Below are 271,697 nucleotides of genomic sequence, written 5' to 3'. Positions count from 1 at the left end.
TCATCCTGCATCTCCCAGGGCTCCTCCTCCTGCCAGCCAGCACCCCGCAGCCAGCAGGTACTGCTCGGGCAGAGGAAGGGGCTGTGCTGGGCAGGGAACAGTGGTAGAGCAGGTTCATCACTCTGCCTCTCACCCCCCACTGCCTACCTGCCCCAGGCCACTGGGGAAGGCTTCGTGGCTATCCCTCTGCAGCATCTCCTGGACTGGAGTCACTGGTGGGAGAAGATTGTCCTGATCATAGCAATCCCACCTCACCAGTATGGTGCAGAGATTCTTTTTCACTTTGAATTTGTCGTTCTTAAGTCTTGTGGCCAGGCTTTTGGGTCTGTCTGTCTTCTTCCAGTTCCAGCTGACAGCAGCTGGCATTGCTGTGGCCCAAGATCCCTGGGTACAGTGGTCCTGCCCTGGAAGCTGCAGGTCCTTGTGGTCCCTCACCCATTCTCCCATACCCAGCCTCAGGGGTGATGAGACTCTGTCATAAGGTGTTCCTAAATCCAAGGCTATTTTTCCATCACCTGCACTTCAGTTTGGGGCCATTTACATGCACAGAGGGCTCACTGTGTGGGTTTTTATCTCTATGCATTTGTGGTGCAGTTCATTTGCATGTGCTGGCCATGCACCGCACTCAGCCAGGGCTCCCCAGCAAAACTCAGTTTGGGACTCAGAATTCCAGGGAAGAGAGACAGGGCTCCTGCAGAGTCACAGAGTGACTCTACCAGGGACCACCTTTCCGTGCTGCAAGTGCTGGAAGTGAAGGACAGCAGACACGCTGGTGAGGCAATACCAGCAGCAGCCACCCGAGCACAGGAGATGCACCAGAGGTTCCATCCAGGTAGGAAATGCAGGGGTTTGGAACGGGGAATGTTCTAACCAGAGTGGAAGCACAATCCCATGTGGCTGAGGTTTATGTACCAAAGGGAAAACAGCTGGTGTGTGCAAGGGGGTGACTGGGGGGACTTTTGGCTACCTGTGTCCAGGCTATCAGAGCACAGATATTCACCATGGGGACATGCAGGACACTCCCTCTGTGCCCTGCTGTGGTCAGAGGGGATGTCTGGCAAGCCCCATACAGGCTGTGGCTGCAGAGGATGGCTCCTCTCCTCTCCTCTCCTCTCCTCTCCTCTCCTCTCCTCTCCTCTCCTCTCCTCTCCTCTCCTCTCCTCTCCTCTCCTCTCCTCTCCTCTCCTCTCCTCTCCTCTCCTCTCCTCTCCTCTCCTCTCCTCTCCTCTCCTCTCCTCTCCTCTCCTCTCCTCTCCTCTCCTCTCCTCTCCTCTCCTCTGTCAGGGTTCGGACTCCATCTGCTGTAATAAAAGTGGAATTTCTACAGCTTGCACCGAGCTCCCTGTGCTGGGGGAACACGCAGCACTGAGCAGGAGGAAACTAGAACAGGCAGGGATGATTTGGGCTGTGGCTGCAGCCTTGGGAAGCCAGGTATTTCACAGGAAGACTGAAACTTCCACTCATCTTGATTAGAAAGAGTGCCTGGGGTGTTCTAACTCAGCAGCAAGAGGACAGAGACCACTCGGGCTGGTCCTTCCAGCACCGCCCATGTGCACCAGGGCATTTTGCAGCATCCCTGTGACAGATGAACATTTTCTGTTCAGATGCCCGGTGCCGGTGCTGTGGGGCAGGGCAGCTGCCAACCCAGTGTGCTGACTGGGAGTGTCCCATCAGGGCTGCAGCTCTCTGGGTCCTGCAGGCACAGTGGAGGCTGCGCTGGAACATGCACAGGGCAGGGCTGCAGGGCTTTAGCTGCAAAGAGCTGCTGTCCCTTTTCCCAGCACTCTGCCCGGGGAAATTAGGGGCCACATCTCCAAATGGGGACACACCTGCTCCCCTGCCCACACTGCAGGGCTCTGTCCCTCCCTGTCCGTGGCCCTGCACGGCAGGAGTCTGTAGCCAGTTGTGTTTGCTGCAGAGAGAGGGGGAACAGAGCTGGATGTGGCTTTGATGCCCCATCTGTCCCCTTCTCCCTGCTTCCTGGGGCTACCTGCTCCTAGCTCCAGTGGCAGGGACATGTGGGCAGCTCCTGCCCATTTATGTGTGAGGAAAGAGAAAATCCAGACTGGTGATTTTCTCTGGGGGACTGAGCACAGATCAATCTCACTCTGCGCTCTGAAGCCTAAAGGACACCTTGAGAACTTCTTTTGTCAGGAAAGAAGCTGATTCCTCACTCCCTGAGACTCCTTGGGGACTTCCCAATAGATTTCCAGCATCTGAGAGAGCATTTTCCCTATGCCCCCTTCCTGGGGCACTCACTGGCAGTGTAAGCCCACGGCTGCCACCGAGCCTGAGCAGGGGAACCCCAGGCTGGGCTGGCATGCAAGGAGCACCATGGTCATGGATCTGCTTCTTCACTGGGTCATTGCAGTCTCTGCTTTCTGTGGCCCCTGCCCAAGTGACCTCATATCCCCAGACTGGGGATGTGCCCAGGGACAGTTTCACTTCAGTCCTCCAGGTCCTGGCAGAGGCACTTGGGTCTTGGTTGCTCTTCCCGTTTGGCTCAATACCCAGGGTGTAGCCCACAGGTGGATGCAGGAGATGGGAGAACTTTGCAGATCCTCCATTGCAACTGGGGCCAGACCCCCACAACAGCAGGATTCAGGAGACTGCCAAGAAACACAAGCGTCCTTCTCCTCCCTTTCCACCCCTCTTGGCTCCTCCAGCTCCCCAGTGGTGTACAGCAGAGTAGACAGAAATCCCCACACAGAGGGGGAGCAGAGTGTGGGAGCGGGGAGAAGGAGTCAGCAGACACCTCCCAGCCCCCACAGCCCCCTGCCCTCCCCCCTCAGCTGCTTCTGGCAGCCCCAAATTAGGGATGAAAGGTTAACAGGACAAATCTTCATGAAGGTGACAAGCAGCACTTGGGCTTCTCCAAAACAACCACGACAGCTCCTTGCCCCCTACCCTATGGCAAACATAGGTCACCCCAGCCCTTACTTTGCTCCAGGTGGGAGAGTTCACCACAGGCATGGGAATGTCCCCATGTCCCATCAGCTCCAGGCAGGGCCCCTCGCTTTGATACTGTAATTTAGCAACACGAAAACAGTTGCATTCTGAAATTAAACGTACAAGGAGTTCTCCTTAAACTGGGGGAATTATTTCCACATCATTTCAAATTTTCTGCTCTATTAATTTCCCTCTAGTCTGTCATTTTCTTCATTTGTCCCACAGCTCCTGGGGTTCAGCAGAGCCAGCACTAGTTATGATGCACAATCCCTTCTCCTCTGGCTAAATACTGGTGGCTGGCTGGGCTCTCCGGTTCCCTGGAAACTCAGCTAAATCCTGGATTTGCAGGCCAGTACCACCTTGGGATAATGGATGCTCCTCTAGCTCAGCATCAGCTCCAGTCCTTCCAAAGGCACAGGGACATGGCACTGCCTTGGTGGCTGCCTGCACCAGGAGCCCCAGCAGTGTGTCCCCTACAGCAGCTCCCACCACAGAGAGAGCCTGGACTGGGATGTCTGGCCTTCCCACAGGGATGCTGGCAGTGCTGAGAGCTGCTGCCATCTCTTGACCTCTCCTAACACTCAGTCTGGTGGCACAGAGAGCTGGTGGTGGCAGGGGGATGCAGTCTGCAGGGAGCAGTTGGGTTCATGGGATCATGGAACTTGTAATGTTGGAAAAGCCCTCTCAGATCATTGGCTCCAACCATTCCCCCAATAGTGCCATGTTCTCCATGTCCCCATCCACATGGTTTTTGGACACTTCCAGAGACTGTGATTCCACCACTGCCCTGGGCAGCCTGTGCCCAACCTGACCAACCTTTCAGTGAAGAAATTTTCCTAATATCTTGCCTAAACCTCCCCTGGTGCAAATTGAGACCATTTCCCTTTGTCCTGTCACTTGTTAGCTGGATGATCTTAGACTCCTACATATTCAGGACAGAGCACCCTGAAACCAAACTCATTTGCCTCAGCCCATCCCAAGTCTGGTCCCAGGGCAGTTTAGGAGCTCAGCTCCATGTTATGCCTCTCTCCTCAGCCCTGGGGTTCACATATAACCTTTGAACATCACATGTTTGCTTGACAGTGTGAGCCCTTAAAAATGGGAATCAATCTGAAAGAGTTTGACTTCAGCTCTTGCACTGCACCCAAGCTCCAGCCCCTGGTCTGGTTTGCAAGATCTTGGCAATCAAGAGGAACTCTGGCTTCTCACCTCTGCCTGCACTCTGGCCCAGGATGGAGCCTGCAACAGCCCAGGGCTGACAGCCCTGTCACCATCTGCTCTGCTGTGTCCTAGCTACTGTCAAGGGCTTCTCTGGGGAGTGTGGAGGTCCCAGCTGCTCTGCAAAGGGCCATAGCACTGAGTTTTGGTGACTGGAAAAATTCTGGAGGCATTGATTGCAATCAGAGGGTGGTGCTGCAGAGATGTGTGTGGTATCTGGTTAGCATGCAGCCCAAAATCCTCCTTTTAGGGCACCACACCATCCCAACAGCCAGGAAGCACAAGGCAGGAAAGGTCCCGTGCTGCAGCAGGAGGGGTTTGCTGTCCTGTGTCACTCACCTGGGTGTTGCAGGGAGCTTACTATTTGTACTCCATCTTCTTTCTACATGTGTTTGTTTGTCCAGCCGCTGGTTAGGCTGGAGGGGGTGAGCACTGAGGGGATTTCTGGCTCTGTTTGGGTGCAGCACTCTGCTCTCACCCTACACAGACCCTTCCATAGTGACCCCACAGTCAGAGACAATGGAAGTGCCCCACATTTACTTCCTGCTGTCCCACTTCCAAGCTGGTCTGCCCAGGTGATCCCAAATGATAATTCCTGCTCTTCAGCAGCAGTGTGCCTTTAACAGCCTCTGCAGCACTGATGCTGCACTGCCTTTCCATCAACATCCAGCACTGAGTGATGGGTACCAGGGCTGGGCTTGGCTGCTGCAGCCTGGGGAAGCTGTTGTGTAGAAAGTAAAGGAATGAATTTCCGCTCACGTTCTTAGGGGATCAGAGAGTGACAAGTGTCAGCACTTTTAATTTCAATGAGAGGATGAATAATACCACACCTGCCCTGCAGCCTCTGTGTTTTTAGTGAATGGTGCCTGCACAGCAGTGGGCAGGGCCCTTTGTCTTTCCATGTGGTGATACCTGTGCTGCAGCTGAGGGTGCTTATGGGGGATGTTTAGCACATGTAAATCTTCTTCAAAGTTGTTTCCAGGTGCTTCCCTGGAGCTGGTCTGCTCCAGGTGTTGCTCAGAAGAACATTTTTGGAGATGTCTCCTGAGGTCCCTCTGGGCAGCCAGAGGAGGGCTGTGAGGTAGAGGCAGGTCAGATGCCTGTCCTCAAGTGGCTCTCGCCTCCTGTCAAAGCAGCATGACCCTAGAAGGTTGTTCCTGTAACCTGTCCTCAGACTGGTATGTGGAATAACAATTTCCCACTCCCCGAGGTGTTCTCTGGGCACCTGGCAGCAGGGCTGTCCCTGCTCTTTGCCCCCCAAGCCCATCTGTTGTGTCCTGTCAGCACAGATGTTGTACCTGGAGCTGGAGCTGGTGGCAGCCAGGCAGAGTGTCTGGAGCAGAGCTGGTGAGCAGGTGACCTGTGCCTGCTCCTTACATGCCCCACTTCAGCTGAGGTGACTCTCTCTGATCCAGATGTCCTGGGGCCCTGTCCCCTCTGTGTCCTTGCTCATTCCTGCCATCTCAGAGCTGCCCACACTGGCTCCTGGCTCTAGTGCTCGGATCCCTCCTGCCCTCATGGCTCAAAGTGACTCTTGCAGACCTCTTGATTCAGGATTTCAGCCTGGGCTCTGTCCTGTGCTGAAGATGAGCACTGGATACTCTTCAGCATCAGAGGCTGCATTAATCCCCCTCCTCCCCAATCTTTTTGCATTTACTTCCTCACAGTGGTCCCTCATTAGCATCCCACTGCTGTCCTCCAGCTGCTCTCCCTGTTTACACCATTTCCAAGATTATGGTAGGACTTCATGAATCATTTATCTTAAGCAGCAATTATTGTACAAACAAGTCATAAATACTGTGTCGATCAGCCAGCTCTGAACACCCCACACAAAGAGAGAGACATAAACATCACAGGAGATGGACCGAGAGAGGAAATGTTCCAATTACAGGAACACCCTCATTCTGTCTCCACTCACACAGGCAATTTCAGGGATGCCTGGGGTACCTGGGCTGAGATGGATTCCAAGGAGTTTAACCAAGGGCAGAAGGCAGGAGCAGTCTGGCTGGAACAGGGCAGCAATAAATAGGCAAAGTGCACATCCCAGATACTAGGAATTAGGATGTTAGATATTAGGACTAGATATTAGGAAGAAATTTTCTCTTCTGGGGGTGGGGATTCCTTGGCACAGGTTACCCAGTGAAGCTGTGCCTGCCCCATCCCTGAAAGTGTCCAAGGCCAGGTTGGACAGGGCTTGGAGCAACCTGGGATAGTGTGAGGTGTCCCTGCCCATGGCAGGAGATGAAAGGAGATGAGCTTTAAGGTCCTCTCTAATCCAAACCATTCTGGTGTTCTATGATTGGCCCTGTGGCCCTAGGGCATGCAGCTGAGCACAGTGTCATGCCATATGTGTATATATATATAATGTTTATACTTAATACCGATATAATATATAAATATACAGACGGCATGTATATCTATGTAGATATATCCTGAAGTGTTTGCAGGGTACCCCAGGAGAAGGGCCAGCAGTAGATGCTCCAGAGGGGTGTCAGGAAGCCTCCTCCTAAACATCTCCACCTGCCTTCTACAGTGGTAACTCAGGAGGCTGAGAGACACCTTTGGCTGCCCAGGCTGAGCAGCTCCTGCAGCACCAGCTCAGGAGAGGATTCCTGTGTCTGGATGGACCCCTGCAGGGGCAAGGGGCATTGGAGACTTCAGAAGTTTCTGGGCAGGGTCTGAGGAGGGCAGTGCTCCAGAGAGATGCATTCCAGGGAATCTTGCAAGCAGCAGAAATGCCAAGTTGTATGTGCAAGGAAGCTTTTATGCAGGAGGGTAATCATCACAACTCTCAGGATATGGTCAGTGGGGAAAACTTCAAAGATGGAAACAAAGCCAGTTCCATCACAGCTGCATGTCCTGCCAGGATAAAGGGCGTTTGGACAATGTCAATTACTGCAGGGACTTTGTGACACAATATACAAGCTTTCCTGGGGACAGCTGTCATGGCATCATTGCTCTGCCCCACCTGCCTGGCACAACCCCATCCAAGCCCTGGGAGAGCACCTGAGTGCCCTAAACCATCTCTGGGAGCACTGAGAGCCTTGTGGGGAGAGCACACTAAGTCAGGCTGGCTTGGCCTTTGCTGGGAGTTGGACCAGCTGCCAGGAAATGGGCCAGCCCTTAGGACTGATCAGCCTTGTCCTGAGCATGCTGAATGAACTAATGGGTGCATGAAAATCATCGAATCATAGAGCTGTTAAGGCTGGAAAAGGCATTTAAATCAAGTCCCACCATCAACCCAGAACCACCATGATGTTCACCATTTTACCTCAAGTCTCACATCCACACTTTTTTTTTAACTCTTGCAGGGATAGTGAAACCAACACTGCCCTGGGCAGCCTGTTCCAATGCTTTACAACCCTGTCTGTGAAAGAAATTTCCCTTATATCCAGGCTAAACCTCCCCTGGCACAGCTTGAGGCTGTTTCTTTTCATCCTTTTTCTCTGCGAGCAGAGACCAACCCTATCCCAGCTCCAACCTCCTGCCAGGGAGCTATAGAGAACCAGAAGGTCCCTCCTGCACCTCCTTTTCTCCAGGCTGTGGTGCAGGGTTTCAAACAGCTCTGTTCAAAGCAGGGAGTGAGAAGCTTCACTTCCCTTCCAAGGAACAGATATGGGGCTGGAAGTGTTAGTCCCCTGGAAAAAGGCTGGTGCCAGGGGAAGATGAAGCCTCCAAGGGTGAAAAACGAGGTTCACTTTGCTGGTTTTAATAAAAGACAATAAGAGACAAACAATAAAGCAATAGGTTATAATGGCATTCAGCCAAGAGCACACGTGCTGTTGTGGAGACACTCCCTAAATTCATCAGCCTGTTGCATACTCATGGACCCATCAAACGTTTTCAAACTTTTCTATAAACTATTTTCCATATTCCAGGAACTGTTTTACATGGCCACTCCTTGAGTCTGCCTTTTAGAGCATGCATGTTTCTTGGCCGTGGTTTTAATTTATTTTTCTTATCAGTCTTAATTTGGGCTGTGGTCTTTAATTTCTACAGTGCTGGTAACTGGTATATCAGCTACAGGTGTCTTCACTGGGTGTTACACAACCAAGGAGGCAGTTCACTTACTACAAAGACACTTTATCAGCCTATGTTACTCCTAAAGAAAACTTCATAGTAAAAACCATTTCAACACCACACATATGGTATCCACTCTAAGATTTGTGAAAAACCAATATGTATGGCTTTTATAATGTGTATTTATAATAATATGTACATCATGCATATTTACATATATTTCATATAAAATACAAAATATTATATATTATATGTGTACATAATACATCTTTACATATAATATACATATAATAAATGCATAATATGTATTTATAATACAAGGATGATGGAAGTGGCTGTGTCTGTGTCTCAGCCAGCCCCGGTGCCGTGCGAGAAGCCCGTGTGTGTGTGTGTGGGGTGAGAGCAGCCTCATGCCTCATCCCACATCCCTCATCCTTCATCCCTCATCCCACATCCCTCATCCTTCATCCCTCATCCCACATCCCTAATCCCACACCCCCCATCCCTCACCCCCATCCCTCACCCCCATCCCTCACCCCCATCCCTCACCCCACACCCCCATCCCTCACCCCTCACCTCCATCCCTCACCCCTCACCCCCATCCCTCACCCCCATCCCTCACCCCCATCCCTCACCCCTCACCCCCATCCCTCACCCCCATCCCTCACCCCCATCCCTCACCCCCATCCCTCACCCCTCACCCCTCACCCCTCACCCCTCACCCCTCACCCCCATCCCTCACCCCCATCCCTCACCCCACACCCCCATCCCTCACCCCCATCCCTCACCCCACACCCCCATCCCTCACCCCTCACCCCCATCCCTCACCCCCATCCCTCACCCCCGGCCCACACCGGCCTCTCCCCGCAGCCCCCTCGGGAGCTGCCGCCCTGCAGGGACCTGGCTGAGGCTGAGGGTGTGCTTTGCAGTACTCAAAAGCTTTTTCTGTGACTCCTTCAAAGGCGGCGTGTGCGAGCCTGAGGTCACGGCGGGGCCGCTCCCCAGCGCTTTCCCCAAACACGCGGAGCTGTTTGGAAACTCATTGAAATGAATCACCTCTACTCCACTGACAAACTTTTCTCCTCCTCGTTCTCCTTTGAAGAGTCTAACGACATGCTGGACTTATCAAGACTAATTTTAGAGAAAAAAACAAGGGGAAAAAAAATATGCAAAGTACAAACTCAGCCCCTGAAGACTAAAGCACGGAGAGCTCTTCTGAGGAGTGCAGATGCAGCAGGGCTGCCTTATCTTGGAGTCAGCGCTGAAGTGGAGAGCCACGTAACGAGGGACTATTTCCCATCTGCTGCATAAATCTAAAGTTACTTCAGGCAGAATGAGGAATCAGAAGATACTTCAAAGGCGTTTGAGCTCTGTATCTGTGTCAAACCGCAGCTCCAAGCGCTCTGTGTTGCCCTCCTATTAAAGATGAACTTTTGTACTCTGTTAGACATCTTAAAAAGCACAAAACATAAGTTCATTTGCTTTTCAAGTACTCCCATCCCCACTCCCCGCTCAGCTCCCTTGTAAAACAGAGTATTTGTGAACAAACAGCCCCTGTTTTGCTGCTGAGGTTTCATCTTTCCTGGCAGCACGGGAGGGGTCGGCCGGGTGAGCTGCAGCGTTCCAGCACGGGGGGGAGATGTCAGCGCGCTGTCTGTGCACAGCGGGACCGGCCACTGCTTCCCGCAGACATCCTCAGCATCCTCCGGGCTGGAATTGTTGTGCCAGGGGAGATGCAGCTCTGCCCTGCCACACACGGGGGAGTTGCACGGGAGGAGAGCAAACAAGGCTGACTGTCAAGATAACCCTTTTCCTGGTGGAATTTGTGGCTTTATCAGCATTTTTTTTAAAAAAATAAATATATTTTTTTTTTTTCAGAATGAGATGAAATGTGAAGGGTTTTCAGCTGTGAGAACTAATTGCTTCATTCTAAGCTGACATTAAGCCCCATGGCATCCCCACGCAGGTCAGTGACCATGCTGCTCCACAGGAATCCATAAACACTCTGGGAGATGCTGGCTGGGTGGTGGGAAAGGGAGACAAAAGTTCCCTAAGTGGAATCAGTTTACGGTACTGAAACAAGAACAAAAAAAAAAAAAAAAAAAAAAAAAAAAAAAAAAAAAAAGGCTTTGCTCTTTCCACAATTCACTGAGTATTTGGCAGCAGCTCAGCTGCCAGGGTCCCAGCCTGTTCTTCACAAGGTATTTCCTGACAGGGCTGTGGGTGTGGGGTTTTTTTGTTGTTGGCTTTTTTTTTTGTCAGGAGCAGTGGGGAGGAAGAGTATGAGAAGAGAAGGAGAAAATGTTAGGAAGAAAGAGAAGAAGGCATGGGCAGGGCGTTGTACAGAGAGATCAGAGGAGGGCAGCACAGTGGGAGTAATTAGGGGTTTGTGATTCAGGTGCGAGGCAAAAAGGAGGGGAATGTCCGCGGGGATTGGGGGAGCAGAGAACAAGAGGAATTCAGAGCCTGGCAGCAGATGGGCAGGACGGGGTGAGTGCAAAGGCAGGAAGGGAACAGCCGGAGGAGCAGCAAAGGAAGACACAGGTACAGCAGACTTGAAAATGGCTGTGACAGTGAATTTCTGCTTTAGAGAAGGTGTAAGCACCTGGCAAAGCCTGTAGAGATGAGATGGGGCATTGGATAAAGCAAAGCAGGTGTCAGGGGCACAGGCACACAGCAACATCCGTGTTTAGGGGAGCAGAGGGGCTGAGCAGGGGTGGGGTACAGCAGACAGAAGGGATGGGAAGGAGGAGCACAAAACATAAAGGATTCCAAATTAGGGATTAAAGTAAAATTCACGATAATGATTTAGACATGGAGCTGCTGCTCACGTGTGTGCACAAAGTCAGAGATGGGGGCAGGACTAGAGCAGGTTTATCCAAGCCATTGGGGATGCCCAACTTTTGGAGCACCTCCTGTGCCATCCTGGCACCTTGTCCTGGCCAGCTCAGGTCTGTGGGCACAGCAGGGACAGGACGATTATTTCTGGCCTGTGTCCCAGTGGGTGTGCCCTGGCTCCGGGGGAGATCAGGATCCATGAAGAAGGTTCTTGAGGGATCTCTTCCAGCCTGTGAGAAGTTGTCCTGTGGCAGCAGCAGCTCTGATCAGATGGAGCCCTGCAAACATCCCTGCCAGGCTGGGATGGTGCTGGTGCATCCCAGTGTCACCCAGAGGTTTGGCAAGCTCCCAAACCCAAGGCAGAACAAATCAGCCCTTCTCTCCTGTTAGCAGTTTGCAATCCCTTCTCTAATTTTCATTATCTGCAGCAAGGAACAATTCAGGGAATCAATTTTCTAGCGAACTCGGTGGCTGGGTTTGCCTGGACTGCTGCCTGCTCGTGGTGTGTGTTTTGCCAGTCCCTTTCCAGCTCCTGGTGGGGCACTGAGGAGGCTGTGGCTGCTTGCCCAACCTGTCCATCATAGAGCAGTTAAATCCAGGGCCAGCATGGAGCCAACAGGCTCTGTCTGGGCTGGGCCTGCTGCTGCACAGCTCTTGGCAGGACAGGGACCCCCAGAGCCCGCACCCCACCTTTGGCAAATGGGTCTTGCAGAAAGACATTCCTTCCCAATTCCAGCTGACAGCCCTCCATCACCCCACACCCAGCAGGAGTGCACAGACCTCCAAAGCATCCCTGTCCCTCAGCCTATCCCACCCCTTCCATCTCTCTTCCTGTACCTGCTCTGCCTCTCCCACCATCCCACTGTCTCCTTTGGTCCTATTTCTGTTGCAAGAACTCAGTTTTTGGTGCCAAGGGCAGAACTGCCTGTGTTGTTCAGGTCACTGGAGCTGTAACAAAGTTTCCCTGTTGCTCTCAATATTTTTCTTCATGAATTTCTCTTTCTCTTTGCTACTGGACAGTTTCAAGGTACGATCAGAAAGCATTAAGTAGCTGCAAGATTCTTCCTGTGTACCTCTAGTTTGGAGCCCACTATTGCATTCAGCTGGGGTTTCCTTTCCATCTGAATGACTTCGTGTCTGGGTCATGGACTCAGGGCCATTTTATCTCCCTGCCAATCATTATTTTGCCTTTCTTTGCAACTTTTCATAGTCCCTTTCAGATCTGAAATTCTGAGTAGATTTGTATTGCAGCCTCAGCTTTCTCCTTTGGTTGTTACAAACATACTACCAAGCTGGGACTCTGCCAGAATTCCTGATGGTGAGCTGTTCCATCATGAAACTGCGCATCTCATCCCAATCCTGGTTTTCTCTCCTTCGAGCTTGTTATCAGTCCACAGGGCTGAGCCATGGCCCCTTAGCACAGGAGTCTCTTCTGAGGTACCTTGGCACAGAGATCCGAGGAGATGGTGGTGTCCACTCTTTACATTCCTTTTCACCACTTCAGAGATCTCTCCAAGGTCTGAAAGACCTGACTCCCCTGTACAGAAAATCTCAGGCACTTTCTTAATAAATTCTGTTTTTCAATGTGTCTATTCTGGTTGCAGTTGCAGTCTATTCTGGTGTCTATTGCTGGCTGCAGTTGCCCCAGTTGCTTGGTGTGACACTTAGACCCACTGGTGATATTCTGTCTGGGTGGCCACAGAGAATTTTGTATGGTTCAGTGTCACGTGTGTCACCTTCAACACCCATTTGAGGTTACACATTGGAGCTTGTGGCTGATTTGATTCCTCTGGAATTCTTGTCTGAGTCTCACACAGTCCTGGCTGTCTGGGACTCTTCAGGCACATTTTGCTCCAACACCTCCTCTAACACCTCCCTGAGGCAGTTTCTCATGTTTACCCCCTGGAAAAGCACTTGTGTTGCAGGAATTTCCTTGAACATCATGCAAAGATTTAGCTTTATTTTTCTGTGCTCGCACTGTCCTCTAATAGAATGTCACCTAGGAGAGGTGACACTCCTGAGCACCTGACTTCCTAAAGTGTGGGGGATGTTACATTCTTAGCTGTGGAGCTGCTAACAAGTTGCTCTTAAAAATATTTAATCCCATTTATAATGGTTTTGACACTCAATTTGCCCAGGTCTGGGCACAATTTTCTTTTCTGTATTTGGACTTTATTTTCTTTTAATTTCTGTGAAACTGATTCACTTTGCAGTTTAACCATGGTAGATGTTTCAAACCTAGCAATGCTGTGGTGTAGTGTTTACAAGAGCATTTTTCCTCCTTAACATACAGCAGTGCAGAAGTTTTAGGGATTTTTAAACACTCCTTCCATTTCTAGGTTTATAAAGTAGCCTGGCGCTGCCCTAAAAGTGTGTTTTATCATATTGAAAGATAGCAGAGGCAGTTATGGACTAACAACCATGACCAAGACCCCAAAATGGATTTACCTCATTTGAGAGGCTTTTCCATTAATTTGTTTCACTCCAGGCAAATTATATGTGCCTCTCAAATCAGGCTTCGTGAAGATCTTAGTCACAAACAATTGGTCTCAAACCTCAGAGATCAGGGGTAGTTGATATCTCTTTTTTCCTCTAATCTAATTTGATTCCCAATAGTCTGTGGCTAATGCAGGCACACAATGCACCAGACAGAGCGTTTGCAGCAGAGACAGGGACGTACAAGGCAGTGTTAAGATCTTACTCACATCATTATCTCCAGCTCTGGCACTTGGCAGCAGTGCTGAGAGGATTTGGGAAGCAGAGGAGCACAGGGACCTTGGCCTGACGCAACAAGGGTCGAGAAAGGAGATCACCATCTCTTAAATATGGAAAGGGATTATCCGATTTCAGAGACAATTCTGTTAGCACATGAAATCTGCATAAACTGCCTGTGACCACGGTGACATGGAAAATTAAGAGATTCACAAACACACAAAGAGGAATGGGTTCCCAAGCAAGGAGAATGGGACAAAGAGGTTTGGGATTAATTCCAAAGCAAAGGGTCAAGGAAGGAGTCAACCTGGTGCTGGAAATGCTGGTTTGCATCACACACAGAATAACAGCATCCCCCGGAGAGGCTCAAAGGGATGGTCCATCACTGCCTGCCAGCATCTCTTTGTCAGGTCCTGCTGGCCACCTGCAGGGCCAGAAAACATCTTTTCCTTTATAATTTCTTTTTCTTTCCCCTGACACAGTCTCTTGGTTCTCCTCCCTGCCAGAGCACTGAAACAGCTGGAATGATGCACAGGTTAAGATCAGTCAGGCCTGACACATCTGTCATTGTAACTGAGGTATGGGTGAAGCTCCCCCAGCCAGAGATGCTGTTATTTTTCCCTCTGTACTATAGGTTTTGTACACTTTCTCCTGGGATTAGCTGGAATTTTCCCCAGAGAAATTGCCTGCTGTCAGTTCTCTTCCTTGATATCTGTCAAGCTTTGCAAATATACCTTCTTTTCCTTAATATTTTACAAGTCCAAGTGCAGTGAATGTGCTTTTGGAGCAAACATGCGTGAGGAGTAGCCTGGTCTAGCAGAAAGTGTCCCTGTCCATTGTAGGGGGGGAAGGAGATGATTTCTAAGGTTCCTTCCAACCCAAACCATTCTGGTATTCTGTGACTGCCATGACTGTGGAGAACTGGGCTTTGATCAGGTAGTTCCATCTCTCCTTGCCCCCTGGTTTCTTGTGTCTTGACCCCTTGTTTTCTTCAGAGAAGGTAGCTTTTGGTGTAGGAACCTCTAAGGGCAAAGGATTACTTTTGGGGGCCTGGATGAAGCAATCAGGGATGAGCAGGTGGACAACAAGAGAGGAGAAGTCACAGGTGGAATAGGGTGGAGCTGCAGCCAGTGTCCTTAGGGATAGTTTCTGCAATCCAAAACATGGAAGATGTTTAAGGACTAAAGAAGAGGAAAGGTGCCATAGGAGAAGCTGGAGAACTGCAGGCCTTGGTTGGGCACACTGAAACTCCAGCCAGCTCCTCCCTGCATCCCACACCTTCATGAGACACCAAAATAAATCCACAAGACCAGGAAGGATCCCCTTGATACTGCTGGGGAAACCTTGCCAAATGAAAATGAAGAGATTAGGGTGACTCAAAGACTCACTTTGTCTAAAAGGGTCTGCACCAAGAGTAGGACAAGACCACAGATTGTTGTCCACAATTGTCACAACTGAAGATTGATGGAAGCCAGGGAACTCCTGAACCTTTCTCCTCACCCACGGGAGTGGTCCAGGCATGGAGCTGCTGTGCTGGGAAGGCTCCCAGAGCAGTTTTGTGCCTGTAAAGGCTCCTCAGATAGATGAGTGCTGGGAGGGGGCTGGGGCAGGTCCTTGGCATGGTGGAAGGGGAAGACTGTGTTGAAATTCAGTGCAGCACACCCAAGTGCTTCTTAAATTCTCAATTTAGCAGCATCCACATCACAGCAAATGATATGAAAACCACAGAGAACGTTCTGCAAGGGGAATATTGATGGGCTGTGGGGACACAGGGACCAGTCATCACCATCAGCCCTTCTGCAGGGATTCCCTGTGCACCCTGAAACATGGGCAATTCAAAGCATGGAGAAAGATAAAATCACAGAATTCACGGACAGCTTTGAGTCAGAAGGGACCTTAAAGTTCATCTCACACCAACCTCTTGCCACGGTCAGGGACACTGAAAATGTGACAGCACCCAGTAGTACACAATGGGAAAAAATCCTCCAGCTTCCAAGGAGTTCCTGGCAGTAGAGAAGCAGGACTCAGCAGCTGTGTCTGTGCCAGGAAGCCCCATCTGTTTGTGACTGATGGATGGTGGCCATGGCACAGTTCTTCTGGAGATCTGCTGTGCTCACCTTCAGGGGGAAGGCTTTATTTTCTCTCAGAACTGGAATAACTTCATACAAATCCTTACCAGGTGTCCACTCTCAGTAACAGCTTCTCAGTAACAGTTTTCTGGGAGAGCCCCGAGGGACACAGGACACAGGAGGGGCCTGGCCACCATGTCAGCACAGGGTGCAGATGTGACTTGCTGCTGTCCTGCCTCACAGCGGGGCATTGCTGAGGATAAAATCATAAAGAATCACAGAGTCAATAAGGCTGGAAAGGCCCTCTAAGATCGAGTCCAACCACTAACTCAGCACTGATATGTTCACCAGTAAACCAGATCCCCAGGTGCCACATCCCCAAGGATTTTGAACACTTCCAGGGGTGGTGACTCCACCACTGGCCTGGACAGCCTGTGCCAGTGCCTGAAAACCCTTTCTTAGATCCCACCTGACCCTGCCCTGGCACAACTTGAGGCCATTCCTTCTCCTCCTGTCCCTGCTCCATGGGAGCAGAGTCCCCCTGTGCCCACCCTCCCTGGCTGTCCCCTCCTGTCAGGGAGTTGTGCACAGCCAGTTCTCCCCTGAGCCTCCTTTTCTCCAGGCTGAGCTCCCTCAACTCTCTCAATGGCTCCTGGTGCTCCAGACCCTTCCCCAGCTCTGTTCCCATCTCTGGACACACTCCAGCAGACACAGCTTTTGCTGGGAGAGCTGATAGCATCCCAGAAAAGCACTTTCTGCATGCAGCAGAAACAGGAGAAGTGTGAGAAATACTCCAGCCTTTGAAGAGGATCCAGAGATGAGCTGGCTCTGGGGACAGGTGGTTCAGTCCATGTGTCATGGAGCATGCCAAAGACTGCTGGAGGCTCTCAGAGACCGTGTGAGAAACACTGCCTCTTCTCAGCCTTGTTCACAATCACAGGCCTTGACAGAAGATGTGTCACATCATTGCCTTCCAGGTGTTTCCTGGTGTTTGTGTCCCAGCACAAACTGCAGAGCCTGAGGGAATGAGAAGCAGCTCCCACGCTGGGAGAAGTGGAGTAGTCCCTCATGGAATTCTCATGGAATCCATCCTGGAGAGGCCAGACGCCCTGGAGGGATGCAGTGGCACAGTGAGAGCTGTCCTCGTGCCTTCCCTGCTCCAGGACACTCTGCTCAGCCCGCTGCAAAGCCCCCACAGGACTGCAGCAGCCATGGAGGGCCGGGGGCTGCAGGAGGACCAGCCCGTCATCTTTGATTACCGGCAGATGGAGGATGCATGCAAGAGAGAGATAATTAATTGATTGCAACTTTCCCAGCCTCCAGACTTTGGTTTCTATTGATCTCAGTTTTATCTGGAGTAATAGAGACAATTAGGAGGGAACACAGCAGCAGAAGTTAATTACCAATGGAATGGAAACTGTGTCTTTCAATTTATTAAAGTTTTATCACAAAGCAGCTCTGCTGCAGAGGCCCAGGCAGAGGCAGCCTGGCTCCCCGCATCCTCTGTGTCCTGCAGAGCACTCCCCACTCCTGACAATCAATAATAAATTACAAACCCATCCTCCCCTGTGCCCGGTCCAAGGGAGCCGGCCCCGAGGAGAGCAGCGGAGCTGTCGGACGGGCTGTGCTGGCTGCCGGGGACAGGGCAGGGCTGCTCCTGTCCCGAGGCTCAGGGGAAGGCAGCTCTGCCTGCAGGCACAGCCCTGCGTGCTGGGAGGGATGCTGCGGGCAGAGGGGCAGCACAGACAGCCGGGGAGGGAGCACTCACAGCAGGGTCCAGGTGAGCTCTTGGTGCTTCAAGAGCCTCAGGGACACATCCCCCTTCTGGACTTAGAGAACCATGGGATCCCAGAATGGTTTGCATTGGAAAGGGACCTTAAATCTCATCTCGTTCCAACGCTCCTCGGCACGGGGACACCTTCCACCAGACCAGGCTACTCAGAGCCCTTAGCAATTGTCTCTAAGCAGGGCAGCTCTGCAGGAGGCAGCCAGAAGGGGTCTTACCTCTCCTCCTTAGTGCCATCATTCCACTGACCTCCTTCCCTTGGCAGGAGGCTGGGATGCCAGCCAGGGATCAGGGATGATCCTCCCACCGTCTCTCCACCTTCACCCCACCCTCCCCTCTGTTCCCTTCTTGGTGTGTGGACTCAATGATCTCAGAGGTCTTTTCCAGCCTGAACAATTCTGCAATGCTCCTGCACATCCTGGCCCAAGTGTAGCCAGCCCACATCCCCCGAGAAACCCTCTGCAGCCGAGGTCACTGAGCACTGGGTCACTCAGAACCTTGGTGAGGGTTCTCAGAGAGCCCTTAACTCAAAGGCAGTTCCTGCTGCTGTGTGGCTGCTGGCAGGGCAGGGCTGCTGTGACAGTCCTCTGTGACTCACTGTCCCCATGGCACAGAGCAGTGAGCATCCCCAGAGCAGCACCTGGCTCAGAGGCTGAGTTCACTCTGCTCTTTCAACAAAACACAGGAGAAAATTATTTGTTTGTTATCACACAGGTCTCTGGAGGTGGTGGCACAAGTGGTGGACATAAGGGCTCTTGGACCCATTTTCTGTAGTATCACCCTAGAAGAAGCTGTGCCACTATCATCTCCATGCCTGTCTGCTGCCTGCTGGAAGTGCTCCCTCCAGCCTGCTGTCCCCACAACATCCTGCCCATGAGGTATCCCCACAGACATCCAGCAAACTCCCACATCTTGTCTCCAGGGCATTAAAGGCGGTGTGTTTAAATAACTGAGGTCAGACCTCATCGGGGTCTGCAGCTTCCTCCCAGAGGGCAGTGGAAGGGCAGCTCCAGCTCTGCTCTGGTAACCAGTGAAATGACTCAGGGATGGCTGGAGCTCTGGTTTAGGTCAGGTTTAGGCTGGAGATCAGGGAAAGGTTCTTCCCTCAGCCAGAGGGTGCTGGCACTGCCCAGGCTCCCCAGGGAATGGGCACGGCCCCGAGGCTGCCAGAGCTCCAGGAGTGTTTGGACAATGCTCCCAGGGGTGCACAGGGTGGGATTGTTGGGGTGTCTGGCCACAAGTTGGACTGGATGATCCTTGTGAGTCCCTTCCAGCTCAGGATATTCCATGATTCTTTTTAATGAGTCTCTACTGCCAGTGCAGGAGCAGTAAATAGATTGCTGGTTTGCTCTTGTCTCTAACCATTCCAAAGATTGTGTTTGCCTTGCTGGAGGTAGCCCACCTGAGGACAGCCCTCACTGCTGGCTCTGTCCAACCCCACCTGACTCACACAGCCTTGCCCAAACTGGAGATTTCAGCAGAAAACTCTCTCTGGTTCTTTATGAACATTCTTTATGAACACATTGGTTGCTCACATCCTGGAGTGGATGCAGTCAGTAACCTCTTTTCTGCTGAAAAATTGTTTAATTGCATTTATTTAATTTGGTTTGTTTTCTTCAAGATTCTTTTTAGAAGCATCATGTCAAAAGATTTTGACACAGCATCACTGACTGCTTCACTGAGGTCACAGGTTTAGGATTCATGGTCCCAGTCCTAATGTGAGGTGACACTACACTGGACTGCAAAGGGAAAGGGCACTCTGGAATGTCTCCTGTCTGATGGCTGAGTGTGCATGCTATTAGAAATTAGGCAGTTTGTGGGTCTGACCAGTGCTTGAATAGGATACAGGTTTTAAATCCCTTGTATGGTAGGCACAAGCCATTAGTCATGTTTAAGTACCTGGGAGATTGCTGGAGCCCCGAGCCTCAGGGAGGCTCAGCACTGCCCTGCCAGTGAACGGACTTGCAGGGAAGGAGATATTTTCTCAAGGTGAAATGGATGTTCTTGGAGGATATGTGGTTTAAAAACACTTAGATGCTTGGCAGATTGACTCCCCAGCCTTGATTAGTCCTGCTCTGGCTTTCCCAGGTGAAACCAAAAAAACCTACAATCACAGATATTTGCAAACTGTGACTTTCTGTGGCAGCTCAGCTGGTTTGGATGCTCATACAATCACAGAATCTCAGACTAGTTTGGGTTGGGAAGGACTTTGAAACTCATCCCATTCCACCCCCACCATGAAGAGGGACACCTTCCACTAGCCCAGGTTGCTCCAAGCCCCATCCAACCTGGCCTTGGACATTGCCAGAGAGGTGCAATGTGATGCTGCAATCCAGCCTGTAGGACAAAGGGGAGGTAGGGCAGAGATAAACCCAGCCAGGCCAAACCCGTGTCAAATGCTAGGCTTTGCACTGAATTCCCCTCATCCCCACTCCTGCCCAGTGTGGGGCCTGGCTGCGTGCCCCAGGTGGGCAGGTCCACCTGGACACCTGCCCCTTACATCCACTTTTGCCAGCCCTTTCCAGGGAAATCTTCTCAGCAGCCTTGTCCCTCCCAGCCCAGCCAGACTGGGGCATCTCTCATTTCCATCACTCAGCACATCGTCCTGCTCACCCACGAGTCCTAAATTCAATCTGATTTCAGTCTGATTACTTTCCCCTCCACTTGAGAGAATTAATTAATATCCGGCTTTGCTCCAGTTTTTTTCCCCCAATCGATAAAAGGAGGAAGGAAAAGGTGGTGTACCTGTCATTAATCATCATTAAATTAGTGACTCCAGAATTAGCTCGCCATGAAAGCTTGTGCAGCAGCAGAGCTGTGCTGTATCCCCACACAGAGAGCCCTGGAGCTCTGCTCAGCTCAGGCAGCAAGAAACAGGAGAGAGAGGGGACCTGCATATGTGTGTCACAGGAGGGAAGGGATCAGATCCTCTTTGGTGGCAGAGGAGGGACTCCACCACAGCAGAGCACGTCTACATGGACAGGTGCTTGCAACTCCAGGTGCCTCAAGCCAACACTCAGGCCCAGCCAGAGCTTCCCAGTCACTGATCAGTGTCACCCCCATCTCCCCTGAGGTGACATCCTGATCCTGAGTGCTGGCCCCAACAGCCACATGGATGGCTTCCCTGCACCAAGCACAGCCCATGGCCTCCCAGCTGCACAGGGAAGATAAAGGGTTAGATAGGGGTTTCCCTGCATTCCTGCATCCACCCAGCCATGGGGATCAAGTGATGCTGTCCCCTGTCCCCACTCCCTGCCCTCCCTCCTGCCTCCCCTCACCCATCCTGTCCTCTCTCTGCTCTGAGCGGGAACAGGAATCACAGAATCCCAGACTGGTTTGGGTTGGAAGGGACCCTAAAGCTCATCCAGTGCCACCCCCTGCCATGGGCAGGGATTCCTTCCACTATCCCAGGTTGCTCCAAGCCTCAATGTCCAACTTGGCCTTGGACCCTTCCAGGGATCCAGGGGCAGCCACAGCTTCTGTGGACACCCTGTGCCAGGGCCTGCCCGCCCTCCCAGGGAACAATTCCTGCCCAATATCCCATCTATTCCAGCCCTCTGGCAGTGGGAAGCCATTCCCCCTCGTCCTGGAATTCCAGGCCCTTGTCCCCAGTCCCTCTCCAGCTCTCCTGGAGCCCCTTTAGGCCCTGAAAGGGCTCTGAGCTGTCCCTGGAGCCTTCTCTTCTCCAGGTGAGCACCCCCAGCTCTCCCAGCCTGGCTCCAGAGCAGAGGGGCTCTAGCCCCCTAAACATCTTTGTGGTCTTTCTCCAACAGGTCCATGTCCTCCTCTCACTGGGGGCCCAGAACCCCCTGAACTGGTATGGGGGCAGCATGTGGAGCAGGATCAGAAGAAAGAGTTCACCTGTGACAGTGGGTGAGTGGACACAGGGGTTTGTAGGAGCAAATGGGTCTGAAGATAAGAATATCTGTATTTACATGGTATGTTTTGTTCCCCTGGGCACATTTTAGTTTCTTGAGCCTCTTCCTGACCATGTTTTGATTCCATTTTATGAATGAGCACCTGTTTTGCTCTGGTTGTGCTGTGGATGAGGTTATGGTAATGGGATGATGATGGTGGTGATGGGACAGCTGGGCAGTGGTCTCAGATCACCCCTCTGTGGAGCTGGTGTCTAAGTGACTCCTCAGACAGTACCTGGCATCTGCCCGGGTCTGGAGGGTCTGTCTTTATGACAAAGTCCCTTGTGTCTGACCTTCAGCAGCCCACGTGCTGCAGCACCCAGCACACACCAGGAACATCCTCTGGACACTGAGGCCATCAGCCACATCACATCTTCCTGGGGGCTCAAGCAGACAGGAGGACAGGGAAGTCATTCCCCTCTTACTTTCACCAGCACCTCATTTACCCTGGTGGCCACACCAAGAGCACCTTTGTGATGTGTGCTGTCCTGCAGTCCCCTTCCAAGGGCCCTGCTCTCCAGTCCCTCTGGCAGGTGTGACCTCTGCTCCCCGTGTGTGACCTTGCCTTTGGCCCTGTTAAAATGCCTGCTTGTGAAGCTGAGCACAAACTGTGCTGTAAATAATGGATCACAACACTGAGCACCAGCAGCAGCCCCTCCAACAGCCTCTGCCGTGCTGAGGAGGCACTCACTGCTGCTATGCCTCAAAGCACTTCATTAGTACCTCAGCAAAGGCCAGTAAAACAGCAAATGTTCCAATCAACCTGTGCTTTGTCATCCCCACAGCCTGGCTCTGCTGGGTCCGGAGCATCTCCTTGTGCCCAGTGCTGCTGCAGCCACAGGTCTGAGCATTTCTGACCAACTTCCCTCTGCTCCGAGCCCCCCCTCCTGTGGCTCATGCATGTTCCCAAAGCCCTGTGTCTATGGGGCTGCAGCTTTAAGCCTTAATGGAATGCAGGATGTTTCCCACTCCCCCCTCCTTCTCCTCCTTTCCTCCTCTAGGCTTGGCTGGGATGGGCTGTCCCTTCCCTGTGACAGCTCTGGTGTCACTTAACCCACCCTGCTCCTGCTGGGCTCCACCACTTGGGAAAATCTTCCAGCTGCTCCCTTTTCTTGTGTAGTTCTGGTTTGCTGCTGGCAATGGGGGACCAGGCTGGATCATCCCTGGTGCTGCTGGGGTGACACTCCTGGCAAAAAGGGCAAAGGATGGAGCACATGGGAGGTGCCCTCCATAGCTGGTCTGGAGAGGGTGGGCATGGACACCCTGCTGCTACTATCCAAAATCCTGCCCCTCACCAAATTCCAGTCTGCAGAAGCCTGCATCCCTGGGCTGCCACTGAATTTTCTCTCCAAAATTTGTCCATCAAGGCTTGCTGGCAGAGCAGCCAGGAATCAGGCAGGAAAACAAGCTGCTGAAATACCTGCACCAAACACTCTCAGTGTCATGGGCACATTTCCCCATGGCACATTTTTTGTTAAAAATACAAAAAAAATCCTCTCTGAATTATAATCCTTAATGACAAATGCAGAGAAACAGTAAGTTGTTTATGCTTGGGAGTGGGGGCCTGTCCGTGTTGTACCTGTATTTATAGAGTGTAAATGTGTTTTATTTATATTTATATTTATATTTATATTTATATTTATATTTATATTTATATTTATATTTATATTTATAGAGAGTGTTTGTGTGTCTGTGTGCTACAGCTCCTCCCACGCCTCCTGTTCCCATCACACATGTACAGCCTTCCTGCTGTGCCCTGCACTAGTCCCTTAGTCAAGGGACAAGGGATTGGGGTCAGCACAGGACCAGGATCCATCCAGGATACCCTACCCATGGAGTGGGAATCTCTGTGCAGCCTCTACAGGATGGGGGCTGGACTGGGGGACACTGGGGTGTTATAGAACCCTTTTTAATGTGGTGCAATCCATGAAATGAGAGCTGAAGGAGGCTGTAAAGGCTGGAGGAGATGATCTGAGATGTTCTGTGAGTATCCATGTCCATGAGCCACCCCTGTCTACAGGGTCACCTGACTCCACCTTTGTGCCCAGTAACTGCAAAGTGTGGGATGTGAAGGCCACCATCCCTGCCAGGGTCCCAGTGAAACCAGCACCATTCCACTCTGTCTTTGCAGGCCAAGCCTGGATCTGCACTCACAGAGCTCCTTCCCACAAGCCCCTTGCACCAAGCGGCTAAAGCAGCCAAATTTACCACAATTGCAGGTGTTCTTCCAATGAATGTGATCATGAATTAATAATGGCATTTTGAAGGCTCTCTCTGTGCTTGCTGCATCCCTGCTGCTGCACTCCCAGCCCAGAGCTACTGAGGAGCTGCATCCACGCTGATTCATTTTGCACTAATAACAGCCTTCCCCTAAGAGGGATAAACAGCGTGCTGAAGTTTCTGCTGGCAAAATGCGTCTCCAAATGAACTGCTAAAAATGGTTAACAAAAGGCTATTTCCAGCTCCTCCACCCAGCTGGAGCTGGCTCTGCTCCCCGGCTGGTTCTGCCTGTTTCTGTCACTGGAGTTGCTGGGCAGGGAGGGGAGGCAGGGCTGGGTGCAAGCAGCAGGTGAGGAGGTTTGGGAGAGACAGAAAAGGGGCTGCAGGCACAGAGAGGGGACACAGCCCTGTCCCGAATGTCACAAACAGCGCGGCCGGCACAGCCCGTCCAGGGAGGGCTGGATGTCACAGACACCGCCCTCATCCCCCAGCTCCTCCTGGCCACTGGCCCACTGGTGCTGCCAAGTCCTGGGCTCTGCAAGGAAAACAAGTCCCAGCAGTGCCTTTCCCCACTAGGGCTGCTCATTCACGCAGGGGTCCTTTACTTCTGGCTGGCACAGTGAGCACTTGTCAGACACTTCTCTAATCTCAGGTATAATAAACCTCCCCCACTGGCTCCAGGACTCCCGAATCTGTCATCTGAGCCAGCTGTGCACAAGGAAAGCTCTTTGCATGTAGATGATTTATCTGTCCTCAGTCTGATCCAAACACACCTCCTGAGCACAATCAGGCAGCAACAGCTCATCCTCCCAGAGCCTGGTTCCAGGACACCGGGGAGAAGAGTTTGCATTTGCAGGGATCACAGAATCCCAGACTGGTTCGGGTTTAAAGCTCAGCCAGTCTCACCCCGCCATGGGCAGGGACACCTTCACTATCCCAGGTTGCTCCAAGCCCCATCCAGCCTGGCCTTGGACATTCTCAGGGATCCAGGGACAGCCACAGCTCCTCTGGGCAACCTCTGCCAGGGTCTCACCATCCTCACAGGGAAGAATTCCTTCCCAATATCCCATCCACCCCTGCCCTCTGGCAGTGGGAAGCCATTACCCCTTGTCACTCCGTCCCCTGTCCCAAGTCCCTCTCCATCTCTCTTGGAGATCCTTTATGCACAGGAAAGGGCTCTAAGGTCTCCCTTCACTTCTCCAGACTGAGCAGCCTGACGATTCATGATGATCCCATGTTCCTCTCACAGGATCGTCCATTTAGGATTGCAACCTGCCCACAGGGTTTTAGGGTTGCACACAGCAGGGCCACCTGAGAGCACAGGGAAGTGCAAATATGGCATGAGCAGTAATGAGAAGGAAGATGTCTGGTTAAGGCAGATACCTCAGAGTGCTTCCCTGCAGCCTGGCCAGCTTTCCCTCGGGTGGATGTCACAGTCATGGTTCCCATCTGCTCCTACCCTGCAGAGACCCTGTAGAGCTGGATGAGAAAGCAGCAGGAGAGTAAATTTAGATTAAATATCGAGAAGAAATTTTTTCTAATGAGGCCGGTGAGGCCCTGGCACAGGTTGTCCAGAGAAGCTGTGGCTGCCCCTGGATCCCTGGAAGTGTCCAAGGCCAGGTTGGACAGGGCTTGGAGCAGCCTGGGATAGTGGGAGGTGTCCCTGCCCATGGGAAGAGGTGGAAATGGATGAACTTAAGTTTCCCTCCAGCCCAAACCAGTCTGGCATTTTGTGACTCTCTGAGAGCTCTGTTGAGGGCATGGCTGAGGCACATGGACACAGCAGAAATGCCACCTCAGAGGTGCCAGAGACAGAGGATCCTCAGCAGTGCAGCCCTGGAGGTTTGAAGATGGCCACTGGCAAACAAATTTGATTAGAAATTAATCAGCATCTGAAGCAAAGTGTGATATTTAATAAAGTGTGAGGAGCTGCAGCAGAGCCCAGGGCCAGGCTGTCAAAGCCACAGCCCTGAGGCACAGCAGAGGGAATGCCCATCCCCACCCAGCCAAGGGACAGGGCTGTCAGAAGGTCACAGCTGCTGTTTAGGACACATCTGAACCCCAGAGCCACCAGGGAAATGCTGCCACCCTACATGACATCCTAAGTCTCCCAGAAATACAGAAACACTTCTCAGGGTCACCCTGGGGGTGCTGCTAAGCATGCTCTGCCCCAAACCTAGTCCAGCTTCAGATCAGGACTGAATTAAAAACCATTATTGATTTTGGATTGCCACTCCCATCTTTTCATGTCTAAACTGGCAGTAGCCTTTTAATAATGCTTTTGAGGTTCTTCCTTCACCAGATGGGAAAAAATATACCTCTTTTAGGCATAAACCAAGTATTATGCTTAATGTCATCACTCAGGGATGAGTGGAGCTTTAAAAAATACATTTTTATCAGAGTTCCTGAAAGCAAGGGAGCATCCTTTCTCAATTCTTGTCTGGGAGAAGGGAATGGCCAGAGAGGGAACAAGGATTTTGCTGCCAAGGAGCCAGGTGTCAGTGAAAACTCAAGCAGATCTGCAGACAGCAGTGTCTCAGCTCCAGCCCAACCCACAGAGTAACTGAGATGCTGAGAGAGGCTTTGCGTGCCACGCACTGAGCTGGGGCAATCCCAGAGGAGCAGCAGGATGCTCATCTTCTGGAAGAACAACACCATGGGCAGAGTTTCTTGGTCTTCTCTTTAAAAAGATTCTTTTTTTCTTCTCTCTGCCTGTATACCCAGAGGTGCAGAACTCCAGGGTCTGCAGCAGGGACAAATGTGGGTAGTTCCTTTGCTGATTCTCAATCTCTTATCTACTAAATTGTTGGCTTCAGTATTTTTTGTTGGTGGGAACACATTATGCTGGATCCAGCAGCTGAGGCACATGAGGCTGGTGCAGCTTGTCCCTGCTGCAGACCCTGGAGTGCTGCATCTCTGGGTATAAAGGCAGGGAGAGGAAAAAAAGAATCCTTTTAAAGAGAAGACCAAGAAACTCTGCCCATGGTGTTGTTCTTCCAGAAGATGAGCATCCTGCTGCTGCTGTGGCTGAGCAGCAGGATGCAGGTGTAATAGAGAAAATATAAACACACACACACATACGTGCAACATTGATCCCTCCAGCAGCCGGGCTCAGACACCCAATTTATCCATAATAAGTCAAAAAATGCTCTTCCCCCACATCCCATGTTGGGTCTCACACCCCAGGGCAGAAACGTCCTTGGTCCAAAAGGTGACCTAGGGAGGTACTTCCAGTGATGATTTTCACACCTCCACACTGGAACAGAGGGCTCTGCTGAGACAGCCCTGGAAGGGGCCGTGGACAAGGTGGTTGTTCCTCAGGAATCCTCAGTCTGGGTCCCCACCCAGCACTGTGTCCCTGTCCCCCCATCACCTCTGGACATTCATGGTTCCCCTCTGGGGAGTCCCGGGGTAGTGTTTGAGCTCCCCCTCCTGCCACTGTCTCTTCATGCACCATTGTGGATGTGCAAACAAGCTTTTATTACATCCCCTGGTCTCTAAATTGATAACCCCGACCTGTGAAAGCCCTGCAGGGATGTGGATGGTGCTTTGCACCATCTGAGGTACAATTTCTTGCCCACTTTGCCCAGTTCTTCCCTCCAGTGGTCTGCAAAGCCTGTTTTCTGCCAGCCCTGGCTATTGGCACACTCTGCTGCAGTGGCTGCACACCCAAATACAGAGTTTAAATTCAGGGGAGTTGTCCTGTCTAGGACAAGAATTGTCACTCACTCACATTCTGATCAAGCACTTAAAACCTTCCAGAATGGTGCCCTGCCTGGAGGCAGCAGGCAAAGGGACAGGTCCTTGTCCCTGTCCCCACTGTAGAGGCAGACAAGCTAAGAAGGGTGACAGAGCTGCCATCAATCACAGGGTCTGAGCAGAGGCTTCCAGGTATTTAAAACATTAATTAAGATTAATGAAATGCACTTTTACAGTTTATTTAAGTACATGCTCCAAACCTGAAACCTGGTCATTAATTAGTGAGGGAAATAATTTGAAAGGCTCAGTAAATCCCCTCTTAAGCCCTGGTGAGGCACATACAGCTCCAAGGGCAAGGATATGGCTCTACCCAGGGGATGATACATCAGAGCAGAGTAGGAGACACTTGAGAAGAGACACACATCCCAATAATATGTGATTTTTGGGAATTAGGGAGATCCATCCAGCTCAGGTCTGAGAATGAGAGGCATAAATTGTAACCTCCTTGTATCCTTGTGGCAAATGAGAGGCTTCTTTTGACTTGTCCAGATAAATTAAACCAAAAAAATTTAGGCATTACTGGAAGGATTAGAGCTCCTTAGAGATCCCACTGCCCAGCCCCGAATCCTCCTCATGAAGCCTAATGCAATCAAAACCATCCCATTACAGGATGAATTTGACCTGGAAATAAAAATGCACTGTTTCTGTCATGTGAAATCCCACATGAAGCCCAGCTGTAGGGTCCTGCAAGTATCACCTTGTGCTTGGCCTCATGCTGGGACCTCTGTGTCCACCAGATCAGATCATGGAATCACAGAATCCCAGACTAGTTTGGGTTGGAAGGACCTTAAAGCTCATCCAGTGCCACCCCCTGCCATGACAGGGACACCTCCCACTGTCCCAGGCTGCTCCAAGCCCTGTCCAACCTGGCCTTGGGCACTTGCAGGGATCCAGGGGCAGCCACAGCTTCTCTGGGCACCCTGTGCCAGGGTCTGCCCTCCCTCAGAGCCAGGAATTCCTTCCCAATATCCAGAGAAGCAGGACCCACTGCCCAGAGGTAGTCACCTTCCAGGATGCTCTGTGGGTGCCCACTCTGGTGACATAAATAGGATTATACATAGGATCACAGCCATCCCCTGCTGTGACAGCCACATCTGTCTGCAGCTGCACAGGGCACCTGGCCTGGCACCAACTGCACCTGCCCAGCCCGTTGGATAACAGAAATAAACAACTGCCCAGGTATGAAAGTGCTTGGCTGAATTCAAGCTCAAACAAGGGCCCCCACCAACCCCTTTGAACCAGGAATGCACCCATATCATTGACCAGGGAGCTGGGCAGAGCTAAGACCCTTGACCAGTCACATTTGCAAGCACTGGAAATTGGAAGCCCTTATAAAAGGGGGTGCACATCAATAGATCTTGGCTGGTGCTGCATGACCCCAGTGTGTGGGGTTGTCACAGTCCTGTCTCTAATATCAGTGACATTCTGCCACCGGTACAAACTTTGGGATCCAGAATGTGGAACTGTTTCAGGACTTTGGGCGGCTCGCTGGAGTGTTTGGAAAACCAGTGCTCAGAGTGAGCTTCCCCACAGTGCAATAAGCCAGACACACTGGCTGTAAATTGCATCAATTACTGGGAAGTCAGTAATTAATTAGAAGCTGTGATTCTTCCCATCCCTCATTGCAGCTCTGAAATTAAAAGTCCAGGTGAAGAATAACTCCAGGCCAAGGAGTCAGTGCTGGGGCTGCCACACAACTGCCCCCACACGAAGAAGAGTCTGGAGTGGTCTCTGAGGTGTTGATTGATTTGCTTCTGAGTTGGCAGCAAGGACATGGGTTTGAGCTCTGCATACAGGAGAGGACTTGGATGGGAGTGAATCCTGGGTGGCTCGTGCAAATGGAATTGCCTGTCCAAGCTGGGAAGGGGCTGTGTCCTTGGGGGAAGCAGTGGAGGTGGCTGAGGAGGGTGAGCTCATGGCAGAAGCAGAGAGGCTGGGATGTGTCCCTGGAGGCAGGGAGCTGTTGAGCTGATGGAAGCACCTCAGAGGATGTTGCAAGCATGGGGACCACCCCAGGATTGAGGATACAGGTACTGCTGCCCTCTGCTTGGGGAACAGAGCCAAAGAGCCACCAAAGCCAGAGCTGCTGAAGGTCTGTGTTCATCAGACCAGAATGGCTTGGACTGGAAGCAGCCTTAAAGAGCACCTCATTCCAACCCCCTGCCATGAGCACACACTCCCTCCACGAGGTGTGCATCTTTCAGAGCACAGGATAGGGGAGGCATCGTGGCCTCCAGCCTAACGGAGGCTGAGTGCCTCCCTTCCTCAGAAACATCCATCCCAGCTGTGCTCAGCTGTGGGATATCCTTTGGCAAAGCTGAGTTGGGCTGGCTGACGGAGCCTGAGGCACACGCTGGGGCCCTGCTGGTGGTGGGCAGAGGCAATCAGAGTCTCAGGAGCAGCAATCAGCCACCCTCCAAATTGGGCAGACGAGACAAATGAGCCTGGGAGTTCACATTGATCCAGCAGCCAAGGTCAGGTAGAGGGGAGCTGAGTTCCCAGAAAAGCCCCTGTGGAAGGTGAATTTGAACAGAAATTAGTTGTAATTGGCTGCAGCCAGCACAGACCTCCAGCTGCCATGACCCAGTTAACACTGACACTCACCTGCAGGAAACTTCCACTGCGTTTTCAAGGCCCGATGTTGGGGAAAGCAGGTCACAGCATGGAGATAAGTCTGGCAAGGGGGTGTGATGCTCCAGTAACTTTCAGGATCTGTCTGAGCACAGGCTGCAGGGAGGATCAGTGTTGGTCATCCCAGTCCAGTGGAGAAGAACAACTATGCTGCAAACTAGTGCCTCATGTTCCAAATCCATTGGGATGAGCACATTCCTGCCTGGTGGGGAGATTCCTGATGGTCCAAACCCCACAGAACCAGAACTGAGCAGCAAAACTCACAGCCCAGAGAGGGGCACCCTGTGCCTCCCCTCCAGTATGGCCATCACATGGGTTTTGAAGGGAACCCCACCATGGCCAGGATGTCTCTTAAAGCCTCCTCTCCTGAACCCATAGCATAAAGCCAAGAGAAAAAGGAAGGACAAGAATTGGGATTTGTTGTTGTTGTTGTTGTTGTCTTGTAAGAAAGGCACTTCAAGCTATTTTTAAACCTTTAGGGGTGTTTAGGAGATACCATGGACTCTCCTTAAGAGGTGAACAGGCTCAGGACTCGTTGCTGGAGTAGGGAAAGGGTTGAGGTGGGAATCAGTGGGCAGCAGGCTGAGTGTGAACAAAGCATAGATGAGCTAAACTGCAGCACTGGGGGGAGTGTGGCCAATTCAAGGGAAATTGTTCATCCTTATGATCAAGAGCAGGGAGGCCACCTCACTGTCAGAAGGGGAGGGGGTTGAGGTGGGAGCTGATCTCTGCTGCAGCTGTTTGGGAATAATTGCAAGGAAACACAGCCAAACACATCTCAGTGATGCCAAATGATGTAACAAGGGGTGGTGGGCACACCATCTTCAGAGATTTGGGAAATATCAGGAAATATTTCCTCACCTGAGTGTGGTCTGGCTCTAAGACAGGTCACTGGAGCAATGGGGATCTGTGTCCTTGGGGGGGGTTCCAGACTCAGGTAGGCAAAGCCACATCCTCCCTGATCTAATGCTGGAATAGTCCTGCCATGAGCAGGGAGCTGGACATCACTCCTCTCTGGCAGGACTTCATTCCAGGTATGCCCTGGCATGGAAGGGTACAGGCTCATCTCCCCTGATGTAGCAAAGGTCCAGGCTGGCTCCCTGATCCCACCCCAGCTGTGCCCACTGCCTGCAGGAAGGCCTAGGGTGCTTTGATCTCTTACTTACCTGGTGTGGTCTTTCTTAGGGACCTTGGGATGGACAGAATCCCATCCTGGATGCATCCATTGACTTTTGATGGAGGTGGGAAGACACGAAACATGATCCATTTGTGACAATCAAATCTGTATCCTATAAAAGAGTCCTGAGGCTCCCTTACTTATCCCATGCTGGGCTCTTCAGAGACCCGTGTGAGCAGCCCTTGGTCTTCAGCCAGGCCCCACCATCCCCAAAATCTTCTTGCTTCTTCTGTTTGCCCTTCTCCCTGGGGAAGGAGCCAGCCCTGCCAGGACAGCCCAGCTCTGCAGGGCAGGGACTCCTGCTGCTCACCCTGGGGCTCCTGGAGTGTTGTCAGCACAGCTCAGGGCACCCTGCTCTGATACCATCTTATTTATGGCACATCCTTCCTGTCTTCTCCCTGCTATTATCGCCTAAAATGCTGTAATTCAGATTCTGGCTGTGTTTGATTGCAAACTCCTCCAATCTACAAATTTCAGTGACAAGCACTAGAGCAGCTCATTTACATACCAGAGTGATCAATCTGCAACTGCTCGTTACACCAGAGAATAAATAAATAACAGATACATTAAAGAAGAGGGAACAATCAGCCAAATTAACCAATGGATGTCGAATAATGACAAGCCCTGACATCCTTAACAGGGAACAAGAGAGAGAGAGGGATGGGACAAGCTTTCCCAGCATTGCCCAGGGCTGCTCAGCACTCATCTATCTCCTCTTGTCCCATGAGCCAACAGAGATGTGCATCAATGACAGGAGACAGCCAGCGAGGGCTGAAGCCTGAAATCCTGGCTCTTAAACCACATACCTGTGTTTCTTCCTCACACCTGCTCTGTGCCAGCATCCATCATAGGAATAACTCATCCCCTGGGACAGCAGGCAACCCACATGTGGCAGTGTGCCACCCAGTGGCTTTGCAGCCCGATTTTCACCTGACATCTCACGAAATCCTTCCAGGGCACAATCTTTCTCTGCAAGTCCCTGACAGGAGGATGGATCCAGGTGGGTGTCCATTTCTTCTCCCAAGTAACAAGTGACAGGACAAGAGGAAATGTCCTCAAGTTGTACCAGCACAGGTTTAGGTTGGATATTAGTGAAAATTCCTTCACTGAAAGGGCTGTCAGGCACTGGCACAGCTGCCCAGGGCAGTGGTGGTGTCACCATCCCTGGAGGGATTTAAGAGATGTGGATGTGGCACTTGAGGGCATGGTTCAGTGATGGACCTGGCATTAACCTGGTGGGTTAATGTTTGGACTCCAAGATCTTTCCAAACGTTATGCTTCCATGATTGTCTGATTCTATTTGGGACAGCCCAGCTCAACAGCTGCAACATCCATCTGGGTGCTTATTCAGGCACCATTAAACCACCAGTCGCTGCAGAAAGGTGCATGCTGTGAGCTGATCTCACCTTCCAGTGGGTGCAGGTGGCTGGCTGGGACTCTGGTGACTGGTGAGGGGTGTGAGGTACCTGCCAGCACTGCTGATCTCCATCAGTGCCCCCACTGCACAGCCCAGCACAGCACGCACACACACACACACACACAGAGCACACACACACACACACACACACAGAGCACACACACAGAGCACACACACACACACACACAGAGCACACACACACAGAGCACACACACACACAGAGCACACACACAGAGCACACACACAGCACACACACAGCACACACACACACACACACAGCACACACACACACAGAGCACACACACACACACAGCACACACACACACACAGCACACACACACACACACACAGAGCACACACACACACACAGCACACACACACACACACAGAGCACACACACACACACAGCACACACACACACAGAGCACACACACACACAGCACACAGCACACAGCACACACACAGCACACACACAGACACACACACACACACAGAGCACACAGCACACACACACAGCACGCACACACAGCACACACAGCACACACACAGCACACAGCACACACACACAGCACACACACACACAGAGCACACACAGCACACACACAGCACACAGCACACACACACAGCACACACACACAGTACACAGCACACACACAGCACACAGCACACACACACAGCACACACACACAGCACACACACACAGCACACACACACACACAGAGCACACACACACACAGAGCACACACACAGAGCACACACACACAGCACACAGCACACACACACAGCACACACACACACAGAGCACACACAGCACACACACAGCACACAGCACACACACACAGCACACACACACAGTACACAGCACACACACAGCACACAGCACACACACACAGCACACACACACAGCACACACACACACACAGAGCACACACACACACAGAGCACACACACAGAGCACACACACAGAGCACACAGCACACACACACAGCACACAGCACACACACAGACACACACAGACACACACACACAGCACACACACACACACACAAACACAGCACGCACACACACACAGAGCACACACACACAGAGCACACACACACAGAGCACACAAACACACACACACACAGCACACACACAGACACACACACACACACACAGCACACACACACACAGAGCACACACACAGCACACACACACACAGAGCACACAAACACACACACACACAGCACACAAACACACACACACAGCACACACACACACAGCACACACAGCACACACACAGCACACACACACACACACACACACACAGCACACACACACAGAGCACACACACACAGAGCACACACAGAACACACAAACACACACACACAGCACACACACACACAGAGCACACACACACAGAGCACACACAGAGCACACAAACACACACACACACAGCACACACACACAGAGCACACACAGAGCACACAAACACACACACACACACAGCACACACACACAGAGCACACACAGAGCACACAAACACACACACACACACACAGCACACACACACAGAGCACACACACAGCACACACAGCACATCTCTCCCTGTTGTCTGCTGTCAGCAGCCTGTGTGTGCCTGCAGGCACTGGGGACTGGGGAGGCTGTGCAGGGATCTCTTCCCTTCCACCAAGACTGGTGGTTGGGACAAACTCAGGCGAGCTCTCTATATTTAGGTCTTGAAGCTTGTATTTTATTACACCGGGCGTGGGTGAAAAGGGCCTTGCTGTCAGATGCAGCTCAAAGCAGGCCCAGAGGAGGAGGATAACAAAAGGGGTGAAAGCAAGGGTGAGGGGTAAAGGGTGGGACAAGGAAGTAAGTGAGCATTGGAGGGTAAGGGTGCAAGGGAGCAAGAGCTGGAGAGCAAGAGAGAGTAGGACAAGAGAGTAAGGGCAAGAGCAAGAGCGTAAGAGAGAGCAGAGCAAGAGCAAAAGAGTAGAGCAAGAGAGCGAGGTCTCCTTTTACAAAGTCTGTTCTATGTTGAATATTCTACTTTTTCACTGACCAATCTAGTACAAGATACAGATTTCTAACATTAACGTGCAACCTGTAGGAATCACTTCCTTACCATGTTTTGTCATTTTCTCATCTCTAAACCTCATCTTGGGCCCTTCCTGTCCTGCCAGGAAGGGGTCTCTGCTGGCTCTTTGGTATGTTTGCAGCAACAGGCATTATCTTAACAAAGGGAGAAGACGTCAGGCATCCATATTGCTGCTCTCCAGACACTCAGTGGAACAGGCTTTCATTTCAATCTCACCTACAGTTTCCATATTCCCAGCTTCTTTTGCTAAACAGTCATATCTATAAGGCATTCCTATTTCTTCCTCCCCAACGCAAGAGCTGCAGGGCTGGGAGGGCACTGACACCTCTCACCTGGCACCCCCAGCTGGGAGGGCACCCAGAGGTGAAGGAGCTGCCCCATGTGGAAAGGAAGACAGATGCTCAGGGTAAAAACCATCTGGAGCAGAGTTCCTGGGTGTGCAGCAGAGCCAAGAGGCCATAAGAAGTGCCCTAAATCGTGTGGATGCTCACCTGAGAGCTCAGGTTCCCCAAATACCAAGGCACCATCACCTCTGGAGATGATTTTGTGACACCTGGGGCCCTACAGAGCTTCTACATCCTCTGGCTATTCCAGATGATCACTGCATTGGTCCTGGCCCCATTCCACATCATCCTGGGGTTCCCTACATCATCTCAGCCCTGGCTCCATGCTGGAACCTGCCCGTGGTGCTGCTGGGGGAATCTGCTGCAGCTGCCCCACAAGGAGAACCCAGCAGGGCTGTACATGCCCCTGCACCTCCCCCCGGGCTGCTCCTCACCAAGAAAACCTCTCTCGTCCCCCAGTCCCAGGGAGGGCCAAAGCACCCCCACCATGGGGAAAAGGTGTTTGGGGCTTTATTTTATTTTATTTTCTTTTATTGTATTGTATTGTATTGTATTTTATTGTATTGTATTGTATTGTATTGTATTGTATTTTACTGTATTGTATTGTATTTTATTTTATTGTATTGTATTTTATTTTATTTTTATTTTTTGGTATATTTTTAAAAGTTTCATAAAAGACAATAAGAGACAAATAATAAAGTAAAAGGTTATAATGGGTGGGTGCTTGGCATTCAGCTAACAGCACACTTGTTTTGGAGACACTTTTTAAATTTATTAGTCAGTTGTATATTCATAGATCTATTATGCATTTTCAAACTTCTTTATAAATTGTTTTTCATGTTTTAGGAACTGTTTTACATGGCTATATTTTGAGTTGGCTTTTTTAGAACGTGTGTTTTTTGGTTGTGGTTTAAATTTATTTTTCTTAGTTTGAGTTTGGGTTGTGGTTTTTAATTTGTACACACAGTTGGTGTTGGCAACTGCTGTATCAGTCGTTAGTGTCTTTACTGGGTGTTATTCAACTAAGCAGGTAGTTTACTTACTGTAAAGACACTTTATTAGTTTATGATACTCCTAAAGAAAACTATATTTTAAAAAAATATTTTAGCACCACACATGGAGTGTTCACTTTATTTGTGAGAAGCCAATACCATAATATGTATTTATAAGAGATGGGTTATCCGGCTCCGATGTGCCACCACGGGGTGTCTGGCAGAGCTGTCCGAGTGGACGTTGTGCAGCCGGACGTGTCGTGAGAGCCTTGGGGACACCGGGGTGATCCCGTCCCTTCTCTGGGCAGAGGGAGAGCGCTGGCAGGTGGGGACAGCGCCGTGGCTGAGGCAGCAGTGCCATCTCCCGGCCACATCCATCCCTGATCTCCACCACATCCATCCCTGACCCCCACCACATCCATCCCTGATCTCCACCACATCCATCCCTGATCCCCACCACATCCATCCCTGATCCCCACCACATCCATCCCTGATCCCAGCCACATCCATCCCTGATCCCCTCCACATCCATCCCTGATCTCCACCACATCCATCCCTGATCCCCACCACATCCATCCCTGATCTCCACCACATCCATCCCTGATCCCCTCCACATCCATCCCTGATCTCCACCACATCCATCCCTGATCCCCTCCACATCCATCCCTGATCTCCACCACATCCATCCCTGACCCCCACCACATCCATCCCTGATCTCCACCACATCCATCCCTGATCCCGGCCACATCCATCCCTGATCCCCTCCACATCCATCCCTGATCCCCACCACATCCATCCCTGATCTCCACCACATCCATCCCTGATCCCGGCCACATCCATCCCTGATCCCCTCCACATCCATCCCTGATCTCCACCACATCCATCCCTGATCCCCTCCACATCCATCCCTGATCTCCACTACATCCATCCCTGATCCCCACCACATCCATCCCTGATCCCCTCCACATCCATCCCTGATCCCAGCCACATCCATCCCTGATCCCCCCACATCCATCCCTGATCCCCACCACATCCATCCCTGATCCCGGCCACATCCATCCCTGATCCCGGCCACATCCATCCCTGATCCCCACCACATCCATCCCTGATCCCGGCCACATCCATCCCTGATCCCGGCCACATCCATCCCTGATCCCCTCCACATCCATCCCTGATCCCCACCACATCCATCCCTGATCCCGGCCACATCCATCCCTGATCCCCTCCACATCCATCCCTGATCTCCACTACATCCATCCCTGATCCCGGCCACATCCATCCCTGATCCCGGCCACATCCATCCCTGATCCCCGCCACATCCATCCCTGATCCCCACCACATCCATCCCTGATCCCGGCCACATCCATCCCTGATCCCCACCACATCCATCCCTGATCTCCACCACATCCATCCCTGACCCCCTCCACATCCATCCCTGATCCCCTCCACATCCACCCCTGATCCCCACCACATCCATCCCTGATCCCGGCCACATCCATCCCTGATCCCCACCACATCCATCCCTCATCCTGGCCACATCCATCCCTGATCTCCACCACATCCATCCCTGATCCCGGCCACATCCATCCCTGATCCCCTCCACATCCATCCCTCATCCTGGCCACATCCATCCCTGATCCCCACCACATCCATCCCTCATCCTGGCCACATCCATCCCTGATCTCCACCACATCCATCCCTGATCCCCACCACATCCATCCCTGATCCCCTCCACATCCATCCCTGATCCCCACCACATCCATCCCTGATCCCCACCACATCCATCCCTGATCCCCACCACATCCATCCCTGATCCCCACCACATCCATCCCTCATCCTGGCCACATCCATCCCCTCCCAGCTGGACAGAGCCAGACTGTGCCAGGTTTGGGACATTTTTGAGCTGCGAGTTTCACTGTTCCCCTGTCCTCAGCACTGGTGAGGCCACACCTCGAGTGCTGTGCCCAGTTCTGTCCCCTCAGTTGAGGAAGGACATTGAGATGCTCGAGCACGTCCAGAGGATAGAACGAGGCTGGAGAGGGGCTTGGACACAAACCCTGTGAGGAATGGCTGAGGGAGCTGGGGTTGTTCAGCCTGGAGAAAGGGAGACTCAGGGGTGACCTTATCACTCTTACAGCTCCCTGAAGGGTGGTTGTGCTCAGCTGGGGTTGGTCTTCTTCTGCAGGAAGCACTGACAGAACGAGAGGACACAGTCTCAATCTGCACCAAGGGAAGTTTAGGTTGGATATTAGGAAGAAGTTTTCCACGGGATGAGTGATAAACTACTGGAATTGTCTGCCTGTGGAGGTGTGGAGTCACCATCCCTGGATGTGTTTTAAAACCACTGGATGTGGCACTCAGTGCCATGGTCTAGTTGAGGTGTTAGGGCATGGGTTGGACTCGATGATCTCGATGACCTTGGAGGGCTCTTCCAACCCAGCGATTCTGTGAATTCTGTGATTCTGTGAGTTTGCAGAAGCCTCTGGGATGGCCCCATGCAATGCTCATGCTGGCTCCCTGCTGCCAGCACGTCTGGAGCCACAGCTGTTGCTGTAAATGGCTTCCATTGCCAGAGGGCAGGGCCAGGTGGGATAATGGGAACAAATCCTTCCCTGTGAGGGTAGAGAGGCCCTGGCGCACATTGCCCAGAGAAGCTGTGGCTGCCCCATGACTGGAAATGTCCAAGGTTGGACATGGAAAGTGTCCCTGCCCATGTCAGGGGGTGGAACAAGATGAGCTTTAAGGTCCCTTCCAACCCAAACCAGTCTGGGATGTCTCAGCTGCAGGTCAAGAAGAGGAAGAGGAGATGCTCACTGGATGGGAGAGGAAGGCTTGGCTTGACCACAGCAACTCTGAAAGTCAAGTAAGTGGGGCTAAACACATCTCAGAAATCTCAAGGACCTGGGGGAGGGAACACCTGGACCAACACCAGCTTCCAGGAGATGCTGGAAACCCACAGCCATCCCCTGTAAATCAGCACTGAAATGGGGTTAAAGGAACAGCAGAAGAGAAAGGACACAGAGCATGAGGACACAGCCATCAATCAATGCTGGATGAAATGATGGAGTGGTCTAATTTGGGCTGTATATTAAGAAAGGTCAATAGGACAGAAATACAATTACTGTCCAGAAACACTGTTGGCTAAATGTGGGTCCTTTCAAACTCACCTATCATCTTGTCTTGACATGGTTACAGGTTGGGTTGATGGGGGAACTCTGCTGATAAAATAAAATCACATTTCTTCTGGGCATCTGATTTATTATGGGGTTAAATTGTGATTAAAAATGTGTAATATATAGCATTAAGCAGGCATCTAGTCAATGAATTAAAGACCAACTCAGTGACAGATCTCTGTTGGCAAAGGTCTCTGGATTGAGTTTGGGCATTGCCTTCTTCAGCTGTTTGGGAAATGATGCAACACCTCCCTTGGGAATGCAGGAAGCAAAAGGCAGGGGGGATATGGGGTTTGTCAACCCCCCTTGATTTTGGAGTCACCCTAATCCCAGGTCTGCTTACTGCCCTCTTTCCTTGGATATCCTCCCCTGAGCCCCAGCTGCAGGTCAGGGCAGCTGCCACAGGATTCCTGAAAGGACACTCAAAGGGATAAGGATGAGAAGGCCCCTTCTCACCGCCCACTGTGTGCCCCATGGGGTGGCCTGGGTGCTCCCCAGGGTCCCAAGGATGTTCACCTGCTGGAGTCACTGTGGCATCTCCCATCCCTGATGTGATAGGGTTTGGGGACTGGTGGCATTTTGGGGCTGTTTTTTAGCAGAGCTGGATGTGCACCCCTGGAGTCATTCCCTGCACTCAGTGATAGGAGGTGCTGGTGTTTCACTTGGCAGGTCTCGAGGCCACACACAGCTCCTGGGGCTGCCCAGATCTGGTTGGTGCAAGGCACAGCTACCCAAAGAGCACTGAGAGCATCATCAGTGCCAGACACCCTCACCTTTTCCACTCTACTCCATGCACCAGGTCCCCAAAGCACTGAAGTGAGGGCAGCAGGAAGGAGATCATTGGCCCATGGACAATCCTGAGCTGGAAGAAATCCCCAGGGATCATCAGTGCCACTCCTGGCCATCAGAGACACCCCAACAATCCCATCCTGTGCTTTAGAACATTGGCTAAACACTCCTGGAGCTCTGGCAGCCTTGGGGCCATGATCATTCCCTGGGGAGCCTGGGCAGTGCCCAGCACCCTCTGGGGGAAGAATGTTTCCCTGATATCCAGCTAAAAGACTCAAGGCCCAGCTGAGCCACGCAGGCACTGATGATCCCTTTGCTGGATCCTGCTCCATCTGAGTGAAGTGCCAAGGTGGGCATCTGGAGGGGTCAGCACCCAGCAGCACCATGACAAATCTGGGTGCCAGTGACACTCTGCCCATCACCCCCAGCAGAAACCTCCAAGGGTTATCCTGGGCTGCCCTGAGCATCCCATGGGTGGCTGTGACACCTGGTACTCCCATCACCTGTCCCCTCCTGCCATCTCAGCAGCCTGTGGGCATCCTCCAGTCATGTTGCTTTGTGCCCAGTCACCGGCAGCCCCTGCTGCTGGGCATGCTGGGCACCCAGTGGCACTGCACTCTTACTGACCAAACTGCTTCCAGTAAAGCCAGAGTCAAGCGTGGAAAGGGGAACAAGTTTCTCTTAGAGAGAAAGTGAAACTCAACACATCCCTTCTCCAACCAGGCAAAACTACAGTGCATGCAAGTTCATCCTTCCCACCCCTTGCCTCTTCCTCCCTACTGCCAGAGAAGAGCTTCCAGAAAACAGAGCTGCTGCTCACACTGCTCTGTCTTCAGCCTTTGCACCAAGGTAAGTCACCACAAACACCTGGGGACACTCTCCTCTTCTGCCACCACTTACCAGTCCTTGCTCCCTGTCTTCCTTCATTCTTCACTTCCCACTCCACAAGGTTCAAAGTAGAAAAACAGAGAGAGGAGGACATGAGGGGTAGAGGAATCTGCAGGAATCTGTCCTTGCTCTGTGTGACTGTGGACATCACTGTGCTCTGCAGACTTGTCCCAAGCTGACAACCTCAGGTTTTGGGATAGGTCCATGTCCTCTCTCCCAGCTCTGAATGTTGGATGTTTGGATCCCATTTGCTGTTTTTCCCTGTTTATCACTGTCATGTGTCTTTGCATCCTTTCCTCCCTTTGTGCTCTCTATCCCATGGGACCGCTGCCCCACACAGCAGTGCTTCTCCCCCCAGACTGGAATAAACATCCTCTACAGGCATCTGACATGCCCATACCCATGCCCGGGACATGGAGGAAAGGGTTTATGCCATGCTCCATGTCCTGAGCTTTTCAATCCCAGAGCTCTGCCGAGGGCATGCTAGAGATTTTCAGTGACATCAGCGAGTTCAGATCACAAAGCCTCAAAACCCTTCCAGGAATTTATTTCCACCACTGCGTGTGGTGTGTGGTTATCCATGCCGGACAATCCAGTAGATCTGCGGGCACATCCGATGAGGGCACCTGCGTGTCTGTGACCAAGGTTTATCTGTGTGTTTGCCTCCATCCTCAATTCATCCCTGTGCTGTAGGAGGCAGGATGCAACTTGGATTCTTGCTGGCAGCCAGCACCCTGGCAGCAGTGCTGGGCATGGCCCTGCTGGAGGAGGGAGTGTGTAAGGCACCGGATGGCAAGAATGGTTCCCCCGGAGTCCCTGGCCGTGATGGGAGGCCAGGGCAGAAGGGTGACACGGGAGAGCCAGGTAAGAGGAAGCTGGGGATGTTGGTGAAAGAGGCCTGGGAGCCTCTTGGTAGGAGCATCCCAGGCTCTGGGAGCAGCTCAGGAGATGCCGGATGTGCGTGAACTCCTTCTCCTCCCCACTTCTCCCCAGGGAGAGCAGCGCCGAGCACGGGCACCAAGGGAGCCAAAGGGGATGCAGGCGAGCCAGGATTTCCTGGCCCCCCAGGCGTGTGGGGCCCACCTGGAAATCCCGGCCCTAGGGGGATGCCAGGGCTGCCAGGCCCACCAGGGGAGAAAGGCATAGCTGGTGATGTTTTGGAGCACCCGCGTCCTGCCTTCTCCGCCTCCAGGCTGTCCCCACCACGCACAGGCACCACGGTGGTGTTTGACAGGATCATCACCAACCAGGAGAACTCCTACAGCCCCCAGACTGGGAAGTTCACCTGCAGCATTCCCGGGCTCTACTACTTCACCTTCCAGGTGGTGTCCACTGGGGACCTGTGTCTGAGCATCACCAAGAACGGGCAGCGCGTGGTCGGCTTCTGCGACAACAACAGCCACGGCATCCTGCAGGTGAACTCGGGCAGCAGCGTGCTCAGCCTGGCTGTGGGTGACCAGGTGTCCCTGAGCACTGCCCAGGGCAGCTCCATTTACAGCGGCTCCGAGGTCGACAGCGTCTTCAGTGGGTTCCTGGTGTCCCCAGAGATGGCCTGAGGGATTCCCACGGCATCGTGGGGTGTCTGCCTGCCTGGCAGTTCCCCTCCGGGTGTGTGGGATGATTTAGTGCCACAGCACATGGGGAATGGTTCCAAACTGAGCATCCAGAAGTGTTCTGTGCTTCCACCAATGTCACAGCTGGCCAAGCTGTGGGTCACCACTGCAGCACTCAGCTCCACTCTGAGCCTGCCCACACTGTCCTGGAGGCTGTGGACTCTCATCCCTTTCTCCTCCTGGGCACTCAAGCTCCACTCCCAGGTGTCACCAGCTTTGGCTCTTTGCCCTTGAGTGGGAAATCACTGCCTGCCAATGCTTCTGCTCCACTAACAACTGCAAAACCTTTCTGGCACAGGGGGGCATCCTGTCACGACCTCTCCATCAGTATAAATAAAGGCTTCTTCTACCACAACTCCGTGAGTTTTCTTTTCTACTCATACATCTTCCCCACACCATCAGTATCCTAGACCCTTTCCCAAGCTGCCCAGGGGGGGAAGTGATTCCAGCTTGTCCTGGGTGCTGCAAAGGCACGACAGGAGGGAATGGAGTGTCCAATCAGAGCTGACACTTCCAGGCAGGAATAAGCAACATCTGGGACAGAGCTGTGTTTGTCCTTCTCTGCTGAGCTGTCCTGCAGGGGAAAACAAAGGCAGCAGATCCCGCACTTCACCCACATGGTCCCAAGCAGGCACCCAAACTCTCCCAGGAAGGCAGAAGGCAGCTGTGATCTTCTGGCATTACAGCAGGGAGGGACAGGGACATTGGGACACTCCTGGGGTTCTGGGGTGATGGTAGTGGAGCTGCGAGGGTCTTGGGGTCACATGAAAGGGAGGAACAGCAGGCTGGGCTGGTCAGGGAGCATCAGACGCCATACCCTGGGACTGCTCCTCAGGACAGCTGCTCCACAAACACTGGGCACTCAAATATCCCCATTCCTGGAGCAGTGAGGAGAAGGCTGGGTCACCTCCACCTCCTCCTGTTGTGAGGAGCAACACCCCAGTGAGGGATCTTGGGGCCTCACCGAAGAACTTGGTGGGGCATGGGGAAAAGTGCAGATCAGAAATTCTCAAAGGGAAACACTTTCCAGTCCTATTTAGGGGTGCAGCATCTTCCATCAAAGCCAGGCAGGGACCTTGCAGCAGCCCTTCAGTGCCACAGGCATCTCCAGCCCACTGGAAGTGGCCTGAGGCTCTGTTCTCAAGCTGCTCTTCTGCTCAGAAACAAGGGAGGTAAGAGGGAAAGCAGGGGATTTGGGGCGGGCTATTCCCTGCAGAGACCTGGAGGTTGTGCCACATCTCTTTAAGCTGTGTCCCACCTCTGTCCTTGCAGCCCTTCCTGTTGCAGTGGCACCAGTACAGGTTTTGCTGGACAGCCAAGAACATGCTGGCTCGACAGAAACCACCAGGCAGGAGGATGTGAAATTTGGGTGGGAGCAGCTGGCGTTCTGTGTTCCCAAGGGCCCTCTACCCTTCCCTAACTCTGACTTCCTCCACAGGGTGTGAGGGAGCCGCGCCCGGCGCGCTGTTCTGCCAGGGACTGCACACCCAGCAGGGTCAGCACAGACTTCCCTGCCTGGTCCCCACCTGAGGTAAGAGTGCTGCAGGCTCCCTGTCTTTAGGGTGGGAATGGGGGTCCAGCAGCATGGCACACTGCTGGAGAGGGGAGACTATGAGAGGAGGACGTGGATGAGAGAGGAGGAGGAGGAGGAGAGGAAGGAGACAGAGGCATTGAGGGGCTGTGCACGTGTGATGGTGACTGGATGCACCAGCTGATGGAAGGATTGATCCTGCTGGACAGAGCCAGGACAGTCAGGCTGCTGCTGGAGGAGGAGGGAGATCAGCTGTGTGCAGGGAGCTCCAGCCTCATGCAGCAGGGTGACAGTCTGCATGGTGTGTGCATCTCCAGGGTTTGGGGACTCTGGACTCAGAGGGCTTGGGGCTGGCCATGGACACCTCAGACCTCGTAGCTCCATCCAGGCTGAAAGTCCATCTCACTCTGTGCCATCAGGGGCTGCCCTGGGGTTGGAGGTGAGCCTGGGGTCCGTCTCCACACATCCAGCTCCCCACTGTCCTGCAGTGTGTATAGGTGGGATGTTGAGGACACTCCCATGGCATCCAGGTGTTCCTGGTACATCCAGTCTCCTTTTCTCCATGTCCTGCAAGCCACCCTGCCGTGGCCCCTCACTCCAGTACTTTTCTTTCTTTTTCCATGCTAGAGAACACCAAAATGGAGAAGATATTCTGGGTGCAGTTCTATCTGGCCCTCACCCTCCTCTTCCTGAACCTGGGCTCTGCTGTGGCTGTAGAAAACCCTCCCAGCTGCTATGGAACTCCAGGGCTGCCAGGCATGCCAGGTCTGCCAGGCAGGGATGGCCGGGATGGGCTGAAGGGAGCCAAAGGGGAGCCAGGTGAGTGAGCAAGGAGGGAAAACACATGGGCTCTTGCAGGGGGCACTGAGTCCTCCACGGCTGCTCTGCCTTGGCTTGCAGGATGTGGAGAACATCCTCTGTGGTCAGGTGGAAGAGGCAGCAGCACTCTCCTGACCAAGTAAAGGGGCTAGAGAAGCCTCTCCCCATATCCTGCCATTGATACTGACTCCCTTTCACCCCCACCACCCCACAGGTATCCCAGCTTCTACACAGCTGGGGCCCAAGGGCATGAAAGGGGAACCAGGCCCCCCCGGCTATCAAGGCAAGCCTGGCCCTATTGGGGTCCCTGGAGCAATGGGAAGCCCTGGGGTTCCAGGTGATGCTGGACCCCCAGGACTGCCAGGCAGCTTCAAGCAGAAGCAGCAGTCAGCATTCTCAGTGACGAGGCAGACCAGCCAGTACCCCTTGAAGAACGTCCCCGTGGTTTTTAACCATGTCATCACCAACACCAACCACGACTACGACACCACCACGGGCAAGTTCACCTGCAGGCTCCCTGGGGTCTACTACTTCGTCTTCCACAGCTCCCACACAGCCAACCTCTGTGTCATCCTGCACAAAAACCAGAGGAAGATGGCCAGCTTCTGCGACCACAAGACCAACAGCATGCAGGTCAGCTCGGGGGGGACGCTGCTGCACCTGGCTGCTGCGGACGAGGTCTGGCTGGGAGTCAATGACTACAATGCCATGGTGGGCATTGCCAACTCTGACAGCATCTTCTCAGGGTTCCTGCTCTTCCCAGACTAGAGCATCAGCAGAGCTCACCCCAGCACCCTGATCCTACCTGTCCTGAACACGCTGCTAGTTGCTGGGCTCTTCCTGATGCTCCCAGTTTCTCTGCAGGGAGGGCATAAATCCCAGCAGCCCGACCCATGCCCTTGGTCTGGGGGCTGAGCACCAACAGCTGCTGCACAGGGGGAACAGGCACATCTGGATGCATCTGCACCCAGAGTGATGGTGCTGAGCTCCTGGTCCTGCTGGCAGTGCCACGTGCATCCCCCCTGCTAACCCCACGTTACCTCAGAGGTCTCTCTGTGTTTTTCCCCTCCTTGCCTGGACTGCCTCAGATTCAGCCAGGTGTCCTGGTACAGGCTGTAGAAATCCCTTTGCCATGACCTGGCTGTTGAAAGTGTCAATAAAACCTTCCCCAGTGCATCTGGTGTATGTAGTGTGCTGTTTCCTTCGTGTCCTCCCTCTCTGTGGTGTGCACACATGTGCATGTGCCATGTGGTTATCTGTGTGACATCAGCATGTCCCCAAGCCTCGCTGGCATCAGAGACCATCACACTCCATCCACACCCAGCTTTGTACAGGGGCTGGGACCCCTGGCTGCTGCAGGAACAGAATGGCTCCCATGTCCCCACACAGTCCTTATCAAGAGGGCACCAAGACTCCTCCAAGCAGGGTCCTGATACTCCCTTACCCTCCAAAGCTTCACAGGGACACAAACCACAAAGGAAACCCCAACACCATGGCTGGGACATCCCTGGGTTCTCTACCAGGATGGGGCAGGGGAAGCACTCTGGCTTTCCCGAGCCAGACCAAAGAAACTCGTGGTTGTGGAGGCTGCAGAGCCCACCAAAACCCAAAAGGGATTTCTCCTGGTGTCACACATTGCAGGGTGGAACAGGCAGTCACCTCTCTGAACATGCTACGCTTCACCTCCACAAGGTAATAGCCAAAGCAGGACTGGGAATGTTTTTCCCACAGGGTAAAGTCATTTCCCACGCACCATATTTAGGAGAGTCAGGGGCATGGACTGAAGGTGATGGATGCTGACACCCTGCAGCATCCCCTGGGCCTGCAGAGCTGGAAGCATGCAGAGCAGCCTGAGGGGTGCTGGCTGAGTGCATGCAGATGTCTGCAGCTCTGATGGGTTACCCTAAACTCATCTGGAGCTCCCAGCAGCATTCCCCATAGCAAGCACCCCTGAGCAGGACCCAGGGACCTTGCAGGGCAGAGCTGTGGCTGCAGAGGCTCGGGGTGTGATTTGGGGATGGCTTGTTCTGCTCAGCTGACAACAGCATTCATGGAGGATCTGAAACTGCCACGAGAAAGGAGAGGAGCTAAAGATAAAAAGGGGATGTGTCCCAGATCCTTTCACAATAACCCCTTGCAGCAAACTTCTGCTTCTCCTCATGGGCATTTCTGAGCAGGACGCTGGGGTGTCCTGCTCCATCTCCCCACCTGATCCACAAGGAGCTCAAGGTAAGAGCCAGACTGAGCCCAAGGCTCCCCTTGCAGGAAGGAGCACATAGAGAACCCAGCTCTGGCAGGGTGGCAGTCACCTGTATTGCTGGCACTTCCCTGTGGTCTGGGGCAGAAAAGAAACGGGGGGTGGAGGTGCTGGGCTGGGGGTGGTGGAGGTCCCTAATGGGATCCTGACCCCTCCTGCTCCACCTGGAAGAAGGAAAACATAAAAGTAGAGATGGCAGTGTTCCAGAAGGTTGATCAGGGACTGAAAGGTGCATCAGTCTGAAAGGTTCCCTGGGGGTGCTCTCCTGCCCTGAGAAGCTCTTGTCTTCTAATGGCCCTGGGCTGGGAGCCTGTGGATCAGTCCTTGTGCCTGCCACATCCAAAGAAAAACAGCTATGGCTGGAGGATCCAACTCACCAACCTTTTGTTCTGCTGGCACCAGAGTTTCAGCACTGGGAAAATCCACCTGAGGTTGGAAAATCCAGCCTGGACTTGTGGCTGGGATGCTGTGATGTCCAGATACAGCCCCCATATACCTGGTGCATGTCCCATACCAGGATCTGGGGAAGGAGCTGGGCAGGGAGGGCAGGAGGAAGCTAAGAGCCCAGGGATGGAAACCCAGAAAACTGTCCTAGTAAGGCTTGTTAGATACAGAAATGCCTCTGGGATTGAGCAGCTCTGTGACAGGACACAAGGGGAAGCTGTGGGATGGAGGAGGGAGGTTTGGGAGCTCATCATCATCTTCAAGGACTAGTGCTGTCCCTCAGATGTGCTGGTAGAAGGCAAGGCCCATTCCCCTGCAGATGACAGAACTGCTCTGGTTGGGTTAGGACTTTACCCTGCAAGTGTGGTCCTGAGATGAGATGGAGAATTTCTCCTGCAAGGGAGCAGCATGGCCACGTTGGACATCAGATCTCTGAGATAACCTGTCCCAAATATTCAGGTGGCTGAAGCTGTGGGCACTTGTAAACTGAGGATTTAAGAGTGATGAGAGGCTGACAAGTCCTGCCTTGCCCAAGGGTTCTGGTCCTTTGCTCCAGGGCCAGCAGGAGTGTGGATTTGGCTCTGCAGTAGGATGTTCTCCCTCCCTGATGGTGTTACCCAGACTTGTTTACAGTCACCATCTTTCAGAGCAGCTCAGAGTGCCTTCCCCAGCCATCACCCAGGAGAGCCCCCTGACACCGTTCCATGCTCCCACAGATGGGGACCCTGTGGGCCATGCTGATCTGCCTGGCTGGAGGGCAGCTTGCCAGTGCCACACTCTGCAGGACCTATGGCACCATCCCAGGCATCCCAGGATTACCAGGACAGCCTGGCAGTGATGGCAGGGATGGAGAGAATGGCCCAAAGGGTGAACAAGGTAAGGAAGAGGCTGCAGGCAGGTAAAACATTGTCTTGTGAATGGCAAAAGCAGGGAAAGACAGTGCCAGGCACAAGGTCCTGGGAAAGCAACCCATCTCCACCAGTTCTTTGGGGTCTTGTCAGGTGGGGATGATGGAGCACCCCAAGGAACCTGGGAAGAAGCAAGGTGTGTCACACCTGCCTGTTGGGCAGGGGTCTCCACTGACCCACACCCAGCACAGGTTTCCTTGCTCCTGCTTCCTCTCGGCAGAGAAATATGGCTCAGCTGCGACCACAATGACTCTTCCTCCTCTTTCCTAGGACCCCCTGGCCAGGGTGGAGCAGAGAGAGGGGAGAAGGGAGACCCAGGACCACTGGGACCACCTGGGAAGGTCGGTCCCATTGGCGAGCCAGGTCCGGTGGGCATGCGAGGGGACTGGGGAATGCCTGGCCCCATGGGAGAACCTGGTGACTACAAGGTCACCTTCACATCAGCGTTCTCGGCTGCCAGGAGCATCAGCTCCTACCCCCGCCGGGATCAGCCCATCCGCTTCGACCGCGTCATCACCAACGAGAACGGGCACTACGAGAACCGCTACGGCCGCTTCACCTGCCGCGTGCCCGGCACCTACTACTTCACCTACCACGTCACCTCCCGGGGCAACCTGTGCCTCAACATCAAAAAGGGCCGAGTTTCCAGCAGGGGTGACAAGGTGGTGACCTTCTGTGACTTTGTGCACAGCAGTTTCCAGGTCACCACGGGCGGTGTGGTCCTCAAGATGGCCATGAACGAGTCTGTCTGGCTGGAGCCAACGGAGAAGAACTCCTTGGTGGGGCTGGAAGGGTCTGACAGCATCTTCTCCGGCTTCCTCATCTTCCCTGAGGCTTAGCCCACCGTGGAGCTGTGTCTGTGGCCAACCTCTGCATCCCTGCAGAGCTGAGGACTACCCTGGAAACTCTTTGCTCCCAAATTGGTGCTTCAGGCACACTGTTGCCATTCTTTCACAATAAATGACAGCTCTTGGCACTATTGGTCCCTTTCTGAATAGGATTTTGCCTTGGCCTCCTAAATAATTTTTGCATAACCAGGGTACTGACTCTTGCCCCCTTGGGTGCAGCCCAGGCTCATTAGTATCTCATTGCTGCTGAGCAGAGCCACACAAGTCATGCAGCTCCTGCTGCAGATCAAGCTGAGTATCTCCGTTCAGAGCCACCCAAAGGGTCCCAGCCCAGTGTTGGGAAAACATGACAAGCAGCTCAGCCTTCAGCAGGGAGCAGGACAAACACACAGTGGGAAAAGGTCACTGGGTACTGGGGAGATGCTGGAGATGGTACTGTACTGGAGAGTCCTGACAGTGGCAGGATCTGGGGACACCAACCTCTCTTAGACTTTTTTTTGGGAGTGGTGGTGACAGAAATACCCACAGAAGATTGTCAAAGCTTGTGACAAGGCAAGGCAGGTGAGTGTGGGCCAAGCAAGGGGATGCAATGATGGGGGTGGTGTGGAGGACACCCCCAGTACAGCCTCCGAAGCCCAGCACAGAACCCACACGTTCTGGAGCACAGCCAAGCCCTCTCAGCCTGTTCCTTATCAATAGCAGAGCTGTGGACCCAGGAATGTGCAGATGAATTAAAGCTGAGGACCCCAGGGACATTCCTGGGTGTGTCGCCTGCAGCCCCCCGCCCGTCCTGTGGGGGTGGACACGGGACATTCAGGAATTTTTGTGGGAGTCTGGGGTTTGAAAAGGTCTGGATAAAAGGGATGCTCATAAAAGGTCTTGGGGAGGTGAGTGTGATATGGGCAGGATTTAATGGAGCATCACCCCTGAGCTCCCCAGGTTTGCTCGTGCGCCCAGGCCCCCCAGCTCTGGGCTGCTCAGGTGTCCCCTCCCCAGCGCAGGACAGTGACGGAGGCTGCTGTCCCCCGCTCGGAGGCTCCTGTCCAGGGCGATTTGCCGGCAGGTGGCACTGGAGACTGGCTCAGCCCTCGCCTGGAAGCAGCAGCATCCTCATCCTCATCCTCATCCTCATCCTCATCCTCACCCCAACTCCACCGGCTGGGCGGGCACAGCTCGGGGGGACGGGCAGCACGGGGGGCTCAGCTGTGCCCACAAGGTCTGGGAAGAGGCAGCGGGCAGGATTAGCCCGGTTCCTATCTCCTCCTCCTCCTCACCACCTCGGTCGGAGTTTTATCCTTCCTACAGCAAAATCTGTGGCTTCTGTGCCCCGGGCTGCAGCCACCCGTGTCCCCAGACTCTGCTGCTCTCAGAATCTCTGAGCAGAGGGTTTGGGTGTCACATTCTGAAGTTCCCCCCTACTGGAGCATGGGATGGTCCTTACAGTGCAGCCACCAAACCCATGGTGTTTCACAGCTGGAGATGCAGCATCACAAATAAAACTGAGCTGGCCAAGGCAGGTGGAGGAAGAGTAGGTGTTTGACCTGCTTTTGACCCAAAAGAGGGCTGGTAGCATACACTGCCTGAGCCTCCTACCCTCGGCAGGTAGGAGACACCAAACCAATGAGCAGAGATACACTGGAGGTCAGGGCAACCATTCCAAGAGTCCTGGAGGCTGGAAAATGAGCTGGCAAAAGCTCACTGATATTTAATGGAGACAAATGCAGAGTCCTTCTTCTGGCATGGGGCAGCCCCATGTCAGAGGACAGGCACTGGCAGCAGAAAGCTCTGCAGGAAGGGACCCAGGATGTCGTTGGACACCAAGGTTAAGCTTTCTACCTTTCCAGGAATGGATATAATAATTTTTGGATTTTTTAAGAGGTGTAAAGGAATAAAGCTGGTGTTATTTTTTTAAATAGATATCTGACCAGTACAAGCCAAAAAGGTTCTGGGGGCTTGGCTGTGCCTGGGGAAAGTCAGAGGGAAGTGCAGGAACCAGCAGCTGTAAGTGTAGCTGGGAAGCAGAGGTACAGAGGGAACTGCTTCCCAAAGGTGCAGAGGGAATCGCTGCCCAGAGGTGCAGGCCACCAGATGTTGAGCAGATGCTGAAGCTGGGGCAGGAGGTGCTTCAAGGTGACTGCAGGAGTTTTAGGGATGTCAGTGTTTTGCCAAGAAACCGTGAGGTGCTTTGGTCTGTCGGTGTTGGAGGCCACTTGAGCAGGACAGGGAGGAACCAGGAGCACAGCTATGACCAAAGACACCAACAGAGCTGTCAGGGAGTTAAAATAAAATCTTCCTGCTCCCAGGCACAGAGCAATAGGGACCAGGAAGAAGATCACATGGAGGTTTCTCCTGCATCATCTAACTGGGGATTTGGAGGTTTTGTCTGTGCCAAAGCTCCAGTCTTGGCATAAGCAGGACTCTGGCAGGATCTGATGTGGTGGGAAATGGGTGTGCCTGTCAGTATTCATGGGAATGAAGCTGAGCTGGAGGAATCAAAACATGACCATGCTGTTAGTGAGATGGTGCCAGGGATGGATGTCAGTGCCATGGTCTGGTCTAACAGCACCAGCAAACACCATGGAGCTTGCAGAGGTGTTGGTTTGTTTGCACTAAGCCCAGTTATAACCAAGCCTTATAACTAAGCTTGTTATAACCAAGAAAGAGCCCTTCCTAAATCATCCTTGTTTGGTCTTGGTTCTTGCTGGCAGCACAAGCCACAGCCAGGCTGCCCAGCAGGGCCCCCTGGACCAGCTTCCCATGCCAGCCCCTCCGAACAGCTCTTGTCCCACAGAGCTCATGATGCTGCTCCTCAGTGCAGGGAGGCTTTTCCCTTGGCACCAGCTTCCTCCTAAACAGCCCACGAGCATTTCCTTCCCTTCACCCTCCCAGTTCTGAGCCACAGTTGCTGCTGCCAGGCTGTCTCCTCTGTCCTTAGGCCAGGTTGTGGAGTGAAATACTGGGGCATTTTTTGGTGTTCTTCCTTCCCTCCCCTTCTCCAAACCACAATATCAAGCAGGAGCCATATGAGAATCCCTGCATGGGTTCAGTGCTGTGCCAAGGTGCTGGAATGCTCTGGACAGAAGCATTACCGGGACAGGGCACTGGGTTGTGCTTGCTGGGATGTCACAGGCATCACAAGGCACACAGCAGCAAATCACAGCTTTGGTGGATACTGAGGTCACACACGGTGGCTTCATTGTCAACAGGGCACGAGCTCCATGCATGGATCCCCTGGGTGCAGTGGTTTCACTGGAGGGTGATCCCAGCCCCAGGGAGACTCCTGTGGAGTTTGGCACAGCAGAAACCATTCTGGGACAGGGAAGGGAGTTCAGACATCAGCTCCAAACCCAAATCTCACTTCAGGGCTGCTGTTAAGTTTGTTCCCCCCATCCTCATCCAGGCTTGCTTTTGAATTTGAGTGAGAAGAAGCAATTGCTTCTTTTGCCCGGATCAACACAGCCCGGCTTTTCTCCCACAGAGGTGTGCAGGGAATTCCTGCTTTTCCTGGCCCTCTGCAGGGACCGGGAGCCCGGAGGCTCTGCACTGGCTGGCCACCAAGGAGTTAAATCCCAGCCCTTTTTATTTCTGCTCTGCCTCCTTATGAGGAACAGCCTTCGCGGGGCTGCAGAAAGGCTCTTTCTTTCCCCAGCAGATCTCTGGGAATGAAAAGTCTGTGTTCCAGATATTAAATTACTCATAAAATAGTTGGCGTGTCCCCGAGGCGGCTCCGCACCCCCAGCCCCCGCCGCCCCTCTGACGGGCTGCTGATGTGCATCTGCATGTCACCTCCCGCTACAAGGTCAATCTCTCCGATTTAAAGCGGCAACGTTGGAAAGCAAACCAGATTTCAGTCGGAATTAGCTTCAAACGGAGCATTCAGGGGAGTCCATTTGAGCGCTGGGAGGGGAGCGCAGGAGAGGAGAGACCACAGAACCGGGGTGGGGGCGATCCTGCGGCTGCAGCCCCCTTGGTGCGGAACCTCACGCAGCCCGGGCTCCATCGAGGGGCTGGGATGTTCCCAGGGCTGGACCAGGGGGGTAGAGATGCTCCCGGGGCTGGATACGGAGGCGTGAGGAGACTGCCCGGGATGATCCCCGGGAATGCTGCCTGGGGATGATTCCCGGGAATGCTGCCTGGGGATGATCCCCGGGAATGCTGCCTGGGGATTATTCCCCGGGAATGTTCCCTGGGAATGATTCCCGGGAATGTTCCCTGGGGATGATCCCCGGGAATGCTGCCTGGGGATGATTCCCGGGAATGCTGCCTGGGGATGATCCCCGGGAATGCTGCCTGGGGATGATCCCCGGGAATGCTGCCTGGGGATTATTCCCCGGGAATGCTGCCTGGGGATTATTCCCCGGGAATGCTCCCTGGGAATGATCCCCGGGAATGCTGCCTGGGGATGATCCCCGGGAATGCTGCCTAGGGATTATTCCCCTGGAATGCTGCCTGGGGTTGATCCCCTGGAATGCTGCCTGGGGATGTTCCCCTGGAATTCTCCCTGGGGATGATTCCCGGGAATGCTGCCCGGGGATGCTGCCGGGAATTCCTAATTCTGCGAAGACGGATGGATACGGGCGGGGGCGGGAGGAAGGGCTCAGTCCCCGCTTTCGCAGCTTTGGCACCCTCGGCCGGAGCCCCTGGGTGTCGGGGAGCCCTCCCCCTCTTCCCCCGGCCATCCCCCTGGTCCCCAGGACCTGCGCGGTCACCGGTGACCTACAATCGGGCGCGGGTGCGAGGCGGGGCCGAGGTTTCCATGGGGATGTGCGGGATAAGAAGCCTGGCCTGCTTCAGCTCCAGGCACAGGTCGCCTGGACGTCGGGGCTCGGCTCCTTCCGCTCCGCTTCCCGCTGCCTCCCTCCCTCCTGCGACATCGCCCCGGTGCCGCCCCGGAGGGAGGGATGCGGGAGGGGATGCGGGAGGGGTGCGGGACGGACGGGTGGGATGCACGGCCTGGCTCCTTGCATGTGCTTAACCCTTTGAGGGATGCACCGCAATGAACTCAGGTTTGTCCTCCACCCACTGAGACCAGGAGCTATGCGGGATGCTCTGCTGCGCTGAGGATCCTCTGTCATTCTGGGAATGCTCTGCCGTGATGGGCATGCTTTGTCATGGTGGGCATCCTCTGCTGTCATGCAGGACCGGACTCTTGCAAAATCCCCCAACCAACGCTGGAGTTGTGACAATGCACGTCAGGGAGAGCATCGCACAGCGCTGCTCTCCTCTCCAGAGGTTCTCTCCAATAAAAAGGAAAGGAAAACGTTTTTTGCCTCCCACTACAGGCTGCTGGCAGTATCCGGGGACAAATCAGTGTCTGGGGACAAATCACTGACACACCCACACCCTCACCCGGATGCCTCAGTTTCCCTGCAGGGGAACAGCCCTGCTCTGTTCCATACCCCGTCCTGTGTCCTGTCTGCCTCGCTGGAGCCGTGTGTGGGTTTCAGCCCCCGGTTTGCTGTACAGGCTGAGGCTGAGGATCCCCAGCCCCATCCCATCACAAATGGATCTGTGTGCTTCACACAAGGTGGGCTGGAGGCTCACACGAATAATCGCACAGGGCACGGGCACCAACACAAAACACACAGCCACCATGCAGAGCACACACAGCACACTCCCTTCAGTCAGGGCCAGAGCCATGCACAGGTTGGGCAGGCAGTACCGGGGTGGAAGAGGCCAGGATTGCACTCAACAGCCTCACTCTACCCTAAAATCTTGCATTTGCATACAGACAGAATAAAAAATCAAGTAAGGTAGCTTGAAACCCATGACACAGCAAGAGGTTTCCTTAAGCAGTTTTCATCCTCCAGCTGAAGAGCACCCTCCAGCCAATGTGCTGGGTTTAGCTGCACATCTGGCTGCTCACAGTGTGGCACAGGCTCTGGGCACATGCTGTGACAGTCCATGGAGGTTACAGCTGCTCTTCCTCCGTGCAGGGCCACCAAAGCCACCTCCTGCATCCATATTTCTGGTTTCTTTGTTCTGTTTTCAGTGTGGTCCTGAAGTTCTCACTCCCTCATGCATCCTCAGGTGCATCCTTCCTGCATGCCCTGTGTGCCAAGTCAGAGAATCACCAGATGGTTTGGGTTGCAGGAGAACTTGTTACATCCCCTGTCATGGGCAGGGACACCTTCTGCCAGACCCGGCTGCTCCAAGCCCCATCCAACCCAGCCTTGGACACTCCCAGGGATGGGACAGCCACAGCTTCTCTGGGTACCCTGTGCCAGGGAAGCCAAGGTGATCTGCTGCAGAAGAGGCTGTACAAGAGAGGATTTAGGCTCCATGTTCTGTTTTGGCTTGGGACAAAATCCATCAGCAGTTCATGATCCAGCAGTGTGGGTACTCTGGTGTGCAGTGAGCCATAAGAAATGGCTCTGAAATGCTGTAGTAGAGACATCAATGACCAACCTCTCCAGTGTGTGCTCTCCAGAGGGGATTTTGCAGTGTCTGGTGAGGTATGGAAGCTCTTCCTGACTTCTTAACACGCTTTGGTTAAACACTGAGCAGCCCAGGCTGTTATTTAGCCTTGACTACCCTATCACCCCCCTGTCAGGACCACCATAGGTCCCAGGGGCCACCTTAGATGGGGTGAGATGCCCCGTGAGCATCCCTGGAGCCATATTCTGTACTTCAGGGTCACTGCCTGTGGCTGCTGCGAGCACTCTGCCTGCCCTGGAAGTATTCCCAGACCTTCCCTGTGTGTCACATACCTCCCTCTGAGCAGCTGGCAGCACACATGGGGACGTGTTGGAGCATAAACCCAGAGAGGACAAGATGGGTGTGCTGCTGTGTGCCTCCATTTCCAGCCCAGACATCTGCTCCAGGGCCCCTGAAAATGCCAGACGAGGCGCAGTGAGCAGTTTCAGGGTGGGCTGGTTGACATCTCGGGGCTGCCGAGGCTGTTTTGCAGCTTGTTTGTGCTTCCCTCTTCACTGGGGGCTGTCTGCTGCCATACAAAGGGCAAAATGCCGCAGCGGGAGGTGCGGCGTTCAAGCCAGGAAAACCCAGCCGACGTTTTCCTCTTTCCCCGGCTTTACCACTAGATGTCATTGGAAAAGCAGCATTGCTCATCTCTCCGAGATGGGATTTGGGGGGAGTAGCAGGTCCTTCACCCACTACTGGACACGAAGCATCCCCCCAGCCTCCTCCTCCCGTGGCTTTGTCTGTCTGCAGAGCCTTTGGGGAAAAAAAAAAAAAAAAAAAAAAAAAAAAAAAAAAAAAAAAAAAACACAACACCACCACATCGCCAGGGATTCAGGGTTCAATGGACATTGAAATGCAACTGAAACCTTTTTTCCCAGCGCCTGGCTAAGCCGCCCGCTCGGACCTTCCCAGGAGGGAGCCGCACGTCAGCGGCTCTCAAACGGGAGACGCTGTCACAGCGAGACCCGCGGCACCTACAGCAATATGGTCCTCTCAAACAAGTCGGACAAACAAGGCCTTTATAGGCACTTTCTTTTCTTCTGGAGTGGAAGAGAGAGGAGCCGGGGGAGAACTCGGGGGGCGTCCCACCGCAGTGGAGCAGCACACAAAGGCTCGCAATGAAAGGGGCACCAGCAAATCCTCTTAGGGGCTTCACTGTGTGCACATTCATATCCCGGCCCCATCTGCCGGGGGGATCCCCGGGAGCGAGGGGGGAGCGGGGCTCTCCCTGCCCCGCGCCGCCAAAGCAAGCAAAGCGCATTCAGGGAGGGAGAAAGGGATGAAAAGGAAGAAAGGACGAGCCATGGCCGTGCAGAGGAGGGAGAAAATGCAGCTCTGCCGGGGACGGGGCTGGCTTATGGGGGAGGGAGCACAGGGCTGGTGGGGGCTGTGGGACTGCTGAGCCCCCCTGGGTCCCCAGGGATGAGATGGGAGGAAGGTGGGCAAGGAGAGAGCCTGGTGCCTCTGGGCAGGGGAGCCACGGGCACCCTGGGCACGGCGGAACACCTTTCACGGAGGTTCCCTCACCAGTGGAGACCTGCTGGGAGCTGGTGGGGCTGCAGGAGGATGGAGGTGACCTGGCCAGGTGGGCACGCAATGAGCTCATAATGGTGCTTGATCCCACACGAGCTGAGTCAAGCTAACAGGACCGGAGCTCCTTCCCAAGGCAGGGGAAAGCCAGGGATATTTTAGTCTGGTCTGGAGGAAACAGCTTCCCGGCAGGAGGTGCTGACTCAGTAAACAGCACACATTGATACTCAACTCTTGGTGCTGCAGGATGGCAAATGTCTTCTCTCCCATGGGCTTGCCTCTTCTTTTTCCTGCCTATCCTGCATCCTTTGTGCATTGGTGAGCACAAGGATGTGTCTAAACCAGCTCGGTCTAAACCAGAAATTCTCTCCCTGCTTCCCCCAAGCTCAGAGCAGCCAGGCTGAGGTGCTCAGACATGGGATAGCAGATCCAAAAGGTTAGGTCAGTGTGGTGGGAGTTTCTGGACAGCTGACCCAGAGGAGCTGGGAGCTCTGCCTGGTCTCAGACACAGCAAGGACAGAGCCCAAGCAAGTTAAGTCCAGCCTAACCCACCTGGGGGATGACTGATGCACTTGCCTAGTGATGCCAGGAACTTGCACACTGCAGCACTGTGGGGGGAGTGGGGAGGATGGGATGTTTTCTCTCATTTGGGCTGCATTACTGCAGCCAAGACAGCTTGTCTCTCCTTCCAGTCTGGAGCAGGTCCAGTACAGGGAGTGGTCCTTCCTCTCCTCTGGCCTGGCTCCAGGACCCCTTCCAATTCTGCTATGAGGTGGTTGGGTCATGCAACTGGGAGATCATCTCCTTCCTGCAGCTGGGTGGGGTGTCAGGGAAGGAGGACAAAATGCTAGAGAGGCAAAGGGGATCAGAGTGTCCCACGTCTCTTCAGGAGTGGGGCTGAGGTTAGGATGAGGCTGCTTTGGGCAGCCCCATCAGGGTCCCTCAGTCTTTCAAGCACGTGGCTGAGGAATGCGTGCAGGGCCGAAGCTGTGGCAGCCAATTCCCACCTGGGGAGCTCCAAAGCAGCTCCCAAGCCCTGTGACTGGGCTGGATAGCAGCAGGCACATCCATTTTCTGGAGGCTGCTGCTCCCTGCCGAGCGCAGAGATGACTCAGGAGCAGGTCAGGTAACTCCTGGTGCCAAGGTGGTGATGAAGGTCAGACAGACTGTGTGAGGCTCTGCAAGGTGAAACAGTGAGACACGAAACAGGGACAGACCCAGGGAGAGGAGGGTGCAGGGCACCGCCTCTCCAGAGGCCACCACAGGCCACCCACACCAGTCTGCTGAGTGACGCTGTGGGAAGGGCTGCACAGCACATCACCTGAGCTGCTGGTGACATCTCAGGCTCTGGGGACTGCCCACGCACTCAGCCAGGTGCCAGCTGGCTCCCCAGCACAGCCCAGTGCTTCCAGTTATGGCAGGAAAGGTCTGTGGGAAGGGCTCAGAGTTTTGGCTGCTGCGTGTGACCATCAGATAACTCTAAGCTGTGCCTGGCCTGGCTACATTTGGAAGAGCCAGCTGGAGCAGTTCTTGCACAGGCAGGAACAAGTTGTGTTTGTCCCGCCTGATATTCCAAAAATTTTGTGAGGTGCGTGGGAGAAAGGAGGGGTGCAAGAACATCATCAATGACTCCACTGGGGACCCAGCATTAGTGCCGGGATCAGGGAGGGAATGTTGAGAAAACAAATGAGGAACACGTGGAGGACATGGCACTGCCTCACAGTCTCTGACTGACCATATCTGCTCCAGTCACCTTCACCCTGTCTCAGCCACCACTTTCTCTTCAGCAAGGAGGGCTTGCGATGCCCCAAGGAATGCAACAAACGTGCTTGTGAAAAGTGCTGGCATGGACTTACTTTGGCATGCATGTGTCCACATGCACCATGGCTTCAGCTTCCAGGGAAGCCTCCTCATAACAGAGCTGCAGCAGTGTGAGGACTCATGGCCTGGAGAAGGTGCTGGTCAGACACAGGGGTGCCCAGTGCACACTGGGCAGTGCTCTATGCACCAGGAGATCCTCTCTGACAAAGGCAATGTGAGGTGCTTCAGAATGACATATAGCTTTTGACATAAACCACTGCCAAGGGAGCTTTTATAGAATCACAGGACGGTTTGGGTTCAATGGGACCTAAATGTTCATCTTGCTCCATCTCCCCTGCCATGGGCAGGGACATTTTCTACTAGACCAGGTTGCTCCAAGCCCCATCCTGCTTCCTGCTCATCACCCAGCTAGGAGCAATTGAGATGTGGGAAAAAAGGTTCAACACTCATCCAAGCCCTGGTTTTTGCCTCTGGTGGAAGGCAGCATATGCGATTTTTTTTTTTTATTTCTACTGTTCTATTTAATATAGTCTATATTATATTCTATTTATTTCTATTATTCTGAAGAGAGTGCTCTGAGTGCCTCCAGTCCCCACCAAATGCAGACACATTTTGTTGATCCCGTGGAGCTCATATCCTGTGACAGGGAGCTTCTGGGCAATCACACCGTGTGTGAAAGCGTATCCCTAACAAAAAAAAAAAAAAAAAAAAAAAAAAATCTGAAATTGCATCAGAAGACCTCGAACATCCCCTGTTGGAGGCCAGCAGAGCCTCCCTGAGAGCAATAAACGCTGCTGACATTTTGCCGAGCGTGGTTCCAGCAGGACGTGGGAGGCTGAGCGGCGTGCCAGGGGCTGTGCTGGCTGACACACACACGGCAGGGTCCGCTTCCCCCGGCTGGGACCCGAGCAGGGCGCTCCGATCCACGCCAGCTGCCAAACGCAGAGTGCCTGATGCTCCCTGCCATCCCGACATCATTCCGACATCACCCCGACATCACCCCGACATCATCCCGACATCACCCCGACATCACCCCGACATCATCCCGACATCATCCCGACATCATCCCGACATCACCCCGACATCATCCCGACATCATCCCGACATCATCCCGACATCACCCCGACATCATCCCGACATCACCCCGACATCATCCCGACATCATCCCGACATCACCCCGACATCATCCCGACATCATCCCGACATCATCCCGACATCATCCCGACATCATCCCGACATCATCCCGACGCCCTGACATCCCCTTCTCCCCTCAGCCTGCAGCAGCCTCTGCCTCGCCCGTGGCTCAGCAGCTCGCCCAGTGGGGCTCCTGCAGCCGCCCGTATTTCTGCTCTTGGCTCTCCTCCCGTTCCCCCGGCAGGCCTGGAGCTGCTGGGAGGAGCGGCTCCTGCGCGGAGCTCCTGAAGCTGGGCGGGACGGGCTCCTGCAGCACGGCCGGAGCTCTCCGGGCTGCCGGGGATTGTCTCCTTGCACTCCTGCATCCCTGCAGAGCCGGGTGACACGGACAGCATCCTGCAGGACCGCGGCCCGGAGCAGGGCATGGCAGGGCTGGAGTTGCAATCGCAGTGGTTTGCACGCTGCTTCCGAGATGGGCTTGCGGCAGCTCCTGGAGATTTCTGGCTCTGGCCGTGTCCCTGTTGGCAGCGCTCCTCCCGCTCCGGGGCCGCTGTTTGCTTATCTAGAGCCATGATTTAACACAGACGCAGGAACTCACACACTCTCTCCCAATCTCTTTCAAATTACTTTATTGCTTCCTGTCAACCAGCCGAGCATATCCTGTTAATATACAATCCCCAACGAGCCGTTTTCACAGCGTAATCCCCCTCGGGCAGATAACACGGCTCGGCTCCCGCAGGATGCCTGGCTCTGAGGATGCAGGATCCCAGCACTGGGCAGGTATTTCCCAGCGAACTGGGGCTGCTGCTGCTGTTAAAGATAAACCCCAGTGCTGTGAGAGAAGCTGGCTTGCTGCCAGTCTCGTGTTATTCCATCCCCTGGTGACCTTGCTCAGCCAACACCAAGTGCTGTCCCATGCTGGATGGCAGTGAGGGTCCTGGTGCTGGAACCTTTCTGCCAGCTCTCCCATCCCTGCTCCTGAGATGTGTCCTGCTCCAGAGACACATCTTTATCTACCTGCTGCAGTGGGACAGCAATAGAATCATAGGATCACAGAATCATTAAGATTGGAAAAGACTTCCAAGATCCAACTTTTGACTGAATATCATGCCCACTAAAACATTCCCACATCCATATCCACTTCCATATCCATATCACTTTAGGGACTGCAGGTTGTTCCTTTTGCTGCTGCACAACCTGTGTCCCAGAGAAAATGAGTTCAGGAGATGCCCATAAATCCTGGAGGTGGGAACCTCTACGGGGCCTTTGGTCCAGCCTCCTGCAGTGTCAGCAGCACTAGATCAGGGTGGGTGTGACAGGTCCTGAGAAAGGTCCAGGGGATTTCCTGCAACCCCAGGTTTCCTTACACTGAGTGTTGGAGCTGACAGTGCTCTACCATCTCCCATGAGGTCCTGTGGACCTCTCAGCACCACTTGGAATGTCCAAAGCAGGACATCTGCCACCTGCTGTGTTTCTCCTACATGTTTCTGATCCTCCCTGCTCAGGTCCCTTGCTAAGACATCTATGTGTCCTGACACTGCATTTGTAGGACATCCACACTTCTCTGCCCCATCTGGCCTCCTTCAGCCTCCTCGTGGGCTTGTTCCCTAACCCTGATGTCCATCTGATATGCCAGCTGAGCCTGTGTCCGCACCAGAACAATAAGAAAGTCCCTTTCAGATAATATCACTGTGATTTTTGCTTCTGTGGTGTGGAAGTGTCCTGAAGACCAGGTCATCATCCCCTCTGTCCTTCTGCCAGGTGGTCCTGGGCTGCCTGTTCTGCACAGAGGCACAAGGACAGATGGAGGTGCCTTTGCTGTGGAGTGACAGACACCAGGGATACAGAGTGTGTGTGCAGCTGGGCTTTTGGGTTGCTCCAAAGGCAAACAAAATGGGCAGATAATACATTTCAGGCTTCAAGATTCACCCTGTTCCTCTCAGCACTGCAGACACTGCAAGCACAGTAGCTCAGGCCCATAGAACATCCCTTCTCCTTGGGAGCAGATTTCTGTGCTAAACGTCTCTGACAGGATTCACTGCATCTTCTGTGGACATTTCTTCAGGATTTCAGGACTCTTGGGGCTGTTCCCACTTGGCCCCTGGTTGCCAGCTAGAAGCCACTGTTGCTGTCTCTCCCGTGTCATCCTCCACTGGCCCAAGGAAAGGGAACATGTGCAGCCACATGATGCAGCTGTAGCATGACATATGGCTATATTTTTGAACCTATTTCCCAGGTTTTCCCTTGCTCCTGCCCTCACTAGTTCTATTGTCAGAAGCTGTTCCTGGAAGTTGAAGACAACCTTGGTGCTGGTTGTTGGTTTCACTACCAGCTGGATCCTGCCCTCAAGTACTTGTGATTCTCTCTACACTTAACACCTCATTAGCTGGAACATCCACTTAGAGAGCACAGCTTTGCTGTCTGAAAAGAAGGAAAATCCTGTTTGACTCAGACGTTACACAGATCACTTATCTCAGAGACATCTGAACAGCCGCTTGGAAATTGAGTCCAAATTAAAAACCAGTTGAGAAGAAGTATCTGTCCTCCCAGGTAAATCAGGGGCTGATTTATTTCCTCCGCAGTATTCCTGCTAAGCAATGCATTCAGCACAGCACCAGCCCAACACATCCCGGCCTCCATATGCCAAGGCTGGCAGGCTCAGTGCTTGCTGTGCTCCCAGGACTGGAGAACCCACGAGTACCCATCAGCTCCCCTCAGAGCTGCCTCCTGCTCCCCTCCTGCTCCCTCTCACAGGGCCCTGTGCCAGCTCCCTCAGCTCCTGCTGAAGTCTCCACCCCAGCACTGGCATAGAAACTTCAGCTCTTGACATTCCCAGCTCTCCAGACAGAACAAAACACACCTCAAAAAAAGAAGAAAGCAAAGTAAACCCAAATTAAAGACATCTTGGGTGCATGAATGCAGCTGGCAGGGGATGTGCTGGAGGTCCCCATGCTGCACTGGTGCCACGTTGATGGCAGGGAGTCCCTGCAGTGGCTCAGTGCAGAGGTTGGTGTAGCCCCTGGAACAAGTCTCCAGCATCCAAAACATCTCATGAGTGGCCAGGAATAATTTTAACAGAAGAAAGGTTGGGGGGCTGTAGGGGTCCAGGAAGATCTGTACTGATGACTTTCCAGCTATTTTAATTTCCATGGATTTCCCTGTGTCTTCTAAATTCCTGGGTCTCCTTTCCAAGGACTTTTCCAGCCTGCACTTGAAGCCCTGGGAGTTTTGTCCCACCTCTGCTGAGGAGCTCAACAGTTCACTTCCCATCCGTGTGAAGAATCACTTCCTTTGATCCCAAACCCCGGTCTTAGACCCTGGCCCTGGACAACACACAAGTGTCGTTTGATGGCTTTGGTTTATTCCTGGGAGAAGACAGAGAAGGAGGGAGCAGCCTTGTCTCTGTGCAAGTGAAGTTATTGTTGTTTTCCCTGTGGCATCACTTATCCTTTGTCACCTCCTTGTTCATCCCTATTCCTGCCACTTCTGGGGTTGTTGGACATGACAACCCAGACCTTGCAGGACAAACTGGTGACCTCCCTCTGTCTACTCTTCCCTGCAACCCTCTCTTATGCAATTAAAATGACAAGGAACTCCCTTGACTCCCCCAGGGTTCCTGCTTCTCTTAAAAAACTTTTGGCAAGGAACTTAAAGGAAAGGCTTTGGAACCCCCAGCAGATGCCAGGAACAGATGGCACTGACCATGTGTGTTCAGCCACTCTGGAGGGCTCTGAAGGGTTGTGGAGCATGATTCCCCTTTGGAGAAGCCCCATGGACTTCCCCTTTGAAGACACCACTTAGCCAGGGGTCTTCAGCTGCCCTCTAATACAGGGGGTTTATGTCTCCCAGGGACTTTTCATGTGGCCTCCATAGCACCCCTCGAGACACCCCATCCCCTCCTGGTGCCAGGACAGGATGGTGAGGGCTCGGCCCTGACGCTGTGCTCCTGGTCCCTGCAGGAGCAGGGACACCTCAGTGAGAAGCAATCAGCAGCCCCAGGTGCTTATGAGAATCCCTTATGAGATTGAGGAGCACTCAAGGAGAAATTCCACAGGGACCAAGCAGGATGCTGATTCCAGTGGGCCAACAGGATCCCAGCAGCTGCAAGGACAAAGTCTTGGGGGGAAATCTGTAAAGAGCCTCCTCAATGGGCCACACTGCAGGGCTCAATGAAAGGGTGACCTTTGTGACCACCACTGTCCCCTGTGCCCAGTGTTCCTGGCAGGGACCTGTGCCACAGCCTCTCCACCATCACTGCTCCGTCCTGGCAGTGCCGCGTCAGGGTGCCAGGAGTCACCTGAGCACGTTTTTGCTGGCAGGTCCCTCATGTTGCCAGGTCAGCAACCCAAAGGGCAGCTGTACAGGCTGTTCCAGAGGCAGCCATGCTCCATCCACCTTGGTTAGCTGGGCAGTGCTGCCTCCCACTCCCTGCCAGAGCCATGGAAAGACACAGAGCAGGTCCTGCTCCTGTGCCACGGCCAGCACTCCTCAAGCCCTGAAGGGATGTGTCCCCCAGCCCCAAAATGATCCCCTAAACCTGCACACATTTTGAGTACAAGCCCCTGCATCTCCCTCCTTGAAGATGTACCCGCCACCTCCACAGTGTTTGTGCATCATAAGAACAGCCTGTCCCTTCCCACCAAGCTCCTGACCCTGCAGCCCTGTGCTTCTTCACCACAGCCCATCTTCATCCCTCAGATGTTCCTGGGCAAGAGAGCTGGAGGTTTTCAGCCTGGAGAAAAGAAAGTTCCAGGGAGACCTTACTGCCACCCAGTACCTGAAAGGGGACTGGGGGAAACCTGGAGAGGGACTTTGGACAAGGCATGGAGGGACAGGACAAGGAGGGATGCATTCACATTGAAAGGGTTAGATGGGATATCGGGAAGAAATTCTTCCCTGTGAGGGTGGTAAGGACCTGGCACAAGCTGGATGTGTGAAGCTGTGGCTGGCCCATCCCTGGAAATGTCCAAAGCCAGGTTGGGTGGGGCTTGGAGCAGCCTGGACAGTGGAAGATGTCCCTGCCCATGGCAGGGGGTGGAACGGGATGTGGTTTAGGGACTCTTCCAACCCAACCCGTTGTGTAATTTCATGATTCTATGATCCTGCTAGCGATTATTATTCTCATGAATCTTCAATAAAATAAAAGGTAAGCCAGTCAATACCTGCATCAGGAGCCTGTGCATGTGTTTGCTATCACTCTGCAGGAATAGTTCCAGTTCAGCCACATTTCAGCCCCGACCTTAATGACATGGATAACCTAGACCCAAAGGGAGAATGGGAAATGCTAATCACAGAGCAGGAGCCCTGCTGCTGCTGACTCCCGACCTTTCCTCTCCAGACCCTGGGGGTGTTTGCCTGCACACAGCTCTGCTTTCCCTGTGCCACCACATTTCCTGCAGCTTGCTTCCCTTTGGAAAGACCTGGACAGACTCATAGATTGTTTGGGCTGGAAGGAATTCGAGAGATCACCCAGTTCCGCCCCCCCTGCCATGGACAGGGTCACCTTCCACTCAGGGCTCCCCCTTTCAGCCTGGCTGTGGCAATCTGTGTGTTTTCCACCCTTCTGTTGTGGGAGGAGATGTGGTTGCCTCCTCCAGGTCTGTCCTTCTGCAACACCAACGAGAAAGGGGAGTTTCACACTCTGATGCTGTATTTGCCTTCTCCTAAACCTCTGCCACCTTAGAGCTCTGGGGGATTTTGCTCACAAGCGACTCAAATGTAAGACTTAATGTTGCATTTTTTCATAGTGTCCATAAGCACTTGCAAAGCTCCTGCATTTAACACCAGCATTGACAAAACCCAGGTAGGTTTCTCCCCAGTTTCCCCAGTTTCTTGTTAAATGCCATTTCAGCATTCTCAGTTTCAAGGATGCCACCCTTATAATTTTATAGTATTAAACACAGACCTGAGATTGACTTTTCAGCTTTTCTACCTTCCTTTAAAACTATTTTCTGGAAGACTTCTGGACCTTGGGTTCCCTGCCACAAAATAGCGTGGGTTACATCCTTTTCTTTTACAAACCTTTACAAATGACAGCAATTAAACTGAGCATCCTTTTATGTCGTCACCCCTGTCAGTAGGTAATGCCTGGCAGTTTTTCATCACAGGTTATTATTGGGCAGATTTGTTCTCTTAACAATGTTATTTCTGGCTATAACCAATAACTAAAATGGAAATATTTTTCCAGAATACAAACCCCATCTTCTGCCAGTCATGCCTCATGGCTGTAAAGTATTTTGGATTAAGTTTCTATATATAACATGATATTCTGGTGATGCTTCCACCTTTTCTTTGCTATGTATCGAAATAGCCTTTTAAGATGTATTTTTTCAAGCACAGAGCAATAGTTTACCTACTTGATTGTCACATTTCTCTGTATTCTGGAAAAGTAGTGGTACTCAGTTGAAGATTGGACTTGATGATCCTGGAGGTCTTTTCTAACCTTAATGATTTATATAAGTCTATAAACCAGGAAAATCTTGGTTTTATTTAAAAATAAATATATAATGTATGGTTTTGTTTAAATTTGCCTTCTTTTTATAATTGTTTTACTTCCTGCCTCTCTATGGTCTTGCTTATTCACCAAAACAAATTTTTCAAGAAGATCTGACATCTTTGCAGTCCCCAAGAAGATACTTTCATGAACTTCATTTTTCCAGAAGTTACTTTTAATTCTCAACCTGGGTTCAAATAAGCTGTTGAACAAAATATCCCAAATTTCCTGCTCAATTCTACAGATTCAAATCTATTTTAAATGCTTCAAAAGTGCCTCTTCTCTTTAATTTGTTCCCATGGCTACCATTCAAAAGTTTCATTCATTTTCTGAGCGGAGAACTCTCTAAATTGTTACAGCAATCTACCAGTTGACTTTTCCTTCTTAATTTAGCTGAAGGCTCTAAATCCTCAGATTTACAGACATTGCAACAGAAACAGAAACAGGGTTACCTTCCACACCTTGATGCTCGATCCTTACAATTAAATCCTGGCTTGGAGTTTTTTTGTGGCCCTGCCTCGCTCCTGGGGTCCCAGGGCAGGATGATGCTCAGTGCCATCCTCTGACCTTCCTCCTCTCTGTTTCACCTGCTCAGGGCACCAGGGAGCTCAGGGTTCATACGCACAGGAATCCCCCAAGCAGAGAGCTCAGAAATGCCGGAGGAGAGAGGGAAACGCTGGTTCCCCCTCTGCAGGTCCCTGCAACAGGATAAACAGGTCGAGTGAGGTGGGGCTGTCCTGTGCCCTCGTTTCAGCACAAGCCATCCAGGGACAGGTACCCTCAGCAAGCGTACAGGGATGTAAAAGGTTAATCTTTATTTAATCTGTGCAGACAAACCTCCCCAGAGTGCCCCCGGTGGGGTGGGCAGGGCAGGGGGCAGCCAACACCTGCCTGAGTGGTGGCCGGTGACTGGTGTGACTGGGAAAGGGGCTGGTTTGCTCTGGGAGAGGTCTGAGATTCCCTGAAAATTGTGGATTTATGGTACACATCAGTGGGGATGCTGAGCTGAAAGGTGCTGGGCAGCAGCGAGGGCTCAGCCTGGAGGTGGAGAGCCCTGCTGCTCTCACCCTTCCTCCTGAAGGACCAGACCTGCCTGTCCCCAGCCTGCAGACCACTTGGGGTGACTGGGAAAGGCAAGGAAGGACAGAGGGAGGCCCTTGGTGGTGACAGGCTGCAATCAGAGATATCCATGGGGTTTCTGGCTGTTCACACACCCTTCACAGAGGTTAGAAAAATCCCCCATTGGAAACAGTTCCTCCATCCCTGCTGAGCTGGGGAACATTAAGTAGGTGATAATAAGCGGTCCCTAAGTGGGAGGGCCTGCTCTCCTCTGGAAAGTGCTACTCCAAACAATTTATCATTCAAACAAAGAGGGGAAAAAGGGTTAAATACTGCCCGGCCTCCCCAGCCAGCGGTGGCTTTGGTTATCTGCAGCATGGCTGCAGGGCTACATGGTGCCTGTACATGTTCGGGGATCAGGAGTTAAGTGTTTAAATGATAAGTGATATCTTAAAAACATAAGTTTAGCAATGAATCCTTACCGACAATACTATACTATTAGTTAATAGGCAGAATTAACTCACTGGCCTGGGGCCAAGCCCGTCACAGCCAGAGCCAGAACAGCTGAAGCTGCTTTTCACTTGGGTTTTGCTTTTACGGGATTTTCTGCTGCAGGGATAGTCCAATTTCTGTAAAAATATGCTTGTGTTTTCCTCCTCCCAACCTGCCCCTGGAAGCTCGAGGTTCCTTGGAGCCCAAGGGGTTCAGCCAGGAGTTGGAAAGCTTTCCTCTTCAATGGAGAGGTGTGACAAAGGGTGCCAGTCCAGAACCAAGGCTCATTATCTGCAGGGCATCTCTTGGTGGCCCGGGACCAGCTCCCTGTCTGCTCTTGGTGGGACTTACAGGCAGATTTACTCTTGGTGCCAGAATAGGACTCACTCCCTACCTCTCCCATCCCAAAGAAACCTCCCTCTCCCACAGCTGAGGCACTGAGACTGACCAAGTAGCTTCCTTGGACCAAAGAAGCTTCTCCTGAATCTTTCTGGCAGCTGAGGCTCCTTGGAATCACCAAAGATGACTACACTGAGCCTTGAGTCTGTGCCTGACAGCTCTGTGTCACCCCTTGCTGCTTTCCTTTGTGCCTCCCTTGACTCCCAGCTGTCACCTGCTACACCTCCTTAACCTCACAGAGGGGGAGAGGGAGCCACCTCCTCCAGATGTGATGAGCCAAGGGCTTCACATGCCAATGACCTTTCTCTTTCTGCATCAGGAACTGAAAATGCAGCAATAAATGTGTCACCATCAAACCTGTTTTAATGTCCCCTAGATGTCCTCTCTCCTTGCTCTGTTGGCCTGGGAACCATCTTCTGATGTAAACCAACACGTGGGTGTAGCTGGAGGGTTGGTTGTCCCATTTTTGTGACCCCCATCAAGGCTGCACCTGAGGCTCTCTGCAGCAAGGCTTGAGTGTCCTATGGCAGTGTTGCCCAAGGGTTACTTGTGGGCAGCAAGGACCAGCAGAACCAGTGGAACTTGATTTCCAAGCTGGCCACATCCAAACTGCCTGACGGTGGCCATGTCCATGTGACACAGTCCCAAGGCCACTTGTCACCAGATGGCAGCAAGGAGAGCATCAGCTCACAGTGTGGCTGAGGACTGCAGTGAGGATGCACAGTGCTCCCTGGTTCCTCCTTCACTGAAGCCCAGTAAATCTGGTGCAGAGTGAGTGGAAGGTGCAGAGAAGGACATTGGTGGAGGTCTGGAGTCACTTGTCATGGCACGGTGCTGGTCTGCTCAGGTATTGTGGCATGGTGACCAGAGGAGCTTGTGGCATTCCGGTCAGAAGGTGGATACTGGTGACAACGCCTGCACTGGGAGCAGCAAGCCTGTGAGAGCGGCAGCGGAACCTTGGCAGGCCTTCCCATGGATGACAAAAAGATGCAACAGTCATAGAAAGCCCTTCCTGGGAGCAGAGTGAAGGTGTGAGGTGAGACCAGTGCCCACAGTTCATGGCTGGCCCTGAAGAGCATCTTCAGGGCACAAACCAGACTCCGAGGAGCATGTAAGAACTTCAAAGTCAGCGCAGCAGCCAGACAAGTCTGCATAGTGCAAGATCCATCTCCATCAGCAATAGCCTAAGGGAGAGCTGAAAAGATAAAAGGTCTCCAGTGACTGGAGGGTCAAAATTCCCATTGTGCCTGGAAGTGCAGTCCTGGAGAGCCTCGAGAAAATCCTGAGGGTCTGGGTTAGCGCTGGCAAACACACATGGCTGCTGCTCTTGGACTCCAGGCTTCCATTTTGGAGAATGGATGGATCCTCCAGGACACGGAGGACACAACAGCCCTGGGATCCGGGAGGATTGAAATGAGGATATGTGGAGTTTGGAACGGTGAGTGCTTTCAGCCATCTGATAGGAAATGCTGGCTGCTCCAGAGCAGCAGGGAGTGAGGGGAGGCTGGGAGTGTGGGAGCCTGCCACGGTGCTGGAATGGTAGGTAACTGCTGGGGATCCTTGGGATTCCTGCCCTGCAGAGGAACACATCTGAAGGAAGGAGCAGCAAGGCCACCGGCTGTCCTGGCCTTCAGCCTCCTTCCTCAATGCAAGAGTGATCACGAAAGAGCTTCTAAAGATGAAAGCTTCTCCACACATGATGGAGCTGGGCCACAGGGTTCTCATGTTGGAAATAGGGCAACCTGGATGAGCAGCAACATCTGCAGTGACAGGAACTCCCAAAGCAGATCAGAGCCTGTGGTTGGTCGCACTGAGCTGGGGAGGACTATTTGGCTCACGCATGTGGCCAGCACCATCATGGAGCTGTGACCTCCACTAGCCACTCCTGTGGAATCATTTCCTGTGGTGGGTCAAGGCAGAGAACTCAAGATGCTCAAGCTGCTGATGCAATGAAGGGATAAGGAAGAACACAGTGGAGCTCAGACCATTTTTTCCATGTCCTTCTGTGGTAAGTTGAGGGACAGGAATCCAATCTTGAAGTCCAGTGGGTCTTCAGCTCCTGGCCTATGAACCCGACACAACTTGTGTAGGGATCCCTGTGCAGGATGTGACCTCCCGAGGAGGATCTTCCAGGACACAAGTGCTTCCTGCAGGATGCACCTGAACCTTCTGCCCAACCATCAGTAATTGGGGGTAAGCAGATGGCACTGCTGGGTACAACATGGATACTAGAGGGGTGAGGAGAAGACCTCAGAGAGGTGGCAGAGGGACCTCCTGCGGCAGAGTGTCCTGGTAGCAGTCACATATCATAGATTAATGGTTTGAGAATGGTTTGAGTTGGAAGGGACCTTAAAGACCAGTCTCCCCACCATGTCCTGAAGAGGGTGTGGATCATGAGGTACCCACAGGGCAGATGTGGTTCCCAGGCACTGGGGCTTGTTTAGTGCTGTGATGCAGAATTGGAGCTGGGTGTCACCTTGCACCTTCTCGGAAGGTCCCGCTTGACCCCAGCAGTGTCAAGGGGCTCGTGACCCACTCAAGTGCTCCACGTGGGAAGTGGGGGAATTCCTGTTCTCTCCTCACCGTGGCTAGCTCCAGGGGGATGGGGGACGAGAAGGGTGCGGGGGCTCAGGGCTGCCCACAACAAGCCTCGGATTTACCAACTCATTGGATTTTTGTGGCTTTTTTTTTTTTTTTTTTTTTTTTTTGGATCCTGCCGTACGCGTTCCCTTCTCCGGAAGGGACTCTCCTCACCGGCCTGGCACCCCGGCTCCGGTGGGCAGCGGCGGGGGCTCAGCCCCGCGGGAGCGATGCCCGGCCGGTGGCCGCGGGCGGTGCGAAGGGCGCGGCACCGGGGGCATCCCCCCGGGACCCCCTTCCCCTCCCCTCCCCTCCCCTCCGCCCCCTCGCCGGTGCCGGCGGCGCAGCGAGCCCCGGCGAGGCGGATTTGGGCTGAAATCACGGCTTTCTCTGGATGATCGACAGCTCCGGGAGAAACCATCGGCGGGCCGGGGGGGATCCACCGCCCGCTCGCCGCTCCGCCGCCGCCCCCCTCCCGCCGCCGGCCCCCGCCGCCCCCCGCCCTCGCCGCCCCCCGCTCTCGCCGTCCCCGCCGCCCCCGCGGGCAGCGCGGCCCCGGGCCGGGGCGGGGCGGGCGGCGCGGGGCGTCCCCCGCGCGGCGGTGGCGGTGGCTCGGCCCGGCCGCGGCGGCGGGGCCGGCGGAGCGCTCCGTGCCCGCGGCCGTGCCCGCGCCGGCGGCGGCCCCAGCGAGGGGCTCTGGGCTCTGCGCTCCGCCGCTCCGCCGCCTCCATGGAGCGCCGGCCGCGCCGCCTCTGATGCCCGGCCCGGCGCGCACCATGGGGCCGCTGTGGCTCTGCTGCCTGCCCCTCGCCCTCCTGCCCCTGCTCGCCGCCGTGGAAGGTAAGGGGAGGGGGGAGCGCGGGGGGCGGGGGCCCTGCGGGTAGGGCGAGCCCCCTCCGGGTTTTTTTTCCCCGTTTTTTTTCGGGTTGGGGGGGGGGGGTGGCACTTTGCCTCCCTATCCCCCCTCCCCGCCGCACGCCCTTCGGAGGGGAGGCGAAGTTTGGGGAAGTGCTACCCCAGCTGGAGGTGTCGCCGCCGGAGCCCGGTGTGTCGTGTGTGCCCCCTCCTCCGCGCCCCCAGACCCTCCCGATGGCTGGCCGCCCTTGTCCCCGCCATCCCTCCGCCAAGGTGGGCATCCCTGGCTACCGCCGAGGGTCCCTCGGAGATGCCCGGGATTCACCGCCCCGTGCCCGCCGCTGCTCTCGGCAGAGTCTTCGGGGTGCCCCTCCGCCCTCCAGGCCTTACCGGCGTTCTGGAGCTTGGTGGCCGGCTCCCCGTTGGCGCCGTGGCGTTCCCAGCCTCCCCGGGAGGAGCCGAGCTCCCCGCCGAGGTCCCCGGTGCTCAGACAAAGCAGCGTGAGGCGGCAGGTGGGGAGCTCCAGGGCTGGGTGTGCTGGGTGGGAGCCCCACGGTGGGGTCTGTGCAAGGGGGGGACTCGTTCTGCAGCTCCCCGACCATCCCAGCCATTCCTGCCTGCTCCCACCCGCCCGCTGCATGGACACCCTGCGAAGTGCCGGAGAACTGGGTTGGGCAGGGGCGAGGGCCAGGTGTCAGGCCAAAAACCGGCTGGTCCTGGAGCGGCGTGGTCCAGGGATGCCTGTCCATTGTGGAAGGGCTGTGTCGGAGGGGCTGGGTGGCTCCGCTGGCCCTCCGCCTCTGTTGGGCTGGTGGGCTGGCTGGGTGGCCACTGCTGGCCCTGCGTGTGCTGGGCGGTGGGAGCCACTCGGACTGTCTGGAACATGGATGAGGCACCATTTATTAAGTTGGAGTTTTGGGAGATGACTCATGGGTTGGCCAGCTATACATCGTGATATTTACAATATGGGAGCTTGGCATAAATAGGACTATTTACGTTGCAGCGGAGAGTGCTCGCCAGCTCTGCTATTCAAATGAGCCTAGCATGGTTTTAATTATGGGGGGGAGGGTTGGGGTGATGAGTGTGTTTGTGAGAGCGTACGTGTCCATGCAGGATGTCTGGCCCCATCCGCTGGTGGCCTTGACACTTCCAACGGGGTCTGGGCTTGGCCAGCCGGCCCATGTGCGCTTGACCATGGCAAGCTGGTGCTGCCAAGTGTGGCGTGCCAGGTTCCTTGAGCAGGGATGAGGTGACACCTCCACCCCACCCTGGTCCTCCCGCTGCCCAAGAGGTGCTGCTGGGCGGTGCTGTGGGTCGGTGGCCAGCTCTTGGGACTCCTGTGTGTGTTCTTGGAACATGAGTGACTTTCCCATCATCGTGGCAGGAGAGGCAGGCACTGGACGCATGAGTTCCAAGGGATGGGGCGTAAATCTGGGAATGAGGAGCTGGCCAGTGCAGGTGGGGTGTTTCACCCACCTGAGATGATGGCTCTAAGGGGTGCTCCCTAAGGGGAGATGGTCAGTGGGCTTGCAGTGGCGTTTCCCAACCAGAGCTGACTGTTTTGGTTTGGTGTGGTCCCCCTGTGCCCCCGCTGTTGCCTCTTGTCCTTTGTGTGCGTGTGTGTGGTGGGACTGTGATGATCACTCTCAGTGTTGGTGTGGGCAGCCAGCTCCCTAATCCAGCCTTCCAGGAAAAGGCTTCTGGAGAGCTGGCAAGGTGAAAACGTGTGGGATGCAGCTCCTCGGGCATGCCTCTGCCCCTTCCTTTCTGGAACTGCCTCTTCCCAAGTGCCTGGATGTGGTGTCCACCTGCACCTCTGAATGCTCTGGATCCCTTTGGTGTGCACAGATGGACCCAGCAGCGGCTGCTGGCCGTGGAGGTGGTGGCTGGACCATCCTTGTTCCCGCAGCTGCATGGAACCTCCGTGGTGGTGATTCCCTCCATCACCAGCCCCATCGTATTCCCAGGGCCAAAATGGGGGCAGAAAGGCGTATTCAGGGGAAAACCACAATTCTGGAGGATCCTGCCTCTTAAGTCCTGTTTTTGGACAGTCCTTCCGTCACAGAGCATTTCTGTACTGCGGGTAATTCCACTTGTCTCCTCTGTGCCTCAGTTTTCCTAATTACAAGGCGTAAAATAATCCAAGCGTCTTTCCCAAGGGAGCCGCGAGGTTTTGTTAATGAACATGACAAAGTGCTTTGGGATCCGTGGTTGAAAGCGCAGCCTTAGTCAGTGCGGCTGTGTGTGGGGTGTTTATTTATCTACATGCTTTATATTTCTCTGCACACTATATATTCACTTGCATTTAACAAACCTTAATTAGAAACAAAGCCGATAGGGAAGGAAATATAAACAGGAGTGTGCATGGAAATTGGAAGTTGATTGCTCACTGGCCAGCAGAATGCATGGCTCGGGCTGGGGAGGGAAGGCTGTTTGCTTAAAGCCGGCTCTGTTAAAAGGAAATGTGAAAAGAACGTAAAACATAAATCAATATGGAAAACAGGGAGGTGGATGACAACATACATAAAGCAGAGGTTAGGAATTGCCTATAGTTGTGAAGGCGGTTGGAAGGTAACGTGTCTGCAGCTGAGAAAGTTCAGGCTTCTCAAAGGAAAGTTTTTTGTGTGTTTTTCAAACAAAAAAAAAACCAAAACAAAACCCAAAGCAGAAAGTCAAGAACAAAGGAGTCCTGGAAGGGTCTGGATCCCACCCCGGTTGGTAACGCCGCTATCGCTAACGGCCCCGCTTTGTATTCCTGCTGCGTAGGCTGCGCGCCGATCCGATCCGGGGCTGGCGCTCCCGAGGTATTTTGGGGGGAGCTGGGAAGGACACGGAGGTATTTTAAAATCAACAGCCTGGCTAACTCACGTGCGAGGAGGAAAAACCAACCCCATGACGCTCTTCACCCCGGTGGAGTTAACTTTTCACAAACCTTGTGGTGCTGGCAAGCTTCCCGAGGGCTGGAGGAGAGCCAGCCCTGTGCCAAAAATGCAAAAGGGGACACGAGATGGCCCTGCTATCAGTGAGGGTGTGGGCAGCACGGAGCCAGCAGCACAGAGGCTGCGACAGGCTCCAGTGGGTGACGGAGAATTGCCCAACACGAGTTCTGCTAGGAAACAGTATCACGGGTGAGGGGACTGGATTTTGAGCATCAACTGTGCCAGGCAATTCTAAGCCCGAGCCCAGTCTTGGGCTTGAAGAGGGATGCTGGGGCAGGAGGGCTGTATCCACTCCTGGGGTGGGTATTCCCAGGGCTTGGTGTGGCTGAGAGGCTGGATGTGGACGTCCCTGCTTATCCTTCAAGGAAGCTGGAGACAGGACTTCAGTGCTTCTGTGCATTTAACAGTGAATTATAATATATTGTATATTTATGGCACTCTCAGACACATGGTGGCATTGTTGGGGTCGTATGCAGGGCCAGGATTTGTTCTGGATGATCCTTGTGGGTCCCTTCCAACTTGGGATATTCTGTGATTCTGTAGTATGCAGTATATTTAATTTCACTCATGCTGTGACATATTGCAGTATTAAAACATAGTCTGTTCTCCTGTACCTGTGTTGAGCGCACTCCACATGGGGTGTGGGAAGATGCCAGGGACACAGGGTTGGTTTGGACCTTTGGGTATCCATCTTTTTGGTCTCCACAGAGGAAGACTGGAGCCATCCCTTCAGGGTTACGTCACACCAGAGCATTTCTTTGACCTTGGTGCTCCATGGAGGTGGATGTTCCAGGTGTGCCAGGACCACGGGGGCTGCAGGATCCTCCCAGCAAGCGTGGCATGCTCTGGAGGGATGTGGCAGAACAGGAGGTCCAGGGACAAACACAGGATCTGTCAAAGAGCTGATCCTTCCTGCGAGCTTCAGCTCTAGATCTGCAAGCACTCTCCTAAGACCAGGAGAGGAGCAAATGTTTGAGGACAAGTGAGACTGAGGAGCAGAGCAGAGCCTGTGGTTTTGGCAGGGCCCTGTACCACTCATCTCCCTCCTGCTGCTTTCTCCTCCCCTCCTTTTCCTGGGTTAATTTCTGACAAGGCATGTTTCTTGCACCCACTTGCCCTTTGCATTATAGGGGCAGCAAAAGGGAAAGCTCCTTTTGGAGACCAAATAAATCGGTGCCTCATTGAAACGTTCATGCTGCTGCCCTTGCTGCTCTGTTCTGTGGCTTTTCCAGGCGGGAGCAGCAGTCCTCGCAATCGCTGCTGGCTTTTAAGTTTCTCTGGGTGACAAAAGCATACGGAGGAGATGCTGTAGGGCACAAGGGCTTGGGGTTGGTATGGCCACTGCTGTCCCCCAGCTCACCCCACAGAGGGTGTGAAGGGGACGTGGCTGTGCCTCGGGGATGCTGCCCAGGGCTTTGGGGCTGTCCCCAGGGATGGGAGCAGCGGTCCCCTTGGAGACGGGCTAAGGACCTGCCTGCACTAGTCAGGGCCCTTTGTGTGCACATACCTGAGCTGCTGGAAAGAGGGGTGGGCACTCAGGAAACTGCCCGAGGAGCTGGGTAAATAGTGGAGGCTGTGACAGCTCCATGAGTGCTTTGGGGCGAGGGATGAACAAGAGCCTGACCCTCCACTCCTGCCACAAAACACACCAGCCCTGCTGGGAGAGTGATGAGGGTGGCTCTGGGTGGGAGTGGGGTTCCCATCCTGCCAAAATCCCATTTTCACCAAGGAAGAGCCTCGTCAGCTCCCGCCCTGGTTTGCAATCCCTCCCGTACCTGGATGTGGTTTATGGAGAGTGTGGTTTATGTGGTTTATGGGGCGAAGCACAGCTGCCAGTTGGATCTCATTGGGATGGGGCGAGCGGGGAGATCCTCAGAGGCAAAAGTTCAGCTGCTAGATAAGGGAAAGGATGGGGCCTCCTGTGATAAGGGGCTGAGTGCAGCGTGGGCTGGGAGGGAGGGAGAGGCAGTGAGGGGGGTTCACTAAGGGCTCTGGCCAGCCTGGACCCAGGGATGCAGGGAGCAGTGGGATCACTGGGAATGCTGAAGGTGGGCAGGGACCCCTTGGAGGGCAGGTGACAGCAGCAGGGAGGGTGTGAGGAAGGAGAGGTGCCTGGAGGTGCGCAGGGATATGTTGTTAATGTTTTTATATCAATGCCAGATGTTTCAGGAAGGTGCAGGATGGATGGCAAGCTGTGCCAGGGTGCAGACACAGGGCTGTCTGTGCAGGACATGCCAGCCCCCTGAGATAATCAGCATGAAGGGAAGGAATAAGTGAGGATCATGTCATACTGTTTGCCCCCCCCAAATTTCTTTGCTTGGGATGAAGGAAGCAGTATCAGGTCTGACAGGAAATGTGGCACCTCTTGCCAGGTATTAAAGGAAGATGGAGCAGGCCACAAGGGCAGAAAACACAACTGTTACTGGGGCTGGTCTGTGCCTCCCTAAGTGTCACCTTCAGAAATTATAGTTTTGGTGGCTGAGAACAGTTGTGCTTCTTTGGAGAGCTCTGAGGAGTAAGAACTCTGGATTTAGCAACCACACAGAAGACATCAGATCTTCTCCATGGAAGCAGATTCAGTTTCCCAGTGGGCATGAGAAGGGGCTGGGGAGCTCCAAAAGTTGGTGAAGCTTTATCGGTTGATCCAATAAATTATGTTCTTTCCACCCTACCTCTCTCAGAGTCAGACCATGGCATCCATAAAGCAGCCAGCACTTAAAAAACACCACATAGAAATGATCTGTGAGTAAAGCAAAGTGAAGGACCTGGCTGAAGGAAGAAGCTAAAATAGGAAAATACTTGCCCATGATGTAGGAAATTAAATTAAACCTCAGAATGAATTCATGTGGCCACGTAACATGAGTTTTCTAAAAATAACCAAAAACCAACCAAACTTGGTTAAATGGCAAATTGGAGGAGGTCATTGGAGGTAAAAAAAAGGTTCTTCACAAAATGGAAGTGGTATTTAAAAGGAGAAAATAAAAAAATCAGAAACTCTGGTCTGGTGAATGTGAAGCCGTATAAGGCAGGCTGAGAGAAGTTTGAAGAACAACTTGAGAGAAGAAAATTGTTTATCCCCCAAGTTTCCCCTCAACAAATGAGTATTGGGAAGTTAAATGTGCAGGATGGAGCCCTTGGGGAGGAGGGAGATGACTTCAGTGTCACCCCAAGTGGCCAAAGGGACTCCTGCCAAGGAGCTTTGCTTCCCAGGGCAGGGCTGGGACACTGTTCTGAAGTGATGGCAGGAGAACTCGTATTTTGCAATAAGTCAATAAAATGAATATTTGAGCCAGAGTAAATGGGACGAGCATCCTTTAAGAAGATCTCCCTGGGTGATCCAGGAGACTCCAGAGCAGTAATTTTAGAGGAAGGGCTCTCTTATGGATTAAAATCTGCTTAAAGAAGGGGAAACAAAGAGTCAGTTTTCCCACTGGACGGGGTCAATGTGAGGCTTGCGCTGGGTGATGTATTCATAAAGTAGAGAGGGGTGAGAATGGGAAGGCGAAGAATGTTTGCAGATTATACAAAATTATTCAGGATGATAAAAACAACAGTTGTCTTGAAAATATTGCAAAAGGCTCTCATGACACTGGATAGCCTGGCTATAAAGTGGCAGATTAAATGTAGTCAGGGATGAATGAAAAGGGATTCAGATGGAAAAAATTACCCTAAACCCATGCATGCACAGTGGCAGTCTTTAAATTACTTATTAGCATTTTGAGAAAGAGATCTTAAAGTCATTGTGGATGGCTCTTTGAAAGCATCAGCTCTGAACTGGGAAAGACTGGGAAAGGGAGTGAAGATGCTTGTACAGGAGAAGTACAGGGGAGGGGGCCTGCAGGAAAGATGGAGCCTGGGGAGGGAGGGGGCACAGAGGTGCATTGGACTGTGGGGGGGTGTAAAGAAGAGGTGATGATCCTTTATTTTACATTTTTTCTCTCTTTCCGGAGTTCTCAAGCAGAAGGTTTCACCGCAGGAGCAATGGGTAGTGGGGGCAGGGCAGGGTGAATACCAGGGTGGGTACCAGGGGCATGGGGTACCCTTGGTTCTGGTGTGCTCCCTGAGCGTCCTGGTGCACTGCTGGAGGTGGGATAGAAACCAGGAATCCCTTTAGCTCAGCCTCCCATGGCAGATGTGGTATTTGAAAGGAAAGGGGAAAGGTGTCTCCTCTGGGCTCCCATACTGAATGTGTGTCCACACCCAGCTCCCAGTTTGGCTTTCGAGATCAGCTGCAGCTTCCAAGGCCGGGTGCTGGGGAGAGCACCACGTTGCTCTGGGTGCTCATGGCCTTGGTGAACCCCCTGTGTCTGGGGACACCTTCAACCTTCCACAGGCTCCTGGATCTGGCTGTGGCTGGGCAAGGGCAAGGTCCCTTGGAAAGCAGCTGCTGGTGCTCACCTTCACCCCCCCTAGGAGTTTCAGAACCAAGAGCATCTGGTTGGAACTGGGCAGGAGAGGAGCTTCCTTGAGCCCTGGGTTCACGTGGGCAGGCTGTTGGCTGGGTTAGGGGGTAGGCTGAGGGGGTTGGGGGTGGCAAGTGTGGCCTCTCCCTGGGCAGAGGGGATGCCTTGAGCCAGGCTGGTGCTCCCAGGGCTAGACAAAGGGAACAATGGGCTCGGCTGCTGGGCTCCTGGGGAGCCTGTGGCTGGCTCCAAGCCCCCAGCCCAGGAGAGGAGGGGCAGGCAAAAGGTCTGGGATCCCCTCCACTCCCAGCCAGACTTTGGGGACATGGGGACACCCAGCTGCAGCAGGCTGAAGGACAAGCTGTGTCCCTGGTTGTGCTGAGCTGGGCTCTGTCTGTCCAGCAGCAGGACAGGTGAGTCCTGCTCCATGCTAGGTGTCATCCTAGCTCCCTAAATATGTCCCCAAAGTGTGTGGAGCCCTGCTGGAGCCTGGTGAGCTCTGCTTGCATGTCCATGTCATGGCTTGGAAGGACCTGTGTTGGGAGGCTCCTGCAGCACTGCTGTGCTGAGAGGCAGAGGAGAGGAGAACCAGAAAGGGTGAGGAGGATCAGAGAGGAGGCTGGATCCTCTATATCTCCTGTCAGGACCCTCTGTGAGCTTGAACAACTTCAGCAGAGGGATACAGGAGAGAGAAGGCATCTCCCTCCTGTGCAGTCCTGGTGCACAGACTGAGGGTGAGAAGCACTGTGGTGAGACAGTGCAGGTTCTGCCTATCCCAGAGTCTCTCAGAGGAGGGCTGATTGGAGCATTCTGCCTTGGAGCAGAGGCCAGGGAGTCCCTGGATGCTCCTTGGTCTCCAGGGGAGATCCTGCTCTTTGGGCCTCCCAGGAGGCCACTAGTTCCTGCAAAGTGGCCGCTGAACCCCTACACTTTGGGCTGTTTGCTGGAGGGTGGGACAGGACATGTCTGAGGACAAACCAGGCAGGAATGGGCTGCTGAGGTGCCTCCAGGTGTGTGGTTGGTTTCACACAGGACAGGTGTGGGTATGGGGGTGTGTGTCCTCCCAGGACCCATATCTGCCTGCTTCCACTGCTCTCCACTCCCAGGCACATACTGGTGGCCATGGCATGTAGTCCTGGCTGGAGCTGGCATCATTGTTCCCTCCTGTTGGCTCCCATCACTTGCAGGTCACTGTCCCCAGGTGGTGCCTGTGTGAGTTTGGCTTCAAGCTTTTCTTATGAGATCTGTCTTTGTTGCAAGCTTTGCCTTGGCAGTAGACTTTGGAGTGGGAGTGATGCTCCAGGAGGGAAGCTTGGTCCTAGAATCATAGAATCATTGGCTGGTTTGAGTTGGAAGGGACCTTAAAGCTCATCCATCCCAACCATGGGCAGGGACACCTTCCACTGTCCCAGGTTGATCCAAGCCCTGTCAAGCCTGGTCTTGGACACTGCCAGGGATGGGGCAGCCACAGCTCCTCTGGACAGCCTCTGCCAGGGCCCCAACATCCTCTCGGAGAGGAGTGTCTTCCTGGTACTCAGACTGTCCCTGCCCCCTGTCAGTGGGAAGCCATTCCTCATTGTCCTTGCATTCCATCCCTTGACCAAAATCCTTCTCCAGCTCTCTTGGAGCCCCTTTAGGACTGGAAGGCTGCAGTAAAGTCACCATGGAATTATGAGATGTGTCCAAAGCAGCTGTTTGTGGTCTTGAAGGAGAGTTGGAAGTGCTCTGTCTGACAAACGCCTGTGCAGCTGATTTGAGGCAAGGTGTGGCAGAAAGTCTGCTGAGAATCAGGACTGGGCCACCCAGATGAGCTGGGTGCTGTGGAGGGGAGGTCGCAGAAGCCCTGGGCTATCACAAGGAGGTTTGTGCTGGCCAGGCAGCCCCCAGGCAGTGCACAGCACATGCTGGGAACGAGCTGGGCTGGAGCACGTGAGGGTCACATCTCTTCGTGCCGAGGTTATGGTCACGTTTCATGATTTGCTTTGCTTGTAATCCTGTTTCCAGGCTCCACAACTGCAACTCGGAAACCTTTACGGTGAGCCTCACTTCATAAATCTTGGCCTTGTTTTACTTTTAAGCCTGTCTGGTGTCAAGGGACAAAGGGAGCAGGAGAAATGCGTGACCTGGGGGCAGCATGGATGGAGTGAAACAAGATGTCCGGGCTTGATAGAGCCTGCAGGGATGGGGGCTGGCCAGGCTGCAGGGAGTGAACTGCGGCGTGCCAGCCTTGGGAAGGCATTTCCTGTGGATCTCTTCTCAGGGATCTCTCCTGCAGGATCCCAGCACCTCCAAGGCTGCTTGCACAGTGCCCTTGCAGGTGTCTGAGTGCTGGTTCCTTGTCTCCAGCCTTTGTAAGCACGTTGTGACACCTCTGTGCTAAACAGGAGCAGACTCTTTGGGCATTGCTCTGGGAGGGAAAGTGTGCTGGGGATGTTGTATTTTCGTTGTCTGGAGGGCAGAGAGCAGCTGGTGTCTGGACATGGGGAATGGCTGGTGGCAGGGTATTATTGATCAGCCAGGGCTGCAGCATGCTGAGAGGTGGGATGGAGGTGTCAGCTCCCCTGAGCTGGCTGCTGGCGTGGGACACTGAGGGGTTGGATCAGGCAGAGCACAGCAGAGCAGCACCAGGGATCATTTCCAGCCATGGAAATAGCTGCAAATGCATGGATGGGCAAATGCGTGGATGGGCAAGCGCATTCCCCAGGCAGAGCCTGCAACTGCCCTGCCCGTGCCCTGTCCACTCCCTGGAAGTGTTCAAGGCCAAGCTAGACAGGGCTTGAAGCAAGGCCAAGCAGGACCAGAGCAACCTGGTCTGGTGAAAGGTGTCCCTGTCAGTATCAGGGGTTGAAAGGAGATGATCTTTAAAGTCCTTTCCAACCCAAACCATCCTGTGATTTGATGAAACTTGGAGAAAGCCCCACTCCTACTGCCTCCCTGCAGGGGGATGGATTATCCCAGAGTCTCGGGAAGGGTAAATTCAGGTGTGTGTGTGATGTTGTGTGGAAATCCCTTGACACAGACCCACAGCAGAGCAGCAGAGCTGCCATGGGCTAGAGGGGACAGAGTGCCTAGCACCTCCAGGACTTGTCCCCATCCCCTGTCACCTTGGTGAACCTCAGAGTCTGGACAGCTGCAGAGCAGTCAGGAGCAGGGTGGGCACAGGGAAGGTGCTAATTAGGATGTTGGCAGCATTAGTAGGGGCTGGTGTCTGGCTGGTGGGAGGTGTTGAAGAGGCAGCGTGGGCTCTGCTCCGTGTCACACTCGGTACAAACCTCAGGGCAGCAGGCAGCTCACAAGTCTGCAGGGGGGACAAGGCCTGTCAGGGCTGATGGAGCTATCCAGGGGCAGGTGGGTTCTGCTTTGAGCCCACCTGGGACAGCTGGGTGAGGGTGGTGGTGTGGCTTTGTCCTGGGGCTGCTGGGAGCATCCCCAGTGATGGGGAACTGTCTACTTTGTATGGCTGCACTGCTGCTGCACAGAACCAGCCCTGATACACCTGCTCTACTCCTCTTTTTGGCTCCTCACATTTATTTTTCCGTGGCTGTAGGTGAAATAGAGAGTACAGAAGCCTCTCATGTTGCTTTTGTTTTTATTTTTTTTTTTAATCTGATGTCAAACTTAAGCCATCACACTGAATAGCTGCCATGAGATTTTGATGTGACTGACACCTGTTCTGGCTTCAGAGTAGCAGCTTTTGATAGAAACAAATCCTCTGGAAATGCTGAGTTTATCAGCTGCTCCCATGTCTCACCTGGTCCCTGTTCCCAGCTTTGGCTAAAACTTGCACCACTCAGGAGGTTGCTGCTGCTCTGAGCAGTGCCTGGGTCGGTCTCTTGAGCTTTTATGTTTTATGGGACAGGCAGAAGGTGCAGACACATGCAGGTGAGGCTTTGCCAGGCTGGTCCCTCTGGGCTGCTGAGCAAGTGGCTGTCCCCATCTGCAGGACACAGCTCAGGGGTGTTCACATGGCGGGGAAATGAGCACAAGCCAAAAGCTGAGCGAGCCAGCTTGACCATTGTGGCGTTCCCTTTCATTCCTGACTGTTCCAGGAGCCCATCCTTCCTTATCTGGGGGCTGGGGGTGAAGTTCAGTCTCTCCAGGCTGGGTCTCACCGTGCTCCTTTGCTTCTCTCCCAGTTTCCATTGGTCCCTGCATGAGAAAAGGTGCGGCTGCAGGGAGGGGAGCTGAGTGTTGGACTGCAAGAGTAGGGGATGTGTAAGGGGACACTGCCAGGGGCTGTGGTAGGTTTGGGAGTAGCACGTTTGGGACCAACAGGAGGGACCAGTGGAGCCCAGACGTCCGTGTGGTGTCTTGGATGGAATGGCAGGAGCTGCCCATGGGGTTTTGTGCTGGGGGAGGCCAAGCAGGTCACCCTCCAGCAGAAACCTTGCCCTGTAATTTGGGTGGCCTAAATATGACCTGAGCTCCTGCTTGTGGGTGCTGAGCCCTTGAAAAGCTGAGCTGGTGTTTTACTGTGTGTTTGGGAGGTCCTCAGTGTGTGGGCTACAGAGGCAAAAGGGAAAAAGGTGGGATTTGTGAGGTCAACCCTGGGTGTGTCATCCACCAGCCCTGAACTGCTCAGTGGCCAGAGGGGTGGAGAAGGGCTCAGCCCTCCATGGGTCTCCTGGGGATGCCAGCAGGTTGTGGAGCTGTGGTGACATTCCCACCCTGTGTGTCACCAGCAGCTGCTCATTTGCCTGGTGGCGTGTCGGGGTCTGTGCTGAAAGAGGGAGCCCTGTGAGTGCACAGGCTCAGGTGATGCACCTGAAATTGCTCTGGAGTCTCCTTCCCTTCGGTGTCAGGAATGTGCCATACACTCACCCAGGACTAAAATAAAACTGCTGCCTAAGTCCCATCCCAGAGAAGAAGCCTGGGGAGAACACATTCCTCTCCTGGCTGCTGTGGTGGGGCTGCTCCGTGAGGGGTTCTGAGGTGTTTTCTGTTCCATGCAGAAGTCAGTGCTGTGCTTGGCATACTCCAGAGCTGTAACTCCTGACAGGGCTGTGGGCTGACAGGAGTGGTGAGAGCCCACCTAGGGTGCTTGTGGGGTGGCCATGAGGGAGATGCTGCATCATATCAGGGAAGTGTCATGAGGGTGAACAGACAAAGTGATGGATGAGTCAACAGAGCCAAAAAATAGAAATAAGAAAAAGGCAAACCTGGCTTCTCTTCCAATTCTATAAAAATAAAATGAAACAAACTTCATGCTCACATTGCCTGAAGAAATCCCACCCACCAGCAGTGCTGGGGAGACCCTGCTGGTCCAACATCAACTCTGACCATGCACATCCCCTCTGCTGCCCTCATCAATGTGTTACAGCTCTGCCCTTGCCCCAGCCCCCAGACTTTCCCCTTTCCAGCTGAGAAGAGGGTCTGGAGCAGAGCCTGGCTTTGCTACACCTTCCTGTCCTCCAGCACAGGGTTGGTGTGACCCTGTGCCAAGCCTGGGCTGGGATTTCCCACCTTTTCAATGTCTCTGCCTCCAAATATTTGTTTCCCTCTCAGGCAGTTAAATTTGCATGCCCTTTGCGTGCTTTGGTTCAGATGGGCTTGGTTTCCTGGGTCAATGTCTGCTGGAATGTTTGGATGTCCTCTCCCAGGGAGGACTTTGCCCATGCCAGGGATTGCAGTCTAAGTGACAGCCATGGAGTAGAGACAGTGGGTGATCCACAACTTGGAACATCTCAGTTTAGCGAGGCTGGCTCAAAATCAAGTGTTTTAACCAAGCAGCAAATGTTGCTGTGGGATTTCTCCAGTGTTTTAGGAGGGCTGTGCCCTCATCCTGGGGCTGCTTGTGGGAGAGGGAAGCTCTGAAGCCCGCAGCTGAGAGCGTGGTTTTGTTGCATCTCCTGCACCCAGAGCAAGCCCTGCAGGGGTGGTTACCCTTCGCCCTGCTCTGGGCTGTGGTCAGAACAAATATTCACTAGAGATGTTTTATTTTGGTCTTCAGGCTCATGAGGCCAGTGGAGGTGTGAGCAGGGATGCCCCACAGCAGGGCTCACCCAGCTTTCATACTTGGAGTACTTCTGCTGCCTGTGTTCACAGGGCTCTGGTGGGGATGAGACATGCTGGTCTCCATGGTTTTATGTGCCATGGGACTGTGCCAACAGTTTAATCACAGCTGAACCCTCACAGAGCAACATAAAAAATGTTGTAGTTGGGATTAGGTTACCCATCCTTCCTATAAAAGACTCTATAAACAGTCCATCAAGCCCCAGCATTCCTGTGTTGGCTGTGAGGTCCTTTGCACTTAATGGGTCTGGCATTTGCTTTGACTAAGCCTTTTTTGGGGGAGGCAGTGATATAAAGCAGCCCCCAAAGAATGGGTTTTTTGCTTGCTTTAGTGGGGGAACCCAACTGGGCTGTCTTGGCAGAGGCAGTGTTGGATGTCAGAGGATGTGGCTGGGGAGGCAGTGGCTGAGAGGCAGCCGTGACGAGCCCAGGAGGCAGTGACAGCAGCAGCTGCTCCCTCCCCATCACCGAGGCCTTTCTCCACAGGGATTTGCTGTTTGCTGAGGTGTCTGAGAATTTTCCCTAATCTTGGGGCAGGCAAGGACGTGGGACTCCCTCTCCCATCTCCCAGCACACTTCATACCTGTGTTGTCTCTGCTGTAGCTGAGTAATGCTCCAGAGTTAAAGCTCCCCAAACCTTTTTAAAAACCTAAAGCTCAGTCTGGAGACCAAGTGGTCTCTTTCTAGCTACAGGTGTGCTCACACCTTCACCTTCACCTTCCTCACCATGCCCTCCATGCATCATGCCAGCCATGGAAGGGCTCCTGGTTTAACACCATCCACTGGACTCTCTTGAGGTGCTTTGAGTTTTGTTCATCCTTTGGGGAGCCAAAGGCGCAGGGAATGGATGGATACCCAGGTGGGAGACTTGGGTGGTGCTGAGGGTGTTCTTTTTCCTGGTTGCTGCATCGCTGAGGTGGGTGTGCACACCTTGGTCATTCCTTGGGGCTGGTGATGCTTGGGGCAATGTAGATGCTCCTGCCTGGGACAGTCATCTCTCTCCTGGGAACCTTAAAGCCATAGTTACGCTCCTGCTCTCCCAGCAATGTAGGGAAGGAAAAGCCCTGACCCTCCTGGCTGCCAGGAGGTCCCAGCTGTGGTGGCAGTCCTGTGGGTGACACCAGCCTGTTTGGAAAGGGGCTGAAGCCAACCTGTTGTTTCTTACACAGTGAACATCTCTCGGGTGGGAACTGCATCCGTGCTGTGGTGCCAGAGCTGGGCACAAGGGGCTGTCCCTGATCAGTGCCACCCTGTCACTGGGTCCATCTGGAGCTTTTCCTGACTGGTGCTTACATCTATTGAGCCACACCAGCTCCAGGGGCAGTTGCTGAAGGAGACCAGGCTTTCCACCACTGACTTTAATTAATTTTAAGATTTTTACCCCCTTAAATTTGCTTTTAAGATAATTTAAATAATTTAATCATTATCACAAAAATGGGATTTCTAAGGTAAGCTGGAAGCAATCCTCACCCCCTTTCCCCCCCCCCCCCCCCCCCCCCCCAGTATCCTGCTGAGGGCAATTCAGCTCACCTGCCTGCCTGGTTGGTCTCAATCATCAGCCTGTCCTCAGAGGCCTTTTTCTCTCTGTCGTTACTATCTGGAGAAAATTAACAACTGCATGAAAGTGGGTGCATTGTTTTTTCATATGGGGAATGCCAAGGGAGGTGAATCCCATATCCTTCACTTGAGAATGCTCTGCAAGGCTACCAGGGCATTACCCACCTGAGCAATGGTTTCTTTCATCCCTCTCCATCATGCTGCCTAAGGCAGAAATGATCCAGGGCTCATTTCTTTGGAGCCCACCGAGGTCCAGCACTGGGAACTATTGCTTGGATCCTGCCACCTAGTCAGTTCTTAACCCCCTTTTTACCATCTTTTTAGATCTGGAGTGCAAGCAGTGGCTGGCACCGTGGCTCTGTTCCCCAGGCTGCCCTCACATCTCCTGATTCCAGCACTCAAACACTCCCCTGCCTTCTACACGGCTCCTCTCACCAATCAGACTTGTAATCTCAGTGAAGAATGAAATCAGATTTGTTTGACAAGACCTGTTTCTTGTAGAAGTATGTTGACTGGTGCTAATTATACTCCTGTTCTTTAATTCTTTATGATTGGAATTACATCAGCTTTTTCATTATTTCCCCAGAAGTGATTTCAAACCGAGCGAGACCTTGAGTGCCTGCCATTCCCTCACGTTGTAATCCTGGTGTATCCACTAGACGTGATCCTTCTGCTCTGAGATGCTCTGCATTAGTGTCTTCAAGGACTTTCTTCTTCTCCAGGCAAGCCCTCATGGGCTCTTGCTTGTTAATCCTTGGAGTCTCTTGGGTCTGTCACTGTGAAATGTGTTGGGTTTTTTTAGTTCTCTCTCTTTTGTCATGGTTTAACCTCAGCTGGCAGCTCATCCCCACACAGTTATAATGCACAGATAGCATTCCCTGGCACAGGGAAGTGGTGCCAGTGGTGTAGTCACCACCCCTGGAAGTGCTCAAAGGCATGTGTATGTGACACTTGGGGATATGGGTTAGTGGAGACCTTGGCAGTACTGGATTAGGGGTTGGAGTCAGTGATCTTGGAGGGCTTTTCCAACCAACTCTGGTGGTTCTCTAATCCCTTAGTCTGTGGCCCATCCCTGTAATAAAATGTCCATAAATAAATGTCCATAAAATGTCCACAGTTGTCCAGAAAATGACAACTGAGTTTGTGAGGTCTGTGACTTTGACATCTCTCTGTCACGGTGGTCACTCAGACAGGAGGGAATGGTGAAACTTTCTGCAAACAGTGCTGGAAAGAGCTACCCAGGCTTATTCCACTGCTCAGTTACTCCTGCAGACTTTGACCAGTACAGGAAGCAGGCTGTGAAGTTTTCTTGTGGTTTTCTCCCAGTTTGATAGTGGCTTGTCCGAGAATTTGATTTTTCATGTCTGTTGTGGAAGTGTTGCACAGGAAATCTGATGTGGTCACAGTTTCTTGAGGTTGTTTATGGAAGTGTCATCAGAAGTGTCATCACTGAAATGGCCAGAAATGAAGATAAATGATGGCTGGGGCTTCTCCCACCTCCACAAGGCCATTGTCTGTGGAGAAAACAGCAGAGTTGTTTGGGCACCACGTGGCCCCGTCACATCTGTTCCAAAGTCTCAGTTATTTGCTAAATGCTTGAAAATGTGTGTGATTTTTTAAGGAATTACAGCCAGACGTTCCCTGGCTCGTTAGTTATGTATGAGCTAAGGAATTCTGGTTACTCAGGGGAGGAAGCAGCCCTGTCCTCTGGAGGGCTGTGGAATAACATCCCACTCTCCTAATAAAGACACAAACTGCCTGACCATGGCCACCCTTCACACTCCAGGAGCTGCAGAGAGGGAAGCTCTGCCTGTGGAGAGTAAAAGAACCTGTTCATCACTCTGGGAGTGCAGCAGGAGTCAAATCAGTGACAGCACCTCCAGCCCTGGGCTGTCTCAATCCCTTCCTCTGTTTCTATGAATTTTAAGAATTTTACTTAGCATTTTTCCTATATGCTGAAAAGAACATCATCAGAACTTTATCTTGTCTTCAGATGTGGCTTTTCCAGAGGTTTTTTTTATTCACTTCCTGCCAGTCACAATAAAATATGGATTGTTCTTATTCTCCTTCCATTTCTCGTGCACTGCCTTTGTGTGTGTGGTTGTCACAAACACTTTGTTCCTCTGAGGCTGGTTTTGGTTGAGTTGTTGCTTTCCTGGATTACCTTTATGTATATATGTTACAAAAATGGTTTAAACTTTTCTTACAGAATCATGGAATGGTTTGGCTTGGAAGGGACCTTAAAGATGTAGTCCCATACCCTTCTGGTTTCCATTTGTACTTTTTGCTCCTGTTTCCTGGTTGACTCTTGATTGTAAATTTGATGAGACTTTGGAAATTGATACATTTGGATCTGCAGGGAAAGCCATCTCAAGTTGGGTCTGTTCTCCCTTTGGCCCACACACACTGCAGTCATCAGTGCTGGAGCAACTCCATGCTTCCAGTCCAGTGATTCAGTGTCATTATGAGGTCCAAAATGGGAGACCTCAGGGTCTTTGATGCACTTTGTGCATTAAAATTACATAACAGGGCTGTCCTCACTGCTGGCAGGGTGTGATAGAGTGGAGCAGTGACAGCTATTGACAGGTACCAGTGTGTCCAGGCAGGGGAGAGGCAGAAACGTGGTGGTGAGAGCTGGGCCAGGGGCACTGTGTCATCACGTGGTGGCTTTCCATCACATGTGTCATTGCACATTGTGACAGACCTGTCCTGAGCATGTTTGTGATTTATATTGGTGCAGTGGGGGCTCAGCTGAACCGCTGTGAACTGAGGGGTCTTCTCCAGCATCCTGTACTGCTGGACTTCCCAATTGACAGAATCACAGAATCACTGAGGTTGGAAAAGCCCTCCAGACCACCGGTCAACCACTCACCAGCTCCGCCGTGTTCACCACTAAGCCATGTCCCCTGGTGCCACATCCACATGGGTTTTGAACACTTCTGGGGTGGTGACTCCACCACTGCCCTGGGCAGCCTGTGCCAATGTGTGATCACCCTTTCCATAAAGAAATTTTCCCAGTATCCAACCTGAGCCTCCCCTGGCCCAGCCTGAGGCTGTTCCCTCTTCCCCTGTCCCTGTTCCCTGGGAGCAGAGCCTGACGTGGGGCTGTCCCCTCCTGTCAGGGACCCCAAAGTCCCCCTGCCCCAGCTGTAGCAGTGATCAAGGTGACTGGATTTGGGCAGCTGTATCCTGGAAACCTCCAGTGCTGGAGATCCCCCAGGTCCCTGGTGGCCAGATTCAGGGCTGGACAGCCCTCCTGGGGAAACAATGTCCTAAATCATCTGTTAATATCCAATTTGAACATCCCAAGTCACGATTTGTATTTTAAAATGGTTTCTCGTGGGTCAAGATGTCCACCCTGGAGTGACTTGCTGTTCTCATTTTATGGGGTGAGTCACTGTTCTTGTTTTATGGGATGAGATCCCTTCTACGTAGCTGAGCGTGGGTGAGGGTTGTGTTTTCCCTTCATTACTTCCAGCTTTTTCTTTATGAAATTGCATATCTCTGGCAATGGCCGTGTTCAGGGTTTAAGCAGTGTTTTTGGTTCTCATTCTGCCCCCGGTGTTGGTGGTACACAAATAACTTTGCCTGATGGTGCCAATCCCATTTGGCCGTGGGATCCCCAATACCCCAGAGATCCTGTCCCCCAACAGCTGGGGAAAGAAGCACCTGGGGGGAGGTGGGAAAGGAGCTAATCCATGAATTTATTTGGCTATAAGGTATGGCTCACAACCTTCCTGTGTGCACAAACTGGAAATGTCTGCACACATCCAGACTTTCTTCACCAGAATGCTACACTAAACACTGGAAGCATCAGAGGTCTGTTCACAAGGGCATGGAGTGATAGGACAAGGGGGATGGTCTTGCCATTGCCAGAAGGAAGGATTAAGTTGGATATGGGGAAGAAATTCTTCAGTGTGAAGGTGGGGAGGCCCTGGCACAGGGTGCCCAGAGAAGCTGTGGCTGCTCCATCCCTGGAAGTGTCCAAGGCCGGGTTGGACAGGGCTTGGAGCAACCTGGGACAGTGGAAGGTGTCCCTGCCCATGGCAGGGGGTAGAATGGGATGAGCTTTAAGGTTTCTCCCAATCCAAGTGATTTTGGGATTCTGTCATTCTTTTTCCTTGGAGCAGTGGTTTGCAATCCTATCTCAGCTTCTAAAATCTCCTGACTCAGATGGGGGTGATTATTTGCAGGTAGCAGAGCTGCCTCCTCCCACATTCCAGAGCATCTCACACATGGAGGATGTGGCTGTGGATGATGACCAGGTGTGGGAGCAGGTCCATCCCAGATCTGGGAGCGCTCCCCCCAATCCCTGCTCCCACCTGGTCCCTCCCTGTTGGCTGCAGCGTGGTCTTTAACAGCTGTTTCCTTGTGAGATCAGGATTGCAGGCTGTGAAATACAAATTATTCGTCCTAAACGCTGTGTAATGGATTCCACTTGCAGCCCTTGGTGGCTGTGTGTTTCTAATAAAAGCCTCTGGAGTGAGGGGGAGGCTCCCAGCTGGCAGGGTCAGGGTGGTGGGGAGGGGGGCCCAGCCTGCGTGGTCCCCACCAGGCTCTTGGGCATCTGGGCTTCTCCTGTGAGGTGGAGCTGCTGGCTTGGAAACAGGCAGCTCTGGAACCCCACAGGGTTATGAACCAAGGGGAAAAATAAATCCACAGAAATCTCTCCAAGGGGGGCTGTAGTTTCTCTGTGCTGCCAGTGGAAATGTGGGCTTCACAGAATCGTGGAATTTCCTGAGCTGGGAGGGACCCACAAGAACATCGAGTCCAACTCCTGGCCCTGCTCAGGACACCTCAGCAATTCCTGCTCTGTGCCTGGAGCTCTGGCAGCCTCGGGGCTGTGCTCATTCCCTGGGGAGCCTGGGCAGTGCCCAGCACCCTCTGGGAGAGGGAAGAACCTTTCCCTGACACCCAGCCTAAACCTCCCTGACAGAGCTCCAGCCGTTCCCTCGGGTTCAGATGTGGGGTTTGGGGAATCAGGGCAGCAGCAGGACGTGTTCTGCATCATCATGGGACACAAAGCTGCCCTGAGGATACAGCTGCAGCTCAGGCTGGCTGTAAGAAAGGGGATTCCATGGAGATGTGGGCTTCAGCCTGGAGAAAAGCACGTGGGCAGCACCTGGTGCTTTCAAACCAGGGAACAGATGAGTCACCCCAAGAGCTGTTGCAGAGGAAAGCAGGGGTTTCACACCTTTAATGTGCAGTTCTGCAGCATTAGGAGCAAGGAGGGGTTCCCACCATGCTCCAGCAGGAAATGGATTTACAGGTGTGTCCTGGAGGGGCTTAAAATTGGCTGGTCAGAGGAAAATACTGCAGGTGGGAGATTCCCATCTGCAGCAAGTCCCAGTGTTGGGAAAGCAGTAAAGGCTGGAGGGATGGATTGGTTACACCTGAGGGAACTGGGCACATCAGGGAACAGAAGTGGGTCTGAGTATAGCCACTCTGTATCTGGGAGCACAGTGTGGTCCTCAGCTGTGGGGCATAAGCAGGAAATCTCTAGCTCTGAAAACACCTTGGAAATGGGATAATGCTGGGGTCAAAGAGCTGATCAGGTCCTTGGCTGGTGAGCTAGGACATACCTGCATGTCCTGTGCTTGTGATGCCAAGGCCAGCCCTGGGTGCCTCTGGATCTGTTTCTGGTGTCCGCAGCCAAAGGAGAATCAAAATAAAAATAAACCAGTTTGATGGTCGTGACTCAAGGTGTGGACTCCTGCCCATTGTTGGCCTTGTTCAGGAGGCTGAGGAGTGTCTGCTGCCTTGTCTGCTGGTAGCGGCCCGGAGGAAGGACTGTTAATCAGGAAAGTCTGTTTAATTAGACAGGGCAGGACTCTGTGGCTTGGAAGCTGGGCTAATTCAGCCTTGTAGAGGAGCATATTTTAATAACGTGTCTAATTAACTGTACAGCAGATCACCCAGGGGTGGAGTTGCTTTACTATTACTTGAATCTGTAGATCAAGGGTGCCTGATTTCTCATAAACTGGTTTTGACCTCCTGGGCTCTTCCCTGTGTCTAATGCTCCTCCATCTCCAGCCATCCCAGGCACGTTCTGGCCAGGCAGCCTGAGTGACACCCTCTGCCATGGGCAGGGACACCTTCCACCAGACCAGGTTGCTCCAAGCCCTGTTCAACCTGGCCTTGGACACTTCAAGTGGAAGGCTGGAGATACCTGGACACAAGCTGCTGATCTGGGTTATCTTTCTGGCATCTTCCCACAACATGGAGCTTGGCCACTATGGAATCACTGGCACTTCCCCTGTGCTGCTCCTGGTCCCTTCCCATGGGCACAAACTGGGGCTGGGGCTTTACATGCTGGGAATTTTAAATGGCAGTATTGGCTGCTTGCTTCTGAAAATTCACCCTGCCTGAATAACCCTGGGGAAATCCTTGCACCAGAGCTGGGCAGGGTTGGAGCAGATGTTCCCCCTCACCCATCTGACCTTGGGATCGATGGAGCCAGGAACTGGCCTTTGTTTCTCCTGGCCCCAGGGCTTTGGGACCTGCTGCCCCTGCCTGGGGGGAGTCAGTGCCTGGTGCTTCCCTGCCCTGTAGCACAGAGGGGGTAAAACTGTTTAGTTATGTGTATTTAGGGGTGCTCAGGGTGGTGTTTTCCAGGGTCTGATGTTTCTCTGCTCTGCAGGGAGTAGGAACATCTTGGTTTTGGGGGGCCTGGCCAAAGCAAGCATTTCCCTCAGCGCTGAGTGGGAATTTGCCAGCCTTGTGCCATCCCTGTAGGGGATGCTGGGGGGCTGTATTTCCAGGCACCGCCTGCTCAGCTCCACCCCAGGTGCTACCTCACAGTACCCACCTGGTTGGTGGTGGCAGAACTCTCTGGGTGTCCACTCCTGTCTCCTGTGTTTCTGTAGTGCAGCATTTTGCTTTGGGAGCTTTGTCACAAGAGTGACCTTCAGCAAATCCATGATATCTGCAAGTAAAAAAAAAAGTTACCAGGGATGAAAGGTGCCAGAGGTCTGGTGGTCTTGTTTCACACCCTCCCAGCTGCTCTGTGCTGGAAGCCAGCTGGCTCTCCAGAGCCACCACAGCTGACTCCTGCAGGGATGCTCCCCCTGCCCCACACCTCTCCTGTCACTCTGGGGCTTCTTTCCCAGGCTCCAGGGTGCTCACTACCCCTGGGATCAGTGGGACATCATGGCCTGGGGACAGTGAGTGTGTGGAGCTGAGGTTTGGCACTACTGTGTATTATAAGCAGTATTATAATGTGTGCCATGCTTGGAATGAGACAGCTTTAGGGTTTCACCAAGTTCCTTAAATCAGAGAATCCTAGGGTAGTTTGGATTGGATGGAATATTAAAGCCCAGAATTACGTGAAGAGTTAATTATTTTCTCGGAGCAATGTAAACAAAGGCTCAGCCAAGGGGTTTTTTATTCAACTCTAAATCCTGGGCAGTGTGAGTGGGTGGATGGGGCCAGCAGCCCAGAGCATCCCCCTGGCCCTGGCGCCTCTGTTCTCCAGGCAGGATAAATCAGGAGACAAGGAGGAGTGCTGCATCTCCTGCAGGAGGGAGAGGTGCTGCTCATGGATCAAGGAGGTGTTTTTCATCCCATGGACATGTTTTCCACTGCCCAGGCTGCTGCAGTGCCATGGGGTGCAGACCTAGAGTCCCAGAATGGTTTGGGTTGGAAGGGACCTTAAAGCTCATCCAGTCCCACCCCCTGCCGTGGGCAGGGACACCTTCCACTATCCCAGGTTGCTCCAGGCACTGTCCACTGCTGTCCTCCAGTGGCCTTGGACACTTTCAGGGATCCAGGGTCAGCCACAGCTGATCTGGGCAACCTGTGCTAGTGCCTCCCCACCCTCACAGGGAAGAATTTCTTCTTAATATCTGATTAAATTAACCCTCCTGGCAGGGCGGGGACTGGCTGGTACCCCCTTCTCTGCCTACCAAGCACATGGGTTTGGGGAGCCTTGCCCTGTGTGTTTGGGGTGTGCTATGGCAAGAGGCACCTCCTGTAGACCTGGCAGCACTGGAAGCCCCAGGCTGTGCTCAGCACCCTGCCCTGGGGACAGGTGACCAGAGGGTCACACCTGAGATGTGGTTACACTGCAGCTTCTGGGTTCTCCTTGGCACTGACGGCTCATCAATGTTTTTGTGATGTGCTGGGGTGCCAGTGATGCCCATACAGGGAGCTGAGTGCAACCTCCTGCTCTGCCTGGTCTTGAGGACATCATTGTGGCTACTCAGCCTGAGCTGCACATGTTCCTCACAAATTCCCTGTGCATGCCTGACAGCAGTGCAGGGTGCTGGGGCTTCCCATGGCTTGGCCACCATGGGCTCAGGCCCTTGTACAGCAACAGCAGGACCTGTGGGATGCTCCCAGGGGCTCCGTGTGCTGGAAGCACGGGATAGGATGGGGGTGCTGAGGTGCCAGAGGACTGAGTGTGGTGCTGGGAAATGGAAGAAGAGCAGTGTCCTTTTATTGCTTCCTGAGATTTGGGTGCATCCCTGGGTACTCAAGCACATCCCACAGGTCGCAGTCTCTGCCTGAGCAGTGGATGGGGCATTAGGAGAGATTCCTTCCATCACACTTGTGGGGTTCAAGGATCACTGGGAGTGCAGCAGCAAGGGAGGATGAACTTGCTGCTCCCTCACGTGTTTTCCTCCTGCACACATTGATTTATAAAGGCTGCTTCATGCTGAGTAGGGAATTTGGGGGGTGGGGCATTCACTGCACAGCACTTTTCACCTGATTTCCCATGTCAAAGCTGATGTCAGGTAATACCTCGGTCACCCTGTAAACTAAATTTTGGAAGTGTTGTGCCTTTATAAGGCTCAGGCAGCAAACCCTAAATCCTGCGAAGCTGTTAGAGGTTGTTTCTGAATCCCTTGCATCCTCAGAGGATGAAGGGATGCTCTCTCTTGGCAGAGTGGGAATGCAACTGGAGGATTCTTACAGTGTCCTCAAGATGAATCCATGCAAAGAGTATTGGGGGTTTGGGGTGCCAGGGAGAGGGTGCAGGCACAGCCTGGCTCAAGGACATGTCACAGCAGGAGCTGCAGGCGCTGGGGGTGTCTCTGGGCACAGGCACTGTCAAACTCAGTGTCCCTTCAGTGTGCTGTGCTGGCAGGTCCCAGTGCTGGTGGTGGCAGGGGGACAGGGTGCTCTGGGCTCACTGATCCCCCAGCCCTTTCCAGAGCAGACAGTGCCAGGGGCTCTGTGTCTCAGTTCCACTGGCAGCCTCTGGAGAAGAGCAATCTCTCCTCCTGGCACAGATGTGGCTTTTACCCACAGTGAGAAAAGGCAGTGAAAGAGGGGCCTTCTCCTCTGAGGAATGAGAGGAACCTTCACAGTGGCCCTGGTCTGTCCTTCCCCATCTCAGTTCCTGCCAATAGGACACTCCTGATGGCCTGTCCTTGCTGTCCTGTGTCTGTGGGGCTGTTGAGGGTGGCCCCAGCCATGCAGAGGAGCCTCAGGTTCATGGCTACATCTGATACTTCTGCTGCCTTATCCTCAAAGCTTGTTCGGGGTGGGGGGTCCATTGCTGCACCTCAGAGCACTTGAGATGCAGAGCAGGGAGGTTCCAGTGCAGCCTGGAGGGTTTGAACCACTGAGATTTTGGCCTACAAAGCTCTCAGCTCTGGATCCTCCCTCACTGATGCTCGTTCTGCTGTCCTGTACCCTGGCTAATGCCCTGGCCATCTCTCTGGTTTGACTTGTGCCAGTGCTTTGGCTGAGCTCTCTGGGTGACTGCTGTGGCTTTCTTGGAGCTGTTGAGCTGTTTCTCCTCCCAGGATTTGGTGCTCATTCCTTGGGGGAGCAGGATGGATTCTGCAGCAGTGCTCGTAGATCCACCATGGCCTCTCTGCAGGCATCACTTGGTGCTTTAGGATCCTCCTGGTCCAGGAAGGCTTTGCTGAGCAGCTGGATGTACCCACATCACTTGGCAGCAAGTCTTTGCTGCCAAGGCATGGGGACTTCATCCCAGAGCTCTCCCAGAGCTGCCCCAGTTTCGTGGTGGAGATGGGGTTGAACCAAGACCCCCGAGCTCCTTTCCACCAGCCCTGTGTGATGCTACAAAATCATTCCCCATCCTGGGAATGCCCTGTCCCTGCTTGGTGCACGGCACAAGGTGCTGGAAGGGGAGAGGGGAGCTCTTGGTCCTGGGCTGTCTTTGCCCCATGGTTCTGCAGGGATCTGCTGATCATACCACATCTGCTGGAGAGCAAATGGTTGTCTTGGGGCTGATGTTGCCATGAGGAAACAACTCCAGAATTGCTGTCCTGACCCCAGCACCTCAGGGCCCTTGCTCCTGGATGGAGCAGCTGCCTGGGGCAGTGGGATGCTGCCAGCCAGGGGTCTCAGGTGTGTCTGTCTCTGGGCATCTCCTGAGTACTGCAGGTCCCCGTGACTGCTCATCCTTCCTGGCTGTGCCCATGTTTTGGTTGGCATGTCTGTGTTTACTGCCTTCACACTTGAGCATCCCCTTGGACTCACCTTTCCACAGCTCTGGTTGTGTTTGATTTTGGTGTATTGAAATTTTCTTTTTCTCCCCCCCTCCTTTCTGTCTCCTGGCAGTCATTTTTTTCATTGATACATCCTTTCGCAACTGTCTGCATCTTAGAGCTGCTAATTCACTGCTGCCAACTTCCCCTGGGTTTAATTTATACAATATGTTTATTTTTACTGCAATTTTTTCCTTTTATTCCAAGCCAAGATAATTTTGAACTCAAGACGCCTTCTTTTATGATCGCAGATTTATGAGATTTTGGCAAAGCCGCCATAAGCCATAATTACTCCTCATTGTTTTTGTTTACATTTCCCTCCCGATCAATTTTTCCTAATAATCCCTTTCAACTTGTGGAAATTGCCCTTTTCCCACCTCCGGGTGTGCTTCTTTTTGATGCGTGCAGAAATCCCTTCCCACAGCTGTGGAAGCAGATCAGGGCTGTCTGTACCTGTACAACAGGTACATCCTCTGCTCACGGCTGAGCTTTGCTCACATCCATGTTCTGTGAAGGAAATGAGGCTCCGCAAGCCTTGCGGTGTCCAGGACCCCATCCCAGTGGCAGCCTGGACCCTGGTGTGTTCTCTCCTCACAGTTATTCCACAAGCTGCTGCCACCTTGTCCAAGCTGGCCTGCAGAGCTGTAGGTCCATCCCAGAGTGGACATTCCCCACTCCTGTGCCCATCCCTGATTCCCCAGCTCCTTGGTGCAGCCCCTGTGGGTGATGGCAGAGGGGCTTCTCTCTCCTTGTGGTCTCACAGCCCATCTCCTGTCTGCTCCAGGGCTACTTGTTACCAGTGGAAGGCTTGGGGGACAGCACTAGGATGGATGGATGGAAAAGAGGGATGGATGGGTGGATGGATGGATGGATGGATGGATGGATGGATGGATGGATGGATGATGGATTGATGGATGGATGATGGATGGATGATGGATGGATGGATGGATGGATGGATGGATGGATGGATGGATGGATGATGGATTGATGGATGGATGATGGATGGATGATGGATGGATGGATGATGGATGGATGGATGATGGATGGATGGATGGATGGATGGATGGATGGATGATGGATGAATGGATGGATGGATGGATGGATGGATGATGGATTGATGGATGGATGATGGATGGATGGATGGATGGATGGATGGATGATGGATTGATGGATGGATGGATGGATGATGGATGGATGATGGATGGATGGATGGATGGATGGATGGATGGATGAATGATGGATGATGGATGGATGGATGGATGGATGGATGAATGATGGATGATGGATGGATGGATGGATGGATGGATGGATGGATGGATGGATGAATGATGGATGGATGGATGGATGGATGGATGGATGGATGATGGATGATGGATGAATGGATGGATGGATGGATGGATGAATGATGGATGATGGATGGATGGATGGATGGATGGATGGATGGATGAATGATGGATGATGGATGGATGGATGGATGGATGGATGGATGGATGGATGATGGATGGATGATGGATGGATGGATGGATGATGGATGGATGGATGGATGGATGGATGGATGGATGGATGAATGATGGATGATGGATGGATGGATGGATGGATGGATGGATGGATGGATGATGGATGGATGATGGATGGATGGATGGATGATGGATGGATGGATGGATGGATGGATGGATGGATGAATGATGGATGATGGATGGATGGATGGATGGATGGATGGATGGATGAATGATGGATGATGGATGGATGGATGGATGAATGATGGATGATGGATGGATGGATGGATGAAGGATGATGGATGGATGGATGGATGGATGGATGGATGATGGATGGATGAATGATGGATGGATGGATGATGGATGGATGGATGATGGATGGATGGATGGATGAATGATGGATGATGGATGGATGGATGGATGGATGGATGAATGATGGATGATGGATGGATGGATGGATGGATGAATGATGGATGATGGATGGATGGATGGATGGATGGATGATGGATGGATGGATGGATGGATGAATGATGGATGGATGGATGGATGGATGGATGGATGGATGATGGATGGATGGATGGATGGATGGATGAATGATGGATGATGGATGGATGGATGGATGGATGGATGGATGGATGAATGATGGATGATGGATGGATGGATGGATGATGGATTGATGGATGGATGAATGATGGATGGATGGATGGATGGATGAATGATGGATGATGTATGGATGGATGGATGGATGGATGATGGATGATGGATGGATGGATGATGGATGGATGGATGATGGATGATGGATGGATGGATGGATGGATGGATGAATGATGGATGGATGGATGGATGGATGGATGATGGATGGATGGATGGATGGATGGATGAATGATGGATGGATGGATGGATGGATGGATGGATGATGGATGGATGGATGGATGGATGGATGGATGAAGGATGATGGATGGATGGATGATGGATGATGGATGGATGGATGGATGGATGGATGGATGGATGGATGGATGGATGGATGAAGGATGATGGATGGATGGATGGATGGAAAGGAGGGAGGGAGGAATGCAGCACATCCCTTACCCAAGCAGGACCACCAGTACTTTGGCACCCACCAGTAGAGCATCCCTCAGTTCAGCCCTGCTTTTGAGAGTGAATGAGTGTGTAAGAGGGGAGGAGGGAAGCCCTCTCTATGGTGAGCTGTTGAAGATGGGGTTTTCCCAAGGAAGGAAACATTTGCTTTTCTCTGAAAACTCCCACCACCCACAGCTGCTGGCTCCTCTGGCACTTTATCTGCCATGGTGGGGTAGGAGGGAATGCAGGGTTTGCATTCCTGGCAGACCCCTGGAGCTAGAAAAGGTCTGCAGTGGGGAGATGCGTTGGCCTTGGAAGGGACTGGAGGGAAGCCCAGCTCCTTGAGGGAGTTTTGGGCTTTCCTGCATCTGTCCTGAGGAGAAGCTCCCTCCAGCCAGGAGCCTGAGCTGAACCCCCTGCTGACCAGAGGATCCCTCCCATGCTTGACAAAAGCAAGGCAGCAGCTCCTCCCAAGCCATTCCTGCTTGGAACTGCCAACCAGGAGCACATTTCCAGCTTGTCAGTAACAACAGGCAAAAGTTGGGATGTCAGGTAGATCCACAGAGCCAACCTGTGTGACAGAGGGCAACCTTGCTCACCCCATGCTTGGGTTTGTGAGAGGGGTGCACAAGTGGGGCAGCATGGCACCGGCAGTGCCAGAGGAGCAGGAGCATGCACAGGCTCTGGTGTTTTGGTGTTCATGTGGCACAAGCCCAGAGGTGTTTGATGCTTGTTGTTTGCTGGGGGACCCTTATCCTGGTGCAGTTGTAGTCTGGTGCCTGTAGGACTGCCTGTCCCTGCCTATCCTGTCCCTGCCTATCCTGTCCCTGCCTGTCCTTGCCTGTCCTGTCCCTGCCTGTCCCTGCCTGTCCTGTCCCTGCCTGTCCCTGCACTTCCATCACCTCCCCACAGCCATCCGGAGCTCTGACATGCACTTCTTACAGGGGTGGCTGGAGTCAGGGACATTGGAGCAGTTGGATGGACTGCAGACAGGGGCTGGCTCTGGGACAGCAGTGCTGGCAGCAGCTTTGAGCATCCCTCAGCTCTGGGCAGTGCCCCTGCTGCTCTGCAGAGACCTGGTCACACAGGAGGTTGCCCAGGTCAACCTGAGAGACTTGGCTGCACCAGGGACTCATCCTGCTCTTTAATTCTTCTTCACTGGCCCCTGCTTCCCCCTGCTGATGGCTCTGGGTGGCCTGGGCAGGGCTGTGGGGCACAGCTGTGTGTCACTGCAGGGCCGTGGGGCTTTTGCTGCAGCTTTGGCTGCTTGCAGATAACATCTTTCCCTGTAAATGTTATTATCCTGTATATGTTCAGGCCAGAGAGAGAGGCGGGGGGGGGGGGGGGGGGTCACCATCTGTGTTTTCCAATAAAAGAAAATTAAAATTGAAGCCCATTAAGGATAGCTCAGTTGGGATTCTGAGCAGGACTCTGGAGCCTGCTGGGAATGAGTTGCTTGCAGCCCGTGCTACCAAGCAGGGTGACAAAACCTCATTTAGTGCCAGCAGTGCTGGGAGGTGGCACTGGCTGTGCTCACTGTCCCCACTGTGTGGGGGGAGAGAAGGGGGGTGTCCCAAAGGGAGGAGGGTCACAAAGCCATGCCTTGGGCTTGTGTCACCCCTCCTGGTCCCCTCTATGCTCTTCACATCAGAGGATGGGCAGGGGTTGGTGAGGACAGGGATGATGTTGTCCAAGAGACGAGTGTGTGCTCCTTACCCAGTGATGCTCTGCAGCGTCCGGCCTTCCTGCTGCATCCCACATCTCCTGGGGTCACCTTGTCCCTGTGCCTGGGCTCACAGGGCAGTGGGTCTGGGAACAGAGGATGATGTGTCTAGGATACAGGAGAGTGGCTGTGGGTATCAGAGGGGATTGGGCAGTGCTGCCCTGCACCCTGGGTATTACACCCTGTACCAGTGGCTGCAGGGTATGGTGATGGGAGCAGGTTATTGTGTTATACAGCAGCTTTTTGCCAGGATGCTGCAGCCAAGAGCTGCACATGGCACCTGCTCCTGCACACCAGTGGCTCTCTGTTTGGGTGCCAGTGGTGACACCTGTGTCCATCCCCCATGGGGTGGCTGTGCCATGCTCAGCTGGTCCAGGGCAGTGCATGGTGGAGGCTGATGGTTCCTTTGGGGCTGGGGCACCTCTAGAAGGAGCTTCTAGAGGGCATGGGACTCCAACCTCCCAGAGCACCCCATCCCCAAGGGAAGAAGAAGGCTCTCAGGAGGGACATGGCCCTGTTCCATCCTCTTGGAAAAAGGTTTACTGGGGAGTTTAAACTGTACAAGGTCTGGATGAGACTGGATGCAACAGTTTACCCTGGGACTCCCTCCCTCAGGGTGTCTCACAGCCTATGAAGTCAGTGGCAGCACAGAGAGACATCAGCAGTGGCAGTAGCAGTGGCTGTTAAAACGTCTGCATCTCTGTCTCCTCTGCGTGGCTCCTGCATTCCTAGCAGCAGCAGGAGGGCCTGTGCTCGCTGGCATTTGGCATTGCATTGTCTCTTCCCAGCAGCCTGCCCTCGCCTGAACTCAGACCACCTACAAGTCCCAGCTCCTTTTGGGGCAGATGCTGCCAGTGGTGCTGCTGGAGCAGCTTCCCAGAGAGCTTTTGTGGGGGTTATCCAGTTTCTGCTGACCTCTGGAGGAGCTGGTGTTGTGAAACTGGGACAGAGAGGATGCATCTGCAGCCATGAGTGGGATAATGTGGCAGCCAGGTGGAGAGTGGTCCTGCCTCACATCCAGCCTCACCTGCTTCTTCAGCAGGGGCTGAGAGGTCACAAAATCAGAATTCCCTGCTGAGACCTGGAGTGCTCTCCTCCCAGCCAGACAGGTGAGAGGGACAATCCTGGATTGGCTGAGGGTCAGTTGAATGCTTGGAAAGCAGGACATGTGCTGGGGTGACCTGCAGAACCCCATGGGCTGTTGAGTTTGTCTTCTCCTTGTTTTGAGCTTTCCAGCAGTGGAGCAGTCAGCCCCTGCAGGGCAGTGCTTGCACAGCCAGACCTCAGACAGGTTCTGGAAGCTGATGGGTTCGGCCCCTGGCTGTGCTCAGCCCTGGCTCCTGGCTCACTCATTGGCATTGCCATGGTCTCCATGGCCAAGTGCAGCTCTGCTCCAAGCCCAGCTTTCCATATTTTCTGGTCTAGCAAGGCTGGGAGCCCATGACCAGTGGTTTCTTTCTGTACAGCAATATCAGCCCTGGATTTGGTCCCCTGAGGATGGTCCAGACAAGGTATGGGCAATCAAAGTAAGGGAGGGATTTTATTGGGAATAGGAAAGCATAGCCTAGCTCATGGCATTTCCCTCATGGAAATGCAGGGGGAGTTTCACCTGGAATTGAGGAAATGCTGTCCCAAGGGCAGAGCACTGGGGCCATCCCCTTGTTTGACACCAGTCCTGACCCCAAGTGTCACGAGAGCTGAGCACCACCCCATAGTTAGGTGAGAGTGACCCAGCAGGTTCTGCTGAGCCCCACCAGCTTCCATCCCCTGCTCCCCTGCTGGCTCTGGAGCTGGCTCCTGTCTCACAGGGCTTGCAGGAGCTGTGACTGATGTCCCAGGGAGCTGAGGAGCCAGGAAGGCTCCATGACTCCCCCAGAGTGAGGACATCTTTCCCCTGCCAGTGCTGTGTATTATCTCGGGGGTCAGCTCTCCCTGCTCCGTGGACTGACTATCAGCTTTGATCCTGCTTGGCAGGTCAGAGGCATTCTGTGTGATGGAGATCTTAATTCCTAGGTCTCTGAGTCTGGCTGGACCAGTTTTTTTCAGGGAAAGGCATTGAAGGCAATGGGAATCCCTTTCAGGGAAAGGCACTGAATGTCCGGGTACCTCAGTGCTGGGTTGGTTCACAGTGCTGGCACCCCTGGCATGACCTCGGGATGGCCTTTGGGGCTCTGGAAGCAGGGCGTGCCGGGGTCCCCATCCCAGCTCCGTCAACCTCCTCTTTTTGCTCCCTATCAATCACTCTCCCTCTTGGAGTTTAAGTGGATCCCTGAGTGAAGTATCCCGAGTATCCCATAGCCGCGGGCTCACAATGCAGCGAGCTGTTCCTGCGCCAGCAGCTCTGCCGGGGGGGGGGATTGGGTTTCAGCTTGTTCCGCTGGCCCCCGGCCAGGCAAAGCAAAGCTCAGGGCTGCAGGGAAGGGCCGCTGCCTTTGCTCAGCCCCTCTCAGCTCGCGCTGGCAAAAATATCATCATCAGGCTCCAGTAAAGCACAGGAGGCAGAGAGGGGCCTTTCAACTCGGGGAAGGGTAAAGAGATCTTGTGGCAAGGGCTCCTCAGGCAGGGACAGATGGGTTCCTCATTAGCCACTCCCTGCCCCGGGATGTGGTGGCTGTGCCTGAGGCCGTGATGGGTACGTGGTTCCAGGAGCATGTTCCTGCATGGAGGAGTTCATTCTGACCTGTGGTGTCTCCAGTGCGGATCCTGGTCTTGCTCCACCTGGCTGGGCTCTCACACTGTGTGTCCCTCCAGCCTGGAGCTGATGAGGTGTTTTAGGTGGGCTTCATAGGGGACATGGTGACAAGGAATGATCTCCTACTGTCTCTGCCTTAGCGTGACTTTGCTCCCAACCCATCAGAGCAGCCTGGAAGTTTCTTGCCTGCTTTGCACATCCAGCACTGGCCACAGCTGATGTGGTTGCGGGTCCACGAGAAGCTTACACGCCGTGTTGATAATGTTGGACCAGGATTAAAATCCTGGCAAGTGTCCTACCCTGAGAGAGGAGCTGGCGTGAGGAGTGAAAGGGGAAGGGAAAAAGTTGTGGGTGGAAAAATGAGGGTGGAGGCTCCAGCTATCTGTGGGGCTATTTATTTGTCCAGCTGTTTCTTTATCTGGATGAGCTTAGAGCCTGTGAATGTGAAGCATTTGCCAGGACTTCTGAGAAACTCAGGTCCAGATGCTCTAAATTGGTCTGAATTGGCAAAACTCCATGCAAGTCATTTTTCCGGACGGAGCGAAGTGTGTCTGCAGCATGCACAGCTCCTCTGTTAATCCCTTTCACCTCCAGCCTCTGCCACTGTCCCTTGGTCCTGTCACTCTCCTTCCCCACTCCTGGCCACCACCAGGACCCAGCATGATCCCAGACTTGTCCTCCCCTCCCAGTTCTGTCCACCAGTCATATTCCTGATCTGGCCAGACGGGAAAAGCTGGTGCAGCTGAGAATCCCAAGCTCATCTCACTTGTGGCTGAGCAGCAAGAAGACCATGTGGAAGCACAGGAGCCCCCACCCAGTTTTGTCACAGCAGATCCTCTGTGTGACACTCTCAGTGTAGCTTTGAGCATCTGGAAGTGGTGGGGTGGGGGTGATGATGTCAAGTGTCCCTCCAGAGCCATGGTGTGCCCTCAGGGCAGGCAGCAGTGCTGGGGACAGGTCCCAGTGCTGGTGGGAAGCTGCTCAGAGAAAACATCTTCAAAGTGAGAAGGACGGGCACTGATCCCCGAGTGTCCTGGGGGGAGCAGCGCAGTTCCTGGTGGGAAGCAGCCAAAGTTGAGTCTGCTGGTTTGGAGCCGCTGCAGATTTATTTATAATGCCGTGGGCAGCATGTGAACCTGCAGATAAACACACAGGAGGGGAGAAGAGAAGCAAAACATCGAGGAGACGCTGCTGTGGAGAGAGCACTGCACTGAGCTGCAGCTATCGCAGCCACCAGGGGTGGGCCAGGGGCCAGGCTCCCACCCCTGCCACTCTCATGTGGCTTTGCTCCATGTCCTGGGTGCCATGGGGCTGCCAAGGTATCAGCCTCTCACCCTGTTATCTGGTGCTGCCAAACCAGCAGGATGGCACCATGGAAGTGGCTGTGACAGCGAGTGAAGTTGCCAAGGTGGTGGTCCAGGCATTAACAGTTGGGTTTAGGCTTGCCCATGATGGAATTGGTCTGTGTTTTTTGTCCCCAGCACAGGAGCTGGTCCTGTTGTGTGCCCATGTACTTGTACAAGTGTGGGGCAGCCCCAGGTAGGACCAGGGAAGCTGGTGGGGGGAAAATGGCCATGACAGCCCAGCACGGGTCACCATGGGCACAGAAGTGGCAGGGACAGAGGGCAGCCCAGTGGGAACTGCAGGTGGAGGAGCTGCCTCAGGAGGATGATGGGTTCCCATGCCTTGGGGTTTATCACACTTTGTGTGGAGCTCGCAGCTGTGGCAGAACTTTGTCCAAATCATGTCCCTGGGCCTGGAGTCACCTGACACTCAGAAGTGTCCATGAGCATCTGGAACAGGCTGCCCGGAGAGGTTGGCCCAGACTCCCCTTTTCTGGAAATGTCCAAGGCCAGGTTGGACAGGGTTTGGAGCAGCCTGGGATAGTGCAGGGGGTCCCTGACAATGGCAGGGGGTAGGATGAGATGAGCTTTAAGGTCACTTTTAAACCAAACTGCTCTGCAATTCTGTGATTCCTCCAAGATCCTCAAAGAGCTGCTGATGTCATTGTAAAGCCTCTCTAGGTGATTTTTGAGCAGTCTTAGGATTTCAGAGAGGTCCCAGCTGACTGGAACTTGCCAAACACTGTCCTAATTTTCGAGAAGGGCAATAAGAAGGACCCTAGAAACTACAGGCCTGTCAGTATTACTTCACTGCCTGGTAAAATCAATGGAGAGCATTATTCTGAGAAGTATTGAAAAATACCTGGAGGACTACGTAGTCTTTGGTCACAGCCAGCATGGCTTCATGAGGGGAAGTCCTGCTTATCAAACCTGATTTCCTTTTATGACAGGGTGAACCCGTCTGGTCGATCAAGGGAAGCCAGGAGATGGAATCTTTTTGATTTCAGCAAAGCTTTTGGTACTGTCTCTCACAGGATCCATCTGGACAAACTGTCCAGCCCTCAGCTGGATAAATGCATCACATGATGGGTGAGAAGCTGGCTCACAGGTCAGGCATGACAGTGGCTGGGGTGACATCAGCCTGGTCACCTGTCCCTGCAGGGCTCTGTCATTGCCTCGTGCTCTTCAGCATCCAGTGACTTGGACACAGGACAAGAAGGAATACGATGCAGGTTCACAGAAGGTACAAAACTGGGAGGAGCTGTTGCTTCCCTCAGAGGTAGGGAGACCCTGCAGAGAGACCTTGACAAAACAGAAGACTGGGCCATCACCAACCATGTGAAGTTCAACAAGAGAAAGTGCTGGATTCTTTACTGGGGTGGGGCAACCTGGATGTGTGGGTGGACTAGGGAACAAGAGGCTGGAGAGCAGCTGCAGGAAGGGACCTGGAGTCCTGGTCAGTGGCCAGCTGGATCTGAGTGAGCAGAGCCCTGGCAGCCAGGAGGGCCACCAGTGTCTTGGGGGACATCAGGCCCAGCATGGCTGGCCAGGCAGAGGGGGATTGTCCTGCTGTGCTCTGCAATGGGGCAGCCTGACCTTGAGTCCTGGGGCAGATTTGGGCACCAGATTAAAAAGACATGAAGCCATTAGAGAGCATGCAACCCAAAGGAGGTCATGAGGATGGGGAAGGGTCTGGAGGGAAAGTCATATGAGGAGTGGCTGAGGTCACTTGGTTTGTTGGGCCTGGAGGAGACTTGGAGAGACCTCACTGTGCTCTTCAGCATCCTCCTGAAGGGCAGCAGAGGAGCAGGTACCAACCTCTTCACTCTGGTGAGCAGTGATAGGACTTGACGAGATGGCTGGAGCTAAATCAGAGGAGGCATAGGTTGGATTTTAGAAAAAGGTTTTCCACCCAGAGGTTGGTTGGGTGCTGAACAGGCTCCCCAGGGCAGTGGTCACAAGCCTGTCTGAGTTCAAGGAATGTTTTGCCAACACTCTCAGGCACAGGCTGAGAGTGTGCAGGGCCAGGAGTTGGACTCCAGGATCCTTGCAGGTTCCTTCCAGCTCAGCCTGTTCTGTGATTCTGTAATCCTAGGTTGGGCAGGGCCTGGTGAAACGTGGGACAGTGGCAGGGGCTGGCACTGGATGAGCTTTAAGGTCCCTCCCAACCCAAACCATTCTGTGGCTGTGATTCACATCCACTTGTGCTGACCCTGCAGGGTCACTGTGCTTCACGGGGACCAGTTTTTCCCAATTTTCTGTAATTCAGGCACTCTGTGTTCAATGTAACCCCATCTCCAAAAGGATTTCAGCCTGGGCAGCAACTTGGTGCAAAAACTGCCCCAAAAGGGGCACATTGGAGTGTTACAGCTGTGTGCAATGGGGACCACAGACCTGGGACCCCCTGACCTGAAGGGTGATAAACAGGAGCCTCAAAAACAGGAACCTGGTTTAGGGAAGAAGAAGAAGAAGGAAGCTGAGCTAATTTAGCTGTCTTGGAGATGGATCATTTGCCACCCGTGAGCACCACAAGAGGGAAAGGTTTTGGACTGCAGAGTCTTTTGAGAAGGAAAAGGAAATCCAATAGCTGGCAGCTGAACGGTGTAAATCCAGACTAAAATTAATGGAATATCTGGTGTTTTTTATGGGAAGATAATTTGCCATTGGAAAAACTTGCTTAAACCCTGCAAATTTCTTCTCCTCCTTGTCCCTGGGCCAGCCAGAGTGGATGCAGAGCTCCAAGGGGATCCTTCAGCTGAGGATAAGAGGGTGGGGGCAGTGGTGTACTCAGCATGACATTTCCACTGCACTGAGTTTTCATTAAATAAAAGTCTTTTAAAAATGCAAAATGCTTCAAAATATGAAGTTTATTTGGGGAATTGCTTGTAATGACTTAGAATATATCTTCTTTTCCATTTTAGTCACTGCTATTAATGTACTTACTATGCACCACTGTCATTGGTAGTTAAGATAAAGTAACAAATTCAGGGTTTTTTTAAAGCTTCTTGCTAGCACCGGGTGAAAAATACTGTTTTCCTTTCAGATAAAATGCTACTGGTGTTTTAATGAAAAAGCCAGATCTTCTGATAAAGTAAACACTATTATTGACCTATGTAAACAAATATTCAGTTTAAAAAGAAATTTCGTAAATCTGACCCACAACATTTCAGGATTAGCTGTTTTCCAGAGCTCTTCCTAGTGGGAAAATTTGAAAAGAACTATTTTTTGCTTTTTACTCTTGGAATAAAACCAAATTTTGAAATCCTGGTTTCCTGTGAACTGGAAACTGCTGGCTTGAACCAGGAGTAATGAACAAGCCACAGTCTGAGGAGGATTTACTGCCAGGAGTAGGTGCAGGGAGCACAGCTCTGCCGAGGCACTTTTTGGGGTGCCAGTGGGGAAGGGGAGGTCACATGCACTGAGCACTTGTCACCTCTGCACCCAGGCTTGGCTCTTCTGATGGATCTGCTCAAGGCTGAGCTTTTCTTCCTTTGTTTTTGATCAGTGGAATGAAAGTGGAGAAGGTGGAGATGCTCTTGGGGGCTCATGGCTGAATGCTGTTTTTTTCTGGTGGGGAGAAGGACAGCAGAAGGACATGGTTATATCCAGTAACTCTCCATTCCCATTCTGGGACTACCCTTGGCAGTGTCCAAAGCCAGGTTGGATGGGGCTTGGAGCAACCTGGCGTAGTGGAAAGTGTCCCTTCCCAACCCTTCTGGGACTCTAAGTGTGTATGGGATGGACACATCCCAGCATCCCTGCAGGTGCAGTTGGCATCTCCAGAGCATGTGCTGAAAGCAGGGGCAGATTCACGTTGTCCCTGCAGAGCAGAGAGACAGAATTTCCTCTGTGGCCATCACCCTGGTCTCAGCACAGAACCACTGGCCATGTGCTGCCCTGTGCAGTCTGTCCCACCACGCTCCCCTCACGTCCAGCCTCGGTGTTTTGAGGCCTTTGGGTGGAATTTCTAAACTGCATTTCCTTAAGTTGGGAATATTGTCCTATTTTCTTAAACTGTCAGCCTTGGGTGTGGTGCAGAAAAATCCCTGTATTGCAATGAGCATGTGGCTGCAGACCTGGAGGACAGAGAGTCACCCAGACTGTGGAAGCCACTCATGGAAGGGTCCAGAAAAGACTTCTGAGCACTCCCTGGGAAGTGCTAAAGAAGTAGATATGGTGCTTAGAGACATGGTTTAGTGCTGAACATGGCAGTGCTGCAGTAATGGTTGGACTCAATGATCTGACTGACTTTCCCAACCATGATTCCATGATCCCAAGTGTCTGTCCCATTTATTTCTGATGGGGCTGGCTGACATGTCACCTGCTCATGCTGGCCCAGGTGTTGGGGAACTATAACCTGAGCACCCCTCCTTGTGCCATCAGTGGAGTTAAACCAACCCACAACTATTTGGGATGAAAAGAATTCCAGTGTTGGAAGGATCATGAGCTGCAGGAAGGGTGAAGAGGCTTTGTTGTTGTGTGGCTTGGGAGGACTCATCTGTGCTGGTCAGTGATAGCATCACCTGACCTATTTCAACCCAAATCATCTGGAAAACCAGCTCTAACAGTGGTTTAATTTTTTAGTACTTTTAAGGCCTAAAAGTGCTGTTCCTTCCCACTTCCTGCTGCATCTCTGAGGATTCTCCCTACTGTGCAAAGTGCTGAGAAAAAAATATTCTGCTTTTGGCAGAGGAAACTAGAAGGTGATAGAGGGTCCCTGCTCAGGCTGCTTCTCATCTGCAGGGGTAGAACTGGGCTGGGGGGTACCTGGATTTGGGATTGAGAGGGGGAAAACCCAGTTTGCCTGATGGATGGAAGAGTCCCCATTCATAGCTGGAGACATTTCCTGTGCTGGGCACCTCAAGGTGCCACCTCAAATCCTAGGGTCAGTTTTGTGCCCCTCATGAAAATTAAGACATTGAGGGGCTGGAGCATTTCCAAAGAAGGGAATGGAGCTGGGGAAGGGTCTGGAGCACCAGGAGAGGCTGAGGGAGCTGGGGGGGCTCAGACTGGAGAAGAGGAGGCTCAGGAGGGACCTTCTGGCTCTGCACAAAAGAGGGCAGCCAGGTGGGGGTTGGGCTCTGCCCCCAAGGAGCAAGAGACAGGACAAAGGGAAGCAGCTTCAAGATGTGCCAGGGGAGGTTTAGATTGGATATTAGGGAAAATTCCTTCATGGAAAGAATGGTCAGGCATTGGACCAGGGCAGTGGTGGAATCACCATCCCTGGAGATGTTAAAAAAATGTGTGGATGTGGCACTTGTAAATGTGGTTTAGTAATGCACATGGTTTTGCAGCTGGGCTGAGGGTTGCACTTGATGATCTTGGAGGTAATTTCCAACCTTAACATTCTGTGATTCCATGATTCTGGATGGGGGCCAGGGAGAAGTGGGCAGTGGGTGGGGAGCAGTTGGGTGGAGGGACCAGTACCTGTGTCCCCTGGCTGAAATGTGGCCAAAAGGCTCACGGTGGGATGTTCTCTAGCCCTGCAGCCCTGGGCTAGCTCCTCTCCTGTTTCCCTGTCTCCATCTTCAGTCCTTTCATCAGCATCCAGTGATTCCATGTTTCACCTTCCTTCCACAGAGACACTGATGGACTCCACAACGGCGACAGCAGAGCTGGGCTGGACAGTGCATCCTCCATCAGGGGTAAGGCATCACCTTCTGGGCACTTGGAGCTGCTCTGAGGTCTCTTCTGCATGTGAATGTGGCAGGCTTGGCCCAGAAAAAGCTAGGCACTGATGCAAAGTGCCTTGGCCATGTGGGAAGAGCACAAAAGGAGGTTGAGGTTTCCAGTAGCCTTCTAGGAGATGATACTCCAAAAAATACCCTAGTGTTGCTGGGATGTAATTCCCACCACAAACCAGTGTGGTGGTAGAGGGATCATACTCTCCATAGAGCTGGCCTGCAGCCACCTAAAAATGAGGAGAGCAAGAAACAACATGCCAAGGCCACCATCATTTGTCCCCAATGTCTCACTTGTTACTCCATTGCCTGTCACTTGTAGCAGGATGAGGGCATTAGGCTCTGGTCCTGACTGGACTGTCCAGCATCCCTGGCATCCCACAGGGAGATATTTGCTGGCTCAGCAGAACAGTCTGTCTTTACCAGGGCCAGGTGTACCCTGAGACACATCTGAAGACTACCCTGAAGAAGCTCCTTTAAAGAAGAGCTTGGGCAAGGCAGTGCATCAGGTTCATCCCCCAGAGGGTGCTGGCACTGCCCAGGCTCCTCAGGGAATGGGCACTGCCCCAAGGCTGACAGAGCTCCAGGAGGGTTTGGGCAATGCTCTCAGGGATGCACGGGGTGGGATTGTTGGGGTGTCCTGGGAAGGGTCAGGAGTTGGACTCAGTGATCCCTGTGGGTTCCTTCCAACTCAGAACATTGTGATTTCTGTACCCTTCCACTCATGGGAGAAAACCAGAGGGTTTTTTGTAGATGTTCTCCTGCCCCTGTAGAAATTCAAACACAGCCAACTCCGTGTCTCACATGGGGGATCAAGGTGCTCCAGAGCATCCTGCCCACCTCTGGCTGTGATGACCAGCAGCAGCCACAGTGCCCAACTCTCCCAGACCTGCTCCCTTGCACTTGGGTGGCCCAGTCCAGCCTGGAGATGCTTCCTAAGCCCGTGTATGGCAGTGGTGGCTCAGACTCCATCCTGCCTTCCATCCACCCTCTGCAGGGGCTGGATGAAGACATTTCTGTGGACCTCAGCCCCGGGCTGACAGCATGCCCTCAATCTGAGCTGACTTGGCAGAAGAAAAGAAGCATCCAAGAAAAGCCTGGTCTGGGGAGAGAGATTAAACCGAGCCGGAGCAGCGTGGCCGTGGTGCCCATCACCATGATAAAGGGCAGAGCTGCCCCAGCCCCTCCAGTGCCCGCCGAGGGGGATGACGGGCACACAATGGGGGGGAGCAGAGGTCAAGTCTTTTTCTCTCGTGGCCCAGCCTTTCTTGTTTGTGGTGTTCCCATATGTGAAGCACGCCCTGCTCCCGCTCCCCAGCCCGGCTGTAATGAGGCCGGGGCCTGCTGGAAGCCTCTCCCGGGGTTATTGTGCTGCTGCCTTCTTTTGAGCTCCCGGCATGTTAATTAGAGAGCCAGGAGAAAAGGAGAGGCTTCTAATTAAGCGTCGAGGAAGCGCAGGGGCTGGTGCACAGGGGTGACTTTCTCTCCCATCTGGGAAAAGGGAAGTCTGGAGCGGCAGGGATGTGGGAGGATGCTGTGGGATGTGGGAAGGTGCTGTGGGATGTGGGAGGGTGCTGGAGCTGCCCAGCCTGGCTCCCAGGGTGCTCCCAGCTCCCCCATCAGGGTGGAGATGCCCATCTGGACAGTGCAGTGCAGTCCCAATGGTTGATGGGATCACCTCCTGTCTCCAGCTCTGGGCAGGGCCCTCAGGGGAGGATATGGGCACGTCATGCCCTGCTCTGCGCTCATCATGGGTGACAATTCTGTGGTGCCTTCATGGTCTCATGTCCACGGGCAGGACAAGGCAGTGCATCCCACTCAGAGGTGACTGGCCAGGCTGGGTGCAGCCAGCATCACCTGGAAGACAGAAGCTTCTGTGTGCTCCTTTTTGGGGATTATTAGAGACCTCAAAGCCCAAACAGTTGCTGTGTGTCTGGCTCTGAAGCTCTTGTGCCATTCATGGATGCCCTCAAGCCCTGCCTCCAGCATCTCCTGTTCATCCCAAGCCTTGGAGTCCCTCATACCACCGTGTGCTGCTCCTGCCTGACCAAGGCTGAGCTCTCTGGGCTTACCCTCCCTGGGGGGCTAGGTAGGTGTGTGCAGGGTCCATTGGTCTTGGTGGCTGCCAAGGTGAGTGTCTGGAATTGTCCAGGTGAGGCAGAGCCACATCAAAGGCAGGGCAAGGGAAGGAATTGCTTCTGCATGCCTTGTCCTTGATTCCCTCAGCCCCCTCCCAACCAGTGCCCTGAAAAGCAGGGAGATCCCGCAATTTTCCACTAACACACCAAATTTATTTCTGGAAAACAAAGCAAATGCTCTGGCTGTGTTTTGTGAGGATGCTCTTCTTGTCCCCCAGCCCTGGCAGCAGATTTATAGGCAGTGCCAATCCAAAGTGGTTGGAGCTGTTGGGAATCTTCCCTGACAGCCTTCTGTTGGGCTGTGAGCCTTGATATGTGAGGAGCAATCTGTCTCCCATCTCCTGAGCCTCTCTCCCCAGTCTTGGGTGCCCTTGTGAGCCCTTCACAACCTGAGAGGCTGGAGGTGCTCTGCTCCTTCGGGATTGTCCCTGGATTTGGTGCTGGTGCTGGATCTGGATCTGGGCTCTGCTTCTGCCCTGCCTGGGTGTTGTGATCCTACATCCAAGGCAGGGTTTGCTTGGGGTGTAACATCCATGGGAAACAGCTCGGCTTCCACTTGAGCAGGTTTATGGACAAATTCAGAAGGAGCAGTTCCAGCTGGCCAGGACTGTGTCACATGCCAGCAGGACTCTGATCCCTGCTGCCAACAGCCACACGGGTGCCCGGGGTGGGGATGGGACTGCAGGGAGGTGCTCTGCACTCTGTCAGGGGCTGGGCAGAGGGAGATGCTCTGTGAACTGAGGATTCTCCTCCCACATATACCCTTCCCTGTTGGTGCTCCCCACAGAGGAGCAGTGGCCTGTTACAAGCTGCAGCTCATGCCTTGCATCCCCCACTCTGAAGCATCCCCATCCTCCACAGAATGGAGGCAGCAAGTGCTGGAGTATTTGGGAAAAAACAGCCTGGGAAAAGGGCAGAGAGCTAGAGAAGGCCAGGACATGTCACAGCAGCTCTGAGCTCTGTGGGGACCCAAGGGGACAGCTGGAACTGTGTCGAGGGGGTTTAGACTGGGTGTTAGGAAAAGGTTCTTCCCTGAAAGGGTGCTGGGGCACTGACCAGATTCCCCAGGGAATGGACACAGCCCCAAGGCTGCCACATCTCTGGGGGTGTTTGGACACCACTCTCAAGCAGAGTGGGGGATTGTTAGGGTGACTGTGCGGGACCAGGAGGTTGACTTGATGATCCTCGTGGGTCCCTTCCAGCTCAGGGTATTCTCTTCTGTAACTCTGCAGAGCTTCCTCCAGAGCTGGCAGAGTCAGTCAGCTGGGGGAGCTTCCCATGGGGAAATCTGTCAGCTCTGAGCTGTCTTGCTGAGAAGGATGTTGCTGTCATGGCACAGCTCATAGGCATGTCTGCCTTCCATAGATCCAGTTCAGGACAGCTGGGGCTGGGACCTGAGCACACCTGCTGGAGAAACCCCAAAGCATTTGACCCTCAGAGGGGCAGGGATGAGGGCTCCAGTGGGACTTATCCAGCAGCTCCCTTTTTGGGAACACGGCGGGATTTGCCACGGTCCCATCCTCTTCCTGGGAAGAGGCACAGGCTACAGCCAGCCAGTGAGGAAACCAGCTCCTGTCTGCCATGTCTGTAACCTAGTGGCACTGGTGGGAATCCCTGTGCTAAAGGCACCGTGTTCCTGTTCCAGAGGCACAGCCTTGGGCACAGCCCGTACTAAAACCATTTCTGCAGAACAGTGGCCTTGCAGTCCCAGCAGCAGCAGCAGAGAAGCTTGACCCTGAATCCAGGCATGGACCATGGTGCTGGTGGCAACGAGGTAGCCCTAAGGGGCCCCTTTGTCCCCACGGTGTGTTGTGGGTCAAGCTCTGCCCAGGCAGGTACAGGGCACCTGCAGGGGGTGCTGGGATGAGGTGCTGGGCACTCTGGGACAGCCTGTGGGGCGGGGTGGGCACGGAGAGGGGTGGCTGGTGCTGGCAGAGCCTACTTGGCATACAGTGGGGATGGGAAGAGGTGAGCAGGGTGGGGAGCACCCGTTCAGTGCAGCCCCTTGACTGTCTGTGTCCTGCCCACAGTGGGAAGAGGTGAGTGGGTACGATGAGAACATGAACACCATCCGCACCTACCAGGTGTGCAACGTCTTTGAATCCAGCCAGAACAACTGGCTCCGCACCAAGTACATCCGGAGGAGAGGAGCACACCGCATCCACGTGGAGATGAAATTTTCTGTGCGGGACTGCAGCAGCATCCCAAATGTCCCAGGCTCCTGTAAGGAGACTTTTAACCTGTACTATTTTGAGTCGGACTTCGACTCGGCCACCAAGACTTTTCCTAACTGGATGGAGAATCCTTGGATGAAGGTGGACACGATTGCTGCTGACGAGAGCTTCTCACAGGTGGATTTAGGTGGACGGGTGATGAAGATCAACACCGAGGTGCGCAGTTTTGGGCCTGTCTCCAAGAATGGTTTCTACCTGGCCTTCCAGGACTATGGGGGCTGCATGTCCCTGATCGCCGTCCGTGTCTTCTACCGCAAGTGTCCCCGTGTGATCCAGAACGGGGCCGTCTTCCAGGAAACCCTGTCAGGAGCAGAGAGCACCTCACTGGTGGCAGCCAGAGGGACGTGCATTGCCAATGCTGAGGAGGTGGATGTGCCCATCAAGCTGTACTGCAATGGTGACGGCGAGTGGCTGGTGCCCATTGGCCGCTGCATGTGCCGGGCTGGCTACGAGTCAGTGGAGAATGGCACCATCTGCAGAGGTAACCACGGGCCCAGGGGCTCACCTCTGCTGCTGGGGGACTTGGGATTTGCATCTGGGATCTGCATGAACCACCTGGGAGGGACCTCCTTGGGCAGGGGTGGCAGAGGGGTGTGTGTGCGGGCTGACTGCTTCCCCAGCTCCTCACTTGCTCTCACAGGACATAGCAGGGAGCATGGGGGGCCACGGTCCTGCCCCACCGAGGGGTCTAGGTGGAGAAGGGCATCCCAGGGAACGAACAAACCTCTCTGTGCAGCTGGAAGGGATTGCTCATTTTCTCCACTGGGTTTCTCATCTGGCTGAGTGTGCCAGCCTGCTCGCGGCAGTGTGCACAAGGGATATTTATGGAGGAAGTTCATGCATCTAACAGTTCTTATCCCAGACTCATCCATCCACTGCAGAGGCTGTGCGTGACCTCTGGGTCCCCAGAGATACTGGGTTCAGGGCTGGCACCTGTTACTGGTGCCATCCGTGCTCTCCAGCTTTTGGAGGCACACACGTGTGGTGCATGTCACCAATCTGCAGTTGCCTTCCAAAATACCGGGGCTGTTATGCTGTTAGCTTTGCTGTGTGCTTTTCCATTGGCTGAATCTCTTCTTGGATGAGGGCAGTGGGAATGCACCCAAATGGGTAGAGGGGGCCAGTTGCCTACAGTGTTTTCCCAGTGAGGTGCAAATGGCCCAGGACAGGACATGGTCATGGGCTGTTCAGAGCTACCTGGCCTCTGCTCCTGAACATCCAGAGGTTTCCTGCCCTACAGGTGTTCAGCCTCTGTAGATGTTCTCCTGCCCCTGCAGATATTCAAAGCAGACTCTGTGAATTCCTGCTGAGCTCAGCTGAGCACCATGGAACCAGTGTGGTCCCAGGCCAGCAAGAGACTCAGCACCCCCCTCCCTGAGCTGATGTCCATGCTCCTGTCCAGTCTTACATGGGCTCAGGAAGGTTGAGAAAGGAGCTCCTGGCATTGCTGGGAGGGAGGTGAGGACCCCAGAGCTGTGTGATGGGCACCTGCAGCTGTGCCATGCATGGAGCAAACCGCAGAGTTTGGCAAACAGGATCTTTTTCCTCCCTGTCCTGGCTGAACATCCAAATCACTCTGTGGTTCTGATAGCATCAGCACACTCCAAGCAGAGCCAGGGCTTCTGAGATCAATTATAGATATGTCAGAGGCCACTGCAGAGCCAAGGGAGGAGCTGCGTCTCCTCTCTTCTGGCTGTGAAGGGGTGGCCAGGTAGAACCAAGCACGGGGAAGGTGCTGGAAGTGGGAGACAAACACACTGGAGAGGGGAATGGACAATCTGATTGTGCTCAGTACAGACTCCAGGCTGTATGGAGAGGGCTCCATGTCTGCTGCTCGTGGCTGGGCTGCTCATGCACCAAAAATCAGGTCCTGGTGTGCTGTGGGGATCATTTAATATCCATGATTTCAGCTGCTCCTCACTTAGCCACTGAACCCCTCTTCCCACCGAGCTCGGGCAGATCAAGTGTCTTCCACTTGAAGCAGGGATGGGGATGGGGACAGCAAGGAAGTCTGCTGGAAACTGAGCCCGGCTAATCCCTCCCTCGAAGGGCAGACAGGGGTTTTACAACTCCCAAGCCAAGCATCTGTAGCAAAAGCAGAAAGCCCCAGTGATTCGTGGCAGCTTTTCCGTCTCATCCTGGTTTTTTTCCCCGACAAGACCCAGCCCTGCACAGTGTGCTTTGCTCTGATGCAGCCGGGGTTTCTTGGCGAGCACCCGGTGCCACTGCGAGCCCAGCCAAGAGACAGTCCCCTGCCATCCCCCGGGGCTCCCGGGACCCCTCCTGTCCCCGCACGCCGGGGGGAACAGAGCAGGCAGGAGCGGGGGCCGAGGTGGAGGGATGGAGAAGGAGGGAGAGGCCGGTCCGCTCTTTGTCTGGGCGGCAGCAGCAGGATTTTGGGAGGTCCGGTACCTCGGCAGCTGTTTGTGCAGCCGGTGCTGGCGTGCGCCGGCCCCGCGCTCCCCTCCCTCATCAATCACACCGTGGCCGCCAGCCCATGGTCTCCATGGGGCAGCTGGCTCCGGGGCTGCCTCCCCTTCCCCTCCCCTGTGCCTCCCCCTTCCCTTTTTCTATTGCTTTCCCCTTTCCCTTTCCCGTTCCCTTTCCCTTTCCCTTCTTCCCCTCTTCTTTCCCTTTCCCTTCACTCTTTGCCTTCCTCATTCCTTCTTTCCATGCCCATTCTCATGTGGGATGGAATCAGGGCTGGATGGGACCCCAGGATTGTGCCAGACTGGAACAGTCCCTCTATTTTTCCCTGGCAGCCCCCAGAAGAGGAGTGGGTACTAGGAGGAGAGCCAGACACAGAGCTGGCAGGACAGCCATGGCATTCCCATCTTCTCCCAGCCCTCCCAGTGAGCCCCACAAAGGGCTGGGAAGGGGCTGGTCACCCCTGCTCTGCTCGGGAAGGACCTGCAGGAAGTATCCCTGCGTCCCTCACCTCCTCCCAGGATATATCACTCATCTCCTTCCATGATGTATCCCTGACCTCCTCCTGGGATGTATCCCTACATCCCTGACCTCCTTCTGGGATGTATCCCTACATCCCTGACCCCCTCCTGGTATCTATCCCTGCATCCCTGACCTCCTCCTGGTATCTATCCCTGCATCCCTGACCTCCTCCTGGGATGTATCCGTACATCCCTGACCTCCTCCTGGGTTCTGTCCCTGCATCCCTGACCTCCTCCTGGTATCTATCCCTGCATCCCTGACCTCCTCCTGGGATGTATCCCTACATCCTTGACCCCCTCCTGCCAGGTCCCTACCCCTGCTCCCTGCAGAGGCAGTGGTGGAGCCTGGCTTGGGGGACACACTCCTACATGTGGCTGGCAGGTTTGCTCGTGTTTCCAGGGGTGGGAGGGAATCTGGGCCCCTTTCCAGAAGGAAAACAAAAGCAAATCCGAGCTGGCTTTCGGGGCGAAGTTCTCTCACACACTCGGGTGCCTAAACAGGACATGAGAGGGAGCATGGGGGGCCACGGTCCTGCCCCACCGAGGAGGGGTCCAGGTGGAGAAGGGCATCCCAGGGAATGGACAACCCCTCTGTGCAGCTGGAAGGAATTGCTCATTTTCTCCACTGGGTTTTTCATCTGGCTAATAGCGCGCCAGCCTGCTCGCGGCAGTGTGCACAAGGGATATTTATGGAGGAAGTTCATGCATCTAACAGCTTAAGCTCTTCTAAGCTCGCAGCCCCAGCACAAAAGGATTTGGGGGCAGTTAACAATTCTGTGTGGTTAAGAGATTTTCATTTCGCTGGGCCTGGCCTGCCTCTCCCGCAGGGCCCTGCGAGGGGCTGGCTGCCTGCTCCTCTCTGCTCCTCTCTGCTCCTCTCTGCTCCTCTCTGCTCCTCTCCCTCTGCTCGCTCCCCAGCTCCTCGCTGGCTCCCCCAGCCCCATCCTCCCCGCTTCACCTTCTGCTCCCTGCCTGTCTTTTCTCTCCATCTCCCTGTTCTTTGTCTTCGTCTCCCCCCTTCCCTCCCCTCCCTGTCCCTCCCATGCAGCACATTAAGCGCGTTTCTCCCTCTGCCTCCCGTATCCATTGGCTCTGCTCAGCCACGGCAGAGGCAGAGCCATTGTGCTCTCCAGGCTGGCTGGACAGGGGATGGACGCTGCCTGCACAGCCTGTGCCTGCTCAGGGACAGCAGCTGATGGTTTCTGCTCCCAGCAGTTCAGCCCTTCATCCCTTCTGCAGCTTCTCTCCATCACAGCAGGGTGTCTCTGGCCCCTGCGTTCTTTGTTGTGCTCGTACAGCACCGAGAGTCCTGGTCTTGCTGGGGTGGCAAGGGATGGTTTTGGCCTGTAGAAGCTGGTGGTGACTGGCTGTCAGAGAGATATCTGGTATCATTCCTTGGGGTCACAGGCCTTTCTGAGGACGATAGGAGCCGGTGACCTGATGGGAAGAAGAGAAACCAGGTCATATTCAGGCTGACAGCTGTCCTCTTGGCTCTCTTTTCTGTTCTCTGCCCTTCTAGTCCACTTTTGTGAGACCCTCCTGCAATGCTGCCTCCAGCTCTGGGGTTCCCAACATCAGAAGGATGTGGAGCTGCTGTTGTGAGTCAGAAGGAGGCCACAGAGATGTTCTGAGGACTAGAGCTCCTCTGCTCTGAAGCCAGGCTGGGAGAGCTGGGGGGGTTCACCTGGAGAAGAGAAGGCTCCAGGGAGAGCTCAGAGCCCCTTCCATAGGCTAAAGGGGCTCCAGGAGAGCTGGAGAGGGATTTGGGACAAAGGATGGAGGAACAGGACAAGGAGGAATGGCTTCAGATGGACATAGAGCAGGGCTAGATGGGATATTCAGAAGGAATTCCTGGCTGTGAGGCTGGTGAGGCCCTGACACAGGGTGCCCAGAGAAGCTGTGGCTGCTCCTGGATCCCTGGCAGTGTCCAAGGCCAGGCTGAATGGGGCTTGGAGCAACCTGGGCTAGTGGAAGGTGGGACTGGATGACTTTTAAGGTCCCTTCAACCCAAACCATTCTGTAATTCTCTGATTTTGCAACTCAAGGTGGATCTGGACCTCCCCTGAGGGGAGCCCCAGGGCTCAGCAGGGTCCCTTTCCCTGCCATGATGTTGATGTCCAGGACAGCAGACCTGCCACCACCCCACCGTGTGTGGGGGATGCGTGACAAGCGTGTGTGACAAGGACACTGAGCCATCCTTCCAGCACAGTGGGTGGGAAGCAGCCAAGCTGTACTTGGGATTTGGAGGGGCCCAAGTATGTGCTGAGGGCTGAGAGCAGCTTCCCAGTGTGCTGGAGCAGGGCCTGTCCGAGCTGTCTCACAGTCAGGGCCCACGAGGACGTGATGTTTTCATGATAAGAGGCTATTTATGGCTCTGTGCCTGTTTGGGGTCTGGGCCTCCTCTGATAATGCTGAACCCAGCCAATAAATTGTAAGGCTCTAGGGGTAATCGAGTTCTTCCAGGAAGCATTCCTGGTTGAACTGGAGCAGATACAGCCAATTGTTCTGGAAATGTTTCCAGAGACAGAGAACTGCCCATTAAATGCTTCCAGAGGTTGTCCCTGCCTTCTTACTGCACTGTGCCAGGTGCTCCCACCTCAGAGGGCCTCATCCATCACCACACCTCTATGCTCCATGTGCCTGTTTAGGGTAATCTTTGGCCCATGGTCCTCTGGTAAGATTTTCAGCCAACTTTTTTGGCTCTTCCCAGCCCTTGGCACTGCTTTAGCCTTTCCCTTGGCAGATCCAGTTCCCCACACACACGCTGCTCGTGGTGATCAGACACACGCTAGAGGGGATGCTGAGATTCCCTCTGCCTACATCCCCCCTTGGTTTAACCATTTTGGTAAAGCACTTCTCTGGGTGCTTTTGAAGAATCCTTGTCCTTCCTTGCAGGACTGGGAGAGCTGGGACTGCATCCTTGTCCCTGTAGGTGTGATTTGACATACTTGTACTGTAATGCATACCTCTTGCTTGTGCCCAGTTCCCCAGGGCGTTGGGATTGCTGTATCAGGAACCCATCATTCTCAGTATTTACCACACCACAGCTTCCATGTCAACAGCTAACTTTATTGGGAACACTTTGGGCTTTCTGCTGGGTCATTGATAAAAATGTTAAACAGCCCAGAGGCACGAAGCACATTTGTTGGCTGCAGCAGGAACAGCCCCGCTCAGATCTTCGGCCGCGCCGCGTTTGCCTGCCAAGTTTTAATTCATCGAGGATGTCCCACAGTGTCAGTGGAGCCACTGATTTCAGAATCAAAATATCCCGTGTGTTAGCCAGGGAAAGGCTCTGCAGAGGTTTGGGTGTGTGACATTAATGCCATTATCCCCCGCTCCAGTCAATCTTGTAATTGCATCAAAAACCCACACAAGGCTAATTTGCCTTAATCTGTTTTCCCTAAGTGCATATAGGTTGGCACTACTATCCCTACCTTCCTTTAATCTCTTACTGACCCAATCCTGGAGCTGTCACAGCCTTCTTTGATGGGTACTGACGTTGCAATCCTAAAATAGCCACAACTGCCTCATTTAGCAAATAGCTTTTTCCTCCATCTCTGAAACGCCCTGTTGCCTCACAGCATGTGGAAAGTGAGCACTGAGTGTGCCCCAGCCCAGCAGCCCTCTCCCTACACCCCCTTAGGTAGGTGCTGCCCTGACAGGCAGATTGAGCAATGTTTAACTTTAGTGGCTGCTATTTAACATCTTGAGTTACTGCTGGAATGGAAAGTATTCCACCATCATCCTCGAAGATGATTACATCACCTGGCTCTTTCCCAAGTACAAAACAGGAATTTGTCTGCCTTTTCTACAGCCTTGTTGACAATTTGAATGCTCCCAGTCGGCCGGGGCTTGGTGGCATTGTTGGATACTGCTTTTGGGGTTTCTCCTTCTCCTCCCTCTCTGTCTGGAAAGCAAGAATACAGCGTCTTTCTTTCCATGGCTTTGATTCTTCTTGCTGACCTCTCCATGTTGTGAATCCAATTAGGGCTGTGGTGGAGACTGCAGCTGCTCACTGGGAGCCGCTCCGCACCTGCCTGCTGCTTGTCCTCTGCACATTCCTGTTGGAGTTTGGGCTTTGGGAGGTTGGGATGGGACCCAGGGGAGCTTGGCAGAGCCAGGGGGGTGTCAGACAGGGGGACTGAGGAATTGATTTGCTGATGATGTGAAGCCCCAAAAGATGCTGATCTCACATGGAGCGTCACAGATGGTCCAGGAGTGGGGCAAGAGATGTGCTGCCAGAGGGGGAGATGGACCACTCACTTTGGAATGGGAAATGCAGCTTCTGAGGATCTACACCTTCTTGGAAAACAAGGGAAATTAGACTTCCTTTCTCATTTTGCTTTCAAGACAAGGAATGGACTGAGACCTTCCACAGAAGTATTTTCTCTCCAGAGAAAGGGAGGAGATGAGATTTTCCAGGACATGAGAGTGGATTTTGAGCAGCAGGAGGTTGCAGAGCCCTGCTGTGATGGTGTAGGAAAGACCTCAGCAGGATGCACGAGGTGACCTGAGAGCAGCCTGTGGGAGCCCAGAGCGGAACAGCATCTTCTCATTTATCACTGTGGGCAGGTCACAAATCCCTTGGGTTGGAGGAAAGGATGGAGATCTCAGGTCCAGCAAAAGCCAGCAGTAGTTTCCTGATGGAAATGATGGCCGTTCCTCAGAGAAGCATGGTGGAGTTGTGCATTGCCACTGTCTGCCACAGCTGCTGCTTCCCAGTCCCTTTGCCCCAGCCCCTTCGTCCCTCTGCTCAAAGTTTCACAGTGATTTGGGTTGGAAGGGACCTTGAAGATCACACAGAGCTGCAGGGATGGTCTCTGCCCCCATTCCCACTTTGAGACAGGCTGCTCCCTTCATCCCATTGTGCTGGGATCAGCGAGGTGTGGGGAGGTGAGTGCAAGCAGAGCTGGCAGTGGTGTCCCCTCTGTCCCCCCGCGGCACAGGGACACTCAGTGCTTTCCTGGAGCTGATGTGTACCCAGGAGAAAAATCTCTCCCTGACATATTTTTACAGATGAAACAGCATTTTATATCAAATACCACATTCCTGGTGCTGCTGCACCCATGTGAGCAGGGAAGAGCAGCTCTGGGAGCATCCTGTGCCAGTGGGAGAGCAGCATTTATTCCTCTCCCTCCTTCGTTGGCCTCCCTTTCCCCCAATTCCCCCCCCCCCACTTTTTTTTTTTTTTTCCTGAGAAAAGTGGTAAACATTAATAGAAGCTGGAATGAATAGCTGGGATTCAGGCCCAGGATCCCAGGATTTTAACTCATTATTGCCATAAAATGGAGGGAATGTGGGTTTTTTTGCCGTTATTTTTTTCCTTTGATTGAAAGCGCTCAGAGATCTTGGGGGGAAGGAGGATTTTTCCTTGAACTCCTGACAGTGCTGGATTTTTTTAGGGCAAGAAGAGAATATTCTTCATCGTATGTAACTTGAGGAAAATTGGAGAAAATACTGCTTTTGAGGATTTTTTCTTTCTCATTTGAAATTATCAGCAAGTTGGGCCAAAGCCAAGAGATTGTGTTGAGCATTTAATTTTGGGAAATACCCTCTGACATTCTCTGTGCTGACTTAAAGTTTTTCTGATGAGATGAGTCAGATGTGCTCAGTAAGAGTACAGCTCTTTGATTTTAACCACACAAGGTAAAAACCTTACAGAGAATTTCATCTATAAGCCGTGATTAGCTTAATTAGCTCCAGGGAAACTCATTATTGTTCCCCATATGCCTTAGAAACATAATCTATCACTGGGAAGTGTACAGAAAAGTCTCCATAAAGGTTGGGAAATGGAATCAAAGTGTTCATAACTCATACAATGGCTCTGTTAACACAGAACAAACTTCAAACGAGGTTTAATTTGGTTTAGCCAAGAAAAAGACATTTTTATTGCCATGTTTTGAAGGAGACCTTAAGTTTGGTGACACTGCTCTGTGATGCTCAGTCCTTGTGTGAGTGGTTGGAACTTAAACACCTCCTGCCTCTCCTTCCAGACCCTTCCCCATCCTCGAGGACCTTCTTTGGGTGCTCCCCAAACAGAAGAGGTTCTGAACCACATCCTTGGCTTCTCCCTGCTGTGAGCTCCAGCAGCACTTTGGAGTTTTCCTCCCATAGAGGAGCCAACCCCTGCCCAGCTGACTTGGATGCTTCTGCTGGAGTCCAAGTACTGGGGAAACTGGCTGTAGTACCAGAGAAACTGGTGGTTTGCAGGGTGGCAGGTCTTGACGACTGGAAAATGGAGAACAGGGAATAACATGAGCAGGAAAGTAGAAATCATTGGGTCTGAAAAGCAGCCTGGGAGGGGGAGGCAGGAAAAGGTTGTGGTCAGACTTGGAGCTACTAGCTCTGTGCGTTGGCACCCAAAAGGGGACCTGTGTGAACACATTGTGACAACCTGTGAAGCCTTTCCAGGTTTCTGCAGCAAGATCTTCAGAAACTGAGATCTCCTCCTCAGCGTGTTGAAATGACACCTGCCAAGGTGTTGGCATGTTCAGGGAGTCCTTGGAGGTAACCCAGGGATTTTGGCTTTGCTCCTGGTGTCAGAAACCAGAGAGACCTTAGCAGAAACTGATGTTTTCAGTTGGCCAGTGGGAATCTTGACCTACCAGTGCAGGGTTCTGCTCCCCAGGCACTTGGGCTGGCCCCTTGCTCCATGAAGGGCTGCAGGTACCACAGTGATGCTGCAGCAGTACCCAGGGGTGGGCATCCCTGCACCAAGTGAGGGCCCCCTTGGAGATCCACAGGCTGGAAATAACTCCTATGACCAGGAGCAGATTCAGACTGCATTTTGAGGGACTATCTTCAGGATCTGAGTGCTGACAGTTTTTAAGGATGACAACCTCCTACTTTTAGAGTCTTGGCACTTTCAGACTATTGACACTTCTGGAGCTCACAGAGACCCTGTCTTCAAGACCATTGTTAAGGCTGAAACCACAGCCAGCAATTTCCTTCCAAAACATTCTGATCCCAAGAGTCCTGTGGTTGTTACACCCGCAGCTGGGCAGGAACAGGAGCAGAGTGAACAAGAAATGACCATATGAGAAAGGGTTTTGTTATTCAAACTATCAAAATGCCAAAACCCTCCAGGTCAGTCAGAATTACAGTGCAAGCTGAAGTGGAGCCCCTGGAGCAGAGTAACACTCTTGCTTTGCTCCCCACGGCATTTCTCCCGGATGACTTTGGAAGAGATTGTGGAGACTGCTGAAGTGTCTGCAGGAAGAGCAGACAGCACACTCCATGGAGTGCCCCAGATCTGCCTTTTGATGGCCTGGGCTCTCTGGGAGGGAGGCAGGAAGGGGCTGTGCAGCATCAGGTGCCTGCCCCTCAGGACAGCCCTGGGCAGGGTGTGCCCATGCCCAGGGCTGGATGGGGGCTGGTGCTCCAGGCAGTGGCCCCAAGTGCCCTTGTGTGTAGAACAGGCAGGATGCAGGACACTGCTAGGCAGCAGACCCTTAACCTGGAACTTCTGAGGGGCTGATCTCGCTCCTGAGACTTTTCAGTGGAAGCCAACTGTTTTTCCTGAGCCTTTCTCTGCCCTTTTCCCTCCCCTTCCTTTTGCCTTACCCCTCATCTCATGTACTAGTGACAGTCCTGCAGTGTCCATATTGCTGTCACCACCATCCAGAGGATTATTTTGGCAGATTCCCTGTTCACTGCCACCTAGATGGTTTGGACCACCTTTGGCTCCCAGGGATCACAGGGAAGGAGGAGGTGATTCCTCAGGCTCTCTAGGAAGTGGATGCTGGAACTGCCCCCTCATGCCAGCCATCACCCAGAGGATTCCCAAAGCTGAAGGCAGGAAGCTCAGGAGGGTTTATCCCAGTGGAAATACTCCTGCTGCAGACCTTTCCTTGCAAAATGAATGCAAAATGAATTCTGAGCCTTTCAGTGCATTCATACATCCTCATTAATAAAACAGAACAAGGAAAAGTGGGAAAAACAGGAATAGAAGAAACATTTGGGGAATGAATCATACACAGAGAAGCTTCTCATTCCCCTTTCCCTACAGTGCACCCCAGTGATGGATTAAAGCCTGCCTTCCTTTGCCCTTGCAGTGCTGTTTGTCCTGGTATGGGGACAGCGAGCACTGCCATCCTGTCACCTTCACAGGTACCATCACCTGCCTCAGCTTCACATGGATCCAGGCAGGAATGGTGGTGTTCTACTCTCAGTTTACACCCTGGGAGTGAACCTGTGGCACCAACTGAAGAATGAGAGACTAGGGAAGTGTTGTAGGAAAAATAATCTCCAGGTTTTCTCCAGCTTGCTTTTCCATCCAGGCAAATCCCAGCCTGAGGACCTTCCTGGAACATGTCCAGAGACAGGAATAGAGCTGGAGAAAGGTCTGGAGCACGAGTCTGGTGAGGAGTGGCTGAGGGAGCTGGGAAAGGGGCTCAGCCTGGAGAAAAGGGGGATCGGGGGGACCTTGTGGCTCTGCACAACTCCCTAACAGGAGGGGACAGCCAGGGGGGGGGGTCAGGTTCTGCTCCCAGGGAATGAGGGGCTGGACAAGGGGAAACAGCCTCAAATTGTGCCAGGGTAGATTTAGTTGGAAATTTGGGAAATTTCTTCATGGAAAGGGTGGTCAGGCACTGGCACAGACTGCCCAGGGCAGTTGTGGAGTCTCCATCCCTAGAGGTGTTTAAACAACAGGTGGATGTGGCACTTGGGGACATGTGCAATGATGGATCTGACGGTGCTGGGTTAATGATTGGACTCTGATTTTGGAGGGCTTTTCCAACCACAGGGATTCTATAAAAGGAAGTGGCAGGAGCCTCTGGTTCATCCTCAGTGAGTGCTTACTCTGCTTGGTGTTGCTGATTTCCAAAGGGGATTATGAAGCAGGAGAGGAATATCACTCTGCCCGTGCTCACTCATGTTGTCACCATGTGTAGGGCTAATCTGGAAACAGAGTGACAAATCTGAGTGTATCTTCCTGATACCCTATAATTAGAACTGGTCTTTTTTTTTTTTCCTCCTTCTTGAAAGTTTTGCTGTCTGGCACAGATGGAAGTGATCCCAGATTGTTTTTGTGTTTCTTGAATTAGAGCGTGGCTGCTCTTTCCAGGATTTCCCAGGCAAAAATATTCACACGGGGACCTGCCCAGCACACAGGGTGGGTCCTCTGGGATGTGATTTTGGGTGTATTTGGCTCTCTGCATCTTTGCAGGAGCTGTGGTAGGGATTTACTCTTGTCCAAGGGCTGGTTTTCCAGCACTTCCAGGTGCAAGACAGAAATAGAGCAGGTGAGAGCATGGCATGAAAGGGGACACATGGGAAAAGAGTTGGAGCAGAGTGTACAAAGCTGAGCAGGGGGTTCACACTAAAGCCATGTGCAGGTTTGCTGCTCAGTCCTGCCTGAAGAATCCTGGAATGGTTTGGGTTGAAGGGACCTTAAACAACCTCATCCAATGCTAACCCCTTGCCTTGATAATCTCCAGCACACTTTCTTACTATCCCAGGCTGCTCCAAGCCCCTTCCAGCCTGGCCTTTCACACTGCCAGGGGTCCAGGGGCAGCCACAACTTCTCTGGGCAAACAAGAGAGGCAGCGATGTTTCTCTGGCAGCAGAATTCCTCTCCCCATCCCAGGTTTCCTGACCCCAGGGCTCAGAAGGGCTGTGGGGGAGCTCAGGAGTTGGTTGCCAAGCCAGGGGTGGGGTAGCAGGACACGTGGGACCACCAAAGCCACGCCAGACTGACTGTTTCATACATTTTGGAGGTGCCCCCCCCAATGGTGGAGTTGCCATGGAAACCAGAGTGGTGATTTCCTGCATGCTGATGTGCTGGAAGGCCAAAAGCAAAGGTGGGAGGGAGGAAGCAGAGGCTGGTGGGCAGCAGGCCCTCCCTAGGGAGCTTCAGCCCCGAGGGATGGAGGAGAGGAGGGGAGGAGGACATTTTGCTGCCCTGAGCTGTGGTACCCTGAGCTTCAGGGAGACAGTGTGATCTCCCTGGTGCTCAGAGCATGGCTGGGAGCAAGGGCTGGCCCTGGAAAGGGCTTTGTGGGAGCAGCATCCTTTTGGCTGGGGTCTGCCGTGTGTCAGCTCAGGCTGTGGAGCCCAACACGAGCTTTCAAGGATGTAACACCATAACAGAGCTCCCTGCCAGCCCCGGGAGCTCACTAATAAGCAGGATTCATTAATTAGCCCGGGAGGAGCTGCAGCAGCAGCACTCTTGGTGTCTGGTCTGTGGCCTGGCTGTGTGCAGTGGGGGCGAGCAGGGCAGACCAGGACAGGGCTGAGAGCCCAGCAGGGCTGAGCTGACACCCCTGGACACAGACACGTGCAGCCAGCTCCACCGAGAGGGTGGGATGCCTCAGGCATCTGCTGTGTCCCCACACAGGCACATCTGGCCCACAGCTGGCGCCAAGCACAAGGTTCCCAGGGGTCCCAGGTATTAAATCCTGATGGCTACCTCGGAGTTCGGCTGTGTCCTTCTCCCTTCAATGCCCTGGGGATGCGTGGCATTGCCCTGGCACTGCTTCAGCTGCAGCCCAGGGCTGATGTCCCCATGTCCCCACTGTCACCCGCAGCCTTTGAACCCCCGGCCAGGTTGTGGCTTCGGCAGCACCGAGCGCTGGAGCTGCTAGCAGACTGGAAATGTCTTTTGTCAAAGCTTGAGATGCCTCCAACCTCCTTTAATTAAAGACAATTACTGCTTTCAGCCCCTCTTCACAGCTCAGCTGGGTTGTTTGCAAACACACAGCTGCGGGAGGCTTTGTGCCCCTGTGCGAGTCCCGCTTCCCTGGAGACGCACAGAGGTTTCTTTATGATCAGCATTAGGCTGGCGAGCAGCTGAGCAAGAGGAGGGGTGTCCTGGGCTCCTGGGCTGGTTCCTGGTGCAGCCTGGAGCAGCCCTGCCTGCTCCTGCCCAGGTTTTTCTGCCTGGTGGGGACAGCGGCTCTGCCAGAGCCATGGAGGGAGCACAGGGGGAAAGTGGGAATGATGTGTTTGGGCTGTGGAGAAGGGGTGTCTTGCCTGGCTGAATGCATGCTTTTCAATAACTCTGCTGAGTTAGCCATGACTCTGCATCGCCTTCCTGCAGGGGCAGCCCAAATCTGGACTTCCTCACCCAAAACATGCTCAGAAAAAAAAAAATAAACCTGAACACCCCTGTAAGCAATAACCCCCTTTCTGTGCTTGAATAACTCGGAGGCAGCCAAACAGAGCTCAACCAAAATTTCCAAACAGTCAGGGCTGGCAGGAGAACAAGCAGCATCCACTGCAGCCCCGTGGGATGCTGTTTCCAAAAATACGAGCCCTGGCTCTGCTGCAGCCAGGGGGCCAACCCCGAGCACTGCCAAGGCCGTGGCTTCTCCCTTTCCAGGTGCTAATGGTGTCCTCAGGGACAGGTCAGGGAGGAAGAGGCGAGTGGGGATGCCTCTGCCTGCCTTGGAAGTGTTTGGTTGTTAAATGTGAATGGTAAGTGCTCAGCCTTTGGGGCTCAGGGGAGCCAAGATCCTTTTTGAGCCTCTAACAGCCTGACACTGCTCTGTCTTCTCAAATTCATTTTGCAGCTCCGATTCCCTGGCGAGCACTAATCGCTGGGCTGAGCATGAAGGGAAACGTACCCTTCCAATGGGAAGCCCAGAAGCTTTCCCCTTAAACAGCCTCTCTGTGGACATCTTTGATCTGTTTTGGGACAGTTTCTTGTTCCACAGAAGGCTCTGGGAGGCCAGCAGAGGATTGAAGCAGCCTCCAAGGACAGGTTTAAATGCAGGTTTAAGTGTGATTTAGCACGGGGGTGGGGGGGTGGGGGCAAGGACCAGGGCTCCAGAGATCCTTTGGTCATGTCTGGGGATCCTGAGGTGACAGGGACACACTGCACACTCCATAATGTGACATCACAGTTTGCTGAGGGCCACAGTCTGGTCCATAGTGTGACATCATGGGGTGCTGGGGTCAGGGACACAGTCCATGGTTCAGAGTGGGACATAATGGAATGCTGGGGGTCTGGGGATACAATCCACACTCCGTAGTGTGACATCACGGAATGCTGGGAGCCTTGGGCACAGTTCACACTCCATAATGTGACATTGTGGAATGCTGGAATTCCAGGGACAGAGTCCAGGTTCCTTGGTGCAATCTCCATAGTGCTGAGGGTCCTGCTGTTCTCATGGGGAGATGGCATCTGTCCCTTGCCCCGCAGTCTCTCTGTTTGGCAGCCCCTTCACATTCAGTTCCAGGTGATGGCATTGCTGATGTGGTTCACCAGGAGCTGTGTGTGGAGCTGGAGCGTGGACATCCACCAGCTTGTGTCTCCTGGGAAGCTGTTGGCTGCAGCTCTTGATAGCTGGAGGTCCCAAAGGTGCCAAGCAGTTGGTCTGGGCAGACCCAGAAACATCCAGGTGTCCAAGGGAGAGGTCTCCGTGTGCTGGGGATAAACATGACCCTTCCAGGAACACCCTGGTTGGTCTGCAGAGCTCTGTGCTGGCCAGACAGTAGAGAAATAAAGGGTGGATGAGTGATGGTTCTTCCCATCCTCTACCGTGCTGTTCATCTTTCCAGTGCCCAGGGTGCCTGTGGCAGTAAGTTATGCAATTTAATTATGCACCATGTTAAAAAATATGTCCTTGCACACTGTATGAAATTGCAAGCAATCTATTCCCATTCATGTCTCCCATATTCCTGATGGCTTTACATCCCTCCATGAGTGGCCTCTTTTCACGTGGGGGCTCTGACTCGATTGATTCTCCATATGGAGGCTGCTCTGTGTCCCTAATCATTTTTATCAGCTCTCTCACACCCTTGTCTCGGGGTGACCACCACTGCCAGCACACTCGAGCTGTGGCTCCATGCATGCCTTAATGACATTCCTGCTCTCTACTGGGCTCCTTGCTTCATAATTCCTTACATTTTCTCATTTTTTTTGATGATGGATGAGCTTTGAACTGATGTTTTCAGAGCATTATCTCTAGTGCTGCGAGATCCCCTCCCTGCATGTTAATAGCTAATTTAGTGCCCATCATTGTGTTTGTATAATTAGGGCTCTTTTCCCCCAAGTGCATTAGTTTCCTTTTGTCACTGCTGAATTTCATTTGCCGTGCTCTTGCCCAGTCATTCAGCACCTGGAGATCTTGCCATCACTCACTGCCAGTGACTGCAGCTCTGGCTGATCTGGGGACACCAAGGGCTGTCCCGTGTCACTGGTGACCCCCTGCCCCAGCCCCTGGGGTGCTCAGGGAAGCTCCTTGTTCAGCATCATCTGCACTGGCATCTTCAGCATCCAGCTCAGTCTGTGCCTGTCCGGGGGTATCATCCCTGCTTTGTGCAGTGGGGTCACCTTTGGTGGGCCTGATGGATGCCACTGGGGGAGGAGGGGACTGAGGGGACACTCATCACAGTTACCATTTCCTTGTGAGGGCACAGGAGAGGCAGGCACTGATCTCTGCTCTCTGTGACAGTGACAGGACCCCAGGGAACGGCTGGAGCTGTGAAAGGGAGGTTTAGGTTGGATATCAGGGAAAGGTTCTTCCCTCTCCCAGAGGGTGCTGGGCACTGCCCAGGCTCCCCAGGGAATGAGCACAGCCCCGAGGCTGCCAGAGCTCCAGGAGTGTTCAGACAACACTCCCAGGCACAGAAGGGGATTGTTGGGGTGTCTGTGCAGGGCCAGGAGGGACTTGATGACATTGTGAGTCCATAGCATATTCTGTGATTTTCAGGCTGGATGGGGATTTTTGACCTGTATTCCAGATCTCAGTGGTCTTGGGCTGCCAAAGGCCTTTATCTCATGTCTCAGGAGGCGTTTTCCCAACTCCTGAGCAGCAGGGTTGGATCACATGCTTTGTGGAATAGTGGTCGGGATCTGGCTTGACTGCTGCTGCTTTGTCTGGAGCTTGACCCAAGCTGATTTCAGTGTAGTGGAGGGAATCTGGGGAGGGAAACCCAAGAAGGGATCTCAGCACAGCCACAGCTCCCTGTGGGGCCATTATAAAAAGAAGGAGCCAGGCTCCCACTGGTGGTGCCAGGTCCTGTAGGAAAGAATTTCCTCAGGAATTTCCAAGGCTTGGCTGCAGACAGCTGCCCTGAGCCCTTAGGACTGAGCTCTTCTTTGGGCTGGAGAGTGGCCTGGAGGCCTGAGAGGTGCCTTCCCACCATCCATGCTGGGCTGCCATGGGTGCTTCTGTGCCAGGACCATGATGCCAACTTGACCCAAGCACCACCTCTGCTCTGGAGGCAGAGCGAGCCTGGGAGGGTGATGGGGCCAGGTTGAGACTCTTGGGATTGCTCCTCAAGTAAAAAGTGGTAAAAATAAAGGGAAGAAAAACTCAAATTGTGCCACGGGAGGTTTACATTGGATATTAGGAAAGGTTTCATCACTTAAAGGGTTGTCAAACAGGAGGAGCTTCCCAGGACAGCGGTGGACTCACTGTTGGTGTGGCACCTGGGGACGTGGTTTAAGTGGTGGACATGGCAGTGCTGGGTTGGACTCAATGATCTCAGAGGACTTTTCCAACCTGAACTGTTCTGTGATTCTAAATATGATCTTTAGGTGCATGAGGGGACAGAGAAGCCCAGCATGGGTCAGATGCATCCAGACCTGCTGTAATTGGGAGGGAGTGGAAAATCTCTGCTGATAAAACAGCAAGCAACAAGTGAGGAAGTTTGGGGGGGGTCATGCCAAGCCACATATCCGATGAAGATTTTAAATGCAAAAATTGCCTGTCCTGTAGCCTGAGGTTAGAAAAATGCCTCCAGCTGAGCAGAGCACCCTGCTCTGCAAGGTTCAAGTGGGATATTGAAAATAAACCTGGAGGGTGCTGCAGGGAAAGACAAATGTGGTTCCAAGAGCCATGGAAACTGCTCTTACACTGGGGACTGAAAAGCTTGGTAGCTCAGTGACTTCTCTTAATGAAGATTAGGTGAGATGATCACCAAAAGGAAAGCTGAGCCTCTAAAGGGCTTTTGATCTCCCAGTGGAAGGGATAACAAGAACTGGTAGGGTTAAACCAAAGCTAAACAAATTTTTAAAATTAGGCATGTGTTTCTAAGTGATTAACCACTAGAGCAAGCTAATGTGATAAGGGACTTCTCCATGTTTTGGAGCGTGTCAGACATTGCTGAGTGTTGTGCTTTAGCTGAGGACCAGCCATCAGAGTATCAAAGAGCACTTGGATGAGGGGAAGGACCCTGAACCCCAGATCTGTGCAAGGCTATGGAGGGCCCAGCCCCAGGGGCACTGGGAAGACCAGCAGTGCCTGTGAGAGCGTGGGCAGTGTCCTCCTACCCTGGTCCTACTGGCAGCACCCACTGAGGGGACCTTTGTGCAGAGCTTGCCAAGAGCTCTTCCCTCGCCTCCCATCCCCTGTGACATCACAGGAACCAGGCTGCCCAGCTGGTGATACTGGTGGAGAAGGAGGGAGCTGTCCATAAGGTGTGACCCATTTAATGGCCTTGGCAGCAGTGGTTCCTCCCTCTGGTGTCAGGGTGGAGAGATGCTCCCCTCCACTGCCTCCTGGGCTGCTGGAGGGCCTGAGGATATAGCAGGTCCCCAGCACAGCATCCTTTGGATCATGGACTGGTTTGTGTTGGAAGGGACCTTAAAGCTCATCTCGTTCCTTGCTCTGGTGCCATCTGTGATGCAGCCCCACAGCAACATCCCAGCACAGCCCTTGCTTCCCCCCCAGCCCTGCTGCTGCACCCCTGCCCTGTCCAAGGACCTTCACCCCTGCACAGCCACACCAATTCTCTGTGTGCCATCTCACCCAGGACCTGGCAGTGTCTCCCGGGTGAGATGGGGCAGAGGCCAAAGGCTCCTCCTCTCACACTTGCTGTCCTTGCCCTCCCAGCCTGGCCCCTGGGGACCTGGCAGCACCAGTGGCTCAGAACCAGGTGCCCCAGGTTCCAGCAGGGCTGGGAGCTCTGCTGTGACCCCCACCCTGCTGCAGGGAAGAGCAGCAGCGCTGGGCTGATTTGCCTTCATTAACCAGATTAGCTGCTTTAATCTGCTGAAAGTGAGAGTCGCTCAGTCCTTGCACAGGGGATGGATGGATGTCAGGGGAGCAGGGGTGGAGGCAGCAGGGAGCCTCTGCCTGCTGCTCTCACTGCTTCCCATTGCAGAGACAGATTTACCCCTTCTCCTCCACCCCTTCTCCACCCCTTTCCTTTGTGCAGGTGAAAAAGCATGTGAGGGATTACTCTGTTCCTGTGCTGTCCCCCTATGGATCCCCTCCATGGATAGATCCTGGGCCTGAGTGTTTGACCACCCTCAGCTTTTCTGCACCAGACAAAGAGCTGTGGGGTAATGGGTCAAATCCCTCCCTTGTTGGGTCAATTATTTCAATCTCCACACCAAAAAAAATGCCTTTTCTTGCCCAGCCATGTATGTCCAGCTCCAGTAAAGAGTATGTGGTCAGCAGAGTGGTGTCCTCAGGGCAGGAGGTCTGGCAGGGCATTATAGGTGCCTGCACATGCAGGAAATGTTCTCCAGCTGGGCAGGACCCTGTGCCAGGACCTGGAGCTCTGTGCTTTAAGTCTGTCCCCAGCAGGGACAGGTGTGCTCATCACTTTACAAACCACTGGTGAACCAAACATGCTCCATCCTGGAGCATGAAGGCTCCTCTCTGCATCTGTCTCCAGACAGAAGTCACCTCTCCAGACAGAAATCACCTCTCTAGATAAAAATCACCTCTCCTATATGTTTCATTGCTGTTCCACTGTTCCAGGGGGAGCAGGGTTGTCCAGGGACTGCCCAGGACTGACCCAAATCCACTTTGGGTCATAGAATACCCATGAAGGATATAAATTCCTACCCACCAAAAGTGAAGGTTGCAGTTTCTAAACTAGGAATATGGTTAAAAAGAAAAGCCTGGGAACAATGTGAATGTGTCTTGGGTTTGATTTTTTTTCCTCCTTGTGCCATCTGTGGTTTTTCTGGAGGAAGCCAGAGATGAATGGAAGGTGTTCCTGCCCATGGCAGGGGGGTTGGAACGAGATGGTCTTTAAGGTTTCTTCCCACCCAAGCCATCCTCTGTTTCCTATGGCTTTAAGGGACACAAGGACTCAGGGGCAAAGCTGGGATGCAAAAATCAAATCCCAGCCCTGAGATCTAACCCTCCACTCTCTGCCCCCACTCTGCATCACTGCTTTTCATTTCTTGGTGCACTCCAGCTCTTTTTTTGCCCAAGGAGAAAAGGATCATGCAAATGATTTGCCCCAAGGGATTCCTGGAAGCTGTTTAAGCCAGCAAATGCTGCCTTCTCCCAAGCTGTATCAGGCAACTCCACGTGCTCATGAATTTCCCCTCCCCTAAGTGCAGGAAGGGGCTGACAGATGTTAACACATGATCAGTGTCTCAGGAGAGTGGAATTAAAGCCACAGTGGACCCTTGAAGACGCACATTAGTGTCAGAAATTTCTAATCAATCAGCTGGGAGCCTCCTGGGGTCAGAAGCGTCTTTGAAATTCAAATGGAGAATGGCTCCTAATGGGTTTTATTTTGATTGCTATAAATTGATTAGCGTTAAGATAAACAAGTTTTGTTTCTTTCTGAAAGCTCTAAATACACTCTGGGGGAGGAGGAGCAGTGGAGTCTATTAGGACATCCCCTCTCGACTCCCACCCATCACCAGTTTGCACAGCCACAGGAGACACCTTTTTTCCTCCAGAGCTGGCTAAAACACAGAATCACAGCATGGTTTGGGTTGGAAGGGCCCTTAAATCTCATCTTGTTCTACTCACTGCCATAGGCTGGGATGGCCTCCAGTAGCCCATGGTGCTGATGTTGGATGCATCATCCAAAGAGTTTCTTGTGGTACTGGAGTAGGATATGGGTTAGAGAAGGTGTGAGCACCCTTCTGTGTTTGCCACAGTGAGATGTGAAGGTGCAGCTTGGTTCTGGGGTGTGTGGTGGGGATACTGGCTGTACTGAAGGCATGTGCAAGGTTTGGGGAGTGGTACAGCCCAGCAGCTGCAATATCTTTGGGAGATGTTCCATGGGCTCCATTGCAGCTGAATTTTCTCTGAGTGACAGCTCAGCACTCAGTGCTGTGACTGTCCTGTCAACAGGAGCACTGTAGGGTCTCTGCAGCCTGTGTGTGTTATCCCTGTAACCTGTGTGTGTTATCCCTACACCCTGTGTGTGTTATCCCTGTAACCTGTGTGTGTTATCCCTGTAACCTGTGTGTGTTATCCCTACACCCCTGTGTGTGTTATCCCTACACCCTGTGTGTGTTATCCCTACAACCCCTGCTACCTACACATTGTGTACTCTGCTCCCTCCAGTCTGTGTGTGCTCACTGTGGGCTCTTGGAGTTCCCTACAGCCTGTCTGTGCTCTCTGCAGTCTTTGTGTCCTTCACATAACATGTCTGTGCTTCCTACACCCCCTGTGTGTGCCCCATACAGCCCCATTGTGCCCCATACAGCCCTGCTCTGCTCCCTACTGTCACTATGTGGGCTCTCTACAACCCTATGTGGGATTCCTCCAACCACGTGTAGAGTTCTTACAACTGTGTGTGGACTTCCTACAGTGTGTGCTCTCTACAGCTCCCTGTGACCTTTGTGTCCCATGGAACCCTCAAACCTCTGTGTTTTGATTCCTGCAGTCCTTGTGTGCTCCGTACATCCCGTGTGTTCTCCCAGCAGTTGCTGTGCATCTTCCCCAGTACCAGGGAGATGTGTATCCCCTATATAACCCTATAACCAGGCTGTGCTCCCTAGAGCACCGGGTTTGCTCCCTACAGTCCTGAGTGCTCCCTACCAAGGATATCAGTGGTTTTCCAGTGTCCTTCAGACTCACTCTTCTTGTCCCAACTATGGCCACTGTGGTGGGATGGGAGCATGTCCAGGGAAGGAAACAGAGTGAGGAAGAGGCACAGCACCAGAAGCAGCTGAGGGAGCTGGTAAAGGGGCTCAGCCTGGAGAGAAGGAGGCTCAGGAGGACCTTGTGGCTCTGCACAACTCCCTGACAGGAGGGGACAGCTGGGGGGTTGGGCTCTGCTCCAGGGAATGGGGACAGGAGGAAAGAAAATAGCCTCAGACTATTCTGGGGGAAATTAAGGCTGGATTTGGAAAAATTCCTTCATGAAAAGGGTTTTCAGGCACTGGCACAGGCTGCCCAGGGCAGTGATGCAGTCACCACCCCGGAAGTGTTCAAAAACCATGTGGATGTGGCACCTGGGGACATGTGTTTGTGATGAACATGGCAGATCTAGGCTGACAGTTGGACTCAATGATCTTAGAGGGTTTTTCCAACCTGAACAATTCCATAATTCTATCTCCTAGTACTTTTTCGTGGCTTTGGATGAGGAGAAACAAGATCTGTCCATCTTGTGGAAGTCAGTGGGAGCCAGTTTTAGGGAGTGCTGTGGGTGGGTGCTGGGCAGCACTCAGGTTCCTGACGGTGACACGGGGAACGGTGTCCATGAGGGACATGGCCAGTGCTCCCTGGGGCACAGGGAAGTCCTGCTGTGCGTGGTGGTGTGGGGGGACACCTCCCAGCTATGGGGCACGGGGTGGCGACAGCATGTTGGTGTCTGTGTGCTGCGTGGTGGTGAGGGTCTCTGCTGGTGTTGATGTTGATGAGGGTCTCACTGGTGGTGAGGGTCTCTGTTGATGTTGGTCTCACTGCTGGTGGTGGTGAGGATCCTGCTGTTGGTGGTGAGGCTGTCAGTGGTGCCGAGGGTGACACTGTGGTTGGTGACAGTGTCTCTGCAGGGTGGTGACAAGGCAGGACGTGTCCCCAGAGGAGGTGACCGAGGGATCCTGTGTGCTCTGCTGCACGTGAAGCCCAGGAGATCAGCAGTTCATATTTCTGTACTGAACAGGGAGCTGACATTAATGAACAGCTAATTAACATCACAGGGCTTGATGGTTGCAGTGTCAGCGTCCCTAATTAGTCTCGCACTAATCTGCTTTAATTAACTGTCCCTGTCTCGGTTTTAATTTAATTTTCAGCTCTAGACCAGCAAGAGCAGTCCTGGGAGCATCTGGGTTCCAGTACCATGGCACTGCCTGTGCTGGAATGGACTGGAGGGCAGTGGTGGCCAGCACAGGGCCCTGCCATGCCCTGTGTGTGGGTGCTTCCAGGGCTGAGCAGTCCCCAGGGCACAGCCCCAGGCTGTGGGGCTGGACCAGGGCTGGTGGCCAGGCTGAGGGACACACCATGAGCTGCCTGCAGCCCTCTCCTGCTGCTGGTCTGTGCATGCAGCCTGCTTTGTGGTGTGGTGATCCCTGCTCTGGGGCACAGGGACAGGCAAGGGTTCCCTGAAACTGCTGTGCCTGCTTGGATTGGCTTCTCATTGCCTGGAGGGACCAGTCAGAGAATCCCAGACTAGTCTGGGTTGGAATGAACTTTAAAGACCATCTAGTCCCATCCCCTGCCATGGCCAGGGACATCTTCCACTGTCCCAGGTTGATCCAAGCCTCATCCAACCTGGCCTTGGGCACTACCAGGGATCCAGGGGCAGCCACAGCTGCTCTGGGCACCCTATTCCAGGGCCTGCCCACCCTCACAGGTAACAATTCCTTCCCAATATCCCATCCAGCCCTGCCCTCTGGCAGTGGAAGCCATTCCCTGTGTCCTGTCACTCCATCCCTTGTCCCCAGTCCCTCTCCAGCTCTCCTGGAGCCCCTTTAGGCCCTAGTAGGAGCTCTGAGCTCTTCCCAGAGCCTTTTCTTCTCTGGGTGAACCCCCCTCCAGCTCTTCCACCCTTTCCTCATAGGGGTGCCCAGGAGCAGTAATGTAAGTATTGTGTGAGGTCTCCTTGAGACAGAGGCACAAGGAGCTGTCACTGCTCTGTGCTTGGCTGGCAGCTGTGGAGGGCCCATGGCTCTCATGCCACTGGGCACCTTCATTTGGCTTCAGGCATCTCTGTACTAGGAGTTCCAGTTGAGGACTTCTGGTTTTAAGTGAAAGAGAAGAGGTTTAGATTAGAAATTCTACCCTGTGAGGGAGGGGAGGCCCTGGCACAGGGTGCCCAGAGAAGCTGTGGCTGCCCCTGGATCCCTGCAAGTGTCCAAGGCCAGGTTGGACAGGGCTTGGAGCAGCCTGGGACAGTGGAAGATGTCCCTGCCCATGGCAGGGGTGGAATGGGATGAGCTTTAAGGTCCCTTCTAACCCAAACTATTCTGGGATTCTGTGAGTTTTCTCATCACTCTACTGGTACCTCTTCTCAGACATCCCATCCATCCATCATCTATCCATCCATCACCCATCATCCATCCATCCATCCATCCATCCATCCATCCATCCATCCATCATCCATCCATCCATCCCTCGTGTTAGACCAGCTAGGGAGCTGGAGTGGGGCCAGCAGGGCAGGAGGACAGCATGAGGGACCAGCATGGGAGCAGAGCAGCCTCCACATCCCACCCCAGTGATGATCCCGAGGACTGCTGAGATCCTTGTGTGGAAGGACAGCAGGGAACAAGCTGGGGGAACACTTAACCATGGTTTGCAGGTGAAATCACAAGAACAAAAGCAGTGGCCTGAGGTACCTCAGAGTGGGGGGAAAGTCACAAGGTAGGAAGAGTTGAAGCACCCTAAAGATGCTGAAGGAGCTTGTGTTTGGTCCTGGCAGAGTTGTTGATGGCAAAATAGGGTCTCTTGGTCCTTGTCCTGCCAAGCAGAGCTCTGCCTTGCAAGCTGCCTGCAGTCAGTCTGTGTGTCCTTGCCCATGGCATTACCTTCCTGTGGAAACCCAGGCTCTGTAGTATTGCAGATGGCACCAAAAGAAGAAGGAGCAGCTTGGAAGAGTCCTCTAAGACTATCTGGTCCAACTATTAATGCAGTACTGCCAGGCCCACCACTAAATCCTGTCCCTGAACACCACATCTAAACCTCTTTTGCACAGTTCCAGGGAAGGTGAATCCACCCATGGCCAGGGCAGCCTGGTCCAATACCCTTTCTGTGAAGAAATTTTTCCCAATATCCAATCTAAACCTTCCTTGGCATGAGTTGGTGCCATTTCCTCTTGTCCCATCACTTGTTACTGGGAGAAGGCTCCAACTCTTACAAGCACCTTCTTACAAGTAGTTGTTGAGAACAGTGATGTCCTCCCCTACTAATCAGGCAATTCCTTGTTACCATCCCTGTGCTGCAGCATATTCCTGCTGGGATGAAGGATGAGGATGTGTCAGGTTGGGGAATTTCAGGGGTTTGCACTCTGCTGGTGAGGATTACAGCAGGAGAGGGTTGAGATATGCATCCCATGCTCCAGCCTGGCTCTCTCTGCTCCAGTCCCACATTCTTCATCAATCAGAGCTCAAACAGGAGTGTCTCCCCACGGGACCTTCTTGGGGCTGGGTTAATCTGTACGAGCAAGTGGGGCCTTGCAGACGGGAGCTGGCGCTTGGCAGCATCCCAGGGAGCTGGGCTTGGCTTGCCCGTCTGGATTAGTGGGGCTCTGCCATCTGTGCTGCTCCCAGCTCTGCCCGGATCTGCACCAGCAGCCTCCTGCTTTGAAGAAAACCCTTCTCCAACCACAGCCCCTTTTCCAAAAATCCCAGCTGCTTCCTACCGAGGCGGTGTGGCTGTGTTCTCTTCCCCTCTGCAGACAGAGGAAATCCTGGTGTCAGCCCCAGCTGTGCCATGGGCTTTGGGAGGGGCTAACCTTGGGGAAAGGCAGTGAAAGTCCTTGGAGAGCGACTGCTGGGACCCCTCCTAGCCAAGTGAGCTTGATGCTTGGGCATTGTGAGCATTAAGAAGCCCAAATCTCTCTGTGTTTTCACACGGCTGCAGAGGGAAGTTGTTGGTTTTGCCACGCTGCCTGTGCAAGTTCTCACATCACATCCAGGCCTGACCCAAGGTGCTGGGCACTCTGTGCCCTCAAAGGATCCCAAAATGATTTGGATAGGAAAGGACCTTAAAGCGTCATCCCATGGGTACTGTCCTGCAGTGCTCCAAGCCCCATCCAGCCTGGCCTTGGGCACTGCCAGGGATCCAGGGGCAGCCACAGCTGCTCTGGGCACCCTGTGCCAGGGCCTCCCTATCCCCACAGTCTGGAATTCCTTCCCAGTATTCCATTTAACCCTGCCCTCTGGCAGTGGGAAGGCATTCCCTGTGTCCAGTCCCTCCATGCCTTGTCCCCAGTCCCTCTCCAGCTCTCCTGGAGCCCCTTTAGGCCCTGCCAGGGGCTCTGAACTCTCCCTGGAGCCTTCTCCTCTCTGGGTGAGCCCCCCAGCTCTCCCAGCCTGGCTCCAGGACTGGACTTACTTTGGACTTGCTCTAGAAGCTCCAAATCTTTCCTGCCTGAGGACTTCAGGGCCAGAGGCAGCATTTAGTGGGGGTCTAACAAGAGCAGAGTGGAGGGTCCTCTCCATCTGAGATCATTGCTGCAGCTCCATGCTTGGCCCTCACACTCAGCCTGTTCTCTGCAGCCCCCTCACTGTTTCTGTCCTGCTTTCTGTCTGACACATAATGCTGAGCACCACGTTGTGCAGAGCAGGGCTGGGAGGATGCTCTGAGAGTCTGAGCCCACTCTGCACAGCCAAACAACACCAAGAAAGCGTTTCTGGGGTCTTTACTCCAAGTCACTTGTTCCACTTTTCACCCCTGGCAGTGGTGCTGTCACCTTGGCCAGGAGAGCTGAGCACATCCTGCTTGGAGATCCTTTGGCATGGTGTGATCCACGTGTCTGCTTCCCTGGAATGGCCTCACAATGCTGGATTTCATAAACACCAGCAAATGCATCACAGAGGTTCCTTGGCTGAGCCTTAAAGCTCTTGGGTCCCAGTTATCTAATCCTGCTCTGGGAGCCCATAGCTGATACTCCTCCTACTTCAGGAGGAATGGAAGATTTTAGTTGGTTATGAAACAATCACTCTCTATGCACACACTATGTGATGAAATATCCCTTTCCTTCCGTGGCACAGTGGATGATTTTCCCATATTTTGGGGACAGACCCATCTCTTGACTGGCTTCATTTTTCTTGTGTTCTTGATTTCCATCTTGTTGCTGTTAATCTTAAGGGCCCTGTTCTTTCCACTGCTTTTACCAACTGCTGTATTTCCTGCTGACTAATTTAAAGCCACTGCTGCCAGTTCATGACTTTTTAAGATGCATTTTTACTCCTTCACTGTCATTTTTGGTTCAGAATTAATTTTTATTGTAAAAATTCGAATTGGCTTTTTCCTGGGGGCAGCAGCAACTTTATTTGAGGCCATTTTGGTTATTATTCACAGTGGCTCATTTGTACTCTCTGTCCTTGATGGCCTCATTGGCATCTCTGGGAACCTGTTCCATGATCGTGCCAGGGCTGGCAGTGAGCCCTGGAAATCTGGGAAGCAGGGAAGACCCTGATTTACAGAGTTACTTCTAAATGCACAGAGGCAGGGGCTCCCAACCTTCTCTTGGAGTGACCTCACATCTTTTCTGTCTCAAGCTCCTTGCACTGCCTTCCAGTGGGAGTAGCAAAGTCTGGGAGTTTGGAAGTATGAATCTGGTGGAAGAAAGCTTTCAGATGTGGAAGGTGCATTTTGATGGATGCAGGCAAAACCCACCCAAATAATGGGAATTATGAGCTGTTGAAAATTGCCTCTCCCCATCTGTTTTCTGGCATGCTTGGCTCTCAGATCCCTCCATTGAGCACTGCTCCTGATGGATTTAGAGAGATAATTATTTGCTGCTGTTTTTCCTTCATCAGAGCATCCTTTTAGAGAAAGTTATCAGTGGAATGGGGGCCTGGGGACCCAGGGCTCAGCCTGCTCCCTCTGATGTTGATCCCTCACAGCCCTCAGTGCTGCACGAGCACTACAGCCCAATGACACATGGAGTGCACAGGGAATGCAGACAGTGGAACTGCTCCTGGGTGTTTGTTCAGCCATGAATTGTGGCAGTCATTACACTCGTGCAACACAGGGAGGCTTTATAAAAGATTTCCTAGAAAATGATGTTCAAAATCCCTACTTTAGCTTTCCTTACATGCATGTCCCTGGCACAGGGTGATCTCGACGTGGCCGTGCTGGTGGCTCTCACGTGCTGGATGGTTCAAGGTGCTCTTTGGGAAATGCTGCAGGTGACAGTGGTTTTCTCAGACTTCACTGTGCAGCCTCACATCGTGTTTCCTGTTTTCTGTCAAAAATTCAGGTGCTGATCACAGTGATTTGTCTTCCTTGCACTTCCTTGGTCAAGGGGCTGGGACACAGGTCTCATGAGGAGTGGCTGAGGGAGCTGGCAGGGCTCAGCCTGCAGGAAAGGAGGCTCAGGGGGAACTTTCTCACTCTCCACAACTCCCTGACAGGAGGATGCAGCCAGGTGGGGATCGGGCTCTGCTCCCAGGGAATAAAGGACAGGGCAGGGGGAAATGGCCTCAAGCTGGGCCAGGAGAGGATTAGATTGTATATTAGAGAAAATTTCTTCACAGAAAGGGTGATCAGACATTGGCACAGGACAGTGGTGGAATCACCAGTCCCTGGAATTGTTCAGTGAACTTGTGGATGTTTCACTTGGTGGCCCTGGCAGTGCTTGGTTGGCACTTGGCCTCGAGGGTCTCAGAAGACTTTTCCAGCCTTGATGATCCCAGCCATGAGGGGCCTGTTTCAGAGGAGCCCCAGCTTTTTTGGCAGATGGGATGCCTGCAGACACAGTGGTTTTGGGTTATCCTTGCAGTTGACTTTGCAAGAACAAGCACAGTGTTCCAACTTCAGCTCACTGCTGGATGCAGCTGCTCCAGCTCAGGTTGCTGGGGGAGTCCTGGTAAAGCCCGAGCACCAGAAGTGTGGCTGTTGGGACGTGAGGGAATCTGAGGTGGCAGGGACAGACGGAGCTGTGGAGCAGAGCTGGAGTCACGGGCTGGCACTGCAGTCCCTGAGCCACGGTGGTGACAGCACCAAGGGGCTGTGCTGTGGGGAAGGCACCTCGCTTCAGCTGGAAAAAGAATTCCCTGTAGCAAAGGGAAAAGTGATTTTTTTCCCAGTCTGCTCCTACAAACGATTCCTGGACCTTGAGAAGTGGAAGCTCAGTTGGTTGCAGGCAGCTGGAGTGACAGAAAAGCAGCTCAGTTCCCAGGGGGTGTCTCTGGGGATGTGGATTCCTGTGCTTCTGGTCCCTCCTTCCAGTACTTGACTCCCTCATGGTGAAAATCATTCTTGTGTCCCAGAATGGAATTTTCCATGTGCCAGCTAGAGTCTTACCGTGCTTCTGAGGTCTGGCTCCACCTTCCTTACACCCTGCAGCCAGCAGCAAGGGCTCTCCTTTGCCTTCTCTTTTCCAGGCTCACATCCATCTTCATCCTCTCCTTGCCCATCATGTGCTCCAGCATCCTGGTGGTCTTCCCTGGAGTCCTTTCTTGTACTGGGGAGCCCAAACTGGAACAGATCTTCATTGCCAGTGCACTTGGGAGCTTTTTTGGGAGGAAGGTTGGTTCTCCTTGGGTTTTGCCTTTCAAAGGCCTGCTTCAGGGTATTTTGGGAAGCACAGGTGGACACTCTGTGCCCTTCCCAGGCCATGCTGCCTCCCCACAGCTTCTCTACTCACTGCATGCCAGGGAGGAAAGGTTCTGTGCAGCTGATTTAACCCACCCTAATGGCTCCTTTTAATCACCCTTCTGCCAGCTCCACTCAGCACCCAGGGCTGACACACAGAGCAGTGTTGTCATCTGCAAAGTGGCTGCTGGCACCGAACCAACTGGCACTTTGAACTTGTCCCGACTGGGTGCTAAGCAGCATTAAAATGTGATGATTGAACATGCCCACTTCCATTCCAAGGGTTCCTGGCCACCCCCAGCTTCCACCCTGGGAGGGGCACCTGGAGGAGGTCTGCAGGGCACTGCTGGAGATGGGGGGAGTGTGGGCTGGGGGGGCTGCTGGTGCTGGGGAAGTCAAGGCAGAGCAGTTTGGGAATAGTGCCATTGGCTGCACGTGGGATTGGGGCCACTGGGTCAGGTGGGGATTCCTGCAGAGACCCCCGTGTCAGGCTCTGAAACTGCTCCTCCAACGCTGGAGACCAGGTACAAACACTGAGCAGCCCCAGGTGCACTCAGAGCACCTGGGGGGGGGGGGGGGGGGGGCACAGATCTGTCCCAGGTTTGATCCTCATTCCTGGGAATTGCCTGGTCCATGCCTGCTCTGGTGCCCCCCAGTCTGTGTCTGGTCCTGGGGGTCTGTGCCAGTCCCCAGCAGGGACAGTGCCCAGGGTTGTGACTTCAAATTGGCACCGAGACAGTTGGGGACACTTGAAGGGCTCTTGTCAAGGAAAAGGTCGCTTTTTTCTTTAGGATTAAAGCTGTTCTCCTCAGGCTGGAAATATGGAATGTTTGTCAAGTTTACGAGGGCTTTTAGAGAGGCTTTTAGAAAGAACATCCTATCCCTTCTTTTATAGGGCTGAGATAATCTTATCTTTGTTTTAACACCAATTAAAGCAGGAAGAGTTTATGGGATTAGGGGTTTTCCATCAGTGCAACTTTGATGTCACCACTTGCCTGCTTGGTTTGTTCCTTTCCCTGTGTTAACTACTTGGGAAGGGTTCCTGTAATGGTTAACATACATGGCCTGGCTCCCCAGGCACAGCTCTCCCAGGCAGAAGCTTTGGGAAACAATTAAACAAGACCAAACAGAGTAACAAAATAGGAGACCTCTTGGAGAAAGCTGTCTCAGAATAGTCACTGTGTGAGTCTGCAGTGCTTCAGTGTTTACATCAAGAGAAAAGGGATGTGGTGCTGGCCTGAACAGCGTGTTTAAAATAAGAATTTAAAATCCTAGACTCCCAGAGTGGTTTGGGTTGGAAGGGACCTTAAAGCTCATCCCATTCTACCCCTGCCATAGCAAGGACACCTTCCACTGTCCCAGATTGCTCCCAGCACCATCCAGCCTGGCCTTGGACACTGCCAGGGATCCAGGGGCAGCCACAGCTGCCATTCCATCCCAGTATCCCATCTATTCCTGCCCTCTGGCAAGTGAAAGCCATTCCCTGTGTCCTGTCCCTCCATCCCTTGTCCCCAGTCCCTCTCCAACTCTCCTGGAGCCCCTTCAGGCCCTGCCAGGGGCTCTGAGCTCTCCCTGGATCCTTCTCTTCTCCAGGTGAGCACCCCCAGCTCTCCCAGCCTGGCTCTAGAGGGGCTCAGCCCTCAGAGCTTCTCTGTGGCTTTCTCTGGACTTATTCCAGCATCTCCTTGCTATGCTGGGTCCCCAGAGATGAAAGCAGTGCCCTGTTACTCCCCTGTTCCATGCAAGTCACACTCCAGGGGTCCCAGGCAATGTTGCTATCCAGCCCCTGGTTCCTTCTGTGTGTGCCAGACAAGCTGTGGAGGTTGGCACTGTGCAGTGTCCTGCTCCCCCGTGCCTGGCACTGGGATTGCTCCTGGGCCATCATCACCTGGCATTCCTGGGGTAGGGAATGTCCTGCTTCATTCCTGAGCTGCTGAGCTTGGCCTTGGAGCAGCTGCATCCTGGGCTGCTCTTTGGGTGTCTGCAGGAGCCAGGAGCTTGAAGGGATCTGCTGCCACCAGCACTGTGCTCCTGAGCTCTGAACTCACCCCCTGGTTTCAGCTTCCCATGGAGGCCTCTGGAAGTGTGCAGTGAACTGAGCCTTTGGGCTGCAGCCACCCCTGGTCTACAGCAGCATGATGGACACACGGATCCATGTCTCCTTGGGACAGAACCAGAGAATCATGCAATCGTTAAGGTTGGAAAAGCTCTTCAGGATTTAATCCAACCATAAACCCAGCAGTGCCAGGGCCACCACTAACCCATGTCCCCAGCTGCCACATTCACATGTTTTTTGAGCATTTCCAGGGATGGTGACTCCACCACTGCACTGGGTAGCCTGTGCCAATACCTGACCATCCTTTCCGTGACAAAATTTTCCATAATATTCAATCTAAACCTCCCCGATACAATTTGAAGCTGTTTCCTCTTGTTCTTCTGCTTGTTACCTGGGAGAGGAGACTGACCCCAAATAGGGACAGGGAAGTCCTCTCCCCTTGTGTATGGATGGCCTGACAGCATAGCTGCTGGATTATGGTTTTCTCCGTCTGTACCCTGAGGATGCTGGCAACATCCCAGTCCCCCATGCTCAGACAGGGACAGAAAACTTTCCATTTCTCTTTAAGAGCCTGTGACAGGCTAGGGAGGCTGAAGCAGGTAAGGAATTCCAGGCGTTTCTCTGTGACAGCAAATCCCATCAGCACTGATGGATGATCCCTCCCCCCCAGCAGGATGGGGTGGGGGGGCCTCACAGGTGTGTTGCCCACAGGTGTGCTGGGCTCACCAGATGCCTGAACTTGGGAGCAGTGCTGGAAGGGAGGGAGGTGACCTTGTGAACCCTGGGAACCTGCAAGGGGGAATTTGCTGGGAAGCCCCCTGGAAGCCTCTCCCGGGTGAGAGCACAGCACAGGGAGAGAGCTGCCAGGGCTGGGATGAGGCTGGTCCTGCCCAAGGCTGGGAATACTCTCAGGGGAGCAGGGAGCTGTACCTGCCTGGATTTGGTGTGTGATGAACACTATTGGTTTGTCCCGTGGCCAGATCCTTGATCCTTGGCCTTTGTCTGTGGAGTTTTGGGCTGAGGACTGCCTGGCCAGAGGTCAGGGTGTATTTGCCCCTTACCTTCTGGTGTGGTCTCATTTGGGGACTTCAAAGAGCAGGGCATCACTCTGCCCCGCCCTGTCCTCTCCAAACTTGTGTGACACCCCAGCACTAAGGTCCTGTCACAGCCCCACGCTGTTCCAGCACTGCGCCTCTTCCCAGGGGCCAAGGAGCACAGGAGATGATGCTGAGAATGTGAGCTCCTAAACTGCCATGACCTGTGGACAAGCAGGGTGCACGTGAGAGTTCTTGGCAGGGCACTTTTGAGGGAGCCTGGGATGGAGCTGGCAGCAGGTGAGGTGGCTGGTGGGGAGCAGCATTGCAGGGAATGTGGGCTTTGGAGTGCTGGCACCTCCAGCTGTGAGGCCAGAGCAGCAGTGCCTGTGGGCAGGTGATGGGACCCAGGGGATCTCCTGGAGCTGCTGCTGAGGTGCAGGGTGTTGGCCCAGTCAGTGAGGACATGTCTATAAACCAAGAGGATGCTTTTGCAGCCTGTGCTGTCTTGCTTCCATTCCCACCCCATGGAGAATGATAAGGTTAAACAGGAACATTTGCATTGGGACCATTCCCTCTATTGACAATTCCGTAATCCACATCATGGAGGTTCTCCTCCAGTTAATCTCATTTAACCCTGTTTTCCCTCCTGTATTTCCCTCCCCTTCTCTCCAAATGCTCTTGGAGCTGTTGGCAGTGACAGCACCTGGCAATGGCATTAATTGCTTATGTGAGGATGAGGTAACAGCTCACACTGCTAATTAAATTTATCCCTAAGGAAACTGGAGGACCCGTGCAGTCCTGGGAAGGGAGAGTGCAGAGAACTGGCACCTCCAGGTCCCAGCTCCTTGCTCTTTCCATTCTAGCAACCAGCTCTGGTATCCAAAGGGCTCAGGTGTCACCACCTGCCTTCTCAAGGCCTGACTGAGTCCTTTCCTGCAGCATTCTCCAGGCTGGGGACACCAGGGGAGAATTGGAACTGGATCGAAAGGCAGCATTGCTGCTTTGGGTTGTCCAAAGGCCACTCTTTCACAAACCCCATATGGCAGGGGACGGGGACAAGCAGAGGAGGGACAAATTTGCAAGTGACACAAAGTGAAACCTGTTTGGACGCAGAATTGAAAACAAGGGTCAAGGTGCAAGGGACAGAATGGAGCAGAATATGGGAAAAGTGACAATGTCATCGCAGCACCCACCTCATCTTCCAAGCAGGGTGTGGTTGATGAAAGAAAAAAGGGGGAAATTCAGAGTTGGTTAGACATAATAGGTCTGCACAGAACATCAAAAATGGCTTTAAAGTGGAAGAGAGTAAATTTAGATGGGATACTGGGAAGGAATTCTTCCCTGTGAAGGTGGGGAGGCTCTGGCACAGGGTGCCCAGAGAAGCTGTGGCTGCCCTGGCAGTGTCCAAGGCCAAGCTGGATGGGCTGGGAGAAACCTGAGATAGTGGGAGGTAATTGAGCCTGAGATGAGCTTTTAGGTCCCTTTGAACCCAAACAATCCTGCCATACCATGATTCCATTAAATGCCCCACACACCACTAACAGCAGAGAGCCAGAAGTGCAGGTCAGGGAGGCTCTGGGCTCTCATGTGCAATGCCTGCTTTCTGCTTGATCTACTGCAAGGCTGGGACTCTACCACCCCTCTCCCAGGTCAGTGCTATCTTTTGGAGAAGCAGCTTTTCATAATGTCCTGTCTGAAGTTGTGGTCTTTGTCCTGTGTTGCAGTGTCTGGCACCCTGAGCAGTGTTAGAGCCTATCTTCAGCAGGTGCAGTTAGATCCACCCTTACCCCAGTACCCCCAGTTACCCCATCCAGCTCTTCCACCTCTCCTGCACCCTGTGTCCCAGGGATGACCTTCTTGGTGATCCTCCACTGGACTCTCCTGATTTTCCATATCACCCTTGAATTGGGCAACCCTAACCTAGCTGTGCCAGAATCTCCAGTGACTGGCAAGGGAAAGGAAAGCACTTCCCTCAATGTCCTGGCCATGCTCCTCCTGGAAATTATTTTCCTTATTCTCCATAAGAGCATATCTGTGGGACTCATTTTATGTGGGTTTGGAGTGGGAGCAGCACTGTGGTGTGGGGCCAAGGCACCCCATAGGGTTTGTGGGGTGATGAGGGTGCCAGTGGGAGCAGAGAAGGCTGTGGGGCTGGGACCCTAAGGGCACGGAGAAGGGATCCCAAAAGCATGGGGAAGGACTCCCAAACCCACAGAGGAGAACAAGAGGCAGAATGTGGCCAAGGGGGCCAGCCCTGGTCCTGCAGCATCAGGGAAGCTGCAGAGCCAGCCCCCGGCCCCGGCCCCGCAGGGAGAAAGGAGCCAGTGGGGAGATAAGGCTGGGGATTTAAGGCTCCTGGCAGATCCTGACAGCCAGGGCTGCCTGGTTTCCATCAGCCTTTAAAAATGCCTCGCTGGAGTTCAGGCATCCTTGCTGCCAGGAGAAACAGGGCAAGGCAGAGGGGGCAAGGAGAGTCCTTCCATCCTCAGAGCCCTCAGCATGGGCTGAAGGTGCCATTTTAGGAACTTTTATTGCAGGAGGGAGCTGTTTGCTCAGAGCTGTTTCCAGGAGGGGCCTGGGGTGGACTCTGAAGGCCAGGGCAGTTTGGGATGCAGGGGAGCCTGGTTGGAGCCTGCCCAGCTCGTAGTGAATTAATTAAACAGTTGGTTAGAGAGAGGCAGTGAGACACAGAGGAACAGGGAACCCCTGGGCGGCCCCTCCTGCACTTTTGGCCGGAGGCTTTCCCTGAGCCCTGGGATGCCTTTCCCTGCTGAGAGCTGGAAGCTTGGTGCCAGCAGCAGAGGTGGCCTTGCCTCCCACATCCTGGAGCAGTGCTCTGCAGGGAGGGCAGGATCCTTCTCACAGCATTCCCTTCCCTTCAGGAGTTGGACTCCACGATCCTTGTGGGTCCCCTCCAAACTCAGTTTATTCTGTGATTCCCAAAGCGTGTCCCTTCCCAGGCACAACCACCTTGCCAGTGAGTGAAGGGGGAACAAGGACCCTGGTGCTGCTCAGCATTCCCAACTCTGTTGGAGAGAGGCACAGCCAGAATTCCAGGCTGCCTGCAGAGCCATGCCCCAGCCAGGCAGCCGTCCCTGCATCTGTGCAGCAGCAAGGCAATTAAAGGTCCGTCTGTTCCCTGGGAACCCCTGTTAGCATCCCATTGCTGCTGGAGGTGCTGGAAACTGCTACAGTGATGGGGCCAGAGCCCCTGGCACCGAAATCACCCTCCAGGGGTGAAAGATGCTTGGATGAAGTGGAAATTTCTGTGCTTTCACTGTTTCAATTCCCTCTTTCCAAGCAGGGATTTCAAGAGATGTCCTTGCTGCAAGCCTAAGCAAAAGCAGCAATATCCCAAAGCTGCTGTCACCTCCCAGGGCAAAAAACTGGGGTGTCCTCATGTCTGTGTCAGGCTGGATATCAGGGAAAGGCTCTTCCCTCTCCCAGAGGGTGCTGGGCACTGCCCAGGCTCCCCAGGGAATGAGCACAGCCCCGAGGCTGCCAGAGCTCCAGGAGCGTTTGGACAATGCTCTGAGGCACAGGGTGGGATTGTTGGGGTGTCTGTGCAGGCTCAGGAGTGGGACTGATGATCCTTGTGGGTCCCTTCCAGCTCAGGATATTCCCTGATTCTGTGGTGCTGGTTCCAGCACATGGTGAGAACATTCCCATTGGTCAGGCAGGAGGGGTCTTAGCCCCTGTGTGAAGATTTCACTTTTGATTTGCTGTTTACTCTGGAAACAAGAAATTGGGTGGATTCCTAAAGAAAATCTGTTTTCTCACCCAGGGGAAGACCTGGAGGGAGCAGAACAGTTTTGAACACAATGTTCTTTTATTTTACTACTGGAGGTTGTCATTTCTTGAGAAAAAGAAGTCAGTTTTAAAAAGGACTTTGCATCAAATTTCAGTGATTTTCCTGTCTTTCTACATGATTTCAGAACATTTAACTTTGGAGAAGTTCTGATTTTTCCAGGATTATTTTATCCCCTATAGGACCTACTGGGGAGGTAGGGTCTTGCCAAAACTCCTGGCTGTGTTTTGGTGGCTCATGGAAAGAGCTTCAGTGTCCCAGTTTGGTATTTTTGAAGAACAACCACTGAGCCTCAGTTTTTATTCCTCTCGAGCCATTGACCCGTTCCAGGGCCAATGTGGGGAATGTTTTTATCCCTTGAAGTAGTCACAACACTCCACAGCCTGGGCACTTTTTGGATGTCTCTCTGTCTTGATGCAGTAGAAGCATTATAGGAAAGTAGGTACTTTTAAAATAAACCTCAGGAAGGTGAAAGAGGCCCCTGTCTGAAACCATCCTTGCTGGAATGACCCTGCATTTCGCCCGGGCTGTCAGATGAGAGCAATTTTATGTGTTGGTCTTTTGTGTGTCTGAAATACCGGTATTAGTGCAGGAAGCATGTTATCATGTCCCCATCACTTCTGGGGAATGCAGAACTGCCCAGCCATCACCTCTCCCAACAGCTTAACTCCCTGTGAGATGGGCTGGTCCCAGGGGAGGTGGGTCAGGAATGGAATCGAACGGGCAAGGGATCAATGCAAAGATCCATGAACATGAGGAGAATCCTGCTTTTCAACAGCTCCTTTGACCATAAGAGGAAGAAGGGACAGTGCAAGCAGGAAGGCTGATGGAATTTTTCTGTAGAGCTTTTTTCATTGGAAACTCAGGATAATTCTGGAGGAAAGGAGATGAAAACTGAAAAAATCCACCAGCTTTCTTTTTTTCCCTTTTTTCCCAAGTAAGAAATAGCTACTTCTTAGCAATGGCTCTTGCTCACAGCAACCCCAGTGAATGATTTTCCCAGGCTGTTTTCTGATCTGCCTCATTCCTAGGAGCCTTGGCAGGTGACTGAAGGAGAAGTTTGTTAAACTTGTTTCAGCACAGGAACCACCTGCCTCCCCCCAGGCTCTTCAGGCTGTGTAAGAATGAACAGCAGCAGAAAGTCACAACAGGAGTAACCACACGGTCTGAGCTGAGCTTTTCCTTGGGCACTGGTGATCCCTGGCCTTGGAAGGGACTTTCTAGTGTGGAGAGCTTTTATCCATGACTGTTAGTTGTGGATATGATTTTATCCATATCTGTTAGTGCTGGATCACAATGTGGTCCAGCCTTCACCACCATCTGCTGTAGGAACCATGCACCCCCATGTCCCCCTCGCCCGCCCCGTGGAGCTGGACACTTGTGGGGTTGAGTGGCTGCTGCTTATGGAGCATCTTCTTCACCTGGAGGGAGAGCCCAGCCCACTGTTACTGCTCAGCAGAACCAACAATTTATTTGTAATATTGAGTCATAAAATCATTAAGGTTGGAAATGCCCCCCTAGGATCATCAACCCAGCACTACCTTGTCCCCAAGTGCCACATCTACAAAGTCACGAACATAAAACTCTGTGGAGAGTTGCAAAAGGACCCTATGAGACAGCATGACCAGGGAATGAGAAGGCAAGTGAAATTCAAATGACTTGAGGTGATAGAAATGGGAAAAAACAACCCCAGGTTCATGGAATGGTGGAGTTACAGAATGGTTTGGGTTTGGAGGTGCCTTAAAGACCATCTGCCATGGGCAGTAGACAATTCACTCAAACCTGCACAGAGATGAGCTGGGAGTTGGCCAAGTGTCCCCGACAATTCAGATCTTGGGGCTCTTACAGTCAGTTAAAAAATAATGTGGGCATTGCTGAAAAAAGAAGAGAATAAAACGGTGAATGTTGTTATGCAGTGTGGAGCATGACAGAGATTTGGACAACTCTCGACATCATGGACAAGGCAGATGGTGATTGAGTATCCATCAGCAATGGAAATGTGGGATGGCATCAGGAATGGCAGCTTGGCCTTGAAGCAGAGAGCAGCAGTTTCTTCCTACAGCATGTTGTTACAGCATGGGGCTCTTTATGGGAAAACAGGTGCAGGACATTTGCAGGGAATAAAAGAATCAGTGGGTAACATAGTGAGAGAAACACCCACATGGGGTACTGAGTGCAAGGAGCTGTGTCTTAGAAAGGAGTGGGGAAGTGTTGTGGGCAGCACGTGCACCTGGGTCATGCCCTGCTCCTCGGGTGGTCATGGAATCATGGAATATCCTGACTTGGAAGAGCCTCACAGGGATAAAATCCAACCCTTGGCCCTGCACAGATACCCCAACAATCCCACCCTGGGCATCCCTGGGCGTGTTGTCCAAACGCTCCTGGAGCTCTGGCAGCCTTGGGGCTGTGCCCATTCCCTGGGGAGCCTGGGCAGTGCCCAGCACCCTTTGGGGGAAGAACCTTTCCCTGATACTCAGCCTAAAACCCCCTGGCAGTCGCTGTTGGGGGGAGGTGTCTGTGGTCTTACCTAGTACAGTCAGTCACTTTTTATGTGGCAGTGGCTAAAAATCCCCTCTGCACTCCTACAGTCCCTGTTCTGCACTCATCTGTGCAGCCTCCTCAGGGCCTTCCAACCAGCTGCTCCTTCTCTCCTGTGTGCGCCTCCAGCTGTCAGGATTTCCTTTGGACTCTGCAGAGCCCCAAGGATTGTTTTGGCAGCAGTGCTGGGCTCCAGGCATCCCCCCCGCAGCCCCCTGCTCACTGCTTCTCTCCTTCCTTTCCAGGCTGCCCCTCAGGAACATTCAAGGCCAACCAAGGGGATGAAGGCTGTGTCCACTGCCCCATCAACAGCCGGACAACCTCGGAAGGGGCCACAAACTGCGTGTGCCGAAATGGATATTACCGGGCAGATGCCGACCCCGTGGAGATGCCATGCACCAGTATGTGGCTCTGGGCAACTGGGAGGGGACCACATGATGGGGAAAGGAGATGATTCTCAAAGCACTGAGGGATGCTTGACAAAGGTGTCTGTCCCAGTGGGATTTTGGGGGACGCTAAGCAAACTAAGAGGTAAATTTTGCCAGGGCTGTCACACTATCAAATTAGCCTGGAGTAAGAGGACTGGTTTCATTCCCACTCTTGCCTTTGGATGTCCAGCTTGCTGCACACATCCCTCACACAAGACCACCCGGCTCAGCTCATGCAAGTCCTGCCAGGATGGGGAGGAGGATGAGGCGAAGCAGCCATCTCACACCTTCCTGTCTCTTCTCTTTCCAGCCATCCCATCTGCCCCCCAGGCCGTGATCTCCAGTGTGAACGAGACATCCCTGATGCTGGAGTGGAGCCCTCCACGGGATTTGGGGGGCCGTGAGGACCTGGTGTACAACATCATCTGCAAGAGCTGCGGGGCAGGGCGCGGGGCGTGCACGCGCTGCGGGGACAACGTGCAGTTCACCCCGCGCCAGCTGGGCCTCACCGAGCCCCGCATCTACATCAGCGACCTGCTGGCACACACCCAGTACACCTTCGAGATCCAGGCTGTCAACGGGGTCACCGACCAGAGCCCCTTCTCCCCGCAGTTTGCCTCTGTGAACATCACCACCAACCAGGCTGGTAAGGCTCTGTGGTGCTCCCAGCAGAGCTCCCCGTGCCCGGGTGGGGTGGGGTGGGGTGGGGTGGGGTGGACATCATCTCTGGGCAGTGCTGGCTCAGCCTCTGTGGGCTGGAAGGGGACAAGAGATAGGGTGAGGTGTTGCTTGTGGTGATGAAAGTGCCCGGTGATTGCTGAGTGAATTTCAAGCCCTGGGTGTGAAAATATCCCTTATTTCAGTGTACAGCTGGAGCGTGCTCCAAGGCACAGCTGCCTCGCCATCGTGGCAGCAAAACAGCTCGTGGCACTGTCCCCTGGTGTCACAGCATCACTCTTCAGCCCTGGGTGTTGCCTCGGAGCTTCATTGCAGGCACCATCAGAGTGTTGCAGACACACTCCTGGTTCCTGAGCAGGGAAGATGAGGCGGCTGCAGCATTTTGATAGGAGCTGCAATCCCTGCTTTGACTGTAGAGAAAGCCAGGACAGACTGAGAAAGCAAAGAAGAGCTGCACAGAACAGGGGCTGGGAGATGAATATTTGGGATAAGGGTCTGGGAATCTGCTCCAGTTCCTGTGCCACTGCAGAGTCACTTGGTGAAGCAGCTGAAGCCCAGAGCGGGGAGGGTTTCACTCAGCATCACCTGCTCTGTGCAGGTTGGCTTTGCTGGGGCAGGGATGGTCAGAGTGGCTGGTAATGCTGCTCCCAGGAGGGTCCCCAGCAGTGCCCTGGCAGCTGTGCTGGTGGCAGGGAGCCCCACAGAGCTGCTGACCAGGGGCTGCCTTCCCAGCCCACCTGGAAGCCCTCTGGAGCTGGGCACAGACCCGGGCTGGGGCTGGGGCTTGGGCTTGGGCTTGGGCTTGCCTTAATGGGATTGAGGTGGAAGGATGCCAGTGAGGCACAGCCCTGCTGGGGAGCTGGAGAGATCCTGGTCCCTCTGAAGCTGCCCTGGACACTCTCTGAGCCCCAGGGAGTGAATTGCCATGGGGCCGTGGTGTGTTCTGGCTGTCGGGGATGGTGGGCGAAGTAAAACAGCAGCAGGGCAGGTGGGCATCACTTGGGCATCACTTCCACAGCGTGAGGACACAGGGAGCCTGCAGAAATGTCTGGGTGAACCATTACAGTTCTCTCTGACCTGGAGTTAACTTGGGAGTGGGGCCAGGGTGTTTTTGAAGCCCTGAGGGCAGGTCTGCCACAGGCTGAGCGTGGTTTGGCTCCAAGCAGGGACAGGTCTGCCCCCAGGGAGGAGAGGGGAACGGGTCTGGATGACCAGCTTCCTTTACCTGATGGAGATGGGCTGGCTGTAATGCCACCTGGAGCTGGAAAGGAGCTCTGCACCCTCCCGCCGTGGTCCTGCACTGTAGATTAATAATTTGATGCCCATATTTTGTACTTGCATTTTTCTGCTGTGCTTGAGCCTTCATGCATCACCCATGGCTGCTCTCACCTGAGCAAAACCAGCAAACTGAGTTGAAGGCGAATCCTTTTCAGTCCCCTGGATCCTCCTCCTTGTGTTTTCCTGGTTTGACACTCCTTTATTATCAGGGCTCACACTTCTTAGCCTGTGTGATGTCTCTCTTAATGTATCTATTCATTAGCACTAAACACTAACTGTCTGCTTACTAATTCCTCTGTAATTAGAGGCTCTGAATTCTTCTGCTTACACTCTCACCGCCTGGCAGCCTTGATGTAGATCATTAGCAGTTGGTAACAGAAGCTGCAGACACAAAGGCAGAGCTGGGACAGGAGAATGGAGGGTGTTGGGGGAGAGGAGAGGGAGCAGAGGGAGGATGAGTTTCCCTCTGCCTTGGCTCTGCACGGAGGGCCACCTGGGGCTCCATTGTTCAATGTGTGATGGGGTTGTGCTGCTGCCACAGCTGGACAAAGCAAAGTGCCCACCACCCCTCGGTGTCCTGCAGCCCTGCAGGAAGGAAGGAAAATCCCCCTGGTTTCTCCAGGGGTACAGGGTGACTGCTGGGAACCCTCTGTGCTGCAGGACTGAGGAGAGATACCTCATCACCAACAGCATCCCAAGCCTTCAGGTGTCACCAGTTCTTCAGCACCCGCGTTTTATAAGGGCCTGGAGTGCCAAGACAAGGGAGGATGGCTCCCCCCTGCCAGAGGGCAGGGTTCGATGACAGCTGGGAAGGGATTCTTCCCGGGGAGGGTAAGGAAGCCCTGGCACAGGTTGCCCAGAGAACCAGGTTGGATGGGGCTTGGAGTACCCTGGGATAGTGGGAAGTGTCCCAGCCTGTGGCAGGGGGTGATAAGCTTTTATGTCCTTTGCAACCCAAACCATTCTATGACCCCAGGAAAAATCTCCTGTGAGAAAATAACCCCTCTAGATCAGAGGGAAGGAAGGTCCTGGGTGTGGCCAGGTGGGTGGCACAGGGTGGGTGATGGTTTGGTGACCATCATCCCATGGCTGTGACCCCTTTCAGCAAACTGGATCCCCATAAACATGATCCACCTGGCTTCCTGGGCAATACCTCCTGTTACCTCTGAGCCCAGGCTGGGTTTCCTCTCTGCTCTTCTCAGCAGACCTTCCTCTCTCCTCGACCTCCAGCTTCACACTGTGCATCTCCAGCTCACCTGCACTCCTGCCTCTCACACTCTGCAGCTGAGCAGCACCTCATCCCCCAAAGCTCAGCATCCCTTCAGGAGTGAAATCCAGGACTCTCCATGTGCCACAGTCCTGTCTGAAGGGACCTGGGTGCCACCAAAAGCCTTTTCCCAGCCATTCCTCAACAAATAATCTGTGCCAAAAGGGTGGCTGAGAGCCATCCCAAGGGGTCAGGGAGCTGAGCCTGTCCCAGGGCTTGGGATAATGACACTTGACTAATGGAGAGCCATGCCAGGCACCAGCTCTTGTTGGCAGCCCCTGACTACTAATACGTGGTCTTCCTTTGGGAACAGGTGGGGAGTGGGGAGAGTCTTGCAGAATGGGGATTTGCAGGCTCCATCCATACTGGGGACAGGCTGAGTGCCCTGGGAAAGCTGAAGGAGAGGGCTCCATGGACAGGGATGAGTAAATAGCAGTGGGAAGGGCACTTCCTGGTAACTGGCTTCTGTGAGCTGAGGAGGGAGGAAAAAGCCTTGGGCTTTGGAGTATCCAGAAACAAATTCAAGATATCCCAGTAGTGGGGGAAAGAAAGCATCCAGCTCATGGGAATGTGTCCTTTTTGTGAGCAACTCTTGTCACAGGGGATAAGGAGGGAGGATTAGTGCTGATGTCAGAGGCTCTTGGCTGCAAACGGCCACAGAGAGCCATAAATGGCCCTTGCAGAGGGAATACAAGGAGTGTGTGCTGAAGGAAACCAATCTGCTCTTCTGATAAACCCATCAAGATGATTTCTCCCCCTCTTTAGATCCAGAAAAGTTGTTGATTTTTTGTGTTTTTATTCTGGGTGGCATTTTACAGCAATATGTCACAGCATGGTGACATGGGTTTGTGGACAAGGTGGCATTCAGTCAGAGGTCAGACTTGAGGATCTTGGAGGTCTTTTCCAGTCTTCCATGATTCTCTGGATCTCTTGGCCAGGAGGATGTGCAGCTCACACCTCTGTCCCAGGTGCATGCCAGGCATCAGTAGGGTTTGAATTTCAGTGTCACAGCCCAGGTTGTGTCCCAGCTACTCAGGGTCTTTTGGGAAGGACTTGGAGAAGCTCATGAGCTCAAGGACAGCTGACCACGGTCCAAAGCAAGGACATGGGCCATGGCCCTGCTCTGCTGGGGGTCTCCTAGCACTGGTCTGAGCTTCCTGATCCTGTTACAAACCTTGAGGAATTCATCCATGAGCGATGGAGCACAGGCGAGACAGATCCCAGGATGTCCAGAAAGGAGGATTTTTTTTTTTTTTTTTTTTACAGCCACAGCCCCAGAGCTCTGCTGGCAAGGGCAGAAAGGGGCACAGAGAGGCTGGGGAGCAGGCAAGGTGAAGGGATGAGGTGGGGAGGACCAGACCTCTCAGCAGCCATCCCAGCCTGCTGTGTGCTTGTCACATTAGTGATGCTGCTGGCTAGATGGGACGGGAGAGTTGTTGTGCCTGGGGCACAGGGAATCTTGCTTTTATCTTCTCACTTTCACTGTGCATCAGAGGAGGTGTCTGGCTCCCTTCTTGTGAGGGAGGCAGAGCAGAGCCCGTGCTGCTCTGGGCATGAGCAGGAGCAGCGGCTCCTCCTGTTCTCTCTCGTGCTGCTCAGCTGGGCTCTACTGCAGCCAAGAGTCATTGTCTGTGAAACCAGAACCTGGGAAAGTGCAGGAATTACCTCAAAGGGCTGGAATGAGCTTTCCAGAGCTTCAAAGCTTTGAGTATTTGTTTATAAGAGAATCCCAGAATGATTTGGGTTGGAAGGGACTTTAAAGATTATCCAGTCCCACCCCCTGCCATGGGCAGGGACACCTTCCACTAGCACAGGTTGCTCCAACCCCATTCCAAGCTGGCCTTGAACTTCAACAAGATTTTGATACTCTACTTTCCTGCTTCTTCCAGAATAACAGGCAGGAGGTTGTAACATTTGAGTATCTCAGATTCCTCATCTGACTTCCCACTTAGAGCAGGGCTGCTGCCTTATGCAGTGCATAAGGGAGGTCATGGCTTTGGGTAGACAGTTGTTGGTTATCTTCAAAGGCAGAGCTCTCCCCGTGGTCCCACTGACTTGTCCCAGATCTGCACCACCCTCCTGGGGTGGGAACTTCTTCCAGTGTCCAACCTGACCCTCCCAAGCTATGATTTATGGCCATTCCTCTTAATTCAACTAAGTTTCAAATGTTCTAGCTCAGAGATCAACCTGAATACCTGTTCAAATCCCAGAATCCAGTTTGTGCTGGAGGGACCTTAAAGCTATCTCATTCTACACCCTGCCATGGGCAGGGACACCTTCCACTAGACCAGGTTGCTCCAAGCCCTGTCCAGCATTGGAAGGACACTTCTAGGAATGGGAACTTTCCTCCAGTTTAGTCCTGGCTTTAGCTAGAAACCTTTCAGGAAGAGAACTTGTCTTAAGCCATCAAGAGACAGGCAGCCTTGTCCTTGTACATGAGCCTGTGTAGATCGCTGCTTTTTTTCCCAACAAAATCACTGATTTTCTAAGGAAATACAGGAGGCTGTCTGTCAGGACACCAGTAAAACATTTGATTTAGAAAACTGCAAGCTGGAAGTGGTTCTGTGAAGTTTGTCCAGGAACTGCATAAATGGGAGACCACAACGACCCGAGTGGCAAAGCCTCAGCTGAGCTGAGCTGACTGAGGTCCATGAGAAGCAGTTTCATACTTCTTGATGTTTCAGGATCTGGTAGAGTACTTCTTGTGCAGAAAAGTGACAGAAAAGGGGGAAAAGCAGAAATCTCCTGAGCTTTGGAGCCATCTCACACCTGGAGGAGTCAGAAGAAAGCCTGTTTCCCTGTGTGACAGAGCTGGAGGGTCTGCTGGCCTGAGGTCACTTAAATCCCAGGTTTCATCTTCTGGGGACTTCCTGGATGTGTTCCTGTGACAATTTGGCCTTGTCTCATGCTCCAAACTTCCTGAAACCTTGACATCCTCCTGGCTGCTTCTCTTACCCATTTAATACCCAGACCTTGCCTTCCGTGGACCCATGTCACCATCCTGATTCCATCATCTGTCTTCTCTCTCTTCTTTTCCATTCACCCGCAGCTCCCATCTTCACCCCGACTGCCACCAAAATGTGATGTGGCTTGGCATTTGCTGCCCTCCTCCCCTCTCTTCTTGTCCCAGCCTGTTGCCTTCACTACATCCCCCCGTGCCTGCAGCAGCTGGCAGCGAGTGCCCAGGGGGATCCTGCCATGCCCAAATCCCTTCTCCTCTGCCACTGGAGACTGCCTGCAGCAGATGGCAGGAGCTTTCCCAGCTGCTGGCTCTTCAGGAGCCTCTTCCCACTCCTGTGGTGGGCAGTGGGGGGATGTTGGCAGAGCAGGGGATGGGATGCACTGCTGGAGCTTCCCGAGCAGATGCCCTTCCCTGCCTGCCACCATCTCTGTTGGCTCCTCCTGCTGCCTCCCAGGCTTCCCTGTTGCATAAATCATACCGTGTGTTTGAGGATCATTTTCCCCACACCTGCCTGGGGCTTCAGGAACCTTTTCCAGTGCATCTGGAGCTGACTTTGGTCAGGAAACAAGAGTCTGTCCATGATGGATGGGGTGGAAAGTCCCTTCTGTTGAGCCAGGGGCTCCCCCAGTGTGCCACCATCCCTGCTCTGTGTTGTGCTGGGAGCTGATGGGCAGGCTCCAGACTTCACCTTTTCCTCCTGTGTTCCAGATGGTTAATTTATCTCTCCTGCTGCCCTTGGCAAACACAGCCCTGGGGCAGTGCCCTGGGGCAGGTAGGGAGGCTGGCAGGTTGTAGCAAAGGGGTTGCTGCAGCCTCCTGGCTGGTTGTCCTTCAGTGCTTCTCGGGGTCCCTGTGGATTAGTGGGGTCCCTGTGGGAAGGGATGAATCTCTGTGTGCTCCTGTGCAAGCAAGAAAATGCTCACAGTGCCCTGGCCCTCCACAGGTTGGTGGCTATCCCTGTCCTGGCAGGGGTGCAGGAGGCAGCTGCATTGCTGGGGCTGGGCAGAGAATGCTCTTCCCAAGAGAAAAAAACATTTCCAAAACTTACCCCTACACACAGGGAACCTTGTAGAGTTGGCCATGCAAGAGAGCAAGGGAAAAGGTTCAGTCACAAATTAGCAAGACTTGGTGGTGCTCCAAGGGTTGGATCCCCTCCAGAGCCAAGCTGGGAGAGCTGGCGGGGTTCACCTGGAGAAGAGAAGGCTCCAGGGAGAGCTCAGAGCCTCTGCCAGAGCCTAAAGGGGCTCCAAGAGGGCTGGAGAGGGATTGGGGACAAGGGATGGAGGGACAGGACACAGGGAATGGTTTCCCACTGCCAGAGGGCAGGGTTGGATGGAAATATTGGGAAGGAATTGTTCCCTGGGAGGGTGGGCAGGCCCTGGCACAGGGTGCCCAGAGCAGCTGTGGCTGCCCCTGGATCTCTGGAAGGGTCCAAGGCCAGGCTGGATGGGGCTGGGAGCAATCTGGGATATCCCTGGCCATGGCAGGGGGTGGAAAGGTCCCTTCCAACCTGAACCATTCTGTGATTCCATGGATGCTCTGCAGCAGACATCACTTTTTCAAGGACTACAGCTCTACGCTTTCTGTGTTGGAAATTTCAAAATCAGGTTGTTCCTAAGGACAGTTATCATTGCAGTTAATTGGCACTTTTTGGGAAAGTATCATTTTATGGAAAATCTGGGAGGCAAGTTGGAGGTGAAGGGGTCCCACCGTGTTCCTACGTCCCAACAGCCTTTTGTTGGGGACATGCCATGATCTGGAGCAGATGAGTTTTCCACGTGCAGAGGGGTCCAGGAGGTGGGGACACCCTTGGCACTGCATGATCCCAGAGCTGCTCTGGCAGTGGTGTGGGAGGTGCCAGGATGCTCTGGAGCAGCTCCTCTGTGTGGGAACAAAGCCCTGCAGGCCGGGTGGCACATGCAAATGGGACTGCAAACCCCACTGAACAAAGAGCTCAAACACAGCCAAACCCTCACTGCCCGGGCCAAGTTGCTGGGCTTGTGGCATTAGCAACTGCTTTAAAGGCTGTAATCTACACCAAAGCCTGCCTTGATTCAAGTGGGGCCACAGCCAGCACCAGCTTTAGGCTGCTTTGCCATGTTTTTAAGATTTTCCAGCGTGTGTAGTTACAGACTCAAGGAGCTGCAGGCTGGGCCCACTGGGAAGTTTTCCAGACACTTGACACAGTGTGGGTACCAGCCTGGTGGGGCCACCTTGCCAAGAACCTGGGGAACAAAAACCTCACATACTGTGAAGCACCAATTTTTCAGAGCTCCAGCAAGTCCAGGAATATCCCAGACCTGAGAATTTTTATTCCTTTAAGGGCAAATGTTGCTTATTAAAGAGCCCCAGTGCTGCCATTCCTCGCTTTCCTCAGCTTCTGCTGGCAAGAATTGGTTCCAGAAGTGTGTGGCTCCTGAACATGGCATCACAGGGGCAGAACTGGGGAAATAATTGGGGGGGGGGGGGGGGGGGGACAAATGCGGGGGACAAGTGTTGTAATGGTCCAAGGAACAGTGAACCCTTTCGGCAGGAGAGTCACAGACACACAAGTGCTGGTGTCACCAGAGTCACCATGGAGGGCAGGTGGGGAGAATCCTCCATTCTTCCCTTCCTCATCCAGGTATTCCTCACTGTGGTGCATTCAGTGTCATGCTGGAGGAAGGCATCTGAATCCAAATACATCCTCCAGGAGAGCCCATGGTGTGAGAGCCTGTGGTACTTAAATGGCAGGAGAGAGTTTTACCCAGGAAAGCAAAAAATGAGGGCGGTTTTAACCAGAGAAAACAATTTGCGGTTCAATACGTGGGTGTGTTTGGACTCTGAGCTGAACAGGAGCACAAAACACTGGGGCCTTGGGGTCAGTGGTGGCACCTGGAGTGGGGACACTGTTGTACCAGTGCCAGTCACCTGCTGGGAGCTGTGGGGCAGGGAGAGAGGGCTGGTTTGGATGAGGTGTCCTGCAGGTGAGACAGTGGTGTGAGATATGCAGGTCTCTGGGAATGTGGGGGTCAGTTGTCCTGGCTGTCCCCTCTGCCCATGCTGGAGAAACAGAGCTCACCCCCAGCCCTGTGCCTACTCCACAGAGTCCCTGTGTGCTCCTGCCTCTTCAAACACAGCTTTCCAGGCTGCTGGAGCCTGGATTGCAGCCCAGAGGTCTTCAAGCCCTGTGGATTGAAGGTCAGGGCAGCCCTTGTTCCGTGACTGATGACAGCACTGTCCTGGCTGCTGCACAGTGGCACCTGCAGCTTCACTGCACGGGCTGTGGGAATGCTGTCCTGGGCAATGCCCTCCTCTGGACCCACAGGGAATCCTGTTCCCCACTTCTTGGAGCTACCTGGGTTACCCACTCAGGCCGAGTCTCTGGGTGAAGGCACTGAGAGGGAAGCTTACCCCCTTCCCACAAGGTTTTCCAAGTCTCCCCTTTGCCACAGTGGCAGGACAGTCACAGGCATCCCCTGCCAGATGCTCTGACAGGAATTCTGCTCTGACAGGAATTCTGCTCTGACAGAACCTTCTCCCCGACATGTCCCCATTCCCTGCCCTGTCCCGTGGCCCCTGGACTGGCTGGTGCCTTGCAGCATCGTGCATTTCCCTGCCGCTCTGTGTTCAGCCGCAGGTCAGGCAGTAAATCCTGACCCCGGCCGCAGCCGCTGCTGCTCGGGGTAATTGAAAATGCCACAATTCCCTGCTGACCCTCCTGTAATAAAAGCAGTTTTCCCCGTCCGGGTAACCTGACACGCCGGGGACCGAGATCTGTCAGGAGGGCTCCGAGGAGATGCTGGAAAGCTCCCAGCTGTTCTCCTCGCTTTTTCCCCTGGGTGATTTCAAAGTGCTGCCGGGGAGAGGCCACGGGCCGGGCTGGCTTTGCTCTCTCTGCGTCCTGAGTGTTTTCCAGAGCAAATGTTGACTCTGTCTGACATGACATGGGTTAGTGGAATTAAAGTGATCAGAGATAGGGGGTTTGCTGCCTGTAACCTGACTCTCCCAGCTAAGCCAGCAGAGGAACGGGATGCTTTGATTTTCCCGGGATCTCATCAGTGCTGCCCCTCTAGCGAGGAGTAGGGGCTGAGCCTTGGGACGGGCAGGTGAAGGGGGGCTGGCTGCAGAATGGGGGGCAGATTGCAGGGCACCCTTTCAAATGGGTCTAAAGATGATGAAAGGGAAGCTGTGGAAAGATCCTGGTGTCCCTCCTGCAGGCTGGAGCCACACAGTCCCAGCAGACACTCCCAGAAGATGCTGCCAGTGGAGTCTGAGCCCCATGGCTGCTCCCTGCAGTGCTGGTCTGGCTCATGGCAGTGTCTGTACCCATTTTATTTCCTTTACAGCAGCACTCCATCTTCCCGGCCTGCACAGTGTCACCTTCTACAAGTCACAACAGCACTGAGGTTAGAAAGTGCCATGGACACCTGGCCGGTGTGTAGCTGGATGTGGGCTTGGTTCACTGGGAGCCAGACTTCCTAAAAACCACTGGCAGTGATGGCAGACCAAGAGTCAGGACCTGACACAGAAAATTGGCCTCTGCTGTCAAAGTCTTATTAGACAAGCATACCCTGATGGGTCCTTTGGGATGGGATGAACCAGGATATACTGAATCATAAAATCACAGAATCCCAGACTGGGGTGGGTTGAAAGGAACCTTAAAGATCATTTCATTTCACCCCCTCCCATGGGCAGGGACACCTTCCACTATCCCAGGTTGCTCCAAGCCCTGTCCAGCCTGGCCTTGAACACTTCCAGGGATGAGGCAGATAGAGGTGGGATAGAAGGGAGGTGACCTCAGGATGTTGAAAAAGAAGAGCTGGGAGAAGGGTAACAGCTTCCAAATGGAAGCTCTTGTTGAATAAAAGAGGAAGATGTCTTAGGAGATGTCCTGGGGTTCCTGGAACTGCTCAGGGTTGTGGTGTTGTGGGGATGGCTTGGAGAGACATGAGCTGCCTAAGGATCCTCAAATCAAATCAGAGACGTAGAAGCAAGGAGGAAAACGGGCCTATTTCTTTCTCATTGCCCCAAAACAATTCTTCATTGTATGATGCCCCCCTGCTGCTTTTTGTCAGCATTCTCCTAATGAATTTCCTGAGCTTTAAAGAGAGTTCTACCAGTTACACAAATTTTGGATGCATCGAGGATATCCCATCCTGCTCCCCGTAGAGCTGGGATGATAAGAAATGCAGGAACAGCCTTCTCCCTTCCCTGAGCTGGGGGGCACAGCCAAAAAAACTCAGTGGAAGTGCCCAGTGGAGAGGGAAGAGCAGCTCTGCAGGGCTGGCCTGAGGCAGGGAAGGGTCACCTTGGACACACTCAGAGGAATATCAAACCTCAGCAAGGAGGTGGATGCTGTCTCTGGAGCTGAGAGATGGATCCTGGGTACTGAAGTCAGTTTTCAGGTTTATTTTTGGGAAGGAGATTAACAAAAACAAAAATGGAAAACATAGAGGAGAGAGTCATCAGGCTGATAAATGTGTGAAGTGTTCAGGAAACTACTTGGATAACAGAAAGGAATCACACAATCATTGGCTGGTTTGGTTTGCAAGGGACTTAAAAAATCCTCCAGTTCCAACCCTCCATGGACAGAAACGAAATATTTTCATTATCTTTCAGCTCTTCCATGAAGACAATATTCTTTTTCTAGACGCCTCCTTCATTTAGCTACAAAACTCAGAAAAGTTCCTGCAGTTGGAAACTGAGGTCCATAAATTTTAACCTGAAAATAAAAGGTGCATTTTCAAAGAGAGCTTGAGGAAAACCTCCCTGGAGGCACAGTGGGCTCAGCATCGTCTGAAGTCCTCAGAGGAAGCAGGGAGTGTGTCTGTGGCATACTCAGGGGGTCAACCACAAGTGTTTCAGCTATTTTTAACTCTGCCTGGGTTAGTGCAGATGTTCAGACCTGGGTGTTATGGAGCTTTTCCCAATTCTCTTAAAATTGCTCTGTTGCTGCACTGTCTCATCACGCTGCCCTGGATTTGGTGTGACCTTCTTCAGGTTTTCCTGTGATTAAAAAATGGTTGTTTCTTCTGGAAAACTCACATTTTGTTCCTTATTGTTTTCTTCCATTTCCTTCTTTCCCTTAATATTTTCCATCCCTTCCAGCAAGTCCCAAAGACGCAACTATTTGTATGAAAGTCAAATTCTGGCTATGCCAAGCCTGAGGCTTCGTGGTGCAACCAAGTCCCCTTTGTCCCTGTAGGAGATCAGGCAAATCCTTACTTACAGAACCCAAAGCCTCTTGTGGAGGATCAGTGCTGGTTAAGCTGCCTTTGTGTGATGGATCTGTGCCACCTGGGGTTTGGTTTCCCTTAGCACAGGCTGCTGAAGTAGCCTTGAGGTGCAGCTCTGGAGCCATGGAGCTGCCTGGTTCCATGCCCAGGGAGGTTTTATTCTCTTGTCACAGCATCCTCAGAGAGCAACTCTGACACAGGGAAACCTGGACATGCTTTCAGTAAAGCTGTAAAGAGAGATGTGCCTGGCTGGGATCTTTAGCAAAAGCTCTTAAAAAAAAAAAATGCTCTTTCATAAAAGTGGCTTCAGCTTCATAATCAGTGCCCAGACCATCACTTGTGAGCGCTTCTCTTTTTTTTTCTTCTCCTTTAGAAGACGTGTTTTAAATGCTGGATGTGCCTCAGGTACAGTGCCTGAGAGGCAAGACATGGTGGGGCTCATTTACAGGGATGTGTGAGAGAAGGAATGAGAGAGGATGTGTGAGAGGCAGAGAAGGAGTTGCTTTATAATCAAAAAATGGGATTTTATCTGGAGCTAATCAGAAAGGACAATGTCTTGAGGTATCTTTGAATCCCAGAATAGTTTGGGTTGGAAGGGACCTTGAAGTCCATCCCATTCCACCCCTTGCCATGGCCAGGGACATCTTCCATAGCTCAGGGTGCTCCCAGCCCTGTCCAACCTGGCCTTGGGCACTGCCAGGGATCCAGGGGCAGCCACAGCTGCAATGGGAATTCCATCCCAGCCCTGCCCACCTTGCCAGGGAACAATTCCTTCCCAAGATCCCACCCAACCCTGCCCTCTGGCAGTGGAAACCATTCCCTGTGTCCTGTCCCTCCATGCCTTGTCCCCAGTCCCTGTCCAGCTCTCCTGGAGCCCCTTCAGGCCCTGCCAGGGGCTCTGAGCTCTCCCTGGAGCCTTCTCCTCTCCAGGTGAGCACCCCCAGCTCTCCCAGCCTGGCTCCAGAGCAGTGGGGCTCCAGCCCATGGAGCATCTCCATGGCCTCCTCTGCATCCTTTCTGTGCTGGGATCCCAGGGCATTGCAGGGGGGTCTCCAGAGCCGGGCAGAGGAGCAGAATCCCCTCCCTGGACCTGCTGCCCACACTGTGGGATCAACACAGATGGCTTTCTGTCATTGCAGCCCTGGCAGAGCTCAGGGGTGATCCCTTCAGGGAGGTGATTGGCCATGCAGCTCTGCTGGCAAGACCTGAGCATGGGGGGACCTCCTGAGCCCCATCCTTGCCAAGTGTTCCCAGTTCCTGAGCTCAGGCAGTGGCCTGTGTGTGCTGCAGAGCTGTCAGCACCCCCACACTGATCCTGCAGAGCTGCCCCCAGCCACGGAACTCTGCTCAGCTCCCTGGATTAAATTAAACTGCCAAAACCTCAAGGCCAGCCTGGGCAGAGGTCTGGCTGTGCCCAGTGTCGTGTGGCCATGCAGGGGTGGGGTGGGGGCCGTGGAAGTGTCACTTGTACCCCTGCCCTGCCCCAGCAGGGTCACCCTGTGGGACGTGCTGCCTTTGTACATGAGTGGATTTTCATGAAGCTTGTTTTACACTCCACTGGTGGTTTTGGTGTGGTTTATTTCTCCAGCAGTTCGGAGAAGGCACAGGGCTCCACTGTGAGGAATCTGAGGCCATCCCTGATTCAAGAGGGTGCAGAAAGTGCCTTTCAAGGACTGCAGGGGTTGGGTTTGCCTCAGTGCCCAGTGCTGTGGGTGGGGGTTTGATCCCCATATAAACCCTTCACTTCAGAGATGGGCTCGGTGGTCTTTTTGGGTCCTTTCCAATTCAAAATATTTTGTGAAATCTGTGAAATCAAATGACATTGGGGATTAAGGGATTTGGTCAGGAGCAGTGTTTCCATCAGCTGTGGAATGAAGGAAGGTCTGTTTGGTTTTTGCACTGTTGGGACACACCTACCCCTGGAGACCCCATCGGGATAAATCCACCTCTGTTCACACCTTCGTGGTGACATCACAGGGTGATCAAGGCTTTGAGAGTGGGGACTCTCCATATCTGATCTCCTGTGTGCATCACAGGGCACAGTCAGCTGCCTGGGCATTGTGTCAGGATCCAGCTGAAGCTGTTCCTGCTGACTGCACCTGGGAAAGTCACTCTGAGGTCTGCCTGGTTCCTCTAAACTGGTTCCAAGCTCAGACATCCAGTGCCAGCCCAGCCCTGATTCACAGGACTGGGAGCCTCTCTGTGCACCCCAGGCCCTCACCTGGGGTGCAGGGTGTGACAAGAACCATGTTTTATGGCATTGCAGAGTGCTGTGCTCTGTTAGCAAAAAACAACAGGAGAGGCATTGTTTCCATCTGCTCAGCAGTCTCAGGGCCACATCTGGGGCTCCCAGTATCACAGTCATGGACAAACTGGAGCAGATCCAGCAGGCCCATGGGGTTATCCTGGGGCTGGGGCTACAGCATGAGAGGTGAGGGCAGCTGAGAGTTGGGTCTGATCAGCCTGCAGGAGGAGACTGAGGAGCATCGAGGGAGAGAAGGTTGGAAAAATCCACAAGAAACAACCAGCAAAATCCCAGTGGAATGTGAGGAAAAGTTTTTTACCCCACAAGGGCAAGGCAGCAGGGGCTGCTGCTCAGAGAGCCTGTGGGAGCCCCATCCAGGAGGATCAGATTTGCTAGCTCTTATCTAAGTCCTGAGCAAAACGATCTGATTTTGAAATTACTCTGCCAGCCTGTGGGACCAGAAACATCCAGAAGTCACTTCTGACCCAGGCCTTCCCGTGCCTTCATTCCTGTGCACTCCCCTGGTGTCTGTGATAAGAGGAGCAGTTACTGGGGACATGCAGTGAGGAGGTTCCTGCCCTTCCAGAGGCACCCCCGTGCCCCAGGTGTAGGAAAGGGCTGAAGTTGCTGTAGTCATTCATCTCACCTGCCTCCTCTCACCATGCAGCACATTTGTCTCATGAAGCTCATTAGATGAGCCCAACCTCATCCATTTGGATCTTTTGGTGAGCCAGACCAGAGCAGGTTCACCAGGTCCCAGCAGCACATGAGTCACACATGTCCTGCTGTAGTTCTGGTCTTGTACATCTCCCAGAGGGGAGGCACGAGATGCCTTGGAGAAGTCCTGTACTCCCAGGCTTAGGTGCAGTGAATGGAGCTGGAAGAAGAACATCCCAGAGACCTCACTCCTACCAGGAGGAACCTGCAGCTGAGGAGCTTCTCCAGCTGCAAGGCCACTGAACCTGTGCCTAAATTATGGGATGTTGCCACACCCCAGTGTTGTGGTGGAACAGCTCTGGCTGTACATGGAAAATGTACAGGCTGTCCTGGAAAAGCCCAGTGTGTAAATGTGGGATCAGTTCCCAGAGCAGGTGGCAGAGATGCCACGGGCTGTGTGCTATCCTCAGTCCAGTGCCATCCCTGCCACAGGGCAGCCACAGCACGGTGATATCTTCCTTCCAAGCCCTGTCCCCAGAGACAGAGATGTTTGTCTTGAAAATCACATCTGTCCTACGGAATCTGTGTCAACAAGGAAACAGCGAGCTCTGGCAAGAGCTGACAGGCTCCAGAAACTTTACCTGTGTTTTATCTTCACACCAGCGTGAGAAACTGTTCCCAGGAGTTTGGAAAGATGTAGCCTGAAGCAGTGGGATGGGGATGTCAAGGTGGGAGGGGAGCAGTGCCACAGAGCAAGGGAAGGACACGGAGGGTTTCAGACTCTTGGGTAATGGGCTTTGCTGAAGCAGAAATGGATGGAAGGCTGGCCTCAGGATCTGTTGGAATCATGGAATGGTTTGGGTTGGAAGGGCCCTTAAAGATCATCTCATCCCACCCTCTGCCATGGGCAGGGACACCTTCCACCAGACCAGGTTGCTCCAAGGCCCGTCCAGTCTGACCTGGGACACTTCCAGGGATGGAAGTTCTCAGCTGTCCTTCTAGTTTTGTTCTCCTGGACAAAACTAGAGCTCAACAATACCACTGAGGTTAATCTACATCACACCTTCCTTCAGGAGTGGGGAAACCCAGGCAGGTGAAGGAAAATGGTGCAGCAGTGTGGTGGCAGATCTTGTGTTACCCAAACCCAGCCCCTTGACACCCAGACACTGAGCATCCTGGGAACTGCAGTGCTCTGAGTCACAAAAGCAGCAGTGAAGAGGCAGACAGCAGATCAGAAAAATACATTTTGTTGGTGTGTTGGAGAGGCGTAGCTCAGTGCTAATTCATTGTGATGTGCAGGAACATGCTGAGGCCATGCTTGTCCAAGCACCACAGTCCTGCCACTGCAATCCCAGCTGGCACAGCTCCTGTCACTGCCCCTGATGCCAAGGGGAGCCAGCCTGGAGCTGGGTGAGAGGTGCCTTCCTTTGGGTGCTGCTCCTCCAGGCTGTTTCTCAGAGCTGTCAAATGAGTTGTTCTTCCATGAAATATTGTAAGGGCTGGACTTGGGAAAAGCCCATCTGAGTGCAAACCTCTCTGCATCCATTTGGCCTGGCATGCAAGTGATGGGGAAGCTTTCATGCTACCACTCTGCAGTCCTCTCCCACCCCTGAGGCTTCCCCTGTGCCCTGAAGCTGCTGCAGTAGAGAGCCTGTGCTGACAGACGTGCCAGGGCTAATGCCCAACTGCAGCTCGAGCTCTGCAGGGCTGGACTGGCACTAGGAGTGGTCTGGGATGGCCCTGCACTGACGTGGATGTGCTGGCAGTGCCAGCAGCAGGCTGGGCACGGCGAGGGCTTGGACACTGCTCTGGGATGTGGGGAGAGGAGGCAGTGCAGGCACACGTGGGTGTCAGCTGCTCTGCTGTCAGCACCTGGAATCAGAGAATATCCCACCTTGGAATGGACCCACAGGGATCATCCAGTCCCACTCCTGGCCCTGCACAGACACTCCAACAATCCCACCCTGGGCATCCCTGGGAGCATTGTCCAAATGTTCCTGGAGCTCTGGCAGCCTCGGGGCTGTGCCCATTCCCTGGGGAGCCTGGGCAGTGCCAGCACCCTCTGGGTGAGGGAAGAGCCTTTCCCTGATCTCCACCTAAACCTCCCTGACAGACCTCCAGCCATTCCCTGCGTCCTGTCCCTGGTCACAGAGCAGAGATGGGAGCTGCAGACTGATGAGTTTCCTGATCCCACAGGGTTGAAAGCAGCCCGGGCTATTGGCTCACCTGCCCAGCACACCAGGCCAGAGCTGGTTTCCCAGGGAGGTGGCAGCTCCTCGCTCTGCTCCCTGCCCCATGGGCTTGTCAGCACAGGTGCCTGGGCAGCTTTCCCAGGTGTGGCACGGCCAGGCCCGTGCGGTGCCCACCCGGTGCCCACCTGGCCGATGTCCGGCCGTGGCCGTGGCCGTGGCAGCTGCCCGGGCTGTCTGCAGGGCCTGGCAGGGCCTGGCAGGGCTGTTTGTGCTCGGTGGGACGGGCAGTGTCGGGGCCGTCCTGTGTGCAGGGAGCTCTCCATTGTCAGCGTGTCAGGTCAGCTTTGTGCTGCCTGCTCAGGCTGCTGGATGCACCTCCCCTCATTGGCACGTGCAACTCGCAGCCCCAGCCTGCCTGAGCTTTGGGAAGCTGCTCTATGCAAATGGAAAAGTAAAAAACACCGATTTCCCCACGGCAAGGCAGGGAGGAGTGCATGGGATGGGGCTGGTTGGACTTTTTCTGGTGGAACAATGCTGTGCCTGCTCCAACCGTGGGCTCCTTTTGCCATTTTCTTGCTTGAGACACTGTCCTACGTGTTTCCTAACTACCAATTAAGCAAAACCATGTTTTTTCTCCCCTCACTGCTTTCTGCAAACTGCAAAATCCAGGATCTCCTGACCCCTGGGCAGCTCTCCCAGTGCAGGAAGTGAATTCCAAAGCTGCAAACAGTAATTAAACCTGCCCACCTCCTGCCAGGGTGAGGGTCCTACCTGTGCAGGTGTCTGACTGCTGCACTCTCTCTCTCTTTCTCTTCCAGCCCCTTCTGCTGTGTCCATCATGCACCAGGTGAGCCGCACCGTGGACAGCATCACCCTCTCCTGGTCCCAGCCTGACCAGCCCAATGGAGTCATCCTGGACTATGAGCTGCAGTATTATGAGAAGGTACTGAGGGACCTTGGCAGGGGTCACCCAAAGCTTTTGGGGAGAGGAGGGACTGCAGAGCTTTACTTAGGGACATACAGTGGCTGGTCAATAGGAGACTTCTCCTGCTGCATTTGGTCACATGAGTGACAGTGGCCATCAATCCTTGGGGTCCAGTGATGGTTCCAGTGGCCCAAGTGTAGAAAATGTTCTGGTCATTCAGGAGCTTCTCCTGTCACGTCCACAGAACTGTTGGCAAGTGGACCCATTGCAGCGAGAACAGGATAGCCAAGCTCCAGGGTCTATTTTTTCTTTTTGGTGTACTGGGGCATCAGTAGGAAATGGGAATGACAGGAAATATCCAATCCCAGACTAGAGCATACTCAGTGGATGTCCAGTCTTGGAGATTTTCTGGAGTGCTGTCCATAGGTGCATTCACACCAAAGGTGAGTTTGGGATCTCTTCAGCATCCTGAGCCCAGATGTTGTACAGGGAGAAGGTGTCCCATGCTCCCATGGAGGGTCCACCCTGAACCATGGAGTCAGTGTGAAGGGGTCCCTCAGATCCCTGAGGAACCTGCTCCTTCCATAACATCCCTGTCCAGGCAAGCAGAGAGATCTCAGTGTGAGCTGTGCCAGGGTGTCCATCCCAGCAGTGGCTGCTCAGAGACCTGAGCACCACGTGAAGGTTGGTGCCAAGACCTGCCAGGCTGAACTTCATCTCTGCAGCCCAGGAGAGATGGAGAGCAGGAGACTTCTCCTTCCAGGAATGTGCCCCCTTGTACAAGAGCTTATAAACTATACATCATAAATTGCAAACTAACTAATTAAAAAGCTTTATGATTAAATGGAACTGAAAATATTTTTCCCAGCAGTTGCCGGAAGAAATGATTAATCCCCCCCACTGCCTGCCCGTGACCTATTTTCTCATCACCAAGAGCCAGAGGGAGAATGGGGAGGAGGGGGGGGCTCCTTTGTAAGCTGTTAAATAGGTCCTGACCTATATTGCATAAATCACAGCCATTTATTTTGACCCTTGGAAATGATCCCAGAATATGTGGCAAGATGGATGAGTAGATAACAAGACATATCTGGGAAGCAAAGAAGGGTCCTTTCCCTGTGGACCCTCAGTGCAGAGGCAGAAGATCTCAGGGAGTACATTCTCTTCCTCTTACTTTACCTTAGTCTCTCACCCTCTTTCTTTCTTCCTTCTCCTCTGTTTTCTGAGGGAGGCTGTAAACAAAGGGAATTTTTGTCAAAAAGATGGTGCTGCTGTTGGTGGCCGGTGTTTGCAAGCAACCACATCTGCCTGTCCATTGTCAGAGTTAGGGCACAGCATGAGCCTGAGATTAGCTCAGTTGGGTAGAGCATGGTGCTGGTACCACTGAGGTTCAGTCCCTGTGTGGGCCGTTTACTTAAGAGTTGGACTTGATGACTTGATGGCCTTGACTCAATATTCAGTGTCCCTGAGAATGGGGACAAGTGGCTCCACTCTCAGGCAGTGCTGTTCATGGGGCACTAAGCCTGGCACACAGGGCAGAGCTGGAATTGAGTTCTCCCTGCACTGGTATTTCAGAGCACCATGGAAGCATCCCAGAATGGTTTGGGTTGGAAGGGACCTTAAAGCTGCTTAAGCAGTGTCTCAAGCCATGGGCAGGGACACCTTCCACTGTCCCAGGTTGCTCCCAGCCCCATCCATCCTGGCCTTGGGCACTGCCAGGGATCCAGGGGCAGCCACAGCTGCTCTGGCACCCTGTGCCAGGGCCTGCCACCCTCCCAGGGAACAATTCCTGCCCAATATCCCATCTATTCCAGCCCTCTGGCAGTGGAAAGCAGCTCCATGTCCTTTCTGAGCTGGGGGCAGCACTGCACAGGGATCTCACCAGAGCAGGGCAGAGTCATTTGAAACCCATGGAATTTTTTTTTTCCTGGTTCTTGGTTTGCAGAAGGCCCAGATCTATCTCCCCAGCCCTGATGTTTGTATGTGCACAGGGACCCTGGATCCAGCTCTGGCTGCTGGGCACAGCTGAGTCCAGCTTAGTCCAGCCAGTGCAGTGCTGAGTTTTGCAATCAGAAGTCATTGACTGCATCCCTGGGAACAATCCCAAAATGCAGGGCTTTGGCTGTGCTGTGCTCTTCCCCTGCTTCCCATCAATCCAGCAGTTGGATGTGGAGTGTGACATATCCCAGGTGTGTTCTCATTCCACTGCCAGTCTGTGCAGAGGTGATTTCCTTCCAAATATTTCATTACAAACTGTCCCATGTGCTTCTGAATGCTCAGCAAAGATCTCTGGAGCTGGTTAAGTTGTTTCTGGTGGAATTTTTTTCTTCCCCTAGCAGAAAATTATATTTTCATGAAAACAGCTCAAATGAAGAATAGCAGCATACACATTGTGTATAAAAAGCACCTTGGCTCTTCATTTTTAATAGCTTCTCTCTGTATAAAGATATAAAAATTAAATAAAAACGAAAGCATTTATTTTAGCATCAACAGAAAAGAACTGTTCACAATACCTGAAACAAAGGTGTATTTTTGTTTTCCTTGCACAGATTATTTATAACACTGCTATTCTTAGATGCCATTAAAAATGCCTGTACAAAGGCAACATCATGAGTTTCTTTCACATGGAGTTGGAGCAAATCTGTGCAGATTGTTGCACAAACACTGCTCTCTGCAGCCCTCACCTTAATGTTTTGGGTTTTTTTCACTTCCAAGAGGCACCTGCCAACGTTTTTCTTATTAAAAAAGTCTGCGTTGTCTTCATTTAGAAAGGGTGTAGCAGTTTTTATCCAAAGTTGCCAAACTCATCCCAGAGTGTGGGAACTGGAGACCCACTGCAGTGTCAACCACTGCTACGAGTATGCAATTATTTGCATTATGCAAAATGATTTGCTTTGATGATGCTCAAAGTCACCCATTTTGTAACTGTTTGAAGACATTCAGCCCAACTTGGTCACCAGTGCAAAATTTTAGAAGGGAAAGGAGCCCTTTGATGTGTCCAGGCAGTGCTGGAGAGGGGGCATTGGCTGGCTGGGGGATGAAGGGCAGGGGAAAGGACCTGGGAAGGTGAATGTGCAATTGGGGATGGAAGTAGAGCCCTCCTGGTGCCCAGGAGCTTCAAGGCAGCACCGCAGAGCTTGGACCGAGGCTGCCAGAGGGCTGCTCCCAGGCTGGCTTGGGACATCCCTGCCCATATCAGGGGCTTGGAACAAGACGGTCCTTAAGGTCTCTTCCAACCCAAACCTTCCTGGCATTCTGTGATTCTCTGACTTTTTGGAGTCTGTCCTGCAGTGCTGGACACCAGAATCCCCCTGGGGCCAAAGCTGCTGCTGGTGTTTCCCATCTGTCCTGAGGTGGGGACTGCCCCGTCACCCAGTGCTGCCCAAATCCTTGGAGGGGGGCTCTGTCCCAGTAAAACTGGGAATTCAAGGAGATGGAGAGGAAACCCTGCCAGGGAGCCCTGGGATAGCCAACCTGCAATCCCAGTCCCTGCCCAGTGCCACACTGGGACTGGGCACTGTCCAGGACTGACTTGGTTTGGGAGAGGCATTCAAGCACTCAGAATAATTAAAGCTGGAAAAGTTCTCCAGGATCAGTCAGTCCAACCTTCACCCAACACCTCGATGCCCACCAAGCCACATTGCCAAGTGCAGCAAAATCTAATTTTCTGAACCCTTCCAAGCATGGGGATTCCACCACTGCCCTGGGCAGCCTGTGCCAATGCCTGAAAACCCTTTTAATGAAGACATCTTTCCTTCTATCTAGCTTGCACTTCCTTCACTTGAGGTCATTTCCCCTTGTCCCACTTGATGGGGGCACAGCTGCTCTTGGGCTGTCCCCACAAGTGGCAGATCCCTGTGAGGGTCCAGGTGCTGTGGATGCCACAGATGCAGCCCCAGTGTGGCTGGCAGGACCCTGCTCCCACACATGGGCATCCCAAAATGCAGCTGTGTGATAGTTTGGCACCCAGCCCTGGCGTGGCTGTGCCCTGCTGTGTTTGCCCCCAGGGCCATGGCAGATGCCACTGTGCAGGCTCACAGGAGCTCTGCCAAATGCACTCGCTTGACATTTTTTTCTTGGCTTTTTTACTTCCATTTTTATTTTTTTAAATGTGACTTTTTAGAATGAATTTTTGTAGATCCTTTGTAAATCGCAGCCTACCCGTGTTTCAAGACACTCTTTCTTTGTTAATCAGACTTTGGTTTCAGCTTCAGTCTGACTCATGGGAAGGGGAGCCAGATGAGGACTCGAAATCAAAGCAACGTGTTATTTTGAATTAGGATTTCCAAATTCAGAACGAAATTAGCAGGAAAAATAACCCCCAAACACCACAAACCTCTACTTGAACTTGGGCTTCAAACCACCTGGGATGCACTTGGCCTGCTGGAAGAGCCCAGAGAGGTGAAAGGGGAGAAGTGTTCGAGGTGAATGTTCAGGTTCTGGAGAGGTGATGCCAAGGAGAAAGAACAGGTTTGATAAGGGAGGATGGAGAGGTGTAAATGGTTTTTCCTTGTGGTCTGGATTTAAAGGAGAGCACATCACAAGCACACCTTCCTCAGCCAAGCAGACATCAATTTCCCAGGCTATCAACCACCTTGTAGGCTTGGCCATTACATTCCATTTAAAGTCCTCCAGGAGCAGGGATGAGGTTCTCCAAAAGAGTTGGACAAATGATTTTAAAACAACCGTGTTGTTAGTGCCCTCCAAGGGCCTGGGAAGATTCATCCAAGCCCTTGAGCTCTAAAACTGTAAACATTTTCTGACCTATTTCTTTCCTTGCCTGCCTGGGAAAGGTCCAAGGGAGTGCTGAGGCCAGGTCAGACAAACGAGGCCATGAGTTTGTTGTGTGCTCATCTTTCCTTGGTCTGTGTGTATCTGTACTGAGCTTTTCACTGTCATCAGTCTGGGTACCAGAGACCCCAGTGACAGCCAGGAACCTTCAGCGCCACGTCCAGATGCATAAAACAGATATTGTAGTTTTTAGAAGGGAGAAGTGTTCCTGAATAGTGTTAGTAGTGAAGGTCTCCCAGGTGTGTAATAGAATCATAGGATGGGTGGGCTGGAAGGGACCTCAAAGCCCATCTCATTCCACCTCCTGCCATGGCAGGGACACCTCCCATGTCCCAGGCTGCTCCAAGCTCTGTCCATCCTGGCCTTGGACACTTCCAGGGATCCAGGGACAGCCACAGCTTCTCGGGACAACCGTGGCCTGGCCCTCATCAGCCTCAGAGAGAGAAATTCCTTCCCAATATCTCATCTAACCTGCTCTGTTTCATACTAAAGCCATTCCCTATTCCTCCATGCCCCTATATGGAACACAGAGCTCCCCTGCACTCCCTGCAGAAGGATTTGCCATCAGCATTTTCCACCCCTTGGGTTTGGCCACGCACTTGAAGAAGCACATTCCTGCCAGGCCCCTCTCTTACCACCATCCACACCACAGCACTGCTCAACTAACAGCTTGAGACATGAAATTAACTCTGTTCAAGGTTGGATGGATGGTATGGGGAGGCCCTGGCACAGGGTGCCCAGAGAAGCTGTGGCTGCCTCATTCCTGGAGGCTCTGGGCAGTGGGGTGGGAACAGAACTTCTCCTGAGGTCCAATACCCAGTGCTCAGATGGGCTTTACCTCCTGGCAGAGGGAGATGGGAGCTGGGGAAGAGCAAAGAGCCTGTGCTGAGGCTGGATAAGGCACAAGAGGAGGGGATGCAGGAGGAGGAAAGTGGTAAGAGAAAGGCACAGAAGAGGGAAGAAGTTCTCATCTCCATCGAACTCAAGGCTTAGAGAAGCAGCGTGAGTTCTGTAGCTACTGCCCTCTTTAGAGCCTTTCTGAGAGGTGGTGAATAGCCCAGGGATATCCACGGTCACATCCCTGAGGCTGTGTCTCCCTGCCAGGAGGAAAGACCCGTTTGTTCAGACCTTGGTGGTCTCTCCACCCCTGGTCTCCTGCCCTTCCCTCTCCCAGAAGCTCAGCGCCTGATTCTGGACTGATTTTTCTGATGACGGATTTGTGTTTTCTTGGCAGGATCTGAGTGAATTGAACTCGACCACAGTGAAGAGCCCCACCAACACTGTGGCAGTGCAGAACCTCAAGGCTGGCACCATCTATGTGTTCCAGGTGCGGGCACGCACCGTGGCTGGCTACGGCCGCTACAGTGGGAAGATGTATTTCCAGACCATGACTGAAGGTGAGTCTGCAGCTGCCCCTAAAGGTGATTCAGGGTCTAGAGAGATGTGGACATGGACATGAAGATGGTCCCCTTGCTGTCAGTCCCTTCAAAGGTGTGTTGACAAATCACACTCAAGGCCTGGAGAGAGGTCTGAGTGCTTGTTCCATGCAGAGAAGGCCCCAGTTTCTTCCCAGCTTTCTGTTGTGTCTGCTCAGCTCTATGTAGAGGAAGCAAAATTGATGTTTTCTACCTGCACAGCTGCTGATGGCAAACGCAGAGCCATGTCTTAATTTTCTAAATTTGTGCTGCTAAATAAAACAGGCCAAGCCAGTTTTCTGACCCTGGGGCCAAGGACAAGACACAGCACGCATCCACAGGACTAAAAAGAATTGGCTCCATCCAACCTTCCTTCTGGGATACATCCCCCAACCAGAGGGGAGTCCTGACTGTCCCAGACCAAAGCCATGCAACAATCAAACACGGCCCGTGCTCAGGGCCCTCTTCTGCCTTGGATGACCTTGTGAGGGATGGCCCATGCCGTGCCACACTAACCTGGTCCCTTTTCCCCGTGTGCCAGCTGAGTACCAGACCAGCGTGCAGGAGAAGCTGCCGCTCATCATCGGCTCCTCGGCAGCAGGGCTGGTGTTCCTCATCGCCGTGGTGGTCATCGGCATCGTGTGCAACAGGTAGGGCAGCCTGAGACACCCCTTCCATCTCCTGGAACTCCCAGTTCCACTGGGACAGAGCCCCCCCCCCCCAGAGCTTGGACCCAGGCTGCCAGAGGGCTGCTCCCAGGCTGGCTTGGGACATCCCTGCCCATATCAGGGGCTTGGAACAAGACGGTCCTTAAGGTCTCTTCCAACCCAAACCTTCCTGGCATTCTGTGATTCTCTGACTTTTTGGAGTCTGTCCTGCAGTGCTGGACACCAGAATCCCCCTGGGGCCAAAGCTGCTGCTGGTGTTTCCCATCTGTCCTGAGGTGGGGACTGCCCCGTCACCCAGTGCTGCCCAAATCCTTGGAGGGGGGCAGGGGGATGGCCCGGGGAGGGGACAGAGGTGTCCCCCAGCACAGCCCCAGCCCCGAGGGGCCCATGCTGTGCTCAGCTCTCCCTTCCCTTCCAGAAGACGGGGCTTCGAGCGCGCAGACTCGGAGTACACGGACAAGCTGCAGCACTACACCAGTGGCCACAGTACGTACCGGGGGCCCCCCCCGGCCCTGGGGGGCCGCTCCCTGCTCGGTTCGTGCTCCTGTTCACTCAGGGCTTGCAGGGAGGGCTCCGGGCAGGGTGTGCATGCGTGTGCCTGTGGGCAGGGCAGCTCCGGATCCCCCCAGCCCCTGATCCCTGCTCTGCTCTCAGCCCTGCATGCTGTCAGGTGCCTGAGCGTGTCCTCCAGATCTTTGTGACAACCAGCACCCCCTGAAGCATCACTGTCTTCTGTGCTGCAGCCTCTGCCACCACACCGTGTCTTGCTCCTCCAGCTCTTGAGCTTTGCCCATCTCCTGGGCGACAGTGAGACCCCCTTCCCTGACCTATCCCTGTCCTGCAGAGTGCTGCAGTGTCCCCCTGCAGGAACCAACCTTTGCTAGAGCCCATCCCAGTGCTCCCAAATTCCCAGAAGATATGAAATATATCTGTATATAGGTATATCATAAAATACCTAACATGCCCTCTCTTGTATCCTCCCTCTTCCAATGTCCCTGTGCAAGGCACTCCCTCACATTCAGCATTCCTGCTCAGCCTCACTGCCCACCCTGCCTCACCCCAGTGCATCCTTCTTCCCCCATCCCTGGAAGTGTCCAAGGCCAGATTGGACAGGGCTTGGAACAGCCTGGGATAGTGGCAGGTGTCCGTGCCCATGGCAGGACATTTAAGGACATTCATGAGGTCGTTTAAGATTCCTTTCAACTCAAACCATTCCATGATTCTATGATTAACCCCTGCCTTCATGTCCCTGAAATTCTTTTCTCCCCCATCACTAGATACCTGTTGCTCTAATCTCGCTTTATTCTGATCTCAGTTGTGATTTTCCTCATGTTCTACTTGCAGCTTCTGGATTTCTGCCCTTTTAATACTTTGTTCCTGTACAAATCCAGACCTTGCTCTGAGCATGGAAAACACCAGTAGTGTTTCCACACAGGACTCACTGTTGCTCCTGCTTTTACCTGGGAAACATGTCCCAAAAGGCAGAGCTGCAGCCCTGTGCCCCAGCAGCCTGTGCTGGCTGCCTCACTATCACTTACCAGGAAAAATGACACTTTTCAGGAGACATTATGTAAATGCAGCTCTCAGTTGTTTGTCAGTCTGGGCTGCAAACACACATTCACACATTCTCCCGGGGCCTGGTGAGGGATGTGACAGCTCCAGGCTGGCATAGGTTTAATTACTGTGCTTGTACCTCTTGGAACAGGCCTGGTGCCACGGGATGCAGCAGAGCTGATACAGCCTGGGGTACCTTTAGCCCCTTCCTCACCCAACTCACCTGGCCAGGGCTCAGTCCCTGCTCAGTCCCCAGCAGTGATTGCTATGCAGACAGTGCAGCAAATTGGCAAGGCCCAGGGAGCCTGTGAGCACTGCAAAATGCCCTGAGTACAGCCAGCATCCTGGAGCTGGGAGTCATAGTCTGGTGCTGTGTGGGGCTCCTTGTTTGGGGAGCTGTGGGCTCTGCTCACAGCAGAGCCCATTTTGGAGTGAGCCAGGGGCCAGAAAATGAGTATAGAAAGGGCTGAAGCACAGGTAAGAGCTGTTCCACAGTGCAGGTGGCTGGGATGTGGCAGCAGCAGTCCAGCCTCACCAGGTGCCTTGGCCAGTGCCTTTCCCCTGACGTGTCACTGTGTCCCCTGCTCAGCCCAGCAAGAGGAACCTTCTGTGATTTTCCTAGTGTGTCCCACTACTCTCCTGGGGCTCCCAAGAGGGAACCCAGCCTTGGGCAGGGGTGCCAGTCGGGAGAACAGGGCAGACTGGATTATCCTCCTGCTTGCACAGCTCCTGGAAGAGTCACAGATCCCCCACAGAAGGGTCTGTCTGCAGTTTGTAGTCCAGGCTCATGATGTAGCTCCCCACTGCCCCAACAATTACTTGTGGGCCAGTGTTCATTAAAATCAGTTTTAACAGTCCTGTGAAACATGGTTCTGTAGGTTCTTTCTCAAACTGTTTCTCTCTGTCTACTTCATGCCTTGATTATGCAACTTGCTGAGGTAAAGAAACAGTCAAACAGTTTTCTCCTTTCCTTGATGCCAACCATTCCAGTTGCATCCATTTGTCTGACTCTCTCCCTCACCTTTACACAGTGACTCCAGGGATGAAGATTTATATTGATCCTTTCACCTATGAAGATCCCAATGAGGCTGTCAGGGAGTTTGCAAAAGAAATCGATATCTCTTGTGTCAAAATCGAGCAGGTGATTGGGGCAGGTAGGTGACCTGGGAATGGCTGGCTGGTCCTCAGCAGCACAGGCTCCCTCATGGTGCCAGGATTTGGGAGGATTTAGCCTGATGCCACTAGGACTGATGCCACTAAGATCTCGCTTAGCCCCAGGCTGGGCTGGAAGGAGCAGGGGAGTCCAGCGTGGGAGAAGCAGTTCTCATGTGCATGAGAAGTTCTCATGTGCATCGAGCAGTGCTCCTCAGGGATGAGTGCAGCTGGAGGGGTGGAGAGGGAGGGAACACGGATCAGGGGGAGGGTAGTGAGCTCAGGGACAGGCAGGGCAGGCACAGCTGGGGCCGGGGTCCCTCAGTGGGGGAGGCTCACAGGCTGTACCGTGTGTTCACAGGGGAGTTTGGCGAGGTGTGCAGTGGGCATCTCAAGCTTCCAGGCAAAAGAGAGATCTTTGTGGCCATCAAGACCCTCAAGTCTGGCTACACAGAGAAGCAGAGGAGGGACTTCCTGAGTGAGGCCAGCATCATGGGGCAGTTCGACCACCCCAACGTCATCCACCTGGAGGGGGTGGTCACCAAGAGCTCTCCAGTCATGATCATCACTGAGTTCATGGAGAATGGCTCACTGGACTCCTTCCTGCGGGTACGAGATCTGGGACTGTGCAGCTTTAGAGGCTGTGCTAGCACGGAGGGGATTTGGGGGGGAGGTTCCCTTTCCAGTGGTCTTCCCTGCCTGGCATCCCCTGTCACTGGGGCAGCTGCTGAATAGTCCAAGCTCTGTGTTTTGGGGGTGACAGCACCAGGTTTGTCACTTCTTACATGTGTGTGCACTCATCCTAGCAAGAGGCTGTGCCTACATCCAGACTGACACCCATGGAGGAGCAGTCACAGCTTTAACTCACCAGGACTCCACCTCCAGCTGCTCTATCTAAATAGTTCTAGTTCTGGGTTTGAGGTGGGTAATTGACTCTGTTGAAGGGAAGTAACCTGGTCAATAGGAATAGATTGGCCCTTCTGCATTTTGGGGTGATAGCAGGTGCTGTAGTGGTGTCTTTAGGATGTGTGAGGTGACTCCCCACCCCTGTGAGCTCTGCACTCCCCACTCTCCATGGGAGGGAGTGTACCCGTGGGTGTGCAAAGAGCCTCCTGGCTTTTGCCTGGCCACAAGGGGCTGTGAATGTGCTCCTGTCACCCGTGTCCCTGTGTCCCTCAGCAAAACGACGGGCAGTTCACGGTGATCCAGCTGGTGGGGATGCTGCGGGGCATCGCTGCGGGCATGAAGTACCTGGCAGACATGAACTACGTGCACCGGGACCTGGCAGCCCGAAACATCCTGGTCAACAGCAACCTGGTGTGCAAGGTGTCGGATTTCGGCCTCTCCCGGTTCCTGGAGGACGACACCTCTGACCCCACCTACACCAGTGCTCTGGTAATGCTGCTCTTCCAGCGAGGGAGGGCCAGGGGGTGAAGGAAGGAGTGGGAAAGGGGGACCTCCCCCTTGACGCACGTGTGCAGGGTGTCAGCAGTGGAAAGGTCTGAAGGGGAAAGACAAATGAAATAAACTGGAGGAGATTTTCCCTGTCGTTCCTGTGGATAGTGGAGCCTTCCTCCAGACACGTCTGCAAACACACACGTGTCCCAGAAAAGCCCTTGGCTGGGATCATGCTCTGCAGCCTCCCCGTGTGATTCACCTGGGATCCTTTGAGATGAGACCCTGCCCTCACAGATTTGTTGCCAGGGCAGCAAGTCTGGGTTTTTTACCATCACTGTCCAGTCGTGCTGCCCTGCTGTCCTTCCTCATGTAATCTCACTGGCTCAGCCCAGCAAGGACAGACTGAAGTGTGGGTGGCTGCCAGATACTAGATACTGATCTTCCAGAGAGTATCCAAAATAAACAGAGAAACACTCCTAAAAATGACTTCATGTTCAAGTAGCAACTTCCCAGGAACACCTTGGTGCCACCATGAACTCGTGGCTCATGTCATGCTGCAGAAGGTGCCCCAGGACCAGAGGATTATTTGGTTTTGCTCAGTGAGAGCTCAGCCAGGAGTCCTCATAAATGCCACACAGAAACACTCTGCACAGTGCATCAGGATCAATGCCCACAACAGGAATTCTTTTAAATCAGTATTGACAGAGCTGGGGCATGACCTGTAGGAAGTTACCTCTCCTGGGTCTTTTGAAGCTGGCAGTGACGAGATGCCTGGCATAGCTCATAGTAAATTTTACCAGTAGCTGAATACCTAACACACCTGAAAAACGTGTGTATTCTCATCCATGTAGCTTCAGACATAACTCATCCATCTCACACAGACATCAGTCGTTTTTACAAACATTAATAATATTTATTTTTCACAACATATTCCTTACAGCCAATTAAATTTCCCTTTGTTAACTCAATACATGGTGTTTGCTGCTCTCTATCCCTGATTTTGTGCCTGTAGCTTTTCTCTCTAGTAATAAATTAGTCATCCCTAATTTATTCTTCTTCAACTGTGGCCAGTGTAGCAGGACATTTATTATCCATAATGACAGACCGTATGCACCTACTGTATCAGAAATATCTTCCTCTGCAAAATGGTTTTTATCATCATTCTCCCACTGCCCTTGTGTCCATGGGTGGGCAGAAGCCACAATCTCTGGCCTGGGAGGTTCATGCTGGACCTTAGGAAAGTCTTCAGAGTGGTGAAGCTCCAGGTCAGATCCCACAGAGATGGGAGGTCTCACTGAAGTGAGTTCCCACAAGAATCCTCCAAAGTCTAAATTCTACTTTAGGACTTCTTTTTAGCCATTTTTAAAATCCACTGTTTGCCAGGAGTTCTGTCAAGTGTCTGCCTGATGGAGAGGACATCCTGTTTGGTATGGGTTGCTTCGTCTTTCCCTCTTGTGGAAACAAAATATTTTGTCTGAGGTTTGTGGCTGGCTGCGAGAAGATTAAGGAACATTATCTTTTTGCATTATTCTGGCATGTTCTGGGGCTGAGTACTATGAAGTCCTGGGAGACCCTTAATAAGACATGGCAGTTGTTCACTGACAAAATACAGTGTTTTTTAATCTTCTCACAGCCAAAAAACACAGACACTTCTGCTTATTTTTTTCTGCACAGGGGAAGATTTTTCCCTTCAGAAGGTCCCTTGAGTAAATGGCTGAAGTCGAAAGCCCCTGGTAGAAAATCAGGAGGCAGGAAGGGCTTAAGCAGAGCCTTCAATCCGTGTCCCCATTTGTGTGGGGGACAAGCACTCCTGTGCTTAACTCCTCAGTGGGCGTGGAGAGTCCTGATTTCTCCAGAGCTGGGTGACAGAGACCTCAGTGCCCACCCAGTCCATCCCATTTCCCACCAGTGCCCCTCCATCCCATACTGAAGGATCAGGACCTGCTGGATCAGGTGTATATCCACAGACTGGGACACCAGGACTCCACCCAGAAATGGTGTGCTGACTTCAAGGAGTGGAAGCTGTAGAAGGCTGAAGAGGAGGGTGTTCTATTTCCCTTTATTCTTCTTTGGAGGTAGCCAAGTGACAGCAAAAGGATGGAGAGAGATCAGTCTGGGTTTTTTACATTCCTGGCCGTTCACTTTCTACCAAAGACCATCTTAGCACCATGGGCATTTTGCCATGCTCAGGATCACTGGAGAAGGAGGCAGGGGGAAGGAGCTGGCCTAGGTTAAGGTGATGAAGAGGAGGCTGAGGGGACACCTCTGAATGACCTTCAGGGCAGTAATGAAGAGACAGAGCCAAACTCTGCAGTGGCACCAGATGATACAGTAAGGGGTCATAGACAAAAATATGGCTGGGGTGGTTAAGGTGAAGAGGAAAAGCTCCTTCCTCAGGAGGTTGGTGGGACAGGTCACCAAATGGGGAACATCATCATCATCATCATCATTGAAGGCTTCCAGGATGTCTGGACAATCCACATCCACCCTGAGGGATAGACAGTCCTGTGCTCCCTTCCTTCTGGGATTTTTTACCAGAATATCACAGGCAAATATTGTGGACACTGCTATTTTCCAGTTGCTCCTGCTGTCTCTGTTACCATCCCCTGTTTTTATGCTGCAGGGTGGGAAGATCCCGATCCGATGGACAGCACCCGAGGCCATTCAGTACCGAAAATTCACCTCGGCCAGCGACGTGTGGAGCTATGGAATTGTCATGTGGGAGGTGATGTCCTATGGAGAGCGGCCCTACTGGGACATGACCAACCAGGATGTGAGTTCTTGGGAAACCAGGGGCAGAAACACTGCAATGAGGAGCATTGCAAGGCCTGTCCCAGCCTGTGGCATGTCCAAGGCCTTCTCTGTTGTGGCAGATGTATCCATGGTCAACACCTTTGGAAGCAGTAATGAGAGTAATTTGGGGATTTGTTCTGGAATTGGGCATGGCACAACACAACGATGGCATAACAGGGTTAAGTGGAGCACCCCAGGGGTATTGGCAGGTGCTGAAAAAGGGAAGGAGCGGATGGGTGGAAAAGGAGATGTCCCTGAGCTGAGAGCCTCTGGAGCTGAGCTGCATCTGCTGGGATCACAGACACTCCAGGAAAGTCTGTCACAATGCCACACAATGGCTTGGGTTGGAAAAGACCTTTAAAGATCATCTCCTTCCAACCCCCTGTCATGGTCAGAGACATCTTTTGCTAGATGGTCATTAAATCTCCCATGGGAAGCTTGGACTGTGGTCTGTAAGAAGCCAAGTAACTTAGACCCAGCTAGAAACCAAAACCACGAGGTACTTCAGAACATGCTGGATTTAAATATTTCATTCCTCTGCTCTAATTCAGGTCAAACAGTTACATGCACTCCTTGCTCTGAGGGATTCAGTGGTTTCCTTCAAGGATGGCCCCTGGCTGCAGTCCCTGCTCTCAGCACAGCAAGGCCATTTGCATTCTCCCTGGTCCTCTTGGTGTGGTACCTGGGGCTCAAAGCCCACCTGGCTGATGGCAGTGAGTGCTATGAGGACACTGCACCTGCATGTGTGTGTCAGAAGGGCTCTTTTAACTGTGTCTCTCAGAACAGCTGCCCTTCCTCACCTCATGAATACTTGGGATGTAATGCCAAGGTTCTGGGTGGACCTAGGGAATGCAGAAAGCTTGTCCTGGCTCTTGGAGTCTCCAATGCATCTCAGGGCAGCCACTGGGGAGTCCCTTGGAAACCTTCAGACATGCAATTCTTCCATCTCCACCATCCTGTGGGCTCCTAAGACCTTGCCTTACAGGGAGAGAGTGAAAGCCAAGCTCCCACCTGACTCCTGTCCCTATGGCAGATCAGACCTTTTCCATCTCAATAGATCTCCATCCATGCCACATCAGGCTTCTCCAGGAACACTGGGACTAGTTCCTCCCTAATGCCTGGTGGGAAGTTTATTAACATGATTTCCTAAGCCTGGAGCAGGTGGATGATGCCTTTGAACCTTTGGCTGTTCACAGCCTTGCCCCAGCCTCTTCCACACCAGGAAAATGTTTCCGTCAGTTCTTGGAGGCAGAGGGATGTGAATTAGGGGTCTGCCTTTCTCAGCAGAGAAAGATCAGATCTAAGCCATCGTTGTCACCTCCGTTTCAAGCATGCCCTGCACCAGGTGTTCCTGTGCCTCTCCTGTCCTTTGTCCTTCTCCTGGAGCTCTTCCCTCTCCGGTTTCTCCTGCCACAGTGGCGGTGCTGCAGCAGCACTGATGGCTGTGCCGGGGATGGCAGAGCTGTGCCTGTCCCCTGGCACCTCCCACTGCGCTGTCCCAAGCCCCTGCTCCCCCTTTCCATGCCCCAGGACACGATGCCCCAGAAATTGTCACCACTTAAGCACAGCTGGTCCTGCTGTGGAGGAGCGTGGCGGATACTGAGGGCAGATTACCCTCCTGACCCTGGGGTGTGAGCGCCTGGGGCAGCTGCTGGGAGAGGACACGCAGAGCTGGGGCTGCCTCTGGGATGTGGCTGATGGCAGCGGGGCTCCCTGGGAACAGAGATGAGCGCTTGGTGCTTGCGTGGTGCTGGTCCCCACCCTGCGCCTGCCCTGCCCCTGTCCTGGGCAGACCTGACACCCAGGGAGCTGCTCTGGGCCTCAGCACCCCTTGGGAGAATCCCTGAGCTGCACAAAGCTCATCAGTAGCCATGGAATCCTTGAGGCTGGAAAAGGCTCTGAGGTCACTGAGTCCAGCCATCAACGCAGCACTGCCATGTTCACCCCAAACATGTCCCAAATGCCACATCCACACACCTGGTGAAGCCTTCCAGGGACGGTGACTTCACCACTTCCCTGCACAGCCTGTTTCAATGTTTGACAGCCCTTTCCATGAAGAATTTTTTTCCTACCATCCAACCTAAACTTTCCCTGGTGCAACTAGAGGCCATTAGTGTAGTCCTGCCACTTGTTACCTGGGAGAAGAGACCAACCCTCCCTGGCTCCACCCTCCTGTCAGTGATCTGTAGAGGAGTTATCTCTGGTCAGGTCTTCACAGGCCCTGTGGGGCCACCACCATGTCCAGACAGGGCAGCAGAGCTGGGGGAGGACTCCTCCCCCTGGCAATTTTGGCAGCAGCAGTGCCAGCCCCGTGTCTCAGGTCAGCCTGCCCAGCACCTTGGCACACACAGCAGTCCCTGCAGCACCTCCCAGTGCATTCCCTGCCTGGAGCCACAGACCATCTAAAGCCCTGCCAGATGCCCCATCTCACACACTGGATTGTTTGGCATGGATCAGCCACCAGCTCTTCCCTGCTTCTCTCCCATTCCCATTCCCATTCCCAGTATCCTTCATTTTCTCTGTCATTCACATGAAGAGTTGGTAATTTTGAGATCTGCTCCTGATTTCTGCAGTAGCCTCAGTTCTGGTTTTTGTCCGTACTTCTGGGTTTTGTTGCCATGCATGAGCCCATCTCTGGTGTTCAAGGCTCCTTCTGCTCATCTTTCAGTGCCTGTGCTGTGCATGGCCAAAGAGGCAGGAGAATCCTGCCTGTACATGCCTCTGTCAGAAGTACTGATGTTCCTGGAAGAAGTGGAGCAGCTTCATCCTCATTTGTCACGCAGGAGGGGGCGGAGGGTGCAGGTGCAGAGTGGCAGGGAAATGGAGTTCCCCTTGGAGAAGATCCTCCAGCCTGTGTTCCAGTGGGCATTGCAAGACCAGGCATTTCCCTGGGTTGTGTGGAGCAGTAAGGAGAGACCAAAGCCTTTTTGGATGAGCCTGGAGCTGCAGTGTGGCTTTGGCAAGGTGTGCTGCAGCTCTTCTGTGCACACTGCAACCAAGTTCTCCTGAGCCTGGCTCTGCTGACTGGGATCTGAGTGCTTCACGTGGAGTTTTGCACTTGCACAGTGCAGGAAGATCCAGCTGTTTCTGCTGACTGAGCACACCCAGGCCATGGCACCTGGACCAGCTGGTTTGTGTCAGGAGCACAGAACACCACTGGAGGATGGAAAACACAGGGACAGGCTCCTTGTCTGTAACTCACCCTCCTTCTCTGGATGGGGGTGTTTTCCCAGCAAGCTGTTGTGCTATGTCCAAGGGAAGCAGGATCTCTTCTCTCTGCCTCCCCTGCCTGGAGCTGTGGGATCACACATCCTGTCAGGGCAGCTGGGATGCTCCTTTCCCCAGATCAGGAGACTGCTCGTGACAATCAGCCCACCAGGCTGGTGTCACCTCCCAGGTCACCTCACACCTCACTTGACCTGCTGAGGGCTGGAAGTCGCAGCATGAGGTGGGGATGAGATGGGGAGGCAGCAGTGAGTTGTGTCTGTCACCCTCAGGACCCAAGAAAAGGCACATTATGAATTCACTAGGTTTTAGCACAGCTGTATTGATGCTTCTTTCTCTTCCTGCAGGTGATAAATGCCATCGAGCAGGACTATCGGCTGCCACCACCCATGGACTGCCCAAATGCCCTTCACCAGCTGATGCTTGACTGTTGGCAGAAGGATCGAAACCACAGGCCCAAATTTGGGCAAATTGTCAACACCTTGGATAAAATGATCCGAAATCCCAACAGCCTGAAAGCCATGGCACCTCTCTCCTCTGGGTATGCGTCTCTGTCCGCCTCTTGTCCTTTGGCTCCTCTGAACAGGTCTGGTGTCCTCTGGGTCCTGGTGGCACTGTGCCTGCACCTCTAAGGAGCTACTTTAGAGCTTGGCCTGTCTTTGATCCTTCATAGGGAGAGCACTAAAAGATCACAGAATCACAATTTGGGGTGACAGAGACCTCAAAGCCCATCTCATTCCACCCCCTGCCATGGGCAGGGACACCTTCCACTAGACCAGGTTGCTCCAAGCCCCATCCAAGCTGCCCTTGGACACTTCCAGGCTTGGGGCATCCACAGAGGAGGGGTACAGATGTCGAGGTCCCTGTCCTTGGAAGCTGCAGTGAGCACAGGCAGCTCTTGGACAGTGCACTCTGCACACAGAGGAGCACCTTGGTTTCATGCATATGGGGATGCTGGGGCAGTGGGATTGCTTTGGCATCCCAGTCCCACTGCACTGGAAGCAGATAAAGCCCCATGAGGCAGTGGGGAGTTTCCCTGGGCTGGGTGGGTTGCACCAGCACTGCTCCTATATGAGAATGAACTTTCTCCCCATGTGCAGCCTGGATTTAAAGCTGCATCCCATCATCTCTGATGGCTCCTGCCTCTCCTGCATGAACTCCTCCAGAAAGGCTTCCCTGATGCTCTGCACAATCTTTCCCTTGACAGAACAGTGATTTCTGGGTGGAATTCCACAATCCAGGGCAGTGCCTGCACTGTGAATGATGCTGATCCAGTGCCTGCAGCTGCTGGAGGGTGCAGAACAGTGGTGCTTGCAGCTCTTGGTCAGTCATTGCCCATTTCTGTGTTTCAGGATGAACCTCCCCCTCCTTGACCGCACAATCCCGGATTACACCAGCTTCAACACTGTGGATGAGTGGCTGGATGCCATCAAGATGAGCCAGTACAAGGAGAGCTTTGCCAGTGCTGGTTTCACCACCTTTGATGTAGTATCTCAGATGACTGTAGAGTAAGTGCCCAGGTTTTGAGTCCCAGAGCACAAGGGAAAATCCCAGCAGTTTTGCAACAGTTGGTATTGAATTCTATTTTATTTTCATATGATATAATTTTACTTACATAGAATTGTTACTCTGTGGGGCCACCTTTAATCTATTCAGTGACCAGACCATGTGTCTGTCACTCTGCACCTGCAGGATTCCTCTCCCTCTACCACTCTGTGAAAATGAACACCCCTGCCAAGGGTGTCCAAACCCACACATGAAACAGGCTAAAATTTCAGGTTGGCATCAGACAATTCCCCAGAGCACTTCTGAACTCTGCAGTCCTCTTGGATGGCTGATGTATTGATGGAGACAAGCATGGTGCAAAGTTCTGCCTAAGAAAGGCAGAATCACAGAGTGATTACAATTGAAAGGTCATCCAGTCCAGCCCTACTACTCAATCAGAGTCTTCTAGAGCTCCTCACTCAGGATTATGTCTGTAGAAAGAGATTTCACACCCTGTCTGGGAAGCCTGTTCTACCCACACAATAAAGAAATTCTTCCTCATGTTCAGGTGGATCTCTCTGGGCATCCATTTCTTCCCATTGCTTCTCAGCCTATTGCTCTGCCACACCGAGCAGACCCTGGCTCCAGCCTCTGCCACGTCCCCTCTCACACCTTGATAAGATCCCCTTGTGGGGGGTGGTTTCAAGTTTGTGCTGCATCCACTAAAAATGTCCTGCATCTACAAAAATCTCCCTGCAGTGACACATTCTTAGCTATTTCTTCAGAGAAATCAGGCAGCTGAAATCCCTCTTCTGGTGGATTTTGAAATCCCTTGGGGCTGGCTGGGACTTTGATGCCTCTGCTGAAAGATTTGTGACTGGCTGCAGGTATCTGTAGAAACCCTCAGAAAGGGCCAAGCATTAGAGCTGTCTGTAAGAGCTGCAATGTCCCTGAGCCTCGTGGCCAGGGAGAGACATTTAAATCTAGTGAGAATCCATTCACTCAAACAGCCACTGTGACCTTCTCTGGTTTTTTTTTTTCTTATTTGCTGCTGAGAAGCTCCCATGACAGTTTTGACTGTTTGAGACATCTGTAGTGCAATCCCAAGGCCCTGGGGATGATTTTGGCACAGTATTGGCTGTGTTTATACAACAGAGAGAACCCATGAAATCTGAAGGGTATGGAAGAACTTTGACCAAAGAAAGGAATCAGGCCACAGCCCACCCCTGCCTGGGTTCTGCTGTTTGCAATATCTGACAGCAGGCAGGATGCAGACAATCCAGCTAATGCTGGCAGTTCTTTCACAGACACGCTCAGTATCCCTTAAATTCCACCTCTCTCAGTCCCTTGCCGTGTCCCTCAAGTCCTCTCCAAGAGCCTTCAACACAATTCCAAGGGCATCCTCAGCTCATGTCCCAACAGTTTTGTCAAACTTCTATTCCACATTCTTCACCTGCTTGTCTGGATGTAGAATAGACAGGACAATCCAAGTCCTTTTTTCCTTGGAAAACTGTGGTGTAACAGGACTGGACACCATCCCCTGATGTTCACTGGCCTTTGCAGAAGTTGGTGGGAATGTCAGTGGAGCTGCTGGTTCATCCAGATTTGGAGAGCCAGCAAAGTGTGAGTGTTTCCTGAAAACTGACTCAGTTCACCAAATCCATGTGGTCTCAGAACTGACGTACTGGAAAGGGTTCTCACTGGTCTGTCTGCAGGCTGGGACATCTGGAACACTGAATTATTTCAAAAATCACAGAACCATTTGAGTTGAAAGGGACTTTAAAGCTCATCTTAAAACTATGGGCATTAGGACACCTTCCACTATCCCAGCTTGCACCAAGCCCCATCCAGCCTGGCCTTAGACACTTCCAGGGAAGGGGCAGTCACAGCTTCTCTGGGCAACCTGGGCTAAGGCCTCATCACCCTGGCCAAAGAGCAAAGAATTCCTTTCCAATATCCAATCAAATATTTAATGTTCAGGGCAGAAGGCTGGAATCACAGGGTTGTGCAGAGCCACAGTCTTATTCAGGTTTACAGACACGAGTGAAGAATTTTTCCCACCCTTTGGAGCTCCTCTTTACCTTTCTTTGCCCAATAACCTCTACTATAAACATGGCAAATCTTTTGCCACTCTTCCCCCTTAAATTTCTGTTCCTAACATTCAAGGACAAAAGGCACCTGAAATTCCTTCAAATCAGATTTGGGTCACGTGGCCTCCTATCCCCTGATGGAAAAAAGAAGATCTGAAAATTTCATGACTGAGGTTTATTCACCAAAGGGGAGAGGAGAGCAAACTCAGCTGGAGACATGGACAGGACCAATTTAGAGCCACACTCATGCTCTTGGCGTGACTTTTATTTCTCTCAGATGTATAAATCTATAAAAAATAGAAGCTGCCCAAAATGAGATTGCCATGATTTAACAAAAGGATAAGTGCAAAAATTCATCACTTCATGGTCTTATCAACTCAAAGGAAAAGCATCAAGAACAGCATCATCTGCATATGGGGGTCAGATCTACACTGAGGAGGGGCAGGACATCCCTGTCCTGTGTCTCCAGGGGTAGAAAAATCAGGTTAGTGTGTCACAAAACGAAAGAAAATCCAAAACAGTACAAGGGTAAAAAATTTAAGACAAATTAACTCACAAGCAGAGAGCAGAGTCTGGCATTTGGTTTCACACTCTCTGTTGAGGTTCAGGACTCTGAGGCTTGCTGCAGGTAGGCAGAAAGTGCAAAGACTGGACAATAAGCAAGAAAAAGTGAAAGAGTAGAAGTTTCACAGGGTTTGCATCTGTTTGTTGCATTCATGGAAGAAATCTGTGGATATTTCAGCTCCTTACATACCTTCCTTATGGACTCGTAAAATCAGGGAATCACAGAATGGTTTGCATTAAAAAGGACCTTAGAGCTAATTTTAAATAACATCTATGATCTTGTTGTGCTGTGAGAAAATATCTGCTGATATTTGTGTTTGTTTCCTTTCCTCCCAAAGGGACATTCTGCGAGTCGGGGTCACTTTAGCAGGACACCAGAAGAAAATTCTGAACAGTATCCAGGTGATGAGAGCACAGATGAACCAAATCCAGTCTGTGGAGGTTTGATAGCTGCCTGTCCTCCCACTCCTCCTCCTTGAGGCCCTGCTCCCCTTTGCCCCTGTATGTCCAAGCTCCAGGTCCTGAGTGTTCTGCATGGACCAGAGACAGGAAGCTGCTCTGAGGATCACAGCAGCAGGAGGGAACACCCTGTCCTCAACAATGAGAAGTAGCCAAGAGCTTCTAGAATTTAAGCAATGGAAAAAGGGAACAACAACAACAACAACAAAAAAGACAACTATTTTGAAAAAAAAAAACAAACAAAAAAAAACAAAACGAGTGAACTACAAAATATTTTTAAATAATAATAAAGCAATTGCATTCTTGAAAAGGGCTCCAATTCCAATAGGAGTCTCCAAAGGAAGAGAAAAGAGCAGCTTCATGTTTCCTCTTGCACAAGGCTGCTGCAGCTGGACCCAGGCACCTCTGGAGCAGTGGGACTTCTCCAGGAAGAGGAATGCAAGGAAAGGCCACGAGAAGCACATCTCTTCCTCCCATGGGCTCTGGGAATGCTGTGAGCCAGGCCCTTCCCCAGAGCCCCTGTGAGCAGATCAAATGGGGAGAGCTGAAGCTTTTGGTGCTGTGGAACCAAGTGCATCTCAGAAACTGATGGACTTCTTCAAAAGCTGAAGACTTTTTTTTAAAAAAAACAAAACAAAACAAAAACACAACAAATAAACTAAGACTAGAGGAGGCTGTTTCCAACAAATGAGAAGGAATCTGTAATGCCTGGGGGGGGTGGGGATGGGGAAAACCAATCCTTTTTACATCTCTTATTTTCTCTTGTCATGGAACAGTTTTGTGAGTGACAATTTCCTAAGGGTCCGTCCATCCACCCTCCAATGGCATCGTGTCTCATACATATCATTGCTCAAGACTTTTAGTGATATCCTTTCTAGATGCCAATGATCTTTTCCCAGAAGACTTCCCAAGTACAGTATGTAGTAGTTTTTGATTACAAATGCTGACGTGTACCTTTATTTTTCAGTTGTCATTGTTGGGAGATTTGTCCTTTTACGTTGTTTTGTTAACACCAGTTTGTGAGTTTGGGGTTGGAAATTTTCAGTTGGTTGGGGGTTTGGGTTTTTTTTAATGGAAAAGAAATGACATCTCCAAGCATCATATCATCCAAGAACTTAAATCCCTTCCCTGTGGAAGGAAAAATTGCAGCTTATTGACCATATGACAGGAGAAAAAGGTTTTTTATATGCACATTTCCTCCCGTTTGCTTATTTGTTCTTTCCAATTGGTCGTGGCATGACAGATGTTTGTGGCTGTTGGGGTTGCAGGTGTTTGCCAAGATAAAAAACCAGCTCAACTCGGGGGTGAGCAGCATCACAGCGGGTTGGGAGGGAAAGGTGGGAGAGTGTGTGGGTTTTGTGAGGGAATTATGACTCCACAGCTGGCTTCAGAGCCCTTTGGAAATGTCTGGCTGCTGAGGAAAGTGTTGGATTGGTGCATGGGAAAGGCAGGGTGAGCCCAGTCCTCTCAGAGGAGCTCGTGGCACAGCTTTTTGGAGTGGGGGTTGTGTTATCTCCAGGTGGGGATGGTTCCCTGCAGGTGCCAGGCTGTGCCTTGGGGACCCTGTCCCTTTGTGGGTGATGCAGCTTCAGGCTCAGTCCCTCACATCAAAGAGAGCCTGGGACAGCAAAACCCCAATCCCAGCTCCCCAGCATCAAAATGCTGTGGTTGAAGCTGAATGATCAATCAATGGGTTTATAAATAACAGAAAAAAAAATACTTAGTTCCTGACCAGGTCTTTGGGGTGTGTGAATGCCACCAGCCAGGAGCAGGGAGGTGCAGATGAGAACCAGGTTGTTCTCCCTGCACTGCACCACCTCACACCCTCTGAAGTGTTCCACACGTGGCATTTCCCCACCCATCTCCTGGCCATGGCCTCAGGACTGGTGTTTACAAGCCCTTGTCTGCCACTGCTATATCATTCCTGGCTCCTCTTGTTTTTGGCAGTGAGGACTCTTGAAGGCACATTCACTGGGAGCTGCCTGGCTGTATTTTCCAGGAGCTGAATCCAAGAGGGAAATGTCTGCTGTGGATGAAAATCCCAAGCTGTCTAGATCTCTGTGGCCAGACATCATCTCCCCAGACTGCTTGTAAAATACGAGGCCATTTATTAAATACTTCTAGCATTTTCTACTGCCAGACCAGATCCAACAACAAAGCCCTTGAGAGTGGCCTCAGAGCAGTCCCTACAAGCAAGACTTCTCTCCTGAGCTCTTGCCCTGTCCCAGGGTTTGGTGCTCCAGCAGCAGGGGCTTTCAGTGAAGGAATTGTCCCTCCAGCCCCAGTTCATCCAAAATCTCCAGTGCAGTGTTGTGTTTGTGTTTGCATCCAGCCCTGGGTTTGCAGCTCTGTAGTGACGGGAGCGTGGCAGGAGGTGTGTGCTGGGTGCCAGGGTCCTGTCCTGAGCTCCGTGCCCACAGGGCATCCCTGGGAGCCCCAGCATCTCCCTGCATGGCTGGCAGGTGGCACAGAGTGGTGTGGAGTGGTGGGCAGTGGGCTGTAGGCTTGGGGTGTGCAGGTGGTACCTGCATGGGCAGCTCTGCCCTAAATCCAGCCTGGTTTAGCCTGTGTATCCAAAGGAATGCCTTTGGAATATCTTTGGAATGCCTTTGCTTCCAAAAAGCACTCCTAGTCAGATGATGGGCTCAGCTTTGAAAGGACATGAGAAATCACTGGAGTTGACTAAACCACAGGAAGTGTTTGCAGAGGGCACCCAGGGAAACCAGGAGCTCCCAGGTGTGCCCAGTCCAGGGTGGTGTGGGAGCCTCCCCTTCTGTGTCTGTCCCAGGCTGTGGCTGCTGTGCTTTGACAAGGAGCAGTTGTCCCTGTCCCAAAGGTCTGTGGAGCTGGCTGGTGGCAGTGCAGGCTCAGGCAGGATGGTGCTGTGCCAACGTCCAGCCACAGCCAGCAGTGACCTCAGAGCTCTGCCACAAGAACCCTTCCTACAAAACTCACCAGCACATTCCCATGGGGCAGCCATGTGGAAGGAGCACATGATGCCCCTCACTTGTCCTCCCCAGACAATTCCTGACTGTTCTGTGCCACCCCCTCCATTCCTGCAGACACTAAGGAGGAGCAATGCCCAGGCAGCATCCCTTCAGAGCCACCCAGGCCTTGGAAGGGCACTTCAGGTCTTCTTCATTTGGAGATATTTTGTCTCAATGCACTGAATCTCCCCACTGGCTGCTTCAGACACATCTACCTGCCAGACCCAGCCCACTGTGAAGGACAGGTCCCAGTGCCACAGCCCCCAGAGCTGTGGCAGTCATCTGCAGGACAGAGAAAGCACATCCTTGTCTCTTCTTCTGACCAAAAATCACATGGTGGTGGTACTAAAAGTAACACCTTCCCATCTCTTTGTACCAGACATGGCTGTGACATCTGTGTTTGGCTGTGTAGGACTAATGGAGAGCTGGACTAAAATAGACATGGTCCAGGAAACACTGCAGTTTTCTGCATCCCTCAGCTTTCCTGGGAGCACAAGGAACTGAGTTCCTGTCAAGTGCTTTGGTTGTAAATGCCTCTGGCACATGCTGCAGAGTGAGGGCAAAGGCACTGGAGTGACAATAACATACTTACTTCATGGGTATCCAGTGTACTGCTACAAAATGGGAGTCTAATGGAAAATTCAGCGTGTTCCAAGGGGAAAAGGGGAAAAGGCACTTGCTAACATTGACACTGTGAAATGCTGTTGTGCATGTGCATGTGTGCATGTGTGGGTACTTAACAAAAATCATCACATGGAGATTTTCAGGCAGCTTGTTGCAATTTTCACATTTCCCTTCTACCTTTCAAGCTACCTCCCAGCCCTTCCCTTCTCCCATTCCCATTTCCTGCTGTGGATGGCATTAGTGGGAGTGCTGAGCAGGTTGCAAGTTCTCAGTTGGACAGTGGTGAGTTCAAATCTTGCAGAGCATCACAGGGTAGAGCAGAGGAAGCAAAGTGTATGTGGACAGTAAGAAGTTAAAATACATTTTGTGGGTCATTTAGAGCTGTTGCCACCAGTCCATTTGCTGGAATTACAGCCCAGGGGTGTGAAGGAGAAAGGAAAAACAAACCTGTAAGACACAGCACAGCCACAGGGAATCGCTTGTCCTAGTGGCTGTGAGGATACAAAACAGGGCAGTGTGAGCTGCACATCCCCCCTGAAGGACCTGCTCTCCTCTCTGGTAAACCCTCAGAACTGCCTTTCATGAATTAGTGGAGATCTGTGCTTTTCAGCAGCTGAGAAGCTTCTCCTCTCCATAACATCCTCACTGCTGAGCAGTACCTTCCAAAGGCAGCAATCCGTGCTTGGGGCTTCTGTGTGATCCAGGTAAACGTGGCTGTCGCAGGGTTCCCCTCTGCTGCAGGGTTCCTTTGGTGCTCTAATCCCAGTGTGGACTGGGATCCATCCCATGGCTCCACTGCAGTTGTGCAGCAGGGTCAGCTCAGGGGCCTCTTGCAGGGTGATGGGGATGAAGGACCTGGGCACACAGCAGAGCTTCATCCTTGAGAGCTCTGCCTTGCAGCATTGGTCACACAGGGACTGCTGGCTCCTCTTATGCTCCCTTTCCCCAAACCAGGATCCTGCTCTCTTCCCTGGCTGCTTGAGCACTACCTAGAGCAGCTCCCTCCTGGTCTGAGCTGGTCTGAGCTGAGCTGAGCTGAGCTGAGCTGAGCTGAGGGACCTTCATCACCATCAGCTGCTGGCTGCCTTACAGAGCTTTTCCCACACTGCCTGAAGCTGTTCTTGGAATTAGGGTTAAAGGAAAGGTTCTTTCCCAGGAATCATCACCCAGGCTGCAGATTAGCAGTGGCCTGTAGAAAGAACCTCCTGGAGGCTCTGAGCAGCTGGGGAAACTTCTTGTTATATTTGCCAGGCAGATTTATGTGAATCCTGGAGTCAGAGCTTGAACTCTGCTGCATTGTTAACAGTTGTATCCTCTGATGATACAATAAATCTGGGACTGCCTTGGATGTACAAATCCGGAGTACTGGACGTGTCACTGCTGTCTGGTTTGGTTTAGTGGAGTTTATTGTTTTACTGTAAATCATCTTCTTTCCTGCATGTCTAACTTGTGGCTGATTTAATGTAGGTCTTTCTCCATCCTCAAAAATGTTGCATATTTGCAAGTTCTTTGCATACAGGATTCAACTTTTTTTAATCTACAGTCACGTTTTTGGCCTTTTTTATTTGAACTTGTTCAGGATGTCTTTGCTTCTTGTAATTCTTTGCCCTTCCCAAAGACAGGACACAACCTTGGCCTGTGTTTGCTTTCATATGTGTTCCAATCTTCCACTGCTCTCCTAGAAAACTCCCTGCACTCTCCAAATATTTCCTGGAATTTACCTCCTTGCTGTCCCTATGTTAACTCCTGCCAATTCCACTAACAAATGTTATTTGCAGAAATTTGGGACTGGAAGCAAGAAGTCCTCTCTCCCCACAAATCTTTTCCTGCATCTGCATTCCTGCTGTCTTAAAACTTATTCAGCAGAATCTCTCCTTTTTTTCTCTTCTTAAATTCTCCAAGAAATTCCTCTGTGATCTGTGCAGGAGTGCAGCAGCAGTTCCACTGTGTCTCCTTGTCTGATTCCACTGGGACATCCCAGTGCCCCCATTGCCATCCCTGCAAACAGACCACGACTCAACCTTGAATGCCTCATTTTTTATCAGGAACCCAGTTTGCCTTCATAAAATAAAAAAAAAGAACAACTTGTTTGATCCATTTCCAGCTCTTTTGTTCCAATAAACTTCAGGAATTCTTCACTTGCCTCAACTGTAGCTTCTACCTCTGGGGTCAGTCTGGAGCTCTTGCACAGATGTCATGCCATATCCTTTGCTTATTCCAGCTAAGTCTAGGAGGGAAGGAATAAATATTGTCTTTAAGAGCCAAACAGCTGTGTTAGGAAAAACTAATGGAAAGGCTTCATGGAGAAGTCCTGTCCGTGGCAGGGAGTTGGAACAAGATGATCTTTAAGGTCCTTTCCAACCCAAACCATCCCAGGATTCCATGAGTACTGGGGAAAGTGCATTACTCCACCTGAGGATGAAGCTGGCAGCCAGATTCCCCTTTTCCCCAAATTGCCTTTGGTCTGCACTTCCAGCTCCGTGCCTCCAGGTTGAGTGGGCTGGGTTGGGAGCTGGAGGTTGATAAAATCACCAGACTGGGGCAGATGGTGTGGCAAACCCACAGCCTGGCTTGGCCTTTGCTGGTGGAGAATAAATGTGAAATCTCTGATTGCTATAAAATATTGGCATTCAGGAGCCTTCACAGAAGGTCATGAGCCAGTGAATTTTTGATGTGCTGGCTCTGCAAATGCTGGAGATGCTTTTGTTCTCCTCCACTCAAAAGGGATACACAGAAATGAAGAAATTAATAAACAGATAAGTCCAGACAGATCAGGGCTTCTGTAACACCCAGAAGTTTGTGGGAGGTATAAAAGATAAATAGAATTTGATTCTTGGTTCTGGCAGACGTAAACCACAATGATAAAAATTGCATTTTCATGCCCTTGAGTCGGGAAATACGTGAGAAAGGTGAGAAAGCAGCAGTCACTGTTCCTGACAGTAACAGCTTGAAGGCAGGGGAAGCAGAATATTCCTGGGCACAGTGACTGGAGGGTGGAACTCATGGCTGGAACATGGATACCCAGCACTGGCTGGATGGACAGGAAAAGATTATTTTAAGCTAAAGGAAGACAAGTTTAGATTGCATTTTAGGAAGAAATTCTTGTCTGAGAGAGTGGGGAGGGCCTGGCACAGGTTGCCCAGAGCAGCTGTGGCTGCCCCTGGATCCCTGGAATTGTCCAAGGCCAGGTTGGAGAGGGCTGGGAGCAGCCTGGAGTGGTGGAAGGGGGGTGGGATGGGATGGGCTTTAAGGTCCTTTCCAACCTAAACCATTCTGAGATTCAATAGGTGACAGGACAAACTTTTAAAAGAATAATCTCAAAAATACCTCTTCCAGTTTTTCTGGGTCATGGATGCCTGGGGACACAGGATTCCTGCAGAAATTCTTTTGCTTGATTGTATTCTTGGGACTGGCACATTCTACATCTCTTAAAAGCCCAAATACTCCATCAGGCATCATTGATTTTCCATTTTCACTCTTTCTGGGGAAGGATTTCAGTGTGGAGCCAGGGGGAACCACTGGCTTCCTCCTCCCAGTTTCTTGTGTATCCCAAGGCATCCCTGGGGTTCAGAGCTGCAGTGGGGTATCAATGCTTCAAACAGATGGAAGAGCACAAAAAGGGAGATTAACTGAGTGATCCATCATGTGTTGGATGTGGAAGCTCTCTGTGGAAGCATTCTTACCTCAAACCTTCTTTCATGACCCAGAGAACCTTAGGAGTGCTTGGTATGAGATGTGCCTGTCCTTCCCTTGCTCTGCTCTAGGGTGGTTTCTGACAGTGAGATTTGTCCCTCTGCATTGGCTGGCTCAGCCTTGTGACCTGCTGGTGGTTTGGGGATCTGACCAGGAGTCCAAATGGATGTCAGAGCTGCCTCAAGAGTTAAAATGCAGGAAAGGAGACTGGAACAAGTCTTCTAAAGTGGGCAAAAAGTTCTTAGTGGAATGGAGCAATTCAGGGCTGGGCTGGGGGAGTGCAGGGAAATCCCAGAGGGGCCCCAGAGCAGGTATTGATTGTTGAGGGCTCCAGGACAAGATCCAGGCAGGGATTAACTGCAAGGTTTGGTTTTTGAGTGCTGGCCCAGCTCTGAACATGAATTGTTCTTTTTGTCCTGGGGACAGCTTAGATCCAGGCATTAAAACCCTTTGTTGCTTGGTCTGTCTTGGTGGCACAAGTAAAAAGCTCTTTGACATGGGCAGGGATTTTTGTCCCTCTGCAGAGCAGCCCAGGAATGTGAGGAAGGGTCAGGCTGGAGCTGAAGGTTTCCTGACTTGTGTATTCCTGGCCCCTGAAGACCCTTGGGAGCTGTAGGGGACCAGGGAAGGGATAGGTTGATAGGTTTGATGCTCCTGTGCTTTTTGCTTGGGCTCTGATCTCCAGGAGGAACTGATGGGTTTATGAGCTCTCTGATGGTTCTTTTCCCCTCTAAAAATCCCAGCTACTATGTCTAGGATCCCAGGAGCATTGGGATCATAGGAAAATCCCAGCTTTTAGTGAAGGACAGTCCAAGGTCCAGGGTTTCATGTTGGCCAGCCCAGCTCCCAGTGACTGCTGTGTCCATTCCCACCCTACCTGAGCACCTCCAGTATGTCCTAGAGCCCAGCCCAGGCTTTCCACAGGACTGAAATACAGAGAAATAAAGTTCGGGTTGCAGGAGTTCCCAAAATCCTCCAGGGTTCTGGAGCCAGGACTTGCTCAGGGTGAGGCCATGAGGTGTGGCTGGATCCCTCAGGTCTGTAGAAGCACTGACCATCCATCCTTCCAGAGTTTTCTTTCAAGCTGTTCAAAAGTGGAGGCAAGTGAAGTATCCTGGCTCCCCCTGCCTGGGATCAGCCATGGGCAGTGTGGTCATCCCTGTCCCATCCAACAGTGGGATCTGAGCAGTGAGAAGCCTGGTTTGATCAGGGGAGGAAGGAAAGCCTCCTTGGAGTGTGAGGGAGTTGGAGACACTAAGCAGGAGCTGCAGGTCTGTGGATGCCCTGACAAGGAGAGCAACCCCTGGTGTCAGCTGTGGCATCCTCCTGCACCACCCAGGTTCTCCTGCCCCAGTCCTGGCTTCACTTCTCCCCTCTTCAGGATGGTCCTTCAAGGCCCCCTATCACAGCACATCCCCTGCCATCCTGCTGGGGCTGGAGGGGGAGAAATCAAGAGCAGAGATGGGGACTTGCATCTGCTGCTTCTTTTGTGCATCCACAGCCCCTGCATTGGAGGAGATTTCTGTTAGGTGTCCTCCAGTGACTTTTCCATTCACTTTTCAGCCTGTGACTCTTGCACCCTTTTCTTTGTCATTGCCTGCCCTCCACCTTCAGCTCTCTCTCTCTGGTTTGTTCAGGTTTGGGCCATCACCAGGGATTCCCTTCCTTGGAGCTGCCTTGGCTCATCTCTGCAGGGAATCTCTGCTTAGCTACATCTCTTCCCATGAAAAAATCCCCCCTTTGCCTCCCTTTCTTTCTGGAAACATCCACCCTCACATCACAGATCTTTCTGGATAAAGCAGTAGAAAGTTGTATCAAAGCAGGGCTGGTGTGTCAAGATCCCTGGCCAATGTTCCCTGGGATAGTTCAGGGAAAAGGTCCACCCCTGCCTATGGCCACAGGTGAAGGAGCACACCCATCAGTGTCAGAACAAGATTTGTATTTCCAGGTTTGCTTTGGAAAGGCTTTGCTGACCTTGTGTCCCTCCCAGCCCTGCTGTTTGGATCAATGTGAACTCAGTCTACCCAGGGAGTGCTTTGAGGCCCTGGTTTAAGTCTGGGGAGCCTGAGGGTGTTCCAGCCCCTGAAACCAGATCTGAGGTGTCACAGTTCTGGCTGGATAAACAAGCCTGGTTCTTCCAAGCACATCCCAAATAAAGGCATGACCCTTCTCACTTCCTGAGCCGGGGTCTGAGAGCATTGGGCAGCAGGAAACAGTTTGGGAACTCAGAGAATCTGTAGGGAGCAGGACCCAGTTTGGGGGCTCAGAGATCTCCTCTCAGGATGAGCCAGGCACAGGTATCCAAACCCCCTTCCTGTGCCATCATCTACCCACGGGCTTGTGAGGAACTGAGGAGCCAACGTAGCTGTCCGTGCCGCCGTTCCAGAAGATTCCTTGGAGGGCAGATCTTTTCCTAGCTCAGATACCAAATCCCAGGAAGGTCCCAGAAGGAAGGGAGGGGTGAAGTGAGGTAGCAGGGGAGATGTGGCAGGGAGTTCTCTTGTCCATCATCGGTTCCTGTGTCAGTGGGGTCCTCCCACAGGACGTGATGTGACAGCACCTCTTGGAAAATGTCCTGCCCTGGAAGGTTTGTGGAAGTGCTGCCAATGGCACAGGGAAGGTTTGCAGGGAGAGGAGGCTTTGCCAGGCTCTGACCTCGTGGTCTTGGCTCTGGAAGGAGCTGGAGAGTGGGATGGGAAAATGGGGTGAGTCCTTCAGCCACCCAAAGACAAGGGTGTCGAGTCAACACTGTGTGCTGACCTCCCCTGCCACCAGTCCCAGGATCCATCAGCTGGGCTCCAGGGTGTCCCCAGCCCTGGGTTCCTGCTCTTCCCATGTGTTGGTCGTGACCCTGAGGACAACAGAACACTTTTCATGACAGTATTTGTATTTTTTTAAATTGTGAATGGGGAGATCGTGTGCAGGTCCTTGTTACACAGGGATGTGTCTTCCATTCAGCCCAGGGCTTCCCTGGCTTTGTCAGATGTCTTTCGATGTTACTGAGAATAAATAAAGAAATAAAGAAATAAATCAGATGTATTTATAAAGGAAACAGAAACCTGCTGCTCCAATGCCTTTGTAGGAGTATTTTTAACAAAACATTTTTTCAAAATAAATGTGAATTGTAAAGTTTGAAGCATTTGCTTGTGGCTTTCCTTTCTAGGTGCTTTGTTCCAACTTTTCCCCTTCCCAATAATCCTGCTTGGGTGTAAATATGAAGGTAAATAAACAAGAGAGATATTGATTATTTAAAAAGGGGAGAACATGCCCAGAACTTGTTTAGTGCCTGGTAAATGACTGCAAGATAATCAGATATCATTGTTACCCTACTTAAACCATTTAGTCTAAATAATTAATCCTCAGGTGGAGCAATAAATTATCCACTTTGTTTGTCACTAACTTGTTCTTTAGTTAAAATATGCTGTAAATTCATATGTGCATGTGTTTGAGTATTTTAGCTTAGAACTTCAGTGATGATTTTCCTTTTCTTCATTATTCATGGAGGTATCAATGCCCAATGGATTGACAAGCAATTGTGAAAAGGAGAAGGAAATTCAAGGCATTTCAGTGTCTAAGCAACCAACCCCCAGCTTGAACCCCGTGTTGGGAGTAAATCACAGCTGTTTTCATGGGAATCTTGTTCCCTTGACAATCCTGTGTGTAAAAGCTAAGAAGAAAAAAGAAAAAAAGGGAAAATCACATATGTAAAGGATTATTGTAAACCAGTGAAAGGATCAAGTCCTATGGAAATGAATTTGATTTCATTTTAATTGCTATCCACAAATTCTTCTCTGCAGTGATCTTTCAACCCTAAAAGAGCCCCCATCAAGAGAACAAGGTGTAGCTCAGATGATTGATATAAATAATGCAGTGAACAGTCTGCACAGACCATTGGCTGTCATACTCCAACATTCAGCTGCAATAAAGAGTTTGACTCATAAGAAGAGAACATCAATAATTTAGTTCATAGTCACAGATCCGTGTGTCTGGTTCTGTCACCCTCCTACTTCTTTCCTGAAGGAAAAAGGAATTGCTGTGTGGATTTGTCAGGAGAAGCTTGGGTTTAATGTTTCAAACTGAGGCAAATATTTCTGCAGTCATAAGACACTTGTGTACAGCTGGAGCTGGGGCACAGGAGCTGGGGGGTCCTCCTGGATCTTTGGGTCAGGGCCTGAACCTGCAGGCTCCCATCTCTGCTTGGGATCAGCCCACCCAGCCCCAAAATGTCAGCAGGAAAGGCAGATGGGAAGCCTTGGACTGAAACCAGTGAGCCCAGCAAGGCTTTCCTTTGGTCGTGAACCAGCTCCAGTCCTTCTGGCACCACACTGCTGTGTTTTTCCCTTTTCCTTTTTTGTGTGGTCCTGGAAAGACCCTAAAGGTGCCTGAGGAGGGAGGGAGCCTTATTTCCTGCAGGGAAGCTCTTCCCAAGAGCCCTTGGTGAGCAGCAAGGGGTACAAGCCACAGAAGCAGGACTGGGAAAAAAGGATCCCTGAGAGGGACCAGGTGGTTCTGACCTGCAGGGAGGTGGGTGCAGCTGGTGTTCACCCACCCTGACACCGACCCCAAACCCACAAGCAGAACAAGCACAGAGGAGGGTCTAGGAAGGCAGTAAAGGCATTAATTGCCTTAAATTAAATTAAAGTTCACCTCTCACCCTACTGGCCACTTCAGTTTATGAGGGAACGGTGTTGTCTTCATCCGGGGTTAGACTTATCTCTGTTGGAAACCTATTGAACAGAGGATGGGGTGAGGGTCAGCTCCCAAGGACTTCTCTGGGCACACCTGAAATGCTTCCCAAGGAAGCCACATGTTCAGTAACAGTGCTGCCAGGTTGGCCTGGGGCAGGCAATTCCTCCTGGCTCTCCTGTTGGACCATGAACCCTCTCAGCTCCCCATTTCTCCTCCCAGCCCTATGTGAGCATCAGGCAATTCCTCTCCCCAGTGCCTTTGTGATGTCCAGTGCTGGACACCTTCCTCCACCTGCACTGAGTGCATAAAGAACCTGCAAACAATTCAGGGAGGTTCCTGAGCCCAGAACAATTTGACAAACCTGAGAGAGGTGACACCTTGCAGGATATTCTGGGAGGTGGAACACGTGCATTCAAAGCTCATAACACAAACAGAGCAGTGGGTCTTTCATGTAGCTACAGGCAAAATTCCCGGTACAGAGATCAAGGAGTGTTTGGACAAAGCTCTTGGGCACAGGGTGGGATCATTGGTTTGTCTTGGGAAGGATCAGGAGTTGGGCTCTGTGATCCTTGTGGGTCCCTTCCATCTCTGAAGATTCCATGTTCTGTGGTTCTGTGACATTGGGGAGGGGATTTGCTGCTGTCCAAATGTGAAACTGGTCTTGCCTGAGCTATTTCCAGACTACTTCCTTGCTCTCAGAGCAAACCACTAAAAAGGAATCTCATCTGGATGGGTCTACTGTAAAAACTTAAACTTCCCGGGATGCAAGCTTTTCCTTTCCTGTTCCAGGAAGGGAAGGTGACAGCACAGAGCTGTTCTGGCCCAGTAACTACCCTGCTTTGAAAACCAGCTGGTGCCAACAGCAGCCCCAAATCCCCCCCCCCAGGCTTCTCTGCTACACCCCAGGAAGGCACAGCAGTGAGTGCTGTGAATAGTGAGTGAATAGCAGTGAGTAGTCGAGAATTCCCTCCCATCACACTGATGCAAGTCAGGCAGAACTCAGTGGGAATCAGTGGAAAAACACTGAGAGGAAAGTGCTGTGTAATCAGAATCTATCCTGGGAATGTAGAGCTGCAATTTCCAGAAGTTACAGAGTCCTGAAGAGTGAATTTGGAGGAGATCCAGACCTAGGTCTCAGCAAGCCCTGCTTGAGACCCATGCGTGAGCTCAGCCTCCAAAGGGCTAAATCACGATCCCCAAAACTGTGCAGGCTTTTAAGCACCTGGATTTCTGCCCCAGGACAACCTTGATTTGCTCAACTTCAGCTTGACCCAGTACAAAGCCTGGTGGCCAGGTACCCAGTGCTGGAGTCAGTTTTACCTTTCCTAATCAAGTCCACCCTGAGGGTCAGCCTTCAGCTCAGAGTTATTTTCCTGTACTCCCAAGTGAGTTCCTCCTCCCAGTCCCTGGGATCTGGGGATTTTGCTCTCACCTGCCACACCAGCAGTGCACCCTCAGTGTCTTGGTGTTTGTGCTGAGACGTGGTTCATGGAATCACAGAATAATCATGGAATCAGAGAATGCCAGAACGGTTTGGGCTGGAAAGGGACTTTAAAAGCCCATCTTGTTCCACCCCCTGCCATGGCAGGGACACCTTCCTGTCTCAGCTTGCTCCAAGCCTCATTCAAGCCTGGCCTGGGACACTTCCAGGGATCCAGGGGCAGCCACAGCTGCTCTGGGCACCTCTCTCCGTGCTTTTCCACCCCCAGAGTTCCCTGACAAGACCCCAGCAATGCTCCTGGTTTTCCCTGTGCCACAGTGCCCTGGTTGATGCTCTCTGTGACATCAGTCCCTGCCAGGTCAAGGTTTTCACAGCCCCATTTAAGGTTCTCCCTGTGCAAAAGGAAGTGTGGGAGGTCAGTTCCATTTTGGAACTCTGGGCTCTGAAGTTACACCGATATCTGCAGTTCTGGGTAGCAGAAACAATTTCTCCCTTGCTGGCAGATGCATCATCCTGACTGAATATTTTATGTTTGCTTACCCATTTCACTCCTGTGGGTTTGTATGGAATATTTCTCTCTGATTTCATGTCAGTATTCCTTTAATTTACTGCTGAAAGCAACGATTCCTGTGTTATTTGGCTGATAAATATCCTTTCTGGTGTGTTTGTGTCTTACACTGCCTTAGACCCTGCATGAAATTTTAATTTCTCTTTGCTTAGCTCCGGGTTTGCTTTCTCCCTCGGCTCAATGCAGTGAAGTCTTTGTAGCTCTGCTCGTTCACAGAGCATTGATGTCGACTTCCCATGCAATTTCCTGCTTGTTTGTGTGCATCTGCCTGGCTTTTTTCCTTATCTGGTGCTAGTCAGAGCTGTAAAAAAAAATATGTCTGCCTTTTTGGAATGTGCTGGTGTCATAAATGTATAAAATCTGATATTTCGAGGCACTGCTTCTATTGTGCTTTCTTTCCTTGGCTTTTCCTGGGCTGCAGATTCCTGTATAATAGTTGATTTTCCAATGATTATTAGATACAAGACATTTTGCTTAAGGCATTTTATCCACTGGCTGCAGTATTCCTTCTCTGCGTATTTATCTACCCTCTTGTATATTTTCTCATATGCTTTTCACAGCTTTGACACTTTTTCTGCTGCATAGAATACCAGACTGGCTTGGAAGGGCCCTTAAAGCCCATCCAGTGCCACCCCTGCCATTGGCAAGGACACTTTCCACTGTCCCAGGCTGCTCCCAGCCCCGTCCAGCCTGGCCTGGGACATTCCAAGGGATCCAGGGACAGCCACAGCTTCTCTGGGCAACCTCTGCCAGGGCATCACCACCCTCACAGGAAAAGGGAAAAAAAAGGAAAAGGAAGAGGAAAAGGAAAAGGAAAAGGAAAAGGAAAAGGAAAAGGAAAAGGAAAAGGAAAAGGAAAAGGAAAAGGAAAAGGAAAAGGAAAAGGAAAAGGAAAAGGAAAAGGAAAAGGGATAGGAAAGGGAAAGGGAAAGGGAAAGGGAACAGGAAAAGGAAAAGGGAAAGGGAAAGGGAAAGGGAAAGGGAAAGGGAAAGGGAAAGGGAAAGGGAACAGGAAAAGGGAAAGGGAACAGGAAAAGGGAAAGGGAAAGGAAAAGGGAAAGGGAAAGGGAAAGGGAAAGGGAAAGGGAAGAACGGGAAAAGGAAAAGGAAAAGGAAAAGGAAAAGGAAAAGGAAAAGGAAAAGGAAAAGGAAAAGGAAAAGGAAAAGGAAAAGGAAAAGGAAAAGGAAAAGGAAAAGGAAAAGGAAAAGGAAAGTGAACTGGAAGAGGAAGAGGAAGAGGAAGAGGAAGAGGAAGAGGAAGAGGAAGAGGAAGAGGAAGAGGAAGAGGAAGAGGAAGAGGAAGAGGAATTCCTTCCTCAAATCCAATATTTTCATGTTTTCCCCAGTTCACTCTGGGTCAGCCCCCCTTTATCTTGTGCTTTCCAGCTTCCCTCATCCCTCTGCCACCAAAAGAAGCCAGTGAGAGCTTCACTTCTTCTCATCAAGGCCTTGGTTGTGCTCATCAAGGCTTTTTTATCCTTTATTCTTTGCTCTCATGGCATTCAGCAGCCAAACCAAGCACAAGAAGCACCTGGGCTCATTGTTGGGCCATTTCCTCCAAGAGCTCTCCATTTTCACGATGGTTTTGCTCAGGGACAACCCAAGTGGATTTCCTACAACCTCCAGCACCTTTAGGAGCTGTAACTCCTTTCCAATGCCAACTTTTAGTGGCAAAACATGATGAAAATTTTCACTCCTCAGGTCTTCCCAGGCACATTTGCAAGGGAATCTGCAATTACCATATGCTGAATATGAATTCCCATATGTTCTCAGTGCTGTGAGACTGGGCAAGTCATGGCTTTGTGCAGGTGAATCTGGGAGTCCAAATGGGGACATCCCCCAGCCCCCCCTCAGAAATGACCCTTTCCCAACTCCAACCAGAGACTCTGAGGCTTCATTCCTCCTTCAGATAAATACAGATAAATATTATTCTTTAGAGATGCTCAAATGAAGAATTGTAGTGTTCTATCAAACATCTCCCTTCCACATTTTCATTGATTATTAGCACTGAATTTGGACTTTTTCCCTTTTTTTTTTTTTAATTCCTAGCCTAGCTGTTTCACAGTTCTGACTATTATTAATTTTATTTTTTGTCATATCAAATTTATTTTTGCTGTTGATGATATGTAAGAATTTCAACAGTATTGATTTGAATATTCCTCTCTTAGTCCTATATGCCATGTTTTGTTTAACATTTTAAAGTCTAAATAAGGTTCTTTCTTGTGATCTTAATGGAAAATCCATCAAAGTGTGAAATGCAGCTCAACTTAAGTGAAGATCCAGGCTAGCTACAAGCGCAGTAAAATCAAACCACTGATCTTCAGATTTGTTGATAAAAATCAATTAAAAGTGTATTTCAGGTCAATCTAATATATATAAACTGCCAGGATGAGATAACATAGATAATAGGATGTTGTGGATCTCAATTAATCAGATCAGGCCACATATATGAAAGTGTCACATTTATGCTGGTTAGTACATTATTCATGAGAATTTATGGAGTTGGGAATGCTCTCAATGGGAAGATTTGCAGAGAGAGAAACAAATGCAGTGTCAGTGGCCGTGCAGTGGAAAGGGAATAATCAATTGTTCATTTATCAAACCATGGAGAGAGGGCAGGATGCTCAAATCAAAATGATTTTTTTTTTTTTTGGCTGGGTTTTGTTGGTTTGGTTAAATAAAATAAAAAAATTAAAACCTCATACATAATTCCTGAAGGATTTGATGAGGCTGAAAATGATCGTTTTTTTTTTTTGGTTCCACAAATTTGTGTAACCCACGAGTAAGAGTAGAATAAATTAAAAATTCCAAGTGTGATTTCTTCTTCTTGTTTTCCAAATGTAAATATCTTACAGATGTTATTCTGAACCCAAGGTAAGATCATTTCATGTGAAAATGTCACAAGTCACTGGTCTGGCTGGTCAGGCAGATGATTCTCTTGCAATTGTTGGAGGAGGATTGGTTGGACTTAGAAAAAAATCCTGGTTTTTTCTGGTTGAAAAGATTCACTACACACTGCGATTTTTTAACTAATTTCCATCCTTCTTGGACTCTTAGTTTTTCCTTTGCAAATGTGTTATTAGCATCAAATCTGGACACAAATGGATGTGTGTGTGCTGGAGGCATGTCAATAATTGCATTTACTGAGGGCAACAAGCCCTCAGTCCTGCACCCCCAGTCTGGGAAACAAAGGATGAAATTGCCATTAGAAAAAAAAAAGCAATGAGAATTTATAGAGAATAAATAATGTCATAAATCCAGAGATGGTGTAGAAAATGGCAGTGGGTTATTACAAAGAAAACATGCTCCAAACCCTGGTAACAGCCAGCGAGTCTCAGTGAGCTGTGGTGTGACAATAAATCCACATGGACAGCACAGCCTGGTGGAGTGAAAATGGCAGGAGGGACTAAATATGGGAAACTCTTTTGTTCAGATTAAAATGACTTTTTTATATTTATGTATTTATTTATTTATTGGGGATGGGGAAAGAGGAGGAATATTAAACAATAATTACTTTCTTTCACTGGAAAGATGTAAACCTAGTTAATTTTTTCACTGGTACATGGAAAGAAAGTTTGAGTTTGTACTTGGTTTTCAATAAACAAAAGATGTCTAAAATACCTGAAGATAGGAAATAATTATTTGTGTACATTTCTGGTTTTTTCTGCTGCCTTGGTGTCTGGAGGAGATGCTGCTCTGACTTTATTTCCTCCCTAATTTACATTTTGCAGCTTTTCAAAACACTAAAAAAGGTGTTGCATTCTGTATCACTTAGAAAGGAGCTGGTTTTCCCTCTTGGAAATCTCCTTCTTGGTTGTTTTGCCACTCTCAGTCAGATATAATGATTCGAGGTGTCTTGGTCTTTATATAAAAATATTAAGCTTATTCAAAGCTCTGTGTCCCCTCTCTTGTGCCTTCTGCTGTATATTTCTATTCAAGTACAGCATCTCCATGTCAGCACTTTGCTTGTTGCATATCTGTCAGATAATTCTCTAATAATTTTGTGTTCCACACTGAGCCTCGGCTTGCTTTCTGCTGCACTGGTATCCTTTCAGATTTCCCTTTATTCCACATTCCATCGTCATGGTGGAGCTGTGAATGTCAGCTGGGTATGATCCTGTGGGTGTGCTGGTGGCCCCTCTCCCACAGCAGATCCTTGGCAGAGCTGCCTGCTCTAGGCTGACACAAAGCTCGGGATTAAGGGGGGTTTTAATGGCCCCACACGATTTCTGATCACATCCTCAGGGATGCTCCTGCAGCAAACATTGCCTGGAGCTGCTCCCTGCCCCTTCTGCAGACACTGTCCCTCTGAAAGCCATGGGGGTGGTGGATGACTCCCCAAGAGTGGAATATTCACACCTCGTGGGTAAGATTTCCATGTTTTCTTTTGTGTTCCCTATCCAGATGTATTTTGACACAGCTTGGGATCTGGGTCTGGCAACAAGGCAGCAACGTGGGGCTCAAAGAAGCAATGTGGGCTCTCTCCAGCTGGGACAGTTTCTTTCCTCCTTTCCCTCTCCCCCCGTATTCCCACGCAGCTTCCTGGGAGGGAAGTCATTGTACAAAGAGCAAATGTGCATTTTCAGCAGCAGGAGCAGGAGCTGCTGTTGGCAGTGAGAACATGGAAGCAGTGAAGGGGTCCCTCACCAAACAGGGGTACAGAAATGGGGGCTGCAGTAATTTCAGCCTCCTCCAAGTTCCACGTGATGGTGCTTTACCCATATTATTTAACATGTGCTTGTGTTTGAAAGGAAGAGTCTCTCTGGGGATTGAAGACTAGGAAGCCTTTAGCTCTCTTCAAATGAACATGTCCCACAGTCTGATTTAGACTTGAGGCTGGCAGAGTAATCTCTGACATTCCTTACAGTGCAGGACCACAGTCACCACCCTCTTGAGCTTCTCTCAGCCTCCCTAGTGCTGTGGTTGGAATCTCTGCCCTGCTGGGGTGTCTGTGATGTAGAATTACAGAGGGGTTTGAGTTGGAAGGGACCTTACAAATCGTAATTCTCATTTTATCCAAGGCCTTGTGGGCAGCAGTTTTGTCTGAGAGTCTCTAGAGTCTCCCACCACAGACAGCACTGCTCCTGTGAGCCTGAACTTCCTTGCATGTGTCATGGGTCATCCCTGACAGAATTCCTGGGACAGCAATGGAAGTGCTCCAGAGAATTTTCTTTGCACAGGCATTGGCAGCACCAGCTGCTGACACCCTGGCTCCCAATGTTGTCTGTGGCGGGAGGTTTTGGAGACTCTCAGACAAAACTGCTTCAGGGATGTGGCCCACGGGACATGCAAGGAATAGGAACGATGATCTTTAGGGTCCCCTCAAACCACTGTGTGATTCTACACCCTAGAGACCCCAAAGGGCAGGGATTCCAGACACAGACACAGCCCTGGGGAGGCTGAGGGGAGCACGGGGGAATGGTGACCATGGGCTGGTCTTGCACTAAGGATCAGAGGACCCTGACAGCATCGAGTCGAGAAAAGACAGTGAGAGGTGTTACTTTGAAGAGAATGAAAGGCTTCCAAGTCTTTAATCCATAGAGAGAGCTGGGGTTCTTCCCACCCACTTCCTCCTGCTGCTCCTACCAGGAAGATTTTCCATCAGCCTTTCCCTTACACAAAGAGTACACACCCACTGCTCTGTACAAAAGGTAGGAAAACCCAATGTTTGGTGATTCCAGTGGATTTTTCCACCCAACTTGTGTTGGGAAAAACATTTCAGGAAAATAAAACCACAACAAATCAAGGTCACAGGAGAGCTCGCCAATTCAAACTGCTCAGTGGCCTGGATTTATGATTTTTTTTCTTTTCCAATTAATTTCACCTTCCCTAAGTGGGGATTTCACACCCCTCGTGTTAAGTAAATTGGCGTCTGGATTTTTATGAGCTTTGGCAGGAAAAAGTAGCCAGTCAACCAAGAAAAATCCCAAGCTTTTGGATGGGGGCACCCAGGATTTCAGGCTCACATCTGAACCAGAGAAATTCTTGTGAGACACCCTTTGATGAGTAAAGACAATAATTTTGATGCAATTTATAATTAAATATTGTTGTGGTATCTCTGTTCTTCCAGAACCTCCCCCTGCTACTGGAGTTTCATGGGGGTTATTTATGCATCGGTGATATATTCTGAATGCCTCACTAACATTGACGGATATTACACTTGATGTTTTTCCTTATGTCCCTTTGGTGGTGCAAATGTGAGAAAGGGCAATGAACTTTCGGTGACTCTCTTGTAAAAAAAAAAAAAAAAAGATTTTTTCCATCAGGTTCAAAAGTTCAGCACGTCAAGAGAAATCATCTTCTTGGCGCCATTGCGCGAGGGGTGGGCAAATTTTGGGGAGGTTTTTATCGTACAGTGGGAGATAATTAGTCTGGGGTGCAAGTTTGGTAATTGTCACCGCCAATTGGCTTTCCCATGACCACGTTGATAAATTATTTGTCGTGTTTTTATCATCCTCCATGACCCACAGGGTGAGTTTGCCATGCTGAGAGTCGCTTGCGTTGAAGGACAAAGAGCTCTTGGTGCGCCATTCATTGCGGTAAGAGCGCCTCGGGGTCCCTCAGTTTGTGCTTTGCTGAGGTTGGGAGAGTCAAAAAAACAAGGTCTTTGCCTTGACAGCAGTGGGCATGATGGGAAGGAAGCATGGAGAAAGAGCACAGCGAAAAATCCCAACAATTCCGTCCCTCTCTGCAAATTCTTGCTGAACTCAGGGCTTGGGCCTTTCCAAAGGCAGCGTTTCCTCAAAGCATGCTCATTGGGAGGAACTGAAGAGCAATTATGTCTAAAAATAAATGTGTTGGCAGGATAAGTCCATTCTGGAAAAATGCCATCATTTTGGGTGGCCAAATAAAACCCCAACCAGCTTCTGTGCATGGGGAGAAAAAAAAATCAACAAAAATCCCCAATGCCAACTGCAGTGTAGTTAATAGGATCAGCTTTTTATAGAAGGTGGCTTCTCTGGATAATGGGCCACAGACTTAAACAGAATCATAGAATCCCAGACCAGTCTGAGTTGGAAAGGGACTCCAAAGCCCATCTTGTTCCCCACCCCTGCCATGGGCAGGGACATCTTCCACTATCCTGGGTTGCTCCAAGCCCCATCCAGCTTGGCCTTGGACACTTCCAGGGATGGAGCAGTCCCTGTGACGCTGCACAAATCTGGGCAAAGAGCCCCTGATGGCCCCTTTGATCATCATCCAGCCCCATTATGGAACCTCAGCGACAAACCTGAGGCTCCTCCCCAGCCAATGACATTTTCTCCGTGAACCAGTCCGTGTGCAGGGTGTAGTAGGGTGATATCTGTCAGGGCAATGTTGCCCCACTGTTCAATGTCTGTTTGACAAGGGAATGTGGAGATCAATATTGGGGCAGAAGTGTTCTTCCCACTCCATCCCATTCTCCTCCTGATTGATCCTGGCTTTGAGACCCCTGCCACTGACCTTTGATGAGTCCTGATGGATGTGGCTGAAGCAGGATTTTTTGTGACAGGAGCATCCTGGAAAGCCTTTGGCAGCAATTGCATTGTGCTGTGTGCACAACAGCTCCAAAGGCTCAAATAAAACAGTTGATGCCACATGTGAGCACCCTCAAAGCCTTGAAGTAACTGGTAGGGACAACCATCTGCACAAGGGCTTAGGGTGAGGCTCATCCCACACCACCACGGGCATGTTTGCAGGCACAAAGGAGGAAGGTAAAGCCAGATGCACTTGAGCAGTCTTCTCCACCCGCTCAGGTCTGTCCATGCACTGTAACATCCCAGAGCCTGGATCAGGCCAGCTCCCTCATCTGACAGCTTGGATTCTCTCAGTCTTGCTGAAAAGTCACAGGGACTGCTGAAGAAGCTGTGGATTTCAGGTGGGATATCTGCCAAGATCTTGATGAGGCAAACCACGGCCTGGGCAACATCAGAGGGTTGTGCCCAACAGATTAAGGGAAAGTAACTTCTTCTCTGCTGGGGAACACAAATAGGACTTAGTGTGGCCAGTTTTGGGGACTGTCTCCAGCTTCCAGATCTTCTCCATCGATCAAATCACTCATCTAGGACTGCTTGAACTCCGTGGAAAAATTTAGATGGAATCTTTGGCTTCAGGAGACAAGATTTCCCTTGGATGTTCTCTTCTGTGGCTGAGCAAGACATTTCACAACCGTATCAACAAGTGGTGTGTGGAGACAGCTGTCTGTTTACATCCCTGGCACATTTGGGAAAGCTTTTCCTGAGAGACAGGTTCAGCTGCTGCTGGTACCGCACTGGCTCAGCAGAGCAGCAGATTGCCTCTGTTTGGAAAGTGGGAAAGTCACTCCCAACACTTGCTGAGACATTTGCAAAACGATTGTGCTCATCTTCATAAACTAAGCTTTGAAGGGTTTTTGACTGGAATGAGCCAATTGCAGGGAATGCAGCTGAGAGCCAGTGAGGGAGATGGAGTTTAAATTTATGAGCAGCAGAGTGATTGGCCCAAAAAAAAAAAAAACCAAAAAACCAAACCAAAACAAAAATATTTTGAAGACTGCATTTGCCAGCACCAAAGTTTAGCAGTTTCAGAGCAACCTTTGTTGGTTGCTGTTCAGGGGCCAGCTCTCTGGTCATTTTTTTTCTTCTTGGTTAGTGCTCCGTGACTGATGAGGATCTCAGTAAAACACAAATTGATTTGCTTGGCTTTCATGGTCACCTCTGGACTGTAATTACTCAGGCAGGAAAAATTAATTAGTCCAGTGTGGGCTGACTGCTGCTCTCCAAGCACTGCTGAATCTTAATTGGAGAGCTCCAGAGAAAGGTGCTGATTCACACCATGGCACGATGGGGTGGGGATTTTTCCAGGGACAGAGGGTGGAGGGGTGAAGGGGGCTGAAGGTCAAGAGGAGATATGTTGTCTGTTCCACCATCAGCAGCTCTACTTTCCTTCCTCTCCTCATCTGTGATAATGATCCTGTTAAAGCCAATTTGCCTCTTTCAAACAACAGCTGAAACAAGAGACTGTGGATTTGGTCATAAAATATCTGTGTGGATCTTTCTGGAGAATACAAGCTCACTAGGAAAAAAAAAAACACAAACAGGACAACTCAGTGGGAGTTGAATTCTGAGACACAGCAGTGATTATTCTCTTACCACTTTCCATGACGATGCCATTTGTGAGGATGGTGTAGCACTGACATCTCTTAGAATCACAGAATCACAGAACGATTTGGGTTGGAAGGGACATTAAAGTCTATCTCACTGCACTCCTGCCATGGCAGGGACAGCTTCCACCACCCCAGGGTGCTCTGAGCCCTGTCCAGCCTGGCCTTGGACACTTGCAGGGATCCAGGGGCAGCCACAGCTTCTCTGGGCACCCTGTGCCAGGGTCTGCCCACCCTTATCCCTCCCCATTCTCCTTCCCAACATCCCATCTAAATCTGCCCTTTATAGCATAAAGCCATTTCCTTTTGAATGGCTTTTGAGACTCACTCTGCTATGGTTGGGACTGTGCAGACATGAGCTGCTGGCACAAACTCCCAAAGGTTCACAACGAGCTCCTGGCAATGGGAATGGCTTTGCTGTTGCTGAATTATTTTCATTTTAGCATCTGTCTGCTCTGTTCCACAACTGTTTGGTGCAATCTGATGCAGCAAGGTCCCTTTAGCTGTGCAGTGAAAGAAATACTGAAGGTGCTGGATTGTGGAAGATCAAACAGTGAAACATTGCTCAGCCCTCACTTGAAAACTGGCGTGGGAGACTGCCTGGGAAAAAGATGGGGAAATGAAATTCAGCAAAGACAGTTTTCCAGACAGTTTTCAGTGATTACTGCGGCTTGGCTGTGGGCTTGCTTCACTTCCCTGGTGTTCCTACCCAACAGCAAACATCAGCACAGTGAGAGCCAAACAGGATTTTCTCATAGCAGATCAGCCCTGCTCACGGATTTGCTAATTAAATGAAGTCTCGTTAGCAAAAAATCCTTTACTAAGCTGTAAATATTTCCATTTTGGGTTTTGTTTAGGAGGATCTGAGGCTTGCTGCACTAAATCTCTAGTGAGGACATGGTGCACCCCTGCCTGCCTTCATGATCATGGCACAGAGCCTGGCGTGTTGCTCATTAGTGCAGCGGACACCTACATCACCTTTACTGCTCCTCTTCACTCAGAAATTTATTGTTTCAGAAGCACGGTTTTATTGAGAAAAGATAGAAATCCTGTTTTTCTGGCCATCTCCACATCTAATTTACTGCTCCCAGGCTGACTGCTCAGGCAGCAATAGGTAACAGGGCTTGTGTCCCTCCACATTAAAGTAATTGCCAGGTGGGAGGAGGGGGTCACTCCTGGTTTGCCATTCACAACATTTCTGAACTTCAAATCATAATCCTTTTAATCCAGAGACCAAATCTATCCCTGGCTGCCCATTTGCAGTTTGAATCTCCCACCAGAGCCTTACATTTTTCAAATGAGAATTTTTTTCTTCTTTCTCTACCCACTCCTCTTGAAGGTGGGAAAAAAACCCTTAAAATTCATCAAAACCCTGAGAAGATGAGAAAAGGCTATGAAAAATGTAGGTGTGGTTTGATACACATCAATTCAACATGCAATATTCTTTCCAGGTAAGAATCAATATTCCAGAAAATACTGAGCAGGAAAAATGAAGCTTGGTTGCAACACTGGAGAAGAGACCTGGGAAGCAGGAATGGGTCCTAAGGTGCACGAACACATTGCTGCTGGAAGAAAACACAGGGGGAAAAGCATTTATATATCACAGAATCATGGAACCATAGAATCCCACAGTGGTGTGGGTTGGAAAAGAATTTAAAATCCATCTCATTCCACCCCAGCCATGGGCAGGGACACCTGCCACTCTCCCAGCTGGCTCCAAGCCCTGTCCAGCCTGGCCTTGGACAATTCCAGGGATCCAGGGGCAGCCACAGCTGCTCTGGGTAAATTTTTCTCTGCCTTTCTTCCAGCATGTGCAGTGATCATTGTGCTGTGCTCAGAAAGGGCAGGATCACAGTGGGAATGATACTGCCAGTTTAGAGAGCTGGGGGAGAGGGAGACCAGTTGGATAGAGAATTACAAGGGGGAAAAAAAGGATTTGAGATGTTTATCCAGAGGAAGAGCTGATTTACACAAATAGCCTTGGTTCCAAACCCGTTATGGATAGGACAGAAACGACTCAGTTTCATTTGCATAACAGGATTTAGAGTCAGCAGGGAGATTGTGGAATATTTTGATGTAGAGATAAGATGAATATTTATCCGGGGAGATGAATGTGCAGAGCTGGACCAGCAGGCTACAGATCCCCACAAATTCCTGCTCTCTGATTCCGGGGCTCACCAGCCCCTTGCAGGCTGGAACAGGAGCCCTGGGGTGTCCTGGGGTTGGGTGCCCCCATGGATGTGTTGATTTGGCTTTGCCTTTTGCCAGTGACCTTCAGCTTCATCCCTCAGCAAAGTCTGTCAACCCTACAGGACAATTTTCCAGGCAAGTTGGTGTTACCTGGGCATCACCCACATAATAAAACTCTTCTCTTGTGGAGGGGGATCCACCCATATTTCATCTTGCAGAGATGGGCCCCTTTTCTGTCTTATAATGATCCAGCTGGGTCACCAGATTGACCTCAGTTCTGCTCTGGTTCCATTGTTTGAGTGACTGAAATTTTTATATGAAAAGGGCTTTTCATTCCAAATCATTTGTGCATAATGAAACTATTCCTTGAAGAAAAATTCATTATCATTTAAACACTCTGCTTTTCACAAACTTACTGGTATCTAAAATTGATATTTTAATCAAAGCATTGCTAAACATCTATCAAACTAATTTAAATAATTACTGCTTTGCTGTCTTTACAGTAGACACAATTTTCTGTAAGCAAATGCAAATGAGCAAAGAGTGAATATTTCAAAAATGGTTTTATTAGCTTTAGAAGAAATCTTCCTTAAAATCTGACAGATTGTGTAGAACAAGGAGTATATGTTGGATCCAGTAAATGGAAAGTATTTCATAATCTTGATAAAGAGTAATTTTCCCATTTTTGCCAGTTTCCCTCTCTCTAAAGCATTTTTTACGTTAAGGACTTGATAATGCCCTAACCACCCTGTACCTCTTTCTAGTAGATAAAATGTCTCTCTATTATTGTGAGCATTTTCACTCAAACATTTGCTCCTGCTTCGTGACACCAAATGTGACTCAAGAGGGAAAAGCATTTTCTCCAGGCTGATGGGTTGAGCAGAGCAGCTTCAGAAAATGTTCCAGTATCAAAATGAATGGGTTTTATTCCATCTCTGCCAGCAGCTCCACCAGGAGCTCTGCTCCCCTGGTATCATGTGTGTCACAGAAGATGACTGAGCCACAGAATTGTGATTCATTAAAAAAGGCACTAATTGTTCCACACGAGGCAGGTGGGGCAGAAGGATGGAGAGATGCAGAGGGTAGGGACAACCAAACCATCTGTACCCCACAAGACACAGGGACTGCAGGATTACTGCCAGCTTCCCTTAAGGAGGAACTCACAGGATCACAGAGACATCAAGGTGGGAAAAGACCTCTAAGATCATCAAGCACTGCCAGCACCACCACAAAACCATGTCCCCGAGTGCCACGCGCCCTTTGACCATTTCCAGGGATGGTGACTCCAGAAGGGCCCCAGGCAGCCTGTGCCAGTGCCTGACAGCCCTTTCCAATGAAAAAAAATTCCCTAATATTCGATATAAACCTTCCCTGGTACACGTCCTCTCATCCTGTCCCTGTTCCTTGGGAACAGAGCCCAACCCTCCTGGCTGTCCCCTCCTGTCAGGGAGTTGTGCAGACCCAGAAGGTCCCTCCTGAGCCTCCTTTTCTCCAGGAGCTCCCTCAGCTGCTCCTGGTACCCCAGATCCTTTCCCAGCTCCATTCCCTCCTCTGGACATGCTCCAGCCCCTCAATGTCTTTCCTGTCATGAGGAGCCCAGAACTGACCCAGGATTCGAGGTGTGCCCTCCCCAGTGCCCAGCACAGAGGAGCAGTCACTGCCTGGTCCTGTGGTCACACCATGGCTGCACTGCCCAGGTGCTACTGGCATTCTTGACCACCGCTGTTATGATATTTTAGCCATGTAATGAAGACCATGCTGCAAGAACACCCAGGTGCTTCACTGGCTGCTCTGAGACCTCTGCAGCTGCTGAGGGAGTTGGGAAATCCTCTGTGGCTCTGATCCCAACCTTTCCCACTGGGGTATGATGAACTGGCCACTGGATTTTAGGTGAATGATGACTTGACAGCCATGGTGCACTTTATTCTTGAAATGGGAGGGTTCCCCTAATTCCAGTCCAAACTGGCTCATGATCCACCTCCAGCCATCACTGCAGATCCTCACCTGCACCTCTCAGCTCCTCAGAGAACTGAGACCTCAGAGGTGTCTCAGACCTCAGACATGGGATTTATGTTCTGTCTGTCACACAGGCATTTTCCCCTGGAGGAATTACAAATGCAAGAGGAAGAACAACCCGGTGGAAGGTGTCTGTCCGTGTGGAAGGGGGTGGAACGAGATGGGCTTTAAGGTCCCTCCAACCCAAACCGTTCTGGGATTCTTTAACTGTACAATAAGTCTCAGATGAATGTCAGAGCTGGTTGGTCCAGTGCTAAAAATAAAAACCACATGCAACCTATAAATGCTTAAAACTTTTCCACCTTCTTTATGCCTGTAGCTCATGCATTTTTATTTCTTAACTCTTGGCCCCCTATTTTACAGCAAGTATCAAAAAATACAGCCTTGGTTGAGATACTCTAAGGATACCAGTCTGTTTTGTGCTCCTGAGTGTCTCCTCATGGAGAGAGGTGACCCATTTCAGAGTGAGATCCAGTGCTTCTGGTAGCACTTCCCAGTTTGGTGTCACACTCCAGTCATGAAGTTCAGACCTAATTTTTAGTCTTTGTTCACCATGCCATATTAAAGAGCCTTCCCTTTGCAGTCAGCTTTGCCCTAAGAGTTTTCTCTCCAGAGATCTCTCCCAGGACACTTTTCCCCACAAGTCCACGTCCTGTTGGATTCAGAGCTGAGCACCACCATTCCCTTCTGTGGCAACTGTCTCTTCAGTGCAGACTCCTTTTATTCACTTTCAGCTCCAGAGCCCAAATCCATGGCTAATTTATTAGGATCTCACAGAAAGTGAGAGGGATTTAGTTCATGTATGTCCTATGCATGGCAGCACTGATCCTACCACGAAATGCTGCTAAATTATCCAGAAACAATTCAGCTTTGTTAAATTATCTTGTACTTTATACATTTGTCCCTGCTCCCCTGGCTTTATCTGTTCTTGTTCCATAACTTTGATACGCAACTAAGAGCCTACACTTGTCTGAATCATGCTTCACCATCTTCTTGACAGAGGTGTTTTATCTGTTACCTCATTATGGGGATTATCCCTAATTTCCATAATCATTATCCATGGTCCTCGCTCAATCTGTTGTTCAGACAGTGCTGTTACTAGTCCAGGCAGAAATCAGTGGTTTATTTTTCACTTGAATAAAGCCAAATTGTGGCTTCTCCTCAGATGACATCGGGCCTCGTACCCACCCTTATTTACCCTGAGATTCCTGTTAATGCCCTTGATATCACCTTGGTGCTGCTGTTAATCATGGCAAATAAGATTTTCAGGCTTGGCAACAGGTAATTTTTGATCTATTTTTGTCTCAAGTGTGCAACTGTCCTAATTTTCTCTTGGCTTCCCTTAGTTTCTATGGCTTAAGTGCCACTTACTATTATTAATTTTAATTTCCTATGTGAGGTGTGGTTTTGGTCATTTTAACTTTCTTTTTCAGTTTGTAACCTCTCAAACATTCCTCTTCTCATTGCTCTCTCTCCCTTTTGAATTTTGAATTTTAAGTACCTGTGCCTTCTCTGCTCACAGATCCCAGAGCTGCTTAGTCAGACTCAATAATTCATTTCCTTAGATTTCAAAGTTTGCCTTTCTAAGCTTCCAAACCTTCATTCTAGACCTACTTTTGCCCATTTTGAAAGTTAAAGTGAGAAAAGGCAGCTCAAGATTGCACTTTATTCAAATTTTACTACTTTTATAACCACACAGGAATGAGGTTTAAAGCAGTGTTATACTTGACTTTTGCAAAGAAATCCATCACCTAAAATATCTGAGCCAATATTAGCAGTAATTACCTTTCAATCCAGTTTTGAGATGTTAAAGGCTCCCATAATTCCCACCAATGCCCATGCATTTGATAACTGTAGGGGACTAATCATGATTAGTTTGGAGCTGGGAGTTCAGAGTAGGCTGTTGAGACTTTCCTGTCCTGTCCAGCCTTCCCCCCTGGCCCTGCTGTGCCCCTGCCACAGCTCAATATTTCATTTCCCCATTTCTTCTTGCTGACACGAGGTACCACCTCCCTCCATCCACTGGTTTCCGGCATCCCTGAGGTTCCCATTACCTGTGAGCCTTCCATGGCTCTGTTCCAGGCTTTCAGCTGCCACAATCCTGTGCCAGGTGCTGTAGGATGACCCTGCTTAGAGGGCGGTTGGCCCAGAGAGCCCCACTGTGGTCCCTTCCAAAGTGACCCTCTCTGGGGTTCAGAGCAGTGACTGCTGCAAGGTCCTGCCCAGGAGCAGCTCAAAGTGTCCCTCAGAACTGAGACTTTCTTACACTGTCACCAAATGTCACTTTTATCAGTCAGGGAGCGTTGAGTTCACTTCTCAACATCAGCTTTTTGTGCTGGGGGTCCAACACCTCCTCAGTCCACACCATGGCCATCACCTGTGGGTCACTCTGCCCTTTAACCCCCTGGGAATCAGAGAATCCTACAAGCCATTAAATGTTTTGGGTTGGAGTGGCCTTAAAGTCCATCCATTCCCAACTCCTGCTACGTGCAGAGACACCTTCCAGCATCCCAAGATCCAAGCTTGTCCAACCTGGCCTTGGACACTTCCAGGGATCCAGGGGCAGCCACAGCTTCTCTGGGCACCAGCAGGATCTCATGCGGCCCAGGGCAGCTCAAGGAGGTCATGGAACCTGATGGAGCTGAGGCTGAAATTTGAAACAGTGGCTGCTCATGGGATGAGCAGGAGACTGCTGTGAGGTGATGGAACCCAACAGAACCAAGGCTCCAGTGGGACACAGAGGAACCCCAGGGAACACAGGATGCTATGGAATCTCAAGGAACCAAAATGCTGAAGTGACACATCAGGGGGCCTTATGGAAGCCAAAACCATCGTGAGGTTTTGGAACTGCATAGAACCAAGGCTCTAAATGGACGCAGCAGGTGCTCAAGGAGCCCAGGAGATGCTGTGAGGTTCTGCTCATTTGGGGAACCAAGGCCCTTCTGTGTCACTGGGAGCCCTTATGGAACCCAGGAGACACGGTGAGGCCATGGAACCCAACGGAACCAGGGCTCCAGTGTGACTCAGAGAAGCCTCATTGAACCAAAGACACCATAGTGAGGCTATGGAACCCCAAGGAACCTCCAGGGTGATGCAGTGGGGCCTCATGGAGCTCAGGGGACCCTGCTGAGGTATGGGAACCTCATGAAAGCAAGACTCTCATCTGTGCTACTGTCATGCCAGTGCCTCCCCACCCTCACAGGGAAGAATTTCTCCCCAGTATCACGTCTAACTCTGCCCTCTGGCAGTGGGAAGTCATTTCCCTTTATTCTGGAACTTCAGGCCCTTGTCCCAAGTCCCTCCCCTGCTCTCCTGGAGCCCCTTCAGGCTCTGGAAGGGGCTCTGAAATCTCCCTTCACTTGTCCACACTGGACACCCCCAGCATTCCCAGCCTTTACTCACAGGAGGTGTCTTCCATCTCTCCAACCATCCATCCTCTCTGAAAGACAACTTCTGTACCTTAAATTGCCATTGGCTTTAGAACATCATACAAAATTAAAGAACTTCTATCTTTTCATACTCTTCTCTCTTGGATTTTCCTCAGCTTTCTAGCAAAGCTCTGAAATCCTGTACAATCTTTTTCAATTTCATGGTCTGTTTTATTCTCATTTCCAGTGCAGAAGTCACCATGAATAGTGTCAAAGAACCGGAAACATGACCATGAAAATGGTATTTTAATGTAGAATGGATATAAGAAATGTTCAGCTTTTCCAGTCAGAACTAGCAAAAAACAGATCTAAGCCCTAAAATACCAGAATCATGGCCAAAGAATTAGGAGAATTGGCTTTTTTTTTTTTTTTTTCAAAGCTGGGATGTTGTCCAATCCCCCAGCTGGGTGGGCAGAGCACTGGAGACCTGGATGGCTTCAGCTCAAAGCCTGAACGACCGACAGGAAACTCTTCTTCCCTCTGTGCCTCGGTTTCTCCTCCCACTGCCCCTGTCTCCCTGTCTCTTTACCTCCCTGTCTCTCAAAGTGGTTTGGACACGTCTGTGCAGCACCATCACAATGTGGTTCCAGGCTCCTCCAAGGCATCCCCACCCCACAAACAACGAGCAGTGATCGTGAGTGCCATTCCTACAGTCAGACTGCTGCAGCCCTGCATCATTAGCTGTGCCCTGAGAAAAAGAACCTTTTAATCAGTCTGATGTATCAGCTGTGCCTTCCCTCACTGTCACTGGAAATCTGACAAAGCCCTCCTTCATGCTGCTTGATTAGAAGCACCATGGCAGGCACTGGAGCTCCTGGCTCTAGGGCAGCAGGGCAGTGTCTCACCAGGTCTCCTGTGGCCCATCCCTCAAGAGCAGAGTGTCTGAAAACCTGCCATCTGTAGAAGGCTTTGTTCCCTCGTTGTTGGTCCCCAGGTTGCTCCATTCTCTTGGTTCCCTCTCATCTGAAGCTTAGTTTGGTGTGGGTTTTGTTCTGCAATTGTGTTACTTCTCCAGAGAGCACTTGAGGAAGTTACCAGTCTCTTCATCCTATTTAAAGTCCTCTTTATCATCTGGTATTGGGATCATTCTGGTATCAGTCACGCTGCAGATGAAGTTCAGACATGATACTTACTGTATAAACATCACTGCAAAGGGACAGGAACAGCAGGTACTTTGTGCCATCACATAAACTTCTGGTTTCTCTAAATCCCTGCCAGGATTTCAGCCTGCCAGGACCAGTAGGGAAGCAAACTCTGGCCAGGCACCAGCACAGGGGTTCAGTGAGGCTGTGGGATCTCTGTCACTGGGGGTGTTCAGAGCATGACTGGAAAAGACCTGAGCAGCAGGATGGGTCTTTAAAGACCTGCTCACACTATGGGGTGACCACGAGATCTCCGTGGGTCCTTTCCAGCCCAGGATTTGTCTGCTGTCACATGAAATGAAAATAGATTGACCATTTGTCATTATTCCTGTCTTGGGAAGCATCTGACACCTACGAATGGTTATTACAGTGCTGACAACCTTCATGGAGAAGGCAGGGGCCTCATATTTACACTATTTCTACTGAAACATTTCTCAGATAGATCTGTAATTTCTTAGTTCTTCCCTGCGAGGGTGGGGAGGCCCTGGCCAAGGTTACTCAGAGAAGCTGTGGCTGCCCCTGGATCCCTGGAAGTGTCCAAGGCCAGGCTGGATGGGGCTGGGAGAAACATGGGATAATGGAAGGAGTCCCTGTCCATGGCAGAGGGTGGGAATGGGATGAAATTTAAGGTGCCTTCCCACCCAAACCATGATAGGATTCTTTTTTGTTGTTTTGGTTTTGTTGCATTTTTTTTCCCCTAGGAACTCCAAAAGTTGCATAAACACCCTCCTGCATGGGATACCTGAAACAATTCAGACTCATTGAGTTATTTGCCATAAATGATGCTGTGCTTGACATCTTGCCATCTTCAGTGAAGGTAAAAGGAAACACTCACATACCAGCTCCTTTTCTCCACGAGTCGCCAGAATGCAGATAATCACACGTCTTCTTTCTTCTTTTCCCAATATTCAGAATATTCTGTTTGCTTAGGTGAACCCACAAGAAATGGAAGTACCCAGGACATTTTTGTGTGTCTTTCAACTTTTTTGATGTGTGAATTCATGGACAGTCCCCATTCCCCAGAGCTCCAGAAGCCAGAAGGGGACATCAAACTTAGTGCTTGACATGAATTTTCCTGTGCAGGTTTATTCCAACCCAAAATAGCATCAGGTTGTTGGATCTGGCAGGAAGACTGGAAAAGAAATCCTCCTTGTTCTTATCATTTTTCAGATAAAATCTCTGTGGTTCCTTGTTGGTTTTGATTTTAAAAGAATTTTCTTTTGGTGTTTATGGAAAAGCGCCAAGGAAATCCATTTGAAAGTTATGGAAAGTTCAGAGCCTTGTTACAAAAGACATTTGGATGTTTGGTATTTCCTACACATTTATATTAATGCTTTCTATTAACAATATAATTAACATTGGTTTTAATATTTAATTAAATACTATAAAAAACAACACTGACAAAAGCCTTTTCTTACCTCTCCTCCTTTGGGGAGCAAACTTCCAGTGCAGTTCTTTGATTTATATCTTTTAATGAAATCAGTTATTATGACTCATTCCCCTCTCTCCTATACCTATTTATTTTCCTTATGTCTTTTATGAAGAACCTTATAAAAAGTGTTTTCAAAATCCAAGGAAATGACACGCACTCGGGTCACCTTGCTCTCGGAATTTATTAACTTTTCCAGGTTAACAAGACATGCTTCTCCCTTCAGCAGCTCTGATGGTTTGACCCAATCAAGCTACTCTGCATTTATCTAAATGCTGGATTATTTGATTCTTAATTAGACTGTTTCTCTGGGACTGCTGCTCCTGACACCAATGGGCAACTTTCTAATCTTCTTGGTAATTGCTGCTGGTTTGGATACAAGGACTGATGCAAAGTCCACTGGAAAAGCAGCCTCAGGAATGACTTGAAAACCCGTGTGGAAATATCTTTTGCTCCTGGTTAACAGCTCCTTTCACAGCTCCATAGCTTTGGTTTTAATGGTTGAAAATTCTTTCAAGGTCAGATTCATCTTTTCGGGGGAAAAAAAAAGCCCAAAATTTAAAAAAAAAAAACAAATCAGGACAGCGACAGCAACAAAAAACCCCAAACCAACCAATCAAAAACCCACACAAAAATACCTGAAACAATCAACTCAGACCTCAAAACACCCAGAAAGTTCTGCTTGCAAAGGACAATTACGTTTTTTATTACTCCCCATATGGACTAGGTTACTGTTTCCCATGTTCCTCTTCCCTTCCCTCTCTCCAGGTGCATCTTTTGTTTGCAGAAGTCTCTTCCTTGTCTTACTTTTCAAAATGCACAGAGGTTTTGGGACTAAATAGCCAAAGAAGGAGAGCAAACCCCCTGCACATCCAACCAGTCAGGGAATGGGATAGAGCTTTGTGTGTGTGGTTTTGCTATCTTGTGCATTTGCTGTCTTCTGAAATTTGCAGAATCATGGGACCACTGAGTTTGGAAAAACCCTCTAAGATCAAGTCCATAGCCCCAGCACTGCCATGGTCACATTAAAGGTCCCCAAGTGCCACAGTTACAAATTTTTTGCACCCTCGCAGAGATGGTGACTCCACCACTGCCCTGGGCAGTCTGTGCCAGTACCTGACCACTCTTTCCATGAAAATATTTTCCTCTTAATGCAATCAGAACCTCCTCTGGCACAACTTGAGGCCACTTCCTCTTGTCCTGCCCCCAGATTATCTGGGGTGGGTTCTCATCCTAAGAAATGAGACAGCAGCAACATGTGCAGAATCCAGTGGTTCCATGAATCAAACTTTATTTTTCCATTCCCCATTTCCACAGTTTTATGCTTAAAGCTGTGGATAAACAGTCTGAAAACATTTGGAAAAATAGCTGAAGGCATTATTTGCATAACTCAGAGTGTGTGGAGCTGTGCAGAACCAGGCACAATGGGCAGCAGGCGCAGCTGGAGCACCTCTGCACCTGCAGGTTTTGGTTTTTGGTTGCAAGTTCTGGTTTCTGGCTCAGTTCCAGGTATGCCACATTCCAAGCAGGATTTCCTGGCCAGGGGTGCTGCCTATGACAGGTTGCAGGTTGCTTTTATGACAGGTTGCCTTTCTGGATCAGGGGCTCACCACCGTTCTGACCTGCTCAGATGTTGGTGCTCCTCTCATCATCTCTTGTAAGGAAAATTGCAGAGGGATGTTTGGGAGTGGTGGAAAAGGAGTGAGGATCATAGGCTGACCAAGGAAGGGGACCTGTACATGAGAGAAGAACGCCACAAGAATGTTCAGAGAAGCTGCTGTTGCCCCATCCCTGAATGTCCAAGGCCAGGTTGGATCAAACATCTTCGGAGCAAACTGGGATAGTGGGAGGCGTCCCTGCCCATGACAGGGGATGGAATGAGATGAGCTTTTCTGTGCCTTCCAACCCAATCCAGTCTAGGATTCTGTGTCTCTGAGGAGGAGAAGACATTAGGGAAGAAGACAGCCACTGGACTTAGAGCATACATTCCATATTTCAGTGTAGGAATAGGGGGATTGGAGTTCTGGGATCCACAGGGATGTGTTCCACATTTTGCACAAAGTGCCGCAATGGCTTCTTTGGGCTGAGGCTTTTCACCACCTACAATGGGCTGCAAAGACAATTCCTTTGTGGGGCAGGGAAAGAGAATGTGCTCCAGAAACCCAGCAAGGGCGGAGGGGTTGTGCAGGAGTTCCTCACCTCATTCTCTCATTAGATGGAGGAATTCATTATTGTCAATATGAAGAATGTTTGGGAGGTGGGAAGGACTGCATTGCTGGAGATGTGCTTTCTCCCAGACCTCTCACACCTCGTGCTGCTCATACTTTTCTCTCTTTAACTTCTGGATAGTTCTTCTCTTGGAGTGACTTGTGTTTTACTGTCTTCCTTCTTTGTGTCCAACACTGATTTTTTTGCTCCTTGAGCATCTTTCTCCATTCCCTCTCCTCCTTCCCTGTGTTTTGCCTCCCTTCCCTGCAGCTGGCCAGCACTGCCTTGATCACTGAAGTGACAGCCTGTCACCAGCCCCACGAAGTGCCGAGCTCCCAAGTGGCCGGAGCAGCTCTGGAGCACAGCTGCAGACCAAGGGCAGGCCCCCCATGGCTCACATTTGTAAATGCTTGTCGCAGTTCCTCACTCCCCAGCCTGTGATGCTGCCAAGAGCAATCTCATCTCTTAGGCACCCATCCATTTCCTCTCTTCCCAGACCCTCAAGGTATCTGAGTCAAACCACCCCCCTCCATCCTGCCCCATCTGTCTGTCCCACATTCCGCTTTCCTCGGGGCCCATCTTTTCTTTCCAGCAGCAGTAGCTCCTGCTGCTTGAGCCCCCAGCTCCCAGGGACTTGGGCTGAACTATTGAAAAAGAAAAGCTCTAAATAACAGGAGAAGGGGGTTGATACCTGACAATCTCTGAGAAGGAGATACTTAACAGAACAGAAAATTGATAAAGGGGTTTAAGGTCCTCAGTGAAAAAATCCACAGCTGAAATCAATGGAGCAAAGAATTTTTCGAGTACATTAGAAACCAAAATTCTGGTAATGACACAGATTCAGTGTGAGGTGAGAATTGGTGAATAAGGAAGAAAAAAGTGTGTGTGTGCATGTGTGTGTGTGTGTGTGTGTGTGTGTGTGCACATGTGGTGCATGTTTTGTGCTGTATTTCAGGATAAAGCAGCTTAAAGAACACTATGTCACTGATGAGATTATTGTTGGCAAAGAGGATTGTTTGTCTCTAGTAGAGAGTTCTTAGTGAACTGATTTTGCATTGATAGCCTTGGTGGTGAAGAAAAACTTCCTGCATGTGCTATTATTAGAATCCTCATAGTTTTAGATTTTGGCCAGGTTGGGTGGAGCTTGAAGCAACCTGGAACAGGGGAAGGTGTCCCTGCCCATGGCGGGAGAGGAAGGGGATGAGGTTTTATGCCACTGCCAACCCAACACCAGTCTGGGATTCCATGATTTAAACCAAGCTGGCATTTCAAAGTTTAAATCTCCAATAAAAGCTGTGTAGAATTTTCTTCTGGACATCCTTGTGGCCAGCTCTGGGACCTGAGAACTGAAGCCAAGTTGGGTGTTACAGGTCAGACCTGTGACGGGTGAACCACTGGCTGGAGTGGTAATTAATTAATTACACACTGATGAGCAGACACAGGCAGAAAGGAGAAAATAACATTTGACAAAGTCTAGTGAAAACATTTTTTTTATGTAGGCAGACTTACACCTCTGGTAAGAAGGAGTGGACACTGGGGTGCTGGTCCTTGTAAGTGGCCAAACTCCTGCCCAGCTGCTTCACTCACTGCTCCTGCAGCAGGAGGGGAAAAGGTTTGGAAGATCAGGAATGAGAAATCTCGTAGGTTGAGATAAAGATGGAAGACCTCTTACCAAATATCATGGAAATCATCCCAGAAATCATCCTAGAAATCATGGAATGGTTTGGGTTTAAAGGGACCTCCAAGATCTTCAAGAAGGAGTAGCCCCCACTAGATCTAGTTACTCAGGGCCCCAGTGTTGTGGACTAAACAGACTCAGCTTGGGGAAATTTTTTTAGTGCGAAATTATATATAAAAACATCAAAATAGATATATTTAAAACATTTTAAATTATTGATTTCGGTAGTGGGAATCAGAAAGGCAATTATTAAGCCACAAGGGGAAATTACCTTTCCCCCTCCTTTCTTTGGCTGACCTAATTCTAAATCCTGTTCTGCCCCTGTTCTTGCCATCAAAGGTCACACCCAAGCCCTTCACTACAGAACAGGCAGTGCAGGACAGGGTTGCACTCTAGAGGCTCCTTCCTCTCTCATTCTCTTCCTCTGCAGGCTGTGCTTCCTGCCAGGAGCCTCCATCTGCTCCAAGGCAGGTCCTGCACAGACTGCATGAGCCCCTGCTCTCCCACGGAGTTCTCTCCATCAAAACCTCACCACAAACACCCCGCAGACACCTGTTCAAACGGGGTCTGTCTTCTGAAACAGCAGTTTGGGTTCCAAGTGGGGAAAAGAGCTTTCTTTCCATGTTTCGGCAATTCTGTTTCTAGGGCAGAGAGAAACAAAGAAGGTTCTTATGAGTTCATTTGCTTTGGCCCAATTCCCAAATTATCCCAAGTCCAGTCTAAATCTGTTTTGATTTCCTGGTACTAGAACCATCCATCATTGCAGACAAGTCTTGTCCACTGTTACTAATGTTCAACTCTTCCTTCCTCCACACGCTCATCCCTCATCATGACAACGTTCTTCTGGCTAAATTCATGATGGACTCCTGCTCTGTGGTGAGCAGCACTCCCCAAACTGAGGAGCAGCAGCCCAGTTCCAAGGATGGAATTTGCAGTACTGGGTTGAGGGGACCTGCACACACTGGAGTGAAAATGGAAAGAGCAGGCTCAGAGAGCAGGGTTGGTGCCAAGGATGATGCTGAGCACAGGGATGGCCACGGCTCTGCACTGGAGATGACAATGACACAGGTTGTGTGGAGTTTCTTCCACATGAGTTCACGTGTCTTTCCAAGAGCAGCACTTAGGCAACTTGTGAAATTGGGATTTGGAGCATGAAACTTATTCCTATGTTTAGACACTTAGACACTCTGTCTTCTTATAAAACACGTACAGCTGTGTTGTATCCTGCAATGAGAGCACCTTGGAGAGACAAGGGGCAAATCCTACATCCCTGCTGGGATCTGGAGGGATCACTGCAATTATTTGGGAGAGAGAGGACGGAAGTACCTGTCCCCACTACCCTCACTCTCTGTGAGCATTTGAAATTGGAGAAGGAGCATCAATACATTGTGTGTGCGTTTTGAAACTGAGCATAAAATCCACAGGTTATGGAACAAGCAGGAGGGAAATCTCTCTAGCACCTGCTGGGAAAAAAAAACAAAACAACAAAACAGAACTATGCCTTGAGGTTCTGCTCTGACTGTTTAGGTGTTTTACATCTGACATTTACTGGGTAAGGAAAAAAACCGCAACATCCAAAGGGCAGAGACTTAACAAGAGACCTCTGGGATGAGCTCAGCTCAATTCTGTGCTGTAGGGGAGAGCAAGACCTGTTCTGCATTTCCAGATCTGTGCCCAGCAGCACCAGGTCTCCAGTTTGGGTCCAGGGAAGCTGAGAGTGGAGGATGTGCTGCGGGATCTCTGTGTGGGGCTGCTCACTTGTCCAGGGCTGGGCTCTGCTGCAGCTCAGACAGGCTCTGGGCTTCGTGTAGTGAATGAAACCAGGGCTTCAGGGAACCAACATCTGAACCCTCCAGGAGCGCAGGAGAGACATAAACATGGTAAGTACATTAAAGTATCATCTCAGCTCTTAGAGAGTGTCCAAAGGAGGCCACAAGGATGGGGAAGGGTGTAGGAGAAGCCTTGTAAGGAGCAGCTGGGGTCACTTGGTTTGTTCACCTGGAAGAGACTGGGAGGAGATTCATCCCAGTTGCAACTTCCTCTGAAGGGAAGAGGAGAGACAGACACTCATCTCTGCTCTGTGACAGCGACAGGACCCCAGGGAAAGGCTGGAGCTGTGGAAGGGAGGTTTAGGTTGGGTATCAGGGAAAGGTTCTTCCCTCTCCCAGAGGGTGCTGGCACTGCCCAGGCTCCCCAGGGAATGGGCACAGCCCCGAGGCTGCCAGAGCTCCGGGAGTGTTTGGACAATGTTCTGAGGTACAAGGTGGGATTGTTGGGGTGCCTGTGCAGGGTCAGAAGTTAGACTTAATGATCCCAGTGAATCCCTTCCACTTCAGGACATTCCACAATTCTATCACCTCCTGTTAACAGAAGAAAATGCCTCTGCTCAGCTCTTTTCGGGAAGGTTTATCCTAAAGGTTAATCTTGAGCGAGGTCATGGCATGAATCTAAAGCAGGACCTTGTGGTTTGGATTCAGCTGTTGGCTTTTGAACTTCCCTACCTCTCCACATGCCACAGTGTGGAATAACAATGGAAATTGCCAGCTTTTATGTGCAAGGAAGTAAACTGAGAACACCTCTGCCTGGAAATAAATACCATCAGAGTCAGCACCCCCAGACCCAGCTCTAGTTCCAACCCCAGGGCCAGCTCCAGCTCCTGTCCCAACTCCAGACATAGCCCCAGTCCCGGTCCCAGTCCCAGTCCCAGTCCCGGTCCCAGTCCCAGTCCCAGTCCCAGTCCCAGTCCCACTCCCAGTCCCACTCCCAGTCCCAATCCCAGCCTCAGCTTCAGTCCCAGTCCCAGTAATCCCAGTCCCAGTCCCAGTCCCAGTCCCAGTCCCAGTCCCACTCCCAGTCCCAATCCCAGCCTCAGCTTCAGTCCCAGTCCCAGTAATCCCAGTCCCAGTCCCAGTCCCAGTCCCAGCCCCAGTCCCAGCCCCAGTCCCGGTCCCGGTCCCGGTCCCAGTCCCAGTCCCAGTCCCAGTCCCAGTCCCAATCCCAGCCTCAGCTTCAGTCCCAGTCCCAGTCCCAGTAATCCCAGTCCCAGTCCCAGTAATCCCAGTCCCAGCCCCAGCCCTGGCTCTCTCTGCTCCATCCTGGGCTGCTTTAAAGGCTCCTCAGAGGCGCTGCCTCAGCGCTGTGACTTTATGAATGTGACACATCACTCAATATCGTCGACCAAAAGCCACTCTGTTGCCATGGCGACTGCATCCTTAGCCCAATTCCTGGGGCTCCTCAGGACTGTTTGATATTCACCTTGACACCTTGGCAGAGACCTTGGGGAAGCACATTAAGTGTGAGAACCCCTCGTATTCCTGGGCCAAGGTGATTGCTCCCCAGCCATGCCCATGGTCCCAGTGCAGAAGAGGGGCTCCCACCCCCAACCCCTGCCCATGCCCCCTTCCCTCTCTCCCTCCATGGCTGATGAGCTGCAAAACCAAACCTGAGAAGAGCCCAGACTCCTCTCTAATCAGAAATGCTGAATTCTCAGAGCTCTGCTCAGGCTCCTGATGGAATATTGACCCCAGCCAACATGATTTCTCTATATTCTAAGCCCTGCATGTGACTGGCTCTCCTTATTTTGAGAATTCCTTTTCTTGTTCAGTTGTTCTTTCTTCCTCATTTCCTAGGCTAGGCATTAAGTTTTCTGTCCTTCCCAGCGAATTTTTCTGGTAACTTTTCTTCACATGTTCCTTCACTCTTCTCCTGTGTGTGTGTCTCCATTGGCTGATCCACTGCCCACACTGTCCCAGTTCCCTAATCCTTGACACCTTATGGGACTGGCAATTCCATACACTGCTGCTGGATCCTGTCCCTGGCTCCTTACATCCATCACAGAAGGATCACGGGGAATCAAAAGGGTAAAAAAAAAGAACTTTAATAACAGGCAAGATGCTTAGTCAGGCAAATTGTGGCTGTCCTGTGCAGGGCTAGAAGCTGGACTTGATGATCCTTGTGAGTATCCTTTCCAGCTCAGGATATTACAGATTTGATGACTCTGAACTTTCAGGAGACGTGGTCAGCAGGAATGAAGAATAAATTTGTTTACAGCCATCCCCCAGCCTTTTTCAACAGCTATTATTGATGGCACCATTGCCCTTCTGCTCTATCTCATCCTGCCAGGTGTCTCTCCAGCATTCCTGCTTATGGATAATTTGGGTTTCCCCAGTGCTGTACCCCCACCAGAGATTTCCAGAGATCTGTTTCAAAAACCAGTCCCAGAGTGAGTGAGAGCCAGGGCTTTGCTGTAAGGCAGAGATACTCTGGAAGGAGGAAGACTTTGTGTTACAGGGAATGTCTGCTTTTCTTAGTGGTGGCCCTGGCAGTGCTAGGATAATGGTTGGACTCAGTGGACTTGGGTGGCTTTTCCTACCTAAATGATCCTGAGATTCTGTGAAAGATCTCACCCTATCTCCTGTTTCTTCTTCATTTGGATGAGAGATCTCCATAAAAAGCCTTTAAACCACACAGAATCTACAGCAGGGTCAGGAAGCTGCAGAAGGGAGGTTTGGGTTGGATATTAGAGAAAATTCCATCACAGAAAGGGTGGTCAAGGATTAGTACAGGCTGCCCAGGACAGTGGGGAAGTGTTCAAAAACACGTGAGTGTGGCACTTGGGGACATCGTCTAGTGGTGGGGGGAATGGTTGGACTCCATGATCTTAAAGGACTTTTCCAACTTCAATGATTCCATGATCCTGTAAAAGGCAGAGGAGTTTCTGTTCCCAGGTTTGGAGCTCAGCATTGATGCCAAACCAGGTTTTTGACTGTTCCTTGTTTGGAGATCTGGACTCCTGTGTGCCCAGCAGCCAATCCTTGTTATCTCCTGGAGCAGAAGGATGTTATCCCACTTGTTCCTCAGCACGCAGGAAATTGGGAAACTGAGGCACACGGCACATGAATAGCACAAAATCCACACTGCTGTGGAGGACCTGGTTCAGGTGGGGGGCCATGGATGGAGGGCAGGAGGTATTTGATGATTCCTGAGTGCTCCCTCATGCTCTGGGCTGGTGCTGGAAGAGGAACAATTTAAGCTCAGCATTGAGGAGATGGGGATGCCCTGAGCTGGCCTCACAGCCAGTCCCTCAGTCTCCTCCTGTGATGTTTGGGCTACTACAAAAATTTGCAGTTTGCTGGGAAATAATCAAGGAAAGCTTTTTGATAAGAAATGCTATTTGAGCAGAAAAATCCCCAGCTTTTGATGGTGCTCTCCCCAGGAAGGTGTCGGAGGGCAGGAGAGCCTCCTCTGCTCTGTGCTGCATCTGCTGAAGCAGCAGGGGTGGCCAGGCTGGAGCCTGTTTTCCAGCTCTGGAGAAGGGAATATACATGAGCTTCCCTCCACCCTCCTATCCTGCTGCCAGCCAACTGCTGTTTCCTGTGCTTTCTGCCTCTGAATGGTTTCCAGCCATGCTGGATTTTACAAATATTTCACCCATCCCAGGGCGGTGCTCCTGTATCCTCCTGCACACTGGCACTGTGAATTCCCAGCCTTCCAGCAAAGCTCTTACAGGGGAGCTCTGCACCAGCCCCATCAGAGCACCCTCCTTGGAGCTGGGGCACTGTCCTGGCAAAGGGCAGCTCTACATTTGGGGATCACACACAGCTTTTTGGTGTTCTTTCACATATTCTCCCCATGGGCTTTTCTACAAGGCACTGGGTGTTGTCCCCACCTCCAGCTCAATTTAAGTGAGGCACAGAGCCAAGGCTTGGCAATGGAGAACTCCAGCTTCAAGAGGATGTCTTAAATCCAGGCAGACAAGAATTTAAGCCATCTTTGTGCTTACAACTGGCAGGTTGTGCCACCCCCATATTCCCCATGAGGCTCCTGTGACTCCCATCCCACACAACTCAGTTTCCTGGATCATAGAAACAGAGAATGGAATAGTTTGCACTGGAAGGGACCTTAAAGATCATTTTGTTCTACCTCCCTGCCGTAGGCAGGGACACCTTCCACCATCCCAGGTTGCTCCAAGCCCTGTCCAGCCTGGCCTTGGACACTTCCAGGGATCCAGGGACAGCCACAGCTTCTCTGGGCACCCTGTGTCAGGACCTCCCCAGCCTCACAGGGAGGAATTGCTTCCCAATATCCCATCTACTCCTGCCCTCTGGCAGTGGGAAGCCATTTCCCCTTGTCCTATTAATATAAGCCCTTGTCCCAAGTCCCTGTGCATCTCTCTTGCTCCTTTAGAGACCCTGAGGACAGGAAAGTGCCTGTCCTTGCTCCACACTGTCCATGGCAGCAAGGACATGGGGGTGGACCATGGCACGGAGCCCTTGCAGGGATCAGCCTGAGACATCCCTTCAATGACAATTGTGTGGACTCTAAACTGCACCCACAGAGTGAGAGCACTGGGAATGGCAACAACAGTGGGACCACAACAGCCACGGGCAGGATGGGGAAACCAGTGCTTGGCTTTTGCCCTGGAGAAGGAAGGTCTGGGTGGGCTGGGAAATTCCTGCCAAACCCTTCTCCAGTGGTTCATTACTTTGGAAACACTTCGTGTACCTCTGAGAACATTTGATCTCCTCTGATACCAAGGGGTCATCAGAGACACGGTCGGGTTTGGGGTGGGTATTGAGCAGGGAGGGAAGCAGGCTGTGAGCACTGAGGTGTCTCTGCTTCTGGGACTGGTTTAGGCTGCGATGAAATGTGAGATTGGGATTTGCTGTCCCAGGGCTTGGTCGCCGGCCAAGACAAGTTTTGAGCAATTGCTCAAGGGCATATTTGAGAAAACAGAGCCAGTCTGGATTCAGACCAGACCCAGAGGCCGTGTTCCTGCGGGTGGGAACACCAGGATGCTGGAGGCAGTTTGTGATGAGCAAAGGAGGTGATAACATCCCTCCACCCTCTGAAAGCCTGTGGACACTGTTCTGCTCTCACACCACATCCAGCAATGCCTCACAGCCTCAGAGATATCTGATTTTAAACCCAGACCCTTCAGACAGACTCTGAGTATCCCCAGCAGCTGTTTGATGTGTGCAGACACAAGAACTGACCCAAGATGTCACAGGAAGACAAAATATTCTTGTCACGTCCCCTTTCAACCTTTGCTTTCAGTGCATCTGCTCCCACTTTTGGCATGACTGTTGGAACCAGAGGAAGACATGGATGTTCTTCCCAGCATGGCCTCTCCTATTAGGTGGGGAAACAGGGTCAGGCAAAGGTGTGGTGTGTAGGCAGAACTAGGGATGTCCCTGCATGATATGGCAATTCCTGCTGGCACGGGAACCCTGGAGGGAACACTGGGAGAGTTCAGGAGAGGACTGCAAACAGCACATCTTGTAGGAAACAGTGAATCTTGTTCCCAGAGGGTGATCACCTGGTGCCTTCATTTGGCTGAACTTGTTGAGAAATGACCAGGACTGGTGCAATCCTTCCACTCCTGCCAGCCCGGGGCTGGACACCTGCAGTGAAACAGAAGCTCTGGAGCAGTGCTGGGTCACACCTGCAGCCAGGCACACTCAGGGTGACAGATGGTGGTGAACCAGCTGTAAGCAAGATCTGACAAGGTGCATTTGCAGGGGCTGAGGAGTACTGTGTGCCCTAAACCGTGGCTTTGACTTTATGGAGTCACAGAAAAGTGGAAGAACCCTCTGGGGACCTGTAACATCCTGATCTATCCCCAGGGCTAACTTCAAAGTCAAAGCAGGGTGCCCAGAGAAGCTGTGGTTGCCCCATCCCTGGAAGTGTCCAAGGCCAGACTGGACAGAGCTTGAAGCAGCCTTCATTTAGGGGGTGCCATGGCAAGTGCATTGGAACTGCATGGTCTTTAAGGTCCCTTCCAGTCCAAGCCTTTCTCCAATTCTGTGATTTCTCCTTACCATGTCCAGTCGAGTTTTGAAAATTCCAAGGGCCAGAGATGTTTTGATCAAACCTTTGCCACAGAGCTTCCCCACGCAGGACAAGCAGCCCCAGTATCCTCCCACACCACACACTCAGTACTTTGGGATGTTTCAGTGACCCTCCACTGGACTTTGCAGGCTTTTCTGGCCTCCCCAGAGTGTCCTCAAACTGCCCAGAGTTCCCCAGATGCAGCCCCAGGAATGCTGTGCAGGTGGGAACACCACCATCCCTCCACGTGTGCTCTTGCTGACACAACTGGGGCTGTGCTGCCCTTGGGGGTCCAGGGGAAGGGGCATCTTTGTTGTACATCAATCTGTTTTTGTGATCTGCATTGGTGCAGGTGACGATACCTGTCCAGCCCAGCAGCATTCCCAGTGCCTCTCCCACCCAGGAGACATCCCTTGGGAGGGCTGACAGACCAGGACTGACACGCAGGGGAGTGGACTGGAGGACATCACCCAGAAGCAAATTAATGATCTGAAGGAGGTCAGATCACATTGTAAATATTTTGGGGGACTCAGACTGCCTGGAGAGCAAATGTTTTAAGCAATTGGATGGTAGTGGTGCAAGGAAAGACAGAGGGGGATTCACAGACTAAGTTTAGACTGAAAACTTGAGGTGGTGGAAGATGAGTGGTAGTAACAGCCTAAAGAAAACCTCCACTTTCATGTCAGGAGGGAGAAAAATTCTGAGAAAGTTTAAAAAAAAATGATGGCAAATTCCAAATAGATCTGCCTGGAAGCAGGTGGTACCCTGGAGAATTTGGGCAGAGTTGTCATGGGTGAGTGGGAGCTGGCAGGATTTATTGACAGACAACCAGATGACTTAACAGGACCCAATGTGCCCCAATTAGCCCAAATTACTCACACCTTTCACACCAGAAGCGTGAATTATTATAACCTGGATTATTTGGCCTTCTTGGAGCTGCATTATGTTCCTGTGGGCCCAAGGGACCCACCACAAACATGGGAATTTGGGGTTCAACAGTTTTCTGTGATCCTGTAATGTGGGAGTTTAAGGCAAGAAGAATGAAAGGGATATTCTGTGGGCCAGTGGGGGGACTCTGCCCGTTACCCATCTGAAATTTGTAGATTTAAACTGGGGACAAATAGGAGAAGAATGAGAAAATCAAAGGCACATCTCCAAAGCTACATGAAAAAAAAATATGTGAAAGGAAAACATTTCATCCATCTGCTTGCATTTTCCTTGGTGCTTCTTTTCCAGTGCTTTGATAAGCAAGACTCTTAAAGAAATGCTATGGAAGAAATCTCCTTCCCCCAACAACCACTTTTCCTTATCAATTCCCCCCAAATGAAAAGATTATTTTAAAAAAATAATAGAGAAAGAAAGGAAAGAAAGGAGAAAAGCCACAAAGGTTTCTGTGATTTAACAAGACCATTGTGGGATATATGAAAGAAACTGAGGAACCCACGGGCTGTCTTTGATGTGGAGCCTTTGAAAACCTGAGCAGGGAGAAACAGCCCTGACCCAGGCACGTCCTGATGAAAGGGGGGTGCAGGACTTGTCACACCAGAGCCAGGACTCTGCTGGAATCCCAGGAGGTGCCAGCTCCAAACTTGGCTTTGCTGGTGCCAGATGTGTGCAGCTGGAGGTGTTGCTCCATCCCAGGGCTAGAGGATGGGCTGGATGGTGAGAAGAGCAGGGAGCTGCTCCCCTCCTCCTGCATCCCTGGGCAGGAAGCAGGGTGAGATTCCTGGTGGGCACAGCAGAAGGAGGGACCTGCAGGGCTGGGCTGGCTGCAGTGCCTGCTCTGGCAGCAGAGCAGCTGGGAATGAGTAAATAATTCTAGTGGGTGCACTGGTGATTTGGCCAGCACTAAACCCACCACACCAGGTCACAGAACAAAGTGTCCAGAAAATCCCCCAGGGAAGGAGTGGAGCACTGGGAAATCTCAACAGAACTGGGGCTTCAGCTCACTCTGCTGGAGCTGAACTGTTGACTTGGAAGAAGATGTTTTATTTGTAGTCTTCCCTGAGAAGTCTAATTTTCAGATGAGTGATATGTGTAGACATGACTTCCAACCCTGCTGTCCTGCAAGGAACATTCCAGATGGCCACACAACTCCCACCAAGACCAGGAGTTGAGGCCTTGAGCAGGATGCAAGGACAGAAAAAAACTGTTCTTTAAACCTCCTCTCAGCATCTGCAGCTTATGCATATTTTTTAAAATAGGTGGTATTTATTATTTTATTAGTCAACCTAATGGTATTCTGAACCTAAGAAAACTCGCAGCACAAGGGCACCCTGTGGTGCTGAGTTCTGCAGCTGAATTAACCACGTGTGGCACTGGGGCTCTTGAGGTGAGCCCCAGCCAGCACACTTGTACACAGAGCTGGGCTGGCAAATCCTCAGTGAAACAGCAGAAAATCACAGCATCTCAGACTGGTTGGGGCAGGGAGGAATCTCTGGAGGTCATTTAGTCCAATGTCCCCTGCTAAAGAAGGGTCACCTAGTTGTCCAGGACCATTTCCAGATCACTTTTGGTTATCTTCAAGCATAGAGATTCCACAGCTTCCCTGGTCAACCTGTTCAGTGCAAAGTGCCAAGTCTTTGTCATTGGCAAGGAAAAACCTGGAGTGGGAACACCAGGTGTGCCCAGGTGCAGCTCTGAGCTGCATGCAGGGGGCTTTAATCACAGGGATGCAGTGCAGGCTTAGACTGGAGCTGTGTCATACAGGGCTGAGGGTAATCCCAGGAATATAAAATCACAGGCACAGCTCCAGGAGTCAGTGTGTGGCACTAGGATCAGAGCTTCCAGCTCACTGCCCAAAGCCATCAGCTGTGGGGTCTGGGTATCCTTAGCACCAAGGTGATGGGGATAAATGGGAACATCAGGGGGATAAAAATGTGGCAGCAAGGCATCCCCAGGAGCCCCAGCCCAATGGCAGGGAAGTTCAAAAGTTCAGCACAGCTGACAAGGAAACATGTTGGAAAATAAAGACCTTAATTACAGTGCCCATGTGTGACCCTGCCTTTGTTGGGGACTTGGTGATTGAAGTGCCACTCAAGCAGAGGCTGGAGCCTGTGCCAGCAGCCCTGGCAGCCCTGGCAGCAGGGACAGAGCAGGAGCACTGAGGACCAGGGCTGCAGGGCTCAGCTCCCTGCTAAAAACCCCTGCTCAGTCCTTAGGGGATGGAAGTTCCCTGGGCTGCAGGTCTGTCTCCAAGGGAAGAGCTGGAGTAGCAGGGGCTTTGCATGAAAATGTGTCAGGGAAACACAGGGATAGAAGATTTCACCAGCAGAGCACTAGCAGGAAGCCACAGGGGAAATTTGTTGAGATAAGTGCCTGATTTTCAGGTACTTACACAGAATTTCTGCGGTGCCTCTAGCAGTGACTTTAACTTACAGTTTGATTATGTGAGAGACAGCAAGGCTAGAAATAAAGTATACATAAAACCAGAATGGTTTGGGTCGGAAAGAACCTTAAACCCACCCAGTTCCACCCTCTGCCATGGGCAGGGACACCTTCCACTATTCCAGGATGCTCCAAGCCCTGTCCAGCCTGGCCTGGGACATTCCAGGGATGGAGCAGCCACAGCTTCTCTGGACAATTCCTTGTAAAAGTAAAACCAAAGAAATCATCAGTGCCAAGTGCAGTGTTTTCCTGAGCCTCAGCAGTGAGCAGACAATCAGTCATGGGAAGGACCAGCCGAGCAGAGCCAGGACTGTGCCATGAGAAGGACCCCAGGGTGCTCCGATGGCTCAGCAGCCTCTGTACTCACAAATAGCTCCAGTAAACATTAATATTGATTACCAATTTACAAACGACCAAAGGACACGGATTGAAAGCTGGTGCTGGCAAAATCTCTGCTTCTCAGCTGTCACAGCTCCCTCATGTTCCCCACGAGACCACAGCTTCCCACCCCTCACCCCCCAGACCTCAGCAGCACTTGGATGTGCTGGGCAGCTCTAGGCTCTCTGTGAACAGGGAATTATTTGTGAGGTACCTTCCACATCTTCATTGAGTCCATTGCAGAGGGGATGTTCATGAAGAAATTAACTCCTTGCAGCTCTGAGACATCTGACAGCAAATCCTCCACCTTTTCCACATTGTCTAAGGTTTGGTAAGCCAGCACAAAACTTTATTTCTTAACAAATGATTTTGTATGATCTAAGGTGCCCTGGGCACCCTGTGCCAGGGTGAAATTCACCTGTCACAAAAAGAAAACCCACTATTATGTCACCTCCTGTCTGCAGCATGCAATTTATTCAGCAAATTGATCTCCTTTTGTCTTAGGCTGCTGCTTGCCAACGTGCCTTTGGAACTGGTTTCCTATGGGAAATGGCTTGATGAGTTTGTTAGGAGAACAGTTTCCTCTGCTGAGTGAGCTGATTCCTGTCTAAATCTTTTCCCTTGACTGAGACAGATTTTATTAAGCCATAAGGCACTTCTGAGCTCTGTGATGAATATTAGAATTTGTGCAAGGCAGGAAGGGGTGGGAGGGACTCAGTTCAAGAAGCACAGAGGGGTCCGGGGGAATATTCAGGGTTAAATAGATGTTTAAAGGGTCTGTACAGGAGGATGGGGATCTTGAAGTTCTGTGCAAACACAATGCAGCTGGACAATGATCAGAAAGGTCAGGAGGAGCAGCAGCACTTACAGAAGTGGAGGCTCCATCCCTTCTGTTGCCATTAGTGGTGCTGTTAAAATTCCCCCAGATTCCCAGCTGACCCTCATCGATTGATTCCAAAAGTAATTGAGAGCACATCAAAATGTTTCTGAGCATCTTTTCTGGGCTGCCTGGGAAACGAATCACCTGTACATGAGCAATCAGCTGGCCCTAGCGGGGCATTTGGGTAAGCCCAGGTGCGAATGGATGCAGTTCTCTGCTCAGCACCGATCTCTTTATTGCTGTAAACAGGAATTATTTGTCTCCCCTGTTCCCTGGTGCTGAGACCTGGCTGGCAGCACTGATGGCTGGGTGAGATATTTACCTGTTCCCAGTTGCAGGTCATTGTTCGGAGCCTCCTGGTCTTTGGGGACAGCTGAATTTTTATCTTTTGACCTTTCTCCCCCTTCCTCAAGGGTTTTGTTCTCCCTTGGTCTCACAGTGGTTGTGAGCAGTAGGACGGCTCACCATCATCTCACCTCTGGAGGAAATGGTATCTTTTATTTTTCAGTTGCTGAGCTAAGGATCAGGATTTGTGATGGGAACTTGTTTAGACAAACTCTTTTACACCCTGTTTTTTCCTCAGTGTTTTCCCTGGCTCTTGCATGATCCTCTTGGCTGGGACTGCAGTGTTGGGAAAGAGGGAAGTGTTTCATAATCAGGACCATCTGAGTCAGTGGGAGAGGCTGAGGTGGCTTTTATCAGAGTGCTCTGCCCTGTCCTGAAAATGCAGTTCCTGGATGCCTCAAGCCCAGGTGAAAGCATCGTGTGGCAGGTCAGTGTTTTCCCACTCCAGGAGTGAAGCTCAGCACAGAGATAAAAGTCAGTGTTGGCTCCTGTTGAACTGGGTGAGCAGCTGGTGACCAACCATGGTCAACCATCACCAGGTGTCAAAAATCACCCAGCATGGAAAAAATGGGTGTTTTGGGGGTGGAGCACAGAATCATAAAATCACAGAATCCCAGACTGGTTTGGGTTGGAAGGAATTTCAATGTTAATCTCATTCCAGTCCCCCTCCATGGGCAGGGGCACCTTCCCCTATCCCAGGCTGCTCCCAGCCCTGTCCAACCTGGCCTTGGACACGTCCAGGTATCCAGGGCAGCCACAGCTTCTCTGGGCACCCTGTGCCAGGGTAGGGAACATTCAAGGTGACATTCCCAGGGTGCATTCCCAGACTGACATTGCTGACCTCCCTGATCATATCCTCCAGCCTCCGAGTACTGTGCATCACTGTGGGAGGATTTAGTGACATAACTGGGTTCACTGGGGCTCAGCTCTCTTGATTGAGGGCCATTACCATTGAGGGCTTCCCACAGCAGCTTCTTCCTCCTTCAGAGAGCACTGTGCTCCTTGTTCTGGCTCCTGGGGTTATTCCATAAGTAAGGAGTAAGTTCAGAGAGGGAAGAGGACAGGAGGTGAGAGCTGGAACACCTCTCCTATGAGGAAAGGCTGGGAGAGCGGGGCATGTTCAGCCTGGAGAAGAGAAGCTCCAGGGAGACACCTCAAAGCCCCTTCCAGAGACTAAAGGAGCTCCAAGAGTGCTGGAGGGGGACTGGAGACAAGGGATGGAGGGACAGGACAAGGGGCAATGGTTTCAAATGGACAGAGGGAAGGGCTGGGTGGGATATGGGGAAGCAACCCCTGGCTGTGAGGGAGGGCGGGCAGGCCCTGGCACAGGGTACCCAGAGAAGCTGTGGCTGCCCCTGCATCCCTGGAAGTGTCCAAGGCCAGGATGGATGGGGTTTGGAGCAGCCTTGGATGGTGGAAGACATCCCTGCCCATGGCTGGGGTGGGATGAGATGGACTTTAAGGGCCCTTCCCACCCAAACCATTCTGTCATCCCGTGGATTCTGTGAGTTCCTTCCATCAGCAGTGGGCTGGTGAAGGAGTTTTCCAGATCAGGCCCTCCTGGGCTGCCTCTGGCCACAGAGTCACTGGGCTCATCCAGGAATGTCTCCTAGTGATGCCCTGCTGGGAGGAGGCCTTGGCTGCTCTGTGCCCCCTACCACCTGTGGGCACAGAAATTTGCTCTCTGGAGGAGATAAGGCACATTTGGAGCCTCTGGAGAGGATATTTGGGTGGGATGCCACAGTCTGTCCCTGTAGCTGAATTCCATTCACTGGTTCCCTCTGACCCTGAGGGAAGGAAGGAAGGCACAGGAGAGCAGGAATCAAAGCTGGATTTGACTGTAATTAAATCACAGCACTGCTCAATCTCCTACCACCATCAGCTCCCTTGCCTTATTGTACAAGTGAAACAAAGCAGAACATGCAGAATCTTGTAGGAAGGAGGGTTTGGGTGCCCAAAATTACATGCTTGAGGGTGCAGAGGGAGGATTATGTGGATCTCCATGGCCCCACTTCATCACCAGGCAATCCCAAGGCATCCTGGAATCCCAATTCGGGTTTGCTCCAGTGATGGACACTGTGCTGAGGGCACACATGAAGCCCTGCTGACCTGGGCTGAGCCGACCCAGCTCCCCAGGGAACTGAGCACTGCTGGAGCTTTGGGCAGCACAGTTCAACACCTCCAGGTCTGTGCCTTACAGCCTTTGGCCCCTTCACAACCTGCCAACTTATCACAGAAAATGATGTGTCATCCTCAGGTCTCAACTTGTCCCTTCCTGCTGCCTGCAGACACTGATTTTTGGCAGTGTTTCCCTCCTTCCCAAGCCCTCTGTCTCTCTCCCTGCTTCCCCAAGTCCTTGTCATCCATCTCTCCCCTAAGACGCTTTTTGTCTGCAGAAAAAGGCAAATAGGAGTTTGGAATGGGGAATTTTTTCCTTCTTTTTTTTTTTTTTTTTTCCTTTTGTCTAGGGACTGAGTCTTTCCCCCTGTGCTGCCAGGGACCTGCAGACCAGACAGCCAGGCCTTTTCCTAACCCCTGGGGGGCTCTGGGGCTGCTCACCCCTCACTTTGCACACAAAACAACTGCAGAAATACATCTTCCCTGAGATTCACATGCTCACATGCAAGCTGGGACAGGCACTCCGTGGTTCAGGGAAGAGGGACAGAGCTCTATGCAGGAAATCTCTCCATTCAGTCATGCAAAGTAGCCCTGAGGAACTTCTGCAGGAATGCAGGAGAAAGGTTCTGTCCCACAAGGGAAAAGTCTGGAGTGACTGTGGTGAGTGCACCAAAACTCTGTGAGAAACTGTCAGGAAGCAGAAAAGGGTTTGATTTGATTTAATTTAAATTTTCCAGGGAAGCTGATCCTGCCTCCTCACATCCTCACATGCACATGTACAAACACCAGGATGTGATGCATGGGTGGAGCACACTGTAATAAATTGTTATCCAAAATCCATTTTCCACACCAATCCAGAGCACCTAGAGGGGGATTGTAAGGGCACAGCAGCTGACACCCTTTCCAAATGCAGCACAGAAAGGGTGCCAGCTGCTGTGTCATTACAGTCCCTCCCTGGATGCTCATGATTTTCAAGGATAAGAGGTTTGGGGGCAGCAGTTTTGACCCAGAAGTCAACATTTATTGCAGTGTGATCTTTTGCTTTAGACTTTTTCTTGCCCCACCCTCAGTAAGCCTTAAGTGAGATTGATTTCTGTTGCCTGTGTTTCCTTGTCTGGGGCTTCTGGTGGATTTGTTGGGATACCTTGATGAGAAATAGCACAGAGAAATAGCACCGTGGTGTTTGGCTGCCAGAGCTGCTGGGGGGACAGGTTGCTGCTGGGCCTTGGGCTTTGTGCAAGCAACACTCTTCTCTTTTGCTGTTACTCCTGTCCCTTCAGCCAGCCTGTGCTTACCTGGAGACAACCCACACAATTCTGTGAGCCAAGGCAGGATGGAAACCATGGAGGGTGGTGGATCTCATGGAATCAAGGAATTAATTAAGGTTGGAAAAGACTCCCAAGATCATCAAGTCCAACCTTCGGATGACTTAACTCCCACGGCCACCAAACCAAAGCACAAAGGTTCTGCTGTTTTTTTTAACACTTCCAGGGATGCTGACTCCTCCACTGCCTTGGGCAGCCTGTGCCAGTGCCTGAGCACCCTCTCAGTGAAGGATTTTTCCTTAATATCCAACCATTTCCTCTTGTTCCCTGGGAACAGAGCCCAACCAAACCTGCACCCCAAGCTACTCCCTCCTGCCAGGGAGTTGTAGAGACCCAGAAAATTCCCCCTGAGGCTCTTTGACTCCAGGCTGAACAACCCCAGAAGGAAACATTTCATTTGAAGAGCAGCCTCTCATTTTCTTGGCTCACTTATGAGCCCCCAGACCACACCAGGGGGATCCCTGTTGAGCCCCTGCCTGGCTGGACTTGTCTTATTGCCAGAGTTTTGTGAGATGCTTTTGGTTCTCTGTGACTTTCAGGAGGAACTTTGACAAAGGTTTTTGAAAGACTCAGTAAATTGCATCCTTCACAACTGCTTTGCTGACACACTTAAAGCAGGCAGAGGAACACAATTTTCCTTTAAAGAGGACATGCTGGGTTCTCTGTCTTATGTGCCATAATCAGTAATGAAAGTCAAGCACGTCCCCTGCACGCTCCCAGGCTTGTTTAACCCTTCTTGCTGCACTGCCTGCTGCGAGATGCACAAGGAAAGACAGCAAACTACTGAAAACCTGAGCAAATCTGCAGGTGAAATGGGAAAAAAAGGCCAAATCCAAAATGTATGAGTCCAGAGAAGCAAGAGGAATGGATTTTGAGGAGTGAGTTGGGCTTTTTTTCTTGGCTAGAGATCATATTTACAGTTTGCCCTCCTAGAGTTTTGAAAACAGCAGAGCAAATTGCTAATTAAAAGATATAACTTGACGAACTAATTCTAAACATCCGTTATATATTGTTTGTAGCTAAAACTTGAGTAGTTAACAGTAGGATCAGTAGGTCACAGATGCATCAGGATCATCCCCAGTCAATCCTCCCTGTGTGGCAATGGAATAACTCAGCTTCTCAAAGAACCCGAGCTCCCCAGGTGAGTCCTTGCTCAGAACTCCTTGTGCCAAGTGCCCTGGCTCAGAAGGAAATTCTGGCTCAGAGGGCCTCACCTCTTCCTGCTGGCATTTATTTATATGCCAAGTTTGGAGAAATCTTCAGGAGTTTGATTACACAACTCAGGTATTTGTTTAGATTTGTGGTTTACAGTTAATAGTGAGCACAGCTACAAATAATGAAGTATTTCACCTGTGACTTAAAAAGAACAGGAAAAGACAATCTCCTGGCATGGCAAAACTGTTGTATAAGGGGGGAAATGAGAGAACATCCCCATCTCTGTCCCACTGATTCTGAACAGTCCTCTCCTGGTCACGGAAGGAGATTTTCCCTCTCATAGGTTGTCATCAACAAGCTATGTACAGGTGCTTGGAAAGGCTCCTGCCTTTTCCCTGCTGCACACAAACCAGTGTAAGGACATCCTGAGATGGCAAACGGGGATAATGCCTCGCTAGGGAGAACAGATCTGCACAGGAATGCATTCCAGCCTCCCAAGTAAACCATCCCCCCAGGGCTGACCGTGCCTGGGGTCACCCAGGAGTGCTTGGCAACCCTATCTCCTGCCAGGACAAACAATCCCAAAGCACAGGAAGAGGCAGGGAGCCCTGAGCCACAGACCATGGTCCAGCGATCCCAGGAGGGGAATAGTCAGACTCCAGCTAGGAAGTGCATCCAGCAGGTGGGGACTCGGTTAAGTGGAAGGGAAGGAACTGGAGGCAACTTGAAGGCGGTAGAACAGAAGACTAATTTCAGGAAAGACATGGAACATATAATCATGGAATGTCCTGAGCTGGAAAGGACCCTCCAGGACCATCCAGTCCAACTCCTTTTCCTGCACAGACACCCCAACGATCCCACCCTGGGCATCCCTGGGAGTCGTGTCCAAATTTTCCTGGAGCTCTGGCAGCCTCGGGGCTGTTCTCATTCCCTGGGGAGCCTGGGCAGTGCCAGCACCCTCTGGGGGATGAACCTTTCCCTTACATCCAACCCAAACCCCCCTGACACAACCTGAGTTAATACAGTGAAAATCTTGTGTTAAAGCCTGTGGCAATGGACAATCCCTAAGGAAAGGCAGTGGGCACAGTCATACTGGAGTTGGATGAGCTTCAGGTGACAGCCTGGGTATCCTGGGGCTAAGCAGTGGCCTGGGGTACTTCAACATCTCCGTGTGCTCTCTGGGTGACAATTCAGCTGCAGCCTCATTATGTTTGTAGGCAACACCAGGGATGGGGAAGCAGCTGGCATTGGAATGACAGAGCTTTAGCTCAGAAAAACCTCAGCAAACTTCAGATCTGGGCCAACGGGAACCTCTCAAACTGGCCCGGGCCAGGGCAGGGCGGCCCCGGTCACCAGCTCAGCCTGGGAAGTGAGGGATCAGCCCGCTGGAAGGACCAGGAGGACAGATGGAACACGAGTCAACAGTGCACTCTCATGGCAAATCGGGGAAACCACAAACTGGGCTGCACCAGGACTGGGACCAGAAGGGAGGAGTTACCAGTTCGCTCTACTCAGCGCTGGGACCCCCTGTTCTTGTCCATCCCCCGAGCCCCCTTCTCCACCCAGAACAAGAGGGTGTGACAGAAACACACGGGAGACGGGACAGAAACACACGGGAGACGTGACAGAAACACACGGGAGATGGGACAGAAACACACGGGAGACGTGACAGAAACACACGGGAGATGGGACAGAAGCACACGGGAGATGTGACAGAAACACACGGGAGACGTGACAGAAACACACGGGAGATGTGACAGAAACACACGGGAGATGGGACAGAAACACACGGGAGATGTGACAGAAACACACGGGAGATGGGACAGAAACACACGGGAGATGGGACAGAAACACACGGGAGATGTGACAGAAACACACGGGAGATGGGACAGAAACACACGGGAGATGGGACAGAAACACACGGGAGATGTGCCAGGGGCTCGCTGGGGTGTCGGGGCTCTGACTCCTGCCCCCGGGACAGGTGGAAGGAGTTGATTTGTGCTGTCACACCAAGATGATGCTGAGGGGCTGCCCACAAATCGCCGGAGGGCACTTAGAGAATGATACCAAAGAGACAGCAAGGCAGGTGGGATACTGGGAAAAAATGCCAGCGAAGTTCTCACTCCATCAGGAGCCGGAGTGACCATGTTACCCAAAATATCTGCTGTTTCCCAGAGCCACAGTGCTCCCTGCAGAATGAGCATTCCCAGTCCATGGTCTTCCACTCAATTCCCTCATCTGCACGGCAGAGAGCTATCAGGATAATTGTTCCTCAAGATTTAACTGCGTGGAATTCTATAAAATAAAGCTTTCACCAAGCAGATGTCAGTATTGAGACCTGCTCCTCCAGGAAGGGAAATGAAAAGTGGAGCATATTAAGATCAGTCTGTGAACCATCAGTGTTGTGCAAATTGGACAGTCAGTGCTACGGTTTGGGATATTGCCTGCTTTGTGCACAACTGAGGGAATAATTTATGATAACAATTTTCATATAATGTAAAAAAAGAAGAATAGATCACTGTGGTAGCTGAAGGTGGAAGGGAGGTGGGAAAAGCAATACAAATGGAAGAAAATAAATTAACCGGTAGCTGAATTTTTCACATTTGTGTATCTGCAAAAAAAGAAAACTAAAGTAGAAAATTTGATTCATTCAGAGCAGACAATGTTTTACTTGTTCTTAAAGGCATCGAAGGGAATGGATGCAAACTGGGAGGGAGATGTATGCAAATTCATGCAAATTCATCTGCAAATCAGCACATAGCATCAGGCTCTTGGCACGTTCCCAGTGGCTCTGTGCCGGAGGGACTGAGGAGGATAAGGACAGGGGAAGTGTTGAGGTCCCCCCGGCAGGACCCAGAGCCCTGGGCAGGGCTGGCTGTGCTGGGGCTGTTCCCCTGCTGCCCTTTCCTCTCTCCTGCACCACCAGCATCTCCTCCCTCTGCCCAGGGACACAAGGGAAAGCTGGAGCACAGGAACAAGGCAGGGACTGACACCTGCACTTCCATTTTCTTCCTCCAATAATTTTACATCTGAGTGAACAAAAATCTGTATTTTGGCTTCTCCAAGCCCTGCTCAGAGTGTCTGTGTTTGTATTCTCACACTCATGTTTCCTTGTACTTTAAACTTCTGTGTATTTAAGGATTTACCTCTTTGCCAGCATCATTCCTCACATCCACACAAAGAAATGCTCATAGTTATTTTATTCTTCGGTTTTCTATTCAGATCACTTTATAAAAAAAATGTACCTCATTATGGGCTTCATCCTTATCTCCTGAGACCAGTGGTCCTTAGTGACATCCAAACAGTAGCACTAAATTATTTCCCTTTCTTCCAAAGGAAAATAGCAATTTATTGTGAGCTCTTGGGGTATTTTGTAGGGGATATTATTAGTTCCTTCTGCTTTGTTGAAACAGTTTTGTATGGATTGTTCTGGGAAAGTAAAGTACTAAAATGTACTAAGTTACTCATCATTTACCAATAAATCAAATCCACCAAGACACATTTTTTGGGCAGTGTCTGTCAATACCAACACCCAGCTTTGAAGGCCATCTGAACATCTTCCCAATTTTTCCATCATCCCACCCTTACCTATTGTCTCTTCACCTGCAGAATTTTGTCTATTAGAACAGGAAAAGGGACTGGAAGCAGCACAAGGCAGAAACCAGGATTTATAGTTGCAGTCAAATGTTGGACTTGACAATCTTTGAGGTCTTTTCAAACCTCAATAATTTTGTGGTTCTATAAAATAATAAGCACATTTTAGGGCTATATTTTTATATAGTCCCATATACATATATTTTATATATGTATTTTGTATTTTAGGACTATATTTTTAATAAATATGTTGCCATGCATTTAGGAGCTTCACAAATAAAGGTATAACGTGCAGCTGGGTTTATGTGTAGAATCAAATGTCTGAAGAGATTGTCCAGAGAGTTTGTGGAGTCTCTGTCCTTGGAGGTTCTTGAGGCAGAACTGGAAAAAGCCCTGAGAAGTCTTTTCTGACCTCATATCTGACCCTGCTTTGAGCTGGAGGCTGGAGCAGACATCCTCAAGTCCCTCCAACAGAAGCCCATAAATTTGTGAATTGAAATATTTCCCCAGGCAAGCTGTACTTGAGCTTATGGGATGTGTGGTTTGAAGGTACATTTCCCAAGTCTCAAAGTTTTAATCCAACACGCCTCCTCTACCACAAGCCAATGGACAATCATTCTCAAATATCCCAGTGAGCCCAAAAATCCCAATCCCCCTCAAATGTTATTGGGGAGACTTTGTGCTTTGGACAGCACAGGATGAAGCCCAGACCTGGGGTGTCACCTGGCACACAAGGCTGCTCATGGATGACAAGGGCAGGTGTCAGCCAGGCTCTCCTGGTGCCTCACATGTGGCTTGGAACAAATTACTTTGAACTCTGCCCTATCTTTGGAAATGCCTGCGAGTTCCCAAATCAAGAGCCACAACCCTCCCTCTTCCTGCTCCACCCTGAGATGTCGATATTGCCTCCGAGTGCCTCGAAGTGGAGTCCAGATCCACTGGGCCAGTGCCTGAGCACCCTCTCAGTGAAGGACTTTTCCTTAATATCCAACCATTTCCTCTTGTTCCCTGGGAGCAGAGCCCAACCAAACCCCCACCCCCAGGTTCTCCCTCCTGCCAGGGAGCTGTGGAGACCCAGAAAATCCCCCCTGAGGCTCTTTGACTCCAGGCATATGACTGCATTGTCTGTTATGGAATCACACACTGCCCTGGGCTGGAAAGAACCCTGCTTCCAACCCCACTGCATGGGCAGGGATGCCAACCACTCGATCAGGTTGCCCAGATATATGATCTGGTACAGCTATTTTTGGATGATGGAGGGTCACAAATACATCAGCAATTTTTAAATTAAAGGGTTCTATTCCTTCACCTCCCCTTCCCCTACACTGGTTTTGTTCAGAACTGCACAGCTTCCATTTAAACCCATTGTTCACCTTCTTTCATCTGGCAGTTTCTGGGATAATATTTCCAAACCCTGGAAGTGTCCAAGGCCAGGTTGGATGGGGCTTGGAGCAACCTGGTCTAGTGGAAAGTGTCCCTGCCCTAGGCAGGGCGTGGAACGCTTTAAGATCCCTCCCAACCCAAACCACTGTGACTTTATGATTTGATGATATTTCAAGTTACCTCCCAAGCCAGCCTGTGATTCAGTGACCCCAGCCAGGCTCTCTGGAAGCCCCAGCTCTAAGTGCTGTACTGGGAAGGTCTGGCTGGGAAGGTCCATCCTCCAGGGCTGAGCTAATGCTCAGCCATGACTGGGCTCCTCTTTACTCTGTACCCAGTTTTTCTGCATTTCTGATATGTTTAATATGTGCAAACAATAACCAGCTTGCCGTGGACAGGCTGGAGTTACACTTTCCCTGTTAGACAGCTGAAGCACAGGGAATCAGCAGGTGTTTCACAAACACTCTCTATGCTGTTCCTGAGGATCTGGACATGGTCTTAACACCTTTACTGGCTTAGGGGAGAGAGGATGACCCTGTTGAGGCTGTGAGTGCCAGGATAGCCCAGTGTGGTCAGTGGCACTTTGTGACAGGCTGCAGAGGAGCCCAGCACTGCTCTGGGATGTCAGGAATTGATCTTCACATCTCAGCACTCAGCCACCCTGAGTCCATGGTTTTTTCTCTTTCCCATATGCCACATACAGAGCAAATTCAAGAGAAATTATAAATAAAGAGAAAATGATCTGACCATATTTACCATAAATAAGGAGAGAAAATTCAAGAGAATTTTTTTAAGTGGAAAGCGCCATATTTACCACAAATCAAGATAATTTTATTAATCATAGAATTCCAGAATGGTTTGGATTGGAAGGAATCTTAAAGTTTGTCTTGTTCCACTCCCCCTTGCACTAGACCAGGTTGCTCCAGCCTCTCTTCAGCCTTGTTTTAGAAACTTATTAATAGTGAAGGTTCCTCTGAAGCTTAGGGAACAGCTCAAACAGAGCCAAGGCTGGCTCATAAGTACTGATTATTCCTGGCTATATTTTGGGAGCTGTGGGAAGTATCTCAGGATCTAAGTCATGCTGCTTGACCAGCCTGCAGTGGAACTGCTGCTCAGAGGTTTTCCCCATTTTTGATAAGTGCTTGTGCCACCTGCTTCAGGCAGCACAGGGATCTCTGGGCACCCAGGCTGCTCCTTTCCCTGCCCATCCTGGCCCATGGAAAGCCTTGTGTAAAAGCAAATCCGTGTCCCTGGGCTGTGCAGCCCCATCCATGCCACAGGGGGAGCAGGGAGTCCTCCTCTCCTCTAGCAGGATGGACATGGAACAATGGTGCTCCTCCTCTTCCTGGGCTGGGAGCCAGGAATGCCACTGCTCACGTTCAGGCCATCACCTGGACGAGACAATGTGATATAAAGTCATGTCTCTGAAGGTCAGACCAAGGGGACACAGCAGTCATTGGCTCTCTCCCTCAGCAATTTGTGGCCCTTAAGGAAGCTTCCAAAGAGCCTAAGTGATACAAAACCAGTTCATAGAGTCACAGAATGCCCTGAGTTAGAAGAGTTGCACAAGGATCTTTGAGTCCAACTCTTGCCCTACAGGACAATCTCAGGAATCCCACCATGCTGCCAGAAGACCAGAAGACTTTGTGGGTTTCCAAGACCTTACAGGAAAGTGCCTTAGGTAGCCTGGTGTGACCTCAGAGCTGACCCTTGTTTGAGTTGTAAGTTGGACTAAATCACCTCCTGACCTCAGGACATCCTTCCATTCTGAAGGACATCCTAGGAAAAAATAAATGAAAAAGCCCAGGCATAGCCCATGAAGGTGCAGTGTCTCCCCCACGCTGTTGCAGGACATAAGTTCATCCTACCTTTTGAAGCAAAAGGAATTTTCTTCTCTGGATTTAAAAGACCATTCCTTTAATAATCTCACACGTGCAGCATTTGTCTAGAGCTGCAGCTGTAAATCTGCTGTGACATCTCAGCACAAGGGGGAGGTCTTGTCTTACCTTCCACTGCTCCAGAGGTGCTCAGCACACACTTCAGAGGTGCTGGGGTCTCCTGGAGTGGGTCTGGGAGCTGAAACTCCTTGCAGGAAGGTGGACAAGCACAGGAGATACTGGGGGAACTGGGCTTGGGGTCAAGGAAGAGTAGGGAATGCGGGAAGAGGAGAGGATGCCTCCCCTTGTCAGTGGCAGGAGCTGCTCCTCTGGTTGAACTGCCCTTGTTTCATCCTCTTTCCTCTCTGCTTTGTGGGTTAACTACTGGGAAACTGGAGTGCCCCTGTTCCAGAGACAGTGGATCACCCCAGCTGCACTCACGTTCTGGCACTGGGACCACCTCAAACACCATCACTCCAGTACAAACTGGGCTGCCCTGCACTGCCCCTGCACAGTCACTGGGGACTTCGTTTGTTCTCCACAGCACAGATGAAAAAGCAGCTGCCTGTGGCAGCTCTGCTTCTTGAAAGAGCCTGCTGGAGACGGAGGGGGAAGAGCAGGTGGATTTAACATCAGAACTCAGAGGATAAACACAAGTCAGCCTCTCTCAGCCACACTGTGGGGATTCACCATCCTTCTGCCCCACACAGCTCACTGAGCACCTGACACCACAAGTTGGTTCCAGCTCAGTCTGAGCCCTCAGCCTGCTTTTTCCCCCAGTGGGACAGCCCTGCCCTCATGTTCACCCATGATCTGACATCTTTTTCCCCACCACTCGGTCCCCCCCTGCTGCCTCCCCTGCTGTCCTGTTGTGTCCCATGTCCATACCCCAATGGTCAAGTCATGTCCTTTACCCTCTGACAAATAAAAGTCCAATTGCACCAGTGACGCACAAAGAGCTGTGTTGTTCTCTGTTTACCTCCAGAAATGGAGAGATTTTGATTGCTGGGCTAAACTGGCACTTTGCTGTCCCAGAGCTCCCCCCATGGCTGCAGGGCTCTGCAGTGACCCAGAGGAGCACAGAGAGGGGCTTTGGGCTTTACACCAAGTGTCCAGTGATGGGTTGGTACCACTGGGACCCACAGTGCTGTCTGGGACGTGTCCTGTGCATGTTTAGAACAGTGGCTTCATCATCCTGACCCAGCTGGTGCTGCCTTGTGGCCAGGCTGAACCAGCACAGCCCACGGCACGGGAAGAGTTAATGAAAACTGCGGGATTAAAATCATTACATTGTCACTGGCAGTCCCTGCTGTTAGCCACGGGAAGGGCCTCGTCTGCAGCTCCCTTACAATAAAATGAAGGGTAATTTCATCCAGTCACCTGCTGTTGACCTATTTAAAGTACATGGTGCAGGGCAGAGCAGGTCGCTGCTGCCTCAGCCCACGACAGCCAGGTCACACTGCAGGTGACAGTCCTGGGGCCACCTTTTTGAGGGCACAGGGCACCCACAGCATCCCCTCAGTGTGGGCAGGCAGCTGGTGCTGCTGGCGTGGCCCTGGGCTCTGTGCTGGGGTTCCTGCAGAGGGAAGGGGCTGCACAAACCCAGCCCAGGGGTCAAACCCAGCAGAGCCCATCTGTGCACCCAGCCTTGGGGGAGCCCTGTCCTCTTGGATCCCAGAAACTTGGGGTTTTTGAGGTTTTTGTGTTTTCTGACGCTGAACCCCTGGAGAACACTGCTCTTGACCTGAGGCCTTGGAGAAGGCTTCCAAATATGAGTGATGGAGTTATAGCCACGGGTGTGTAGTTAAATAGAAATTGTGATTTCACATGGTGAAGGGTTTGGAATTTAAGGTTTTTAGAATATAGTAATAGGTATGGGACAAGATGGAGGATTTGGGGTGTTGTTTCTGTCTTCTTCCTTCTTCACGATTTCTGGTAGTAGTTTTTTGTTGTAGTTTTTTGTAGGTTTTTTTGTTGCAGCTAATGCTGCACTGTGGGTCACAGAGGTTTGGTTACTGGGTCAGAAGTATAAATAATATGGGTGTTAATTCTCTACTGGACTGTTTAGCTTTAAAAAAACCTTGTAACCAGCTCAGTTCACTTCCATTTTGCTCACTTTTAGCTGGTAGCTAGGAGTGTTGCAGAGCTCTCTGCACTTTAGATAAGATTTAATAAACAGCCAAGTCTGAACATGAGAAAATTCCTCTCCTTCTTGTTTTTAATCCTAACTCTGAGTGAAGACAGAAGAAAATGAAAACAAGCCACTAATTAAGTGGTGCAGTTACCACTATTGCACTGTGCCTCCTTCCTCTGCCCCTGCCCAAATCCCCCCAGCCCCCTGTCTGTGGGCTGAGGAAGGGGAAGTTTCCCTGTACTCATTGCCACTGGAGCTGCAGATTTCCAAACTGGTCTTTTAAGATTGGAATTAACTCTTCTTTCTTGCAGTAGCTTGGTTTGCACAACCAAGTCACTGCAATGGCTGCAGTGGTGAACTGCAGGTTTGTGTCTCCTTGGTTTGGAGGGCAGGATGGGAGGAACCCAGACACCAGCTCCAGCATCCTGGGACATGCCAGGGGACACAGCTCTGCTGAGAAGCACAGCTGTGCTGAACCCCCTCCCTGGGGTCACACTGGTCCCCAGCAGGCATTGCCTGGCTGGGCTGGGCGACTCTTCAGGGAGACACAGAGCTCAAGCCTCCCATCCACTCTACAGAGGATGTTCAATAATGTTAGAAGGTTATTATATCTCTTAAAATATTCAGGCTTTTCCAGCACTTGGAGTCCCCTGATGACTGTGGGAGAAATGCTGCTTTCATCAAAAAAATTCAGAAATCTTTTGCAGCCCCACTGGCACAGAAAGAAAGCAGTGGATGCGATCCCAAGGGCTCCAAAAGGCAGCTGCAGGGGAAACACTCCTAAAACCTTCATGGCCCTAAGCCAGTCATGGCCAGGCATGAATCCACCAGTATCTTCTCTGGCCTCAGCCCTCTCCAGGGTTTTTCTTATCCATGCACACCTTCCCCTCAGTCTCCCACCCTGGAGCCTCTCTAACCCTTTTGTCTCCACCCAAGCAAATTGATATTCCACTTTTCCCAGGCCACTCCATAGCTCCAAACTATTCTGGTGTCTCCCCCTCTGGGGACAGGACGAGGGGAGGCAGGAAAAAGGAGTAATGGGGTGGGTGATGCTGGGCAAGTGCAGGGTGATGCCACCGCCTGTCACAGGGACATCTGGGACCACTTCCAGTGTTAACTCATCCTGGCTGCAGATGGTCAGTCTCTTACCAAACTCAGCTTGATTGTGCCCAAGGAAGCTCAAAGAAACCTACTGCTGGCCATCACAGGGGTGATGGAGCTGCTGGGTGGGTAGAAATCATAGACTTCATTAACTAACTAATTAATAATTCAAATCATTCTAGTTGGGAAAGCTCTCTAAGATCTCCAAGCTCAACTGTCAACCCAGCACTGCCAGGTCTGCTCCTAAACGTCCCCAGATGCCACATTCACATGGTTTTGAATCCTTGCAGGGATGGTGACCCCACCACTGCCCTGGGTAGCCTGTGCCAGTGCCTGACCACCCTTTCTCTAAGGATTTTTACCCTCTATCTGACCTAAAACTCCCATGGCACAACTTGAGGCCATTTCTTCTATTCCTGTCACTTGTTACCTGAGAGCAGAGCCCAGCTCCCACCTGGCTCTGCCCTCCTTGATGTTGACAAAGCTGCATAAAAAGGCCTCTGTAGTGGCAAGTTGTGTATTTTCTTAATAATGAAATAGTAAGAAAGAGAAGGAGAAGGAAATGGTGAGAGCCAGTGGCACAAAGATCACAGGGACAGGGCTGAGTGGAGCTACAGCAGGTTCCTTGGTGGACCCAGGGGAAGATGGACAGAGCTGGAGAACTGTATGCAGGAAGGGAGAGCTCACTGCCCCTTCCAGTGCCTGAAAGGGCTGGAGAGAGGATGGAGCCAGATTTGGGTGTGCAGAGAAAGGACACTAGCAATGGGCTAAGGCTGCCCAGAGCAGCTGTGGCTGCCTCAGCCCTGGAAGTGTCCAAATCCAGGTTGGACAGGGCTTGGAGCAACAGCGACCTGGGGTAGGGAAAGGTGTCCCTGCCATGGCAGGGGTAGATGAAATTAGTTTTATGGTCCCTTCCAATTCAAGGCAGCCTGGGATTTTGGGGTTCTGTATTACTGCATAATGGGACACACAGGAAAACTTCTTTAGCTTGAGAGTGGACAAGCACAAGCACAGCGTGCAAAAGGTCTCTGCTGCAGACCATGTGAAGTGAGTCCTGTCCTTGAAAACAGGCTTCCCTTTTTTCATGTGAGGAAAATTAATACCTTTCAATTTTTAAAATACATAAAGGTTTCCTGTATGTTCACTTGACTCCATGAAAAAGAATTTTAAAAGTATTTTAAAACTCCAGTATTTTGAAACATTAAAAACTACTCTGCCAGGCCAGGCTGTGTCATTTTAACACTCTTGTGATTGAGTGTGTTTTCCTGCCTTACCTGCAATGGGAAATCATCATTTCCAAGGGCCTTTGCTAGAGGCACGAGGTGGATTACCAGACCTGTATCCTTCATTTAGGAATAATAGCCATTAAGCACCTTGTTGCTATGGGGCTGCAATTTCCAGAGGCGATCCCCATTATCGGAGAGCTGGCTGCTGGCAAGCAGTTAATGAGAGAGCTTTGAAAGGGCTCAGTGAGAACCCAGCTCCCTGCAGGCTCCAGAGCAGCTATGAAAGAGGAGAGGGAGCCCAGGCTGGGTCAAGCTGTGACAGCCCTGGTGTGGGGTGGTGGCAGCTTTGCTGCTGCTGCACAGACTGAGGGAAGCCCCTGTTGAAGCCAGCACGGGGGATTTTCTGCAGAGATTGATCGTGGAATCATAGAATGGAATGGTTTGTGTTGGAAGGGACCTTAGATCTCATCCAGTGCCACCCCCTGCCATGGGCAGGGACACCTCCCACTGTCCCAGGTTGCTCCAAGCCCTGTCCAACCTGGCCTTGGACACTTGCAGTGATCCAGGGGCAGCCACAGCTGCTCTGGGCACCCTGTGCCAGGGCCTGCCCACCATCCCAGGGAGGAATTTGTTCCTAATATCCCATCCATCCCAGCCCTCTGGCAGTGGAAACCATTCCCTGTGTCCTGTCCCTCCATGCCTTGTCCCCACTCCCTCTCCAACTCTCCTGGAGCCCCTTTAGGCCCTGGAAGTGGCTCTAAGACTTCCCTGGAGCCCTCTCCAGGTAAGCACCCCAGCTCTCCCAGCCTGGCTCCAGAGGGGCTCAAGCTCTCAGAGCATCTCCATGCCCCCAGAGCCCAGAAGCAGCCTGGAGTTTTTCAGCAGTGCAAAGACTGAGCTCTCCCCTGTGTGCTAATGACCTGCGGATAATTAAGGAGGTTGTGGTATCCAGGACAGGTCCATTTGCTGTCTGGGTGCAGGTCCAGGAGCAGGGAGACTTTTTGTCTCAACATGAGAAAGATTATTAAAAAGTCTTTTATGTAAATGCATTAAATAAGTGAAATGTATTGAAAGGAATTTACTCTTCTCAAGGAGCCAGAGGGCTCCATGCTTCCTGAGGGACCACGAGCTGGGAGCCAGGGATGATGCCATGGCCAGTCAAAAAAACCCAAATCCCCAGGTCTTGGGATCATGACATATGAAAACAACTACAACAATAACAACAACAACAACAACAACAACAACAACAACAGAGAGTAAAACCATTGTGCCTCTGTGCTACTTACTTTGACTAAACCTTTGAAAACATGTCCTGGCTGCCTCCAATATGGGATATTTTCTCTTAGGATTTTGACTCTTGCTTCTTGATTCCCTGAGCTGGGCAATGACAGCAAATGGCACTGCTGGCCACCCCCTCCACTGCCATCTGAGCCACACCATTGCCACTAATCCTGGATACAGGAACGTGCAGCTGGAGCCCCTCTGGAACTCTGCTCCATCTTTTGACTTTCAAAGCTCACTTCAACTAGACAAAACCATCAATAAAATGAACCAGCTGGTAACGGGACACAAAGGCTGACAATGGTGCCTGGTAGGACACAAAGGACACCCAGTGGGACAACAAAGTCCTGGCTGGGCTCTGCAATGTGGGGTCTGTGGGAGGGGGAGAACCCCCCTGACCCCCCTCCTGGTTCAAAGGGCAGCGAGGAGAGAAGGGCAATTAGAGCTGGCAATTACCTTCCCCCAGCAGCCCCCCTGTGTCACTGTGAGACTGACAGCCCAGGGAGGAGGGGACACTGCAGTCCCTGTCCCTGGGACGTGTCACTGCTCTCCTGGCATCAGACACTGCCTGGACCACCGAGAGCCTCCCTTGTTCATTTTCTAATTCCTTCTTTAACTGCACAAGCATCTGGGCCTGATTCATCTGCTCAGACAATTTTGTTTGAGGTTCTTTTTCTTCCTGCCAATAAAAAAATCTGACCACAAAATATCCCCATCAGTCCCCTCTAGCCAGCAAAACCAGACTTTGCCATGTTCCCTGTGCTGGGACCTGCTCTGAGCCAGGGGCTGGGCAGCAGCTGGGGCCTTCCTCAAGACCTGTAATTGCATCTTTGGGCAGAAAAATGGCAGGAATAGCCTTCAAGGCAGAGAGATTGAAGACCAGTACTGGGGGAAAGCCATAGGGGAGAGCTCTTCCTTATGAGATCATGAAATAGAATAGAATAGAATCTCAGAATGGTTTGGGATAGAAAGGACCTTAAAGATCATCTCTTTCCAACCCCCTGCCATGGTTGTGGTGATAAGAGAGCCTTGGATGACAGCAGTACTCCCACCCAGCTGCTCACTTCCCCAAAACACTGGGGAAAAAAGGGTCAAGAAAACTCGTGGGCTGGGATAAGACGGGGAAGTCACCAATTACTGTCACAGGTTAAAACAGACACAATTTGGGGAAATGTAATTTAATTTATTGCCTTGAAATTTGGGTAGAGGGAAACAAAAAAGACAGAAATCAAACCAATATGTTTCCTCCTCACACCCCAGTCCTCTCTCAGATTCAGTTTTGCTTCTTCATTCCAAACTCCCCTAACCAGCCCCCCCCCCCCCCCCCCCCAAAAAAAGGGACACTGGGGGCAGCAGGTCAAGGTCAGCACAAAGTGGTTTCTTCTTCTTGTTCCTTCGTCCTCACCTTTCCTGTACTCCAGCACAGGAGCCCCACAGACTGCAGCCCTTCATGAAAACCTGCAGTGTGGTCCTTCATGGGCTGTGTTTTCTTCAGGAATATCCATTTTCCCTGCAGTGGTTCCCCATGGGATGCTGTGAGAGTATCTGCCATGGGAGGGACTCCTCCACAGGTGCAGGGAACATCTGTCCTGGTCTGAGTCCTCCTTGGGCTGCAGGGAAAACCTCCGGCCCCATGGAGCCCCTCCTGCTCCACCTTGCTGCTCTTCTTTCACTTCTCGCTTTGATCTTTCCTTGTCCTCCCATCTGGTGTTTTCTTCCCTTTCTGAAATGTTTTCACACATTTTCACAGTGAAGCTTCACTGGTGGGCCCAGCCTTGGTCATGGAGGTGTCTGGGACCAGCCCCTGAGGGGGCTCTGCTGCCGGGGACCACCCCCCCAAATCCTTCCTGTGAAAGCCCACGTGGGCTGCAAGCTGCATCCCCAAACTCAGGGAAATGGGATGGGAGAGGAACCCAAGCAGGAGGAGTTTCTGGAAGCAGGAGAGGTATGGGAGGCCCAGCAGGTGCTGCTGGAGGGAAGGGGCTCTGTGTGGGGGGATTTTCCCCCACTGCTGATTTCCAAAGTCTCTGCATTAGTCACCCTAATGCCAAAGGTGGTTTCTGGGCAGTGTTGCAGTTAGCTCCAATAGAAGTGCAGAGGATCATGGCTTAATGCCATGGGGAAAACCCTTGCAGTAGTAGTGAGTAAAAAATCACCCCCAGAATCCTCCAGTTCCAGTATGTTCATCATTGCCAGAAAGTTCTCTGCTTCCCTTGTTATCACTGGTTCCTTTTTGCTGCAATACTTTTCATATTCCTAATTGCCCTTTTTTATTGGACCCCCCCTCCCTAAACTCCACCCTAGTTCCACTCCTCCTCCAAGTTTATAAACACCCCTGCCATGCCCTGACACCTGCTTTTGTCCACTTGCCCTCGTGCATGGTTCCAGCCTCCCTGTACCATCTTTCCCGGGTTGTTCAGTACAAACTCTTCTGTTTACTGTTTGTTATTTTCTAGTATTAAAGTTTTTTAGTTCCTGAGCAATCGGGTCAGATTTTCTTTCTGCATAAAATCACTGAGTTCTGTGTAGCCTGTGGGCCTAATAGCTGGGCTAAGAAGGATTGGAGTCTACAGGGCAGGGATGGAAAAATAATTCATCTGGAGAGAGCCTGATGGGGGTCCTGGTTCTGTGCTCCAGGACAACCTGTGTAAAACACCCGGCAATGCAGAATTCCTTGGCTGGCAGTGGAGAGAGATGCAGCCAGACCAGGCAGCTCAGGACCTGGGCAGATCTTTGTGTTGATCTGCAGCTGAGTGGGGGGAGAAGCTCAAACAGCCCTCAGCCAGCTGTTTGTTTGTTTGTTTGTTTGTTTGTTTGTTTGTTTGTTTGTTTTGGTCATTCCCTATCCCACTGATTCCTGGTCAGAGCTATTCCACGGATTGATCTTCACAGCCCTTTGGTGTTATGAAACACAAAATCCTTTGGCTGCATTGCCTGTTTGATGTTCCCTCCTGGCTGTAGCTCCCTGGGTCACAGGGATGCCCTGGGAGAAGAGGGAGAGGCTGCTCTGGAAACCACAACATCTTCCTACAACCCTTCTCAGGTTTCTCTAAGCTGGGACCCAGTGGAAAACCATTCAGTGGAGACTCTCAGGCCTCCCAAGGATGGGCTGAGAAATATCAGTTGTTGGCTTAAGAAGCAAATTTTAAATCAGAATAAATCACTCAGAGGTATTATATTGTGTGGTTTAGCTGCTTGCTTAGCTTTCATTTCTTAGTCTGAGTAGCTGGATTTGCAGAAGCCTCAAGTCACAAGCTTTGAACTCTCACCCAGATGTGCTTTTGGGTGGAACGGAGTTCATTTTCCCAGTAATTTTCCTTGTAGCTGTATACAGAGCTGTGTATTGAATGCAGTAGGAGAATAATGCTGATAACACACTGACATTTGAGGTGCTGCCGGGCAATGCTTTCCCTAAATCAGGAAGGTCTTGGGCTCCTAAGCTCTGCTGGCTCTGCCAGTGCTCAGGAGGCACAGAGCAGGAGATAAGGAGGCTCCAGCCATCAGTGGAAGCCACAACTCACGAGATAAGAGAAGTCAATGGCCTGTGTGCATGGAGACAGAAAGAGTCCAACAAGGTGTTAGAAGACCCCAGACCAAAAATCACCCCTGGAGGCATGAAGAGCACGTGCACACACTGTGAGGGTAGAAAAGCCCAGGGATCTCTTTTTTCAGGGTTCCTCTGCAGAGACATCCAGCCCAAGCTGCTCCCATTGCTGTAGCACTCAAATATTTATTTTTCTTCTTTTTTCTTTTTTCTGGAATAGGATGTCTGAGACTTTGCTGCAGAAAGTCAAGGGTGACTAAACTTTTTTAGCACTTTGACATCTCAGGTGGGACCCAAGACCACATCTTTGAATCCTTTCATCTCCAAAGATCCATTACCAGCAACATGTGAGTTCCCCTGGGACCTTTGGCATGGGAGACTGTGGCATTTAGAAATTAAATTCTCCAATTTAGTGCTCCCATTCTGCCCCTTGCTTCCCTCTCCCCCTCCACCTGTGACTGAAGAGGACAGTTGAAGGTATGAAAGATAAAGATGGCAGGTTGAGATAAGAACAATTTACTGGAAACAGCGATGAGATAAGAAAATTAACAGTAACAGAAACAATAGTAAAGACAAAGGGTGTTAGAAACTATTCACTTGGAAAAAAACCACCCAATAATACACAATACCCAAAGACAATTTCCTCAACTGCAAGGGACCCCTTTTCCCCTTCTCCCAGAAGAGTCCCTTTCCCTGCTCCCAGCAATTCCATGAGGTGGTACAGAACAACCTTCAGGTCATGCCCCTTCCAAGCTACTGTAAAAATTAACTCTGTCCTAGTCAAAACCAGGACCAAGGCACGGAAGGATGAGTGCTGAAATTCCATCCGTAGATTTGGTGAAAATACTGGAGTGAGTTTCTCTATGCTGGGGGCTGGGGGAGTTGAACCCCTCTCCTGCTGCTTCCCCATAGAATAGGCATAGAATAGGATTTAAATCCCTCTTAGTTCCAGAAAATTATGAGAAAATAGACCCAGCACTGAGAAAGGGATGCCTTTAACCCGAGGTACTACAAAATTGGGAAGAGAATCTTTGGCACTGCAGGTCTATCAAAAAAAGCACACAGATATTTCACATGGAGGAGACTGTTCATTTGTAACCAGAGATGGAGCCTCAGCAGAGCAGTGGCCACCACAGGGGACCTTTGACATCACAGACTCACAGACTCACATTTCTGAGGCATTGACTGGGTTCCCAGGCCAAAGGGATTGTTGGTACCTGTGGGATAACTGGGCATGAAGCCACCATAAAGAGCACTGGTAGCAGGGACAGAAGGAAATCAGAGTTCCCAGAAATGGGGAGCAATATAACCATGAGGAGCCTGATCCACTCTAATCAGCCAGGAGGTCGTTGGCAGCCCCATTCACCAGAACTTGGGCACAGCTCTGGGGTACAGGCACGTGGCTACACAGGCTCCACTGGATATTTTGGGCACTGCCAGATTCTGGCCTGCTATTGGAGATACTGGAATGAAAGCATGGTACTGAGGAGAATGCCCCTACCTGCGAAGATCTGAAGAAGGAATGGGATGGGAAGGTCCCCTGAGGTGTACCATGCCCCTGGAGCTGGAATAGGACTGGGTACATAACCACGCCCTTGTCTTTGGAGAGCATTTATCATTAGTATAATATAATATAATATAATATAATATAATATAATATAATATAATATAATATATTATATTCTCATTTCCAGCTCACAGCATGTTACAGATACCCACACCACAGCTCCCCATTTTCCACTCTGCAGTGTCACTGGAGCCAGGAAATCACCAGCAATCCTCCCTCTGGCTGCATCCCTGGACAGATGCTGTGCTGCTTGTGGAGGGGTGAGGCCTGGCCCATTAATCTGTACTCAGAGAGGCTGGCAGCTGGATTAGTGCTTCAGATGCTCTTAACATCTGCAGCTGCAGGACAGCCCCAAATTCCTCAGCTGGAAGCCGGAGGTAGCAGCAAGGCTGGTAAGAGCTCTTTTTGGGGTGTTGGGGACTGAATTGCTGCTGCCAGGTAGATGGATGAGGGAAATTTTATGGGAGATTTTGTGGGAAAGATGGTGATGGTGCTATTAGCCTGGCACTTCCAATCCTGTCACACAGTCCCTTGGCTGTGGGTGTGATTCCCAAGGGTAAGGGGTGTTGTTGGTTGTGTAGAGGGAACAAGACGAAGGAGCCTTGCAGGGGGCTGGAAGGACCCTGTGGAGGAGCCACAGTGAAAATGTGTCTGAGACCTGAAGGTCTCAAAACTTCAGTTTCTTTTGTTTGGAGGTGAGGATGGTGAAGGGAAATGGGAAGTGCCAGAGCTTGGGGGTAAACACAAGATGCTGTCAGACCAGGGGCAGAAAGAGGGAAGGTGTTGCTGAGGACTTAACTTCTGTGGTTACTGTGGTTTGTCTCATAGAATGGCTTGGGTTGGAAGGGACCTTAAAGGTCACCTCTCTCCAACCCCCATGTCCCTATCCAAAGCCAGTCTGTCCCTGCAGCTCTGCTTACCTGAGCAGGGCTTTGTTAATTGGGGCTTTGTTACCTCTTTGCTCTGACTGCTTTTTTTCCTGCACCAACTCTGTTTTCTCCAGCACTTGGGTTTATAAGCCCTTTATTTGTGGGGACCAGCAGCACAAGGGATGAGAAGAGCCTGCTGAGCAGCCATGGAGGGGTTACAGCTGCGGGTAAGGATCCCCTCCTGCACCTCCCACTATCCTGGCGGATAAGGGGGGAGAAATCCCAGCTCCATCTCGGTCCTGTGAGCCTGGGAGCTGGGAATGACTCCCTTGTCTGTCACTGTGGGGGAACTCCGGGAGGCTGTTCAGGATTAAGCCCAGAGAGTGCCTGAGCTCCCGGCTTAACTCCCCACGTCCCCTCCCCTTGAGCAGATCCCAGGGCTGCTGGAGGCACTCAGGGACTGGTCCTCTCCTGCTTAATCGCCTCCTGTTCAGATGTCAGGAGGAGATGAAGCTGCTATAAATAGATGGTGAAGCCCTCCTGGTTTCAGCTGTGATTCACACACATGGCATAGAAGCATTAGGAAGAATTAACATCCAATCTCTCAGGCACTTTCCTGTGCAAACGCCATCCTGTCCCCATCACTTAAGCTCCTTTCCCAGGGGAGATCAGCAGCACTCTCTGGAGGGCCTAGATGGGCCAAATGGATGGGGAAACCCAGAGCAGGACTGCTGGGGAGATAAACCTGGAGCAGGATTCTTGGGGAGATAAACCTGGAGCAGGATTCTTGGGGAGATAAACCTGGAGCAGGATTCTTGGGGAGATAAACCTGGAGCAGGATTCTTGGGGAGATAAACCCAGCTGCTCCAGCCGGTGACGGAGCAGCACCTGCCTGTGACACAGAGCTGCCTCTGGAAGATGCTGAGGGCTCCTGCTCCCCCCTGCCCAGGGCTCAGGCTGACCAGGATGGGCTTGCTGAGGTGCTCACATGCCTGGACAAGGGACAACAGCCTTTGGGACTGAGGCAGCTGCTGGAGGTGGTATGTGAGGGGCTGGGGGTCTTTCTGGCTCTCCCTAATCCCTGCTGAGCTGTGCCTTGACCTGGTGGGGCAGGATAGTGACCTGGGTGGTCCATGGGGAATCCCCAGTTTTTCTCCCCATCCTAATTTTGCAAAGCTCAAGGGGAAAAAATGTATCCTACTGCTAAAGTGTCCCCATGGGAAGCTGCGTGCATTCATTCTTGCATGTGTTTGCATTCATTTGCATGTGTTTAAGTGCTCAGTGTCCCCCTCCCCCTGCATTGCTGTGTCTGTGCTGTGAGCAGTGACAGTCACAGACACACGGAGTGAGGGGGAAACCAGAGGAAGGTGAGAGCAGACAGGTCCTGGAGTGGGAATTGTGATGAGTGTTTGTAGGAATCTATCCATCTGCTTGCCTGACAGTCTTCCAGGTACAGGGAAAAAGTGGTGTTTTCCCTGAAAGGTAGTGTGGATGGTAGAGCATCTCCTGGGGTGAATGAATATTTCTCACACTTTCAGGTATTTGGTGTCCCATCAATAAAGGAGAGATCCATATCTCTAGTCCATGGTATTGTCAGGGTTTCTTTGCATTCCCAATGGATCACAGGAAAAAGAGCCATTCAGAGCACAGGTCCACATGAAGTAAAGGGGAGTTTGGACTGAAGGATGACTTTGGATGAAAAGATGAGCTCAAAGTCAGTATCTTTGTGTCCTCAGTGAGTGGCCCAGGGAGTCTGGAGTCCATGAGATGAGGAGTACACCAGAAAATAGCCTTCTCACCTTGTTCTTTGGGATTCAGTAATCAGGGCTTCTCAATGTAGTGAGGAAAGAGGCAGAAAAATGGGCAGAGGAACTGAAAATTGGTGGAGACAATGTTATTAAGATGGGAGTAAATCCAAGGAAGTCACCCCATGACCACTCCAGAGCAGAGAGCCTTGTCCCACTCCTCACTGCAGGAAAACAGCTCCGGGTGGCATCCTTGAATACACGCTGAGCCCTGCCAGCCTGAGGGGATTGAGGAGATCTCAGCACAGGCTTTTCCTTGAGCGATGGAATCTCCTGCCTGCTAAGGCCCTGAAGGAGGTTGGTATATCCAAAGAAAAATGGGATTGGTATCAGGATGGCATTCCCCTATTTAGAAACACATCACAGGCTGGAGTACGGACCTGGAGTGCTCAGGTGTGAGTGGGTCTGCAGCCACCTGCACTGTCTTAAGCCATCCTTGAATTTTAATTATTTTATGGAAGAACTTGACTTAAGCTGCTTTCATAAATTCCTATAGGAATGCCTGACTAAGCTGAAGGCCTTCGGGAAAAATTATGATATATTGTTACTGATATAGTTTTATTATGCACAAAGTGGAACTGCAATCCAGAGTTCCAGTGAAGGCTGGAAAACCCAGCTGGATCCACAGAATCATGTGCAAGTCTGGGAGAAGCTCTGCAGATTCCCTGGCTGTGAGTGACAAGGCTCAGACGATTTGCAGCAGCTTTCGCATGAACTATCCTATATCTCAAAAACAGGGGGGGAAAGGCTGTGTGGAAATCTAAAGGGAATATTTCAATCTGTCTATCCTACAAGTGAGTCCAGACAACCTGAAACAGCTTAGGAATGTGGAGCATATTGGATGCAAATGGCAGGCCATATGTTTTATAACATTAATTGCCAAACTTTCAAAAGCACCCTCCTGACCTCCTGCAGGCAGTGAAGGAGCACAGCTCAGGCTCAGGCACCTCCTCATTTGTCATCTGTTCCTTGTTTTTCTTCAACATTGATCTGGTTCTCTCACCAACCTGGATGGTCTCCAGTGTTGTGAGAGCTGCACACACTCAAATATCAGGCAGTTTCCCAAAACATGGCATCTGTAAATGCCAAACTTACAGATGGTACGTGATAGAATGGAAATTACAGGCACAACAGAGAAGGGTGAGGGCAGAACAGAGTGAAAAATTCCATCATTCATCTAGAAAAGCTGGATCTGCTCAGATGGTCTGGCTGGTGGCTGCCATGGACAGATGCTGGAAAAAAGGGGCTGGAAAGGTATCCAGGAATAAGTCATGGCTGTTAAGAAGGGAGGAAGTGAGAGCTGTAACTGAGACTCCTGCCAGGGTGGGATGATGAGCTTCACCTGCAGGAACAGGAGAAGGCAGAAGGAGAGGTTAATGCTCCACAAGAACCAACAAAGGGAGAAGAGTTAATGGCTCACAGACTCACTGAAAGCCAGGAAGGCATTTCTACTTCCAGTTACCCCAACATGGGCTGCTCTGCCCTGCCCTGCCCTGGTGCAGCAACGGTACTGAAATTATCCCAGAATAGGTTGGGTTGAAGAGACCTTAACGCTC

At 51.7% G+C, this 271,697-nt stretch overlaps 5 protein-coding genes across 13 annotated transcripts in view; all 5 read left to right on the top strand.

Annotated features, from left to right (window-relative positions):
* The first annotated feature begins 40,829 nt into the window (after positions 1 to 40,829).
* On the top strand, positions 40,830 to 42,838 carry C1QA (complement C1q A chain). The gene is given in 4 exon segments (XM_062507729.1): positions 40,830 to 40,928; positions 40,931 to 40,940; positions 41,673 to 41,843; positions 41,973 to 42,838. Coding segments are annotated over 4 exon segments (843 nt in total). The 3' UTR covers positions 42,536 to 42,838.
* Positions 42,839 to 44,095: 1,257 nt separating this feature from the next.
* On the top strand, positions 44,096 to 46,000 carry C1QC (complement C1q C chain). 2 transcript variants are annotated; one of them, XM_062507661.1, is made up of 3 exons: positions 44,096 to 44,123; positions 44,751 to 44,942; positions 45,157 to 46,000. In XM_062507661.1, the coding sequence occupies exons 2-3, from the start codon at positions 44,762 to 44,764 to the stop codon at positions 45,708 to 45,710; spliced, it is 735 nt and encodes a 244-aa protein (XP_062363645.1). In that variant the 5' UTR covers positions 44,096 to 44,123; positions 44,751 to 44,761; the 3' UTR covers positions 45,711 to 46,000. The 2 variants fall into 2 exon arrangements, with proteins under 2 accessions (XP_062363645.1, XP_062363644.1); XM_062507660.1 differs by lacking the exon at positions 44,096 to 44,123 and having other exon boundaries at positions 44,744 to 44,942.
* A 1,115-nt stretch (positions 46,001 to 47,115) lies between these two features.
* On the top strand, positions 47,116 to 49,488 carry C1QB (complement C1q B chain). Its single transcript, XM_062507688.1, has 3 exons — positions 47,116 to 47,171; positions 48,360 to 48,519; positions 48,822 to 49,488. The coding sequence occupies exons 2-3, from the start codon at positions 48,360 to 48,362 to the stop codon at positions 49,388 to 49,390; spliced, it is 729 nt and encodes a 242-aa protein (XP_062363672.1). The 5' UTR covers positions 47,116 to 47,171; the 3' UTR covers positions 49,391 to 49,488.
* A 22,597-nt stretch (positions 49,489 to 72,085) lies between these two features.
* EPHB2 (EPH receptor B2) lies at positions 72,086 to 195,122 on the top strand. Of its 8 annotated transcripts, none has more exons than XM_062507652.1 (16): positions 72,086 to 72,170; positions 111,474 to 111,538; positions 115,743 to 116,427; positions 154,939 to 155,094; positions 155,432 to 155,767; positions 173,437 to 173,561; positions 179,566 to 179,728; positions 180,288 to 180,396; positions 180,833 to 180,900; positions 183,000 to 183,122; positions 183,482 to 183,729; positions 184,300 to 184,515; positions 187,142 to 187,291; positions 190,884 to 191,077; positions 191,889 to 192,044; positions 195,014 to 195,122. In XM_062507652.1, the coding sequence occupies exons 1-16, from the start codon at positions 72,086 to 72,088 to the stop codon at positions 195,120 to 195,122; spliced, it is 2,988 nt and encodes a 995-aa protein (XP_062363636.1). The 8 variants fall into 8 exon arrangements, with proteins under 8 accessions (XP_062363636.1, XP_062363637.1, XP_062363635.1 ...); XM_062507653.1 differs by having other exon boundaries at positions 72,107 to 72,170; positions 180,836 to 180,900; XM_062507651.1 differs by having other exon boundaries at positions 72,107 to 72,170; positions 180,833 to 180,948.
* A 73,396-nt stretch (positions 195,123 to 268,518) lies between these two features.
* LACTBL1 (lactamase beta like 1) overlaps positions 268,519 to 271,697 on the top strand; it is a 13,861-nt gene continuing 10,682 nt past the window's right edge. Inside the window, 1 exon segment of the mRNA XM_062507776.1 lies at positions 268,519 to 268,563. Within this exon segment, the coding sequence (XP_062363760.1) occupies positions 268,519 to 268,563 (45 nt within the window).

Source organism: Cinclus cinclus, chromosome 23, assembly GCF_963662255.1.
Source record: "Cinclus cinclus chromosome 23, bCinCin1.1, whole genome shotgun sequence".
Taxonomy (NCBI): domain Eukaryota; kingdom Metazoa; phylum Chordata; class Aves; order Passeriformes; family Cinclidae; genus Cinclus; species Cinclus cinclus.
This window is presented reverse-complemented; position numbering and strand designations above follow the sequence as displayed.

Coding starts and splice junctions, on each gene's coding strand:
- C1QB (XM_062507688.1), top strand. CDS start 48,360: ATGGGGACCCTGTGGGCCATGCTGATCTGCCTGGCTGGAGGGCAGCTT. Junction 48,520..48,821: donor TGGCCCAAAGGGTGAACAAG/GTAAGGAAGAGG, acceptor CCTCTTTCCTAG/GACCCCCTGGCCAGGGTGGA.
- C1QC (XM_062507660.1), top strand. CDS start 44,744: ATGCTAGAGAACACCAAAATGGAGAAGATATTCTGGGTGCAGTTCTAT. Junction 44,943..45,156: donor GGGAGCCAAAGGGGAGCCAG/GTGAGTGAGCAA, acceptor ACCACCCCACAG/GTATCCCAGCTTCTACACAG.
- EPHB2 (XM_062507651.1), top strand. CDS start 72,107: ATGGGGCCGCTGTGGCTCTGCTGCCTGCCCCTCGCCCTCCTGCCCCTG. Junction 111,539..115,742: donor CAGTGCATCCTCCATCAGGG/GTAAGGCATCAC, acceptor TCCTGCCCACAG/TGGGAAGAGGTGAGTGGGTA. Junction 192,045..195,013: donor GTATCTCAGATGACTGTAGA/GTAAGTGCCCAG, acceptor TTCCTCCCAAAG/GGACATTCTGCGAGTCGGGG.